Source organism: Prionailurus viverrinus, chromosome B2 (assembly GCF_022837055.1).
Source record: "Prionailurus viverrinus isolate Anna chromosome B2, UM_Priviv_1.0, whole genome shotgun sequence".
In the NCBI taxonomy this organism is placed as follows: domain Eukaryota; kingdom Metazoa; phylum Chordata; class Mammalia; order Carnivora; family Felidae; genus Prionailurus; species Prionailurus viverrinus.
The window spans coordinates 30,702,912-30,981,245 of record NC_062565.1 but is presented as its reverse complement, the minus strand read 5'-3'; the positions used below and the strand labels follow the sequence as shown (position 1 = coordinate 30,981,245).

At 49.1% G+C, this 278,334-nt stretch overlaps 16 protein-coding genes and 1 long non-coding RNA gene across 51 annotated transcripts; 11 read left to right on the top strand and 6 right to left on the bottom strand.

Moving 5' to 3' along the window:
* Nucleotides 1-1,409: 1,409 nt before the first annotated feature.
* On the bottom strand, nucleotides 1,410-15,326 carry LOC125165855 (butyrophilin-like protein 1). Its single transcript, XM_047859289.1, has 9 exons — nucleotides 15,242-15,326; nucleotides 12,516-12,863; nucleotides 7,631-7,912; nucleotides 7,315-7,515; nucleotides 7,058-7,078; nucleotides 6,939-6,965; nucleotides 5,907-5,933; nucleotides 3,414-3,440; nucleotides 1,410-2,991 (listed from the first exon to the last, which is right to left on the bottom strand). Exons 1-9 carry the CDS (start codon nucleotides 15,324-15,326, stop codon nucleotides 2,327-2,329), a joined length of 1,683 nt encoding a protein of 560 aa, XP_047715245.1. The 3' UTR covers nucleotides 1,410-2,326.
* Nucleotides 15,327-35,402: 20,076 nt separating this feature from the next.
* On the top strand, nucleotides 35,403-47,818 carry LOC125165841 (neurogenic locus notch homolog protein 4-like). The gene is given in 18 exon segments (XM_047859252.1): nucleotides 35,403-35,585; nucleotides 36,370-36,451; nucleotides 36,646-36,938; nucleotides 38,459-38,806; nucleotides 38,884-38,943; nucleotides 38,946-39,005; nucleotides 39,124-39,360; nucleotides 39,475-39,630; nucleotides 39,938-40,132; nucleotides 41,534-41,647; nucleotides 42,751-42,798; nucleotides 42,801-42,863; nucleotides 42,951-43,073; nucleotides 44,063-44,222; nucleotides 45,435-45,580; nucleotides 45,861-46,013; nucleotides 46,229-46,346; nucleotides 47,220-47,818. Coding segments are annotated over 18 exon segments (2,544 nt in total). The 5' UTR covers nucleotides 35,403-35,521; the 3' UTR covers nucleotides 47,344-47,818.
* Nucleotides 47,819-59,651: 11,833 nt separating this feature from the next.
* Nucleotides 59,652-208,015, bottom strand: LOC125165842 (butyrophilin-like protein 1). Of its 11 annotated transcripts, none has more exons than XR_007152235.1 (18): nucleotides 205,156-205,291; nucleotides 191,432-191,497; nucleotides 162,206-163,380; nucleotides 159,468-159,815; nucleotides 154,562-154,843; nucleotides 154,246-154,446; nucleotides 153,986-154,006; nucleotides 153,867-153,893; nucleotides 152,831-152,857; nucleotides 150,356-150,382; nucleotides 149,780-149,934; nucleotides 140,456-140,772; nucleotides 138,644-138,765; nucleotides 137,636-137,761; nucleotides 136,492-136,695; nucleotides 135,826-135,886; nucleotides 60,388-60,581; nucleotides 59,652-60,130 (listed from the first exon to the last, which is right to left on the bottom strand). XR_007152235.1 is itself a non-coding variant. In XM_047859253.1 (11 exons), exons 3-11 carry the CDS (start codon nucleotides 162,288-162,290, stop codon nucleotides 149,270-149,272), a joined length of 1,683 nt encoding a protein of 560 aa, XP_047715209.1. In that variant the 5' UTR covers nucleotides 162,291-163,380; nucleotides 191,432-191,497; nucleotides 205,156-205,291; the 3' UTR covers nucleotides 148,379-149,269. The 11 variants fall into 11 exon arrangements, 4 of the variants coding, with proteins under 4 accessions (XP_047715209.1, XP_047715213.1, XP_047715212.1 ...); XR_007152236.1 differs by lacking the exons at nucleotides 59,652-60,130; nucleotides 60,388-60,581 and adding exons at nucleotides 134,052-134,465; nucleotides 134,723-134,916; XR_007152237.1 differs by lacking the exon at nucleotides 137,636-137,761.
* On the bottom strand, nucleotides 74,319-88,233 carry LOC125165854 (butyrophilin-like protein 1). The gene is made up of 9 exons (XM_047859288.1): nucleotides 88,149-88,233; nucleotides 85,425-85,772; nucleotides 80,542-80,823; nucleotides 80,226-80,426; nucleotides 79,969-79,989; nucleotides 79,850-79,876; nucleotides 78,818-78,844; nucleotides 76,323-76,349; nucleotides 74,319-75,900 (listed from the first exon to the last, which is right to left on the bottom strand). The coding sequence occupies exons 1-9, from the start codon at nucleotides 88,231-88,233 to the stop codon at nucleotides 75,236-75,238; spliced, it is 1,683 nt and encodes a 560-aa protein (XP_047715244.1). The 3' UTR covers nucleotides 74,319-75,235.
* LOC125165853 (neurogenic locus notch homolog protein 4-like) lies at nucleotides 108,354-124,643 on the top strand. Its single transcript, XM_047859287.1, is given in 22 exon segments — nucleotides 108,354-108,508; nucleotides 109,335-109,416; nucleotides 109,608-109,854; nucleotides 110,718-111,108; nucleotides 111,186-111,308; nucleotides 111,427-111,663; nucleotides 111,778-111,933; nucleotides 112,241-112,435; nucleotides 113,836-113,949; nucleotides 115,092-115,205; nucleotides 115,293-115,376; nucleotides 115,379-115,414; nucleotides 116,159-116,318; nucleotides 117,533-117,678; nucleotides 117,960-118,112; nucleotides 118,328-118,445; nucleotides 118,663-118,750; nucleotides 119,105-119,258; nucleotides 120,058-120,242; nucleotides 122,194-122,446; nucleotides 122,674-122,786; nucleotides 123,598-124,643. Coding segments are annotated over 22 exon segments (3,738 nt in total). The 5' UTR covers nucleotides 108,354-108,447; the 3' UTR covers nucleotides 124,126-124,643.
* NOTCH4 (notch receptor 4) lies at nucleotides 186,230-209,220 on the top strand. Of its 5 annotated transcripts, none has more exons than XM_047859247.1 (30): nucleotides 186,230-186,414; nucleotides 187,199-187,280; nucleotides 187,475-187,767; nucleotides 189,288-189,635; nucleotides 189,713-189,835; nucleotides 189,954-190,190; nucleotides 190,305-190,460; nucleotides 190,768-190,962; nucleotides 192,362-192,475; nucleotides 193,791-193,904; nucleotides 193,992-194,114; nucleotides 194,860-195,019; nucleotides 196,245-196,390; nucleotides 196,672-196,824; nucleotides 197,040-197,157; nucleotides 197,375-197,462; nucleotides 197,817-197,970; nucleotides 198,772-198,956; nucleotides 201,398-201,650; nucleotides 201,878-201,990; nucleotides 202,829-203,352; nucleotides 203,911-204,294; nucleotides 204,400-204,575; nucleotides 205,114-205,333; nucleotides 205,487-205,559; nucleotides 205,663-205,801; nucleotides 206,330-206,625; nucleotides 206,855-207,002; nucleotides 207,525-207,622; nucleotides 207,984-209,220. In XM_047859247.1, exons 1-30 carry the CDS (start codon nucleotides 186,351-186,353, stop codon nucleotides 208,686-208,688), a joined length of 5,982 nt encoding a protein of 1,993 aa, XP_047715203.1. In that variant the 5' UTR covers nucleotides 186,230-186,350; the 3' UTR covers nucleotides 208,689-209,220. The 5 variants fall into 5 exon arrangements, with proteins under 5 accessions (XP_047715203.1, XP_047715205.1, XP_047715207.1 ...); XM_047859248.1 differs by lacking the exon at nucleotides 186,230-186,414 and adding an exon at nucleotides 188,644-188,719 and having other exon boundaries at nucleotides 187,157-187,280; XM_047859249.1 differs by lacking the exon at nucleotides 189,288-189,635.
* A 1,249-nt stretch (nucleotides 209,221-210,469) lies between these two features.
* GPSM3 (G protein signaling modulator 3) lies at nucleotides 210,470-212,614 on the top strand. 3 transcript variants are annotated; one of them, XM_047859286.1, is made up of 5 exons: nucleotides 210,470-210,653; nucleotides 210,880-210,924; nucleotides 211,134-211,242; nucleotides 211,439-211,638; nucleotides 211,862-212,614. In XM_047859286.1, the coding sequence occupies exons 2-5, from the start codon at nucleotides 210,883-210,885 to the stop codon at nucleotides 211,997-211,999; spliced, it is 489 nt and encodes a 162-aa protein (XP_047715242.1). In that variant the 5' UTR covers nucleotides 210,470-210,653; nucleotides 210,880-210,882; the 3' UTR covers nucleotides 212,000-212,614. The 3 variants fall into 3 exon arrangements, with proteins under 3 accessions (XP_047715242.1, XP_047715240.1, XP_047715241.1); XM_047859284.1 differs by lacking the exon at nucleotides 210,470-210,653 and having other exon boundaries at nucleotides 210,676-210,924; nucleotides 211,082-211,242; XM_047859285.1 differs by lacking the exon at nucleotides 210,470-210,653 and having other exon boundaries at nucleotides 210,679-210,924.
* An 885-nt stretch (nucleotides 212,615-213,499) lies between these two features.
* Nucleotides 213,500-218,646, top strand: PBX2 (PBX homeobox 2). The gene is made up of 9 exons (XM_047859267.1): nucleotides 213,500-213,735; nucleotides 214,675-214,748; nucleotides 214,986-215,233; nucleotides 215,332-215,522; nucleotides 215,705-215,840; nucleotides 215,955-216,108; nucleotides 216,503-216,591; nucleotides 216,698-216,784; nucleotides 216,911-218,646. The coding sequence occupies exons 1-9, from the start codon at nucleotides 213,515-213,517 to the stop codon at nucleotides 217,001-217,003; spliced, it is 1,293 nt and encodes a 430-aa protein (XP_047715223.1). The 5' UTR covers nucleotides 213,500-213,514; the 3' UTR covers nucleotides 217,004-218,646.
* Nucleotides 218,647-218,789: 143 nt separating this feature from the next.
* On the top strand, nucleotides 218,790-222,149 carry AGER (advanced glycosylation end-product specific receptor). 3 transcript variants are annotated; one of them, XM_047859266.1, is made up of 11 exons: nucleotides 218,790-219,261; nucleotides 219,437-219,543; nucleotides 219,675-219,867; nucleotides 220,049-220,113; nucleotides 220,257-220,344; nucleotides 220,445-220,627; nucleotides 220,743-220,870; nucleotides 221,068-221,209; nucleotides 221,480-221,503; nucleotides 221,622-221,748; nucleotides 221,872-222,149. In XM_047859266.1, exons 1-11 carry the CDS (start codon nucleotides 219,210-219,212, stop codon nucleotides 221,975-221,977), a joined length of 1,215 nt encoding a protein of 404 aa, XP_047715222.1. In that variant the 5' UTR covers nucleotides 218,790-219,209; the 3' UTR covers nucleotides 221,978-222,149. The 3 variants fall into 3 exon arrangements, with proteins under 3 accessions (XP_047715222.1, XP_047715220.1, XP_047715221.1); XM_047859264.1 differs by having other exon boundaries at nucleotides 218,790-219,543; XM_047859265.1 differs by having other exon boundaries at nucleotides 218,790-219,543; nucleotides 221,847-222,149.
* A 184-nt stretch (nucleotides 222,150-222,333) lies between these two features.
* On the bottom strand, nucleotides 222,334-224,760 carry RNF5 (ring finger protein 5). Of its 2 annotated transcripts, none has more exons than XM_047859282.1 (6): nucleotides 224,535-224,760; nucleotides 223,568-223,586; nucleotides 223,360-223,472; nucleotides 223,195-223,249; nucleotides 223,002-223,119; nucleotides 222,334-222,895 (listed from the first exon to the last, which is right to left on the bottom strand). In XM_047859282.1, exons 1-6 carry the CDS (start codon nucleotides 224,672-224,674, stop codon nucleotides 222,798-222,800), a joined length of 543 nt encoding a protein of 180 aa, XP_047715238.1. In that variant the 5' UTR covers nucleotides 224,675-224,760; the 3' UTR covers nucleotides 222,334-222,797. The 2 variants fall into 2 exon arrangements, with proteins under 2 accessions (XP_047715238.1, XP_047715239.1); XM_047859283.1 differs by lacking the exon at nucleotides 224,535-224,760 and adding an exon at nucleotides 223,686-224,008.
* Nucleotides 224,761-225,425: 665 nt separating this feature from the next.
* On the top strand, nucleotides 225,426-234,528 carry AGPAT1 (1-acylglycerol-3-phosphate O-acyltransferase 1). 3 transcript variants are annotated; one of them, XM_047859279.1, is made up of 7 exons: nucleotides 225,426-225,651; nucleotides 231,313-231,521; nucleotides 231,739-231,872; nucleotides 232,166-232,341; nucleotides 232,478-232,573; nucleotides 232,699-232,771; nucleotides 233,286-234,528. In XM_047859279.1, the coding sequence occupies exons 2-7, from the start codon at nucleotides 231,322-231,324 to the stop codon at nucleotides 233,468-233,470; spliced, it is 864 nt and encodes a 287-aa protein (XP_047715235.1). In that variant the 5' UTR covers nucleotides 225,426-225,651; nucleotides 231,313-231,321; the 3' UTR covers nucleotides 233,471-234,528. The 3 variants fall into 3 exon arrangements, with proteins under 3 accessions (XP_047715235.1, XP_047715237.1, XP_047715236.1); XM_047859281.1 differs by lacking the exon at nucleotides 225,426-225,651 and adding an exon at nucleotides 227,199-227,470; XM_047859280.1 differs by lacking the exon at nucleotides 225,426-225,651 and adding an exon at nucleotides 228,723-230,200.
* EGFL8 (EGF like domain multiple 8) lies at nucleotides 234,448-237,515 on the bottom strand. 3 transcript variants are annotated; one of them, XM_047859270.1, is made up of 9 exons: nucleotides 237,095-237,515; nucleotides 236,517-236,643; nucleotides 236,183-236,305; nucleotides 235,971-236,080; nucleotides 235,777-235,872; nucleotides 235,499-235,669; nucleotides 235,346-235,425; nucleotides 235,110-235,263; nucleotides 234,448-234,840 (listed from the first exon to the last, which is right to left on the bottom strand). In XM_047859270.1, exons 2-9 carry the CDS (start codon nucleotides 236,615-236,617, stop codon nucleotides 234,755-234,757), a joined length of 921 nt encoding a protein of 306 aa, XP_047715226.1. In that variant the 5' UTR covers nucleotides 236,618-236,643; nucleotides 237,095-237,515; the 3' UTR covers nucleotides 234,448-234,754. The 3 variants fall into 3 exon arrangements, with proteins under 3 accessions (XP_047715226.1, XP_047715225.1, XP_047715224.1); XM_047859269.1 differs by having other exon boundaries at nucleotides 237,137-237,515; XM_047859268.1 differs by lacking the exon at nucleotides 237,095-237,515 and having other exon boundaries at nucleotides 236,517-237,023.
* A 638-nt stretch (nucleotides 237,516-238,153) lies between these two features.
* Nucleotides 238,154-246,550, bottom strand: PPT2 (palmitoyl-protein thioesterase 2). Of its 5 annotated transcripts, none has more exons than XM_047859274.1 (10): nucleotides 245,354-245,467; nucleotides 244,761-244,995; nucleotides 244,229-244,422; nucleotides 243,824-243,977; nucleotides 243,267-243,362; nucleotides 243,071-243,178; nucleotides 242,232-242,315; nucleotides 242,028-242,112; nucleotides 239,148-239,202; nucleotides 238,154-238,974 (listed from the first exon to the last, which is right to left on the bottom strand). In XM_047859274.1, exons 3-10 carry the CDS (start codon nucleotides 244,412-244,414, stop codon nucleotides 238,831-238,833), a joined length of 912 nt encoding a protein of 303 aa, XP_047715230.1. In that variant the 5' UTR covers nucleotides 244,415-244,422; nucleotides 244,761-244,995; nucleotides 245,354-245,467; the 3' UTR covers nucleotides 238,154-238,830. The 5 variants fall into 5 exon arrangements, with proteins under 5 accessions (XP_047715230.1, XP_047715231.1, XP_047715232.1 ...); XM_047859275.1 differs by having other exon boundaries at nucleotides 244,761-244,811; nucleotides 245,354-245,459; XM_047859276.1 differs by lacking the exons at nucleotides 244,761-244,995; nucleotides 245,354-245,467 and adding an exon at nucleotides 246,420-246,550.
* LOC125165859 (uncharacterized) lies at nucleotides 244,627-245,419 on the top strand. Its single transcript, XR_007152247.1, has 2 exons — nucleotides 244,627-244,769; nucleotides 245,175-245,419. It is a non-coding gene; the product is annotated as an uncharacterized LOC125165859 (long non-coding RNA).
* Nucleotides 246,551-246,771: 221 nt separating the features above from the next.
* Nucleotides 246,772-250,576, top strand: PRRT1 (proline rich transmembrane protein 1). Of its 2 annotated transcripts, none has more exons than XM_047859278.1 (4): nucleotides 246,772-247,093; nucleotides 247,993-248,531; nucleotides 249,226-249,348; nucleotides 249,491-250,576. In XM_047859278.1, exons 1-4 carry the CDS (start codon nucleotides 247,075-247,077, stop codon nucleotides 249,665-249,667), a joined length of 858 nt encoding a protein of 285 aa, XP_047715234.1. In that variant the 5' UTR covers nucleotides 246,772-247,074; the 3' UTR covers nucleotides 249,668-250,576. The 2 variants fall into 2 exon arrangements, with proteins under 2 accessions (XP_047715234.1, XP_047715233.1); XM_047859277.1 differs by having other exon boundaries at nucleotides 246,773-247,093; nucleotides 249,163-249,348.
* An 11,852-nt stretch (nucleotides 250,577-262,428) lies between these two features.
* FKBPL (FKBP prolyl isomerase like) lies at nucleotides 262,429-264,441 on the top strand. Its single transcript, XM_047859811.1, has 2 exons — nucleotides 262,429-262,608; nucleotides 262,860-264,441. The coding sequence occupies exon 2, from the start codon at nucleotides 262,949-262,951 to the stop codon at nucleotides 263,996-263,998; it is 1,050 nt and encodes a 349-aa protein (XP_047715767.1). The 5' UTR covers nucleotides 262,429-262,608; nucleotides 262,860-262,948; the 3' UTR covers nucleotides 263,999-264,441.
* ATF6B (activating transcription factor 6 beta) lies at nucleotides 263,832-273,748 on the top strand. Of its 7 annotated transcripts, none has more exons than XM_047859801.1 (19): nucleotides 263,832-263,932; nucleotides 265,017-265,096; nucleotides 265,230-265,308; nucleotides 265,559-265,650; nucleotides 266,174-266,309; nucleotides 267,899-267,991; nucleotides 268,668-268,753; nucleotides 268,896-269,031; nucleotides 269,120-269,251; nucleotides 269,397-269,530; nucleotides 270,200-270,385; nucleotides 270,479-270,570; nucleotides 270,989-271,168; nucleotides 271,336-271,446; nucleotides 271,619-271,700; nucleotides 271,909-271,979; nucleotides 272,203-272,314; nucleotides 272,455-272,539; nucleotides 273,068-273,748. In XM_047859801.1, the coding sequence occupies exons 3-19, from the start codon at nucleotides 265,257-265,259 to the stop codon at nucleotides 273,295-273,297; spliced, it is 2,010 nt and encodes a 669-aa protein (XP_047715757.1). In that variant the 5' UTR covers nucleotides 263,832-263,932; nucleotides 265,017-265,096; nucleotides 265,230-265,256; the 3' UTR covers nucleotides 273,298-273,748. The 7 variants fall into 7 exon arrangements, with proteins under 7 accessions (XP_047715757.1, XP_047715754.1, XP_047715756.1 ...); XM_047859798.1 differs by lacking the exon at nucleotides 263,832-263,932 and adding an exon at nucleotides 264,496-264,639; XM_047859796.1 differs by lacking the exon at nucleotides 263,832-263,932 and adding an exon at nucleotides 264,516-264,648 and having other exon boundaries at nucleotides 271,912-271,979.
* The last annotated feature ends 4,586 nt before the right edge of the window (nucleotides 273,749-278,334 follow it).

The window sequence follows — 278,334 nt, the reverse complement described above, 5'->3', positions numbered from 1 at the left end:
GACCTTGGACTCAGCAATGGCTCAGAATGACATGTCCAGAAAGCTTATCTCCTCTGAATTCCAGTCCTTGGATCCCATGTTGGGAGGGAGAAACATGAAGGAATAACAAAGCACAGGGAAGATGTTCCCTAAGGACCCTGGAAGGACACATGGAGGTATTGCAGGAAGGACACCAAACAGCAAACTTCACTGCTCTCCCCCAGCTCATCAGGCTCATGTCTCAGCTGCTTTATCAGCAAACATTGCTCATGGCCATTAATGAGTTTTCTTGCTCAGAATATAAATTATTCTGATGCTAATACAGTTAATATTATACTTTCTTCTTTAGCAGCCATATAATATCTCTTATCTTTCTTCATGTGTGTTTCAAAGTTTCAGAGAATACCTAAGCCATGAAAGAAGGGCTAAGGAAAAATAAATTGTGTTTTATAATGTGTCAGTTGGTGGAAACGATTAAACACGCTTTTTAAAAACCCGTAATTAAGTAAAGCTTAACTTTTGTTATTTTAATTTTTTATTAATATTTTTATTTGAGTATAGTGGACACACTATGTTACATGAGTTTCAGATGTACAACCTAGTGACTCAACAAGTTTAAACATTATGCTAGTTGTGCTCTGTGTTTACAGGTCTGATTCTGCTTTTTTGCTCGCTTGTTTATTCATTTCTTTCTTTTTTTTTTTTTTTTAGATTCCACATAGGAGTTAACTCATATGGCATTTGTCTTTCTCAGTCAGACTTATTTCACTTAGCATAATACCCTCTAGGTCCATTCATATTGTCACAAATAGCACAATCTCATCTTTTTTTATGTCTGGGTAATATTCGATGATGTATATAAACCAACTTTTCCTTATCCATTCCTCAAGCCGTGAACTCTGAAGTTGCTTCCATACTTGGCTTTTGTAAATAATGCTACAACAAACATAGGGATGCATACATCACTTCAAATTAGTGTTTTCATTTTCTTTGTGTAAATAACTAATAGTGATATTAATCAATCATTCATTTATTACTATTACTATTTTGCAATACTATGTTTAATTTTTTGAGGAAACTCTATACTGTTTTCCACAGTGGCTGCAACAGGTTGCATTCCTACCAGCAGTGCAAGAAGGTTCCCCTTTATCCACATCCTCACCAACACTTCTTATTTCTTGTCTTTTTGATTTTAGCCATTCTGACAGGGGTCAAGTAATATCTCATTGTGGTTTTGATTTGCATTTCCCTGATGTTGAGTGAGGTCGAGCATCTTTTCATGTGTCTATTGGTGATCTGTATGTCTTCTTTGGAAAAATATCTATTAGGTCCTCTTCCCCTCCCCCATTTCTTTAATGTTTATTTACATTTGAGAGAGAAAGAGACAGAGCCTGAGCAGGGAGGGGCAGAGACAGGGAGACAGAATCCGAAGCAGGCTCCAGGCTCTGAGCTGTCAGCACAGAGCCTGATGTGTGGCTTGAACCCACGAACTGTGAGATCATGACCTGAGCTGAAGTTGGACGCTTAACCCACTGAGCTACTCAGGCACTCCACCTTTGGACTTGGAAGTAATGAGAGGCACTACACAGATTCTGGAAACCATGCTCATAGTCAAAGCTTCTTGAAATTCACCCAGCATCTGAAAATTATCTACCTCATTCATATCTTGATTCTGGTAGAAGTTCTCTTCTTTCCAACTGGAGTTGACACACAGGAAGAACCAGATCCTTCTTCTTAATTCCTGAATTAACACAGCACTGGTATTTCACGAATAACAGATATTTCCTAAGGTTGGTAAGATAAGTGTGCTTCCACCATCCCAGAATAGGAGGTATATACAGTAGAATATTAGACTGCTTTCCTCTTGAACATCAATCAGCCATTCATTTCTCCAGAAATTTTTGGATGGCCAATGTCTCTGGTCAGAGTGCACATTTCCCAAAATAGAACTGGTGACCTACTCATAGCCTCTGGGTTCATCTGCACAACTCAAGTTGGATAAAATATACACCATTTAATTCTGCAGAGTCATTCAGCCCTCATCTCCTTCATATCCAAGCAGAATAAAGACTGTATGAAATAATTTTCATTACCAAAAGAAGCACTACTTCCAATAGTTAAATTCAGCCTACCCTAAACCAGCTCAGCCAACTATTATCTTCTGTTGCCTGAGCATAAGGCATGAACTGACTGTTCTCATAGCCATACCCCAGGAGACTGCATCCAGAGCAAGAGTGCAAGACACCCAGGTCATCCAGGACTAACCTCAGAGGCTTTTGTCTCAAGGAATGTGAAGCTCCAGAAAGAGCCACCATAAGGAGTCTGGGACAGTGTTGGGGTCCTATGGTCACATAGCCTCAGGGCCATAGGGGAGTAATGGAGAGTTGGCCCCTGGGAGAGCACCATCAACAGCAGAGCCTGAGCTGAACCCATCCCCTGAGAGGCTTACAGGTTCCTCCAAAGAAGAAGGAAGATTGTTAAGGGGCACAGGGGTCTCTGTAGGCACACCCACCACAGAGCAGATGGTCAGGGACACATCCCCTGACTTAATCATGAAGTATGGAAACAGAGTCCCAGTGGAGGTAGTTAGAGGGAAGGAGAAAAGGTGAGATCCATCAGTCATGTTATAGAAGGAGACATCCCCTTCTTTGAGGTCTAAGAAAACACCCACCCTGTGGGGAACTTCATCACCGATTTCCTGACTCTCAGGGAGGACAAGGGCATATAATTTACCTCCGTACCACCCCAGAACCCAGAACCCCAGTTCTGGCAACTCTCTGTACCAGTCTTTCCTCTCCACATCTCCCCTACAGACCCCCAGACCCCACTCGCTTCTGTTTCCATTCTTGATCTCCACCTCCCAGTAGCAGCGCCCTGATGTGATGGCCTCCTGGCCCAAGATGCTACAGGGTCCTCCTGGGTCCTCAGTTGTGTCCTCCAAGGTCACACTAGTCTGTCCACCAGAGACAGCAAGGTGCGGATCTGCAGACGCTGGATCCAGAGTGACAGACACTGCAGAGAGAGTTGCCAATCATGCAAGACCTTCCCCTGCCCCATAATAAGGGCACACAACCACCACCACCACCCTCAGACACCTAGTTGCATATGGGAAGGGCTAAGCCTCCTGAGATGAGAGTCTTGTGACTCAAGTACACAGCTCTCCAAGCAGGAGAAGTAAGCATAAGACTGATCTGAGGGTTAGATGGGTCACAGGGAACTTGAGGAACTAGTCTGGACTCAAGGACTTAAGGATATCTATTTGGAATCCAATATCAGCCACATCCACTAAGCTCAGCTATGTGACTTTCACTGCCCCATCCCACTGCACAACCATTGATGGTGCCAGCATTTGTATCACCACAGCAAGCTAAAGGAGACATCAGAGGCCATGGGGCAGCAGTAGGAGTACCCAGAAAGAATGAGAAGTAACTCACAGGCCTGGAACTTCTCCTTCCGCCAGTCTACAAGAGAACCATATTTCACAAATGTAACAACAAATCAGAGATTTGAGGAGACTGTACATATCAGTGTTGATATCTTTCGGAAAAATCGCTGGGAAACATTCAACTGAAGCATTTATTTCTTTTACACACACACACACACACACACACACACACAGCCATCATGCTACAGCCTTCCCATGAAAGCCAAGCTATAAAACTTAACCACTGAGAGGCTGGATAACAACTTGAAAAGAAAGCTCTAGACCCAGATTTCACCATCATATTATGCTTTCTCAAGAATCCTTAGCCACACATCTATCCTGAAAGCTAGGTTTTTTTGAGAAGAATTGGGGAGATAAAAAATTCTGAGGCCTCCATTTATTTCTAAAGAATTGATTAAACTGAACTTGGAGGTTGAATCTAAGCCATGGTAGAGACCATACAACCTGGCAGAGCTGAACTTGGAAGACAACTACAAGCCCTGGGTGAGGAGAATTGAGGACACAGCATCAGAGAAATTGTCCCTAGTCAGAAGGCAATGGAGAGGTTTCAAGGAAGGGAGAGACAGAAGTTCAAGCAGGAAAGACATACATTCAGTGAAAGGACAGACACTATGAACTTGTTTCCCCTTTTCATGGGTTATTGGGAGGAAAATATCCCTATATGTAAGGGGAAATCAAAAATATCAGGTCTAGTCATCTGCTTCCCCCCTTAACTGCTCAGAGAGATCGAAATCACCAGGAGAAACCCCATGTAGTAGGTACCCAAATATGGTCATGTCCTAGGCCCCCTTATTCATGGCATTGAAAAATTATTTTTCAATTTTTAAATACGATGAGATCAGATATTACTTCACCTTACGCTATGAGCTGACCAATATGCAAATATTGATTCTACTGTAATGGTCTCTGTCCTTACAAAATAAAAAGGTATACAAGGTATACATTAAAACACATGCACTTCAATCCATCAGAGAAGGGGGAATGCTAAAAGAAGACTATTTGATCCTTATTTTTAATAAATAAATCCCAGGAATCAGGGAGACTCTCTAAGGGGGTTTCCTCACACATCTAGCCCCAGGTCTCCTGCATCCCTGGCTCCCCCTTCTCTGCTCTCATAGTCCATGTTCATGATCATGAACAAAACAGCTGGGACAAACACCTGTGCATGCACACACACACATACACACCCCACACAGGTTCAAAGGACCCAGATTCTTAACTCACACCGGTGCTAAGTGGTGTTCTGGATAACTTTCACTGCTTTAGGATGCCCCTCACCACACTCTTGCCCCAACTGCTACTGGAAGGCTGAGATGGTCTCAGATCAGAAGCAAACTCAGTCAGAAAAGTACTTCAAAACTGCTCAAAATACTCTAAGTCTTTTCAGAAATCTCTCAAAGAGGTAGCAGGGAGTTTATTACTTCTTGTGCACCCAAAAACTTTGCACACCCTCTGTGTACTTTACACTCAAACCACCGTGATTATGATTTGTGGTCTCTCTTCCACCACTCTGACCTACCCAAAATCTCTCCAAGAGGAATCACAGGATTTCTATTCCCTTCTCATCTCCTCTCTTCCTCACTGCTTTTCTTTCCCTGATTTGTTCCCAACTTTTCTGATAAACAATTTTCACTCCTCTAACTTTCTCCTACCGTATCTTCACACATTGACCTGATAAATCAAACCAGTAACAAGCCCATCAGGTAAACATGCAATTGTCCTAAGGAGAGATAATGGTTGTGAAAAATTATACGTTACAGTTCTTTCAAAAAAAAATTTTTTTTTGACTTCTTCCTCTGTTACACAAACATACACATAAGATTTTGTATATAATTGCAGGTAGCTCTCAGACCCACCACCAGGAGTCCATAAATATCCTGGAAGCTCTGGATCTCAGATTCAGAACAGGCAATTTAAAGCAATTACTTTCACAGCAAGCAGGGTAGTTTAGAGGAAGAAACCCAACTTGGACAAGGAGCATGAGGAAACAAATGATGACCACCATTCCAGGGGACCAAGACAAAAACAGGAAAATCAAAAGTAGATCCGCAAGATGTAGGAATTTCAGGGTAAAATGGATTCAGAACCAAGGATCCCCTTAGGAATACCTGAATCGTAAGCAAGCAAGAATGATATCTGAAATCTTCTAGAGACAGCAATTTCTGGTGTACAAAGCCATTACTGTGTTACAACTGTCCTTATAAATGAGCACTCTTTTGTCACTGCTCCAGCAAAAGCATCAGTTGAACAAGGTGTGTTCAGATGAAGTTGCTAATCCTAAGAGTGACCTTCAGTAGAGGACTGGTCAGAATAGAGGCAGATCTGTGTTTCCCAGAAGAGTTCCTGAAGTCTTCACAAGGAAATGACAAACATGACAAGGAGACCAGGGACACCCACCCTGTCCTGGTATGGGGTCCACTGACAGAGAAGGGGGAAGAGTTGAGGCTGAAGGGGTAAGGGCACAGAAAACTGAGTTACTCACCTGCATACAACTGCGCCTTCCTCCAGCCTGAAAAGGGACACACTCTAGTGAAATATGAGCCAGAACAAGAATGCTTAGCATTGATCTACTGGCCTTGCCTCCTCTCTGTACTACAGGTGACACTCCCAACAGAGTAGGGAGGCTGGAGAGGACATATCCTCCTGCGATGTGCACACAACAGGGTATTGGGGGAAATTCCCTGGATCACAGGTCAGAAAGCCTGAATTGCAGGCTGAGTTCCACCCCAGCCTGCTGCAGCTGTGTGACCTTTTGCAAAGCCATTTAGTATCCTGTGCCTTGAAAACCTCAAATATATTTATTCTATCTCCATTCAGTTTTGCTTTTATGAAAATATTTTAGGGAATAAAATATAAATTATTCCATAATTATAAACAGAAATCATTATTACATCCAATGTTTTCCAGCAAAGAGATATTTGGGAAAGAACACAAAAGGGGACATGAATTAAGGACAGGGATTAGGTGGGATCTGGGGTAAAAAGGCCCAAACTTTCTCAGAAAACACATCACTGTTCTGGAGCATTGACAGCTAACCCCACCACATTCCCACCCATGGTCTGCCCAGTCCTCTACCCATACTTTGTGACCAGCACCTCCAGGCACTGGAGAGAAAAGACTCTCCCTGGGTGGTGTTATATGGAGGGGACACACTCCTAAACTTAATGACGCCATTTATTTACACAGCTTCTTTACCAAAATCTCAGAGCATCCAGTTTGAATGAGAACTAGTTGCACTGAAGGCTAAAAAGTTAGCAAGATGGTGGGAAGATGAGCACTGGAATAACCCAAGATGCGTGACAGACTCCAGGGACCACCATCACCCCAGGTTCCCAAGCACTGGGTGGGAAACAGCACCCCAGATAGGGAAAGTCCATGGAGCAGGGTCCTGCCCCCCACCAACTTCCACTTCTGCCCCAGGGAAGGGTCCATATGTCTGTGCCTGAAACAAGGAGAAGGGACACCTTAGCTTAGGTAGGACAGGACACCCAAAGACAACTGGAGAGTCACTCACCACCCAGGTAAATGGATTTCCTCCTGCCTGAAAGACAACACAGGAAACTGGTGAGCTAATAACCAGAGTGTCTTCTACACAGGGGACTCAGAAACTTCTGGGGAAAGAACAGAATTTACCGAGATCTTCTTGGAGTTCATCTGAAAGAGAGTGAAAAATAAGTATGAACTCCCATCCTTAAGAAAGGATGAACCTAGAGAACCCATAAAAGGACTTCTCTGTATCTTAGAAGATCTAACTCCAGACCCGCCTCCACAGCTCCAGCTGTCCTCTCTGGACCTGTTCACCCACCTGCTTCCAGCCAAGCCCCTTGCTGTCAGCTTGTCCTCTGCACCACCTTCCACACTAGCCTGCCTTGGCTCCTGAGCTGCCTTACCTCTGGCCTTCAACGCCTCCTCCTTTGTCCGCCGGGCCTCCTCCTTGTCCCTGCGCAGTCTCTCCCATTCCTGCATCTCCTGCCTCTTTACAGTATGTTCTGTCTTGATGTAATAGGCAGCCCCAAGGAGTGAGAGCATCAGCACCACGAGGCTCACTATGAAAGCTGGCTTCCAGGGAGAGGCCTGGGGGAAGAAGGGCTCTGTGGCCAGCCAGAGACCCCATCAGCGGCACAGACCAGGGCAGCCCAGCCCAACACTCACAGAAACCCTAGGCCACTCCCTCTGGCCCTGCTGGGAATGGGAAGTAGTGCTGACCTGGGATGAAAATGACCATCGCCTTCTTCTGGTCCAGGACGGGGTTGAGGACTGAGCAGGTCATGTTCCCTGAAGAGCTGTCCCTCACCACCAGAGCAGACTCCACGCTGAACAGCCCTTCAGTGTCTTGGGCATGGGTCTCAGAGAATGTCAGGAACTTTTCCCCATTAGCAGCTCTCCACTGTATCTGGGGCTTTGGGAACCATCCCGAGGCCGTGCACACCACTCGGACCCCATCCTCCTCTGGCCCTGTGATGTGCACTTGAGGGACAGAGCCCACACCTGTGAGAGAGAAGCTGGAGAGCACAAGGAGGCCTTCCAGAATCCAGGGATGCCAGCAGAGCCTTCCTCTGCACAACTCTGATGTAGCATTGCATTCCAGGGCTCCCTGGGGAGTGGTCCCTGCAAGGATTAGAGCAGGGGTCCTGCCACAGGGAACAGAAGGAAGGAGCATGGAGACATGCAGAGGGCAGGGCTCTTCTCCCATCCGTGAAGCTGGGAAGTCCATCACCCAGAGTAACACAAAGGAATTTCATCCCAAGTTCTATCCTTCTCTGCTCTTCTCACCTCACACACTCTCCAGGGCATTGGCTAGAACACTCACTGCCCTGTGGTAAATCATTTCCATCCTTGACAACCTTACCTACTTCCTGAGCTCCCCCCGCTAATATCCACATGTTAGCTCTGCCAGGATTCCTCACAGATGCTTCAAACTCAAACCCTGAACTGATTCATATTTGGCTTCTCTGTGATAGGGTGATGATGAAAATATTCCCAATCCTTAAGCCTGTTTTACATCCAGCTCACCTTCTGCCTATGAAGGCATATTTTTAATGCCTTCACACTCTGCTTCCGGGTTCCATCATGGGACTTATCTGGGCCACTGAGAGTTCAGGGAATGTGACTCCAGCAGAGTTGGAAAGTACTTGTGCCATTGCCTTGCCCTCTGTCACAGGAAGGACATGCTTGGGCTAGAGCAGTCCTTCCAGCTAAAGCTGTCCTAGATCAGCCAACAGCCCAATGAACTTCACCCATGTGAGTAAACCTAGTCAAGGTCGACTGTCAGGACAAAATATATTAAAAGGCAGAGGCTTCTTGTCCCTGTTGAAAGTAAGGTCCCTTCCCATCCTTTTTCTTATGCCATTTCTTGAGGAAATTTGTGATTGTGGGGGCTTTCTCCCCTCTTTGAAATGTATACATGTCCTTTGCGAAAACTACATAGGCCTTTTGTCGGGGTTGTGATCCAGGAATGTGTTTCTAAAGACCGTGGGAGCCCTCTTTCTGAACTGTTAACACCAAGGTGGACAGCACCCCTCTCTCCCAGTTACTGGGGGAGTGTAGGAGCCTAACCTCACTGGGGACCAGGGCCCAAGTGCAAAACCACTTCCTGTCATAAAGATGGGAGAAGTTGTAAAAACAAACTGTTTTAACTTTTATTTGTCTGGAAAACTCTTCATCTTTCCTTCCATTCTGAATGACAGCCTTGCTGCAGGTTTTTTCCTTTCAGTACTCTGAATGTATCATGCCACTCCCTCCTGGCCTGACAATTTTCTGTTGAAATCTCTACTGAGTAACAGGAGGAAGTGTTGAACCACTATATTGCACTATATTGAGCCACTATATAAAACTACATGTTAACTACACTGGAATTTAAAAGCTTTTTTTTAACTTTTAAGATTGGAGAATTTGTTTTCCTTGGGATAAAGCCAATCAGCTAACAGAGATGGTCACCACAAGTAGAAGTACATTTAGGGTGCACTGCCCATGACAAATGATACCGTCAAGTCGATTTACTTGAGGACTAGTAACTGTCTATCCAGAGAACATGTATGTAACAAGTTGCGTCTGCATGGCTATGTAAAAAGGTGAGATTTCTTCTGTCTTTGCAACTCCTTGGTAGATTCTCTGGGATGCACATCACTTACTGGTTAATGATAATGCCATAATAAAAATGTTTTCTCTCCCTACTACCTTTGCAAAGAGGATTTCTGAATTTGGAGACTTTGTCTTTAATTATATTTCCCCTACACTTAAGATGCATGTGGGGCGCCTGGGTGGCTCAGTCGGTTGAGCGTCCAACTTCAGCTCAGGTCATGATCTCACGGTCGGTGAGTTCGAGCCCCACGTCGGGCCCTGGGCTGATGGCCCAGAGCCTGGAGCCTGCGTCCGATTCTGTGTCTCCCTCTCTCTCTCTGCCCCTCCCCCGTTCATGCTTTGTCTCTCTCTGTCTCAAAAATAAATGAAACGTTAAAAAAAAATGAAAAAAAATAAATAAATTAATTAAAAAGATGTATGAGTAAGCACCGTTAAGATTTGTCAAACACAGCTCAGGTGAGCTGAACTCCCCTAATGCTCAACAGTAAGTAAATGGTTGTTACTATGCGCAGCTGAGATTTCTGTCTATGTTGCACAGCATTATGACAGCAATCAACAACTAACACAAAATAACAATACTTCTAAATACTACTACTAAACAACAAATTGCCAAAAAATAAGCAAACAAACAACAATTAAAAAAAAAAAACCTTGGGAGTCTCCAGTCCCTTCTCTCCAACCCCCAAACTCTTTGTGTCCCCAAATCCACCCACTCAGTTGGGTTACTTTCCAAACATCTCTGACACTGAAACCCCTTCTCTTCTCCCACCCCACTGCTCTGACATCAATTCAGGGAACCATCCTCCCCACCCTGTAACTACATGTCTTTCTCCAGTCTTGCTCACCTTCTATATACCCTCTCTTACAGGTGTCAAAGCAAACCTCCTCCCAAAAACACCTCCCTTCACTGCTCTGTTTAGAATTTCCTCAGCTCTTCTTCCCAACTCCGTAATACACCACACAAAGCCTTCTATGGTCTGGCATCGCCCCTAACCTCAAAACCCCTCACCACTTCTTCCCAAGTTCTCCCACCCGGGCCACTCCAGCCCCAGGACTATTTGGTTAACTGTTGAACTGCTCATAACCACAATCACCATGCTTTCTGTGCCCTTCATCAACCACCAGGGCTCTTTGGAACACTTTCTGGATTCACTCAAGTACCTGCTCAAGTGTGTACTCCTCATGCACTGTTCAAGATCAATCCTTTCTCTCTGCCCGTGGACTAGGATTGTCACTTCTCAGCAACCTCCCATCCACCTGTCTCACCAACCACATGGCTTCCTTGTCTGCCCAGACACACCAGCCACACTCCAACCTTGGTTGTTTCACATGAGTATTCCTCTGCTTGGAACTCTCACCCCCAGATACCCACTTAGCTAAGTCTCTACTCACCACCATCCAACATCCTCTATAACCCATCTGTCTGTCTATTTACTGTCTTTAACATAAACTCTGCAGGACAGGGATCTCTATTTGGTTCACTGATGTATTCAGGTGCCCAGAAGGGATATATAGGGATTCTATATATCTTAAAAGGGTATAAAGAATTAAGTGGGTTGGGAATGCAAGCTGGTGCAGCCACTCTGGAAAATACTATGAAGGTTCCTCAAAAAAACTACAAATAGAACTACCCTATGACCCAGCAATTGAACTACTAGGCATTTATCCAAGGGATACAGGTGTGCTGTTTCAAAGGGACACATGCACCCCCATGGTTATAGCAGCACTATCAACATTAGCCAAAGTATGGAAAGAGCCCAACTGTCCATCGATGGATGAATGGATAAAGAAGAGGTGGTATATATATACAATAGAGTATTACTCGGCAATCAAAAAGAATGAAATCTTGCCATCTGCAAGTACGTGGATGGAACTAGAGGGTATTATGCTAAGTGAAATTAGTCAGCCAGAGAAAGACAAAAATCATATGACTTCACTCATATGAGGATTTTAAGAGACAAAACAGATGAACATAAAGGAAGGGAAACAAAAATAATATAAAAACAGGGAGGGGGACAAAACAGAAGAGACTCATAAATATGGACAACAAACTGAGGGTTACTGGAAGGGTTGAGGGAAGGGGATGGGCTAAATGGGTAAGGGGCACTAAAGAATCTACTCCTGAAATCATTGTTGTACTATATGCTAACTAATTTGGATGTAAATTTTTAAAAATTAAAAAAATAAATAAATAAATAAATAAATAAATAAAGTACAGGTGTGGGAAAAAAAAGATACTGGTATATTGTTAGGACAGACAAATTAATGCAAAAATGGGGGTAAGGGGTGTTGAGTAACAGATAATTAGCCAGTCCTTAGAGGAAAAATTTTAAAAGAATGTACTCATGAACTTGCATGCATTGATGACAGAGTTGTAAATCAAAAGAAATATTTCTGATTTACTTTTCATCAATTTAACAAAAATGTGATTTTATACTCGAGTCGTAATACTTTCTTTTATGAAAGAAAACTTAAAAATAAACTGATGTTTGGGGCACCTGGGTGGTTCACTCGGTTGAGCGTCTGACTTCAGCTCACGTCATGATCTCGCAGCTCGTGAGTTCGAGCCCCGTGTCAGGGCTCTTTGCTGACAGCTCAGAGCCTGGAGCCTGCTTCAGATTCTGTGTCTCCCACTCTCTCTGCCCCAACCCCTCGCATTCTGTCTCTGTCTCTCTCAAAAATAAATAAACATTTAAAAAAGGAAATAAACTGATGATTTTTCTAACAACAAAAAAAAGAATTAAGTGAGTGATGGGCATTGAGGAGGTCACCTGTTGGGATGAGCACTGGGTGTTGTATGGAAACCAATTAGACAATAAATTATATAATAAATAAATAAATAAACATTAAAAAATAAAAAAAAAAGAATTATAAGGATTCCTATTGAACTAAGCAATAAGTGAAAATCACTCCTTTCCTCATTTCTAAAATGAGGGGACTGATTCACTTGGCCCCTGAGGTCGCTCCCAACTCCAACACTCAGGACACTAAATATAGATCAACCACTCACCTGCCACCTTCAGCTCCAAACTGGCCTCTTCATAGAAACCTCCCTTTCTGAAGAAGCAGGTATACAGCCCGTTGTCGGAAGCCTGGACCTTGTGGATACGCACAGTGGCCTCCCCCTGGCTGAGGAAGTCCTTCACCAGCGAGGTCCGCCCTGTGTACTGAGCCAGCTGCTCTTCTTTCTGTTCCTGCTGGTTTTCATAGATGAACACTGCTTCTGAGAACTTGGAGCGGAACCACCGCAGCTCCATGTTTTCCACATCCATGGCTGGGGACACATGACAGGGCAGCGTGACGTTCCCACCCATCACTGCCACAATGGGGTCCGAGGGGCCAGTCACCACAAACTCCTCTGTGGACACAGACACAGGAGTGAGAAAGTGGAGAGACACAGGTAGGGAGGCATGGAACACATACTGTCAGGTGGGGGGCCCAGGCAGGCAGGGGTGAGTAGCAGGTGGGAGGCTCTGACCTGATAGACTGAGCTGTGACCACTCTGAATTGGGACAAGATCATCTTACCACACCTTTGAAACCCGGAAATGATATCAAAGAGACTCCCTCAGCAGCCTGTGTTCCTGGTTTCCAGCCCTCCATGAAGGACTCTCTAACTCAGGGGTTCTAACCTTCCATAAGCATTACAATCACCAGGAAGGCTTGTAAAACACTGACAGCTGGGCTCCACCCCCAGAGCTTCTGATCAGTACATCTGGGGTGGATCCAACGATGCACATTTCTAAGGGGTTCCCAGGGATGCTGAGACTGATGTTCCAGGGACCATACTCTGAGATCACAGCTCCAGCTTGGCTCCTCTTAGAACAGGACTGAAAACTGGTTGAAGTTTATTATTTCTGCCCATGTGTTTCTCCTCTGCTGAATTACATGTGCATTAAAAACTAGAGCCCACAGTTATTTCCATTAAAACCTGCCCTCACTCCATCACACAAGCACCCAAATCACCACCACCTTTCACAGGCCTTGGTTTTCTGAGACGTGGTGGACACGTCATGACATGACACTTCTGCAGAAAGAACCCTGTTGCATCTACAAAGAGTGACTTCTCATCTCCTGTGCTACTCCACTTTGGCTGAGTCACTATCTGTCTCACCTGAGGAATGACAGTGACTAGTCTCCCTGGGACTATCCTCTTCCCAGCCCCATTTGTGTGACCCTTTTAACCTGTAAGTAAAACCAGGTCCCCTCTCTATCCAAGCCCTCCAATGCCTCTCTGGTTCCCGAAGTGACCTGCAAGCCCAATAAGGATGATCCCTCAGTGCTCTCTGACATCCAACTCTTGTTTCTCTTTCTTGCTCACTCTGTTCCACCCAACACGTGCCTCCTCTGCTCCTTCAACACCCAGGCACACTGCCTGCTTTGCTCTGGCTGCTCCCCACTCTGGAAACCCTCTTTCCTTGGCGATCCGGACAGGATGGTACTCCACATCTTCATTCCCATCTCACTGCCTACACCGACCACCTTATGGAGACTACTGCCTGCCCACACACCCTCCTGCACCGCTGACTGCCCACCCTGCTCTACTTCCTTCTCCCACACTGTCCACTCCTCTAACAGACAGAGATTCCATGGAGTTGAGGTAGTTAGTACTCGCTGTCTCCTGCCAGAATGTAAGCTCTGTGGAGACAGGGACTCTGGTTTGTACATAGATCAGCACCTTACACAAACTTCATACCCTATAAATATTTAAGGAATGTAATGAATTAATAACTGAATAACTACTTAGATACCAATAGAGCCAGCAAACAAAAAATAAAAGGAAATTTATTTCCACACTTTTCATAGTGAAATTCACATTTTTTTTTTACTTTGTAAGACATAAACTCCTCATTGGACAACTGTCTTGGTCCCCTTCCCTTATTTTATGGTCCTGGGACTCTTCCTTTTTTTTTTTAATTTATTTTATTTACATTCAAATTAGTTAACATACAGTGTAGGATTGGTTTCAAGAGTAGGACCCAGTGATTCATCACTTGCATATGACACCCAGTGCTCATCCCAACAAGTGCCCTCCTTAATGCCCAACACACATTTAGCCCATCCCCTACCCGCTTCTCCTCTAGCAGTCCTCAGTTTGTTCTCTGTATTTAAGAGTCTCTAATGGTTTGCCTCCCTCTCTGTTTTTATCTTACTTTTCCTTCCCCTCTGCTGTTTTGTTTCTTAAATTCTACAGATGAGTGAAATCATATGGTATTTGTCTCTCTCGGACTCATCTCGCTTAGCATAACACCCTCAAGTTCCATCCACATTGTTGCAAATGGCAAGATTTCATTCTTTTTGCTCACCGAGTAGTATTCCATGTACATCTATACTGTTTCTTATTTATCTATTAATCAGTCAATGGACATTTGGGCTCTTTCCAATACTTTGGCTATTGTTGATAGTGCTGTTATAAACATTGGGGTGTGTGTGCCCCTTTTAATCAGTACATTGGTTTCCTTTGGATAAATACTTAGTAGTGCAATTGCTGAGTTGTAGGGTGGTTTTATTGTTAATGTTTTGAGGAACCTCCATACTGTCTTCTAGAGTGGTTGCATTTGGTTCTGGGACTCTTCTTAAATATTTAATTATACCTAGTGGTTGGGGGACCACCAGACCTTTCCTACAGCCAGGGCCTCCACCAAGAACCATCTGTCCTGATGGAGACACAGCAGGGCTCCCAGAGGCTCTTGCCCACCCAAGGGAGATGCAGGAAGGGGGATGGGGACACACTTACCTGCAGACCCCCCAGCAGGCAACTGGAAGAAGAGAAGCAGGGAGGTGAGACAGGAGAGCAAAGAGCCTCTGCGGCAATCCTCCATTTCCTTGGGGCTGGGAGGACACACGGCAAGAGGCAGGAGAACACCTACAGAAATGAGGAGGGCCAGCTCACAGCTCTGGGCCTCAGAACAGACAGAAGGGCTCAAGGCTGATAATAATCCCCAGAACAAGGAGAGTTTTTGCTACTAGTCATTATGCTGATGGGGCTGGGGACCCAGGACAAAGGCTGCTCAGGACAAAGCAACTGGCCTTACTCCCAACAGAGGGCTCCATCAATTCCCCATGAAAAGTTGACCCTCATCCTCTATATCTCTGAGGACTTTCTGACCCAAGAGAAAGGAATCCAGGAGGGGGCTGCCTGGGTAGCTTAGTCGGTTAAATATCTGACCCTTAATTCCAGCTCAGGCTTTGATCTCAAGTCATGAGTTCAAGCCCCACGTTGGCACAGTATGTGAAGCCTACTTAAAAAAAAAAAAAATAAAAGGATCCCAGAAGACACAGAGCACAGAAATGATAAAATGTGTCCTGGTCAGACAAAAAAGAGCTTCAAACCACCTACTGCTGGGTGGAGTGGGGGTCCGGCAGCAAATAGTAATGAGAAGAACAGATGCTGGAGGTGACTGCTGACTTCTCCAGATTCAGCCACTCTCTGGGCAACCACCTTAGGCTAGTTTCTTGACCTTTTCTGCCCCAGCTTCCTCAATGTGAAATGGGGATAGTAATGGGATCTCACCCCAAGATACAAGGATGTAGTGCTACACAAATGTCAGTAAGTGAATGAAGTGCAGGCATCACTGTATTTGTCCTGGGTCTTCTCAGAGCCTCATTATAACCCAGCACCACCACCCTCACCACAATCTCAGCCACTTCCTCAAAGCCAGCTGCTCCCACCTTTCCTTTTATTGGCCAAAAGTATCCTCAGACCCAACTTACCTGCTTAGAAAGCTGAGATTCTGGAATGTCTCTAACTCAGTAGTGTGAGATCTCAGCAGACCCCAAATCTGCTCTCAGAGATTGCACTTGCAGTCAGCTGCTCTGAGCCCCAAACCCTGCTTCCAAATCCAAAGTTGGGTGCCATAGGGTCTTCTTGCCTGAGAGGCAGGTGGTTCCCAGATGAGTGGGGAAGCAGAACCTGAACAGGTTATAGGAGTCTGAGCCAAAACAGGGTCCTGGGCCCCTACTAAGCACTCCCAAACAGGAGAATCCACCCTTCTCTGACTCCTGCACCATTTGAAAGTGAAAGCTTACAAAAAACAATCCCAGCAGACTCTGCCCTGCCCTCTGGATGGTGCTCCCCAGTTATCAGTAAGGAAGCAACGTGATCAGAGCCACAGAAACAGGGCAGGTCCAGGTACACTGACCCACCCTGCAGGGAGTCACACAGAGGGACAGACTCAGCAATAGTTTGATGAACAACTGCTACTCTCCAGGTTGGCTAACTTCTAAACCATAAGCAGAGAGTGTGTATGGCACAGCCAAGACTAATACCTACCCCTATGCATGGCTGTTCACTACTGAGACTCTTCATGACAGTTGGTGAATACCATGAGGCAAGAGTCTTTGAAAAGCCCCTGGTGTAGCAGCTTTGCTTTTCTTCACCCTGAGACCACATAGGTGTGGCAACAGAGAGGTTACTACTGGGCATCAGGAGCTTCCAGGACCAGTTCCAGGACTCTGGCCCTGCCCAAGCTGAATGGACAGCACCCTGTGGCTTGTTAGTATTTTACAAGTATGCATGGCCTGGATACACCATTCAGTCCCCTCCCTGCCAGGCTGCAGTGTGCTCTAGGAAAGATGGATGTTATGGTCTCTGAAGGAAAACCCTGGAGCACTGGGGCTTCCTCCAGCCCCTCCCTACCTGTATGTTCCCATCTCAGCAGGACACCTTGGTTCACTCAGTTACATCTGCCAGAAACTGGAGGGTCATTCCACTACACAGTCCATGTTCCCACCCAGTCTACCTCCAATGCACCAGAAATGTTCAAGACTTTTCTCAAATCCATATCCATGGCCAGTATCTAGTTCCTGGCCACCCCCATTTCTCCCCTGGCCCAAGAAGGGTGTCCCTGCTTCCCCATGAGTGTCCCCTGCCCACCTCCAGCCTGACCTCCTCAAGTTCATTTTCCTTCCAAGGTCATGATCCTCTCAAGTCAGATCTGCCTTATCTGTTCAAGGGATTGCCCTGTAAACCTCTTGTCTGTGATTCCCAGGGCACAGCTTCCTCTCTGACCACTTTCCATCACTCTGCCAGTTGTCCCTCGCTGGCCTGAGTTAGTTCCTCCAGTGAGTTCCTCCGTTCTGAAGCCTCGGGCCTTCTCACAAGTCATTGTATCATCTTGCTCTCTCATTCTCTCTCTCTCTCTCTCTCTCATCCCCCAAACTCCTTAACGTCTCAGTCTTGCCTAATGTGACCTTCCCCAGAGGAACCCTCGCCCACCTGCTCATCCCCATACGTGCCCCATACACGTACTTGTTGGAGTTTTACCGGCACCCTGTCCTCCAGCACAGCTCTGACATTGGTTCTTCTGTGGAATGTCTGTGGCATCCACAAAGGGAGGCATGTGTGCCCTGCTCACGTGCCCAGGACACAGTAAACAATAAACTTTGCTTGAGCTCATTTGCAGAGGACTCACTGCAGCAGCCCATTGGCTACTCAGCCTTGTCCAAATTTGGAGAACATTTCATTCCACTGAGAAACACAAAGACGGTTAACTCTGACCTAAACACGTCAGCCCAGCCCCTCGGTGGTACAACCCCACCATCTTTCCTGCTCCTCTTTCCTTCCTGCCCCAAATATATATGCTTCACTGAAACATCCCCAGGCTAGAAACTCAGATTCAACCACCTTTGCTTACTCCCTCAAGCCTGCCCAGTGCTCGGGTGTTCATGAGTTAAGTGACTGGTGTTAAGACACTAGCTTGGGCTACAGCTTCCCTGGTCACATTTCTGCCAGGTTGTTGTCATTTATCTTCATTCTACAGGAGAGGAAACCAAATCTCTCAGAGTTTTGCAACCACACACCCAGCAAAGCCTCACCCAGCCTGCATTCACTCTTGATTGTTCTGAATAATTCACTGGATTTGTTTTCATGAAACAAGGCCTGAGTGGCTCATGGTGCATGGGCTTGATTGTTTTCTGCCTAGATGTCTGGTCTGAGATATGAAAACTCTGCACAAATCCAAGACCTCTGGATATATCTGAACACATCCCAGGTTGTCATCCGCAAAGGTCTATTCTGCCAATATCCACTTAGACTTGGGACTATTGGGAAAATGTACCTTAACGGAAAAATAACAAATGAGGGGAGGGTGGGTGACTCAGTCCATTAAGCATTTGACTCTTGATTTTGGCTCAGGTCACGATCTCACAGTTTGTGGGATCAAGTCCCTTGTCGGGCTCTGTGCCCTCCGAGAGAGGAGCCTGCTTGGGATTCTTTCTCTCCCTCTCTTTTTGTCCCTCGCCCACTCATGTGGGTGCGCACACTCACTCTCTCTCAAAAATAAATAAACTTTTTAAAAAGTCAATATTTTTTTTAAAAAATAAAGAAAAATAACAAATGAGATAAGGACCAATATCAGCTTCCAGGTCCGCCCCCCCCCCACCCATGCCACCACCAATCCCTGCCCAACGGGGAGACTCCTCAATGCCTAAGAGACATTAGGGAAATTTGATGTAAAGACTGTGCGAAGAATTTGACTGAGTTCCTACTAAGTGCCAGGAACTGGGCTACACAAGTTGTATTTATGACACTTCATTTTCACACATGCACACAGAGATGAAGGAAGACATGAGCCCTGCCCTCTATTAACCTTTAATCCAGGAACTTCCAAGAGGAGGGAAGGCTGGACCTGCAAGGTGCACCCCTCCTTACTGCCCCACATGACCCACTCCACGAGCCCAGCCCAGCCCCTAGCTCCACACAGCTCTGGGTGAAAGACGAGCAGGAAGAGGACCTTGAACTCAGCAACGGACCAGGATGATATGGCCAGAAAGCTTATCTCCCTTGAAGGCCAGTCCTTCTATCCCAGGATGGGAGGAAGGGGAGAGGAAGGAATGACAAAGCACAGGGAAGATGTTCCTGAAGGACACTGGAAGGACACCTGGGGACACTGCAGGAAGGACACCACACAGCAAACTTCACCGTCCTCCCCCAGCTCTCAGACTCATGTTCCAGCTGTTCGTCAACAAATACTGTCCACTGGCCATGAATGATTTTTCTTGCTCAATATAAGTGATCCCGATGCTAGTGTGTTAATATTATACTTTCTCCTTTAACAGCTATGTAATGCCTCTTATCTTTAGTTGTTTCAAGTACTTTGAAACACTTTTCAGATAAATACTGAAGCCATAAATCAACGGCTAATATAAAAAGAAGTGTAATTTTAAAATGTGACGTTTGGTGGAAAGGATTAAACCTCATCTTTAAAAATCTGCAATCTGGTGAATCTTAATTTATTTTGACGCTGTGAAGGTGAAGGTTCACTGGGTTATCTTCCACTGCAGGAAAAAAGTTTATACAAGTGTTTCCTGCTTGTTTGGTATCTGGAAAAACTGAAAAATAACAGGAAACACACACACATACACACATGCGTGTACACACACATAAGGCGATAGTTTCTGTGTAGATTTCAAAATGTTCCTTCCTTTTCTAACCAGTATGACCATGCTGGTGGGTTGAGCTCTGCCCTGGGAGTCTGCTGAGGACAAGAGTAAGAGCTCAGTGGGGATGATCAGTATCCCCTGAGTCTGCACACCTGCCCCTCTGGTGAGCACAGACCTTACTAATGGAGGCTGTCTTCCCATATCTGAACTATCCAACCAAAGATGCCTCAGAAAATTCCTTAGTCCCTTACTCATTCCCAGGAGTGGGGCCTGCCCGGGCCTCTCACAGGTCGACGGCAAAGCCCAACTGGCCAGGGCACCTGCCCCGGCACCCTCTGAATGGGCAAGTCCCTTTGTTTCCAAAGTCTGAGATTCCTGGGGACATGAAGAAGCATCACTCCCACCCCTCTGAGCTATATAAAGGCAAAGGACTGAGACCAGGGAGAAAGACATTCTTATAGAAATTTTAATAAATTTTATTATGCCATCAATTAGCAAAAGATAAATAAGAAATTGAAAGAAAGCCAAGAGAAAAATGGTGTAAGAATGGAAAGAACAGGGGAAAAAAAGAATGGAAAGAGCAAGAAGAAAGAAGTGAAGGAGGGAGAGGAAAAGGGAGAACAGAATGACGGAGGGAGGGAAGGGCAAGCAGGGAGGAAAGGAAAGGGAAAAGAGAAGGTGCAAGCCCCACCTTGCATTCAGCCCTGATATATCTGGGGACAAGACACCTGAATGGGACACAGGTATGCCCACAGTGTCTCAAGTACATTCACTAGTCACCAAGATGTCAGTGAATGTTTTGCAGTGAGTGAATACAAGTACCGCCCACATATAGGTGACCCAGTCATAACCTGGGAAGCATTTACTCACTCTCCCAATCCCATGTAGATCAGGCCCATCCCCAGTCAAGGCTGAAACAGTTAAGTCCTTGTAGGAGGGTGAGTGCAAAGTTATGGGAAAAGGGCCTGGAGATCTGCTACTTTAGCCTCTGACCTTGAAAGAATCAGAGGAGAGAGGCCCGAGGCAGAAAAGTCAGGAGGGGCCCTGGCCAAGCTTGAGAGGCTGATTCTAACAGTCCCCAGCATGCCCAACACCCTGTTCCTCCATGTCAGGGAGACTTGCCTCCACAGGCTGAGCTGTAGGCTGAAGCCCTGAGGCCAGGCCCCAGCTCACTACTGACTTTCACCAAATACTCAAGCCCACCATTTATCCAGTGCTATTTCACTCAGGTCATTATGTACTTTGTTTCAGTAAATGACTTACTCTAATCCTCAGAGGAGAGCCTTTCCTCACTTTAAAGCTGAAAGACAGAAGCTGAAGAATACACGGGGACACGGGGACCTGCCCAGGGCCAAACCCTACTTCAGGCAGGTCCACCCCAAAACTCAGGGGAGCCCTAAACAGAGGGCACCAGATTGGAGGCCCTGGGTCCAGAAATCCTCTCTAAAGTAGCAGATCTCAGAGACAGAAGCAGGAGGACTATGCAGCAGCAGCTGCCTGGGAGGCAACCAGACAGAGGGTGCTGTGAGGGGAGAGTAACCCTGGAGACCCTACCAAGTCTCCCAGATTGCATCAGGCTCTGCTGCCCCCTTGTGGCCAGCACGCACAGCACCGAAGGAGCGCTTCCCTGCGGGAGGAAGGAGAGACAGATACAATCTTATAAATGTGGATGGGAGCACAGGAAACCAGGCACAAAAGACCGCAAGCTACAAGACTCCTGATAGATGAAATTAGAGAACAGGCAAAACGGAAGGTAAAACGGATCCGCGGTGCCAGAAGGCCGATGAGGAGTTCCGTAGCACTGAGGGGTAGTTAGGACAGGAAAGGACACCACATAGTTATCCTGGGGTGGTGGGGCTTAATTCATACTTACCGACTTACTGAAGTTAGCTTATTCATTTTATTTATTATTTTTATTTTATGTATATATTGTAATTAAATATTATTCATTTTTAAAGAACAAAACTGAGTTCCCACAGGAAAGTGCTGGGACAGATGTCAACATCTCTGTCCAACCAAGTCTCCACACATTGGTTTGGCTCACCATTCTCACTGTTCCTCTAAAGCCTGGTAGGGTGAGGATCCCCCTTCACAGACACCCCCATACACACACACACACACACACACACCACTGTATCCTGTCTTTGCAAAAGGTCCACACTGCCAGGCCTTGGCTCTGCCATTTCCCCCAAACCAAAAGCTGTCTTCTCCACCTGCCCCCTCCCCTTTCACCCCTCACTGTGCCCCTAGTAAAGGACATAGGACACAATCTCTACACTCACTTGTTCAGTGGGCATCTATTGACAGCTGGCTTCAAGCATCTGGGGAGACAAAGAAAGTCTCTTGCCCCAGACATTCTCACAACCTGGCCACTTAATATGACACATGGCAAAGCAGAGAAACCGCAAGGCAATGTGAGCAAGAAGTGTGGACCCTCAGATACACTAAAGATACGATACACCTAAGGGAGGCCCTGGGCAGACTTGCTGGAGAAGTGCCCTAGGTTTGCATGTTGACTCCCCTTGAGAACTCCAGATTCCCTGGAACAAAGCTGGAAGTGGTTAGTCCAAGTGTGACACCTCTGAGAAGACAGCTTCCTTGCTGAGGAGACACTGACTCAGAGTTGGAACCAGAGATTCAAGGTAGAGGGAGGGACTTAAAGACTGAATCCCAAGAGGGTGAGCGATGGAAAGGAAGCTGAAGATTCTGCCTTACAGTTTGTGGTGAGAAAAGCACAGTACTGAGTGAGGAGAGTGCGTCTCCCACCACATGGAAACTCAGTTCTTAGCCAGCCCACCTGAGGCCAGAGTGTGAGAGAAGAGAGGTGGAGGGCCCCAGAAGGAAGCAGAATTCCATTAGATGGTTCAATTACAAAGTTGTAAAGAAGTAATTTATCTGGGGATGGGTGGGACAAGGGAACAGCAGGGGCTTCTGAGGCACCTGAGAGCCTTTCTTCCCCCTCCCAGCCTTAAAGGGACAGGGAAGAGGAGCCCAGATACTGGCAGGGAGGGAGGGAGAATACCCCACCTACTCTCCCTCCACCAAAGCCTCCCTCTAGTGCCTCCCATTGACTGTACCCGGAGAGAAGCCACCAGCAAGTCCCTAAGCCCTCGCTCCCTGTGATCAGTCCAGGGAGTCAGTGTCCCCAGTTACAGAGTGAGGCAGGGAAAGGTGAGAAAAGACAAGGAAGAGCAAGGAAGGGCAGACAGGGAGTAACACAACAAAGGACAAAGGGACCCAGGGGAAGAGGTTAACATGAGAACCCCCACCTGATCCATCTCTGCCACAAGCACCTTCCCAAGTGATCCAAGTACTGCTTCTGCCAGATGACAACCCTCCCCCCAACAAAGATAAGGACACCAGTGACAAGCCCAGTGAGTGGGGAATCTGGGTGCATATAGAGGTGGGAGAGGTAGGGAGGCCTGCCAGGCAGCTCTGGAGTGGACAAAACACAATTCTTGATGTCTCCAGGCCCAAAGTCATAGCCCAGACTAGGAAAGGTGGGGAGCCTCCCAGCAGGTGTTTACAAAGACTTGAGGACTAGGTTCTTTGTAGGTTCACCCCCCGGAGCCTTCCCCAGGGACAGCCCCCATCCACTTCTGCCACCATCACCACCACAGAGGCCAGGAAGAATCACCCCTGCATCCTTTTAGTTCACACTCAAAAGGTAGAGATTCATTTTTAGAGAACTTTGCATAGGAAATGCAAAAGAAAACATAAGGACACAGAAAAGAAGGATTGTCAACATACAAGGCTCTCACAGGCCTATACAATGACAGCTGGCCAGGGGGCCAAGCACAGTAGCTGAGTGGGACCAGCCTCAGGCTATTCCAGAACCACCTCCTCTCCCCAAATCTCTCACCCCATTGAGCTCTGAGGCTGTTCCCCAAGCCCCAGATTTACTCTGCAGATGTCTCTCCATCCCCTCAGGACTCTCCTGTCACACCTGTCTGCTCTGGGAAGCCCAATGCCTTAACCCCATGATCCCAGCTCCCCCTCTCCCGCCTTGCCTTCCTGCACTCGCCAGCCCTATTCTCGTGCACCACCCTCACCCACACAGACTAGCTTCTGTGAGCAACAACCATCCTCAATTTCCTTTGACCGGCCCCTCCAAGTCTTCCCTGTCACTCAGTTCTTTTCAGTCCCTCCTCAAATTACTCACTGCCATCAGGTGTCAGATAGGAGACCCAAAGGACCCCTGGAAACTTCTGGTTCAAACCCTTGGGTTCAAGTTATCCACTGACCATGCTCACCATTTCCCACTCTATCTTCTCTACCTCTAAAGTGATACCTTCTCCTTGGCTAAAAATACAGATGGGCAGAGGGAGTGGCTCCCAATGATTGTGGCTGGCTGCCTCTCCCTGAGGCAACCAGGCCTTCCCTGGCCCTGGGCCTTCCCCCATTGCAGGGTAAGAGTCCTGTCATGTCCTAGACCTGCACCCAGCACATGTACACTGACCCTCTTCCAGAGTGCCAAGCCTGGCCACTGGCTTCTGAGGAGGTCTGCAAGGCACAGGCCACACTTGCACCTGCTGGGAGACAGGGGTCAGCCTGCTCCTCCCCCTTTCCACAGCCAAGAGTTGGACACCCTCAGGGGGCAGAAGCCCAGCACCCACACTTCAAGGAGGCCTTCCCTCCGGGGAGCAGGTGACAGGTCACATTCACCAAAGGATATGCTTTGGGGGTATGGGGTGAAAAGTCTTCCAGAAGCTTCCTAAGGGCCTCCCCTTTTCCCAAGTCCCAGAGGTCACAGAAGGGGAGAGTCTTCAGGCCTCAACTGCACCCAAGGAGCTCCTGTGCCCAGAAGGACAGAATCCACAGTGCCTCTGCTCACATCCAGCCCAGAGCGCTCCATTTCAGGGAAGGGAATCAAGAGTTTGGGGTTAGATGTGTTTCTGTTGACTTTTTTGTTAGACATCTTGGTGAGGAGTGGAAGACACAGTTGAACATGTAGGTCTTAAGCCCAAGAAAAGTTCTGGAGGGCCTGGGTGGCTCAGTCAGTTGAGCATCCGACTTTGACTACGGTCATGATCTTGCAGTTTGTGAGTTCAAAGCCTGCATCGGGCTCTGTGCTGACAGCTCAGAGCCTGGAGTCTGCTTTGATTCTGTGTCTCCCTCTCTCTCTGCCCATCCCCTGCTCATTCTCTCTCTCTCTCTCTCTCTCTCTCTCTCTCTCTTTCTCTCTCAAAAAATAAATAAGCATTGTTAAAAAAAAGAAAAGTTCTGCGCTGGAAACATCCTTTGTGTGGCTACAAGACCATTTGATGGTGATCGGAGCTGTGGGGCTGGAGAACAGCTGGCTTCTCTCTGAGCTTCCACAGGGGATGTTCATACCACCTCCCTTCACATCCACAGTTTTACTTATTATAACTGTCCGGGTCTCCCACACAGTTTGGAAACCTCTGGAGGGCAGTGGAAGGTCAAAGATCCTTTAGTGCAGACAGATCCTCCCAACACCTAAAGCTGGGTCAGGCCCAGAGAACCCATGAGAAAGGTACCATGCTGGGCAGCTCTCGCCCCGTGACTGTGCCAGCCTGGGGCCCAGGACCCAGGAGAGCCACTCCTAGCCTTTCCATCAACATGGGCAATGGACCAGAGTCTTTACCTCTTGTCCCAAACACCCAGGGAGGGTGGGTTGTGAGTAGACCAGAGCAGCCCACGCAGGTAGCTAGCTGCCAATCTCAACACCTCTGGCTGTGTTCGCTGCACGATGACCTCCCTGCCCCCACATCATGCATCTTGGGACCCTCTGCATCCTCACTGAGTCTGCCCTCTAAACAGTTCCCCCCAGGACAAGTCCTAAAGCCCCAGCCTGCTGCCCCCACCCCAGTCACAGTCCACCCCCATTACCTCCCCAACTCCACTCTCCCCATCCTAACCTCAACTCTCCCACCCCACCCCCACCCCAGCCATGTCCCCTGCCCACTCCATACCCTCCACCACCCCACTCCCAGCCACTGCCTAAGGGCTTCTTCCTCCTACCACTGAGAAAGCACTACCCTTCCACTGAAAACACATCCAACAGTCCTCTCTTTTCACCAAGAATTCAGTAAACTTTGGCAAAAGAGGTAGAAAAAAAAGGAGAAAACGCACAGATTCACAAACCCTTTGGGTCCCTGGGGCTTAGGACGTAGAGACATTTACTAGAGGTCAAGTAGTAGTCTTGCTTCTCTTACTTATCCTGCCAATTGTTTTCATACTTATCAACTTGTGGACTTAATTTTCCTTAATATTTAAATAAATTTGTTCCTCATACTAGGCCCCAGTACAAGACTGCTTCTCTTCAGGAAAAGAACAAATAAGTCGGTGTGCTGTCTTTAACTTTTGTCTGCTTATGCAATAGTTTGTAATTTTAAAATGGAGAATTTTCTGAATCAGTCTATGATCATGTGTGTCCAGTAAAAATGTTAGTCTATTTTACGGGTTTAATTGCCAATCTTTCTGCCAAAGGGATAACCCGTAATGTTGCACCACCCAGCAGCTCTAGTTTAGGGTCTTCTAGGACAGTATCTGACTGGTCAAGTACCCATGTACCTGCCTGTACACCTCCCATGCTCCTAATCCAGCACCTACTGACTGACCCACACTAGCCCCAACCTCCCCGGCCAAGGTCTGAGTGCCCAGGACCAGTAGTGTGCTGAGGAAAAGGGACAGGCACAGTTCACTGACTTAAGAAGAGCACACTTTGTGCTATGTCAGGAGCCTCTTTCAGCCCCTTCTGGATCCCAGACCTAGAGAGGCAACCATTTCTCCAGCCCACCCCTCCTCCCAGGTCAGACTTTCCAGAAGGTACTACTCTGGGCTCTCACATCATGAAAGGATGTCAGCATCTTCAGGGTCACCTTCAGAGCCACTGTCCAGAAGCCCCAAGGGCCCTATCTATACCTTCCATGAGCACAGAGCAGTCACTCGATGTAATTAATTCTCCAGAATATCCAAGAACCAAGAACCGCATAATGGTCATCCATGGGGAGAGGGCCAGGGCAGCTGAGAGATGCATGTGGGGAGAGCAGTCCCTATAAGAAAGGCAATTAGCCTGATTCACAAGATCCCAGGATCCAGGAAATGGAAAAGCTTCTCTGAAGCTGGAAGGAGGTCATTTAGGAAATACTGAAAAATTTTAAGTATCCCACACTGTGCTCAACACCTCCTGTTTTTGCAAGTCACTCTTCTGCCCCACCCCCATAATTTGTCTTCTTCCCAGACTTCCAACCGCTTCTGCCCGATTTTAACAATATCCCACCTAGATTTCCAGACCCACTGTTATAACTACCTTGCACACTCAACTCCCATTTTCCTCATTCTCTCCATCATACCACCCTGGAAAAATCCAGCTTTGCCTAAATCCAACTTCCCACCTACTCCGTGTCTAAATACAAGCAGCTAAGTGATTGGATAAAAATACTCAAACATGCCTATGGAATATTTATAATCACAAACTTCAAGCTCGTTGATAAAAGGACACAGAATTTTCCTGTTTACTCACTCACAAACTTTCAAGGCAATTATTTCACATTTTCTTCTTAATTGCACACCCTCCCTCCCCTCCACTTTCAACTGATAACCAACTCCTCCACTTGGTCACTGAACCCCAGCCCCTCCCACCTATTCAAGGACATTGCTCCTGCAACCCTCCCTCTTCTGCAATGCTGCCTTTCCCTCTGAAAATCACACCCACAAGAAAACATACATGGTATACTTCCTATCCTAAAAAGCAAATGGCAGGGAGCCAAGATGGCAGAACAGCATGGAAGGTTTTTTTGTGCCTTGTGTCCATGAAATACATCCAGATCAACACTAAACCATCCTGCATACCTAGAAAACTGATCTGAGGATTCACACAACAATCTGCATAACCTGAACCACAAAATTCAGCAGGTACATGGCACGGAGAGGTGAACTGGGGGAGACAGAAGCCACAGAGCGCAAGGAGCTGTTTTTGCATGCAGAAAAAGGATGGAGACAGGGGGGCGGGGGAGAATATGGGAAAAGCACCCCCCCAACCAGCTGGAGAGAACGGGGAAAAGTGGAAACGGTCACAGGGATTAAACTAAAAAGGGAGAAAGGAGAAAGGAGAGGGTTTAAATTCCATTAAAACTCTATAAACAGGGGGAGCACAGAGTCTGAAACTCCACAGCCCGATACCTAGTGGTGCTCTGGTGGGAAGGGTGATTCCCCAGGAGCAGAGTGAAGTCCGGGGATCTTCAGGCCACACGGGGAGAGGAGGTTCCCTTGCTGGGAGGACATCTGGTAGAAGCTGTGTGGCCCTCACCTAAGGCAAAGGCCCCAGTGGATAAGGGAGAACAATCATATTTACTGGTGCTGGAACAAGTTGTTGAGGTTGAAGCCTGGTGCCAGATGTGTGTTGTGAGTTGCCATAATCCCTGACACAGTGTTACTACACAATCATGTGAGCTCTTTCTGGAGCAGGCTGGCACCCAGCCATAGTCTCTGGGCATTGGCAGCAGCACAGTCCCACGAACGTTTCTGGGTGCAGCCGGCACCTGTCCTTTGCTCTGTGAGACCCTCCCACAGAGGGACAGAATGGGTCAAAGAAACAGGCCCTCAGAATTAAGGGGTCAGCAAACACAGTTGCATCTGAGATGAAACTCAGGAGGGAGGTGCTGCCTGAGCCTTGGTCATGGACAGTGTAAAACTGGGGAGTGGACAGAAGCCAAAGACAAAGGATGGGTGAGTGATTGCTGATAGGGGAAAACAGGGTTCCGATACTAGAGACTGGGTAGCTGGGTGACACCACTTTCACCACTCTGGCGCATGCACATACACCCCTACAAGCGCCACAACAATCCACCCCAGGAAGCGAAGCAGCGCCATCTCGTGGAGAACAAGGCCATTACATTAAGCCCCACCCACCTGGCCAACTTCACTCTTCAGGAACACAAGTCTCTCTGCCTGCTTAGTTTACAGACTATAAAGCACTTCATAGTTTGACTTCTAGGGGAAAACGAACTAATTTTAATCATATTTCAGTCTGTTCGCTGGTCCATCTGTTCAATTTTCTTTCTTTTTCCTTTTTATTTTTACTCTTTTCGTTTCTTTTCTTTTTCTTGAATGCACAAAGAGAAAAAATTTATTTTTATTTTCAATTTTTATTAAAAGTATTTTTAATTTTTTTCTACTATATTTTTTACTTTTGTGTAATTGGAAGAATGGATAAAGAAGATGTGATATATATATATACAATGGAGTATTACTCGGCAATCAAAAACAATGAAATCTTGCCATGTGCAACTACGTGGATGAACTGGAGGGTATTACGCTAAGTGAAATTAGTCAGTCAGAGAAAGACAAAACCATATGACTTCACTCATATGAGGACTTTAAGAGACAAAGCAGATGGACATAAGGGAAGGGAAACAAAAATAACATAAAAACAGGGAGGGGGACAAAACAGAAGAGACTCTATGGAGAACCAACTGAGGGTTACAGGAGGGGCGGTGGGAGAGGAGATGGACTAAATGGGTAAGGGGCACTAAGGAATCTACTCCTGAACTCATTGTGGCACTATATGCTAACTAATTTGGATGTAAATTAAAAAAAAAAATCGGAACACCTGGGTGGCTCAGTCGGTTAAGTGTCCCATTCGCCTCAGGTCATGATCTCACAATCTCTGAGTTTGAGCCCCGCGGAGGGCTCTGTGCTGACAGCTCAGAGAGTGGAGCCTGTTTCAGATTCTGTGTCTCCCTCTCTCTCTGCCCCTCCCCTGTTCATGCTCTGTCTCTGTCTCAAAAATAAATAAATGTCAAAAAAATAAATAAATAAAATAAATAAAAATAAATAAAAAGCAATAAATAAATAAATAAATGTATGTCTCAATTTTTACCTGGGCGAGAAAAAGGAAGAAAAAAAAAAAAGAAGAAGCTGAGTGAATCCCAAAGAGCATATTTCCATGTGATTAATAGCCATTGGTACATCTTCTTGGGGGAAAAGGCTATTCAAATATTTTGCCCATTTCTGAGTCTCATGATTGAGTTATGAATTTTTCATATATTCTGGATACAAGTCCCCTATCTGATATATGATTTGTAAATATTTGCTCTCATTCTGTTGCTTGTCTTTTCATTTTCTTAAGGCTCCTTTCAGAGCACAAAAATTTTTAATTTTGATAAAGTCCAATTTATCAAAATTTTATTTTGTTGCTTATGCATCCGTATCACATGTTAAAACCATTGTCCAATCCAAAATCATGATATTCACTCTTAGGATTTCTTTTAACATTTTTATACTTTAGCTATTATGTTTAGGTCTATGATTGATTTTGAGTTAAATTTTGTGTATTTTGTGAGATAAGTGTCCAAATTCATTCTTTGTATGTAGAGAACCAATCGTCCCAGTACTATTTGGTGTTTCTTTGTTTGTTTGTTTTTAATTTTTTTAACATTTTTTCATTTTTGAGAGAGAGACAGAGCATGAGCGGGGGAGGGGCAGAGAGAGAGGTAGACACAGAATGTGAAGCAGGCCCCAGGCTCTGATCTGTAAGCACAGGGCCTGATGTGGGGCTTGAACTCATGAAGTGAGAGATTATGACCTGAGCCGAAGTCAGACACTTAACTGAATGAGCCACCCAGGCACCCCTATTTGGTTGTGGGTTTTTTTAATGTTAACATATTTATTTTAAGACACAGAGTGAGTAGGACAGAGGGGAAGAGAGAGACAGAGACAGAGAGACAGAGTCAGAGAGAATTCTAAGCAGGCTCCACATTCAGCGCTCGATGCAGGACTTGATCTCATAACTATGAAATCATGACCTGAGCCAAAATCAAGAGTCTGGTGCTTAACTGACCAAGCCACCCAGGTGCCCCCCACTACCATTTGTTGAAAACACTTTTCTTCCTCCCTCTGAATTGTCTCGGCACCTTGGTTGAAAATCAATTGACCATAAATCAATTCTATCGCATTGAGCTTAATGTCTAAACTTATGTCCATACCACACTTTCCCAACTTTTGAAATTGGGAAATATAAATCTATTGTTTTGGCTATTCTGAGTCCTTCATATTTCCTATGAATTTTATGAAAGTTTTTTGAGTTGAGGGAGCAAGCCATATGGGTAGCTGGGGGGAAAAAGCAGTCCAGGGAGTGGGAAGAACAAGTACAAAGGTCCTCAGGTGTGAATGTGCCTGTTTACAGAACAGTTAGGAGGCCAGTGTGGCACAGTGGAGGGGAGGAGTAATAGGAGATGAGGTCAGAGAGGTAAACAAGGCAGGAGAGGAAAGGAGCCAATATGTAGGGCCTTGCCTGCCCTTTAAGAAATTTGGCTTTACTATGAGTGAATGCAGAAGTGATTGGAGAGTTTGGGGCATAGGAGCGACATGGTCTGACTCATATTTTAGCAGATTCACTGTGACTACTGTATAGACAAATAGCTAACGGAGCAATGACAACACCAAGGAGGCAAGTTAGGAGATGCAAGAGGTGATGGTGGTTTGGACTAGGGTGCTACCAGTGGGGATGGAAGAGATGAAAAGTGGTCAGATTCTGGAAAGATTGTGAATGTCGGCCAGTAGGATTTAAGACAGATTGGATATACAGTATGAGAGAGAGGAGTCAGCAATGTCTCCAAAGATCTGGGCCTGAACGACTAGAAGAATAGGCAAAGGCCAAGTCCATTGAGAGGAAGGAGAAGGTTTGGAGAGGAAGATCAATCAGTTCTGGACATGACCAGTCTGAAGTACTTATGAGACCCTGGAAGTATACATTAAGAGTTTAAGAGAGTAGTCTGATCTAGAAACACTAATTTGGGAGTCATCAACACAAAGGTAGTCTTCCTAGGTGATATTTAAATATGGCAAAGACATGAGACTGGATGGGATCACTCAGGGACAGATGAAAAATAGAAGAGGCCCAGAGATCGCACCATGGACACCACAGTGGTACAAAGTTAGGGGACGAGAAGTCACCAGCAGGGAAGGGAGGTCTGAGAGAACAAGAGAGGCTCCAAGTCTCCTGAACTATATAATCACAAGTAATCTCTCAGGGTGGGCCAACTGTTGTGCATTTCTACATCTACCGTGAGCATCTTCTCTGTGTTTGGTCACATTATCAAGGCCCAGCTCAGAGATGGATCCTATCTTAAAGTCAAAAGTCCCCAGGACTAAAGTGTGAATGATTGACAAGTTTATTCTCCTCAGGGGATATACAATATAAGAAGAGTCAGTTGAGTAAAACAAACCTCTATTTGATGGGATGTTGTAAGGAATGAGGTCACTTTACACCAGAAAGAACTTTCTGTGTCTCCTGGGACAGAGAAACAAGCTCTTAGGAAACCATCAATACTCTTTTGGACGGTAAGATCCTAAAGGCCAGGGAGAGTGCCTGTGACCCAAGCACAGCTCATAACACCTGAACAGGTGCATGCTGTCTTCCTTAGGCAGGGATAAGGCAAGAAGTGGGCTGTTCACTTTCTTGACAATGTCTTCTTTTTTAATGTTTATTTATTTTTGAGGGAGAATGACAGACAGAGTGCAAGTGGGGGAGAGGCAGAGAGAGCCGGAGACACAGAACCCAAAGAAGGCTCCAGGCTCCGAGCTGTAAGCACAGAGCCCGACTCAGGGCTCGAACTCACGAACCACAAGATCATGACCTGAGCCAAAGTCGGGTGCTCAACTGACTGAGCCACCCAGGTGCCCCATCATTTTTTTTATGCTTACTTATTTGTGTGTGTGTGTGTATGTGTGTGTGTGAGAGAGAGAGAGAGAGAGAGAGAGAGAGCAGGGGAGGGGCAGAGAGAGAAGGAGACAGAGAATCCCAAGCAGGCTTCAAGCCACCAGTGCAGAGCCCGACACAGTACTTGGGCTCATGAACCACGAGATCATGACCTGAGCTGAAATCAAGATTTGGACACTCAACTAACTGAGCCACCCATACACCCCACTGACACTGTCTTTAAACTCAGCTTCTGCCCTATCACACCCCAGGTCCCCCTTCTACCCAACCACTCCCTTTCTGTCTCTGTTATCCTTTCATTGTCTCAAGCTGAAGCCTAGTGCACTAGCCTCCTTTTCCACACACACACACACACAAAATGTGGGGTCAAGAATATGGAAGAAATGGAGAGTTTCATTTTTTCCACTCAGGTCTTCATAGTTCCGCGAGAAGCGTAGTATCCCTTCTTATTTTCCTTTCCCTTCTCACAAACATCAAATCTCACCCCGTCCACCAGTCAACAAACCAGAAGGTACCAGAAGGAGAGACTTTTCACACTAGGTTTCTTCTGCCCAAGACTCCATCCTCAGAGCTGCCACCAACTAACAAAGATGATGGGAAAGTGGCAATGACATAAACAGGACAACGGGACAGAAACACACACAGGAAACTCACGAAGAAGAAACAAGAATAGCCACTAAATAGATGAAAATAATGTCAGCTCTCCAACAAGCACAACTGAAAACAATGAGACACCATTTCACCTGTCAAAGTGGTAGGTATTCCGATTCTGATCAGCAGGGTCTGCGAGAATAAGGGCATGCACAGACACTACGGCCCAGGTGCGGTCCTGTGCTGTTTTCTGGAGAATGACTCGGCAACACTTAGATACCAAAACCTTTCAAAATAAGCCTATCCTCTGACGCTTTGACTCAGTGGTTTCACTTCTAGGAATTCGGCCCATGGAATCACTTAGGCAACCATGCAAATATGTACGTTCAAGAATATTTACTGCAGCATGCCTTACCGTAATTTTAAGGATTGAGATCCAACTAAATGCCCCCACAATGGGAAACCGTATTCAATGAACGAGGGTTCATCAGCAGTGGGATACTTGCCAACCGTTAAGAATGATGTTAGCCCGTGTGTCTTCTGGTGTGCTGCCTTGAGAAGGCTATAGCCTCACGTTGGTGGTATTCCTGGCCCAAAATGAGTAAACTGAACAAACATCAGACATACCTAAATTTAGAAACAACCTACAAAATAGTTGACCTGTATTCTTCAAACCTGTTAATATAATAAAGGGCAAAGTTCCTCTAAGGAATTGTATCCATATTAAAGGATACTGAAAAGACATGATGATTAAGTGCAAGGCATGATCCTGGACCAAGAAAAAAAATTCAGTATGAAGGACATTATGGGGCAATTGGCAAATTTGGAACATGGACAGTAGATTAGATAATACTATTGTATCAACTTAAGTTTCCCAATTTTGATAGTTGTACTGTAGTTATATAAAACATGTTCTTGTTCTTAAGACATTCATACCCGTGTTTTTATAAGTAAAGGAATATCTTGTGTACAACTTACTCTCAAGTGGTTCAGAAAAAAATACCTTCTATTTAGAGAAATAATGATAAAGCAGATGTGGTCATGATGCCAGTTGGTGAATCTGAGTGAAGAGTATCCTAGAATTATATTTTTGCCCCTTTGCTGTGAGCTTTAAATTATTTCCAAATAAAAAAGAGTTTTATTTTTTTAATATATGAAATTTATTGTCAAACTGGTTTCCATACAACACCCAGTGCTCATCCCAAAAGATGCCCTCTTCAATGCCCATCACCTACCTTTCCCTCCCTTCCACCCCCGCCCCCCATCAACCCTCAGTTTGTTCTCAGTTTTTAAGAGTCTCTTATGCTAATAAAAAAGAGTTTTAAAAAGGGAAGGTACTCCGGGCACACCAGGCTGCGGCTTTGGGTACCACAGTGCTGGGGCTGTGCATGGCTATTGATAACACCTCCAGCCACCCCAGACTCTCAGCTCTCTGTGCTACTAAGGAAACTCAGTGTGTGACTGACCCTGGAGCTGTCCTGGGTTGACTTGAAAAAGGTAGGATGAGTCAGGGAAATGAATTCTCTTTTGTCGTTTTATTTACTCCAATTCTGAACTCAGAAACTGACATTCCCTACATCTCAGAGATCTCTGTGGTAGAGAAAGGGAAGGGAACCTACCTAAATATAGAGTTTGTGCTGGATAATCCAGACTGCACATTTCAGTACCGACAACGTTCATTTATCATTGATATTGGTTTTATACGTTTCCCAACAAAGGAAGGCCAAGATTTCCCCCAGAACCAGCCCAGTAACTTGCCCATCCCCCCAAAGGAGAAAACTAAGTCCCCAGCAAGGGCCAAGGTAATGGCTAGGAGTGCCCTGCAATCCCACTGCCAAGGTTAGTGGTTTCGACTTATAGAAAGTTGCAGATTGACCAAGAAGCACGGATACTAACCTGGAATAGAAGATGCCTCAGCACCCCACACCTCTGTTCCAGGCCCTGACCCTCCCAGGGCAAGGGTAAGCCACCTTGTCATTCTCATCTCTAGAAAGGGGAGACCACACAACAACAGAAGGGCTGGGACTGAACCCAGAACCACCCCACCACCACCCCCCCCCCAGGTGCTCCCATCCTGTTGACCTGCCACACCATCCCACTCCCCCTCTCCCCAGGGGTTGTCAGGGACAGAAGGCCCCTCCCTCATCCCCCTCAATGTTGTTCCACTCCTCCCCCTCCCATCACTAGGGTGTCCAGGACATTGTGTGACTCAGGAAACAGCTCAGACGTGAGGCTTGCAGTGGGCAGAGGAGGAGGAAGGGGCCATGGGAGCAGAGGAGGTGGCTCCTGCCTCGGTGAGGGCTCTGAGGGTCCTTGCCTGAGGAGGCAGAGGATCTGGGTGTGGGGCGGTGCTCTGGAATGCAGCCCCCTTCACTGCTGCTGCTGCTGCTGCTGCTGTGTCACTCAGTCGTCAAGACCAGAGGTGAGGCATGGGGTAGGAGAGGTGACTGGACCCATCTTCCTTAAGAGGGTGTTGATGGGTTGGGGGCGGAGGGCCAAGCCCCATGCTTTGAGAGGACACTGGGTGGAAGAGAATCTCACCACCATCACCCCCCAAACGCAGGGAGAGAAGACTCTGCTGCTGCAGCTGCACAAACCAAGGCTTTGGGGCCTGTGCCAGGGGCGGTGACTGTCTGGGGAATGGGTGGGAGGGTGCCCGCCTCAGGGAGAACCCAGTTGGTCTTAGTGCTGGCGGACAGCAGGCTCTTGCAATCACATTTAGGAGATAAAGAGGGAAAAAGACTGGCCACCTGGTAGGGAAGGCGATGAGAAAAAAGCAGGAGATGGAGTCATGGGAAGGTCAAGGGCTGACCAAGTCCCTTTCCCAGCCCAGCTGTCCCCACCCCCGGATGGCTCAATGCTGGGCCCTTCCGGGAGGAAATCCCTTCAATGTCTCAGCCATTCACCTTCCAGGAGTCCCCTGGGCCCCCCTCCTGAGCCCTGTTGTCTCCATTCCAAGGGATGGAGCCTGAGGCTGGATAATAAACAGGAAAGGGGGTGGGGATTAGGAACTGAGAGGATCCCTAGGCCTGGGATGGGGGCGGGGCGATGCGAGGGCAAGAGCACCACTCTGGTAGGGATCAGGCAAGTGCAGAAGTGGTGGTGGCTGAGAGCACGTGTGGGGCTGCTGCAGGCAGCAAAGCACCCAGAGAAATCTGGGAGCACAGCGCTCCCCACTCCCATGCCTTCCTCATCTCCATCCCTAGTGCTTCGGTGTGGGGACTTCCCAGAACCCTGTGCCAACGGAGGCACCTGCCTGAGCCTATCTCAGGGACAAGGGAGCTGCCAGTGAGTGTGTCTCCTGGGAGTGGGAGACCAGAAATGGGGAGGGAGAGCTGGGGAGGAGGAGGGACTGGGAAGGAAGGAGAAAGGGAGGAGGTAAAGGCACTAAAGGGAAACAAATGAAGGCAAAGGAAGGGAGGTGGCAGAGAAGGCAAAGAGGACCCAGTGACTTAAGTTTTCCACTCTCCTCCCCTGCTCAGGTGTGCCCCTGGCTTCCTGGGTGAGACATGCCAGTTTCCTGACCCCTGCCAGGATGGCCAGCTCTGCCAGAATGGGGGCAGCTGCCAAGCTCTGCTTCCCGCCCTCCCAGGCTCCCCCAGCCTTCCCTCTCCCTTGGCCCCCAGCTTCTCCTGCACCTGCCCCTCTGGCTTCACTGGCCAGAGGTGCCAGGCCCAACTCAAGGACCCCTGTTCTTCCTTCTGTTCCAAAATGGGCCGCTGCCATATCCAGGCCTCAGGCCGCCCACGATGTTCCTGTCTGCCTGGATGGACAGGTGAGTGCTGCAGTGGTGGGGAGGACGGGACAGGCAGGAACACTGGACTGGGAAGTGGGCTGGGAAAGATGGAACTGGAGTCTGCAAAACAGCCAGCTCCTTTGAGGACAGAGGCTGTGAGAGTCAACAAGCCCTCTTGCTGACCATTGACCCGAGACACATTCACCAGCATGGCTGTACCAATGGTTAAAACGTTGAAGTGTTTTCCAACCCGTTAGTAAATGGCTACTGCCATAGCCCCTTAGTGCCCCAGCCTGGCCCCTCGACCCAGTAGCTAGAGGGTTAACGCCTAGCACAAGGCAGGGAGAGGGGAACCTCCTAGATTCTGCATAATGGGCATCTGGCCTTTATTCTTCCAAGTAGGAGCCCATAACAGCACCTGGAAAGACTGTGGTGGTGGGAGGTGTAATGGGGGTGGAAGGGATCTGACCCAGAGAGAGGAACGGGTATCATGGCAAGGAAGAGGGGTGCAACCCGGGGATGAGGGTGTGGGACCCCTGGTGGGCAGGGTGTCCTAGCCCGGGGAAGCAGTCAGGGGTATGGGACAGAGGTGAAAGCCCCTGGAGAGGAAGGCTCCTCTGATCTACCAGGAGGGAGGGGACTGGACAGGGCAGTGAAGACCACACGGGGAGGAAAGTGATCTGTGAGGGGTGGACTAGAAGAGCAAGGCTTCTCAAACGTGGCAAGGCACAGCAATCACCTGGAAAGCCTGCAACATACTGGTGCCCACGTCCCAGAAAGGCTGCTTTAGTGGGTCTGGGGTGGGCCCAGGCATGGAGATAGTTTGAGTGCCTGGGTAATTCTGAGGATTTGGGGGTGGGAGACCAGCCTCTCGTGGTGTGACAACAAGGAGGACTGTCAATGACAACTTGCCAGGCCTTGTGCTTCAGAGCAGCGGCCCACGTGTCCAGTGCCAACTCTGCCACCGATGAGACGCGCGCCCTTGCATCAGGTAGTTAAGCTCTCTGCATCCTCAGTTGCCAACTGATGTCCACAATTCATAACATTGTCGAGAGGAGGAAAGGGAGTGATGTTCAGGAGGTGGTCACTTAGCCCAGTGCCAACCGCCACCACCGCCGTTGCCACTGGGGGGAACAGACGAGACGTCTGTCTCCTTATCATTATCTGCAACACTGTACCCACCTAAAGATTAGGAAATCCGGACAAGGGAGGCCAGACACACCTGAGGGCACACAGCGGTGGTGGCACAGCAAGCTGCCGAGTCTGGAGGCCAGCTGCTTTTCTCCTCCCCACCACGGAAAGGCCACCAAATTTGGAAGGACACCGTGTCTCAGGTCTGCTCAGCAGGGCCAGCCTGCAATACTCCCACCAACAACGACAGCTCCCATTTTCCAGAATGCCAAAACTGAGGCAAGGGGTGGTGGAGCAGGGCAAAAAGCGTACGGGAACAAAGAGAAGGCAACATGAAAATCAGACACAGATAATCCAGAGTGAGAGCTGGATTCTCCCAGCGGAGCAGGGGGCGGGGATTGAACAACGCCCTCTGTCCTCTGCCTCAGGTGAGCAGTGCCAGCTTCGGGACTTCTGCTCAGCCAATCCCTGCGTCAATGGAGGGGTGTGTCTGGCCACATACCCCCAGATCCAGTGCCGCTGCCCACCTGGCTTCGAGGGTCATGCCTGCGAACATGATATCAATGAGTGTTTCCTGGACCCAGGGCCCTGCCCCAAAGGCACTTCCTGCCATAACACCTTGGGATCTTTCTGGTGTCACTGCCCCACTGGGCAGGAGGGTCCACGCTGTGAGCTCCAGCCAGGACCCTGCCCCCCTACGGGCTGTCCCAATGGGGGCACCTGTCACCTGGTTCCAGGGAGAGACTCCACCCTCCACCTCTGCCTCTGCCCCCAAGGTGCGTCCTCACGTCTGCCACCCCTCTCTCGGGGCAGGGAGGTCCCCTTCCCTTCGCTAATCCCATGACCCTGTCAGGTTTCAGAAGCCCGAGCTGTGAGGTGAATCCAGATGACTGTGCTGGGCACCAGTGTCAGAACGGGGCACTTGCCTGGATGGGCTGAGCACCTACACGTGCCTCTGCCCAGAGGCCTGGACAGGTGAGTCGTTTAAGCCAAGTCCATGGCACCCGTGGCCCATATGATCAGCCCCTAGCCTCCCCTCCTCACAGGGCTCCCAACTCCAGCCTTTGTCCCCTTCCCATCCCATCCCCCACAGGCTGGGATTGCTCCGAAGATGTGGATGAATGTGAGGCTCAGGGTCCCCCTCGCTGCCTAAATGGGGGTACCTGCCAGAACTCAGCTGGCAACTTCCATTGTGTGTGTGTGAGCGGCTGGGGAGGCACAGGCTGTGAAGAGAACCTAGACGACTGTGTTGCTGCCACCTGTGCCCCGGGATCCACCTGCATCGATCGTGTGGGCTCCTTCTCCTGCCTTTGCCCACCTGGCCGCACAGGTGTGACAGAGGGCTCGGGGAGGTGGCCGTGAGGATGGCAAGTGACAGAAGCATAAGGGGGGCAGCTGGGATCCTCAAGCGGCCCAAGAGCCTCATGCCCATCCTGCCCTCCAGGACTCCTGTGCCACATGGAGGACATGTGCCTGAGCCAGCCATGCCACGGGGAAGCCCAGTGCAGCACCAGTCCCCTGACAGGCTCTCCACTCTGCCTGTGTCAGCCTGGCTACTCGGGGCCCACCTGCCACCAGGACCTGGACGAGTGTCAGATGGGTAAGGCACCCCCACATCAGATCCTCTCTGAGTCCCAAACAGCCTCTGCAAATTGTTTTTCAAATTAAAAATACAATCATCTCTTTTTTCCCAATTTTGTCCAGATTTGGCAATTCTTCCCTACACGGTCTTCTCACCAGTGCTTAGCCCTCCGGGCCCCACTTAGTCCTCGTCTGTGTTAAAGACACCAGCCCTTTCTCCGATGTGTTCATTCTGCCACAAGCAGGCCCTCATGCCTTCCCTGGCGGTCTGGCCCCCTTCCCTTCTGCCCTGGGCCCCTGTGAACTTCTGACTCCTCTCCTCCTAGCCCAGCAAGGCCCCAGTCCCTGTGAACACGGCGGCTCTTGCCTCAACACCCCTGGCTCCTTTGACTGCCTCTGTCCCCCTGGCTACACGGGCTCCCGCTGCGAGGCTGATCACAATGAGTGCCTGTCCCAGCCCTGCCATCTAGGCAGCACCTGCCTGGACCTGCTTGCCACCTTCCACTGCCTCTGCCCACCAGGTACTAGATGGATGGGGCCCTGAGTAGAGGACACAGGGGACTAATCCTGAGCCCACTAGGCATGACCCCTCCGGAACATACATAGCCCCAGGCCAGTTGGGATCAGCTATCAAAGAATACCTCTTTCTCATCTCCCCACCCATGATGAACACTCTGGGAAACCCATGGCCTCTAGGAGAAGGGCAGCCACAGATGGTACTGAGGTTGTACACTGCTCAACTCTGGGGGTGAGAGGAAAGCATTCACTTCATAGTCATTGTAAAGTGTGCAGCCTGGTCCACTGTACACAGAGGCCCATCAAGGAAGAGCAGAACAGCAGCAGCCTCGGCTCATGCCAACTCAGAATGTTCCTCCTAATCACAGAAACTCTCCCCTGTAGAGATTGAGTAAATCCTTAAAACCCCAAAGGGCCTGTATGCTTGAATTTGGTACAATAGGAAAAAAAAAAGTGCCACAAGGCTGCACCTACCTCCAAGTTACTTTTAAGGGAGACAGGTCTCCCCAGGGGTATAGTGACCAACCCGATATCAGGAAGCTGAATGAAACCAAAAAAATAATAGCTTACTTTCTGCCAAGTACCACCTGAACATCTTACATGCATTTTGTCATCTTGGCAAGAACCCTCTAAGGTCAGTATTGTTACTGTGCCCATTTTACAAGAAACAGACACAGAGAGATTAAGTGAGTTGTCCAGCCAGTAAGTGGCATGGCCGGGATTCAAACCCAGGGCTTCAGTAGATTTCACCACTACATCAAACAGCCTTCCTAAACTGAGCAGCATCCAAGGAAAAAAGCTGAGAAAACCATGCAGCCATACCAGGGACAAGGTCATAGATACCAAGGAACTTCAGAAGCAGAATCCCCAGGCAAGAAGTGGGAGGCAGCCGAGGTCTAGAGGCTGATCCAGCTTCAGTTCAGGGTGAGACTGCGGATACCAGGACAAGCCCAAAGATACAGGACAAATATGTGACCAACAAGCTACCCAAAAGGCCCTTCAAGTACCCCCCCTTGGGGACTCCTGGTCTCCCTGGCACAGAAGCCTGCTGGGGTAGAACAAGAGGCATGACTCACCTCCAAGCAGATGCCCATTTGTTTCATTTGACCTTGAGGACCTCCAGGCTCATTAGCCCAGGCCAGTGAGCCTGCCGTCTGGGCACAGAGAATGGCCCCCAAAGGTACTTCCTTGCTGCCCCCTCGGGTCCCAGCAGGTGCCCTGCTCCCTGAGCTTTCACATTTAAAGGGGGCAGAGCCACACACAGCAGAGCAGCAGGACCGCAGGCTCGTCGCCCCAACCTTCAGGCAGACAGCACCCTGGGAGGGTTCTAGAACCCTGGTCCTCCTGGGCAGAAGGGGTGAGCAGCCCGGGCAGGGCTCAGCCTGCACCACATCTCCATGTCCCAGGCTTAGAAGGGCAGCTCTGTGAGGTGGAGACAGACGAGTGTGCCTCTGCTCCTTGCCTGAACCAGGCTGACTGCCAGGACCTCCTCAACGGCTTCCTGTGTGTCTGCCTGCCTGGTGAGTACAGATTCCACTCCAGTCCTTCAGCCCAGCCCCCTGAACCACAGTGCAGGCCCGGCAATCCCAACCCTTTGGAAGTTCACCCTGGCTTGGCCAGCGAGGCTCCCATTTCTCCCAACTCCTCTGCTCCCCCAACTCTCTTCTGTTACATCCCAAACCTTCCTCGCATACTCATCCACCTTTTTCTCTGTCCTGCCAAATTACCCAAATCGTCCTTTCTGGCCCTCCTCCAGAGTCCGCTCGTGGGGATCCCAGGCTGGTCTTGGCACTGCTCACCCTGGATGCAGGGAAAACTGCCCCCGGCCTTCCTTCTCCACCATTATCGATCCCTCTGATCCCTGATGTGATGATAACAGATGTTTCTTGAATATTTGCTCCAGGCCAGGCACTTGGCTGTGTACTTTTCAGGCATTACCTCATTTAATCCTTTCAATGACACCATAAGGTAGGTTCTATTATTCCCCTTTTACAGAAGAGGACACTGCAGCCTAGAGAGCTTGAGTAACTTGCCCAAAGTCACACAACTGGCAGGTGCTGAACATCATCCTCCTGTCACCTCCACCTGCCCCAGGTGTCTTCTCCGGGAAGCCCCCCAGGTTCACTTTTCCTGGTGAGGGGAGGGGCCACGACTTGCATTTATGCTTTTGATACATAGTATTTTCACCATTCACACACACAGCCAGTTATACCTTCTTTATATAAAGAATGAAGTTACTAAGATATGCTGTTATGTTCTGAAATTCAAATCACTCTTTGAGCAGCCCCCAGATTGGTACCTTCATTATATAATGATACATGCAGATGAACCTCCAAACCAAGCCATTTGAAACAAGATTCTCTTCACTGCAATTCATAGGAATGTTATTTCTGTCTGTGTAAATAGAAGGTTAAATAGCGGCATTAGCTCTAAATTTCTTGTTTGAATCCATGAAATCATACCTGTACATCTCAGTCACAAATATTTGTAACAAACTCCCTGATGAATCCAAAGTCACAAAAGAAAGAAAAAGAAGGAGAGGAGAGGAGAGGAGAGGAGAGGAGAGGAGAGGAGAGGAAAGATAACCTTTACCATCTCTCCCCACTTACTCCCTGCCCCCCAGGATTCACTGGCTCCCGGTGTGAGGAGGACATCGATGAGTGTGGAAGCTCTCCTGTGCCAATGATGGGCAGTGCCAGGACCAGCCTGGATCATTCCATTGTGAGGGTCTTCCAGGTAGACCAGTGTTCAAACACTGCAGGGTAGAGTGGGGGCCAAGTGCAGACTCCCCTGCAGGTCCCTGACCCTCCTGCTGTGCCATAGGCTTTGAAGGCCCTCACTGTCAGGCCGAGGTGGATGAGTGTCTGAGTGGCCCATGCCCCACTGGAGCAAGCTGCCTGGATCTCCCAGGAGCCTTCTTTTGCCTCTGCCCCTCTGGCTTCACAGGTAAGCAGGGGAGGTGTTAGAAAGGACTGGCAGGATAGTTGAGTCCATTAGGGGTGGAGCAGAGGTCACTGCTGGATATTCAAGGGTTGGACTGTAAAAAGAGAATGAGAATGGAACCCCTTCAAATTATTCAATGCAAAGTTTGCACAACCTCAGGCTGACAGCAGGTGTTATTTACAGGGCCCACACTGGGCCCAACATGAATGGTATGATTAGGGCTCAGAAACAGGATGGGGTTGAAGAGGAAGCCATTCATTTCCTTATTTAGAACGTATTTAGTGCCGGGGCGCCTGGGTGGCGCAGTCGGTTAAGCGTCCGACTTCAGCCAGGTCACGATCTCGCGGTCCGGGAGTTCGAGCCCCGCGTCAGGCTCTGGGCTGATGGCTCAGAGCCTGGAGCCTGTTTCCAATTCTGTGTCTCCCTCTCTCTCTGCCCCTCCCCCATTCATGCTCTGTCTCTCTCTGTCCCAAAAATAAATAAACGTTAAAAAAAAAATTAAAAAAAAAAAGAACGTATTAAGTGCCTACTATGCACAGCCAGACACAGACACAAGTTGGTAAGAGACCTGCTCTCCTCAAGTGGCTTTAAATCTAGTGCAGAGAGACCAAGAAGTCTCCTGTTGGTTATAGGCACAGGTGCTCTGAGAGAGACTGCACAGGATTCTATAAGAGCACAAAGGACCAGCCAACCAGACTAGAGATGAGAAGGCTTCATGAGGAGGTAATGGCTGAGCTAGTCTGGAAGAATGAGTAGGAGTTTGTCAAGACAGAATGATTACATGTTTTAGCTGCAGGTAACTGCATTGCGAAATGATGCCATGCAGGACCTGTGTGCCATTCTGAGGAAGTTAGACAGTATCCTGAGGCAACAGGGAGCCACTGAAGGACAGGTTCATGGGGAGTGAGCAAGTCATATGTAAACAGTGGCTTTGGCCCCATCAAGGACATAGAGGGACTCTGTTTTCCCTCTGACCCATCTCCCCACCCCAGGTCATCTCTGTGAGGTTCCCCTGTGTGCCCCCAACCTGTGCCAGCCCAAGCAAAAATGCCAAGATCAGGAAGACAAGGCCCACTGCCTCTGCCCTGATGGAAGCCCTGGCTGTGCCCCCGTTGAGGACAACTGCACCTGCCACCACGGACACTGCCAGAGGTAACCTTCCACTGTCCTCTGGGTCCTCCTCAGCTAGGCCAGGGGGAGACAACCAGGGAGGGGTGAGTCTGCAAGAAATGACCAATAGGGAAGAAGAAGGAAATGGCCAAGTTCTGAGGTCAAAGCCAAGGTGAGGGATCCACTAGTGAGTGCTATCCCGTGAGGGGAGAGTTCATAAATAACAGGAGAAACGGAGGGCTAGAGGGTCAGAACAGGAAGAAAAACATGAAATCCCAGGACCAATTAATCATACATTATAGGGGTACCTGGGTGGTTAAGTCGGTGGAGCGTCGGACTTCGGCTCAGGTCATGATCTCACAGTTCATGAGTTCAGGCCCCGCGTCCAAGCTGTGCTGACAGCTCGGAGCCTGGAGCCTGCTTCAGATTCTGTGTCTCCCTCTCTCTCTCTGCCCTTCTCCCACTCTCACTCTGTCTCTCTCTCTCTCTCTCTCTCTCTCTCTCAAAAATAAAAAATTGAAAAATTTGAAAAAAAAAATCATACATTAGACAAATATTGAACATCTACTATGTGTGGATCTTTTCCAGGCACTGGAGGAATAGCACAGAACAAAAGAGACAAAGTGTCTGTTCTCATGGAGCTCTCATTCTAATGAGGAAAGACAGATAATAAACAAATTATACAAGAAATGTATATACATATTCATACATATAGTCGGAGAAAACAAGCAGGAGGCAGGTATGGAAGGGGGACAACGCTGAGAACAGAGCCACTGAAGAAGGGGACCAGAGTCTCAGGGCCAAAAAAAAAAAAGAGATCAGGGGACTGGGTGGCTCAGTTGGTTCAATGTCCAACTCTTGACCTCAGCTCAGGATGTGATCTCAGGGTCGTGAGTTCAGGTCCCACGTTGGGCTCCAGGCTGGATTGGACTCTGGAATGGGCGTGAAGCCTACTTAAAAGCAGAAGAGGTGCCTGGATGGCTCAGTCAGTTAAGCATCTGACTTCGGCTCAAGTTGTGATCTCACGGCTGACAGCTCAGAGCCTGGAGCCTGCCTCAAATTCTGTGTCTTCCTCTCTCTCTGCCCCTCCCCACTCACTCTCTCTCTCTCTCTCTCTCTCTCTCTCAAAAATGAACATGAAAAAGAAAAAAAAAAGAAAGTCATAGGGTTCTAACCAATGATGAGGAGTGGGGAGGGGAGAAGAAAAAATCACCAGAAGAAGAAAAACACTCTTCTTTTTCTCGTTATGACCAGATCCTCATGTGTGTGTGATGTGGGATGGACAGGACCAGAATGTGAAGCAGAGTTAGGGGGCTGCATCTCCACACCCTGTGCGCATGGGGGGACCTGCCACCCCCAGGCCTCGGGCTACAACTGTACCTGCCCCACAGGCTACACAGGTGAGGCCCTTCCCAAACCACAGACATTCTGGGCTGGCCACCTCTAATCAAGAGCAAGACCAGTAGAGGCATGTGTCCAAGGCCTCTGGGTCTTGGTCACCACCAAGAAGAACTGGGCATGTGCTGCAGGGACCACAGGTGATATGCAGGAGGTGGTAAGAAAAGAAAAGAGGTTGGATGGAAGACAAAGGGATGGGGATGAGGAAAAGGAAGGGGAGATAAGTGGAGGAAGACAGAGAGAAGAGGATGCCCTTTCTCAGACCCCACTCATTTCCCTCAGGCCCCACCTGCAGCGAGGAGCTAGCGGCTTGTCACTCAGGGCCCTGTCTCAACGGTGGCTCCTGTAGCCCCAGCCCTGGGGGCTATTCCTGCACCTGCCCTCGGAGCCACACTGGGCCCCGCTGCCAGACAAGCACTGACCACTGTGCCTCTGGTGAGTACCTACCATGTTCTGGGGCTGGGCCACAGGTGGATGGAGGAACTGGTCAGGGTGTGTTGGTGCCGTCTGATAAAAATCAACTGGCCACCACGAGCTGCAGTTTTGATGGGGGCAACAGGGAGTGCGTGTATGTCCTGTGCGGGGTGTGAGTAAGGTCACAGACCAGGTATGGGTAAGGAACCCAACCCCTCACAGCCTCCTCTCTCCAGCCCCGTGCCTCAATGGAGGTACCTGTGTGAACAGGCCTGGCACCTCCTCCTGCCTCTGTGCTGCGGACTTTCAAGGCCCACGCTGTAAGGGAAGGACCCGTCCTAGCTGTGCAGACAAGTGAGCAAAGACCCCTAGACCCCTTTTGCTCCCTTCCGCTGTCCTCTTGCCAGAAGGCCGCTTTGAGCCAAGGTACTAACCCAAGGACCAACTGGGGAACAGATGAAGAGAGAAAGGATGTCCCTCTCTACCCGATCCCTAAGGGCATCCACATACAACCTTTGACCAAAACAACCAACTAAGAGTCAAAGTAACACAGACCAACCACTACCGCTGATTCTATAGCTCAGCCTTCCTATCACCATGCTCAAAGCAACTCAAGCAACACCAGCCAACCCAGACCACAAGACTCCAGTTTATCACAACCACTGAGACATAACTCCATGTGAAGCAACTCAACTCTGTCACTATCATAACTCAGCTAGAATGGATCACACTTAACCCAACTTCACTAAGCTGCTGCTCCCAATCATTTTCATGTTATGCCAACCCCCTTTTGAAAGATTACCACCCCCTCATTCCAATGAGTTTAATATGAGCAGAACTCAGGAAAGAGACTACTGTGGGGTTAGGGGATGGGAATCACAGTGAGAGAACATCACAGGATGCCAATTCAGGGAACGGACTTAGGCACCTAAAGTTTCTGCTGAGTTCTTTCTTCCTTGACACTTGTTTTAAGCCAAGAATTCAGTTGCTAATAATGCTCTAATAAGTTTAACAAGAGGTATCTCTCTCCATTCTGGCAGAACAGGCAGGAGGGGGATCTTGATGTCTTAATCTCTTCAGCACCAGAATTTATTGACTCCTCAGGCTCCAAGTGGCCTCCACCCACCCCAGGAATGTCAGTGATCCCCATGAGCCTCTCTGCTCTGTGTCTGGGGCCCCTGAGAACCTAACTTAGCTTTATCTATCCCTGTTTGCCTTTCTTCTCAGGCACAGAAGTTTCTTCCCTGTGCCAGAATGGAGGTCTCTGCATCGACAGTGGCTCCTCCTATTTCTGCCACTGCCCCCCTGGATTCCAAGGCAGCATATGTCAGGACAGGGTGAACCCATGTGAGTCCAGGCCCTGCCAACATGGGGCCACGTGCATGGCCCAGCCCACTGGGTATCTCTGCCAGGTAAGCCGGTCTAGAGGAGAGCAGTAGGGGAGACAAGCGTGGGTGGATGTGGGAAAAGCAGTTGAGGGGGCGTGTAGTGATGTATTCATTTCCCTTTCCTTTACCCACATACCCAACCAGCCACCAAGTCATGCCATTTTGCCTCTTAAATCTTTCTCAATTCTGTCCTTCCTCCTTCACCCTTTGTCCCACTGCCTCAGTCTAGGCCTTTGCTGCCTTCCACCCGGACACATGGAGCACCCTCCTATCGTCCCTGCCTCCCCACTTGTCCACCTATAGGCTCAACCTTTACTCCACTACCAGGGTGCTCTGTTGAAAACGTTAAGCTGACCTGTCACTCCCCTGCTTAAAACCCTTCAGTGGCTGCCCACCTCTTTTAAAAAAAAAAAAAAAATTTTTTTAATGTTTATTTTTGACAGAGAGAGACAGACCATGAGTGGGGGAGGAGCAGAGAGCGGGGGAGACACAGAATCCAAAGCAGGCTCCAGACTCCGAACTGTCAGCACAGAGCCCAACACGGGGCTAGAACTCACAGACCGTGAGATCATGTCCTGACCCTAAGTCTGACGCCCAACTGACTGAGTCACCTAGGCGCCCCATTGTGGCTCTTTGATAGTGAAATCTAAGGCCAGCGTGACCCAGCCTTGCCTGCTTCTTAGGTCTCATCTCCCCACACCCCCGCCCTCCTACTCTCTGCTCCAGCTGCTGTTGGCTTCCCTACACACCCCTTATACTGGCTCTCCAGTGTCCTTCCCCACCCACTTCTACTGGACGGTGCTCAAGAGGTGCCTTCCTCAGGGAAATGTCCCTAACTTCTCTCCAGACTGGGTTTGGGCCTCTCCCTGGTGGTTCAGATCACTGAGCAGAAGAGGCAAAGCTGGGATTCAAGTCCAAGCAGCCTGATGCCTGTACTCAGAAGGCTGACTTTGGATAAAACGTGTGATGCAAATCCCCCAACCATCCTCCTTAACTTTTTAATTTTATTCTTTAACTTTTTATTATGACCATTTTCAAACATACACAAAAGCAGTGTACCAATTAGTAGCCAACACCCCTTCACCCAACACTCAGCTTTACCTCCCCTTTCCTGAGACTCCTTCCCTCTGATATCTCCAAGATACCCCCTCACCCGCTTCTCCCAGCCCTCCAGCCACTCCTCACGCTCTCTGCAATTCCCTTTTGCTCCACCTTTCTGAAGCCTGGTACTGCATTCTTACATGCTCTCCTTCCTCTTGCAAGAACTCAGCACATGGTACAGACCTCATCGATGACCCTTCTCCCACTAGTAGAAAGATAAACAATTGGAAAATGGCTAAGGGTACTGGTTATGAAGTCACAGACTTGCACTGAATCCCAGCTCTGCCACCTGCTAGCCGAGTCATGCAGTCTTTCCAGGAATCATTTGCCTTTTCTGTAAAGTGAGAATCAAATGAGATAATTCACATACAAGTTTGTTGGGAGGGTTTTATGAGCTTATGTATAGAAATCATGCAATAAATGCTAGCTGTCTCTCTGGTTTACTGAGAACGTCATGGAAGCAGGGATGAGTTCTAATTTTCTTCATGTTCCTAGTGCCTACAACAGTGCCTGGCACGAAGCAGGCATTCAATAAACACTTACAAATTAATTAAGAAAGCATGGCAGAGCCTGGCTGTCAGGCGTGTGATTGAGGGAGGGAGGTCTTACCAAAAACAGAACTATGTTTAATAGCATTGTATCATAAGATGGTTTGGGACTGCTGGAGCGGTTAAATTGCCCACTATTGAACAAGGGTATAGCATGGAGTTGAGATACAAGGGTGAAGCTACGCAGGGCTGTGATGGATGATCAGTTGAGTGATACCCTGAACTGGAAGGTAGGGAAGGGATTAGGCAGAATGTCTTGAGCTGGCTCCCCTGTACTGTTGAGATGGGCGGGATTATTGGTTCCCTGTCTGACCCTCTTTGCCCGCAGTGTGCCCCAGGCTACAATGGAACTGCTCAAAGAAATCCAACGCTTGTCAATCCCAGCCCTGTCACAACCATGGGACCTGCACCCCCAAACCTGGAGGCTTCTACTGCACCTGCCCTCCAGGTTTTGTGGGGCTGCGCTGTGAAGGGGACGTAGATGAGTGTCTGGACCAGCCCTGCCACCCCCCAGGCACTGCAGCCTGCCACTCTCTGGCCAATGCCTTCTACTGCCAATGTCTGCCTGGATACACGGGTGAGGCCTGGGAGGGTGTGTGTAGGCATCTCTGTGGCACAGCTGAGTTGACAACCCCCACCCACAAGGCAGCCTAGTCATCATGTCCATCCCCCTGCCTCCCCACCCCAGGGAATATGCCCCAGGATCCCTTCCTGTGCAGGTAGTACTGGGTCAATTCCCAGTAATGAGCTAGGAAGGGGGCAATGACTGAAGTAGCGTATGACATCTAACCCCACCCTCCACAGGCCAGTGGTGTGAAGTGGAGACAGACCCTTGCCAGAGCCAGCCCTGCTCCAACGGAGGGTCTTGTGAGACAACAGCAGGACCACCCCTGGGTTTCACCTGCCACTGCCTCCAGGTAAGTAACCACAAAGCAGTCTTCTCTGTTTCCCCCAACACTGGTGCCAGGTGAGAATGCCTGAGTGGGATCCTAGAGGGGAGTCTAGGGAGCACTGGAGTGGGAATTATTGATGAGAACCAGCCCATGTGAATGGCGATGAGTGGCTCTCAGAAGCAGTTCAGGGGGGCAGGCAGGATCAGGTGTTAGCATGAATGGATTTTCAGAAATCATTGGCACTGCCTAAGGTAAGGCCCCAGAGTCAAGCTGGGCGACCTTGGGTAAGTTCTTTTACGTGTGTGTGTGTGTGTGCGCGCGCACGTGGACCTCAGATGCATGAAATCAGGTTAATCATAAGCCTTTGTTCATGATACACTATCATCATTGGTTTGTGCACGGCCTTCTTTTTATTATTCTTACAACATAATACCCAGGAACCTAACCTAAGAATTACAACAGTAATGATGACTCACATGTACTTATGTCTTCCTCTATCCTCTTCTGCTTCCAGAGAAAGAGAGTTTATCACCCTTGTCCAAGGACTAAGATAATATTCATTTAATACCACTCTATTAAGTGTTTAGTCTTCCAGGTTGTTGCACACAACGGTGGTTCGTCCATTTTCACTGTGTAATATGTCATTATGTGAAAAAAACATGGGCCATGGTTTCAACATCTATAAAATGACTGGAGATAAACCTGATGTTCTCTGAGGCCCCTTCCAGATATGAGATTCTAGGGCCATCTGTGTTATCTTAACCCGAGAGTTCGCTTGGCGGGGAGTGGGAAGAATAATACAAGGGCCTTCCCCAACATCTCTCTCCTCTCCACAGGGTTTTGAGGGCCCCACCTGCAACCACAGAGCCCCCTCCTGTGGCCACCACCACTGCCACCACGGTGGCCTGTGTCTGTCTTCCCCCAAGCCTGGCTTCCCACCCCGCTGTCCCTGCCTCAATGGCTACGGGGGCCCTGACTGCCTGACCCCACCTGCTCCTCATGGCTGTGGCCCTCCTTCTCCATGCCTACACAATGGCAGTTGCTCAGAGATCCCTGGGCTGGGATCAATGCTCCAAACAAAAGATATGGTGTAACAGAATGGTTAAGAAAACAAGATCCATTGATATGCTGTTTACAAGAGATCCACTTTAGACATAAAGACACCTTCAGATTGAAAATAAGGGGATGGAGAACCATCTATCATGCTAATGGTCAACAAAAGAAAGCCGGAGTAGCCATACTTAATCAGACAATCTAGACTTTAAAATAAAGTCTGTATCAAGAGATGGAGAAGGGCATTATATCATAATCAAGGGGTCTATCCACCAAGAAGACCTAACAATTGTAAACATTTATGCGCCAAACTATAGAAAGCTTATGACAGAAATTGAAGAAGACACAAAAAAAATGGAAAAAAATTCCATGCTCCTGGATAGGAAGAACAAATATTGTTAAAATGTCGACACCACCCAAAGCAATCTACATATTCAATACAATCCCTATCAGAGTAACACCAGCGTTCTTCACAGAGCTAGAACAAATAATCCTAAGATTTGTATGGAACCAGAAAAGACCCCGAATAGCCAAAGCAATCTTGAAAAAGAAAACCAAAGCAGGAGGCATCACAATCCCAGACTTCAAGCTATACTACAAAGCTGTAATCATTAAGACAGTATGGTACTGGCACAAGAACAGACACCCATATCAATGGAACAGAATAGAGAACCCAGAAATGCACCCACAAACGTATGGCCAACTAATCTTTGACAAAGCAGGAAAGAATATCCCATGGAATAAAGACAGTCTCTTCACCAAGTGGTGCTGGGGAAACTGGACAGCGACATGCAGAAGAATGAACCTGGACCACTTTCTTACACCATACACAAAAATAAACTCAAAATGGACGAAAGACCTCAATGTAAGACAGGAAGCCATCAAAATATTGGAGGAGAAAGCAGGCAAAAATCTCTTTGATCTTGGCCGCAGCAACTTCTTACCCAACACATCTCCAAGGCAAGGGAAACAAAAGCAAAAATGAACTACTGGGACCTCTTCAAAATAAAAGCTTCTGCACAGCAAAGGAAACAATCAGCAAAACTAAAAGGCAACCGACAGAATGGGAAAAGATATTTGCAAGTGACATATCAGATAAAGGGTTAGTATTTAAAATCGACAAAGAGCTTATCAAACTCAACACCCAAAAAACAAATAATCCAGTGAAGAAATGGGCAAAAGACATGAATAGACACTTCTCCAAAGAAAACATCCAGATGGCCAACCGATGCATGAAAAAAATGCTCAACATCACTCATCATCAGGCAAATACAAATCAAAACCACCATGAGATACCACCTGACACCTGTCAGAAGGGCTCACATTAACAACTCAGGCAACAACAGATATGTTGGCGAGGATGCAGAGAAAGAGGATCTCTTTTGCATTGTTGGTAGCAATGCAAGCTGGTGCAGCTACTCACCAGCTTGGGGGTTCCTCAAAAAACTAAAAAGAGGGGCGCCTGGGTGGCTCAGTCGATTGAGCAACCGAGTTCGGCTCAGGTCATGATCTCGCAGTTCGTGAGTTTGAGCCCCGCGTCAGGCTCTGTGCAGACAGCTCAGAGCCTGCAGCCTGCTTCTGATTCTGTGTCTCCCTCTCTCTCTGCCCCTCCCCCACTCATGCTCTGTCTCAGAAATAAATAAACATTAAAAAAAATTTTTTTAAACCAAAACTAAACTAAAAATAGAACTACCCGACGACCCAGCAATTGCACTACTAGGTATTTATCCAAGGGTTACAGGTGTGCTGTTTTGAAGGGGCACATGCACCCCAATGTTTATAGCAGCAATAGTGCTATAGCAATAGCCAAAATATGGAAGAGCCCAAATTTCCATCAATGGAAGAATGGGTAAAGACGATATGGTATATATATACAATGGAGTATTACTTGGCAATGAAAAAAGAATGAAATCTTGCCATTTGCAACTCCGTGGATGGAACTGGAGGGTATTATGCTAAGTGAAATTAGTCAGAGAAGGACAAAAATCATATGACTTCACTCATATGAGGACTTTAAGAGAAAAAAAAGATGAACATAAGGGAAGAAAAGCAAAAAATAATAGAAAAACAGGGAGAGGGACCAAACATAAGAGACAAATAAAGAGATCAAACAGAGGGTTGCTGGAGGGGCTGTGGGAGGGGGGATGGGCTAAATGGGTAAGGGGCATTAAGGAATCTACTTCTGAAATCACTGTTGCACTATATGCTAACTAAATTGGATGTAAATTTAAAACAATAAAAATAGTATTATTATTAGTTTATATCTTTTGACCCCTTTTACCTACTTTGCCTACTTCTTGCCCCTCACCTTGGCAATCATCTATATCTTCTCTGTATTTATGAGTTTGGGTTATTATGTTGGGGGGGTGGTATTTTGTTTTCTTGTTTTTTGTTTCAGATTCCACATATATGTGAGATAATTTGGTATATGTCTTTCTCTTTCTGATTTATTTCACTTAGCATAATGCCCTCCTGGCTATTATAAATAATGCGGCAATAATACAGGTGTGGAGGTATCTTTATGAGTTTAGTAATTTCACTTACTTTGATTAATACCTAGGAGGGAAATTGCTGGGTGATGATGGTTGCTCTATTTGAGTTTTTTGAGAAACCTTTATATTGTTTTCCATAGTCACTGCACCAATTTACAATCACACCAACAGAGCACATTGTTGCCCTTTCCTCCCCATTTTGGCCAACCTTGTTATTTCTTGTCTTTTTTATTACAGCCATTCTGACAGGTGATAGGTGATATCTCTTTGGGTTTTGATTTGCATTTCTCTAGCGATGAGTGATCTTGAACATCTCTTCCTGTATTTCTTGGCCATCTGTATATCTCCTTTGGAAAAATATCTATTCAGAACTCTGCCCATTTTGTAATTGCTATTTGCTTTTGTGTTATTGAGTTGTATGAGTTCTTTATATATTTTGGATATTAACCCCTCACCGGATATGTAGCTTGCAGATGTTTTCTCCCATTCAGTATGTTGCCTTTTCATTCTGTTGATGATTTCCTTTGTTGTGCAGATGCTTTTTGGTTTGATGTAGTCCCACTTGTTTGTTTTTGCTTTGTAGCTTTTACTTCTGGTGTCAAATCCAAAAACTCAGTGTCAAGACGGAGATCAAAAACGTTCTGCCCCCAGTTTCACCCAGGAGTTTTATGGTTTTAGCTCTTATGTTTAAGTCTGGAATACATCTTGACTTAGTTTTTGTGTATGGTGTTAGATAGGTGTCCGGTTGCATTCCTTTGCTTGTGGCTGCCCAGTGTTTCCAACACCACCTATTGAGGACACTGCTTTTTGCCCATGTTACATCCTTGGCTCTTTTGTGGTAAATTAACTGGCTACATATGTGTGGGTTTCTTTTTGGGCTTTCTGTTTCTGTTCCATTGATCTAGGTGTCTACTTTTATACCAATGCCATACTGTTTTGATTACTATAGCTTTGTGATAGAGTTTGAAAGCAGAAAACATGATGTCTCCAGCTTTGTTCTTCCTTCTCAAGATGGCTTTGGCTATTCAGGGCCATTTGTGGTTCTTTTCACATTTAAGGAATATTATTTTCACATTCTATTTTTGGACATGTTCTTAAATTTTGATAGGGATTGCACTGAATGTGCACACTGCTTTAAGCACTGTGGGCATTTTGACAATATTAATTCTTGGGATCCATTAGCACGGAACGTCTTTCCACTTATTTCTGCTTCTTGTAATTCGTTCACCAATGAGTTATGGTTTTCGGTATACAGGTCTTCCATCTTCTTGTTTAAATTTATTCCTAAGTATTTTATTCTTTTTGAGAGACTGTACATTATTTTCTTGGTTTCTCTCTCTGCTAGTTTGTTATTCATGTATAGAAATTCAACACATTTTTATGTATTGAATTTCTGTTCTTAAACTTTGCTGAATTCACTTATTAGTTCTAAGAGCATTTTTGTGGGGTTATTTAGGTTTCTATATGGCATATCATGCATTCCTAATAAGTGAAAAGGTAACTGGGAATATAGATGATGTCATCTAACTTGGATGAGAGTACACAGACATATGGAGTGATAGTTTTCAAATTTTCTAAAATCTTTTGTTGTTAATATAATCAAATGAGTCCATAAATATGGTTTGTTTTGATATACTGTTTTCTTTAAACCAGACATATAGAGCTGTGACATAGACCGGTTCTTCCCAACACTTTCCCACCCCACACTCTGTGCGTCTTGAGAGATAGCCACCTTGTCTCTTTTTTCTGTCCTGGAACCCAGTGCCTGACTCAACTCTTCAATGAATACTTCTCGAAATAATGCACTTGGGAAGAGGCTTATTTTCTCATAGGTTTCCTGCAAGGCACCCCCCCCCAAAAAACACTGAATTTTACAGAAGTGTTTCTGATCTACCTGGAATCCTGTGAGGATGTCTTAATTTTGCATGGGGCTTCCTTTGCAGATAGATCAGACAGCCCAGCAGTATTCCGGCAATGTCTCTTGTGACCACCAGAGGGCGGTGTTTGGCTGCTCTTGACAAGAACACTGCTCCACTTCAACAGAAGATCCAAATTAATCTCCTTCAGGACTTAGTTCACAGTCTTCGCCAGTTGCTTTAAGGACTACTTATTCGCTTTTATGCACTAGTCTCCTTGGGATCTATTGAAAATGCTATGCAAGTAACAACTTAAAGTAATACGCTGACTAGAAGATGTCCCTTCTTACACATACAGGCACATAAAATTATGAACGACTGAATGAAGGTGGACGTTCACCTAACATAATATAGAAAATGAACCCACAGTGATCAAAGACCTAAATTTAAGAGATAAAACTAAAACTCTGAGAAGAAAGCATAAGAACAAGTCTTCCTGACCTTATTTTGGCATCTGTTTCTTAAGGATGATACCAAAATCAACAAGAGGAAAAACACATATGTGGATAAATGGTCACCAACATGATTGCCTTTCCACTTGGCTCTTCATGTGCTCCAGGCACCAGACAAGAATCGTACAAATCATTTCTCAAGTGATACGTCTGACAACCCACTTAGCAACATCAGTTCTTTCTCCATTTCAGAGATGGGGCCATGACGCTCATAGGAACCCCTGGGGTCACTCAACTACAAAGAGGCTGAGCAGGGGCTAGAACTGCTGTCTCTCTGCCTTTGGAACTTGTGCTCCATCCACACTGCTCCACCCAGGAAACCAGAGGTCTGCAAATCCTCCATATCCAATCTCTAGGCCTGAAGACCTCACTGAACTGAGGGGGCAGTGTTGCCTGCCCTTATGACTGGGGCTTGGCTTGTTGGCCAAGGAATGGCAGCCAGCCTTTATCAGAGAAAGAGGAGGTTTCTCCCTGAGCACCAGGAACAAAGGTTCATGTAGCTTCAGGGCTGAGATGTCTCTTCTGCAGCATCTGATTGCAGCCTTCTTGTCAGGTAGGCCCCACAGGGGTGACAAGCACCGAATTCGAATCCTGCCTCCGCCTCTCTGTGGGGCATAGAAGGGGAGAGTTCCCTCAGTCAAAGAGGGACAGCATTTCTACCTTCCTCATGGAATTGTTAATGTGATTTAGTGACATGATTCATGTCCCAAAAAGACACTCAGTAATCCTTAGCTGTACCTGTACATGTTACTCCACTGTGAGCCCACTGCTGCCATGGACTCAACCTCTGCATCCTCTGTCCCCTCTGCCTGGCACGCCCTGCTCCCTCTGACTCAACTGTCCCTCCAGAAAGCCTTTTATCACCTCCAGTGTGGGTGGAGTGTCCCTCAATTTGGCTTCCACAGCACTGTTGCTCACCGATCACACCCAGGCCAGCCCTAGGACTGGACATCACCCACAGCTTGTGTCTCTGGACATAGTCCCAAGTGTTGAGATCTGTGCTCTGGAGTTCCCTGAACTGTCAGCTCCTCTTTGGGCCAAATGTCGTAGTGCTCACTGAAGGAGCTCTTTCCCTCCAAAGCAGCCAAAGCAAGCTGCCCTCAGCCCCATGGCACCTGCCTTCCCCACCCCTTCTGTGCAATCGGTGGTGCACAGCATCTTGGGCCTCATTGGATGCCAGGATCCCAGTGCCTTTTGGTGCTTAGTATTGAAAATATTTTCTGGAGGTGAATTTGGGTTTTGATGGAAACATCAGTAGGATGAAGCCTGGCCACTTCCAACAAACCACCACAGAGCCTGTGCCCCTGACCAATATGGCAGTAACCCAGCTCATGGCAGCCTTTCCACCTTAGTCCTCACGACTCTCCTCTCTTACCTGCTCCCCATTCATTGGTGTTTCTCTCTCTTCCTGCAGGGAGAGCCCCAAGTTTCCTCCTTCTGAGGATCTATCTTCTCTGTCTGGGGAGCCCCATCTTGTGGCAGAGAAGACATAGGTTGCTGCCCATGGCCTCTCTTACTGCTTCAGATCAAGTGGACTCTCCCTGAGTTGACTTTATGGGAGGGGAGGAACTCCCCCTTCTCCTCACATGGTATCTTAAACAGGAAGCACAGCCCCCTCTCTCACAAAAATTGAACTTGAGGGATACCAAGGTTGGGGCTAACAGGTGCAGGGGGTCACTGCCGGAGGAGCCTGAGAAGTGTTAGGGGTATACCCAGTGCCAAAACCCCTGGCTGAGGCTCTATCCTGAAGCTTCCATGAGCACTGAATGTGATTTGTATAGGTCTCCCTTGCTCACAAAAGTTCAAGTGGTTCTTGCTGTTGCCAATAAAACGACATCTGGATGAATACATTCAACTACATTTCCTACTGATGGTCTATAACTCACTGACCTGACCTGCACTTACAGGTTCTTTCCTGAGAGGAACAGGCCCAGCCAGGGTGGAGGGCCAGCAAACAGACAGCCCTGGCCCAGCTCTACAGACCTGAAAGCAGGGCCCAGCTGCTCCATCCTCCACTGGCCTGAAAGCAGGGCCCAGGTGCTCTACTTAGAAGCTGAGTTATGAAAAAGGAGGGAAGAAGTGGCTGGGGTGCATCACAGGACGGGTCCTGGATGAGGTGTGTTCCAGGGTATAGGACAGGGTGGTCACATGAGGGGGATTTGGGCTCTTCCCTGCTCTATGGGTCACTCCTAGGTACTCTCATGGGCTCAATCCTGGCTTGTCCTCCTAATTCTTCAGGTATCCACTCAATCTCTGGGGTCCCTCCTTTCCCAAATAAGGCCCCAACTTAATAAAGAGACTGTAGCTATTGGAAACTGTAACCAATACCTCAAGAAAGTATATAAATTATGTTCCAGGAATTGTGCTTATAGGGATCAGTCCTAAAGAAAGAGAGATTTAGGGGTGCCTGGGTGGCGCAGTCGGTTAAGCGTCCGACTTCAGCCAGGTCACGATCTCGTGGTCCGGGAGTTCGAGCCCCGCGTCGGGCTCTGGGCTGATGGCTCAGAGCCTGGAGCCTGTTTCCGATTCTGTGTCTCCCTCTCTCTCTGCCCCTCCCCCGTTCATGCTCTGTCTCTCTCTGTCCCAAAAATAAATAAACGTTGAAAAAGAAAAAAAGAGATTTATGGCACAGATATACCATTCACTACAATTATGCCAGTCAAAAAACTGGAATTGGCCCAATTATTCAACAGCTGGAGACACTGAATAAATGATGATGTGTGGCCACTGAGAATGCACAAGGGGACAGGAATGACTGTGCCTGTTCACTGTGGAGACATTAGGTAGTATAAGAGCATAGTCCTGGAACCCTCCACGCCCCAACCCAACACACACTCACAGGCACACACACACACACACACACACACACACGTTACAAAGAGAAAGGACTGGAAAGAGGGAAACCATTTGTTATGGGCAATTATTTGTTGTTAAGACTGTGTCTTTTTTCTTCATATTCATTTATTTGTTATATTTTAATGTTTATTTTGAGAGAAAGAGAGAAAGAAAAAGAGTAAACACCAGTGGGGAAAGGGCAGAAAGAGGGAGAGAGAATCCTGTGCAGAGCTCCAAACTGTCAGCACAGACCCTGACTGGGGGCTCAGTCCCACGAACTGTGAGATCATGACCTGAGCCGAAATCGAGAATTGGACACTCAACTGAGTCACCCTGCACCTATCTTCATTACTTAAATTATTATTTTACTAAATAAACAACTCATCTAAAACCTTCAATAATATACTTTATTACCTAAAATATTGGTAATAAATGGGAAGATTTAATATTTTATTGTGGTATTTTTATACTATGTCCAATAGCCTAATTTAAACGTGGCCTGTCCGGGAAAATAAAAGGTTTTACAGGTATTTTACTGGTCCAGACATTTCTCTTGTGATTTGTGGCTCTCGAGTCAAACTTACTTACAAAAGGTGTCCCTATGCCACATAATGAAGATAGTTCATTTTGGGGCTTCACATAATCTATGTTCTTTGGGGGATATTCCTTTGTAATAAAAATGTTATTTTCATTAAATTTCAAGAATTATTAATCACCGTCATTATATGTAGCCAGACACAAAAGGCCATGTTGAATGATTCCATGCACATGAAAATCCCAGAAGAGGTAAAGCAACAGAAACAGAGAGACCAGTGGTTCCAGGGATTAGGGTGAGGAAATGAGCAGTGACCGATCAGTAGCACAGGTGTCTCTGTGATGGAAGTGTTCTAGCAATACCTAGTGGTCATGGTTGTATAACATTGTCAAACTACCTAATGACACTTCAACATCCAATTTAAAAGGATCAGAGTCAAACTTTACTTGAAGTCAATTTATACTTTACTTATAAAACAAAATACACTAAGCCATTCCATATCTGAAAAAAAAACAAAAATTTCAAAAAAAAAAAAAAGCAACGACAGGGGAGGGGAAGCCATCCTTTGGGGCTGCAGCCGACACGAGCCACTGCTTGGGAGCTGAGGCTGGTTGTTCAGCTGTAGCAAGTGGTTGTTCTAGTCCTTCCGTAACCCCAGTAGCTGGGGCTGGGGCCTGCTCATGCTCCAGGGCTGCCAAAGGTGCAGGTGGTTCTTCCAGCTCCTGACAGTGAATCAGAGCTATAACTACCACCTGCACTGGCTCTGACACTGCAGGGAGGGTCACTGCTTTTCCTAATTGCTGAGCTCCAGCAGGAGTGATGGCTTCAGCCACCTCGGGCTCTGAAGCTGCAGCAGGCACCACAGTGGGAGCTGGGGCTAGCTCTTGAGTTGGTTCTGGATCCTGCTCCGGAACGGGTGCTATAGCTTCAAGAAGAGAAAGTATCATCACCATGATTGCCTTTCCATGTCTCTTCCAAATAAAGGAAACCTCTCCCACCAGTCAATGTCTTCTGAGTCCAAGAACCCACCCCCAGGAAGTCTCCCCAGATGGCAGACCATGGGGACAGTTATCTGAGACTACTCACGGCTCCTGATCCAAACACAGCCTAAGGATACTTGTTCTGTGTGGCCTACCCTGTCCCCTCCACATGCTCACATCGCCCACCCTGAGTTCTCCTCACCCTCAACCTCTGGCTCATTGGGCTCCATGTGTCCCAGCTATGAGAGGAAAACAGACGTATGGTGCTCCAGGTGTGAGCCCAGCATGCTAAGCCCCATGTATGCCAGCAGCATCTTCAGGCAGGGAAATTCTGCAGGTTGGAAAAAATCCTCAGGGGAGTGGGCCATCCAGGTGCCCAGAATGGAGAAGATGGCCCTGGAGATACAGAAGTGGGCAGAAGAATCAAGACTGATGTCTCAGGGCACCCAGTGGGAACCTGGGCTCCTATGTCTCCAGCTGTCCAGAGGCTGGTCCTACTCCTTGTCCACCTCTGATTTGGCACTCCTGCTAAGATAGTCCTGGTCACTGAGGAGAGTCTGGCAAAAAGCCATTTTGAATGGGAGCCCTTAACCAATGATGGGCCCATCTCTGTCCTTCTTGGAGAAGGACTCTTTGCTCTGTCTCCCTGCCTACTTCCTGCTGGAATTCAACTCCATGTGGGCAGGGAGGGGTGGTGTCTGGTCGGTTCATTGTCCTCACTGCATACACCAGTGCTCCATGAATATCGGAACAAATAGGAAACAGAGGAACCCGTCTCTCAGCAGGGCTTCTCAGGACCCTCCTAATACCTCAAACTTTACCTCCTCCGCCTACATGTTGCTTTACTCACTTCGCATCCATGTGGGTGTCCCCCCACTGACCCTAATCTCCCACAAGGTGGGGGACATCTGGTCCCTGAGCCCTCACTGGGTCTCCGAAGCACTTGCTGAGCACCCACCGTTGAAGTGCCACCAGATTGGTGAGTGTGATGCTCCCCACACCTTTTTTTCTGGGTCCCAGGATGGGGGTGGAGGCAGGACTGGGAGTGGGAAGGGATGGGGTTGGACTCTCTTAGGAGGTGACTCTGTCCTCTGGCCTCCTCTGCTGTCCCACTCTGCCCACACCTCATCTACGGCTCTCTAGAACCCCTTTCTCCTCTTCCAGGAGAAGCCCTCAGACCTTTGCCCGCTCAGAGGAATCGCAGATGTGTCGGATGCAGGGTCCAGAGCCCTTCCAACTCGCTGCCCCCCCCTGCTGCCCTCTTGGAGGGGGAAGACCCTCCTGCATTATCTAAAGCCCACTTACATTTTCTGCTGCTCCAGGGGTCTGCCATCTTCATCCCATCTCAGGAAGGATGCATCCATACCTAGAGGAGGCCAGGAGGGCATCATATGACCTGTCCTGTGTATGCTACCTCTTGTCATACCTAGTGTCACTGACCCCTGTGTAGAATGGAGCCCTAGAGGGCAGGGTGTTGTCTGCTCTGTGCCTTGGATGACAGTCAGCTCCTAAAGAAGTGTCTGCATCTGGTGGAGCTTCCTGTATGTTTGATGAATGAATGGGCCTCAACTAGCACCATCACAGATATCTGAGTGGGCCTGGGGCCACCTGCTCACCCCCAGGGATCCCTGCTCTGGTCTCAGCCAGGATTCAGACCCCCAGATGGAGCCTCAAATCTCCTTTTCAAATGGGAAAATGGCCCAGCTCAAGACCTGGTGACAGTGACAGATGAGGCAGAAACGTCATCATGGAGAAGAGGACAGTAATAACCCAGCACAGCCACAGCCCTGCCAGCAGACCGTTCCACAATGCCAGGTGCACTTTCCCTGCAGGGCCCCACTGGGTCCCTATAATAACTCTGCCCCCATCTGAGGAACAGACTGAGACTTGGGGAGGTTTGGTGACATTCCCAAGACTCAAAGCTTGTAAGTGACCAAATTCAGTGGGGCTGTGGAGAGGCAGGGTGCTCACCTTGGAATCAACAGATCCAGCACCTTTTCAGTAGTGGAAAAGTTCTGTACATGTCCAGGAACATGGAGACATGGGGGTGGGGGGGGGGGCAGCGGTCTCTGCCCAGGAAGACAGGCACAGGATGCTACACTTGCTTATCCAGCAAGCCTGCCTGGATGGTCCACATCACACTGGTCTCATTCTTATTCACGGTTGAGGCATTTTTACCCTGAGGTGGAACAGAGGAGGGACACAGAGTCAGGCAGCACACTGGCCACCAGGAGGGTTAGGGGACAGAATGCAGAACAAATCCCCAAGGCTTCAGTGGCTTGTGGCAAGACTGAAACATAGGTACCCACAGTAGGAAAAAGGATTTTGGCGTTAAAACTAGAATTTGAGGTGGATAGTGACTGAACATGTGAGTATTTCAGGTCAGATTGTTAGCTGAGTATTGACAGCACCTCCCTGCATCAACAGCATCATCCGTGTGATTTCTGACAACACAGCCCATTCTAGAGAAGAGAAGGCAGAGGCATTTCCTGGGGCTAGAGGGATTAGGGTAATAGGTCATGTAGGATGTCCAGTGAGCACTGTAACATGGCAACAAAAGGGAATCATGTCAAAGTCCCACATCAGTGAAGAGCTAAATGGGTGTGGTAACACATCTCCCTTCTGGAATGTTGTATAGCCCAGAGAGGCCCCTACTCCTGACCTGGAGGAGCCTCAGGGATGTGTTCCTTGGCAACCAAACTGCAGAGCAGCAGACAAAATACCATGAGCCCCATGTCCCTTCTGGCAAAAATCTCCCTACTCATGATGATCATGTGCCAGATTTGGAGAAGGTGTGCAAGGATGGTCAGGCCAACAGGGACACCTGAGAACAGGAGTTAGGAAAATACATACAACAGTGAAAAAATACTCTAGACCAGATGAGATGTGAAATGACTTCAGGTCTCTTTTGTGATATTCCTACAAATAAGTGGACAGTGACTTTGCATCTGGCCATGGCAGGGGCTGGGCTGGGAAGGCAAATTTGAGGAGGATTTGGGGATCCAGATTCATCTCGGAGCAGAAGTCTACAAAGGGGCTCAGGGGAGTAGCAGTGTGGCTTCTGGGCCCTGGGATCTTTTTGCTACATCTGGGCCCTGGCTGTTGGGTCTCCCTGGTACCTGCACTCCCCCTGAGCCGCTTCGGTCCTGCATCCTGTTGGTGGTGTGGGGCATATTCCTGTCCTTCACGGAAGTTGAGCAGAGGATGTCATCACTCAACTCCTGCCCCATCTCTGGTGTGCAGTTCTGTAAAGACAGTGCAGCAGATAGGCAGGAGGCCTCAGAGTCCTGACTGGCTGCCTTTACTGGCCCTCAGACCCATGTGACTCCATTCCAGACACACTACATCACAGTGTGCACAGACTTCCACCAAGGAGGAAAAAGATACATGCACAAGGACCTTGGATTAACCCTTGCATAGGAAAGAAGCACCTCAGGAATCCCTTTTCCACCCACCCACCATGACATTGGTGTGGACATGATGGGGCCACCAGGTTACCCACTGCCCTCCAACCTTCCCTAGCCCCAGGCAGGACCTCCTCACATGTCCCTCTTTCCCTGAAACTGAAGAGGAGGGAATGGGGCTGCCCAGGGATGGCTCGAAGAGGTGCCCTGAGCTGAACTGGCCTTCCCTAGGCTGCTCTGTATTACTTTACGGGGCCTTCAGAAAAACAGCCTGAGGCATTGGGAGTGACATTTGAGCCAACATCCACAGCATCTGAAACATCTTCCCCACTGGGGTCTCTGGAAGCCAGAGCTCCAGAAAGAAAGAACAGCAAGCAAACATTTTTTACTATCAAGTGTCTCCAGCCAAGTGAGCCTGGTGTGGGACTATACTAGAATATGGGTGCCTGGTTATGGGGATTCCAAGTTCTCTTGGGGTCTGTTGTCAAGGCAGTAACTTCACTGCCTAGGATCACCTACCCGAGTCCCCTCCAGGATAACACCTATGCAAATAGAGCCCTGGGCTGCTGGCTTCTCACCCCCTTTCTCCATGAAATGTCTCATCTGTACACAGTTACACCAATACGCTACTCTCTACAGTCCCCTGGGAAGGTCTGGGTGCATCCAGGTCCTAACTTTGAGACATATCTAGGTTCAGACACAAGTCTTCATTCTTACCTGATTTTGACCCTGGATAAGCCATTGTGCCCTTCAGGGATGGTCTGTGTCCTTCCTGTGCAATGGAGATTATTCTAGCATGTACTTCCTCGGGATGTCCTCAGGCATATTTGGGATGATACCTATGAAATTGGAGGAGTAGTATCACACATAAGAAATGCTTCCAACCGTATTTTCGTCATCTCTTCACCACCTCTGAACCTGCAGCTCCTCAGGTCCCACCCCACCGTCCTTACTGGGGTGTGTGTGTGTGTGTGTGTGTGTGTGTGTGTGTACCAGTGTTCACATTCTGGAGACCCAGTATATGGGAAGGGTGGGCAAAAGCTTCCCAAGATCATAGGCTAATTTCCAAAGCAAACCAGACAGAATGGATTGGAGCTTTGGCCTAGAAGGTCAGAACCCACCCTTACCTCTAGGCTCTGCCATTCTCTCCCTCTCCACTGGGTGCAATGTGGACAGGGGTGCACTCAGTGGGTTGCCCTGACCTGGGGTCCTCCTCAGACAAGAATGTGCTGGAATGCCTCCTGTCACCCTCCTGTTCACCCTCACCCCCACACCATCTCCATGTCTGTGCAGGTACAATAACACAACCTTTTCCAGACCCCCTCAGAAAGCCTGGGTGCAGCCAGAACCCCAACTTTAAGGACATGGAGCTAGATTCATGCTTGGTTCTGCCTTTTGACCAGTCCCTGTGATTCTGGAAAAGGCACTGACCCTGTCAGGGTCCTCATCTTTTCCCCTCAGTGGCTCCTTGAGATCCCCACCTCCTGTATACATGTCCTTGTGTAACTCCCTCCTCTGGAGTATGGCCTAGACTTAGTGATTCACTTCTATTCTACAGAAGATGGCAACAGGACCCAAAGCCCATTCCACGTTTTGGTTATAAACTCTCAGTGCCCAGCCACGTGCTCACTCTGACCTGTGTTGTCTCTCAGATCCTCACACTGGGGAACAGGCCTCTATGTTGAGTCATGACACAGACACATGCATGTGGTCTAGCACTGAGAGACAGCAACAGAAGAGAAGAACTCAGGCCTTTGATGTGGACTGAACCCTGCTAACACACCTAAGTGAGCTCAGGGGTTCTGAGTGAAGCAAGTCCTGCCTCGGTGTTGACAACAGCCCCAAACTCCTGAGAGACTCTGGTAGGAGCCCCCAGCTGAGTGCTGCTGGATTCCTGGTTCCCTGGGACTGTGAGACAGTAAGTGTTTGTGGGTCAAGCCACTAAGTGTGGGGAAATACGGTCATACAGCACTAGTAGCAGAGTGCTGAAAATGTCATCCTGCCCCAGGCCCTGGCCCTCCTCCTTCTCCCTCTCTGCTCTCCTCCCTAACTCTCTCCAGCCTTCCTAGCCTCCTTTCTAACCTCCACTCTGACAACACCAACTTCTGCCTCCCAGCATCTGCACTCCTGTGACCTTTGCCAGGCTGCATATGCTCAGATTTGTGCAGGACTGACTCCTTCCTGTCCTGCTGAAGAAAATATTAATGTCAGCTCAGCACAACCTCATTGGACCCTCACCTGGTGGAGCTCGGGACCCAGTTTAATTAAAAAAAAAAAAAGAAAGAAAGAAAAGAAAAGGAAAAAAAAGGAAAGAAATAAAGCTGAATCTCAAGGGTAGTCAACAAATAATAAAAATACTATAATTAATAGAGAAATCAAGAAACATGATCTAGTATTATTAAAGCCAACAGAGGAGAAAATGGCATAAGTAAAAATAATTAAAACAAAAAGCATAAAGGGGGAATGAAGCTGCAAAGAGCAGAATGGTGAAGTACAACGGCAAGGTTTCAACATAAGTATACCTGGTTTGTGGCTTCCAGGTGCTGACTGAGAACTAGTTGCATTGAAGGCAAAACAGCTGGCAATATGGTCGGCAGGTCAGATGAGGCTAAGCACTGAGCAGGTCATATTGCCTGGAGACCTGTCACTCACCACCAGGCAGCCTCCTCACTGAACAGCCCTTTAGCATCTTGAGCATGGGTCTCTGAGAATGCCAGGAACTTCTCCCTACTGAGGGACCTCCACTGCACGTGGGGCTTTGGGAGCCACTCCAAGGCTGTGCACTGAAACCCTGTCCCTCTCTGGCCAGGTGATGTGTACTTTGGGGACAGAGCCCACGTCTGCAAGAGAGAAGTTGGAGAGCACAGGGAGGCCTTCCAGAAACCGGGGATGCCATCAGAGTCTTCCTGTGCATAACTCCAGGGGCAGCATGCATTCTGGGGGCTCCCTAGGGAGCAAAGCAGTGGCCCTGCCATAGAGAACAGAAGGAAGGAGCATGGGGTCCTGCATTGGGCACAGAGGGCAGGGCTCTTCTCTCCAACCATGAGAGTGGCATGTCCATTACCCCTAGTGACAGAAAGAGGAATTTGGTCCCAGGTTACATCCTTCTCTGCTCTTCTCACCTCACATATGCTCCGGGGCATCTGCTTCCACCATCGAAAACCCTACCAACTTCCTGAGCTATCTCCCTAATATCCACATCCCTGGGGGTTAGCTCTGCCAGAATTCCTCACAGATGTTTCAAACTCAAATCCTGAACAAATTCATATTTGGCCCTATCTGTGATAGTCTGACGATGAACATATCCCTAATCCTTCAGCCTCCTTTACATCTATCTATCTCAGCTTCTGCCACATATTTTTAGTGCCTTCACACTCTGCCTCTGGGTTCCATCATGCACCTTGACTCAGTCCCTGAGAGTTCAAGGAATGTGACTCTAGCAGAGGCTAGAAACTGCTTGTGCCTTTGCCTTGGCCTCTGACACAGGAAGGACATGCTCAGTCTAGCAAAACTTTTCCAGCTAAAACTCTCCTAGATCAATCAGCCAACAGCCAGCTGAACAACACCCATGGGACGAAACACAACCAAAGTCCACTGTAAGGACAAAAAAAAGGTAAGAAGTTTATTGTCCCTGTTGAAAATAGAGGAAGAAAGTCCCTTCCCATCCTATTACTTACAGCATTTACTTTACGAAATTTGTGATTTCAGAGGCTTTCTCCCCTCTTTGAAATGTATATAAGTCCTTTGTGAAAACTAGATAGGTCTTTTGCCAGCTTTGAGGTCCAAGAATGTCTTTCTTAAGAACCAGGGAGCCCTCTCTCTGAACTGTTAACGTCAAGAAGGACAGCACCCCTCTGTCCCCATTCCTGAGATCCAAATATCAGTGGGTACCATGATTCCAGTGTAACACCATCTCCTGTCATTAAGATAGGAAACTTGGGTTTTTTTTTTCTGGATGAAGCCAAGAGTTGGTCACCCCAATTACCAAGCAAACTTGGAATGAACTGTGACAAATATTGCTGTCACATCCACTTACTTGAAGGTTAATACCTGTTTATCCAGAGAACATGTATGTAATGAGTTGTGTCTGCATGGCTATGTAAAAGGGTGAGATTTCTTCTGTCTTTGCAATCCCTTGGTAGATTCTCTGTGATGCACAACACAATCTGGTTAATGCTAATGCAATGACAAAAAATGTTTTCTTTCCCTACTATCTTTCTGAAAAGGATTTCCAAGTTGAGAGATTTTGTGTTTAATCATATTTCCCCTACATGACCGAAGATGTATGAGTAAGCCCAGTTAAGATTAGCCAAACACAGGGGCGCCAGGGTGGCTCAGTCGGTTGCGCGTCTGACTTCAGCTCAGTCATGGTCTTGCAGTTTGTGAGTTCAAGTCCCGCGTTGGGCTCTGTGCTAAGAAACAGCTCAGAGCCTGGAGCCTGCTTCAGATTCTGTATCTCTTTCCCCCTCCCCTGCTCATGCTCTGCCTCTCTCTCTCTAAAATAAATAAATGTTAAAAAAAATTAAAAAGAAAAAAGCATCAGCCAAACACAGCCCAGATGAGGTGAACTGCTTTAATGCACAGATTAATTAAATGGTTGTTGCTATATGCCCCTGAGCTTTCTGCGTCAGCTTTCTGAGACAACACACTCACAATAGGCAACTAACACATTGTCACAATAGGTAACTAACACACAGTTATCAATATTTCTACTGCTAAACAACAAACTGCCAAAGAGAAACCTTGGGAGTCTCTGCAGTCCCCTCTTCCCCCTCCAAACTCCTGTCTCCAAAGCTACTCATTCAGTTGGGTCTACTTTCCCAACTTCTCTGACGCTGGAAACCCCTCTTCTATCTCATTGCCCCTACGTGAATTCAGACACCTCTCCACCCCGTAACTACATGTTTGTTCCAGGTTTGCCACCTTGCATATACCCTCCCTTACAGCAGTCAAAGCAAAACTCCTACCCAAAATACCTCCTTCCACTGCTCTGTTGAAAATTTCCTCAGCTCTGCAACCAAACTCCATGAGACAGAACACAAAGCCTTGGGAGGTCTGCCATTGCCCTCGCAAACCATCTTCTTTAATATTTAGTTACAACTAGCAGTTGGGGGATCACCAGAACGTTCCTACAGCCAGGGCCTCCACCAATAACCATCTGTCCTGATGGAGACACAGCAGGGCTCCCAGAGGCTCTCGCCCACCCAAGGGAGATGCCGGAAGGGGGATGGGGACACACTTACCTGCAGACCCCCCAGCAGGCAACTAGAAGAAGAGAAGCAAGGAGGTGAGATGGGAGAGCAAAGAGCCTCTGCGGCAATCCTCCATTTCCTCAGGAGCAGGAGGCAGGAGAACACCTACAGAGATGAGGAGGGCCACCCACAGCTCTGGGCCACAGAACAGACAGAAGGGCTCAGGGCTGATAATAATCCCCAGAACAAGAAGAGTCATTATGCTAATGGGCCCCCACAACCCTGGTACCAAGAAACCCCTCCCAGTCCCTCGGAAAGCTTTCACAGACTGCTCTGCCCATAGGAGCAGAACCCTCCTGCCTTAGCACAGGGCCTCCTCCAAGTCTGTATGAGTCACAGACCACCAGAGATGCCCAGGGACACAGGCCCAGACTCAGGCCCCTGCCCATGAAGGACCTGCCAGGTCCTGTGTGCTGTTCTTCTACTGCCCCCTAATAATGACCAGGGAACCACTGAGAAGCATGAGAGTCAGACGACATCCTCCTCAAGGACATTGTGGTTCCCACCACACGCATCCTGTATTGAGGCCCTTTGCTTATTGAGTTCACCCAAATTTCAGCTCCCACCTCCCCCCAACCTGTTGCTGCTCAGGACAAAGGACCTGGCCTTACTCCCAACAGAGGGCTCCATCAATTCCCAATGAAAAGTTGATCCTCATCCTCTATATCTCTGAGGAGTTTCTGCCTCAGGACAAAGGAATCCAGGAGGGGGCTGCCTGGGTAGCTTAGTCGGTTAAATAGCTGACCCTTAATTGCAGCTCAGGTCTTGATCTCAAGTCATGAGCTCAAGCCCCATGTTGGCAGAGGGTGTGAAGCTTACTTAAAAAAAAAAAAATAAAAAGAGGATCCCAGGAGAGAGAGAGCACAGAAATAATAAAATGAGTCCTGGTCAGACAAAAAGGGGCTTCAAACCACCTACTGCTGGGTGGAGTGGGGGTCCGGCAGCAAATAGTACTGAGAAGAACAGATTCTGGAGGTGACTGCTGACTTTCTAGTGGCCATATTCAGCCACTCTCTAGGCAACCGCCTTAGGCTAGTTTCTTGACCTGTTCTGCCCCAGTTTCCTCAATGTCAAGTGGGGATAGTAACGGGATCTCACCCCAACATGCAAGGATGTAGTGCTACACAAATGTCAATAAATGAATGAAGTGCAGGCATCACTGTATTTGTCCTGGGTCTTCTCAGAGCCTCATTATTACCCAGCACCAACACCCTCACCATAAGCTCAGCCACTTCCTCAAAGCCAGCTGCTCCCACCTTTCCTTTTATTGGCCAAAAGTATCCTCAGACCCAACTTACCTGCTTAGAAAGCTGAGACTTCTGGAATGTCTCTAACTCAGTAGTGTGAGATCTCAGCAGACCCCAGATCTGCTCTCAGAGATTGCACTTGCAGTCAGCTTCTCTGAGCCCCAAACCCTGCTTCCAAATCCAAAGTTGGGTGCCATAGGGTCTTCTTGCCTGAGAGGCAGGTGGTTCCCAGATGAGAGGGGAAGCAGAACCTCAACAGGTTGCAGGGGTCTGAGCCAAAACAGGGTCCTGAGCCCCCTCTAAGTGCTCCCAAACAGGAGGATCCACCCTTCTCTGACTCCTGCACCATTTGAAAGTGAAAGCTTACAAAAAACAATCCCAGCAGACTCTGCCCTATCTTCTGGATATGCACCCCCATTATCCGGAATGCAACAGCATAACCAGAACCAGAAATACAGGACAGGTACCGGTACACTGACCCACCCTGCATGGGGACAAACAGAGGCCCAGATTCAGCAATCCTTTGTTGAAGAACTGCTACTGTCCAGGGTGGCTAACTTCTAGACCAACAGGGAGTGTGTTTGCCAGAGCCAAGATTAATACCTATCCCTGTGCATGGGGCTCTCTGTACTGGCCCTTTACTACCCAGATGGTTACATGTCTATTTGTGAATCACATGTGGCCAGAGCCATTGAGGAGTCCCAGTGTAGTTGCTATGTGTTTTTTTCACCAGGAGACCGCCAAGGTGCTCTCCACAACTTGGCAGCAGAGAGGTTAAGGCTGAGCAACAGGAGCTTCCAGAATCAACTCCAGGACCCTGGCCCTGACCAAATGAATGGACATTGACCCATTGCTTCTTAGTATTTTGTTCTCACACAAGGCTTCGATACAACAATTCGGCCCTCTCCTTGCCAGGCCACAGTGTGCACAAAGAAAGGCAGATTCTATGGTCTCTGAAAGAAAACCAGGGAGCTCCGGGGCTTCCTCACCAGCCTCTCCCTACCTGCAGGTTCCCATCTCAGTAAAGGAGATGGGTGAACCCAGTTATCTCTGCCAGAAACTGGAGGGACATTCCACTACACACTCCATTTTCCCACCCAGTCTACCTCCAATGTACCAGAATGTTCAAGACTTTTCTCAAATCTGTATCCATTGCCATTACCTGGCTCCTGACCACCCTCATCCCCCCTGGCCCAAGAAGGGTGTTCCTGCTTTCCCATGAGTGTCCCCTGCTTACCTCCCGCCTACCTCCTCAAGTTCATTTTCCTTCCATGGTCATGATCCTTTCAAATCAGCTTATGTCAGAACTGCCTCATCTGTTCAAGAAATCCCCCTATAAACCTCTTGTCTATGATCCCCAATCCCAGGCTTCCTCTCTGACCTCTTTCCACCCTCCCCCAGTCTCCCTCACTGGCTTGGGTGACTCCCTCCAGTTCATGGAGCTTTGCCATCCTCAGGCCTTCTCACAAGCCACTGGTTGATCCTGCTTGCTCTTTTGTCCCCCAAGCCCCTCAACATTCCAGTCTCACCTAAAGTGACCTTCCTCAGAGGGGCCCTTGCCAACCTATTCATCCCCATACATGCCCCATACACACGCTTGTTGGAGTTTAATGACACCCTGCTTTTCACAATAGCCCTGACAAGCATTCTTCTGGGGTATGTCTGTGACATTCACAAAGGGAGGTAGTGTGTGCCCTGCTCACATGGCCAGCACATAGTAAACACTCAATAAACTTTGTTGAGCTCCTTTGCAGAGGACTCACTGCAGCAGCCCATTGGCTACTCAGCCTTATCTAAATTGGGCAAACATTTCTGTCCATTGAGAAACACGAACACTGTTAAAACGCTGACCTAAACAAGTCAGCCCCTTGGTGGATACAACAATTCCACCATCTTTCCCACTTTTCTTCTTACCCCAAACATAAGTTAGTTAATCACTGAAATGTCCCCAGGATAGAATCGTCAGATTCAACACCAAACACCTTTGCTCACTTAAGTCTGCCCAGTTCTCAGGTGTTCACATGTTAAGTGATTGGTGTTAAGACAATAGCTTGGCCTAGAGCCTCCCTGGTCACACTTCTGCCATGTTGTTGTCATTACTGTCTTCATTCTGCACGTGAGGAAACCAAATCTGAATTCCACAACCACATACTTGGCAAAGACTCTCTCATCCTGTGTTCACTCTTGATTGTTCTGAATGATCTGCTATATTTGTTTTCATGAAACAAGGACTGCCTGATCCACTGATACACGAGAGTGATTGGCTTCTGCTCAGAGGTCTGGTCTGAGATGCTAAAACTCTAAGCACACCTAGGACATCTGGAGAGACCTGAAACATCTGATTTTTTATCCCCAAATGTCCATTTCTTCCAATATCCACTTAGACTTGCGAATGTTGGCAAAATGCAACTTAATGCAAAGTAAACTAAGGAGATAAGGACCTATATTAGCCTCCAGATCCATCCACCATGGCCCCCACCAATCCCTGCCCTCAAGTCTGCTTGAGGGAGACTCCTCAAGACCTAAGAGACATTAGGGGAGTTTGATGAAAAGACTGAGGGAAGGAAAACAAATTTGACTGCGCTCCTCCTAAGTGCCAGGAACTGGGCTACACAAGTTGTATTTATGACACTTCATTTTCACACATGCACACAGAGATGAAGGAAGACATGAGCCCTGCCATCTATTAGTCTTTAATCCAGGAACTTCCTAGAGGAGGGAAGGCTGGACCTGCAAGGACACTCCCCCCACCTCCCAGTCCTCAAGCCCAGCCCAGCCCCCAGCTCTACACAACTCTAGGTGAAAAAGGAACAGGAAGAGGACCTTGGACTCAGCAATGGCTCAGAATGACATGTCCAGAAAGCTTATCTCCTCTGAATTCCAGTCCTTGGATCCCATGTTGGGAGGGAGAAACATGAAGGAATAACAAAGCACAGGGAAGATGTTCCCTAAGGACCCTGGAAGGACACATGGAGGTATTGCAGGAAGGACACCAAATAGCAAACTTCACTGCTCTCCCCCAGCTCATCAGGCTCATGTCTCAGCTGCTTTATCAGCAAACATTGCTCATGGCCATTAATGAGTTTTCTTGCTCAGAATATAAATTATTCTGATGCTAATACGGTTAATATTATACTTTCTTCTTTAGCAGCCATATAATATCTCTTATCTTTCTTCATGTGTGTTTCAAAGTTTCAGAGAATACCTAAGCCATGAAAGAAGGGCTAAGGAAAAATAAATTGTGTTTTATAATGTGTCAGTTGGTGGAAACGATTAAACACGCTTTTTAAAAACCCGTAATTAAGTAAAGCTTAACTTTTGTTATTTTAATTTTTTATTAATATTTTTATTTGAGTATAGTAGACACACTATGTTACATGAGTTTCAGATGTACAACCTAGTGACTCAACAAGTTTAAACATTATGCTAGTTGTGCTCTGTGTTTACAGGTCTGATTCTGCTTTTTTGCTCGCTTGTTTATTCATTTCTTTCTTTTTTTTTTTTTTTTTAGATTCCACATAGGAGTTAACTCATATGGCATTTGTCTTTCTCAGTCAGACTTATTTCACTTAGCATAATACCCTCTAGGTCCATTCATATTGTCACAAATAGCACAATCTCATCTTTTTTTATGACTGGGTAATATTCGATGATGTATATAAACCAACTTTTCCTTATCCATTCCTCAAGCCGTGAACTCTGAAGTTGCTTCCATACTTGGCTTTTGTAAATAATGCTACAACAAACATAGGGATGCATACATCACTTCAAATTAGTGTTTTCATTTTCTTTGTGTAAATAACTAATAGTGATATTAATCAATCATTCATTTATTACTATTACTATTTTGCAATACTATGTTTAATTTTTTGAGGAAACTGTATACTGTTTTCCACAGTGGCTGCACCAGGTTGCATTCCTACCAGCAGTGCAAGAAGGTTCCCCTTTATCCACATCCTCACCAACACTTCTTATTTCTTGTCTTTTTGATTTTAGCCATTCTGACAGGGGTCAAGTAATATCTCATTGTGGTTTTGATTTGCATTTCCCTGATGTTGAGTGAGGTCGAGCATCTTTTCATGTGTCTATTGGTGATCTGTATGTCTTCTTTGGAAAAATATCTATTAGGTCCTCTTCCCCTCCCCCATTTCTTTAATGTTTATTTACATTTGAGAGAGAAAGAGACAGAGCCTGAGCAGGGAGGGGCAGAGACAGGGAGACAGAATCCGAAGCAGGCTCCAGGCTCTGAGCTGTCAGCACAGAGCCTGATGTGTGGCTTGAACCCACGAACTGTGAGATCATGACCTGAGCTGAAGTTGGACGCTTAACCCACTGAGCTACTCAGGCACTCCACCTTTGGACTTGGAAGTAATGAGAGGCACTACACAGATTCTGGAAACCATGCTCATAGTCAAAGCTTCTTGAAATTCACCCAGCATCTGAAAATTATCTACCTCATTCATATCTTGATTCTGGTAGAAGTTCTCTTCTTTCCAACTGGAGTTGACACACAGGAAGAACCAGATCCTTCTTCTTAATTCCTGAATTAACACAGCACTGGTATTTCACGAATAACAGATATTTCCTAAGGTTGGTAAGATAAGTGTGCTTCCACCATCCCAGAATAGGAGGTATATACAGTAGAATATTAGACTGCTTTCCTCTTGAACATCAATCAGCCATTCATTTCTCCAGAAATTTTTGGATGGCCAATGTCTCTGGTCAGAGTGCACATTTCCCAAAATAGAACTGGTGACCTACTCATAGCCTCTGGGTTCATCTGCACAACTCAAGTTGGATAAAATATACACCATTTAATTCTGCAGAGTCATTCAGCCCTCATCTCCTTCATATCCAAGCAGAATAAAGACTGTATGAAATAATTTTCATTACCAAAAGAAGCACTACTTCCAATAGTTAAATTCAGCCTACCCTAAACCAGCTCAGCCAACTATTATCTTCTGTTGCCTGAGCATAAGGCATGAACTGACTGTTCTCATAGCCATACCCCAGGAGACTGCATCCAGAGCAAGAGTGCAAGACACCCAGGTCATCCAGGACTAACCTCAGAGGCTTTTGTCTCAAGGAATGTGAAGCTCCAGAAAGAGCCACCATAAGGAGTCTGGGACAGTGTTGGGGTCCTATGGTCACATAGCCTCAGGGCCATAGGGGAGTAATGGAGAGTTGGCCCCTGGGAGAGCACCATCAACAGCAGAGCCTGAGCTGAACCCATCCCCTGAGAGGCTTACAGGTTCCTCCAAAGAAGAAGGAAGATTGTTAAGGGGCACAGGGGTCTCTGTAGGCACACCCACCACAGAGCAGATGGTCAGGGACACATCCCCTGACTTAATCATGAAGTATGGAAACAGAGTCCCAGTGGAGGTAGTTAGAGGGAAGGAGAAAAGGTGAGATCCATCAGTCATGTTATAGAAGGAGACATCCCCTTCTTTGAGGTCTAAGAAAACACCCACCCTGTGGGGAACTTCATCACCGATTTCCTGACTCTCAGGGAGTACAAGGGCATATAATTTACCTCCGTACCACCCCAGAACCCAGAACCCCAGTTCTGGCACCTCTCTGTACCAGTCTTTCCTCTCCACATCTCCCCTACAGACCCCCAGACCCCACTCGCTTCTGTTTCCATTCTTGATCTCCACCTCCCAGTAGCAGCGCCCTGATGTGATGGCCTCCTGGCCCAAGATGCTACAGGGTCCTCCTGGGTCCTCAGTTGTGTCCTCCAAGGTCACACTAGTCTGTCCACCAGAGACAGCAAGGTGCGGATCTGCAGACGCTGGATCCAGAGTGACAGACACTGCAGAGAGAGTTGCCAATCATGCAAGACCTTCCCCTGCCCCATAATAAGGGCACACAACCACCACCACCACCCTCAGACACCTAGTTGCATATGGGAAGGGCTAAGCCTCCTGAGATGAGAGTCTTGTGACTCAAGTACACAGCTCTCCAAGCAGGAGAAGTAAGCATAAGACTGATCTGAGGGTTAGATGGGTCACAGGGAACTTGAGGAACTAGTCTGGACTCAAGGACTTAAGGATATCTATTTGGAATCCAATATCAGCCACATCCACTAAGCTCAGCTATGTGACTTTCACTGCCCCATCCCACTGCACAACCATTGATGGTGCCAGCATTTGTATCACCACAGCAAGCTAAAGGAGACATCAGAGGCCATGGGGCAGCAGTAGGAGTACCCAGAAAGAATGAGAAGTAACTCACAGGCCTGGAACTTCTCCTTCCGCCAGTCTACAAGAGAACCATATTTCACAAATGTAACAACAAATCAGAGATTTGAGGAGACTGTACATATCAGTGTTGATATCTTTCGGAAAAATCGCTGGGAAACATTCAACTGAAGCATTTATTTCTTTTACACACACACACACACACACACACACACACACAGCCATCATGCTACAGCCTTCCCATGAAAGCCAAGCTATAAAACTTAACCACTGAGAGGCTGGATAACAACTTGAAAAGAAAGCTCTAGACCCAGATTTCACCATCATATTATGCTTTCTCAAGAATCCTTAGCCACACATCTATCCTGAAAGCTAGGTTTTTTTGAGAAGAATTGGGGAGATAAAAAATTCTGAGGCCTCCATTTATTTCTAAAGAATTGATTAAACTGAACTTGGAGGTTGAATCTAAGCCATGGTAGAGACCATACAACCCTGCAGAGCTGAACTTGGAAGACAACTACAAGCCCTGGGTGAGGAGAATTGAGGACACAGCATCAGAGAAATTGTCCCTAGTCAGAAGGCAATGGAGAGGTTTCAAGGAAGGGAGAGACAGAAGTTCAAGCAGGAAAGACATACATTCAGTGAAAGGACAGACACTATGAACTTGTTTCCCCTTTTCATGGGTTATTGGGAGGAAAATATCCCTATATGTAAGGGGAAATCAAAAATATCAGGTCTAGTCATCTGCTTCCCCCCTTAACTGCTCAGAGAGATCGAAATCACCAGGAGAAACCCCATGTAGTAGGTACCCAAATATGGTCATGTCCTAGGCCCCCTTATTCATGGCATTGAAAAATTATTTTTCAATTTTTAAATACGATGAGATCAGATATTACTTCACCTTACGCTATGAGCTGACCAATATGCAAATATTGATTCTACTGTAATGGTCTCTGTCCTTACAAAATAAAAAGGTATACAAGGTATACATTAAAACACATGCACTTCAATCCATCAGAGAAGGGGGAATGCTAAAAGAAGACTATTTGATCCTTATTTTTAATAAATAAATCCCAGGAATCAGGGAGACTCTCTAAGGGGGTTTCCTCACACATCTAGCCCCAGGTCTCCTGCATCCCTGGCTCCCCCTTCTCTGCTCTCATAGTCCATGTTCATGATCATGAACAAAACAGCTGGGACAAACACCCGCGCATGCACACACACACATACACACCCCACACAGGTTCAAAGGACCCAGATTCTTAACTCACACCGGTGCTAAGTGGTGTTCTGGATAACTTTCACTGCTTTAGGATCCCCCTCACCACACTCTTGCCCCAACTGCTACTGGAAGGCTGAGATGGTCTCAGATCAGAAGCAAACTCAGTCAGAAAAGTACTTCAAAACTGCTCAAAATACTCTAAGTCTTTTCAGAAATCTCTCAAAGAGGTAGCAGGGAGTTTATTACTTCTTGTGCACCCAAAAACTTTGCACACCCTCTGTGTACTTTACACTCAAACCACAGTGATTATGATTTGTGGTCTCTCTTCCACCACTCTGACCTACCCAAAATCTCTCCAAGAGGAATCACAGGATTTCTATTCCCTTCTCATCTCCTCTCTTCCTCACTGCTTTTCTTTCCCTGATTTGTTCCCAACTTTTCTGATAAACAATTTTCACTCCTCTAACTTTCTCCTACCGTATCTTCACACATTGCCCTGATAAATCAAACCAGTAACAAGCCCATCAGGTAAACATGCAATTGTCCTAAAGGAGAGATAATGGTTGTGAAAAATTATACGTTACAGTTCTTTCAAAAAAAATTTTTTTTTAACTTCTTCCTCTGTTACACAAACATACACATAAGATTTTGTATATAATTGCAGGTAGCTCTCAGACCCACCACCAGGAGTCCATAAATATCCTGGAAGCTCTGGATCTCAGATTCAGAACAGGCAATTTAAAGCAATTACTTTCACAGCAAGCAGGGTAGTTTAGAGGAAGAAACCCAACTTGGACAAGGAGCATGAGGAAACAAATGATGACCACCATTCCAGGGGACCAAGACAAAAACAGGAAAATCAAAAGTAGATCCGCAAGATGTAGGAATTTCAGGGTAAAATGGATTCAGAACCAAGGATCCCCTTAGGAATACCTGAATCGTAAGCAAGCAAGAATGATATCTGAAATCTTCTAGAGACAGCAATTTCTGGTGTACAAAGCCATTACTGTGTTACAACTGTCCTTATAAATGAGCACTCTTTTGTCACTGCTCCAGCAAAAGCATCAGTTGAACAAGGTGTGTTCAGATGAAGTTGCTAATCCTAAGAGTGACCTTCAGTAGAGGACTGGTCAGAATAGAGGCAGATCTGTGTTTCCCAGAAGAGTTCCTGAAGTCTTCACAAGGAAATGACAAACATGACAAGGAGAACAGGGACACCCACCCTGTCCTGGTATGGGGTCCACTGACAGAGAAGGGGGAAGAGTTGAGGCTGAAGGGGTAAGGGCACAGAAAACTGAGTTACTCACCTGCATACAACTGCGCCTTCCTCCAGCCTGAAAAGGGACACACTCTAGTGAAATATGAGCCAGAACAAGAATGCTTAGCATTGATCTACTGGCCTTGCCTCCTCTCTGTACTACAGGTGACACTCCCAACAGAGTAGGGAGGCTGGAGAGGACATATCCTCCTGCGATGTGCACACAACAGGGTATTGGGGGAAATTCCCTGGATCACAGGTCAGAAAGCCTGAATTGCAGGCTGAGTTCCACCCCAGCCTGCTGCAGCTGTGTGACCTTTTGCAAAGCCATTTAGTATCCTGTGCCTTGAAAACCTCAAATATATTTATTCTATCTCCATTCAGTTTTGCTTTTATGAAAATATTTTAGGGAATAAAATATAAATTATTCCATAATTATAAACAGAAATCATTATTACATCCAATGTTTTCCAGCAAAGAGATATTTGGGAAAGAACACAAAAGGGGACATGAATTAAGGACAGGGATTAGGTGGGATCTGGGGTAAAAAGGGCCAAACTTTCTCAGAAAACACATCACTGTTCTGGAGCATTGACAGCTAACCCCACCACATTCCCACCCATGGTCTGCCCAGTCCTCTACCCATACTTTGTGACCAGCACCTCCAGGCACTGGAGAGAAAAGACTCTCCCTGGGTGGTATTATATGGAGGGGACACACTCCTAAACTTAATGACGCCATTTATTTACACAGCTTCTTTACCAAAATCTCAGAGCATCCAGTTTGAATGAGAACTAGTTGCACTGAAGGCTAAAAAGTTAGCAAGATGGTGGGAAGATGAGCACTGGAATAACCCAAGATGCGTGACAGACTCCAGGGACCACCATCACCCCAGGTTCCCAAGCACTGGGTGGGAAACAGCACCCCAGATAGGGAAAGTCCATGGAGCAGGGTCCTGCTCCCCACCAACTTCCACTTCTGCCCCAGGGAAGGGTCCATATGTCTGTGCCTGAAACAAGGAGAAGGGACACCTTAGCTTAGGTAGGACAGGACACCCAAAGACAACTGGAGAGTCACTCACCACCCAGGTAAATGGATTTCCTCCTGCCTGAAAGACAACACAGGAAACTGGTGAGCTAATAACCAGAGTGTCTCCTACACAGGGGACTCAGAAACTTCTGGGGAAAGAACAGAATTTACCGAGATCTTCTTGGAGTTCATCTGAAAGAGAGTGAAAAATAAGTATGAACTCCCATCCTTAAGAAAGGATGAACCTAGAGAACCCATAAAAGGACTTCTCTGTATCCTAGAAGATCTAACTCCAGACCCGCCTCCACAGCTCCAGCTGTCCTCTCTGGACCTGTTCAGCCACCTGCTTCCAGCCAAGCCCCTTGCTGTCAGCTTGTCCTCTGCACCACCTTCCACACTAGCCTGCCTTGGCTCCTGAGCTGCCTTACCTCTGGCCTTCAACGCCTCCTCCTTTGTCCGCCGGGCCTCCTCCTTGTCCCTGCGCAGTCTCTCCCATTCCTGCATCTCCTGCCTCTTTACAGTATGTTCTGTCTTGATGTAATAGGCAGCCCCAAGGAGTGAGAGCATCAGCACCACAAGGCTCACTATGAAAGCTGGCTTCCAGGGAGAGGCCTGGGGGAAGAAGGGCTCTGTGGCCAGCCAGAGACCCCATCAGCGGCACAGACCAGGGCAGCCCAGCCCAACACTCACAGAAACCCTAGGCCACTCCCTCTGGCCCTGCTGGGAATGGGAAGTAGTGCTGACCTGGGATGAAAATGGCCATCGCCTTCTTCTGGTCCAGGACGGGGTTGAGGACTGAGCAGGTCATGTTCCCTGAAGAGCTGTCCCTCACCACCAGAGCAGACTCCACGCTGAACAGCCCTTCAGTGTCTTGGGCATGGGTCTCAGAGAATGTCAGGAACTTTTCCCCATTAGCAGCTCTCCACTGTATCTGGGGCTTTGGGAACCATCCCGAGGCCGTGCACACCACTCGGACCCCGTCCTCCTCTGGCCCTGTGATGTGCACTTGAGGGACAGAGCCCACACCTGTGAGAGAGAAGCTGGAGAGCACAAGGAGGCCTTCCAGAATCCAGGGATGCCAGCAGAACCTTCCTCTGCACAACTCTGATGTAGCATTGCATTCCAGGGCTCCCTGGGGAGTGGTCCCTGCAAGGATTAGAGCAGGGGTCCTGCCACAGGGAACAGAAGGAAGGAGCATGGAGACATGCAGAGGGCAGGGCTCTTCTCCCATCCGTGAAGCTGGGAAGTCCATCACCCAGAGTAACACAAAGGAATTTCATCCCAAGTTCTATCCTTCTCTGCTCTTCTCACCTCACACACTCTCCAGGGCATTGGCTAGAACACTCACTGCCCTGTGGTAAATCATTTCCATCCTTGACAACCTTACCTACTTCCTGAGCTCCCCCCGCTAATATCCACATGTTAGCTCTGCCAGGATTCCTCACAGATGCTTCAAACTCAAACCCTGAACTGATTCATATTTGGCTTCTCTGTGATAGGGTGATGATGAAAATATTCCCAATCCTTAAGCCTGTTTCACATCCAGCTCACCTTCTGCCTATGAAGGCATATTTTTAATGCCTTCACACTCTGCTTCCGGGTTCCATCATGGGACTTATCTGGGCCACTGAGAGTTCAGGGAATGTGACTCCAGCAGAGTTGGAAAGTACTTGTGCCATTGCCTTGCCCTCTGTCACAGGAAGGACATGCTTGGGCTAGAGCAGTCCTTCCAGCTAAAGCTGTCCTAGATCAGCCAACAGCCCAATGAACTTCACCCATGTGAGTAAACCTAGTCAAGGTCGACTGTCAGGACAAAATATATTAAAAGGCAGAGGCTTCTTGTCCCTGTTGAAAGTAAGGTCCCTTCCCATCCTTTTTCTTATGCCATTTCTTGAGGAAATTTGTGATTGTGGGGGCTTTCTCCCCTCTATGAAATGTATACATGTCCTTTGCGAAAACTACATAGGCCTTTTGTCGGGGTTGTGATCCAGGAATGTGTTTCTAAAGACCGTGGGAGCCCTCTTTCTGAACTGTTAACACCAAGGTGGACTCCCAGTTACTGGGGGAGTGTAGGAGCCTAACCTCACTGGGGACCAGGGCCCAAGTGCAAAACCACTTCCTGTCATAAAGATGGGAGAAGTTGTAAAAACAAACTGTTTTAACTTTTATTTGTCTGGAAAACTCTTCATCTTTCCTTCCATTCTGAATGACAGCCTTGCTGCAGGTTTTTTCCTTTCAGTACTCTGAATGTATCATGCCACTCCCTCCTGGCCTGACAATTTTCTGTTGAAATCTCTACTGAGTAACAGGAGGAAGTGTTGAACCACTATATTGCACTATATTGAGCCACTATATAAAACTACATGTTAACCCCACTGGAATTTAAAAGCTTTTTTTTAACTTTTAAGATTGGAGAATTTGTTTTCCTTGGGATAAAGCCAATCAGCTAACAGAGATGGTCACCACAAGTAGAAGTACATTTAGGGTGCACTGCCCATGACAAATGATACCGTCAAGTCGATTTACTTGAGGACTAGTAACTGTCTATCCAGAGAACATGTATGTAACAAGTTGCGTCTGCATGGCTATGTAAAAAGGTGAGATTTCTTCTGTCTTTGCAACCCCTTGGTAGATTCTCTGGGATGCACATCACTTACTGGTTAATGATAATGCCATAATAAAAATGTTTTCTCTCCCTACTACCTTTGCAAAGAGGATTTCTGAATTTGGAGACTTTGTCTTTAATTATATTTCCCCTACACTTAAGATGCATGTGGGGCGCCTGGGTGGCTCAGTCGGTTGAGCGTCCAACTTCAGCTCAGGTCATGATCTCACGGTCGGTGAGTTCGAGCCCCATGTCGGGCCCTGGGCTGATGGCCCAGAGCCTGGAGCCTGCGTCCGATTCTGTGTCTCCCTCTCTCTCTGCCCCTCCCCTGTTCATGCTTTGTCTCTCTCTGTCTCAAAAATAAATGAAACGTTAAAAAAAAATGAAAAAAAATAAATAAATAAATTAAAAAGATGTATGAGTAAGCACCGTTAAGATTTGTCAAACACAGCTCAGGTGAGCTGAACTCCCCTAATGCTCAACAGTAAGTAAATGGTTGTTACTATGCGCAGCTGAGATTTCTGTCTATGTTGCACAGCATTATGACAGCAATCAACAACTAACACAAAATAACAATACTTCTAAATACTACTACTAAACAACAAATTGCCAAAAAATAAGCAAACAAACAACAATTAAAAAAAAAAACCTTGGGAATCTCCAGTCCCTTATCTCCAACCCCCAAACTCTTTGTGTCCCCAAATCCACCCACTCAGTTGGGTTACTTTCCAAACATCTCTGACACTGAAACCCCTTCTCTTCTCCCACCCCACTGCTCTGACATCAATTCAGGGAACCATCCTCCCCACCCTGTAACTACATGTCTTTCTCCAGTCTTGCTCACCTTCTATATACCCTCTCTTACAGGTGTCAAAGCAAACCTCCTCCCAAAAACACCTCCCTTCACTGCTCTGTTTAGAATTTCCTCAGCTCTTCTTCCCAACTCCGTAATACACCACACAAAGCCTTCTATGGTCTGGCATCGCCCCTAACCTCAAAACCCCTCACCACTTCTTCCCAAGTTCTCCCACCCGGGCCACTCCAGCCCCAGGACTATTTGGTTAACTGTTGAACTGCTCATAACCACAATCACCATGCTTTCTGTGCCCTTCATCAACCACCAGGGCTCTTTGGAACACTTTCTGGATTCACTCAAGTACCTGCTCAAGTGTGTACTCCTCATGCACTGTTCAAGATCAATCCTTTCTCTCTGCCCGTGGACTAGGATTGTCACTTCTCAGCAACCTCCCATCCACCTGTCTCACCAACCACATGGCTTCCTTGTCTGCCCAGACACACCAGCCACACTCCAACCTTGGTTGTTTCACATGAGTATTCCTCTGCTTGGAACTCTCACCCCCAGATACCCACTTAGCTAAGTCTCTACTCACCACCATCCAACATCCTCTATAACCCATCTGTCTGTCTATTTACTGTCTTTAACATAAACTCTGCAGGACAGGGATCTCTATTTGGTTCACTGATGTATTCAGGTGCCCAGAAGGGGACCTGGCACTTAGTAGGGATTCTATATATCTTAAAAGGGTATAAAGAATTAAGTGGGTTGGGAATGCAAGCTGGTGCAGCCACTCTGGAAAATACTATGAAGGTTCCTCAAAAAAACTACAAATAGAACTACCCTATGACCCAGCAATTGAACTACTAGGCATTTATCCAAGGGATACAGTTGTGCTGTTTCAAAGGGACACATGCACCCCCATGGTTATAGCAGCACTATCAACATTAGCCAAAGTATGGAAAGAGCCCAACTGTCCATCGATGGATGAATGGATAAAGAAGAGGTGGTATATATATACAATAGAGTATTACTCGGCAATCAAAAAGAATGAAATCTTGCCATCTGCAAGTACGTGGATGGAACTAGAGGGTATTATGCTAAGTGAAATTAGTCAGCCAGAGAAAGACAAAAATCATATGACTTCACTCATATGAGGATTTTAAGAGACAAAACAGATGAACATAAAGGAAGGGAAACAAAAATAATATAAAAACAGGGAGGGGGACAAAACAGAAGAGACTCATAAATATGGACAACAAACTGAGGGTTACTGGAAGGGTTGAGGGAAGGGGATGGGCTAAATGGGTAAGGGGCACTAAAGAATCTACTCCTGAAATCATTGTTGTACTATATGCTAACTAATTTGGATGTAAATTTTTAAAAATTAAAAAAATAAATAAATAAATAAATAAATAAATAAATAAAGTACAGGTGTGGGAAAAAAAAGATACTGGTATATTGTTAGGACAGACAAATTAATGCAAAAATGGGGGTAAGGGGTGTTGAGTAACAGATAATTAGCCAGTCCTTAGAGGAAAAATTTTAAAAGAATGTACTCATGAACTTGCATGCATTGATGACAGAGTTGTAAATCAAAAGAAATATTTCTGATTTACTTTTCATCAATTTAACAAAAATGTGATTTTATACTCGAGTCGTAATACTTTCTTTTATGAAAGAAAACTTAAAAATAAACTGATGTTTGGGGCACCTGGGTGGTTCACTCGGTTGAGCGTCTGACTTCAGCTCACGTCATGATCTCGCAGCTCGTGAGTTCGAGCCCCGTGTCAGGGCTCTTTGCTGACAGCTCAGAGCCTGGAGCCTGCTTCAGATTCTGTGTCTCCCACTCTCTCTGCCCCAACCCCTCGCATTCTGTCTCTGTCTCTCTCAAAAATAAATAAACATTTAAAAAAGGAAATAAACTGATGATTTTTCTAACAACAAAAAAAAGAATTAAGTGAGTGATGGGCATTGAGGAGGTCACCTGTTGGGATGAGCACTGGGTGTTGTATGGAAACCAATTAGACAATAAATTATATAATAAATAAATAAATAAACATTAAAAAATAAAAAAAAAAGAATTATAAGGATTCCTATTGAACTAAGCAATAAGTGAAAATCACTCCTTTCCTCATTTCTAAAATGAGGGGACTGATTCACTTGGCCCCTGAGGTCGCTCCCAACTCCAACACTCAGGACACTAAATATAGATCAACCACTCACCTGCCACCTTCAGCTCCAAACTGGCCTCTTCATAGAAACCTCCCTTTCTGAAGAAGCAGGTATACAGCCCGTTGTCGGAAGCCTGGACCTTGTGGATACGCACAGTGGCCTCCCCCTGGCTGAGGAAGTCCTTCACCAGCGAGGTCCGCCCTGTGTACTGAGCCAGCTGCTCTTCTTTCTGTTCCTGCTGGTTTTCATAGATGAACACTGCTTCTGAGAACTTGGAGCGGAACCACCGCAGCTCCATGTTTTCCACATCCATGGCTGGGGACACATGACAGGGCAGCGTGACGTTCCCACCCATCACTGCCACAATGGGGTCCGAGGGGCCAGTCACCACAAACTCCTCTGTGGACACAGACACAGGAGTGAGAAAGTGGAGAGACACAGGTAGGGAGGCATGGAACACATACTGTCAGGTGGGGGGCCCAGGCAGGCAGGGGTGAGTAGCAGGTGGGAGGCTCTGACCTGATAGACTGAGCTGTGACCACTCTGAATTGGGACAAGATCATCTTACCACACCTTTGAAACCCGGAAATGATATCAAAGAGACTCCCTCAGCAGCCTGTGTTCCTGGTTTCCAGCCCTCCATGAAGGACTCTCTAACTCAGGGGTTCTAACCTTCCACAAGCATTACAATCACCAGGAAGGCTTGTAAAACACTGACAGCTGGGCTCCACCCCCAGAGCTTCTGATCAGTACATCTGGGGTGGATCCAACGATGCACATTTCTAAGGGGTTCCCAGGGATGCTGAGACTGATGTTCCAGGGACCATACTCTGAGATCACAGCTCCAGCTTGGCTCCTCTTAGAACAGGACTGAAAACTGGTTGAAGTTTATTATTTCTGCCCATGTGTTTCTCCTCTGCTGAATTACATGTGCATTAAAAACTAGAGCCCACAGTTATTTCCATTAAAACCTGCCCTCACTCCATCACACAAGCACCCAAATCACCACCACCTTTCACAGGCCTTGGTTTTCTGAGACGTGGTGGACACGTCATGACATGACACTTCTGCAGAAAGAACCCTGTTGCATCTACAAAGAGTGACTTCTCATCTCCTGTGCTACTCCACTTTGGCTGAGTCACTATCTGTCTCACCTGAGGAATGACAGTGACTAGTCTCCCTGGGACTATCCTCTTCCCAGCCCCATTTGTGTGACCCTTTTAACCTGTAAGTAAAACCAGGTCCCCTCTCTATCCAAGCCCTCCAATGCCTCTCTGGTTCCCGAAGTGACCTGCAAGCCCAATAAGGATGATCCCTCAGTGCTCTCTGACATCCAACTCTTGTTTCTCTTTCTTGCTCACTCTGTTCCACCCAACACGTGCCTCCTCTGCTCCTTCAACACCCAGGCACACTGCCTGCTTTGCTCTGGCTGCTCCCCACTCTGGAAACCCTCTTTCCTTGGCGATCCGGACAGGATGGTACTCCACATCTTCATTCCCATCTCACTGCCTACACCGACCACCTTATGGAGACTACTGCCTGCCCACACACCCTCCTGCACCGCTGACTGCCCACCCTGCTCTACTTCCTTCTCCCACACTGTCCACTCCTCTAACAGACAGAGATTCCATGGAGTTGAGGTAGTTAGTACTCGCTGTCTCCTGCCAGAATGTAAGCTCTGTGGAGACAGGGACTCTGGTTTGTACATAGATCAGCACCTTACACAAACTTCATACCCTGTAAATATTTAAGGAATGTAATGAATTAATAACTGAATAACTACTTAGATACCAATAGAGCCAGCAAACAAAAAATAAAAGGAAATTTATTTTCACACTTTTCATAGTGAAATTCACATTTTTTTTTACTTTGTAAGACATAAACTCCTCATTGGACAACTGTCTTGGTCCCCTTCCCTTATTTTATGGTCCTGGGACTCTTCCTTTTTTTTTTAATTTATTTTATTTACATTCAAATTAGTTAACATACAGTGTAGGATTGGTTTCAAGAGTAGGACCCAGTGATTCATCACTTGCATATGACACCCAGTGCTCATCCCAACAAGTGCCCTCCTTAATGCCCAACACACATTTAGCCCATCCCCTACCCGCTTCTCCTCTAGCAGTCCTCAGTTTGTTCTCTGTATTTAAGAGTCTCTAATGGTTTGCCTCCCTCTCTGTTTTTATCTTACTTTTCCTTCCCCTCTGCTGTTTTGTTTCTTAAATTCTACAGATGAGTGAAATCATATGGTATTTGTCTCTCTCGGACTCATCTCGCTTAGCATAACACCCTCAAGTTCCATCCACATTGTTGCAAATGGCAAGATTTCATTCTTTTTGCTCACCGAGTAGTATTCCATGTACATCTATACTGTTTCTTATTTATCTATTAATCAGTCAATGGACATTTGGGCTCTTTCCAATACTTTGGCTATTGTTGATAGTGCTGTTATAAACATTGGGGTGTGTGTGCCCCTTTTAATCAGTACATTGGTTTCCTTTGGATAAATACTTAGTAGTGCAATTGCTGAGTTGTAGGGTGGTTTTATTGTTAATGTTTTGAGGAACCTCCATACTGTCTTCTAGAGTGGTTGCATTTGGTTCTGGGACTCTTCTTAAATATTTAATTATACCTAGTGGTTGGGGGACCACCAGACCTTTCCTACAGCCAGGGCCTCCACCAATAACCATCTGTCCTGATGGAGACACAGCAGGCCTCCCAGAGGCTCTCGCCCACCCAAGGGAGATGCAGGAAGGGGGATGGGGACACACTTACCTGCAGACCCCCCAGCAGGCAACTGGAAGAAGAGAAGCAGGGAGGTGAGACAGGAGAGCAAAGAGCCTCTGCGGCAATCCTCCATTTCCTTGGGGCTGGGAGGACACACGGCAAGAGGCAGGAGAACACCTACAGAAATGAGGAGGGCCAGCTCACAGCTCTGGGCCTCAGAACAGACAGAAGGGCTCAAGGCTGATAATAATCCCCAGAACAAGGAGAGTTTTTGCTACTAGTCATTATGCTGATGGGGCTGGGGACCCAGGACAAAGGCTGCTCAGGACAAAGCAACTGGCCTTACTCCCAACAGAGGGCTCCATCAATTCCCCATGAAAAGTTGACCCTCATCCTCTATATCTCTGAGGACTTTCTGACCCAAGAGAAAGGAATCCAGGAGGGGGCTGCCTGGGGAGCTTAGTCGGTTAAATATCTGACCCTTAATTCCAGCTCAGGCCTTGATCTCAAGTCATGAGTTCAAGCCCCACGTTGGCACAGTATGTGAAGCCTACTTAAAAAAAAAAAAATAAAAGGATCCCAGAAGACACAGAGCACAGAAATGATAAAATGTGTCCTGGTCAGACAAAAAAGTGCTTCAAACCACCTACTGCTGGGTGGAGTGGGGGTCCGGCAGCAAATAGTAATGAGAAGAACAGATGCTGGAAGTGACTGCTGACTTCTCCAGATTCAGCCACTCTCTGGGCAACCACCTTAGGCTAGTTTCTTGACCTTTTCTGCTCCAGCTTCCTCAATGTGAAATGGGGATAGTAATGGGATCTCACCCCAAGATACAAGGATGTAGTGCTACACAAATGTCAGTAAGTGAATGAAGTGCAGGCATCACTGTATTTGTCCTGGGTCTTCTCAGAGCCTCATTATAACCCAGCACCACCACCCTCACCACAATCTCAGCCACTTCCTCAAAGCCAGCTGCTCCCACCTTTCCTTTTATTGGCCAAAAGCATCCTCAGACCCAACTTACCTGCTTAGAAAGCTGAGATTCTGGAATGTCTCTAACTCAGTAGTGTGAGATCTCAGCAGACCCCAAATCTGCTCTCAGAGATTGCACTTGCAGTCAGCTGCTCTGAGCCCCAAACCCTGCTTCCAAATCCAAAGTTGGGTGCCATAGGGTCTTCTTGCCTGAGAGGCAGGTGGTTCCCAGATGAGTGGGGAAGCAGAACCTGAACAGGTTATAGGAGTCTGAGCCAAAACAGGGTCCTGGGCCCCCACTAAGCACTCCCAGACAGGAGAATCCACCCTTCTCTGACTCCTGCACCATTTGAAAGTGAAAGCTTACAAAAAACAATCCCAGCAGACTCTGCCCTGCCCTCTGGATGGTGCACCCCAGTTATCAGTAAGGAAGCAACGTGATCAGAGCCACAGAAACAGGGCAGGTCCAGGTACACTGACCCACCCTGCAGGGAGTCACACAGAGGGACAGACTCAGCAATAGTTTGATGAACAACTGCTACTCTCCAGGTTGGCTAACTTCTAAACCATAAGCAGAGAGTGTGTATGGCACAGCCAAGACTAATACCTACCCCTATGCATGGCTGTTCACTACTGAGACTCTTCATGACAGTTGGTGAATACCATGAGGCAAGAGTCTTTGAAAAGCCCCTGGTGTAGCAGCTTTGCTTTTCTTCACCCTGAGACCACATAGGTGTGGCAACAGAGAGGTTACTACTGGGCATCAGGAGCTTCCAGGACCAGTTCCAGGACTCTGGCCCTGCCCAAGCTGAATGGACAGCACCCTGTGGCTTGTTAGTATTTTACAAGTATGCATGGCCTGGATACACCATTCAGTCCCCTCCCTGCCAGGCTGCAGTGTGCTCTAGGAAAGATGGATGTTATGGTCTCTGAAGGAAAACCCTGGAGCACTGGGGCTTCCTCCAGCCCCTCCCTACCTGTATGTTCCCATCTCAGCAGGACACCTTGGTTCACTCAGTTACATCTGCCAGAAACTGGAGGGTCATTCCACTACACAGTCCATGTTCCCACCCAGTCTACCTCCAATGCACCAGAAATGTTCAAGACTTTTCTCAAATCCATATCCATGGCCAGTATCTAGTTCCTGGCCACCCCCATTTCTCCCCTGGCCCAAGCAGGGTGTCCCTGCTTCCCCATGAGTGTCCCCTGCCCACCTCCAGCCTGACCTCCTCAAGTTCATTTTCCTTCCAAGGTCATGATCCTCTCAAGTCAGATCTGCCTTATCTGTTCAAGGGATTGCCCTGTAAACCTCTTGTCTGTGATTCCCAGGGCACAGCTTCCTCTCTGACCACTTTCCATCACTCTGCCAGTTGTCCCTCGCTGGCCTGAGTTAGTTCCTCCAGTGAGTTCCTCCGTTCTGAAGCCTCGGGCCTTCTCACAAGTCATTGTATCATCTTGCTCTCTCATTCTCTCTCTCTCTCTCTCTCTCATCCCCCAAACTCCTTAACGTCTCAGTCTTGCCTAATGTGACCTTCCTCAGAGGAACCCTCGCCCACCTGCTCATCCCCATACGTGCCCCATACACGTACTTGTTGGAGTTTTACAGGCACCCTGTCCTCCAGCACAGCTCTGACATTGGTTCTTCTGTGGAATGTCTGTGGCATCCACAAAGGGAGGCATGTGTGCCCTGCTCACGTGCCCAGGACACAGTAAACAATAAACTTTGCTTGAGCTCATTTGCAGAGGACTCACTGCAGCAGCCCATTGGCTACTCAGCCTTGTCCAAATTTGGAAAACATTTCATTCCACTGAGAAACACAAAGACGGTTAACTCTGACCTAAACACGTCAGCCCAGCCCCTCGGTGGTACAACCCCACCATCTTTCCTGCTCCTCTTTCCTTCCTGCCCCAAATATATATGCTTCACTGAAACATCCCCAGGCTAGAAACTCAGATTCAACCACCTTTGCTTACTCCCTCAAGCCTGCCCAGTGCTCGGGTGTTCATGAGTTAAGTGACTGGTGTTAAGACACTAGCTTGGGCTACAGCTTCCCTGGTCACATTTCTGCCAGGTTGTTGTCATTTATCTTCATTCTACAGGAGAGGAAACCAAATCTCTCAGAGTTTTGCAACCACACACCCAGCAAAGCCTCACCCAGCCTGCATTCACTCTTGATTGTTCTGAATAATTCACTGGATTTGTTTTCATGAAACAAGGCCTGAGTGGCTCATGGTGCATGGGCTTGATTGTTTTCTGCCTAGATGTCTGGTCTGAGATATGAAAACTCTGCACAAATCCAAGACCTCTGGATATATCTGAACACATCCCAGGTTGTCATCCGCAAAGGTCTATTCTGCCAATATCCACTTAGACTTGGGACTATTGGGAAAATGTACCTTAACGGAAAAATAACAAATGAGGGGAGGGTGGGTGACTCAGTCCGTTAAGCATTTGACTCTTGATTTTGGCTCAGGTCACGATCTCACAGTTTGTGGGATCAAGTCCCTTGTCGGGCTCTGTGCCCTCCGAGAGAGGAGCCTGCTTGGGATTCTTTCTCTCCCTCTCTTTTTGTCCCTCGCCCACTCATGTGGGTGCGCACACTCACTCTCTCTCAAAAATAAATAAACTTTTTAAAAAGTCAATATTTTTTTTAAAAAATAAAGAAAAATAACAAATGAGATAAGGACCAATATCAGCTTCCAGGTCCGCCCCCCCCCCACCCATGCCACCACCAATCCCTGCCCAACGGGGAGACTCCTCAATGCCTAAGAGACATTAGGGAAATTTGATGTAAAGACTGTGCGAAGAATTTGACTGAGTTCCTACTAAGTGCCAGGAACTGGGCTACACAAGTTGTATTTATGACACTTCATTTTCACACATGCACACAGAGATGAAGGAAGACATGAGCCCTGCCCTCTATTAACCTTTAATCCAGGAACTTCCAAGAGGAGGGAAGGCTGGACCTGCAAGGTGCACCCCTCCTTACTGCCCCACATGACCCACTCCACGAGCCCAGCCCAGCCCCTAGCTCCACACAGCTCTGGGTGAAAGACGAGCAGGAAGAGGACCTTGAACTCAGCAACGGACCAGGATGATATGGCCAGAAAGCTTATCTCCCTTGAAGGCCAGTCCTTCTATCCCAGGATGGGAGGAAGGGGAGAGGAAGGAATGACAAAGCACAGGGAAGATGTTCCTGAAGGACACTGGAAGGACACCTGGGGACACTGCAGGAAGGACACCACACAGCAAACTTCACCGTCCTCCCCCAGCTCTCAGACTCATGTTCCAGCTGTTCGTCAACAAATACTGTCCACTGGCCATGAATGATTTTTCTTGCTCAATATAAGTGATCCCGATGCTAGTGTGTTAATATTATACTTTCTCCTTTAACAGCTATGTAATGCCTCTTATCTTTAGTTGTTTCAAGTACTTTGAAACACTTTTCAGATAAATACTGAAGCCATAAATCAACGGCTAATATAAAAAGAAGTGTAATTTTAAAATGTGACGTTTGGTGGAAAGGATTAAACCTCATCTTTAAAAATCTGCAATCTGGTGAATCTTAATTTATTTTGACGCTGTGAAGGTGAAGGTTCACTGGGTTATCTTCCACTGCAGGAAAAAAGTTTATACAAGTGTTTCCTGCTTGTTTGGTATCTGGAAAAACTGAAAAATAACAGGAAACACACACACATACACACATGCGTGTACACACACATAAGGCGATAGTTTCCGTGTAGATTTCAAAATGTTCCTTCCTTTTCTAACCAGTATGACCATGCTGGTGGGTTGAGCTCTGCCCTGGGAGTCTGCTGAGGACAAGACCAAGGGCTCAGTGGGGATGATCAGTATCCCCTGAGTCTGCACACCTGCCCCTCTGGTGAGCACAGACCTTACTAATGGAGGCTGTCTTCCCATATCTGAACTATCCAACCAAAGATGCCTCAGAAAATTCCTTAGACCCTTACTCATTCCCAGGAGTGGGGCCTGCCCAGGCCTCTCACAGGTCGACGGCAAAGCCCAACTGGCCAGGGCACCTGCCCCGGCACCCTCTGAATGGGCAAGTCCCTTTGTTTCCAAAGTCTGAGATTCCTGGGGACATGAAGAAGCATCACTCCCACCCCTCTGAGCTATATATAAAGGCAAAGGACTGAGACCTGGGAGAAAGACATTCTTATAGAAATTTTAATAAATTTTATTATGCCATCAATTAGCAAAAGATAAATAAGAAATTGAAAGAAAGCCAAGAGAAAAATGGTGTAAGAATGGAAAGAACAGGGGAAAAAAAGAATGGAAAGAGCAAGAAGAAAGAAGTGAAGGAGGGAGAGGAAAAGGGAGAACAGAATGACGGAGGGAGGGAAGGGCAAGCAGGGAGGAAAGGAAAGGGAAAAGAGAAGGTGCAAGCCCCACCTTGCATTCAGCCCTGATATATCTGGGGACAAGACACCTGAATGGGACACAGGTATGCCCACAGTGTCTCAAGTACATTCACTAGTCACCAAGATGTCAGTGAATGTTTTGCAGTGAGTGAATACAAGTACCGCCCACATATAGGTGACCCAGTCATAACCTGGGAAGCATTTACTCACTCTCCCAATCCCATGTAGATCAGGCCCATCCACAGTCAAGGCTGAAACAGTTAAGTCCTTGTAGGAGGGTGAGTGCCAAGTTATGGGAAAAGGGCCTGGAGATCTGCTACTTTAGCCTCTGACCTTGAAAGAATCAGAGGAGAGAGGCCCGAGGCAGAAAAGTCAGGAGGGGCCCTGGCCAAGCTTGAGAGGTTGATTCTAACAGTCCCCAGCATGCCCAACACCCTGTTCCTCCATGTCAGGGAGACTTGCCTCCACAGGCTGAGCTGTAGGCTGAAGCCCTGAGGCCAGGCCCCAGCTCACTACTGACTTTCACCAAATACTCAAGCCCACCATTTATCTAGTGCTATTTCACTCAGGTCATTATGTACTTTGTTTCAGTAAATGACTTACTCTAATCCTCAGAGGAGAGCCTTTCCTCACTTTAAAGCTGAAAGACAGAAGCTGAAGAATACACGGGGACACGGGGACCTGCCCAGGGCCAAACCCTACTTCAGGCAGGTCCACCCCAAAACTCAGGGGAGCCCTAAACAGAGGGCACCAGATTGGAGGCCCTGGGCCCAGAAATCCTCTCTAAAGTAGCAGGTCTCAGAGACAGAGGACTATGCAGCATCAGCGGCCTGGGAGGCAACCAGACAGAGGGTGCTGTGAGGGGAGAGTAACCCTGGAGACCCTACCAAGTCTCCCAGATTGCATCAGGCTCTGCTGCCCCCTTGTGGCCAGCACGCACAGCACCGAAGGAGCGCTTCCCTGCGGGAGGAAGGAGAGACAGATACAATCTTATAAATGTGGATGGGAGCACAGGAAACCAGGCACAAAAGACCGCAAGCTACAAGACTCCTGATAGATGAAATTAGAGAACAGGCAAAACGGAAGGTAAAACGGATCCGCGGTGCCAGAAGGCCGATGAGGAGTTCCGTAGCACTGAGGGGTAGTTAGGACAGGAAAGGACACCACATAGTTATCCTGGGGTGGTGGGGCTTAATTCATACTTACCGACTTACTGAAGTTAGCTTATTCATTTTATTTATTATTTTTATTTTATGTATATATTGTAATTAAATATTATTCATTTTTAAAGAACAAAACTGAGTTCCCACAGGAAAGTGCTGGGACAGATGTCAACATCTCTGTCCAACCAAGTCTCCACACATTGGTTTGGCTCACCATTCTCACTGTTCCTCTAAAGCCTGGTAGGGTGAGGATCCCCCTTCACAGACACCCCCATACACACACACACACACACACACACACACACCACTGTATCCTGTCTTTGCAAAAGGTCCACACTGCCAGGCCTTGGCTCTGCCATTTCCCCCAAACCAAAAGCTGTCTTCTCCACCTGCCCCCTCCCCTTTCACCCCTCACTGTGCCCCTAGTAAAGGTCATAGGACACAATCTCTACACTCACTTGTTCAGTGGGCATCTATTGACAGCTGGCTTCAAGCATCTGGGGAGACAAAGAAAGTCCCTTGCCCCAGACATTCTCACAACCTGGCCACTTAATATGACACATGGCAAAGCAGAGAAACCGCAAGGCAATGTGAGCAAGAAGTGTGGACCCTCAGATACACTAAAGATACGATACACCTAAGGGAGGCCCTGGGCAGACTTGCTGGAGAAGTGCCCTAGGTTTGCATGTTGACTCCCCTTGAGAACTCCAGATTCCCTGGAACAAAGCTGGAAGTGGTTAGTCCAAGTGTGACACCTCTGAGAAGACAGCTTCCTTGCTGAGGAGACACTGACTCAGAGTTGGAACCAGAGATTCAAGGTAGAGGGAGGGACTTAAAGACTGAATCCCAAGAGGGTGAGCGATGGAAAGGAAGCTGAAGATTCTGCCTTACAGTTTGTGGTGAGAAAAGCACAGCACTGAGTGAGGAGAGCGCGTCTCCCACCACATGGAAACTCAGTTCTTAGCCATCCCACCTGAGGCCAGAGTGTGAGAGAAGAGAGGTGGAGGGCCCCAGAAGGAAGCAGAATTCCATTAGATGGTTCAATTACAAAGTTGTAAAGAAGTAATTTATCTGGGGATGGGTGGGACAAGGGAACAGCAGGGGCTTCTGAGGCACCTGAGAGCCTTTCTTCCCCCTCCCAGCCTTAAAGGGACAGGGAAGAGGAGCCCAGATACTGGCAGGGAGGGAGAATACCCCACCTACTCTCCCTCCACCAAAGCCTCCCTCTAGTGCCTCCCATTGGCTGTCCCCAGTGAAAAGCCACCAGCAAGTCCCTAAGCCCTCGCTCCCTGTGATCAGTCCAGGGAGTCAGTGTCCCCAGTTACAGAGTGAGGCAGGGAAAGGTGAGAAAAGACAAGGAAGAGGGGGCAGACAGGGAGTAACACCACAAAGGACAAAGGGACCCAGGGGAAGAGGTTAACATGAGAACCCCCACCTGATCCATCTCTGCCACAAGCACCTTCCCAAGTGATCCAACTACTGCTTCTGCCAGATGACAACCCTCCCCCCAACAAAGATAAGGACACCAGTGACAAGCCCAGTGAGTGGGGAATCTGGGTGCATATAGAGGTGGGAGAGGTAGGGAGGCCTGCCAGGCAGCTCTGGAGTGGACAAAACACAATTCTTGATGTCTCCAGGCCCAAAGTCATAGCCCAGACTAGGAAAGGTGGGGAGCCTCCCAGCAGGTGTTTACAAAGACTTGAGGACTAGGTTCTTTGTAGGTTCACCCCCCGGAGCCTTCCCCAGGGACAGCCCCCATCCACTTCTGCCACCATCACCACCACAGAGGCCAGGAAGAATCACCCCTGCATCCTTTTAGTTCACACTCAAAAGGTAGAGATTCATTTTTAGAGAACTTTGCATAGGAAATGCAAAAGGAAACATAAGGACACAGAAAAGAAGGATTGTCAACATACAAGGCTCTCACAGGCCTATACAATGACAGCTGGCCAGGGGGCCAAGCACAGTAGCTGAGTGGGACCAGCCTCAGGCTATTCCAGAACCACCTCCTCTCCCCAAATCTCTCACCCCATTGAGCTCTGAGGCTGTTCCCCAAGCCCCAGATTTACTCTGCAGATGTCTCTCCATCCCCTCAGGACTCTCCTGTCACACCTGTCTGCTCTGGGAAGCCCAATGCCTTAACCCCATGATCCCAGCTCCCCCTCTCCCGCCTTGCCTTCCTGCACTCACCAGCCCTATTCTCGTGCACCACCCTCACCCACACAGACTAGCTTCTGTGAGCAACAACCATCCTCAATTTCCTTTGACCGGCCCCTCCAAGTCTTCCCTGCCACTCAGTTCTTTTCAGTCCCTCCTCAAATTACTCACTGCCATCAGGTGTCAGATAGGAGACCCAAAGGACCCCTGGAAACTTCTGGTTCAAACCCTTGGGTTCAAGTTATCCACTGACCATGCTCACCATTTCCCACTCTATCTTCTCTACCTCTAAAGTGATACCTTCTCCTTGGCTAAAAATACAGATGGGCAGAGGGAGTGGCTCCCAATGATTGTGGCTGGCTGCCTCTCCCTGAGGCAACCTGGCCTTCCCTGGCCCTGGGCCTTCCCCCATTGCAGGGTAAGAGTCCTGTCATGTCCTAGACCTGCACCCAGCACATGTACACTGCCCCTCTTCCAGAGTGCCAAGCCTGGCCACTGGCTTCTGAGGAGGTCTGCAGGGCACAGGCCACACTTGCACCTGCTGGGAGACAGGGGTCAGCCTGCTCCTCCCCCTTTCCACAGCCAAGAGTTAGACACCCTCAGGGGACAGAAGCCCAGCACCCACACTTCAAGGAGGCCTTCCCTCCAGGGAGCAGGTGACAGGTCACATTCACCAAAGGATATGCTTTGGGGGTATGGGGTGAAAAGTCTTCCAGAAGCTTCCTAAGGGCCTCCCCTTTTCCCAAGTCCCAGAGGTCACAGAAGGGGAGAGTCTTCAGGCCTCAACTGCACCCAAGGAGCTCCTGTGCCCAGAAGGACAGAATCCACAGTGCCTCTGCCCACATCCAGCCCAGAGCGCTCCATTTCAGGGAAGGGAATCAAGAGTTTGGGGTTAGATGTGTTTCTGTTGACTTTTTTGTTAGACATCTTGGTGAGGAGTGGAAGACACAGTTGAACATGTAGGTCTTAAGCCCAAGAAAAGTTCTGGAGGGCCTGGGTGGCTCAGTCAGTTGAGCATCCGACTTTGACTACGGTCATGATCTTGCAGTTTGTGAGTTCAAAGCCTGCATCGGGCTCTGTGCTGACAGCTCAGAGCCTGGAGCCTGCTTTGATTCTGTGTCTCCCTCTCTCTCTGCCCATCCCCTGCTCATTCTCTCTCTCTCTCTCTCTCTCTCTCTCTCTCTCTCTCTTTCTCTCTCAAAAAATAAATAAGCATTGTTAAAAAAAAAGAAAAGTTCTGCGCTGGAAACATCCTTTGTGTGGCTACAAAACCATTTGATGGTGATCGGAGCTGTGGGGCTGGAGAACAGCTGGCTTCTCTCTGAGCTTCCACAGGGGATGTTCATACCACCTCCCTTCACATCCACAGTTTTACTTATTATAACTGTCCGGGTCTCCCACACAGTTTGGAAACCTCTGGAGGGCAGTGGAAGGTCAAAGATCCTTTAGTGCAGACAGATCCTCCCAACACCTAAAGCTGGGTCAGGCCCAGAGAACCCATGAGAAAGGTACCATGCTGGGCAGCTCTCGCCCCGTGACTGTGCCAGCCTGGGGCCCAGGACCCAGGAGAGCCACTCCTAGCCTTTCCATCAACATGGGCCATGGACCAGAGTCTTTACCTCTTGTCCCAAACACCCAGGGAGGGTGGGTTGTGAGTAGACCAGAGCAGCCCACGCAGGTAGCTAGCTGCCAATCTCAACACCTCTGGCTGTGTTCGCTGCACGATGACCTCCCTGCCCCCACATCATGCATCTTGGGACCCTCTGCATCCTCACTGAGTCTGCCCTCTAAACAGTTCCCCCCAGGACAAGTCCTAAAGCCCCAGCCTGCTGCCCCCACCCCAGTCACACTCCACCCCCATTACCTCCCCAACTCCACTCTCCCCATCCTAACCTCAACTCTCCCACCCCACCCCCACCCCAGCCATGTCCCCTGCCCACTCCATACCCTCCACCACCCCACTCCCAGCCACTGCCTAAGGGCTTCTTCCTCCTACCACTGAGAAAGCACTACCCTTCCACTGAAAACACATCCAACAGTCCTCTCTCTTCACCAAGAATTCAGTAAACTTTGGCAAAAGAGGTAGAAAAAAAAGGAGAAAACGCACAGATTTACAAACCCTTTGGGTCCCTGGGGCTTAGGACGTAGAGACATTTACTAGAGGTCAAGTAGTAGTCTTGCTTCTCTTACTTATCCTGCCAATTGTTTTCATACTTATCAACTTGTGGACTTAATTTTCCTTAATATTTAAATAAATTTGTTCCTCATACTAGGCCCCAGTACAAGACTGCTTCTCTTCAGGAAAAGAATAAATAAGTCGGTGTGCTGTCTTTAACTTTTGTCTGCTTATGCAATAGTTTGTAATTTTAAAATGGAGAATTTTCTGAATCAGTCTATGATCATGTGTGTCCAGTAAAAATGTTAGTCTATTTTACGGGTTTAATTGCCAATCTTTCTGCCAAAGGGATAACCCGTAATGTTGCACCACCCAGCAGCTCCAGTTTAGGGTCTTCTAGGACAGTATCTGACTGGTCAAGTACCCATGTACCTGCCTGTACACCTCCCATGCTCCTAATCCAGCACCTACTGACTGACCCACACTAGCCCCAACCTCCCCGGCCAAGGTCTGAGTGCCCAGGGCCAGTAGTGTGCTGAGGAAAAGGGACAGGCACAGTTCACTGACTTAGGAAGAACACACTTTGTGCTATGTCAGGTGCCGCTTTCAGCTCCTTCTAGATCTCAGACCTAGAGAGGCAACCATTTCCCCAGCCCACCCCTCCTCCCAGGTCAGACCTTCCAGAAGGTACTACTTTGGGTTCTCACATCATGAAAGGATGTCAGCATCTTCAGGGTCAGCTTAAGAGCCACTGTCCAGAAGCCCCAAGGGCCCTATCTATACCTTCCATGAGCACTAGAGCAGTCACTCGATGTAATTAATTCTCCAGAATATCCAAGAACCAAGAACCGCATAATGGTCATCCATGGGGAGAGGGCCAGGGCAGCTGAGAGATGCATGTGGGGAGAGCGGTCCCTATAAGAAAGGCAATTAGCCTGATTCACAAGATCCCAGGATCCAGGAAATGGAAAAGCTTCTCTGAAGCTGGAAGGAGGTCATTTAGGAAATACTGAAAAATTTTAAGTATCCCACACTGTGCTCAACACCTCCTGTTTTTGCAAGTCACTCTTCTGCCCCACCCCTATAATTTGTCCTCTTCCCAGACTTCCAACCGCTTCTGCCCGATTTTAACAATATCCCACTTAGATTTCCAGACCCATTGTTATAACTACCTTGCACACTCAACTCCCATTTTCCGCATTCTCTCCATCATACCACCCTGGAAAAATCCAGCTTTGCCTAAATCCAACTTCCCACCTACTCCGTGTCTAAATACAAGCAGCTAAGTGATTGGATAAAAATACTCAAACATGCCTATGGAATATTTATAATCACAAACTTCAAGCTCGTTGATAAAAGGACACAGAATTTTCCTGTTTACTCACTCACAAACTTTCAAGGCAATTATTTCACATTTTCTTCTTAATTGCACACCCTCCCTCCCCTCCACTTTCAACTGATAACCAACTCCTCCACTTGGTCACTGAACCCCAGCCCCTCCCACCTATTCAAGGACATTCCTCCTGCAACCCTCCCTCTTCTGCAATGCTGCCTTTCCCTCTGAAAATCACACCCACAAGAAAACATACATGGTATACTTCCTATCCTAAAAAGCAAATGGCAGGGAGCCAAGATGGCAGAACAGCATGGAAGGTTTTTTTGTGCCTTGTGTCCATGAAATACATCCAGATCAACACTAAACCATCCTGCATACCTAGAAAACTGATCTGAGGATTCACACAACAATCTGCATAACCTGAACCACAAAATTCAGCAGGTACATGGCACGGAGAGGTGAACTGGGGGAGACAGAAGCCACAGAGCGCAAGGAGCTGTTTTTGCATGCAGAAAAAGGATGGAGACAGGGGGGCGGGGGAGAATATGGGAAAATCACCCCCCCAACCAGCTGGAGAGAACGGGGAAAAGTGGAAACGGTCACAGGGATTAAACTAAAAAGGGAGAAAGGAGAAAGGAGAGGGTTTAAATTCCATTAAAACTCTATAAACAGGGGGAGCACAGAGTCTGAAACTCCACAGCCCGATACCTAGTGGTGCTCTGGTGGGAAGGGTGATTCCCCAGGAGCAGAGTGAAGTCCGGGGATCTTCAGGCCACACGGGGAGAGGAGCTTCCCCTGCTGGGAGGACATCTGGTAGAAGCTGTGTGGCCCCCACCTAAGGCAAAGGCCCCAGTGGGTAAGGGAGAACAATCATATTTACTGGTGCTGGAACAAGTTGTTGAGGTTGAAGCCTGGTGCCAGATGTGTGTTGTGAGTTGCCATAATCTCTGACACAGTGTTACTACACAATCATGTGAGCTCTTTCTGGAGCAGGCTGGCACCCAGCCATAGTCTCTGGGCATTGGCAGCAGCACAGTCCCACGAACGTTTCTGGGTGCAGCCGGCACCTGTCCTTTGCTCTGTGAGACCCTCCCACAGAGGGACAGAATGGGTCAAAGAAACAGGCCCTCAGAATTAAGGGGTCAGCAAACACAGTTGCATCTGAGATGAAACTCAGGAGGGAGGTGCTGCCTGAGCCTTGGTCATGGACAGTGTAAAACTGGGGAGTGGACAGAAGCCAAAGACAAAGGATGGGTGAGTGATTGCTGATAGGGGAAAACAGGGTTCCGATACTAGAGACTGGGTAGCTGGGTGACACCACTTTCACCACTCTGGCGCATGCACATACACCCCTACAAGCGCCACAACAATCCACCCCAGGAAGCGAAGCAGCGCCATCTCGTGGAGAACAAGGCCATTACATTAAGCCCCACCCAACTGGGCCAACTTCACTCTTCAGGAACACAAGTCTCTCTGCCTGCTTAGTTTACAGACTATAAAGCACTTCATAGTTTGACTTCTAGGGGAAAACGAGCTAATTTTAATCATATTTCAGTCTGTTCGCTGGTCCATCTGTTCAATTTTCTTTCTTTTTCCTTTTTATTTTTACTCTTTTCGTTTCTTTTCTTTTTCTTGAATGCACAAAGAGAAAAAATTTATTTTTATTTTCAATTTTTATTAAAAGTATTTTTAATTTTTTTCTACTATATTTTTTACTTTTGTGTAATTGGAAGAATGGATAAAGAAGATGTGATATATATATATACAATGGAGTATTACTCGGCAATCAAAAACAATGAAATCTTGCCATGTGCAACTACGTGGATGAACTGGAGGGTATTACGCTAAGTGAAATTAGTCAGTCAGAGAAAGACAAAACCATATGACTTCACTCATATGAGGACTTTAAGAGACAAAGCAGATGGACATAAGGGAAGGGAAACAAAAATAACATAAAAACAGGGAGGGGGACAAAACAGAAGAGACTCTATGGAGAACCAACTGAGGGTTACAGGAGGGGCGGTGGGAGAGGAGATGGACTAAATGGGTAAGGGGCACTAAGGAATCTACTCCTGAACTCATTGTGGCACTATATGCTAACTAATTTGGATGTAAATTAAAAAAAAAAAAAATCGGAACACCTGGGTGGCTCAGTCGGTTAAGTGTCCCATTCGCCTCAGGTCATGATCTCACAATCTCTGAGTTTGAGCCCCGCGGAGGGCTCTGTGCTGACAGCTCAGAGAGTGGAGCCTGTTTCAGATTCTGTGTCTCCCTCTCTCTCTGCCCCTCCCCTGTTCATGCTCTGTCTCTGTCTCAAAAATAAATAAATGTCAAAAAAATAAATAAATAAAATAAATAAAAATAAATAAAAAGCAATAAATAAATAAATAAATGTATGTCTCAATTTTTACCTGGGTGAGAAAAAGGAAGAAAAAAAAAAAAGAAGAAGCTGAGTGAATCCCAAAGAGCATATTTCCATGTGATTAATAGCCATTGGTACATCTTCTTGGGGGAAAAGGCTATTCAAATATTTTGCCCATTTCTGAGTCTCATGATTGAGTTATGAATTTTTCATATATTCTGGATACAAGTCCCCTATCTGATATATGATTTGTAAATATTTGCTCTCATTCTGTTGCTTGTCTTTTCATTTTCTTAAGGCTCCTTTCAGAGCACAAAAATTTTTAATTTTGATAAAGTCCAATTTATCAAAATTTTATTTTGTTGCTTATGCATCCGTATCACATGTTAAAACCATTGTCCAATCCAAAATCATGATATTCACTCTTAGGATTTCCTTTAACATTTTTATACTTTAGCTATTATGTTTAGGTCTATGATTGATTTTGAGTTAAATTTTGTGTATTTTGTGAGATAAGTGTCCAAATTCATTCTTTGTATGTAGAGAACCAATCGTCCCAGTACTATTTGGTGTTTCTTTGTTTGTTTGTTTTTAATTTTTTTAACATTTTTTCATTTTTGAGAGAGAGACAGAGCATGAGCGGGGGAGGGGCAGAGAGAGAGGTAGACACAGAATGTGAAGCAGGCCCCAGGCTCTGATCTGTAAGCACAGGGCCTGATGTGGGGCTTGAACTCATGAAGTGAGAGATTATGACCTGAGCCGAAGTCAGACACTTAACTGAATGAGCCACCCAGGCACCCCTATTTGGTTGTGGGTTTTTTTAATGTTAACATATTTATTTTAAGACACAGAGTGAGTAGGACAGAGGGGAAGAGAGAGACAGAGACAGAGAGACAGAGTCAGAGAGAATTCTAAGCAGGCTCCACATTCAGCGCTCGATGCAGGACTTGATCTCATAACTATGAGATCATGACCTGAGCCAAAATCAAGAGTCTGGTGCTTAACTGACCAAGCCACCCAGGTGCCCCCCACTACCATTTGTTGAAAACACTTTTCTTCCTCCCTCTGAATTGTCTCGGCACCTTGGTTGAAAATCAATTGACCATAAATCAATTCTATCGCATTGAGCTTAATGTCTAAACTTATGTCCATACCACACTTTCCCAACTTTTGAAATTGGGAAATATAAATCTATTGTTTTGGCTATTCTGAGTCCTTCATATTTCCTATGAATTTTATGAAAGTTTTTTGAGTTGAGGGAGCAAGCCATATGGGTAGCTGGGGGGAAAAACCAGTCCAGGGAGTGGGAAGAACAAGTACAAAGGTCCTCAGGTGTGAATGTGCCTGTTTACAGAACAGTTAGGAGGCCAGTGTGGCACAGTGGAGGGGAGGAGTAATAGGAGATGAGGTCAGAGAGGTAAACAAGGCAGGAGAGGAAAGGAGCCAATATGTAGGGCCTTGCCTGCCCTTTAAGAAATTTGGCTTTACTATGAGTGAATGCAGAAGTGATTGGAGAGTTTGGGGCATAGGAGCGACATGGTCTGACTCATATTTTAGCAGATTCACTGTGACTACTGTATAGACAAATAGCTAAGGGAGCAATGACAACACCAAGGAGGCAAGTTAGGAGATGCAAGAGGTGATGGTGGTTTGGACTAGGGTGCTACCAGTGGGGATGGAAGAGATGAAAAGTGGTCAGATTCTGGAAAGATTGTGAATGTAGGCCAGTAGGATTTAAGACAGATTGGATATGCAGTATGAGAGAGAGGAGTCAGCAATGTCTCCAAAGATCTGGGCCTGAAAGACTAGAAGAATAGGCAAAGGCCAAGTCCATTGAGAGGAAGGAGAAGGTTTGGAGAGGAAGATCAATCAGTTCTGGACATGACCAGTCTGAAGTACTTATGAGACCCTGGAAGTATACATTAAGAGTTTAAGAGAGTAGTCTGATCTAGAAACACTAATTTGGGAGTCATCAACACAAAGGTAGTCTTCCTAGGTGATATTTAAATATGGCAAAGACATGAGACTGGATGGGATCACTCAGGGACAGATGAAAAATAGAAGAGGCCCAGAGATCGCACCATGGACACCACAGTGGTACAAAGTTAGGGGACGAGAAGTCACCAGCAGGGAAGGGAGGTCTGAGAGAACAAGAGAGGCTCCAAGTCTCCTGAACTATATAATCACAAGTAATCTCTCAGGGTGGGCCAACTGTTGTGCATTTCTACATCTACCGTGAGCATCTTCTCTGTGTTTGGTCACATTATCAAGGCCCAGCTCAGAGATGGATCCTATCTTAAAGTCAAAAGTCCCCAGGACTAAAGTGTGAATGATTGACAAGTTTATTCTCCTCAGGGGATATACAATATAAGAAGAGTCAGTTGAGTAAAACAAACCTCTATTTGATGGGATGTTGTAAGGAATGAGGTCACTTTACACCAGAAAGAACTTTCTGTGTCTCCTGGGACAGAGAAACAAGCTCTTAGGAAACCATCAATACTCTTTTGGACGGTAAGATCCTAAAGGCCAGGGAGAGTGCCTGTGACCCAAGCACAGCTCATAACACCTGAACAGGTGCATGCTGTCTTCCTTAGGCAGGGATAAGACAAGAAGTGGGCTGTGCACTTTCTTGACAATGTCTTCTTTTTTAATGTTTATTTATTTTTGAGGGAGAATGACAGACAGAGTGCAAGTGGGGGAGAGGCAGAGAGAGCCGGAGACACAGAACCCAAAGAAGGCTCCAGGCTCCGAGCTGTAAGCACAGAGCCCGACTCAGGGCTCGAACTCACGAACCACAAGATCATGACCTGAGCCAAAGTCGGGTGCTCAACTGACTGAGGCACCCAGGTGCCCCATCTTTTTTTTTATGCTTACTTATTTGTGTGTGTGTGTGTATGTGTGTGTGTGTGTGTGAGAGAGAGAGAGAGAGAGAGAGAGAGAGAGCAGGGGAGGGGCAGAGAGAGAAGGAGACAGAGAATCCCAAGCAGGCTTCAAGCCACCAGTGCAGAGCCCGACACAGTACTTGGGCTCATGAACCACGAGATCATGACCTGAGCTGAAATCAAGATTTGGACACTCAACTAACTGAGCCACCCATACACCCCACTGACACTGTCTTTAAACTCAGCTTCTGCCCTATCACACCCCAGGTCCCCCTTCTACCCAACCACTCCCTTTCTGTCTCTGTTATCCTTTCATTGTCTCAAGCTGAAGCCTAGTGCACTAGCCTCCTTTTCCACACACACACAAAAAAAATGTGGGGTCAAGAATATGGAAGAAATGGAGAGTTTCATTTTTTCCACTCAGGTCTTCATAGTTCCACGAGAAGCGTAGTATCCCTTCTTATTTTCCTTTCCCTTCTCACAAACATCAAATCTCACCCCATCCACCAGTCAACAAACCAGAAGGTACCAGAAGGAGAGACTTTTCACACTAGGTTTCTTCTGCCCAAGACTCCATCCTCAGAGCTGCCACCAACTAACAAAGATGATGGGAAAGTGGCAATGACATAAACAGGACAACGGGACAGAAACACACACAGGAAACTCACGAAGAAGAAACAAGGATAGCCACTAAATAGATGAAAATAATGTCAGCTCTCCAACAAGCACAACTGAAAACAATGAGACACCATTTCACCTGTCAAAGTGGTAGGTATTCCGACTCTGATCAGCAGGGTCTGCGAGAATAAGGGCATGCACAGACACTACGGCCCAGGTGCGGTCCTGTGCTGTTTTCTGGAGAATGACTCAGCAACACTTAGATACCAAAACCTTTCAAAATAAGCCTATCCTTTGACGCTTTGACTCAGTGGTTTCACTTCTAGGAATTCGGCCCATGGAATCACTTAGGCAACCATGCAAATATGTATGTTCAAGAATATTTACTGCAGCATGCCTTACCGTAATTTTAAGGATTGAGATCCAACTAAATGCCCCCACAATGGGAAACCGTATTCAATGAACGAGGGTTCATCAGCAGTGGGATACTTGCCAACCGTTAAGAATGATGTTAGCCCGTGTGTCTTCTGGTGTGCTGCGTTGAGAAGGCTATAGCCTCACGTTGGTGGTATTCCTGGCCCAAAATGAGTAAACTGAACAAACATCAGACATACCTAAATTTAGAAACAACCTACAAAATAGTTGACCTGTATTCTTCAAACCTGTTAATACAATAAAGGGCAAAGTTCCTCTAAGGAATTGTATTCATATTAAAGGATACTGAAAAGACATGATGATTAAGTGCAAGGCATGATCCTGGACCAAGAAAAAAAATTCAGTATGAAGGACATTATGGGGCAATTGGCAAATTTGGAACATGGACAGTAGATTAGATAATACTATTGTATCAACTTAAGTTTCCCAATTTTGATAGTTGTACTGTAGTTATATAAAACATGTTCTTGTTCTTAAGACATTCATACCCGTGTTTTTATAAGTAAACGAATACCTTGTGTACAACTTACTCTCAAGTGGTTCAGAAAAAAATACCTTCTATTTAGAGAAATAATGATAAAGCAGATGTGGTCATGATGCCAGTTGGTGAATCTGAGTGAAGAGTATCCTAGAATTATATTTTTGCCCCTTTGCTGTGAGCTTTAAATTATTTCCAAATAAAAAAGAGTTTTATTTTTTTAATATATGAAATTTATTGTCAAACTGGTTTCCATACAACACCCAGTGCTCATCCCAAAAGATGCCCTCTTCAATGCCCATCACCTACCCTTCCCTCCCTTCCACCCCCGCCACCCATCAACCCTCAGTTTGTTCTCAGTTTTTAAGAGTCTCTTATGCTAATAAAAAAGAGTTTTAAAAAGGGAAGGTACTCCGGGCACACCAGGCTGCGGCTTTGGGTACCACAGTGCTGGGGCTGTGCATGGCTATTGATAACACCTCCAGCCACCCCAGACTCTCAGCTCTCTGTGCTACTAAGGAAACTCAGTGTGTGACTGACCCTGGAGCTGTCCTGGGTTGACTTGAAAAAGGTAGGATGAGTCAGGGAAATGAATTCTCTTTTGTCGTTTTATTTACTCCAATTCTGAACTCAGAAACTGACATTCCGTACATCTCAGAGATCTCTGTGGTAGAGAAAGGGAAGGGAACCTACCTAAATATAGAGTTTGTGCTGGATAATCCAGACTGCACATTTCAGTACCGACAACGTTCATTTATCATTGATATTGGTTTTATACGTTTCCCAACAAAGGAAGGCCAAGATTTCCCCCAGAACCAGCCCAGTAACTTGCCCATCCCCCCAAAGGAGAAAACTAAGTCCCCAGCAAGGGCCAAGGTAATGGCTAGGAGTGCCCTGCAATCCCACTGCCAAGGTTAGTGGTTTCGACTTATAGAAAGTTGCAGATTGACCAAGAAGCACGGATACTAACCTGGAATAGAAGATGCCTCAGCACCCCACACCTCTGTTCCAGGCCCTGACCCTCCCAGGGCAAGGGTAAGCCACCTTGTCATTCTCATCTCTAGAAAGGGGAGACCACACAACAACAGAAGGGCTGGGACTGAACCCAGAACCACCCCACCACCCCACCACCCCCCCCCCCCCCCGCCGGGTGCTCCCATCCTGTTGACCTGCCACACCATCCCACTCCCCCTCTCCCCAGGGGTTGTCAGGGACAGAAGGCCCCTCCCTCATCCCCCTCAATGTTGTTCCACTCCTCCCCCTCCCATCACTAGGGTGTCCAGGACATTGTGTGACTCAGGAAACAGCTCAGATGTGAGACTTGCAGTGGACAGAGGAGGAGGAAGGGGCCATGGGAGCAGAGGAGGTGGCTCCTGCCTTGGTGAGGGCTCTGAGGGTCCTTGCCTGAGGAGGCAGAGGATCTGGGTGTGGGGCGGTGCTCTGGAATGCAGCCCCCTTCACTGCTGCTGCTGCTGCTGCTGTGTCACTCAGTCGTCAAGACCAGAGGTGAGGCATGGGGTAGGAGAGGTGACGGGACCCATCTTCCTTAAGAGGGTGTTGATGGGTTGGGGGCGGAGGGCCAAGCCCCATGCTTTGAGAGGACACTGGGTGGAAGAGAATCTCACCACCATCACCCCCCAAACGCAGGGAGAGAAGACTCTGCTGCTGCAGCTGCACAAACCAAGGCTTTGGGGCCTGTGCCAGGGGCGGTGACTGTCTGGGGAATGGGTGGGAGGGTGCCCGCCTCAGGGAGAACCCAGTTGGCCTTAGTGCTGGCGGACAGCAGGCTCTTGCAATCACATTTAGGAGGTAAAGAGGGGAAAAGACTGGCCACCTGGTAGGGAAGGCGATGAGAAAAAAGCAGGAGATGGAGACATGGGAAGGTCAAGGGCTGACCAAGTCCCTTTCCCCGTCCAGCTGTCCCCACCCCCCGGATGGCTCAATGCTGGGCCCTTCAGGGAGGAAATGCCTTCAATGTCTCAGCCATTCACCTTCCAGGAATCCCCTGGGCCCCCCTCCTGAGCCCTGTTGTCTCCATTCCAAGGGATGGAGCCTGAGGCTGGACTTGGAAGGCTGGATAATAAACAGGAAAGGGGGTGGGGATTAGGAGCTGAGAGGATCCCCAGGCCTGGGATGGGGGCGGGGCGATGCTAGGGCAAGAGCACCACTTCCACCAAGAGCATCACTTCCACCATTCCCGTAGGGGTCAGGCAAGTGCAGAAGTAGTGGTCGCTGAGAGCACGTGTGGGGCTGCTGCAGGCAGCAAAGCACCCAGAGAAATCTGGGAGCACAGCGCTCCCCACTCCCATGCCTTCCTCATCTCCATCCCTAGTGCTTCGGTGTGGGGACTTCCCAGAACCCTGTGCCAACGGAGGCACCTGCCTGAGCCTATCTCGGGGACAAGGGAGCTGCCAGTGAGTTCTCCTGGGAGTGGGAGACCGGAAATGGGGAGGGAGAGCTGGGGAGGAGGAGGGACTGGGAAGGAAGGAGAAAGGGAGGAGGTAAAGGCACTAAAGGGAAACAAATGAAGGCAAAGGAAGGGAGGTGGCAGAGAAGGCAAAGAGGACCCAGTGACTTAAGTTTTCCACTCTCCTCCCCTGCTCAGGTGTGCCCCTGGCTTCCTGGGTGAGACATGCCAGTTTCCTGACCCCTGCCAGGATGGCCAGCTCTGCCAGAATGGGGGCAGCTGCCAAGCTCTGCTTCTCACCCTCCCAGGCTCCCCCAGCCTTCCCTCTCCCTTGGCCCCCAGCTTCTCCTGCACCTGCCCCTCTGGCTTCACTGGCCAGAGGTGCCAGGCCCCTGGAGAGGAAGGCTCCTCTGATCTACCAGGAGGGAGGGGACTGGACAGGGCAGTGAAGACCACACGGGGAGGAAAGTGATCTGTGAGGGGTGGACTAGAAGAGCAAGGCTTCTCAAACGTGGCAAGGCACAGCAATCACCTGGAAAGCCTGCAACATACCGGTGCCCACGTCCCAGAAAGGCTGCTTTAGTGGGTCTGGGGTGGGCCCAGGCATGGAGATATTTTGAGTGCCTGGGTAATTCTGAGGATTTGGGGGTGGAAGACCAGCCTCTCGTGGTGTGACAACAAGGAGGACTGTCAATGACAACTTGCCAGGCCTTGTGCTTCAAGCAGCGGCCCACGTGTCCAGTGCCAGCTCTGCCACCGATGAGACGCGCGCCCTTGCATCAGGTAGTTAAGCTCTCTGCATCCTCAGTTGCCAGCTGATGTCCACACTTCATAACACTGTCGAGAGGAGGAAAGGGAGTGATGTTCAGGAGGTGGTCACTTAGCCCAGTGCCAGCCGCCACCACCGCCATTGCCACTGGGGGGAACACATGAGACGTCTGTCTCCTTATCATTATCTGCAACACTGTACCCACCTAAAGATTAGGAAATCCAGACAAGGGAGGCCAGACACACCTGAGGGCACACAGCAGTGGTGGCACAGCAAGGTGACGAGTCTGGAGGCCAGCTGCTTTTCTCCTCCCCACCAAGGAAAGGCCACCAAATTTGGAAGGACACTGTGTCTCAGGTCTGCTCAGCAGGGCCAGCCTGCAATACTCCCACCAACAATGACAGCTCCCATTTTCCAGAATGCCAAAACTGAGGCAAGGGGTGGTGGAGCAGGGCAAAAAGCGTACGGGAACAAAGAGAAGGCAACATGAAAATCAGACACAGATAATCCAGTGAGAGAGCTGGATTCTCCCAGCGGAGCAGGGGGCGGGGATTGAACAGCGCCCTCTGTCCTCTGCCTCAGGTGAGCAGTGCCAGCTTCGGGACTTCTGCTCAGCCAATCCCTGCGTCAATGGAGGGGTGTGTCTGGCCACATACCCCCAGATCCAGTGCCGCTGCCCACCTGGCTTCGAGGGTCATGCCTGCGAACATGATATCAATGAGTGTTTCCTGGACCCAGGGCCCTGCCCCAAAGGCACTTCCTGCCATAACACCTTGGGATCTTTCTGGTGTCACTGCCCCACTGGGCAGGAGGGTCCACGCTGTGAGCTCCAGCCAGGACCCTGCCCCCCTACGGGCTGTCCCAATGGGGGCACCTGTCAGCTGGTTCCAGGGAGAGACTCCACCCTCCACCTCTGCCTCTGCCCCCAAGGTGCGTCCTCACGTCTGCCACCCCTCTCTCGGGGCAGGGAGGTCCCCTTCCCTTCGCTAATCCCATGACCCTGTCAGGTTTCAGAGGCCCGAGCTGTGAGGTGAATCCAGATGACTGTGCTGGGCACCAGTGTCAGAACGGGGGCACTTGCCTGGATGGGCTGAGCACCTACACGTGCCTCTGCCCAGAAGCCTGGACAGGTGAGTCGTTTAAGCCAAGTCCATGGCACCTGTGGCCCATATGATCAGCCCCTAGCCTCCCCTCCTCACAGGGCTCCCAACTCCAGCCTTTGTCCCCTTCCCATCCCATCCCCCACAGGCTGGGATTGCTCCGAAGATGTGGATGAATGTGAGGCTCAGGGTCCCCCTCGCTGCCTAAATGGGGGTACCTGCCAGAACTCAGCTGGCAGCTTCCATTGTGTGTGTGTGAGCGGCTGGGGAGGCACAGGCTGTGAAGAGAACCTAGACGACTGTGTTGCTGCCACCTGTGCCCCGGGATCCACCTGCATCGATCGTGTGGGCTCCTTCTCCTGCCTTTGCCCACCTGGCCGCACAGGTGTGACAGAGGGCTCGGGGAGGTGGCCGTGAGGATGGCAAGTGACAGAAGCATAAGGGGGGCAGCTGGGATCCTCAAGCGGCCCAAGAGCCTCATGCCCATCCTGCCCTCCAGGACTCCTGTGCCACATGGAGGACATGTGCCTGAGCCAGCCATGCCACGGGGAAGCCCAGTGCAGCACCAATCCCCTGACAGGCTCTCCACTCTGCCTGTGTCAGCCTGGCTACTCGGGGCCCACCTGCCACCAGGACCTGGACGAGTGTCAGATGGGTAAGGCACCCCCACATCAGATCCTCTCTGAGTCCCAAACAGCCTCTGCAAATTGTTTTTCAAATTAAAAATACAATCATCTCTTTTTTCCCAATTTTGTCCAGATTTGGCAATTCTTCCCTATACGGTCTTCTCACCAGTGCTTAGCCCTCCGGGCCCCACTTAGTCCTCGTCTGTGTTAAAGACACCAGCCCTTTCTCCGATGTGTTCATTCTGCCACAAGCAGGCCCTCATGCCTTCCCTGGCGGTCTGGCCCCCTTCCCTTCTGCCCTGGGCCCCTGTGAACTTCTGACCCCTCTCCTCCTAGCCCAGCAAGGCCCCAGTCCCTGTGAACACGGCGGCTCTTGCCTCAACACCCCTGGCTCCTTTGACTGCCTCTGTCCCCCTGGCTACACGGGCTCCCGCTGCGAGGCTGATCACAATGAGTGCCTGTCCCAGCCCTGCCATCTAGGCAGCACCTGCCTGGACCTGCTTGCCACCTTCCACTGCCTCTGCCCACCAGGTACTAGATGGATGGGGCCCTGAGTAGAGGACACAGGGGACTAATCCTGAGCCCACTAGGCATGACCCCTCCAGAACATAGATAGCCCCAGGCCAGTTGGGATCAGCTATCAAAGAATACCTCTTTCTCATCTCCCCACCCAAGATGAACACTCTGGGAAACCCATGGCTTCTAGGAGAAGGGCAGCCACAGATGGTACTGAGGTTGTACACTGCTCAACTCTGGGGGTGAGAGGAAAGCATTCACTTCATAGTCATTGTAAAGTGTGCAGCCTGGTCCACTGTACACAGAGGCCCATCAAGGAAGAGCAGAACAGCAGCAGCCTCGGCTCATGCCAACTCAGAATGTTCCTCCTAATCACAGAAACTCTCCCCTGTAGAGATTGAGTAAATCCTTAAAACCCCAAAGGGCCTGTATGCTTGAATTTGGTACAATAGGAAAAAAAAAAAGTGCCACAAGGCTGCACCTACCTCCAAGTTACTTTTAAGGGAGACAGGTCTCCCCAGGGGTATAGTGACCAACCCGATATCAGGAAGCTGAATGAAACCAAAAAAATAATAGCTTACTTTCTGCCAAGTACCACCTGAACATCTTACATGCATTTTGTCATCTTGGCAAGAACCCTCTAAGGTCAGTATTGTTACTGTGCCCATTTTACAAGAAACAGACACAGAGAGATTAAGTGAGTTGTCCAGCCAGTAAGTGGCATGGCCGGGATTCAAACCCAGGGCTTCAGTAGATTTCACCACTACACCAAACAGCCTTCTTAAACTGAGCAACATCCAAGGAAAGAAGCTGAGAAAACCATGCAGCCATACCAGGGACAAGGTCGTAGATACCAAGGACCTTCAGAAGCAGAATCCCCAGGCAAGAAGTGGGAGGCAGCCGAGGTCTAGAGGCTGATCCAGCTTCAGTTCAGGGTGAGACTGCGGATACCAGGACAAGCCCAAAGATACAGGACAAATATGTGACCAACAAGCTACCCAAATGCCCTTCAAATACCCCCCCTTGGGGACTCCTGGTCTCCCTGGCACAGAGCCTGCTGGGGTAGAACAAGAGGCATGACTCACCTCCAAGCAGATGCCCATTTGTTTCATTTGACCTTGAGGACCTCCAGGCTCATTAGCCCAGCCCAGTGAGCCTGCCGTCTGGGCACAGAGAATGGCCCCCAAAGGTACTTCCTTGCTGCCCCCTCGGGTCCCAGCAGGTGCCCTGCTCCCTGAGCTTTCACATTTAAAGGGGGCAGAGCCACACACAGCAGAGCAGCAGGACCGCAGGCTCGTCACCCCAACCTTCAGGCAGACAGCACCCTGGGAGGGTTCTAGAACCCTGGTCCTCCTGGGCAGAAGGGGTGAGCAGCCCAGGCAGGGCTCAGCCTGCACCACATCTCCATGTCCCAGGCTTAGAAGGGCAGCTCTGTGAGGTGGAGACAGACGACTGTGCCTCTGCTCCTTGCCTGAACCAGGCTGACTGCCAGGACCTCCTCAACGGCTTCCTGTGTGTCTGCCTGCCTGGTGAGTACAGATTCCACTCCAGCCCTTCAGCCCAGGCCCCTGAACCACAGTGCAGGCCCGGCAATCCCAAACGTTTGGAAGTTCACCCTGGCTTGGCCAACGAGGCTCCCATTTCTCCCAACTCCTCTGCTCCCCCAACTCTCTTCTGTTACATCCCAAACCTTCCTCGCGTACTCATCCACCTTTATCTCTGTCCTGCCAAATTACCCAAATCGTCCTTTCTGGCCCTCCTCCAGAGTCCGCTCGTGGGGATCCCAGGCTGGTCTTGGCACTGCTCACCCTGGATGCAGGGAAAACTGCCCCCGGCCTTCCTTCTCCACCATTATCGATCCCTCTATTCCCTGATGTGATAACAGATGTTTCTTGAATATTTGCTCCAGGCCAGGAACTTAGCTGTGTACTTTTCAGGCATTACCTCATTTAATCCTTTCAATGACACCATAAGGTAGGTTCTATTATGCCCCTTTTACAGAAGAGGACACTGCAGCCTAGAGAGCTTGAGTAACTTGCCCAAAGTCACACAACTGGCAGGTGCTGAACATCATCCTCCTGTCACCTCCACCTGCCCCAGGTGTCTTCTCTGGGAAGCCCCCCAGGTTCACTTTTCCTGGTGAGGGGAGGGGCCACGACTTGCATTTATGCTTTTGATACATAGTATTTTCACCATTCACACACACAGCCAGTTATACCTTCTTTATACAAAGAATGAAGTTACTAAGATATGCTGTTATGTTCTGAAATTCAAATCACTCTTTGAGCAGCCCCCAGATTGGTACCTTCATTATATAATGATACATGCAGATGAACCTCCAAACCAAGCCATTTGAAACAAGGTTCTCTTCACTGCAATTCATAGCAATGTTATTTCTGTCTGTGTAAATAGAAGGTTAAATAGCGGCATTAACTCTAAATTTCTTGTTTGAATCCATGAAATCACACCTGTACATCTCAGTCACAAATATTTGTAACAAACTCCCTGATGAATCCAAAGTCACAAAAGAAAGAAAAAGAAGGAGAGGAGAGGAGAGGAGAGGAGAGGAGAGGAAGGGAAAAAGGAAAGGAAAGGAAAGGAAAGGAAAGGAAAGGAAAGGAAAGGAAAGATAGCCTTTACCATCTCTCCCCACTTACTCCCTGCCCCCCAGGATTCACTGGCTCCCGGTGTCAGGAGGACATCGATGAGTGTGGAAGCTCCCCCTGTGGCAACGGTGGGCAGTGCCAGGACCAGCCTGGATCATTCCACTGTGAGTGTCTTCCAGGTAGACCATTGCTCAAACACTGCAGGGAAGAGTGGGGGCCAAGTGCAGACTCCCCTGCAGGTCCCTGACCCTCCTGCTGTGCCATAGGCTTTGAAGGCCCTCGCTGTCAGGCCGAGGTGGATGAGTGTCTGAGTGGCCCATGCCCCACTGGAGCAAGCTGCCTGGATCTCCCAGAGCCTTCTTTTGCCTCTGCCCCTCTGGCTTCACAGGTAAGCAGGGGAGGTGTTAGAAAGGACTGGCAGGATAGTTGAGTCCATTAGGGGTGGAGCAGAGGTCACTGCTGGATATTCAAGGGTTGGAATGTAAAAAGAGAATGAGAATGGAACCCCTTCAAATTATTCAATGCAAAACTTCCACAACCTGAGGCTGACAGCAGGTGTTATTTACAGGGCCCACACTGGGCCCAACATGAATGGTGTGATTAGGGCTCAGAAACAGGATGGGGTTCAAGAGGAAGCCATTCATTTCCTTATTTAGAATGTATTAAGTGCCTACTATGCACAGCCAGACACAGACACAAGTTGGTAAGAGACCTGCTCTCCTCAAGTGGCTTTAAATCTAGTGCAGAGAGACCAAGAAGTCTCCTGTTGGTTATAGCCACAGGTGCTCTGAGAGAGGACTGCACAGGATTCTGTAAGAGCACAAAGGACCAGCCAACCAGACTAGAGATGACAAGACTTCATGAGGAGGTAATGGCTGAGCTGAGTCTGGAAGAATGAGTAGGAGTTTGGCAAGACAGAATGATTACATGTTTTAGCTGCAGGTAACTGCATTGTGAAATGATGCCATGCAGGACCCTGTGTGCCATTCTGAGGAAGTTAGACAGTATCCTGAGGCAACAGGGAGCCACTGAAGGACAGGTTCGTGGGGAGTGAGCAAGTCATATGTGGCTTTGGCCCCATCAAGGACATAGAGGGACTCTGTTTTCCCTCTGACCCATCTCCCCACCCCAGGTCATCTCTGTGAGGTTCCCCTGTGTGCCCCCAACCTGTGCCAGCCCAAGCAAAAATGCCAAGATCAGGAAAACAAGGCCCACTGCCTCTGCCCTGACGGAAGCCCTGGCTGTGCCCCCGTTGAGGACAACTGCACCTGCCACCACAGACACTGCCAGAGGTAACCTTCCACTGTCCTCTGGGTCCTCCTCAGCTAGGCCAGGGGGGGACAACCAGGGAGGGGTGAGTCTGCAAGAAATGACCAATAGGGAAGAAGAAGGAAATGGCCAAGTTCTGAGGTCAAAGCCAAGGTGAGGGATCCACTAGTGAGTGCTATCCCGTGAGGGGAGAGTTCATAAATAACAGGAGAAACGGAGGGCTAGAGGGTCAGAACAGGAAGAAAAACATGAAATCCCAGGGCCAATTAATCATACATTAGAGGGGTACCTGGGTGGTTCAGTCAGTGGAGCGTCGGACTTCGGCTCAGGTCATGATCTCACAGTTCATGAGTTCAGGCCCCACGTCCAAGCTGTGCTGACAGCTCGGAGCTTGGAGCCTGCTTCAGATTCTGTGTCTCCCTCTCTCTCTCTGCCCTTCTCCCACTCTCACTCTGTCTCTCTCTCTCTCTTTCTCTCTCACAAATAAAAAATTGAAAAATTTGAAAAAAAATCATACATTAGACAAATATTGAACATCTACTATGTGTGGATACTTTTCCAGGCCCTGGAGGAATGGCACAAAACAAAAGAGACAAAGTGTCTGTTCTCATGGAGCTCTCATTCTAATGAGGAAAGACAGATAACAAACAAATTATAGAAGAAATGTACATACATATTCATACATATATGCGGAGAAAACAAGCAGGAGGCAGGTATGGAAGGGGGACAATGCTGAGAACAGAGCCACTGAAGAAGGGGACCAGAGTCTCAGGGCCAAAAAAAAAGAAGAGATCAGGGGGCTGGGTGGCTCAGTTGGTTCAATGTCCAACTCTTGACCTCAGCTCAGGATGTGATCTCAGGGTCGTGAGTTCAGGTCCCACGTTGGGCTCCAGACTGGATTGGATTCCGGAATGGGCGTGAAGCCTACTTAAAAACAGAAGAGGTGCCTGGATGGCTCAGTCAGTTAAGCATCTGACTTCGGCTCAAGTTGTGATCTCGCGGCTGACAGCTCAGAGCCTGGAGCCTGCCTCAAATTCTGTGTCTTCCTCTCTCTCTGCCCCTCCCCAATCACACCCTGTCTGTCTGTCTGTCTCTCTCTCTCTCTCTCAAAAATGAACATGAAAAAGAAAAAAAAAAGAAAGTCATAGGGTTCTAACCAATGATGAGGAGTGGGGAGGGGAGAAGAAAAAATCACCAGAAGAAGAAAAACACTCTTCTTTTTTCTCGTTATGACCAGATCCTCATGTGTGTGTGATGTGGGATGGACAGGACCAGAATGTGAAGCAGAGCTAGGGGGCTGCATCTCCACGCCCTGTGTGCATGGGGGGACCTGCCACCCCCAGCCCTCGGGCTACAACTGTGCCTGCCCCACAGGCTACACAGGTGAGGCCCTTCCCAAACCACAGACATTCTGGGCTGGCCACCTCTAATCAAGAGCAAGACCAGTAGAGGCATGTGTCCTAGGCCTCTGGGTCTTGGTCACTACCAAGGAGAACTGGGCATGTGCTGCAGGGACCACAGGCGATATGCAGGAGGTGGTAAGAAAAGAAAAGAGGTTGGATGGAAGACAAAAGGGATGGGGATGAGGAAAAGGAAGGGGGGATAAGTGGAGGAAGACAGAGAGAAGAGGATGCCCTTTCTCAGACCCCACTCATTTCCCTCAGGCCCCACCTGCAGCGAGGAGCTAACGGCTTGTCACTCAGGGCCCTGTCTCAACGGTGGCTCCTGTAGCCCCAGCCCTGGGGGCTATTCCTGCACCTGCCCTTGGAGCCACACTGGGCCCCGCTGCCAGACAAGCACTGACCACTGTGCCTCTGGTGAGTACCTACCATGTTCTGGGGCTGGGCCACAGGTGGATGGAGGAACTGGTCAGGGTGTGTTGGTGCCGTCTGATAAAAATCAACTGGCCACCACGAGCTGCAGTTTTGATGGGGGCAGCAGGGAGTGCGTGTATGTCCTGTGCGGGGTGTGACTAAGGTCACAGGCCAGGTATGGGTAAGGAACCCAACCCCTCACAGCCTCCTCTCTCCAGCCCCGTGCCTCAATGGGGGTACCTGTGTGAACAGGCCTGGCACCTCCTCCTGCCTCTGTGCTGCGGGTTTCCAAAGCCCACGCTGTGAGGGAAGGACCCGTCCTAGCTGTGCAGACAAGTGAGCAAAGACCCCGAGAGGAAGGGAAGGGGCCCCTCAGCCTTCCCACCCTTCCTGTCCATCTCCTCTGGGGCTCCAGGCTGCCTTGAATTCCACATCCCACATCCTTTCACTATGACTCCCTTTCTGGTTTCCTATCTCATCACCGCGTCACACACTCCCTCCCCTTTGGTCGCCGGGACTGCCTCCCACCATGCCTTGTCTCTGTCCTGTCCAGCCCCTGTAGGAACAGGGCAACCTGCCAAGATGGCCCTCAGGGTCCCCACTGCCTCTGCCCCCCTGGCTACACAGGAGACAGCTGCCAGGTGAGGGGTGCTGAGCCAAGTGTGCTGAGGAGGGCGGTGGCTGAAGGGCTCTAGTGGGAGGGTCTCAGGGACTAGAAGAGCAGGGAGCTTGGGAAGGTAACCACATGAAAGGGCGTGTGGAATCTGGGAGTTGAGCTCTAGCTTGAGGTTTGCATGGAGTAGAAGTAAGGAAAGGATTTCTGATCCCAGGAACTGTTCTGGGATGTGGGGGTTGGGGAGGGAGGCTATCACCTGGCCCCAGACCATTCAGGAGAGAGCTTGACAGGGAAGGATTTTGAGCAGCTGGCAGAAGACCATTTCTGGGCCTGAACACATGACACTCAGTCTTGCCCCATGCTCTCTCCTAAACCTCAGACTCTGGTGGACATCTGTGCCCAGAAGCCCTGTCCACACAATTCCCACTGCACCCAGACTGGGCCCTCCTTCCAGTGCCTGTGCCTCCAGGGATGGACCGGGCCTCTCTGCAACCTTCCGCTGTCCTCCTGCCAGAAGGCCGCTTTGAGCCAAGGTACTAACCCAAGGACCAACTGGGGAACAGATGAAGAGAGAAAGGGTGTCCCTCTCTACCCGATCCCTAAGGGCATCCACATACAACCTTTGACCAAAACAACTAAGAGTCAAAGTAACACAGACCAACCACTACTGCTGATTCTATAGCTCAGCCCTCCTATCACCATGCTCAAAGCAACTCAAGCAACACCAACCAACCGAGACAACAAGACTCCAGTTTATCACAACCACTGAGACATAACTCCATGTGAAGCAACTCAACTCTGTCACTATCATCATAACTCAGCTAGAATGGATCACACTTAACCCAACTTCACTCAGCTGCTGCTCCCAATCATTTTCATGTTATGCCAACCCCCTTGTGAAAGAATACCCCCCCTCATTCAAATGAGGTTTAATATGAGCAGAACTCAGGAAAGAGACTACTGTGGGTTAGGGGATGGGAATCACAGTGACAAAACATCACAGGATGCCAATTCAGGGGACAGACTTAGGCACCTAAAGTTTCCGCTGAGTTCTTTCTTCCTTGACACTTGTTTTAAGCCAAGAATACAGTTGCTTATAATGCTCTAATAAGTTTAACAAGAGCTATCTCTCTCCATTCTGGCAGAACAGGCAGGAGGGGGATCTTGATGTCTTAATCTCTTCAGCACCAGAATTTATTGACTCCTCAGGCTCCAAGTGGCCTCCACCCACCCCAGGAATGTCAGTGATCCCCATGAGCCTCTCTGTTCTGTGTCTGGGGCCCCTGAGAACCTAACTTAGCTTTATCTATCCCTGTTTGCCTTTCTTCTCAGGCACAGAAGTTTCTTCCCTGTGCCAGAATGGAGGTCTCTGCATCGACAGTGGCTCCTCCTATTTCTGCCACTGCCCCCCTGGATTCCAAGGCAGCGTATGTCAGGACAGGGTGAACCCATGTGACTCCAGGCCCTGCCAACATGGGGCCACGTGCATGGCCCAGCCCACTGGGTATCTCTGCCAGGTAAGCCGGTCTAGAGGAGAGCAGTAGGGGAGACAAGTGTGGGTGGATGTGGGAAAAGTAGTTGAGGAGGCGTGTAGTGATGTATTCATTTCCCTTTCCTTTACCCACATACCCAACCAGCCACCAAGTCATGCCATTTTGCCTCTTAAATCTTTCTCAATTCTGTCCTTCCTCCTTCACCCTTTGTCCCACTGCCTCAGTCTAGGCCTTTGCTGCCTTCCACCCGGACACATGGAGCACCCTCCTATCGTCCCTGCCTCCCCACTTGTCCACCTATAGGCTCAACCTTTACTCCACTACCAGGGTGCTCTGTTGAAAACGTTAAGCTGACCTGTCACTCCCCTGCTTAAAACCCTTCAGTGGCTGCCCACCTCTTTAAAAAAAAAAAAAAAAAATTTAATGTTTATTTATTTTTGACAGAGAGAGACAGACCATGAGCGGGGGAGGGGCAGAGAGCGAGGGAGACACAGAATCCAAAGCAGACTCCAGGCTCTGAGCTGTCAGCACAGAGCCCGACACGGGGCTCGAACTCATGGACCGCGAGATCATGACCTGGCTGAAGTCGGAAGCTTAACCGACTGTGCCACCCAGGCACACAATGTGGCTCTTTGATAGTGAAATCTAAGGCCAGCGTGACCCAGCCTTGCCTGCTTCTTAGGTCTCATGTCCCCACACCCTCGCCCTCCTACTCTCTGCTCCAGCTGCTGTTGGCTTCCCTACACACCCCTTATACTGGCTCTCCAGTGTCCTTCCCCACCCACCTCCACTGGACGGTGCTCAAGTGGTGCCTTCCTCAGGGAAATGTCCCTAACTTCTCTCCAGACTGGGTGTGGGCCTCTCCCTCGTGGTTCAGATCACTGAGCAGAAGAGGCAAAGCTGGGATTCAAGTCCAAGCAGCCTGATGCCTGTACTCAGAAGGCTGACTTTGGATAAAAGGTGTGATGCATATCCCCCAACCATTCTCTTTAACTTTTTAATTTTATTCTTTAACTTTTTATTATGACCATTTTCAAACATACACAAAAGCAGTGTACCAATTAGTAGCAAACACCCCTTCACCCAACACTCAGCTTTACCTCCCCTTTCCTGAGACTCCTTCCCTCCGATATCTCCAAGATACCCCCTCACCCGCTTCTCCCAGCCCTCCAGCCACTCCTCACACTCTCTGTAATTCCCTTTTGCTCCACCTTTCTGAAGCCTGGTACTGCAGTCTTACATGCTCTCCTTCCTCTTGCAAGAACTCAGCACATGGTACAGACCTCATCGATGACCCTACTCCCACTAGCAGAAAGATAAACAATTGGAAAATGGCTAAGGGTACTGGTTATGAAGTCACAGACTTGCACTGAATCCCAGCTCTGCCACCTGCTAGCCGAGTCATGCAGTCTTTCCAGGAATCATTTGCCTTTTCTGTAAAGTGAGAATCAAATGAGATAATTCACATACAAGTTTGTTGGGAGGGTTTTATGAGCTTATGTATAGAAATCATGCAATAAATGCTAGCTGTCTCTCTGGTTTACTGAGAACGTCATGGAAGCAGGGATGAGTTCTAATTTTCTTCATGTTCCTAGTGCCTCAACAGTGCCTGGCATGAAGCAGGCATTCAATAAACACTTACAAATTAATTAAGAAAGCATGGCAGAGCCTGGCTGTCAGGCGTGTGATTGAGGGAGGGAGGTCTTACCAAAAACAGAACTATGTTTAATAGCATTGTATCATAAGATGGTTTGGGACTGCTGGAGCGGTTAAATTGCCCACTATTGAACAAGGGTATAGCATGGAGTTGAGATACAAGGGTGAAGCTATGCAGGGCTGTGATGGATGATCAGTTGAGTGATACTCTGAACTGGAAGGTAGGGAAGGGATTGGGCAGAATGTCTTGAGCTGGCTCCCCTGTACCGTTGAGATGGGCTGGATTATTGGATCCCTGTCTGACCCTCTTTGCCCGCAGTGTGCCCCAGGCTACAATGGACAGAACTGCTCAAAGGAATCCAACGCTTGTCAATCCCAGCCCTGTCACAACCATGGGACCTGCACCCCCAAACCTGGAGGCTTCTACTGCACCTGCCCTCCAGGTTTTGTGAGGCTGCGCTGTGAAGGGGACGTAGATGAGTGTCTGGACCAGCCCTGCCACCCCCCAGGCACTGCAGCCTGCCACTCTCTGGCCAATGCCTTCTACTGCCAATGTCTGCCTGGATACACGGGTGAGGCCTGGGAGGGTGTGTGTAGGCATCTCTGTGGCACAGCTGAGTTGACAACCCCCACCCACAAGGCAGCCTATTCATCATGTCCATCCCCCTGCCTCCCCACCCCAGGGAATATGCCCCAGGATCCCTTCCTGTGCAGGTAGTACTGGGTCAATTCCCAGTAATGAGCTAGGAAGGGGGCAATGACTGAAGTAGCATATGACATCTAACCCCACCCTCCACAGGCCAGTGGTGTGAAGTGGAGACAGACCCTTGCCAGAGCCAGCCCTGCTCCAACGGAGGGTCTTGTGAGACAACAGCAGGACCACCCCTGGGTTTCACCTGCCACTGCCTCCAGGTAAGTAACCACAAAGCAGTCTTCTCTGTTTCCCCCAACACTGGTGCCAGGTGAGAATGCTTGAGTGGGATCCTAGAGGGGAGTCTAGGGAGCACTGGAGTGGGAATTATTGATGAGAACCAGCCCATGTGAATGGCGATGAGTGGCTCTCAGAAGCAGTTCAGGGGGGCAGGCAGGATCAGGTGTTAGCATGAATGGATTTTCAGAAATCATTGGCACTGCCTAAGGTAAGGCCCCAGAGTCAAGCTGGGCGACCTTGGGTAAGTTCTTTTACGTGTGTGTGTGTGTGTGCGCGCGCGTGGACCTCAGATGCATGAAATCAGGTTAATCATAAGCCTTTGTTCATGATACACTATCATCATTGGTTTGTGCACCGCCTTCTTTTTATTATTCTTAAAACATAATACCCAGGAACCTAACCTAAGAATTACAACAGTAACGATGACTCACACGTACTTATATCTTCCTCTATCCTCTTCCCCTTCCAGAGAAAGAGAGTTTATCACCCTATGTCCAAGGATTAAGATAATATTCATTTAATACCACTCTATTAAGTGTTTAGTCTTCCAGGTTGTTGCACACAGCGGTGGTTCGTCCGTTTTCACTGTGTAATATGTCATAATGTGAAAAAACCATGGGCCATGGTTTCAACATCTATAAAATGACTGGAGATAAACCTGATGTTCTCTGAGGCCCCTTCCAGATATGAGATTCTAGGGCCATCTGTGTTATCTTAACCCGAGAGTTTGCTTGGGGGGGAGTGGGAAGAATAATACAAGGGCCTTCCCCAACATCTCTCTCCTCTCCGCAGGGTTTTGAGGGCCCCACCTGTAACCACAGAGCCCCCTCCTGTGGCCACCACCACTGCCACCATGGTGGCCTGTGTCTGCCCTCCCCCAAGCCTGGCTTCCCACCCCGCTGTGCCTGCCTCAATGGCTACGGGGGCCCTGACTGTCTGACCCCACCTGCTCCTCATGGCTGTGGCCCTCCTTCTCCATGCCTACACAATGGCAGTTGCTCAGAGATCCCTGGGCTGGGGTCCCAAGCCTTCTGATGCTCTTGCCCTCCCAGCTCTCCAGGGCCCCGGTGTCAGAGGCCTGGAGCAAAGGGATGTGAGGGCAGAGGTGGAGATGGGGTCTGTGATGCTGGCTGCAGCGGCCCTGGAGGAAATTGGGATGGGGGAGACTGCTCCCTGGGGGTCCCGGACCCCTGGAAGGGCTGTCCTTCCCACTCCCGGTGTTGGCTTCTCTTTCGGGATGGGCAGTGCCACCCACAGTGTGACTCTGCAGAGTGTCTGTTTGATGGCTACGACTGTGAGACTCCTCCAGCCTGCACGTGAGCCTAAAACCCTGACTTCAGGTTGGGGGTGGGGAGGCCTCTAAGTTACAGTGTGACCACAGCCTCAGGCTCCAGGCAGTTTCCACCCTTGATAACCATTGCCAAGTAGGGGTGGAAGACACTAGGCTCCAGCCCAGGGGAATAGGGCAGCATCAATATTTAACATGGGGACCAGGAAGGAGGGCACTGCCTCTGTCTGGGCTCCTAAGAGTTCTGAGAGCTCTGGCCTCAAGCCTCTCTAAGACCTGTTGCCATGGAGTATCTCCCCTAACAACCAGCACTCCTGAGGGAAAAGGTCTTTGGACTCTCCTTCAGGGAGACAGGAGAGCTTGGGAGGGTAGGGAGAAGGGACAGTCTTAGGAAACAAGGGTGTCATAGACATTAGAGTGTCTCAACTACCTACCACCCAGGGCCTGACTAAGCCCATTGCTCTGGAGCTGTATCCACTTAGCAACCTGTGCCCTAGAGGCAGTGGAATATCAGGCATCTCTCTGGAATGAAGAAGGGGGTCAAGTTTCTTTGGCGATCCTGAGTCCCTCTCACTCAGGCAAGGAGAGAATCATGAAAGCAGAAAGGGGACAAAGTTCCTAACCTACAAGGGAAGACAGATCAGGTTTGCAGCAGATCTATCCACAGAAACTTGGCAGGCCAGAAAGGAGTGGCAGGATATATTCAGTGTGCTGAATCAGAAAAATATGCAGCCAAGAATTCTTTATCCAGCAAGGCTGTCATTCAAAATACAAGGAGAGATAAAAAGTTTCTCAGACAAACAAAAATTAGAGGAGTTTGTGACCACTCAACCAGCCCTGCAAGAAATTTTGAGGGGAGAAAAGATGAAAAAAAATTATATATATATATATATATATATATATATATATATATATGTGTGTGTGTGTATGTGTGTGTGTGTGTGTGCGTGTGTGTGCGTGTGTATAAATACCAAAAGCAACAAAGATTAGAAAGGACCAGAGAACACCACCAGAAACTCCAACTCTACAAACATCATAATGGCAATAAATTCATAACTTTCAGTATTCACTCTAAACGTCAATGGACTCAATGCTCCAAACAAAAGATGTGGGGTAACAGAATGGTTAAGAAAACAAGATCCATTGATATGCTGTTTACAAGAGACCCACTTTAGACATAAAGACACCTTCAGATTGAAAATAAGGGGATGGAGAACCATCTATCAGGCTAATGGTCAACAAAAGAAAGCCAGAGTAGCCATACTTAATCAGACAATCTAGACTTTAAAATAAAGTCTGTATCAAGAGATGGAGAAGGGCATTATATCATAATCAAGGGGTCTATCCACCAAGAAGACCTAACAATTGTAAACATTTATGCACCAAACTATAGAAAGCTTATGACAGAAATTGAAGAAGACACAAAAAAAAATGGAAAAAAATTCCATGCTCCTGGATAGGAAGAACAAATATTGTTAAAATGTCGATACCACCCAAAGCAATCTACATATTCCATGCAATCCCTATCAAAGTAACACCAGCATTCTTCACAGAGCTAGAACAAATAATCCTAAAATTTGTATGGAACCAGAAAAGACCCCGAATAGCCAAAGTAATCTTGAAAAAGAAAACCAAGCAGGAGACATCACAATCCCAGACTTCAAGCTGTTACAAAGCTGTAAGCATCAAGACAATATGGTTCTGGCACAAGAACAGACACCCATATCAATGGAACAGAATAGAGAACCCAGAAATGCACCCACAAACGTATGGCCAACTAATCTTTGACAAAGCAGGAAAGAATATCCCATGGAATAAAGACAGTCTCTTCACCAAGTGGTGCTGGGGAAACTGGACAGCGACATGCAGAAGAATGAACCTGGACCACTTTCTTACACCATACACAAAAATAAACTCAAAATGGATGAAAGACCTCAATGTAAGACAGGAAGCCATCAAAATCCTCGAGGCGAAAGCAGGCAAAAACCTCTTTGATCTTGGCCGCAACAACTTCTTACCCAACACATCTCCAAAGGCAAGGGAAATAAAAGCAAAAATGAACTACTGCGACCTCTTCAAAATAAAAGCTTCTGCACAGCAAAGGAAACAACCAGCAAAACTAAAAGGCAACCGACAGAATGGGAAAAGATATTTGCAAATGACATATCAGATAAAGGGTTAGTATTTAAAATCTACAAAGAACTTATCAAACTCAACACCCAAAAAACAAATAATCCAGTGAAGAAATGGGCAAAAGACATGAATAGACACGTCTCCAAAGAAGACATCCAGATGGCCAACCGATGCATGAAAAAATGCTCAACATCACTCATCATCGGGAAAATACAAATCAAAACCACCATGAGATACCACCTGACACCTGTCAGAATGGCTCACATTAACAACTCAGGCAACAACAGATGTTGGTGAGGATGCAGAGAAAGAGGATCTCTTTTGCATTGTTGGTAGCAATGCAAGCTGGTGCAGCTACTCACCAGCTTGGAGGTTCCTCAAAAAACTAAAAATAGGTGCTCCTGGGTGGCTCAGTCGATTGAGCAACCGACTTCGGCTCAGGTCATGATCTCGCAGTTCGTGAGTTTGAGCCCTGTGTCGGGCTCTGTGCAGACAGCTCAGAGCCTGCAGCCTGCTTCTGATTCTGTCTCTACCTCTCTCTCTGCCCCTCCCCTGCTCATGCTCTGTCTCAGAAATAAATAAACATTAAAAAAAATTTTTTTAAACCAAAACTAAACTAAAAATAGAACTACCCGACGACCCAGCAATTGCACTACTAGACATTTATCCAAGGGATACAGGTGTGCTGTTTTGAAGGGGCACATGCACCCCAATGTTTATAGCAGCACTATGAACAATAGCCAAAATATGGAAGAGCCCAAATTTCCATCAATGGAAGAATGGGTAAAGAAGTGGTATATATATAATGGAGTATTACTTGGCAATGAAAAAAGAATGAAATCTTGCCATTTGCAACTCCGTGGATGGAACTGGAGGGTATTATATGCTAAGTGAAATTAGTCAGAGAAAGACAAAATCATATGACTTCACTCATATGAGGACTTTAAGAGAAAAAAAAAGATGAACATAAGGGAAGAAAAGCAAAAAATAATAGAAAAACAGGGCGAGGGACAAAACATAAGAGACAAATATAGAGATCAAACAGAGGGTTGCTGGAGGGGCTGTGGGAGGGGGGATGGGCTAAATGGGCAAGGGACATTAAGGAATCTACTTCTGAAATCACTGTTGCACTATATGCTAACTAAATTGGATGTAAATTTAAAACAATAAAAAATAGTGTTATTATTAGTTTATATCTTTTGACCCCTTTTACCTACTTTGCCTACTTCTTGCCCCTCACCTTGGCAATCATCTATATCTTCTCTGTATTTGTGAGTTTGGGTTACTATGTTGAGGGGGTGGTATTTTTTTTTCTTGTTTTTTGTTTCAGATTCCACATATACGTGAGATAATTTGGTATATGTCTTTCTCTTTCTGATTTATTTCCCTTAGCATAATGCCCTCCTGGCTATTATAAATAATGCGGCAATAATACAGGTGTGAAGGTATCTTTATGAGTTTATTAATTTCATTTTCTTTGATTAATACCTAGGAGGGGAATTGCTGGGTGATGATGGTTGCTCTATTTGAATTTTTTGAGAAACCTTTATATTGTTTTCCATAGTCACTGCACCAATTTACAATCACACCAACAGAGCACATTGTTGCCCTTTCCTCCCCATTTTTGCCAACCCTTGTTATTTCTTGTCTTTTTTATTACAGCCATTCTGACAGGTGATAGGTGATATCTCTTTGGGTTTTGATTTGCATTTCTCTAATGATGAGTGATCTTGAACATCTCTTCCTGTATTTCTTGGCCATCTGTATATCTCCTTTGGAAAAATATCTATTCAGAACTCTGCCCATTTTGTAATTGCTATTTGCTTTTGTGTTATTGAGTTGTATGAGTTCTTTATATATTTTGGATATTAACCCCTCACCGGATATGTAGCTTGCAGATGTTTTCTCCCATTCAGTATGTTGCCTTTTCATTCTGTTGATGATTTCCTTTGTTGTGCAGACGCTTTTTGGCTTGATGTAGTCCCACTTGTTTGTTTTTGCTTTGTAGCTTTTACTTCTGGTGTCAAATCCAAAAACTCAGTGTCAAGACGGAGATCAAAAACGTTCTGCCCCAAGTTTCACCCAGGAGTTTTATGGTTTTACCTCTTATGTTTAAGTCTGGAATACATCTTGACTTAGTTTTTGTGTATGGTGTTAGATAGGTGTCCGGTTGCATTCCTTTGCTTGTGGATGCCCACTGTTTCCAACACCACCTATTGAGGAGACTGCTTTTTGTCCATGTTACATCCTTGGCTCTTGTTGTAAATTAACTGGCTACATATGTGTGGGTTTCTTTTTGGGCTTTCTGTTTCTGTTCCATTGATCTAGGTATCTACTTTTATACCAATGCCATACTGTTTTGATTACTATAGCTTTGTGATAGAGTTTGAAAGCAGAAAACATGATGCCTCCAGCTTTGTTCTTCCTTCTCAAGATGGCTTTGGCTATTTGGGGCCATTTGTGGTTCTATTCACATTTAAGGAATATTCTTTTCACTTTTTTTTTTTTGGTAATGTGCTTAAATTTTGATAGGGATTGCACGGAATGTGCAGACTGCTTTAAGTACTGTGGGCATTTTGAGAATATTAATTCTTGGGATCCATTATCATGGAACGTCTTTCCACTTATTTCTGCTTCTTGTAATTCCTTCACCAATGAGTTATGGTTTTCGGTATACAGGTCTTTATTCTGGTTTAAATTTATTCCTAAGTATTTTATTCTTTTTGAGAGACTGTACATTATTTTCTTGATTTCTCTCTCTGCTAGTTTGTTATTCATGTATAGAAATTCAACACATTTTTATGTATTGAATATCTGTTCTTAAACTTTGCTGAATTCATTTACTGGTTCTAAGAGCATTTTTGTGGGGTTATTTAGGTTTCTATATGGCATATCATGCACTCCTAATAAGTGAAAAGGTAACCGGGAATATAGGATGATGTCATCTAACTTGGATGAGAGTATGCAGACATATGGAGTGATAGTTTTCAAATTTTCTAAAATCTTTTGCTGTTAATATAATCAAACGAGTCCAGAAATATGGTTTGTTTTTGATATACTGTTTTCTTTAAACCAGACATAAAGAGCTGTCACGTAGACCGGTTCTTCCCAACACTTTCCCACCCCACACTCTGTGCGTCTTGGGAGATAGCCACCTGGTCTCTTTTTTCTGTCCTGGAACCCAGTGCCTGACTCAACTCTTCAATGAATACTTCTCGAAATAATGCACTTGGGAAGAGGCTTATTTTTTCATAGATTTCCTGCAAGGCACCCCCCCCAAAACACTGAATTTTACAGAAGTGTTTCTGATCTACCTGGAATCCTGTGAGGATGTCTTAATTTTGCATGGGGCTTCCTTTGCAGATAGATCAGACAGCCCAGCAGTATTCCGGCAATGTCTCTTGTGACCACCAGAGGGCGGTGTTTGGCTGCTGTTGACAAAGACACTGCTCCACTTCAACAGAAGATCCAAATTAATCTCCTTCAGGACTTAGTTAACAGTCTTCGCCAGTTGCTTTAAGGACTACTTATTCACTTTTATGCTCTAGTTTCCTTGGGATCTATTGAAAATGCTATGCAAGTGACAACTTAAAGTAATACACTGACTAGAAGATGTCCCTTCTTACACATACAGACACATAAAATCATGAATGACTGAATGAAGGTGGACGTTCACCTAACATAATATAGAAAATGAACCCACAGTGATCAAAGACCTAAATTTAAGACATAAAACTAAAACTCTGAGAAGAAAGCATAAGAACAAGTCTTCCTGACCTTATTTTGGCATCTGTTTCTTAAGGATGATACCAAAATCAACAAGAGGAAAAACACATATGTGGATAAATGGTCACCAACGTGATTGCCTTTCCACTTGGCTCTTCATGTGCTCCAGGCACCAGGCAAGAATCGTACAAATCATTTCTCAAGTGATTCGTCTGACAACCCACTTAGCAACATCAGTTCTTTCTCCATTTCAGAGATGGGATCATGAGGCTCATAGGAACCCCTGGGGTCAGTCAACTACAAAGAGGCTGAGCAGGGGCTAGAACTGCTGTCTCTCTGCCTTTGAACCCAGTGTCCGTCCACACTGCTCCACCCAGGAACCCAGAGGTCTGCAAATCTTCCATATCGAATCTCTAGGCCTGAAGACCTCACTGAACTGAGGGGGCAGTGTTGCCTGCCCTTATGACTGGGGCTTGGCTTGTTGGCCAAGGAATGGCAGCCAGCCTTTATCTGAGAAAGAGGTTTCTCCCTGGGCACCAGGAACAAAGGTTCATGTAGCTTCAGGACTGAGATGTCTCTTCTGCAGCATCTGATTGCAGCCTTCTTGTCAGGTAGGCCCCACAGGGGTGACAAGCACCGAATTCGATTCCTGCCTCTGCCTCTCTGTGGGGCATAGAAGGGGAGAGTTCCCTCAGTCAAAGAGGGACAGCATTTCTACCTTCCTCATGGAATTGTTATGGTGACTTAGTGACATGATTCATGTCCCAAAAAGACACTCAATAATCCTTAGCTGTACCTGTACATGTTACTCCACTGTGAGCCCACTGCTGCCATGGACTCAACCTCTGCATCCTCTGTCCCCTCTGCCTGGCACGCCCTGCTCCCTCTGACTCAACTGTCCCTCCAGAAAGCCTTTTATCACCTCCAGTGTGGGTGGAGTGTCCCTCAATTGGGCTCCCACAGCACTGTTGCTCACCCATCACACCCAGGCCAGCCCTAGGACTGGACATCACCCACAGCTTGTGTCTCTGGACATAGACAGTCCCAAGTGTTGAGATCTGTGCTCTGGAGTTCCCTGAACTGTCAGCTCCTCCTTGGGCCAAATGTCGTAGTGCTCACTGAAGGAGCTCTTTCCCTCCAAAGCAGCCAAAAAGCGAGCTGCCCTCAGCCCCATGGCACCTGCATTCCCCACCCCTTCTGTGCAATCAGTGCTGCACAGCATCTTGGGCCTCATTGGATGCCAGGATCCCAGTGCCTTTTGGTGCTTAGTATTGAAAATATTTTCTGGAGGTGAATTTGGGTTTTGATGGAAACATCAGTAGGATGAAGCCTGGCCACTTCCAACAAACCACCACAGAGCCTGTGCCCCTGACCAATATGGCAGTAACCCAGCTCATGTCAGCCTTTCCCCCTTAGTCCTCACGACTCTCCTGTCTTACCTGCTCCCCATTCAATGGTGTTTCTCTCTCATCCTTCAGGGAGAGCCCCACGTTTCCTCCTTTTGAGGATCTATCTCCTCTGTCTGGGGACCCCAATCTTGTGGCAGAGAAGACATAGGTTGCTGCCCATGGCCTCTCTTACTGCTTCAGATCAAGTGGACTCTCCCTGAGTTGACTTTATGGGAGGAGAGGAAACCACCCCCCCCCTTCTCCTCACAGGGTATCTTGAACAGGAAGCACAGCCCCTTCTCTCACAAAAATTGAACTTGAGGGATACCAAGGTTGGGGCTAGCAGGTGCAGTGGGTCACTGCTGGAGGAGTCTGAGGGGTGTTGAGGGGTATACCCAGTGCCAAAATCCCTGGCTGAGGCTCTGTCTATCCTGCAGCTTCCATGAGCACTTAATGTGATTTGTAAAGGTCTCCCTTGCTCACAGAAGTTCAAGTGGTTCTTGCTGTTGCCAATAAAACTACATCTGGATGAATACATTCAACTACATTTCCTACTGATGGTCTATAACTCATTGACCTGACCTGCACTCACAGGTTCTTTCCTGAGAGGAACAGGCCCAGCCAGGGAGGAGGGCCAGCAAACAGATAGCAGTGGCCCAGGCTGCATCTCCCACTAGCCTGAAAGCAGGGCCCAGCTGCTCTACTTAGAAGCTGAGTTATGGAACAGGAGGGAAGAAGTGGCTGGGGTGCATCACAGGACGGGGCCTGGATGAGGTGTGTTCCAGGACATAGGATAGGGATGCTGTCAGGGTGGCCATATGAGGGGGATTTGGGCTCTTCCCTGCTCTATGGGTCACTCCTAGGTACTCTCATGGTCTCAATCCTGGCTTGTCCTCCTAATTCTTCAGGTATCCACTCAGTCTCTGAGGTCCCTCCTTTCCCAAATAAGGCCCCAACTTAATAAAGAGACTGTACAATGGAATAGTACGTGGCAATGAGAAAGAATGAAATATGGCCCTTTGTAGCAACATGGATGGAACTGGAGAGTGTTATGCGAAGTGAAATAAGCCATACAGAGAAAGACAGATACCATATGGTTTCACTCTTATGTGGATCCTGAGAAACTTAACAGAAACCCATGGGGGAGGGGATGGAAAAAAAAAAGAGGTTAGAGTGGAAGAGAGCCAAAGCATAAGAGACTCTTAAAAACTGAGAACAAACTGAGGGTTAATGGGGGGTGGGAGGGAGGGGTGGGCGATCGGTATTGAGGAGGGCACCTTTTGGGATGAGCACTGGGTGTTGTATGGAAACCAATTTGACAATAAACTTCATATATTGAAAATAAAAAAAAAAGAGAGACTGTAACTATTGGAAACTGTAACCAATACCTCAAGAAAGTATATAAATTATATTCCAGGAATTGTGCTTATAGGGATCAGTCCTAAAGAAAGAGAGATTTATGGCACAGATATACCGTTCACTACAATTATGCGAGTCAAAAAATTGGAATTGGCCCAATTATTCAACAGCTGGAGACACTGAACAAATGATGATGTGTGGCCACTGAGAATGCACAAGGGGACAGGAATGACTGTGCCTGTCCACTGTGGAGACATTAGGTAGTATAAGAGCATAGTCCTGGAACCCTCCACGCCTCAACCCAACACACACTCACAGACACACACACACACACACACACACACATGCTACAAAGAGAAAGGACTGGAAACAGGGAAACCATTTGTTATGGGCAATTATTTGTTGTTAGGAGTGTATCTTTTTCTTCATATTCATTTATTTCTTATTTTTTAATGTTTATTTTGAGAGAAAGAGAGAAAGAAAAAGAGTAACACCAGTAGGGAAAGGGCAGAAAGAGGGAGAGAGAATCCTGTGCAGAGCTCCAAACTGTCAGCACAGACCCTGACTGGGGGCTCAGTCCCACGAACTGTGAGATCATGACCTGAGCCGAAATCGAGAATTGGACACTCAACTGAGTCACCCTGCACCTATCTTCATTACTTAAATTATTATTTTACTAAATAAACAACTCATCAAAAACCTTCAATAATATACTTTATTACCTAAAATATTGGTAATAAATGGGAAGATTTAATATTTTATTGTGGTATTTTTATACTATGTCCAGTAGCCTAATTTAAACATGGCCTGTCCGGGAAAATAAAAGATTTTACAGGTATTTTACTGGTCCAGACATTTCTCTTGTAGTTTGTGGCCTTCGAGTCAAACTTACTTACAAAAGGTGTCCCTATCCCACATAATGAAGATAGTTCATTTTGGAGCTTCACATAATCTATGTTCTTTGGGGGATATTCCTTTGTAATAAAAATGTTATTTTCATTAAAAATTTCAAGAATTATTAATCACCGTCATGTTATGTAGCCAGACACAAAAGGCCATGTTGAATGATTCCATGCCCATGAAAATCCCAGAAGAGGTAAAGCAACAGAAACAGAGAGACCAGTGGTTCCAGGGATTGGGGTGAGGGAATGAGCAGTGACCGATCAGTAGCACAGGTGTCTCTGTGATGGAAGTGTTCTAGCAGTACCTAGTGGTCATGGTTGTATAACATTGTCAAACTACCTAATGACACGTCAACATCCAATTTAAAAGGATCAGAGTCAAACTTTACTGGAAGTCAATTTATACTTTACTTATAAAACAAAATACACTAAGCCATTCCATATCTGAATAAAAAACACAAAAATTTCAAAAAAAAGCAACGACAGGGGAGGGGAAGCCATCCTTTAGGGCTGCAGCCGACACGAGCCACTGCTTGGGAGCTGAGGCTGGTTGTTCAGCTGTAGCAAGTGGTTGTTCTAGTCCTTCCGTAACCCCAGTAGCTGGGGCTGGGGCCTGCTCATGCTCCAGGGCTGCCAAAGGTGCAGGTGGTTCTTCCAGCTCCTGACAGTGAATCAGAGCTATAACTACCACCTGCACTGGCTCTGACACTGCAGGGAGGGTCACTGCTTTTCCTAATTGCTGAGCTCCAGCAGGAGTGATGGCTTCAGCCACCTCGGGCTCTGAAGCTGCAGCAGGCACCACAGTGGGAGCTGGGGCTAGCTCTTGAGTTGGTTCTGGATCCTGCTCCGGAACGGGTGCTATAGCTTCAAGAAGAGAAAGTATCATCACCATGATTGCCTTTCCATGTCTCTTCCAAATAAAGGAAACCTCTCCCACCAGTCAATGTCTTCTGAGTCCAAGAACCCACCTCCAGGAAGTCTCCCCAGATGGCAGACCATGGGGACAGTTATCTGAGACTACTCACGGCTCCTGATCCAAACACAGCTTAAGGATACTTGTTCTGTGTGGCCTACCCTGTCCCCTCCACATGTTCACATCGCCCACCCTGAGTTCTCCTCACCCTCAACCTCTGGCTCATTGGGCTCCATGTGTCCCAGCTATGAGAGGAAAACATAGGTATGGTTCTCCAGGTGTGAGCCCAGCATGTTAAGCCCCACATATGCCAGCAGCATCTTCAGGCAGGGAAATTCAGCAGGTTGGAAAAAATCCTCAGGGGAGTGGTCCTTCCAGGTGCCCAGAATGGAGAAGATGGCCCTGGAGATACAGAAGTGTGCAGAAGAATCAAGACTGATGTCTCAGGGAACCCAGTGGGAACCTGGGCTCCTATGCCTCCAGCTGTCCAGAGGCTGGTCCTACTCCTTGTCCACCTCTGATTTGGCACTCCTGCTAAGATAGTCCTGGTCACTGAGGAGAGTCTGGCAAAAAGCCATTTTGAATGGGAGCCCTTAACCAATGATGGGCCCATCTCTGTCCTTCTTGGAGAAGGACTCTTTGCTCTGTCTCCCTGCCTACTTCCTGCTGGAATTCAACTCCATGTGGGCAGGGAGGGGTGGTGTCTGGTCGGTTCATTGTCCTCACTGCATACACCAGTGCTCCATGAATATCGGAACAAATAGGAAACAGAGGAACCCGTCTCTCAGAAGGGCTTCTCAGGACCCTCCTAATACCTCAAACTTTACCTCCTCCGCCTACATGTTGCTTTATTCACTTCGCATCCATGTGGGTGTCCCCCCACTGACCCTAATCTCCCACAAGGTGGGGGACATCTGGTCCCTGAGCCCTCACTGGGTCTCCGAAGCACTTGCTGAGCACCCACCGTTGAAGTGCCACCAGATTGGTGAGTGTGATGCTCCCCACACCCTTTGTTCTGGGTCCCAAGATGGGGGTGGAGGCAGGACTGGGAGTGGGAAGGGATGGGGTTGCACTCTCTTAGGAGGTGACTCTGTCCTCTGGCCCCCTCTGCTGTCCCACTGTGCCCACACCTCATCTACGGCTCTCTAGAACCCCTTTCTCTCTTCCAGAAGCCCTCAGACCTTTGCCCGCTCAAAGGAATCGCAGATGTGTGGGATGCAGGGTCCAGAGCCCTCCCAACTCACCACCCCACCCCCTCCGCTGCCCTCTTGGAGGAGGAAGACCCTCCTGCATTGTCTAAAGCCCACTCACATTTTCTGCTGCTCCAGGGGTCTGCCATCTTCATCCCATTTCAGAAAGGATGCATCCATACCTAGAGGAGGCCAGGAGGGCATCATATCACCTGTCCTGTGTATGCTACCTCTTGTCATACCTAGTGTCACTGACCCCTGTGTAGAATGGAGCCCTAGAGGACAGGGTGTTGTCTGCTCTGTGCCTTGGATGACAGTCAGCTTCTAAAGAAGTGCCTGCATCTGGTGGAGCTTCCTGTATGTTTGATGAATGAATGGGCCTCAACTAGCACCATCACAGATATCTGAGTGGGCCTGGGGCCACCTGCTCACCCCCAGGGATCCCTGCTCTGGTCTCAGCCAGGATTCAGACCCTCAGATGGAGCCTCAAATCTCCTTTTCAAATGGGAAAATGGCCCAGCTCAAGACCTGGTGACAGTGACAGATGAGGCAGAAACGTCATCATGGGGAAGAGGACAATAATAACCCAGCACAGCCACAGCCCAGCCAGCAGACCGTTCCACAATGCCAGGTGCACTTTCCCAGCAGGGCCCCACTGGGTCCCTATAATAACTCTGCCCGCATCTGAGGAACAGACTGAGACTTGGGGAGGTTTGGTGACATTCCCAAGACTCAAAGCCTGTAAGTGGCCAAATTCAGTGGGGCTGTGGCGAGGCAGGGTGCTCACCTTGGAATCAACAAATCCAGCACCTTTTCAGTAGTGGAAAAGTTCTGTACATGTCCAGGAACATGGAGACATGGGGGCGGGGGGGCAGCGGTCTCTGCCCAGGAAGACAGGCACAGGATGCTACACTTGCTTATCCAGCAAGCCTGCCTGGATGGTCCACACCACACTGGTCTCATTCTTATTCACGGTTGAGGCATTTTTACCCTGAGGTGGAACAGAGGAGGGACACAGAGTCAGGCAGCACACTGGCCACCAGGAGCGTTAGGGGACAGAATGCAGAACAAATCTCCAAGCCTTCAGTGGCTTGTGGCAAGACTGAAACATAGGTACCCACAGTAGGAAAAAGGATTTTGGCGTTAAAACTAGAATTTGAGGTGGATAGTGACTGAACACGTGAGTATTTCAGGTCAGATTGTTAGCTGAGTATTGACAGCACCTCCCTGCATTAACAGCCTCATCCGTGTGATTTCTGATGACACAGTCCATTCTAGAGAAGAGAAGGCAGAGGCATTTCCTGGGGCTAGAGGGATTAGGGTAATAGGTCATGTAGGATGTCCAGTGAGCACTGTAACATGGCAACAAAAGGGAATCATGTCAAAGTCCCACATCAGTGAAGAGCTAAATGGGTGTGGTAACCCATCTCCCTTCTGGAATGTTGTATAGCCCAGAGAGGCCCCTACTCCTGACCTGGAGGAGCCTCAGGGATGTGTTCCTTGGCAACCAAACTGCAGAGCAGCAGACAAAATACCATGAGCCCCATGTCCCTTCTGGCAAAAATCTCCCTACTCATGATGATCATGTGCCAGATTTGGAGAAGGTGTGCAAGGATGGTCAGGCCAACAGGGACACCTGGGAACAGGAGTTAGGAAAATACATACAACAGTGAAAAAATACTCTAGACCAGATGGGATGTGAAATGACTTCAGGTCTCTTTTCTGATATTCCTACAAATAAGTGGACAGTGACTTTGCATCTGGCCATGGCAAGGGCTGGGCCATGAAGGCAAATTTGAGGAGGATTTGGGGATCCAGATTCATCTGGGAGCAGAAGTCTACAAGGGGGCTCAGGGGAGTAGCAGTATGGCTTCTGGGCCCTGGGATCTTTTTGCTACATCTGGGCCCTGGCTGTTGGGTCTCCCTGGTACCTGCACTCCCCCTGAGCCGCTTCGGTGCTGCATCCTGTTGGTGGTGTGGGGCATATTCCTGTCCTTCACGGAAGTTGAGCAGTGGATCTCATCACTCAACTCCTGCCCCATCTCTGGTGTGCAGTTCTGTAAAGACAGTGCAGCAGATAGGCAGGAGGCCTCAGAGTCCTGACTGGCTGCCTTTACTGGCCCTCAGACCCAGGTGACTCCATTCCAGACACACTACACCACAGTGTGCACAGACTTCCACCAAGGAGGAAAAAGATACATGCGCAAGGACCTTGGATTAACCCTTGCATAGGAAAGAAGCACCTCAGGAATCCCTTTTCCACTCTACCCACCATGACATTGGTGTGGACATGATGGGGCCACCAGGTTATCCACTGCCCTCCAACCTTCTCTAGCCCCAGGCAGGACCTCCTCACATGTCCCTCTTTCCCTGAAACTGAAGAGGAGGGAATGGGGCTGCCCAGGGATGGCTCGAACAGGTGGCCTGAACTGAACTGGCCTTCCCTAGGCTGCTCTGTATTACTTTACGGGGCCTTCAGAAAAACAGCCTGAGGCATTGGGAGCGACATTTGAGCCAACATCCACAGCATCTGAAACATCTTCCCCACTGGGGTCTCTGGAAGCCAGAGCTCCAGAAAGAAAGAACAGCAAGCAAACATTTTTTACTATCAAGTGTCTCCAGCCAAGTGAGCCTGGTGTGGGACTATACTAGAATATGGGTGCCTGGTTATGGGGATTCCAAGTTCTCTTGGGTGGGGTCTGTTGTCAAGGCAGTAACTTCACTGCTTAGGATCACCTACCCGAGTCCCCTCCAGGGATAACACCTATGCAAATAGAGCCCTGGGCTGCTGGCTTCTCACCCCCTTTCTTCATGAAATGTCTCATCTGCACACAGTTACACCAATGCACTAGTCTCTACAGTCCCCTGGGAAGGTCTGGGTGCATCCGGGTCCCACCTTTGAGACACATCTAGGTTCAGACACAAGTCTTCATTCTTACCTGATTTTGACCGTGGATAAGCCATTGTGCCTCTCAGGGATGGTCTGTGTCCTTCCTGTGCAATGGAGATTATTCTAGCATGTACTTCCTCGGGATGTCCTCAGGCATATTTGGGATGATACCTATGAAATTGGAGGAGTAATGTCACACATAGGAAATGCTTCCAACCATATTTTCGTCGTCTCTTCACCACCTCTGAACCTGCAGCTCCTCAGATCCCCACCCCCCACCGTCCTTACTGGTGTGTGTGTGTGTGTGTGTGTGTGTGTGTGTGTGTACCAGTGTTCACATTCTGGAGGCCCAGAAGATGGGAAGGATGGGCAAAATCTTCCCAAGATCTTAGGCTAATTTCCAAAGCAAACCAGACAGAATGGATTGGAGCCTTGGCCTAGAAGGTCAGAACCCACCCTTACCCCTAGGCTCTGCCATTCTCTCCCTCTCCACTGGGTGCAATGTGGACAGGGATGCACTCAGTGGGTTGCCCTGACCTGGGGTCCTCCTCAGACAAGAATGTGCTGGAATGCCTCCTGTCACCCTCCTGTTCACCCTCACCCCCACACCATCTCCATGTCTGTGCAGGTACAATAACACAACCTTTTCCAGACCCCCTCAGAAAGCCTGGGTGCAGCCAGAACCCCAACTTTAAGGACATGGAGCTAGATTCATGCTTGGTTCTGCCTTTTGACCAGTCCCTGTGATTCTGGAAAAGGCACTGACCCTGTCAGGGTCCTCATCTTTTCCCCTCAGTGGCTCCTTGAGATCCCCACCTCCTGTATACATGTCCTTGTGTAACTCCCTCCTCTGGAGTATGGCCTAGACTTAGTGATTCACTTCTATTCTACAGAAGATGGCAACAGGACCCAAAGCCCCTTCCAAGGTTTGGTTATAAACTCTCAGTGCCCAGCCACGTGCTCACTCTGACCTGTGTTCTCTCTCAGATCCTCACACTGGGGAACAGGCCTCTATGTTGAGTCATGACACAGACACATGCATGTGGTCTAGCACTGAGAGACAACAACAGAAGAGAAGAACTCAGGCCTTTGATGTGGACTGAACCCTGCTAACACACCTAAGTGAGCTCAGGGGTTCTGAGTGAAGCAAGGCCTGCCTCGGTGTTGACAAAAGCCCCAAAGTCCTGAGAGACTCTGGTAGGAGCCCCCAGCTGAGTGCTGCTTTATTCCTGGTTCCTGGGACTGTGAGACAGTAAGTGTTTGTGGGTCAAGCCACTAAGTGTGGGGAAATACGGTCATACAGCACTAGTAGCAGAATGCTGAAAATGTCATCCTGTCCCAGGCCCTGGCCCTCCTCCTTTTCCCTCTCTGCTCTCCTCCCCAACTCTCTCCAGCCTTCCTAGTCTCCTTTCTAACCTCCACTCTGACAACACCAACTTCTGCCTCCCAGCATCTGCACTCCTGTGCCCTTTGCCAGGCTGCATATGCTCAGATTTGTGTAGGACTGACTCCTTCCTGTCCTGCTGAAGAAAATATTAAAGTCAGCTCAGCACAAACTCATTGGACCCTCACCTGGTGGAGCTTGGGACCCAGTTTAATTTAAAAAAAAAAAAGAAAGAAAGAAAGAAAAGAAAAAGAAAAAAAAGGAATGAAATAAAGCTGAATCTCAAGGGTAGTCAACAAATAATAAAAATACTATAATTAATAGAGAAATCAAGAAACATGGTCTAGATATTGTTAAAGCTAACAGAGGAGAAAATGGCATAACTAAAAAAAATTAAAACAAAAAGCAGAAAGGGGGAATGAAGCTGCAAAGAGCAGAATGGTGAAGTACAACGGCAAGGTTTCAACATAAGTATACCTGGTTTGTGGCTTCCAGGTGCTGACTGAGAACTAGTTGCATTGAAGGCAAAACAGCTGGCAATATGGTCGCAGGTCAGATGAGGCTAAGCACTGAGCAGGTCATATTGCCTGGAGACCTGTCACTCACCACCAGGCAGCCTCCACACTGAACAGCCCTTTAGCATGTTGGGCATGGGTCTCTGAGAATGCCAGGAACTTCTCCGTACTGAGGGACCTCCACTGCACGTGGGGCTTTGGGAGCCACTCCAAGGCTGTGCACTGAAACCCTGTCCCTCTCTGGCCTGGTGAGGTGTACTTTGGGGACAGAGCCCATGCCTGCAAGAGAGAAGTTGGAGAACACAGGGAGGCCTTCCATAACCCAGGGATGCCATCAGAGTCTTCCTGTGCATAACTCCAGGGGCAGCATGCATTCTGGGGGCTCCCTAGGGAGCAAAGCAGTGGCCCTGCCATAGAGAACAGAAGGAAGGAGCATGGGGTCCTGCATTGGGCACAGAGGGCAGGGCTCTTCTCTCCAACCATGAGAGTGGCATGTCCATTACCCCTAGTGACAGAAAGAGGAATTTGGTCCCAGGTTACATCCTTCTCTGCTCTTCTCACCTCACACATGCTCCGGGTCATCTGCTACCACCATCGAAAACCCTACCTTCTTCCTGAGCTATCTCCCTAATATCCACATCCCTGGGGGTTAGCTCTGCCAGAATTCCTCACAGATGTTTCAAACTCAAATCCTGAACAAATTCATATTTGGCCCCATCTGTGATAGTCTGATGATGAACATATCCCTAATCCTTCAGCCTCCTTTACATCTATCTCAGCTTCTGCCACATATTTTTAGTGCCTTCACACTCTGCCTCTGGGTTCCATCATGCACCTTGACTCAGCCACTGAGAGTTCAGGGAATGTGACTCTAGCAGAGGCTAGAAACTGCTTGTGCCTTTGCCTTGGCCTCTGACACAGGAAGGACATGCTCAGTCTTGCAAAGCCTTTCCAGCTAAAACTCTCCTAGATCAATCAGCCAACAGCCAGCTGAACAACACCCATGGGACGAAACACAACCAAAGTCCACTGTAAGGACAAAAAAAAGGTAAGAAGTTTATAGTCCCTGTTGAAAATAGAGGAGGAAAGTCCCTTCCCATCCTTTTACTTATAGCATTTACTTTAGGAAATTTGTGATTTCAGAGGCTTTCTCCCCTCTTTGAAATGTATATAAGTGCTTTGTGAAAACTAAATAGGTCTTTTGCCAGCTTTGAGGTCCAAGAATGTCTTTCTTAAGAACCAGGGAGCCCTCTCTCTGAACTGTTAACATCAAGAAGGACAGCATCCCTCTGTCCCCATTCCTGAGACCCAAATCTCAGTGGGTACCATGATTCCAGTGTAACACTATCTCCTGTCATTAATATAGGAAACTTGGGGGGGGGGGTGGTTTCTGGATGAAGCCAAGAGTTGGTCACCCCAATTACCAAGCAAACTTGGAATGAACTGTGACAAATATTGCTGTCACATCCACTTACTTGAGGGTTAATACCTGTTTATCCAGAGAACATGTATGTAATGTGTTGTGTCTGCATGGCTATGTAAAAGGGTGAGATTTCTTCTGTCTTTGCAATCCCTTGGTAGATTCTCTGTGATGCACAACACAATCTGGTTAATGCTAATGCAATGATAAAAATGTTTCCTTTCCCCACTATCTTTCTGAAAAGGATTTCCAGGTTGAGAGATTTTGTGTTTAATCATATTTCCCCTACATGACCGAAGATGTATGAGTAAGCCCAGTTAAGATTAGCCAAACACAGGGGCGCCAGGGTGGCTCAGTCGGTTGTGCGTCTGACTTCAGCTCAGGTCATGGTCTTGCAGTTTGTGAGTTCAAGTCCCGCGTTGGGCTCTGTGCTAACAAACAGCTCAGAGCCTGGAGGCTGCTTCAGATTCTGTATCTCTCTCTCTCCCCCTACCCTGCTCATGCTCTGCCTCTCTCTGTCTCTCAAAAATAAATAAATGTTAAAAAAATTTTAAAAAGAAAAAAGGATCAGCCAAACACAGCCCAGATGAGGCGAACTGCTTTAATGCACAGATTAATTAAATGGTTGTTGCTATATGCCCCTGAGCTTTCTGTGTCAGCTTTCTGAGACAACACACTCACAATAGGCAACTAACACATTGTCACAATAGGCAACTAACACACAATTATCAATATTTCTACTGCTAAACAACAAACTGCCAAAGAGAAACCTTGGGAGTCTCTGCAGTCCCCTCTTCCCCCTCCAAACTCCTGTCTCCAAAGTTCCTCACTCATATAGTCTACTTTCCTAACCTCTCTGACGCTGGAAACCCCTCTTCTATCTCATTGCCCCTATGTGAATTCAGACACCTTCCCACCCCATAACTACATGTTTGTTCCAGGTTTGCTCACCTTGCATATACCCTCCCTTAGAGCAGTCAAAGCAAAACTCCTACCCAAAACACCTCCTTCCACTGCTCTGTTGAAAATTTCCTCAGCTCTGCATCCAAACTCCATGAGACAGAACACAAAGCCTTGGGAGGTCTGCCATTGCCCTCGCAAACCATCTTCTTTAATATTTAGTTACAACTAGCAGTTGGGGGATCACCAGACCTTTCCTACAGCCAGGGCCTCCACCAATAACCATCTGTCCTGATGGAGACACAGCAGGGCTCCCAGAGGCTCTCGCCCACCCAAGGGAGATGCAGGAAGGGGGATGGGGACACACTTACCTGCACACCCCCAGCAGGCAACTGGAAGAAGAGAAGCAGGGAGGTGAGACAGGAGAGCAAAGAGCCTCTGCAGCAACCCTCCATTTCCTCAGGGCTGATAAGACACAGGGCAGGAGGCAGGAGAACACCTACAGAGATGAGGAGGGCCAGCCCACAGCCTTGGGCCTCAGAACAGACAGAAGGGCTCAAGGCTGATAATAATCCCCAGAACAAGAAGAGTTTTTGCTACTAGGCATTATGCTGATGGGGCTGGGGGCCCCAGGACAAAGGCTGTTCAGGACAAAGCAACTGGCCTTACTCCCAACAGAGGGCTCCATCAATTCCCCATGAAAAGTTGATCCTCATCCTCTATCTCTGAGGAGTTTCTGCCTCAGGACAAAGGAATCCAGGAGGGGGCTGCCTGGGTAGCTTAGTCGGTTAAATATCTGACCCTTAATTCCAGCTCAGGTCTTCTTCTCAAGTTATGAGTTCAAGCCCCACGTTGGCACAGGGTGTGAAGCCTACTTAAAAAAAAAAAAAAAATAAGAGGATCCAGGAGAGAGAGAGCACAGAAACGATAAAATGTGTCCTGGTCAGACAAAAAAGTGCTTCAAACCACCTACTGCTGGGTGGAGTGGGGGTCTGCAGCAAATAGTACTGAGAAGAACAGATTCTGGAGGTGACTGCTGACTTCTCTAGTGGCCAGATTCAGCCACTCTCTAGGCAACCGCCTTAGGCTAGTTTCTTGACCTTTTCTGCCCCAGCTTCCTCAATGTCAAATGGGGATAGTAACGGGATCTCACCCCAAGATACAAGGATGTAGTGCTACACAAATGTCAATAAGTGAATGAAGTGCCGGCATCACTGTATTTGTCCTGGGTCTTCTCAGAGCCTCATTATTACCCAGCACCAACACCCTCACCACAATCTCAGCCACTTCCTCAAAGCCAGCTTCTCCCACCTTTCTTTTTATTGGCAAAAGCATCTTCAGAACCAACTTACCTGTTTAAAAAGCTGAGACTTCTGGAATGTCTCTAACTCAGTAGTGTGAGATCTCAGCAGACCCAGATCTGCTCTCAGAGATTGCACCTGCAGTTAGCTGCTCTGAGCCCCAAACCCTGCTTCCAAATCCAACGTTGTGTGCCATAGGGTCTTTTTGCCTGAGAGGCGGGTGGTTCCCAGGTGAGTGGGGAAGCAGAACCTGAATGGGTTACAGGGGTCTGAGCCAAAACAGGGTCCTGGGCCCCCACTAAGCACTCCCAGACAGGAGAGTCCACCTTTCTCTGGCTCCTGCACGATTTGAAAGTGAAAGCTTACAAAAAACAATCCCAGCAGACTCTGCCCTATCTTCTGGATATGCACCCCCATTATCAGGAATGAAACAGCATGACCAGAACCAGAAATATAGGACTAACCCACCCTGCATGAGGACAAACTGAGGCCCAGATTCAGCAATCCTTTGTTGAAGCACTGCTTCTCTCCACTTTGGCTAACTTCTAGACCAAAAGCAGGGAGTGTGTGTGGCAGAGCCAAGATTAATACCTATCCCTGTGCATGGGGCTCTCTGTACTGGCTCTTCACTACCCAGATGATTACATGTCTATTTGTGAATCACATGTGGCCAGAGCCATTGAGGAGTCCCAGTGTAGTTGCTATGTGTTTTTTTCACCAGGAGACCACCAAGGTGCTCCCCACAACTTGGCAGCAGAGAGGTTAAGACTGAGCAACAGGAGCTTCCAGAATCAACTCCAGGACCCTGGCCCTGACCAAATGAATGGACATTGACCTATTGCTTCTTAGTATTTTGTTCTCACACATGGCTTTGGTACAACAATTCAGCCCTCTCCCTGCCAGGCCACAGTGTGCACAAAAAAAGGCAGATTCTATGGTCTCCGAAAGAAAACCAGGGAGCACCGGGGCTTCCTCACCAGCCCCTCCCTACCTGCAGGTTCCCATCTCAGTAAAGGATAACTGGGTGAACCCAGTTATCTCTGCCAGAAACTGGAGTCACATTCCACTATACACTCCGTTTTTCCACCCAGTCTACCTCCCATGTACCAGAATGTTCAAGACTTTTCTCAAATCCGTATCCATGGCCATTACCTGGCTCCTGACCACCCTCATTCCCCCCTGGCCCAAGAAGGGTGTTCCTGCTTTCCCATGAGTGTCCCCTGCTCACCTCCAGCCTGACCTCCTCAAGTTCATTTTCCTTCCAAGGTCATGATCCTTTCAAATCAGCTTGTGTCAGATCTGCCTCATCTGTTCAAGGAATCCCCCTATCAGCCTCTTGTCTGTGACCCCCAATCCCAGGCTTCCTCTCTGACCTCTTTCCATACTCTCCCAGTTGCTCCCTCACTGGCTTGGGTGACTCCCTCCAGTTCATGGAGCTTTGCCATCCTTAGGCCTTCTCGCAAGCCACTGGTTGATCCTGCTTGCTCTCTTGTCCCCCACACCCCTCAACATTCCAGTCTCACCTAAAGTGACCTTCCTCAGAGGAGCCCTCGCCAACCTATTCATCCCCATACATGCCCCATACACACACTTGTTGGAGTTTAATGACACCCTGCTTTTCACAATAGCCCTGACAAGCATTCTTCTGGGGCATTTCTATGACATTCACAAAGGGAGGCCCTGTGTGCCCTGCTCACGTGTCCAACACATAGTAAACACTCAATAAACTTTGTTGAGCTCATTTTCAGAGGACTCACTGCAGCAGCCCATTGGCTACTCAGCCTTATCTAAATTGGGCAAACATTTCTGTCCATTGAGAAACACGAAGACTGTTAAAACGCTGACCTAAACAAGTCAGCCCCTTGGTGGATACAACAACTCCACCATCTTTTCCACTTTTCTTCTTACCCCAAACATAAGTTAGTTCATCACTGAAATGTCCCCAGGATAGAATCGTCAGATTCAACAACCAAACACCTTTGTTTGCTCACTTAAGCCTGCCCAGTTCTCAGGTGTTCACATGTTAAGTGATTGGTGTTAAGACAATAGCTTGGCCTAGAGCCTCCCTGGTCACACTTCTGCCATGTTGTTGTCATTACTGTCTTCATTCTGCACGTGAGGAAACCAAATCTGTCTGAATTCCACAACCACATGCTTGGCAAAGACTCTCTCATCCTGTGTTCACTCTTGATTTTCCTGAATGATCTGCTATATTTGTTTTCATGAAACAAGGACTGCCTGATCCACTGATACACGAGAGTGATTGGCTTCTGCTCAGAGGTCTGGTCTGAGATACTAAAACTCTAAGCACACCTAGGACATCTGGAGAGATCTGAAACATCTGATTTTTTATCCCCAAATGTCCATTTCTTCCAATATCCACTTAGACTTGTCAATGTTGGCAAAATGCAACTTAATGCAAAGTAAACTAATGAGATAAGGACCTATATTAGCCTCCAGATCCATCCACCATGGCTCCCACCAATCCCTGCCCTCAAGTCTGCTTGAGGGAGACTCCTCAAGACCTAAGAGACATTAGGGGAGTTTGGTGAAAAGACTGAGGGAAGGAAAACAAATTTGACTGCGCTCCTCCTAAGTGCCAGGAACTGGGCTACACAAGTTGTATTTATGACACTTCATTTTCACACATGCACACAGAGATGAAGGAAGACATGAGCCCTGCCATCTATTTAGCCTTTAATCCAGGAACTTCCTAGAGGAGGGAAGGCTGGACCTGCAAGGACACTCCCCCCATCTCCCAGTCCTCAAGCCCAGCCCAGCCCCCAGCTCTACACAACTCTAGGTGAAAAAGGAGCAGGAAGAGGACCTTGGACTCAGCAATGGCTCAGAATGACATAGCCAGAAAGCTTATCTCCTCTGAATTCCAGTCCTTGGATCCCATGTTGGGAGGGAGAAACATGAAGGAATGACAAAGCACAGGGAAGATGTTCCCTAAGGATCCTGGAAGGACACCTGGAGGTACTGCAGGAAGGACACCAAATAGCAAACTTCCCTGCTCTCCCCCAGCTCATCAGGCTCATGTCTCAGCTGCTTTATCAGCAAACACTGCTCACTGGCTGCTCACTGGCCATTAATGATTTTTCTTGCTCAGAATATAAATTATTCTGATGTTAATGCGGTTAATATTATACTTTCTTCTTTAGCAGCCATAGAATATCTATCTTTCTTCATGTGTGTTTCAAACAGTTTCAGAGAAATACCTAAGCCATGAAAGAAGGGCCAAGTTAAAATGAATTGTGTTTTTATAATGTGCCAGTTGGTGGAAATGATTAAACACGCTTTTTAAAAACCCGTAATAAAGTAAAGCTTAACTTATGTTATTTTAATTTTTTATTAATTTTTTTTGAGTATAGTAAACACACTATGTTACATGAGTTTCAGATGTATAACCTAGTGACTGAACAAGTTTAAACATTATGCTAGTTGTGCTCTGTGTTTACAGGTCTGATTCTGCTTTTTTGCTCGTTTGTTTGTTTATTCATTTCTTTCTTCTTTTTTTTTTTTAGATTCCACATAGGAGTTAACTCATATGGCATTTGTGTTTCTCAGTCTGACTTATTTCACTTAGCATAATACCCTCTAGGTCCATTCATATTGTCACAAATAGCACAATCTCATCCTTTTTTATATCTGGGTAATATTCGATTATGTATATAAACCAACTTTTCCTTATCCATTCCTCAATCAGTGAACTCTGAAGTTGCTTCCATACTTGGCTTTTGTAAATAATGCTACAACAAACATAGGGATGCATACATCACTTCAAATTAGTGTTTTCATTTTCTTTGTGTAAATACCTAATAGTGATATTCATTAATCATTCATTTATTACTATTACTATTTTGCAATACTATTTTTAATTTTTTGAGGAAACTCTATACTGTTTTCCACAGTGGCTGCAACAGGTTGCATTGCCACGAGCAGTGCAAGAAGGTTCCCCTTTCTCCACATCCTCACCAACACTTCCTATTTCTTGTCTTTTTGATTTTAGCCATTCTGACAGGGGTCAAGTAATATCTCATTGTGGTTTTGATTTGCATTTCCCTGATGTTGAGTGAGGTCGAGCATCCTTTCATGTGTCTATTGGTGATCTGTATGTCTTCTTGGAAAAATATCTATTAGATCCTCTTCCCCTCCCCCATTTTTTTAATGTTTATTTATATCTGAGAGAGAGAGAGAGAGACAGAGCATGAGCAGGGAGGGGCAGAGAGATGGAGACACAGAATCTGAAGCAGGCTCCAGGCTCTGAGCTGTCAGCACAGAGCCTGATGTGTGGCTTGAACCCACGAACTGTGAGATCATGACCTGAGCTGAAGTTGGTCGCTTAACCCACTGAGCCACTCAGGCACTCCACCTTTGGACTTGGAAGTAATGAGAGGCACTACACAGATTCTGGAAACTGTGCTCATAGTCAAAGCTTTCTGAAATTCACCCAGCACCTGAAAATTCTCTTCCTCATTCATATCTTTATTCTGGTAGAAGTTCTCTTCTTTCCAACTGGAGTTGACACACAGGAAGAACCAGATCCTTCTTCTTAATTTCTGAATTAACACAGCACTGGTATTTCACGAATAACAGATATTTACTAAGGTTGGTAAGATAAGTGTGCTTCCACCATCCCAGAATAGGAGGTATATACAGTAGAATATTAGACTGCTTTCCTCTTGAACATCAATCAGCCATTCATTTCTCCAGAAATTTTTGGATGGCCAATGTCTCTGGTCAGAGTGCACATTTCCCAAAATAGAACTGGTGACCTACTCATAGCCTCTGGGTTCATCTGCACAACTCAAATTGGATAAAATATACACCATTTAATTCTGCAGAGTCATTCAGCCCTCATCTCCTTCATATCCAAGCAGAATAAAGACTTATGAAATAATTTTCATTATCAAAAGAAGCATTACTTCCAATAGTTAAATGCAGCCTACCCTAATCTAGCTCAGTCAACTATTATCTTCTGTTGCCTGAGCATAAGGCATGAACTGAGTGTTCTCATAGCCATACCCCAGGAGACTGCATTCAGAGCAAGAGTGCAAGACACCAGGTCATCCAGGACTGACCTCAGAGGCTTTTGTCTCAAGGAATGTGAAGCTCCAGAAAGAGCCACCATAAGGAGTCTGGGGTCCTATGGTCACACAGCCTCAGGGCCATAGGGGAGTAATGGAGAGCCGGCCCCTGGGAGAGCACCATCAACAGCACAGCGTGAGCTGAACTCATCCCCTGAGAGGCTTACAGGTTCCTCCAAAGAAGAAGGAGGATTCTTAAGGGGCACAGGGGTCTCTGTAGGCACACCCACCACAGAGCAGATGGTCAGGGACACATCTCCTGACTGAATCATGAAGTATGGAAACAGAGTCCCAGTGGAGGAAGTTAGAGGGAATGAGAAAAGGTGAGATCCATCAGTCATGTTATAGAAGGAGACATCCCCTTCTTTGAGGTTTAAGAAAACACCCACCGTGTGGGGAACTTCATCGCAGATTTCCTGACTCTCAGGGAGGACAAGGGCATATAATTTACCTCCGTACCACCCCAGAACCCAGAACCCCACTTCTGGCAACTCTCTGTACCAGCCTTTCCTCACCACATCTCCCCTACAGACCCCTAGACCCCACTCGCCACTGTTTCCATTCTTGATCTCCACCTCCCAGTAGCAGCGCCCTGATGTGATGGCCTCCTGGCCCAAGATGCTACAGGATCTTCCTGGGTCCTCAGTTGTGTCCTCCAAGGTCACACTAGTCTGTCCACAAGAGACAGCAAGGTGGGGATGTGCAGACGCTGGATCCAGAGTGACAGACACTGCAGAGAGAGTTGCCAATCATGCAAGACCTTCCCCTGCCCCATAATAAGGGCACACAACCACCACCACCACCCTCAGACACCTAGTTGCATATGGGAAGGGCTAAGCCTCCTGAGATGAGAGTCTTGTGACTCAAGTACACAGCTCTCCAAGCAGGAGAAGTAAGCATAAGACTGATCTGAGGGTTAGATGGGTCACAGGGAACTTGAGGACTAGTCTGGACTCAAGGACTTAAGGATATCTATTTGGAATCCAATATCAGCCACATTCACTAAGCTCAGCTATGTGACTTTCACTGCCCCATCCCACTGCACAACCATTGATGGTGCCAGCATTTGTATCACCACAGCAAGCTAAAGGAGACATCAGAAGCCATGGGGCAGCAGTAGGAGTACCCAGAAAGAATGTGAAGTAACTCACAGGCCTGGAACTTCTCCTTCCGCCAATCTACAAGAGAACCATTTTTCACAAATGTAACAACAAATCAGAGATTTGAGGAGACTGTACATATCAGTGTCGATATCTTTTGGAAAAATCATTTGGAAACATTCAACTGAAGCACTTATTTCTTTTACACACACACACACACACACACACACACACACACATACACACAGCCATCATGCTACAGCCTTCCCATGAAAGCCAAGCTATAAAACTTAATACCACTGAGAGGTTGGATAACAACCTGAAAAGAAAGCTCTAGACCCAGATTTCACCATCATATTATGCTTTCTCAAGAATCCTTAGCCACACATCTATCCTGAAAGAAGAATTGGGGAGATAAAAAATTCCGAGGCCTCCATTTATTTCTAAAGAATTGATTAAACTGAAGTTGGAGGTTGAATCTAAGCCATGGTAGAGACCATACAACCTGGCAGAGCTGAACTTGGAAGACAACTACAAGCCCTGGGCGAGGAGAATTCAGGACACAGCATCAGAGAAATTTTCCCTAGTCAGAAGGCAATGGAGAGGTTTCAAGGAAGGGAGAGACAAAAGTTCAAGCAGGAAAGACATACATCTAGGGAAAGGACAGACACTATGAACTTGTTTCCCCTTTTCGTGGGTTATTGGGAGGAAAATATCCCTATATGTAAGGGGAAATCAAAAATATCAGGTCTAGTCATCTGCTTCCCCCCTTAACTGCTCAGAGAGATCAAAATCACCAGGAGAAACCCCATGTAGTAGGTACCCAAATATGGTCAAGTCCTAGGCCCCCTATTCATGACATTGAAAAATTATTTTTCAATTTTTAAATACGATGAGATCAGATATTACTACACCTCATGCTATGAGCTGATCAATATGCAAATATTGATTCTACTGTAATGGTATCTGTCCTTACAAAATAAAAAGGTATACAAGGTATACATTAAAACACATGCACTTCAATCCATCAGAGAAGGGGGAATGCTAAAAGAAGACTATTTGATCCTTGTTTTTAATAAATAAATCCCAGGAATCAGTGAGACTCTCTAAGGGGGTTTCCTCACACATCTAGCCCCAGGTCTCCTGCATCCCTGGCTCCCCCTTCTCTGCTCTCATAGTCCATGTCCATGATCATGAACAAAACAGCTGGGACAAACACCCGCGCATGCACACACACACATACATACCTCACACAGGTTCAAAGGACCCAGATTCTTAACTCACACCGGTGCTAAGTGGTGTTCTGGATAACCTTTCACTGCTTTAGGATCCCCCGCACCACACTTCTGCCCCAACTGCTACTGGAAGGTTGAGATGGTCTCATGATCAGAAGCAAACTCAGTCAAAAAAGTACTTCAAAACTGCTCAAAATACTGTAAGTCTTTTCAGAAATCTCTCTTTATTACTTCTTGTGCACCCAAAAACTTTGCACACCCTCTGTGTACTTTACACTCAAACCACCGTGATTATGATTTGTGGTCTCTCTTCCACCACTCTGAGCTACCCAAAATCTCTCCAAGAGGAATCACAGGATTTCTACTCCCTTCTTATCTCCTCTCTTCCTCACTGCTTTTCTTTCCCTGATTTGTTCCCAACTTTTCTCTGATAAACAATTTTCACTCCTCTAACTTTCTCCTATCGTATCTTCACACATTGCCCTGATAAATCAAACCAGGAACAAGCCCATCAGGTAAACATGCAATTCTCCTAAAGGAGAGATAATGGTTGTGAACAATTATAAGTTAAAGTTCTTTCAAAAAAAATTTTTTTAAGTTCTTCCTCTGTTACACAAACATACACATAGGATTTTGTATATAATTGCAGGTAGCTCTCAGACCCACCACCAGGAGTCCATAAATATCCTGGAAGCTCTGGATCTCAGATTCAGAACAGGCAATTTAAAGCAATTACTTTCACAGCAAGCAGGGAAGTTTACAGGAAGAAACCCAACTTGGACAAGGAGCATGAGGAAACAAATGATGACCACCATTCCAGGAGACCAAGACACAAACAGGAAAATCAAAAGTAGATCCGCAAGATGTAGGAATTTCAGGGTAAAATGGATTCAGAACCAAGGATCCCCTTAGGAATACCTGAATTGTAAGCAAGCAAGAATGATATCTGAAATCTTCTAGAGACAGCAATTTCTGGTCTACAAAGCCATTACTGTGTTCCAACTGTCCTTATAAATGAGCACTCTTTTGTCACTGCACCAGCAAAAGCATCAGTTGAACAAGGTGTGTTCACATGAAGTTGCTAATCCTAAGAGTGACCTACAGTAGAGGACCGGTTAGAATAGAGGCAGATCTGTGTTTCCCAGAAGAGTCCCTGAAGTCTTCACAAGGAAACGACTACATGACAAGGAGAACAGGGACACCCACCCTGTCCTGGTATGAGGTCCACTGACAGAGAAGGGGGAAGAGTTGAGGCTGAAGGGGTAAGGGCACAGAAAACTGAGTAACTCACCTGCATACAACTGCGCCTTCCTCCAGCCTGAAAAGGGACACACTCTAGTGAAATATGAGCCAGAATAAGAATGCTTAGCATTGATCTACTGGCCTTGCCTCCTCTCTGTACTACAGGTGACACTCCAAACGGAGTAGGGAGGCTGGAGAGGAGATATCCTCCTGCGATCTGCAGACAACAAGGTATTGGGGGAAATTCCCTGGATCACAGGTCAGAAAGCCTGAATTGCAGGCTGAGTTCCACCCCAGCCTGCTGCAGCTGTGTGGCCTTTTGCAAAGCCATTTAGTATCCTGTGCCTTAAAAACCTCAAATATTCTTATTCTATCTCCATTCAGTCTTCCTTCTATGAAAATATTTTAGGGAATAAAATACAAATTATTCCATAATTATAAACAGAAATCATTATTACATCCAATGTTTTCCAGCAAAGAGTTATTTGGGAAAGAACACAAAAGGGGACATGAATTAAGGACAGGGACGTTAGGTGGGATCTGGGGTAAAAAGGGCCAAACTTTCTCAGAAAACACATCACTGTTCTGGAGCATTGACAGCTAACCCCACCACATTCCCACCCATGGTCTGCCCAGTCCTCTACCCATCACTTTGTGACCAGCACCTCCAGGAACTGGAGAGAAAAGACTCTCCCTGGATGATGTTATATGGATGGGACACACTCCTAAACTTAATGACCCCATTTATTTACATAGCTTCTTTACCAAAATCTCAGAGCATCCAGTTTGAATGAGAACTAGTTGCACTGAAGGCTAAAAAGTTAGCAAGATGGTGGGAAGATGAGCACTGGAATAAACCCAAGATGCATGACAGACTCCAGGGACCACCATCACCCCAGGTTCCCAAGCACTGGGTGGGAAACAGCACCCCAGATAGGGAAAGTCCATGGAGCAGGGTCCTGCCCCCAACCAGCTTCCACTTCTGCCCCAGGGAAGGGTCCATATGTCTGTGCCTGAAACAAGGAGAAGGGACACCTTAGCTTAGGTAGGACAGGACACCCAAAGACAACTGGAGAGTCACTCACCACCCAGGTAAATGGATTTCCTCCTGCCTGAAAGACAACACAGGAAACTGGTGAGCTAATAACTAGAGTGTCTCCTACACAGGGAACTCAGAAACTTCTGGGGAAAGAACAGAATTTACCGAGATCTTCTTGGAGTTCATCTGAAAGAGAGTGAAAAATAAGTCTGAACTCCCATCCTTAAGAAAGGAAAGACTGCACCTACAGAACCCATAAAAGGACTTCTTGGTATCCTGAAGATCTAACTCCAGAACCGCCTCCACAGCTCCTGCTGTCCTCTCTGGACATACTCAGCCACCTGTTTCCAGCCAAGCCCCTTGCTGTCAGCTGTCCTCTGCACCACCTTCCATACTTGCCTGCCTTGGCTCCTGACCTGCCTTACCTCTGGCCTTCAACGCCTCCTCCTTTGTCTGCCGGGCCTCCTCCTTGTCCCTGTGCAGTCTCTCCCATTCCTGCATCTCCTGCCTCTTTACAGTATGTACTGTCTTGGTGTAACAGGCAGTCCCAAGGAGTGAGAGCATCAGCACCACGAGGCTCACTATGAAAGCTGGCTTCCAGGGAGAGGCCTGGGGGAAGAAGGGCTCTGCAGCCAGCCAGAGACCCCATCAGCGGCACAGACCAGGGCAGCCCAGCCCAATACTCACAGAAGCCCTAGGCCACTCCCTCTGGCCCTGCTGGGAATGGGAAGTAGTGCTGACCTGGGATGAAAATGGCCATCGCCTTCTTCTGGTCCAGGACGGGGTTGAGGACTGAGCAGGTCATGTTCCCTGAAGAGCTGTCCCTCACCACCAGAGCAGACTCCACGCTGAACAGCCCTTCAGTGTCTTGGGCATGGGTCTCAGAGAATGTCAGGAACTTTTCCCCATTAGCAGCTCTCCACTGTATCTGGGGCTTTGGGAACCATCCCGAGGCCGTACACACCACTCGGACCCCATCCTCCTCTGGCCCTGTGATGTGCACTTGAGGGACAGAGCCCACACCTGTGAGAGAGAAGCTGGAGAGCACAAGGAGGCCTTCCAGAATCCAGGGATGCCAGCAGAGCCTTCCTCTGCACAACTCTGGTGTAGCATTGCATTCCAGGGCTCCCTGGGGAGTGGTCCCTGCAAGGATTAGAGCAGGGGTCCTGCCACAGGGAACAGAAGGAAGGAGCATGGGGACCTGCAGAGGGCAGGGCTCTTCTCCCATCCATAAAGCTGGGAAGTCCATCACCCCGAGTAACACAAAGGAATTTCGTCCCAAGTTCTATCCTTCTCTGCGCTTCTCACCTCACACACTCTCCAGGGCATCCGCTAGCACACTCAGTACCCTGTGGTAAATCATTTCCATCCTTGACAACCCTACCTACTTCCTGAGCTCCTCCCGCTAATATCCACATGTTAGCTCTGCCAGGATTCCTCACAGATGCTTCAAACTCAAACCCTGAACTGATTCATATTTGGCTTCTCTGTGATAGGCTGATGATGAAAATATTCCCAGTCCTTAAGCCTGTTTCACATCCAGCTCACCTTCTGCCACATATTTTTAATGCCTTCACACTCTGCTTCCGGGTTCCATCATGGGACTTATCTGGGCCACTGAGAGTTCAGGGAATGTGACTCCAGCAGAGTTGGAAAGTATTTGTGCCATTGCCTTGCCCTCTGCCACAGGAAGGACATGCTTGGGCTAGAGCAGTCCTTCCAGCCAAAGCTGTCCTAGATCAGCCAACAGCCCAATGAACTTCACCCATGTGAGTAAACCTAGTCAAGGTCGACTGTCAGGACAAAATATATTAAAAGGCAGAGGTTTCCAATCCCTGTTGAAGTAAGGTCACTTCCCATCCTTTTTCTTATGCCATTTCTTGAGGAAATTTGTGATTGTGGGGGCTTTCTCCCCTCTTTGAAATGTATATAAGTCCTTTGTGAAAACTACATAGGCCTTTTGTCAGGCTTGTGATCCAGGAATGTGTTTCTAAAGACCATGGGAGCCCTCTTTCTGAACTGTTAACACCAAGGTGGACAGCACCCCTCTCTCCCAGTTACTGGGGGAGTGTAGGAGCCTAACCTCACTGGGGACCAGGGCCCAAGCGCAAAACCACTTCCTGTCATAAAGATAGGAGAAGTTGTAAAAACAAACTATTTTAACTTTCATTTGTCTGGAAAACTCTTCATCTTTCCTTCCATTCTGAATGACAGCCTTGCTGCAGGTTTTTTCCTTTCAGTTACTCTGAATGTATCATGCCACTCCCTCCTGGCCTGAAAGTTTCTGTTGAAATCTCTACTGAGTAACAGGAGGAAGTGTTGAACCACTATATTGCACTATATTGAGCCACTATATAAAACTACATGTTAACTACACTGGAATTTAAAAGCTTTTTTTTAACTTTTAAGATTGGAGAATTTGTTTTCCTTGGGATAAAGCCAATCAGCTAACATAGATGGTCACCCCAATTACCAAGTACATTTAGGGTGCACTGCCCATGACAAATGATACTGTCAAGTCCATTTACTTGAGGGCTAGTAAGTGTCTATCCAGAGAACATGTATGTAAAAAGTTGCGTCTGCATGGCTATGTAAAAAGGTGAGATTCTTTCTGTCTTTGCAACCCCTTGGTAGATTCTCTGGGATGCACATCACTTACTGGTTAATGCTAATAACATAATAATAATAAACATAATAAAAATGTTTTCTTTCCCTACTACCTTTGTGAAGACGATTTCTGGATTCGGAGACTTTGTGTTTAATTATATTTCCCCTACACTTAAGATGTATGAGTAAGCACCATTAAGATTTGTCAAACACAGCTCAGGTGAGCTGAACTCCCCTAATGCTCAACAGTAAATAAATGGTTGTTACTATGTGCAACTGAGATTTCGGTCTATGTTGCACAGCATTATGACAGCAATCAACAACTAACACAAAATAGCAATACTTCTAAATACTACTACTAAACAACAAATTGCCAAAAACACGCAAACAAACAACAATTAAAACAAACAAACAAAAAAACCTTGGGAGTCTCCAGTCCCTTCTCTCCAACCCCCAAACTCTTTGTGTCCCCAAATCCACCCACTCAGTTGGGTCTACTTTCCAAACATCTCTGACACTGAAACCCCTTCTCTTGTCCCACCCCACTGCTCTGACATCAATTCAGGGAACCATCCTCCCCACCCTGTAACTACATGTCTTTCTCCAGTCTTGCTCACCTTCTATGTACCCTCTCTCACAGTTGTCAAAGCAAACCTCCTCCCAAAAACACCTCCCTTCACTGCTCTGTTTAAAATTTCTTCAGCTCTTCCTCCCAACTCTGTAATACACCACACAAAGCCTTCTATGGTCTGGCATCGCCCCTAACCTCAAAACCCCTCACCACTTCTTCCCAAGTTCTCCCACCCGGGCCACTCCAGCCCCAGGACTATTTGGTTAACTGTTAAACTGCTCATAACCACAATCACCATGCTCTCTGTGCCCTTCATCAACCACCAGGGCTCTTTGGAACACTTTCTGGATTCACTCAAGTACCTGCACAAGCATGTACTCCTCATGCACTGTTCAAGATCAATCCCTTCTCTCTGCCCGTGGACCAGGATTGTCACTTCTCACCAACCTCCCATCCACCTGTCTCACCAACCACATGGCTTCCTTGTCTGCCCAGACACACCAGCCACACTCCAACCTTGGTTGTTTCACATGAGTATTCCTCTGCTTGGAACTCTCACCCCTAGATACCCACTTAGCTAAGTCTCTACTCACCACCATCTAACATCCTCTATAACCCATCTGTCTGTCTATTTACTGTCTTTAACATAAACTCTGCAGGACAGGGATCTCTATTTGGTTCACTGATGTATTCAGGTGCCCAGAGGGGACCTGGCACTTAGTAGGGATTCTATATATCTTAAAAGGGTATAAAGAATTAAGTGGGTTGGGAATGCAAGCTGGTGCAGCCACTCTGGAAAACACTATGAAGGTTCCTCAAAAAAACTACAAATAGAAGTACCCTATGACCCAGCAATTGAACTACTAGGCATTTATCCAAGGGATACAGTTGTGCTGTTTTGAAGGGACACATGCACCCCCATGTTTATAGCAGCACTATCAACATTAGCCAAAGTATGGAAAGAGCCCAACTGTCCATCGATGGATGAATGGATAAAGAAGAGGTGGTATATATATACAATGGAGTATTACTCGGCAATCAAAAATAATGAAATCTTGCCATCTGCAAGTACGTGGATGGAACTAGAGGGTATTATGCTAAGTGAAATTAGTCAGTCATAGAAAGACAAAAACCATATCATTTCACTCGTATGAGGATTTTAAGAGACAAAACAGATGAACATAAAGGAAGGGAAACAAAAATAATATAAAAACAGGGAGGGGGACAAAACAGAAGAGACTCATAAATATGGACAACAAACTGAGGGTTACTGGAAGGGTTGAAGGAGGGGGGTGGACTAAATGGGTAAGGGGCACTAAAGAATCTACTCCTGAAATCATTGTTGTACTATATGCTAACTAATTTGGATGTAAATGTTAAAAAAAATTAAAAAATTAAGGGGCGCCTGGGTGGCTTGGTCGGTTGGGCGGCCGACTTCGGCTCAGGTCATGATCTCACGGTCCGTGAGTTCGAGCCCCGCGTCGGGCTCTGGGCTGACCGCTCAGAGCCTGGAGCCTGTTTCAGATTCTGTGTCTCCCTCTCCCTCTGCCCCTCCCCTGTTCATGCTCTGTCTCTCTCTGTCTCAAAGATAAATAAACATTAAAAAAATTAAAAAAAAATAAAATAAAATAAAATTAAAAATTAAAAATTAAATAAATAAATAAATAAATAAGTACAGCTGTGGGAAAAAAAAGATACTGGTATATTGTTAGGACAGACAAATTAATGCAAAAATGGGGGCAAGGGGTGTTGAGTAACAGATAATTAGCCAGTCCTCAGATGAAAAATTTTAAAAGAATGTACTCAAGAACTTGCATGCATTGATGACAGAGTTGTACATCAAAAGAAATATTTCTGATTTACTTTTCATCAATTTAACAAAAATGTGATTTTATACTCGAGTCATATTACTTTCTTTTAGGAAAGAAAACTTAAAGATAAACTGATGTTTGGGGCACCTGGGTGGCTCAGTCGGTTTAGCGTCCGACTTCAGCTCATGTCATGATCTCGCAGCTCGTGAGTTCGAGCCCCGTGTCGGGCTCTTTGCTGACAGCTCAGAGCCCGGAGCCTGCTTCAGATTCTGTGTCTCCCTCTCTCTCTGCCGCAACTCACTCGCATTCTGTCTCTGTCTCTCTCAAAAATAAATAAACATTAAAAAAAAAAAGAAATAAACTGATGATTTTTCTAACAACAAAAAAAAGAATTAAGTGAGTGATGGGCATTGAGGAGGGCACCTGTTGGGATGAGCACTGGGTGTTGTGTGGAAACCAATTAGACAATAAATTATATAATAAATAAATAAATGAACATTAAAAATAAAAAAAGAATTATAAGAATTCCTATTGAACTAAGCAATAAGTGAAAATCACTCCTTTCCTCGTCTCTAAAATGAGGGGACTGATTCACTTGGCCCCTGAGGTCCCTCCCCACTCCAAAACTCAGGACACTAAATATAGATCAACCACTCACCTGCCACCTTCAGCTCCAAACTGGCCTTTTCATAGAAACTTCCCTTTCTGAAGAAGCAGGTATACAGCCCGTTGTCGGAAGCCTGGACCTTGTGGATACGCACAGTGGCCTCCCCCTGGCTGAGGAAGTCCTTCACCAGCGAGGTCCGCCCTGTGTACTGAGCCAGCTGCTCTTCTTTCTGTTCCTGCTGGTTTTCATAGATGAACACTGCCTCTGAGAACTTGGAGCGGAACCACCGCAGCTCCATGTTTTCCACATCCATGGCTGGGGACACATGACAGGGCAGCGTGACGTTCCCACCCATCACTGCCACAATGGGGTCCGAGGGGCCAATCACCACAAACTCCTCTGTGGACACAGACACAGGAGTGAGAAAGTGGAGAGACATAAGTAGGGAGGCATGGAACACATACTGTCAGGTGGGGGGCTCAGGCAGGCAGGGGTGAGTATCAGGTGGGAGACTCTGACCTGACAGACTGAGCTGTGACCACTCTGAATTGGGACAAGATCATCTTACCACACCTTTGAAACCCGGAAATGATATCAAAGAGACTCCCTCAGCAGCCTGTGTTCCTGGTTTCCAGCCCTCCATGAAGGACTCTCTAACTCAGGGGTTCTAACCTTCCACAAGCATTACAATCACCAGGAAGGCTTGTAAAACACTGACAGCTGGGCTCCACCCCCAGAGCTTCTGGCTCAGTACATCTGGGGTGGATCCAACGATGCACATTTCTAAGGGGTTCCCAGGGATGCTGAGACTGATGTTCCAGGGACCATACTCTGAGATCACAGCTCCAGTTTGGCTCCTCTTAGAACAGGACTGAAAACTGGTTGAAGTTTATTATTTCTGCCCATGTGTTTCTCCTCTGCTGAATTACATGTGCATTAAAAACTAGAGCCCACAGTTATTTCCATTAAAACCTGCCATCACTCCATCACACAAGCACCCAAATCACCACCACCTTTTACAGGCCTTGGTTTTCTGAGACCTGGTGGACATGTCACGACATGACACTTCTGCAGAAAGAACCCTGTTGGATCTCCAAAGAGTGACTTCTCATCTCCTATGCTACTCAACTTTGGCTGAGTCACTATCTGTCTCACCTGAGGAATGACAGTGACTAGTCTCCCTGGGACTATCCTCTTCCCGGCCCCATTTGTGTGACCCTTTTAACCTACAAGTAAAACCATGTCCCCTCTCTATCCAAGCCCTCCAATGCCTCTCTGGTTCCCGAAGTGACCTGCAAGCCCAATAAGGATGATCCCTCAGTGCTCTCTGACATCCAACTCTTGTTTCTCTTTCTTGCTCACTCTGTCCCACCCAACACATGCCTCCTCTGCTCCTTCAACACCCAGGCACACTGCCTGCTTTGCTCTGGCTGCTCCCCACTCTGGAAACCCTCTTTCCTTGGCGATCTGGACAGGATGGTACTCCACATCTTCATTCCCATCTCACTGCCTACACCGACCACCTTATGGAGCACTGCTGCCCACCCACACACCCTCCTGCACCGCTGACTGCCCACCCTGCTCTACTTCCTTCTCCCATACTGTCCACTCCTCTAACAGACATAGATTCCATGGAGTTGAGGTAGTTAGTACTCACTGTCTCCTGCCAGAATGTAAGCTCTGTGGAGACAGGGACTCTGGTTTGTACATAGATCAGCACCTTACACAAACTTCATACCCTGTAAATATTTATGGAATGTAATGAATTAATAACCGAATAACTACTTAGATACCAATAGAGCCAGCAAACAAAAAATAAAAGAAAATTATTTTCACACTTTTCATAGTGAAATTCACATTTTTTTTTACTTTGTAAGACATAAACTCCTCATTGGACAACTGTCTTGGTCCCCTTCCCTTATTTTATGGTCCTGGGACTCTTCCTTTTTTTTTTTTTAATGTATTTATTTACATTCAAATTAGTTAACATACAGTGTAGTATTGGTTTCAAGAGTAGGACCCAGTGATTCATCACTTGCATATGACACCCAGTGCTCATCCCAACAAGTGCCCTCCTTAATGCCCAACACACATTTAGCCCATCCCCTACCCGCCTCTCCTCTAGCAGTCCTCAGTTTGTTCTCTGTATTTAAGAGTCTCTAATGGTTTGCCCCCCTCTCTGTTTTTATCTTACTTTTCCTTCCCCTCTGCTGTTTTGTTTCTTAAATTCTACAGATGAGTGAAACCATATGGTATTTGTCTCTCTCTGACTCATCTCGCTTAGCATAATACCCTCAAGTTCCATCCACATTGTTGCAAATGGTAAGATTTCATTCTTTTTGCTCACCGAGTAGTATTCCATTGTACATCTATACTGTTTCTTATATATCTATTAATCAGTCAATGGACATTTGGACTCTTTCCAATACTTTGGCTATTGTTGATAGTGCTGTTATAAACATTGGGGGGTGTGTGCCCCTTTTAATCAGTACATTGGTTTCCTTTGGATAAACACCTAGTAGTGCAATTGCGGAGTTGTAGGGTGGTTTTATTGTTAATGTTTTGAGGAACCTCCATACTGTCTTCTAGAGTGGCTGCACCAGGTTGCATTTGGTTCTGGGACTCTTCTTAAATATTTAATTATACCTAGTGGTTGGGGGACCACCAGAACTTTCCGACAGCCAGGGCCTCCACCAATAACCATCTGTCCTGATGGAGACACAGCAGGGCTCCCAGAGGCTCTTGCCCACCCAAGGGAGATGCAGGAAGGGGGATGGGGACACACTTACCTGCAGACCCCCCAGCAGGCAACTGGAAGAAGAGAAGCAGGGAGGTGAGACAGGAGAGCAAAGAGCCTCTGCGGCAATCCTCCATTTCCTCGGGGCTGGAGAGACACACGGCAGGAGGCAGAACACCTACAGAGATGAGGAGGGCCAGCCCACAGCTCTGGGCCTCAGAACAGACAGAAGGGCTCAAGGCTGATAATAATCCCCAGAACAAGAAGAGTTTTTGCTACTAGGCATTATGCTGATGGGGCTGGGGACCCAGGACAAAGGCTGCTCAGGACAAAGCAACTGGCCTTACTCCCAACAGAGGGCTCCATCAATTCCCCATGAAAAGTTGACCCTCATCCTCTATCTCTGAGGAGTTTCTGCCTCAGGACAAAGGAATCCAGGAGGGGGCTGCCTGGGTAGCTTAGTCGGTTAAATATCTGACCCTTAATTCCAGCTCAGGTCTTGATCTCAAGTCATGAGTTCAAGCCCCACGTTGGCACAGGGTGTGAAGCCTACTTAAAAAAAAAAATAATAATAAGAGGATCCCAGGAGAGAGATAGCACAGAAACGATAAAATGTGTCCTGGTCAGACAAAAAAGAGCTTCAAACCACCTACTGCTGGGTGGAGTGGGGGTCCGGCAGCAAATAGTACTGAGAAGAACAGATGCTGGAGGTGACTACTGACTTCTCCAGATTCAGCCACTCTCTAGGCAACCACCTTAGGCTAGTTTCTTGACCTTTTCTGCCCCAGCTTCCTCAATGTCAAATGGGGATAGTAACGGGATCTCACCCCAAGATACAAGGATGTAGTGCTACACAAATGTCAATAAGTGAATGAAGTGCCGGCATCACTGTATTTGTCCTGGGTCTTCTCAGAGCCTCATTATTACCCAGCACCACCACCCTCACCACAATCTCAGCCACTTCCTCAAAGCCAGGTGCTCCCACCTTTCCTTTTATTGGCCAAAAGCATCTTCAGAACCAACTTACCTGTTTAGAAAGCTGAGACTTCTGGAATGTCTCTAACTCAGTAGTATGAGATCTCAGCAGACCCCAAATCTGCTCTCAGAGATTGCACCTGCAGTTAGCTGCTCTGAGCCCCAAACCCTGCTTCCAATTCCAACGTTGGATGGCCTAGGGTCTTTTTGCCTGAGAGGCAGGTGGTTCACAGATGAGTGGGGAAGCAGAACCTGAACAGGTTAGAGGGGTCTGAGCCAAAACAGGGTCCTGGGCCCCCACTAAGCACTCCCAGACAGGAGAATCCACCCTTCTCTGACTCCTGCACCATTTGAAAGTGAAAGCTTACAAAAAACAATCCCAGCAGACTCTGCCCTGCCCTCTGGATGGTGCACCCCAGTTATCAGTAAGGAAGCAACGTGATCAGAGCCACAGAAACAGGGCAGGTCCAGGTCCACTGACCCACCCTGCAGGGAGTCACACAGAGGTCCCGACTCAGCAATAGTTTGATGAACAACTGCTACTCTCCAAGTTGGCTAACTTCTAAACCATAAGCAGAGAGTGTGTATGGCACAGCCAAGACTAATATCGAGCCCTTTGCATGGCTGTTCACTACTGAGACTACTCATGACAGTTGGTGAATACCATCAGGCAAGAGTCTTTGAAAAGCCCCTGGTGTAGCTGCTTTGCTTTTCTTCACCCTGAGACCACATAGGTGTGGCAACAGAGAGGTTACTACTGGGCATCAGGAGCTTCCAGGACCAGTTCCAGGACTCTGGCCCTGCCCAAGCTGAATGGACAGCACCCTGTGGCTTGTTAGTATTTTACAAGTATGCATGGCCTGGATACACCATTCAGTCCCCTCCCTGCCAGGCTGCAGTGTGCTCTAGGAAAGATGGATGTTATGGTCTCTGAAGGAAAACCCTGGAGCACTGGGGCTTCCTCCAGCCCCTCCCTACCTGTATGTTCCCATCTCAGCAGGACACCTTGGTTCACTCAGTTACATCTGCCAGAAACTGGAGGGTCATTCCACTACCCAGTCCATGTTCCCACCCAGTCTACCTCCAATGCACCAGAAATGTTCAAGACTTTTCTCAAATCCATATCCGTGGCCAGTATCTAGTTCCTGGCCACCCCCATTTCTCCCCTGGCCCAAGCAGGGTGTCGCTACTTCCCCATGAGTGTCCCCTGCCCACCTCCAGCCTGACCTCCTCAAGTTCATTTTCCTTCCAAGGTCATGATCCTCTCAAGTCAGATCTGCCTTATCTGTTCAAGGGATCCTCCTATAAACCTCTTGTCTGTGATTCCCAGGGCACAGCTTCCTCTCTGACCTCTTTCCATCACTCTGCCAGTTGTCCCTCACTGGCCTGAGGGAGTTCCTCCAGTGAGTTCCTCCGTTCCGAAGCCTCGGGCCTTCTCACAAGTCATTGTATCATCTTGCTCTCTCATTCTCTCTCTCTCTCTCTCTCTCTCATCCCCCAAACTCCTTAACGTCTCAGTCTTGCCTAATGTGACCTTCCTCAGAGGAACCCTCGCCCACCTGCTCATCCCCATACGTGCCCCATACACGTACTTGTTGGAGTTTTACCGGCACCCTGTCCTCCAGCACAGCTCTGACATTGGTTCTTCTGTGGAATGTCTGTGGCATCCACAAAGGGAGGCACTGTGTGCCCTGCTCACGTGCCCAGGACACAGTAAACAATAAACTTTGCTTGAGCTCATTTGCAGAGGACTCACTGCAGCAGCCCATTGGCTACTCAGCCTTGTCCAAATTTGGAAAACATTTCATTCCACTGAGAAACACAAAGACGGTTAACTCTGACCTAAACAAGTCAGCCCAGCCCCTCGGTGGTACAACCCCACCATCTTTCCTGCTCCTTGTTTCTTCCTGCCCCAAATATATATGCTTCACCGAAACATTCCCAGGCTAAAAACTCAGATTCAACCACCTTTGCTTACTCCCTCAAGCCTGTCCAGTGCTCAGGTGTTCATGAGTTAAGTGACTGGTGTTAAGACACTAGCTTGGGCTACAGCTTCCCTGGTCACATTTCTGCCAGGTTGTTGTCATTTATCTTCATTCTACAGGAGAGGAAACCAAATCTCTCAGAGTTTTGCAACCACACACCCAGGAAAGCCTCACCCAGCCTGCATTCAATCTTGATTGTTCTGAATAATTCACTGGATTTGTTTTCATGAAACAAGGCCTGAGTGGCTCATGGTGCATGGGCTTGATAGTTTTCTGCCTAGATGTCTGGTCTGAGATATTAAAACTCTGCACAAATCCAAGACCTCTGGGTATATCTGAACACATCCCAGGTTGTAATCCACAAAGGTCTATTCTGCCAATATACACTTAGACTTGGGACTATTGGGAAAATGTACCTTAACGGAAAAATAACAAATGAGGGGACCCTGGGTGACTCAGTCCATTAAGTATTTGACTCTTGATTTTGGCTCAGGTCACGATCTCACAGTTTGTGGGATCAAGTCCCTTGTCGGGCTCTGTGCTGAGAGAGGAACCTGCTTGGGATTCTTTCTCTCCTTCTCTTTTTGACCTATGCTCCCTCACGTGGGTGCACACACTCACTGTCTCTCAAAAATAAATAAACTTTTTAAAAAGTCAATATTTTTTCAAAAAAAAGAAAGAAAAATAACAAATGAGATAAGGACCAATATCAGCTTCCAGGTCCACCCCCCCATCCATGCCACCACCAATCCCTGACCAACGGGGAGACTCCTCAATGCCTAAGAGACATTAGGGGAATTTGATGAAAAGACTGTGCGAAGAATTTGACTGAGTTCCTACTAAGTGCCAGGAACTGGGCTTCACAAGTTGTATTTATGACACTTCATTTTCACACATGCACACAGAGATGAAGGAAGACATGAGCCCTGCCCTCTATTAACCTTTAATCCAGGAACTTCCAAGAGGAGGGAAGGCTGGACCTGCAAGGTGCACCCCTCCTTACTGCCCCACATGACCCAGTCCACGAGCCCAGCCCAGCCCCTAGCTCCACACAGCTCTGGGTGAAAGAGGAGCAGGAAGAGGACCTTGAACTCAGCAACGGACCAGGATGATATGGCCAGAAAGCTTATCTCCCTTGAAGGCCAGTCCTTCGATCCCAGGATGGGAGGAAGGGGAGAGGAAGGAATGACAAAGCACAGGGAAGATGTTCTTGAAGGACACTGGAAGGACACCTGGGGACACTGCAGGAAGGACACCACACAGCAAACTTCACCATCCTCCCCCAGCTCTCAGACTCATGTTCCAGCTGTTCATCAACAAATACTGTCCACTGGCCATGAATGATTTTTCTTGCTCAATAAAAGTGATCCTGATGCTAGTGTGTTAATATTATACTTTCTCCTTTAACAGCCGTGTAATGTCTCTTATCTTTAGTTGTTTCAAGTACTTTTGAAACACTTTTCAGATAAATATTAAGCCATAAATCAATGGCTAATATAAAAAAGAAGTGTAATTTTAAAATGTGACATTTGGTGGAAAGGCTTAAACCTCATCTTTAAAAATCTGCAATCTGGTGAATCTGAATTTACTTTGACGCTGTGAAGGTGAAGGTTCACTGGGTTATCTTCCACTGCAGGAAAAAAGTTTATACAAGTGTTTCCTGCTTGTTTGGTATCTGGAAAGCTGAAAAATAACAGGAAACACACACACACATACACACATGCGCGTATACACACATAAGGCGATAGTTTCCGTGTAGACTTCAAAATGTTCCTTCCTTTTCTAACCAGCATGACCCTGCTGGTGGGTTGAGCTTTGCCCTGGGAGTCTGCTGAGGACAAGACCAAGGGCTCAGTGGGGATGATCAGTATCCCCTGAGACTGCACACCTGCCCCTCTGGTGAGCACAGACCTTACTAATGGAGGCTGTCTTCCCATATCTGAACTATCCAACCAAAGATGCCTCAGAAAATTCCTTAGATCCTTACTCATTCCCAGGAGTGGGGCCTGCCCAGGCCTCTCACAGGTCGACGGCAAAGCCCAACTGGCCAGGGCACCTGCCCCGGCACCCTCTGAATGGGCAAGTCCCTTTGTTTCCAAAGTCTGAGATTCCTGGGGACATGAAGAAGCATCACTCCCACCCCTCTGAGCTATATATAAAGGCAAAGGACTGAGACCAGGGAGAAAGACATTCTTATAGAAATTTTAATAAATTTTATTATGCCATCAATTAGCAAAAGATAAATAAGAAATTGAAAGAAAGCCAAGAGAAAAATGGTGTAAGAATGGAAAGAACAGGGGAAAAAAAGAATGGAAAGAGCAAGAAGAAAGAAGTGAAGGAGGGAGAGGAAAAGGGAGAACAGAATGACGGAGGGAGGGAAGGGCAAGCAGGGAGGAAAGGAAAGGGAAAAGAGAAGGTGCAAGCCCCACCTTGCATTCAGCCCTGATATATCTGGGGACAAGACACCTGAATGGGACACAGGTATGCCCACAGTGTCTCAAGTACATTCACTAGTCACCAAGATGTCAGTGAATGTTTTGCAGTGAGTGAATACAAGTACCGCCCACATATAGGTGACCCAGTCATAACCTGGGAAGCATTTACTCACTCTCCCAATCCCATGTAGATCAGGCCCATCCACAGTCAAGGCTGAAACAGTTAAGTCCTTGTAGGAGGGTGAGTGCCAAGTTATGGGAAAAGGGCCTGGAGATCTGCTACTTTAGCCTCTGACCTTGAAAGAATCAGAGGAGAGAGGCCCGAGGCAGAAAAGTCAGGAGGGGCCCTGGCCAAGCTTGAGAGGTTGATTCTAACAGTCCCCAGCATGCCCAACACCCTGTTCCTCCATGTCAGGGAGACTTGCCTCCACAGGCTGAGCTGTAGGCTGAAGCCTTGAGGCCAGGCCCCACCTCACTACTGACTTTCACCAAATACTCAGGACCACCATTTATCTAGTGCTATTTCACTCTGGTCATTATGTACTTTGTTTCAATAAATGACTTACTCTAATCCTCAGAGGAGAGTCTTTCCTCATGTTAAAGCTGAGAGACAGAAGCTGAAGAATACACGGGGACACAGGGACCTGCCCAGGGCCAAACCCTACTTGAGGCAGATCCACCCCAAAACTCAGGTGAGCCCTAAACAGACGGCACCAGATTGGAGGCCCTGGGCCCAGAAATCCTCTCTAAAGCAGCAGGTCTCAGAGACTGAAGCAGGAGGACTATGCTGCAGCAGCTGCCTGGGAGGCAACCAGACAGAGGGTGCTGTGAGGGGAGAGCAACCCTGGAGACCCTACCAAGTCTCCCAGATTGCATCAGGCTCTGCTGCCCCCTTGTGGCCAGCACGCACAGCACCGAAGGAGCGCTTCCCTGCGGGAGGACAGAGGGACAGAATACAATCTCATAAATGTGGATGGGAGCACAGGAAACCAGGCACAAAAGACCGAGGGCTACAGGACTCCTGATAGATGAAATTAGAGAATAGGCAAAACGGAAGGCTAAACGGACCGCGGTGGCAGAAGGCCGATGTCCTCATCGGGGGTAGAGGGTTCCGGGGCACTGAGGGGTAGTTAGGACAGGAAAGGACACCACATAGTTATCCTGGGGTGGTAGGGCTTAACTGATACTTATCGGCTTACTGAAGTTAGCTTGTTCATTTTATTTATTATTTTTATTTTATGTATTTATTGTAATTAAATATTATTCATTTTTAAAGAACAAAACTGAGTTCCCACAGGAAAGTGCTGGGACACATGTCAGCATCTCTGTCCAACCAAGTCTCCACATATTGGTTTGGCTCCTCATTCTCACTGTTCCTCTAAAGCCTGGTAGGGTGAGGATCCCCCTTCACAGACACCCCCATACATACACACACACACACACACACATCACTGCATCCTGTCTTTGCAAAAGGTCCACACTGCCAGGCCTTGGCTCTGCCATTTCCCCCAAACCAAAAGCTATCTTCTCCACCTGTCCCCTCCCTTCCACCCCTCACTGTGCTCCTAGTGAAAGGTCATAGGACACAATCTCTACATTCACTTGTTCAGTGGGCATCTATTGACAGCTGGCTTCAAGCATCTGGGGGAGACAAAGAAAGTCCCTTGCCCCAGACATTCTCACAACCTGGCCACTTAATATGACACATGGCAAAGCAGAGAAACCGCAAGGCAATGTGAGCAAGAAGCGTGGACCCTCAGATACACTAAAGATACGATACACCTAAGGGAGGCCCTGGGCAGACTTGCTGGAGAAGTGCCCTAGGTTTGCATGTTGACTCCCCTTGAGAACTCCAGATTCCCTGGAACAAAGCTGGAAGTGGTTAGTCCAAGTGTGACACCTCTGAGAAGACAGCTTCCTTGCTGAGGAGACACTGACTCAGAGTTGGAACCAGAGATTCAAGGTAGAGGGAGGGACTTAAAGACTGAATCCCAAGAGGGTGAGCGATGGAAAGGAAGCTGAAGATTCTGCCTTACAGTTTGTGGTGAGAAAAGCACAGCACTGAGTGAGGAGAGCGCGTCTCCCACCACATGGAAACTCAGTTCTTAGCCAGCCCACCTGAGGCTAGAGTGTGAGAGAAGAGAGGTGGAGGGCCCCAGAAGGAAGCAGAATTCCATTAGATGGTTCAATTACAAAGTTGTAAAGAAGTAATTTATCTGGGGATGGGTGGGACAAGGGAGAAGCAGGGGCTTCTGAGGCACCTGAGAGCCTTTCTTCCCCCTCCCAGCCTTAAAGGGACAGGGAAGAGGAGCCCAGATACTGGCAGGGAGGGAGGGAGAATACCCCACCTACTCTCCCTCCACCAAAGCCTCCCTCTAGTGCCTCCCATTGACTGTACCCGGAGAGAAGCCACCAGCAAGTCCCTAAGCCCTCGCTCCCTGTGATCAGTCCAGGGAGTCAGTGTCCCCAGTTACAGAGTGAGGCAGGGAAAGGTGAGAAAAGACAAGGAAGAGGGGGCAGACAGGGAGTAACACCACAAAGGACAAAGGGACCCAGGGGAAGAGGTTAACATGAGAACCCCCACCTGATCCATCTCTGCCACAAGCACCTTCCCAAGTGATCCAACTACTGCTTCTGCCAGATGACAACCCTCCCCCCAACAAAGATAAGGACACCAGTGACAAGCCCAGTGAGTGGGGAATCTGGGTGCATATAGAGGTGGGAGAGGTAGGGAGGCCTGCCAGGCAGCTCTGGAGTGGACAAAACACAATTCTTGATGTCTCCAGGCCCAAAGTCATAGCCCAGACTAGGAACGGTGGGGAGCCTCCCAGCAGGTGTTTACAAAGACCTGAGGACTAGGTTCTATGTAGGTTCACCCCCAGGAGCCTTCCCCAGGGACAGCCCCCATCCACTTCTGCCACCATCACCACCACAGAGGCCAGGAAGAATCACCCCCTGCATCCTTTTAGTTCACACTCAAAAGGTAGAGATTCATTTTTAGAGAACTTTGCATAGGAAATGCAAAAAGAAACATAAGGACACAGAAAAGAAGGATTGTCAACATACAAGGCTCTCACAGGCGTATAAAATGACAGCTGGCCAGGAGGCCAAGCACAGTAGCTGAGTGGGACCAGCCTCAGGCTATTCCAGAACCACCTCCTCTCCCCAAATCTCTCACCCCATTGAGCTCTGAGGCTGTTCCCCATGCCCCAGATTTACTCTGCAGATGTCTCTCCATCCCCTCAGGACTCTCCTGTCACACCTGTCTGCTCTGGGAAGCCCAATGCCTTAACCCCATGATCCCAGCTCCCCTCTCCCGCCTTGCCTTCCTGCACTCACCAGCCCTATTCTCGTGCACCACCCTCACCCACACAGACTAGCTTCTGTGGGCAACAACCATCCTCAATTTCCTTTGACCGGCCCCTCCAAGTCTTCCCTGCCACTCAGTTCTTCTCAGTCCCTCCTCAAATTACTCACTGCCATCAGGTGTCAGATAGGAGACCCAAAGGAGCCCTGGAAACTTCTAGTTCAAACCCTTGGGTTCAAATTATCCACTGACCTTGCTCACCATTTCCCACTCTATCTTCTCTACCTCTAAAGTGATACCTTCTCCTTGGCTAAAAATACAGATGGGCAGAGGGAGTGGCTCCCAATGATTGTGGCTGGCTGCCTCTCCCTGAGGCAACCTGGCCTTCCCTGGCCCTGGGCCTTCCCCCATTGCAGGGTAAGAGTCCTGTAATGCCCTAGACCTGCACCCAGCACATGTACACTGTCCCTCTTCCAGAGTGCCAAGCCTGGCCACTGGCTTCTGAGGAGGTCTGCAGGGCACAGGCCACATCAGCACCTGCTGGGAGACAGGGGTCAGCCTGCTCCTCGCCCTTTCCACAGCCAAGAGATGGACACCCTCAGTGGGCAGAAGCCCAGCACCCACGCTTCAAGGAGGCCTTCTCCCCAGGGAGCATGTGACAGGTCACATGCACCAAAGGATATGCTTTGGGGGTATGGGGTGAAAAGTCTTCCAGAAGCTTCCTAAGGGCCTCCGCTTTTCCCAAGTCCCAGAGGTCACAGAAGGGGAGAGTCTTCAGGCCTCAACTGCACCCAAGGAGCTCCTGTGCCCAGAAGGACAGAATCCACAGTGTCTCTGCCCACATCCAGCCCAGAGCGCTCCATTTCAGGGAAGGGAATCAAGAATTTGGGGTTATATGTGTTTCTGTTGACTTTTTTGTTAGACATTTTGGTGGGGAGTGGAAGACACAGTTGAACATGTAGGTCTTAAGCCCAAGAAAAGTTCTGGAGCGCCTGGGTGGCTCAGTCAGTTGAGCATCCGACTTTGACTAAGGTCATGATCTTGCAGTTTGTGAGTTCAAAGCCTGCATCGGGCTCTGTGCTGACAGCTCAGAGCCTGGAGCCTGCTTTGATTCTGTGTCTCCCTCTCTCTCTGCCCATCCCCTGCTCATGCTCTCTCTCTCTCTCTCTCTCTCTCTCTCTCAAAAAATAAATAAGCATTATTAAAAAAAAGAAAAGTTCTGGGCTGGAAACATCCTTTGTGTGGCTACAGGACCATTTGATGGTAGTCAGAGCTGTGGGGCTGGAGAACAGCTGGCTTCTCTCTGAGCTTCCACAGGGGATGTTCATACCACCTCCCTTCACATCCACAGTTTTACTTATTATAACTGTCTGGGTGTCCCGCATAGTTTGGGAACCTCTGGAGGGCAGTGGAAGGTCAAAGATCCTTTAGTGTAGACAGATCCTCCCAACACCTAAAGCTGGGTCAGGCCCAGAGAACCCATGAGGAAGGTACCATGCTGGGCAGCTCTTGCCCCGTGACTGTGCCAGGCTGGGGACCAGGACCCAGGAGAGCCACTCCCAGCCTTTCCATCAACATGGGCCTTGGACCAGAGACTTACCTCTAGTCCCAAACACCCAGGGAGGGTGGGTTGCGAGTAGACCAGAGCAGCCCACGCAGGTAGCTAGCTGCCAATCTCAACACCTCTGGCTGCGTTCGCTGCACGATGACCTCCCTGCCCCCACATCATGCATCTTGGGACCCTCTGCATCCTCACTGAGTCTGCCCTCTAAACAGTTCTCCCCAGGACAAGTCCTAAAGCCCCAGCCTGCTGCCCCCACCCCAGTCACACTCCACCCCCATTACCTCCCCAACTCCACTCTCCCCATCCTAACCTCAACTCTCCCAACCCCCCCCCACCCCAGCCACGTCCCCTGCCCACTCCAGACCCTCCACCACCCCACTCCCAGCCACTGCCTAAGGGCTTCTTCCTCCTACCACTGAGAAAGCACTACCCTTCCACTGAAAACACATCCAACAGTCCTCTCTCTTCACCAAGAATTCAGTAAACTTTGGCAAAAGAGGTAGAAAAAAAAAGGAGAAAACGCACAGATTCACAAACCCTTTGGGTCCCTGGGGCTTAGTACGTAGAGACATTTACTAGAGGTCAAGTAGTAGTTTTGCTTCTCTTACTTATCCTGCCAATTGTTTAAATACTTATCAACTTGTGGACTTAAATTTCCTTAATATTTAAATAAATTTGTTCCTCATACTAGGCCCCAGTACAAGACTGCTTCTCTTCAGGAAAAGAATAAATAAGTCGTTGTGCTATCTTTAACTTTTGTCTGCTTATGCAATAGTTTGTAATTTTAAAATGGAGAATTTTCTGAATCAGTCTATGATCATGTGTGTCCAGTAAAAATGTTAGTCTATTTTACGGGTTTAATTGCCAATCTTTCTGGCAAAAGGATAACCCGTAATGTTGCACCACCCAGCAGCTCTAGTTTAGGGTCTTCTAGGACAGTATCTGACTGGTCAAGTACCCATGAACCTCCCTGTGCACCTCCCATGCTCTGAATCCAGCACCTACTGACTGACCCACACTAGCCCCAACCTCCCCGGCCAAGGTCTGAGTGCCCAGGGCCAGTAGTGTGCTGAGGAAAAGGGACAGGCACAGTTCACTGACTTAGGAAGAACACACTTTGTGCTATGTCAGGTGCCGCTTTCAGCTCCTTCTAGATCTCAGACCTAGAGAGGCAACCATTTCCCCAGCCCACCCCTCCTCCCAGGTCAGACCTTCCAGAAGGTACTACTTTGGGTTCTCACATCATGAAAGGATGTCAGCATCTTCAGGGTCAGCTTAAGAGCCACTGTCCAGAAGCCCCAAGGGCCCTATCTATACCTTCCATGAGCACTAGAGCAGTCACTCGATGTAATTAATTCTCCAGAATATCCAAGAACCAAGAACCGCATAATGGTCATCCATGGGGAGAGGGCCAGGGCAGCTGAGAGATGCATGTGGGGAGAGCGGTCCCTATAAGAAAGGCAATTAGCCTGATTCACAAGATCCCAGGATCCAGGAAATGGAAAAGCTTCTCTGAAGCTGGAAGGAGGTCATTTAGGAAATACTGAAAAATTTTAAGTATCCCACACTGTGCTCAACACCTCCTGTTTTTGCAAGTCACTCTTCTGCCCCACCCCTATAATTTGTCCTCTTCCCAGACTTCCAACCGCTTCTGCCCGATTTTAACAATATCCCACTTAGATTTCCAGACCCATTGTTATAACTACCTTGCACACTCAACTCCCATTTTCCGCATTCTCTCCATCATACCACCCTGGAAAAATCCAGCTTTGCCTAAATCCAACTTCCCACCTACTCCATGTCTAAATACAAGCAGCTAAGTGATTGGATAAAAATACTCAAACATGCCTATGGAATATTTATAATCACAAACTTCAAGCTCGTCGATAAAAGGACACAGAATTTTCCCGTTTACTCACTCACAAACTTTCAAGGCAATTATTTCACATTTTCTTCTTAATTACACACCCTCCCTCCCCTCCACTTTCAACTGATAACCAACTCCTCCACTTGGTCACTGAACCCCAGACCCTCCCACCTATTCAAGGACATTCCTCCTGCAACCCTTCCTCTTCTGCAATGCTGCCTTTCCCTCTGAAAATCACACCCACAAGAAAACATACATGGTATACTTCCTATCCTAAAAAGCAAATGGCAGGGAGCCAAGATGGAAGAACAGCATGGAAGGTTTTTTTGTGTCTTGCATCCATGAAATACATCCAGATCCACACTAAACCATCCTGCATACCTAGAAAACTGATCTGAGGATTAACACAACAATCTGCATAACCTGAACCACAAAATTCAGCAGGTACATGGCATGGAGAGGTGAACTGGGGGAGACAGAAGCCACAGAGGGCAAGGAGTTGTTTTTGCGTGCAGAGAAAGGATGGAGACAGGGGAGCGGCGGAGAATATGGAAAAGCACCCCCCCAAACCAGCTGGAGAGAAAGGGGAAAAGTGGAAACAGTCACAGGGATTAAACTAAAAAGGGAGAAAGGAGAAAGGAGAGGGTTTAAATTCCATTAAAACTCTATAAACAGGGGGAGCACAGAGTCTGAAACTCCACAGCCCGATACCTGGTGGTGCTCTGGTGGGAAGGGTGAATCCCCAGGAGCAGAGTGAAGTCAGGGGATCTTCAGGCCACACGGGGAGAGGAGGTTCCCCTGCTGGGAGGACATCTGGTAGAAGCTGTGTGGCCCCCCCCTAAGGCAAAGGCCCCAGTGGATAAGGAAGAACAATCATATTTACTGGTGCTGGAACAAGTTGTTGGGGGTGAAGCCTGGTGCCAGATGCATGTTTGAGTTGCCATAATCCCTGACACAGTGCTACTACACCATCCTGTGACCTCTTTCTGGAGCAGGCTGGCACCCAGCCATAGTCTCTGGGCATTGGCAGCAGCACAGTCCCACGAACGTTTCTGGGTGTAGCCGGCACCTGTCCTTTGCTCTGTGAGACCCTCCCACAGAGGGACAGAATGGGTCAAAGAAACAGGCCCTCAGAATTGAGGGGTCAAGAAACACAGCTGCATCTGATATGAAACTCAGGAGGGAGGAGCTGCCTGGGCCTTGGTCATGGACAGTGTAAAACCGGGGAGTGGACAGAAGTCAAAAACAAAGGATGGGTGAGTGATTGCTGATAGGGGAAAACAGGGTTCCGATACTAGAGACTGGGTAGCTGGGTAACACCACTTTCATCACTCTGGCGCATCCACATACACCCCTACAAGCGCCACAACAATCCACCCCAGAAAGCGAAGCAGCGCCATCTAGTGGAGAACAAGGCCTTTACATTAAGCCCCACCCACCTGGGCCAACTTCACTCTTCAGGAACACAAGTCTCTCTGCCTGCTTAGTTTACAGACTATAAAGCACTTCATAGTTTGACCTCGAGGGGAAAATGAACTAATTTCAATCATATTTCAGTCTGTTTGCTGGTCCATCCGTTCAATTTTCTTTCTTTTTCCTTTTTATTTTTACTCTTTTTGTTTCTTTTCTTTTTCTTGAATGCACAAAGAGAAAAATTATTTTTATTTTCAATTTTAATTAAAAATATTTTTAATTTTTTTTCTACTATATTTTTTACTTTTGGGTAAATTTTTTCAAATTCTATTTTACTTCCATCATTTCATTTTATTCTCTTTCAGTGTATTCATGTTTTCAAATTTTCAAATGATTTCTTTTTTTCTTTCCCTTTTTTCTCTAATCTATCATGTCCCTTTCAACACGCAGACCAAAACACAGCTTAGATCTAGCATCATTTATTTGACTTTTTGTGTGTGTGTGCTGTTTTTAGTTCCTTAATTTTAAGTTTTTTTAATTTCAATTAAAAAAAATTTTCCCCTCATTAATTCCTTTTCTCCCTTCAAGATGATGAAATGAAGGAATTCACACAAAAAGAAAGAACAGGAAGTAAAAACAGCCAGGGACTTAACTAACACAGATACAAACAAGATGTCAGAACCAGAATTTAGAATTATGATAATAAGAATACTAGCTAGGGTCGAAAATAGATTAGAATCCTTTTCTGCAGAGATAAAAGAAGTAAAAGCTAGTCAGAATGAAATAAAAAATGCTATCACTGAACTGCAATCTTAAATGGATGTTCAGCGGCAAGGATGGATGAGGCACAGCAGAGAATCAGTGATATAGAGGACAAACGTATAGAGAATAATGAAGCAGAAAAAAAGAGGGAGACTGAGGTAAAAGAGCACAATTTAAGAATTAGAGAAATCAGTGACTCATTAAAAAGGAACAACATCAGAATCATAGGGGTCCCAGAAGAGGAAGAGAGAGAAATAGGGGTAGAAGGGTTATGTCAGCAAATCATAGCGGAAAACTTTCCTAACCTGGGGGGAGACACAGACATCAAAATCCAGGAAGCACAGAGGACTCCCATTAGATTCACCAGAAACCAACCATCAACAAGGCATATTATAGTCAAACTCACAAAATACTCAGGCAAGGAGAGAATCATGAAAGCAGCAAGGGAAAAAACAGTCTTCAACCTACAAGGGAAGACACATCAGGTGTGCAGCAGACCTAGCCACAGAAACTTGGCAGGCCAGAAAGGAGTGGCAGGATATATTCAGTGTGCTGAATCAGAAAAATATGCAGCCAAGAATTCTTTATCCAGCAAGGCTGTCATTCAAAATACAAGGAGAGATAAAAAGTTCCTCAGACAAAAATTAAAGGAGTTCATGCCACTAAACCTGTCCTGCAAGAAATTTTAAGGGGGACTCGGTAAGGGAGAAAAGCCAAAAAAATAAGACAAAAAGCAATAAAGACTAGAAAAGACTGGAGAACACTACCAGAAACTCCAACTCTACAAGAAACATAATGGCAATAAATTCATATCTTTCAGTACTCACTCTAAACGTCAATGGACTCAAAGCTCCAATCCAAAGACATTGGGTAACAGAATGGATAAGAAAACAAGATCCATCTATATGCTGCTTACAAGAGACCCACTTTAGACCAAAAGATACCTTCAGATTGAAAGTGAGGGGACGGAGAACCATCTACCATGCTAATGGTCGACAAAAGAAAGCCGGAGTAACCATACTTATCTCAGACAATCTAGACTTCAAAATAAAGACTGTAACAAGTGATGAAGAAGGGCATTATATCATAATTAAGGGGTCTATCCACCACGAAGACCTAACAATGGTAAACATTTATGCTCCGTTATGCTCCAAATGTGGCGGCACCCAAATATATAAATCAATCAATCACAAACATAAAGAAACTCATTAATAACAATACCATAATAGTAGGGGACTTCAACACCCTACTTACAGCAATGGGCAGATCACCTAATCAGAAAATCAACAAGGAAACAATGGCTTTGAAGGACACACTGGACCAGATGGACTTAACAGATGATTTCAGAACATTTCATCCTAAAGCAGCAGAATATACATTCTCCTCCAGTGCACATGGAACGTTCTCCACAATAGACCATATACTGAAACACAAATCAGCCCTAAGTAAGTACAAAAAGATCGAGATCATACCGTGCATATTTTCAGACCAACACACTATGAAACTCAAAGTCAACCACAAGAAAAAGTTTGGAAAGGTAACAGATACTTGGAGACTGAAAAACATCCTACTAAAGAATGAATGGGCTAACCAAGCAGTTAAAGAGGACATTAAAAAGTACATGGAAACCAATGAAAATGAGAACACCACAACCAAAACCTCTGGGATGCAGCAAAGGCAATTATAAGAGGAAAGTATATAGCAATCCAAGCCTTCCTAAAGAAGGAAGAGAGATCTCCGATACACAACCTAACCTTACAACATAAAGAGCTAGAAAAGGAACAGCAACTAAATCACCAACACAGCAGAAGACAGGAACTAATAAAGATTAGAGCAGAAATTAATGCTATCAAAACCAAGAACACAGCAGAACAGATCAATGAAACCAGAAGCAGGTTCTTTGAAAGAATTAACAAAATCGATAAACCCCTAGCCAGTTTGATCAAAAAGAAAAAGGAAAGGACCCAAATAAATAAAATCAAGAATGAAAGAGGAGAGATCACAACCAACACAGAAGAAATAAAAACAATAATAAGAGAATATTATGAGCAGTTATATGCCAATAAAATGGGCAAACTGGAAGAAATGGACAAATTCCTAGAAACATATACACTACCAAAACTGAAACAGGAAGAAATAGAAAATTTGAACAGACCCATAACCAGTAAGGAAATCGAATTAGTAATCAAAGTCTCTCAAAAAACAAGAGTCCAGGGCCAGATGGATTTTCAGGGGAATTCTACCAAACATTTAAGGAAGAGTGAACACCTATTCTCTTAACACTGTTCCAAAAAATAGAAATGGAAGGAAAACTTCCAAACTCTTTCTATGAAGCCAGCATTACCTTGATTCCAAAACCAGACAGAGACCCCACTAAAAAGGAGAGCTATAGACCAGTTTCCCTGATGAACATGGATGCGAAAATCCTCAACAAGATATTAGCCAACCAGATCCAACAATACATTAAAAAAATTATTCACCACGACCAAGAGGGATTTATACCTGGGATGCAGGGCTGGTTCGATATCCACAATTGATTCATCACATCAATAAAAGAAAGGACAAGAATCATATGATCCTCTCAATAGATGCAGAGAAAGCATTTGACAAGATACAGCATCCTTTCTTGATAAAAACCCTCAAGAAAGCAGGGATGGAAGGAGCATACCTTGAGATCATACAGGCCATATAGGAACAACCCAACGCTAATATCATCCTCAATGGGGAAAAACTGAGAGCTTTCCCCCTAAGGTCAGGAACAAGACAGCGATGTCCACTCTCGCCACTGATACTCAACATAGCATTGGAAGTCTTAGCCTCTGCAATCAGACAACACAAAGAAATAAAAGCATCCAAATTGGCCAGGAGGAGGTCAAACTTCCACTTTTCGCAGATGACTTGATACTCTATATGGAAAACCCAAAAGATCCCATCAAATCACTGTTAGAATTGATTCATGAACTCAGCAAAGTGGCAGGATATAAAATCAATGCACAGAAATCGGTTGCATTCCTATACACCAACAATGAAGCGACAGAAAGAGAAATCAAGGACTTGATCCCATTTACAGTTGCACAAAAAACCATAAAATACCTAGGAATAAATCTAGCCAAAGAGGTGAAAAATCTATACACTGAAAACTATAGAAAGCTGATGAAAGAAATTGAAGAAGACACAAAAAAATGGAAGAAGATTCCATGCTCCTGGATAGGAAGAACAAATATTGTTAAAATGTCGATACTACCCAAAGCAATCTACATATTCAATGCAATCAAAGTAACACCAGCATTCTTCACAGAGCTAGAACAAATAATCCTAAAACGTGCATGGAACCAGAAAAGACCCTGGATAGCCGAAGCAATCAATGGAAGAATGGATAAAGAAGATGTGAGATATATATATATATATATATATACACAATGGAGTATTACTCGGCAATCAAAGCAATGAAATCTTGCCATGTGCAACTACCTGGATGGAACTGGAGGGTATTATGCTAAGTGAAATTAGTCAGTCAGAGAAAGACAAAAACCATATGACTTCACTCATATGAGGACTTTAAGAGACAAAACAGATGAACATAAGGGAAGGGAAACAAAAATAACATAAAAACAGGGAGGGGGGCAAAACAGAAGAGACTCTATGGAGAACCAACTGAGGGTTACAGGAGGGGCGGTGGGAGGGGAGATGGACTAAATGGGTAAGGGGCACTAAGGAATCTACTCCTGAACTCATTGTGGCACTATATGCTAACTAATTTGGGTGTAAATTTAAAAAAATAAAAAATCAGAGTGCCTGGGTGGCTCAGTCGGTTAAGTGTCCGATTCGCCTCAGGTCATGATCTCACAATCTGTGAGTGTGAGCCCTGCGTAGGGCTCTGTGCTGACAGCTCAGAGAGTGGAGCCCGTTTCAGATTCTGTGTCTCCCTCTCTCTCTGCCCCTCCCCTGTTCATGCTCTGTCTCTCTCTGTCTCAAAAATAAATAAACGTTAAAAAAATTAAATTAAATTAAATTAAATTAATAAATAAAAATAAATAACAAGCAATAAATAAATAAATAAATGTATGTCTCAATTTTTACCTGTGGTAGAAAAAGGAAAAAAAAAAAAAAAAAGAAGCTGAGTGAATCCCAAAGAGCATATTTCCATGTGTTTATTAGCCATTGGTACATCTTCTTGGGGGAAAAGGCTATTCAAATATTTTGCCCATTTATGAGTCTCAAGATTGGCTTATGAATTTTTCATATATTCTGGATACAAGTCCCCTATCTGATATATGATTTGCAAATATTTGCTCTCATTCTGTTGCTTGTCTTTTCATTTTCTTAAGGCTCCTTTCAGAGCACAAAAATTTTTAATTTTGATTAAGTCCAATTTATCAAAATTTTATTTTGTTGCCTATGCATCGGTATCACATGTTAAAACCATTGTCCAATCCAAAATCATGATATTCACTCTTAGGATTTCTTTTAACATTTTTATACTTTAGCTATTATGTTTAGGTCTATGATTGATTTTGAGTTAAATTTTGTGTATTTTGTGAGATAAGTGTCCAAACTCATTCTTTGTATGTAGAGAACCAATCGTCCCAGTACTATTAGGTGTTTCTTTGTTTGTTTGTTTTTAAATTTTTTTTAACATTTTTTCATTTTTGAGAGTGAGAGAGACAGAGCAAGACCGGGGGAGGGGCAGAAAGAGAGGTAGACACAGAATGTGAGGCAGGCCCCAGGCTCTGATCTGTAAGCACAGGGCCTGATGGGGGGCTTGAACTCACAAAGTGAGAGATTATGACCTGAGCCGAAGTCGGACACTTAACTGACTGAGCCACCCAGGCGCCCCAATTTGGTTGTGGGTTTTCTTAATGTTAACATATTTATTTTATGACAGAGAGTGCGTAAGACAGAGGGGCAGAGAGAGACAGAGACAGACAGACAGAGTCAGAGAGAATTCCAAGCAGGCTCCACATTCAGCGCTCGATGCAGGACTTGATCTCATAACTATGAGATCATGACCTGAGCCAAGATCAAGAGTCTGCTGCTTAACTGACCAAGCCACCCAGGTGCCCCCCACTACCATTTGTTGAAAACACTTTTCTTCCTCCCTCTGAATTGTCTCGGCACCTTGGTTGAAAATCAATTGACCATAAATCAATTCTATCGCATTGAGCTTAATGTCTAAACTTATGTCCATACCACACTGCCTTGATTACCATAGCTTTGTCATAACTTTTGAAATTGGGAAATATAAATCTATTGTTTTGGCTATTCTGAGTCCTTCATATTTCCTATGAATTTTATGAAAGTTTTTTGAGTTGAGGGAGCAAGCCATACGGGTAGCTGGGGGGAAAAGCAGTCCAGGGAGTGGGAAGAACAAGTACAAAGGTCCTAAGGTGTGAATGTGCCTGTTTACAGAACAGTTAGGAGGACAGTGTGGCACAGTGGAGGGGAGGAGTAATAAGAGATGACGTCAGAGAGGTAAACAAGGCAGGAGAGGAAAGGAGCCAATATGTAGGGCCGTGCCCGCCCTTTAAGAAATTTGGCTTTACTATGAGTGAATACAGAAGTGATTGGAGAGTTTTGGGCATAGGAGCGACATGGTCTGACTCATATTTTAGCAGATTCACTGTGACTACTGTATAGACAAATAGCCAAGGGAGCAATGACAACAGCAAGGAGGCAAGTTAGGAGATGCAAGAGATGATGGTGGTTTGGACTAGGGTGCTACCAGTGGGGATGAGAAGAGATGAGAAGTGGTCAGATTCTGGAAAGATTGTGAATGTCGGCCAGTAGGATTTAAGACAGATTGGATATGCAGTATGAGAGAGAGGAGTCAGCAATGTCTCCAAGGATCTGGGCCTGAACAGACTAAAAGAAAGGCAAAGGCCAAGTCCATTGAGAGGAAGGAGAAGGTTTGGAGAGGAAGATCGCATCAGTCCTGGACATGACCAGTCTGAAGTACTCATGAGACCCTGGAAGTGTACATTAAGAGTTTAAGAGAGTAGTCTGATCTAGAAACACTAATTTGGGAGTCATCAACACAAAGGTAGTCTTCCTAGGTGATATTTAAATCTGGCAAAGACATGAGACTGGATGGGATCACTCAGGGACAGATGAAAAATAGAAGAGGCCCAGAGATTGCACCATGGACACCACTGTGGTACAAAGTTGAGGAGACGAGAAGTCACCAGCAGGGAAGGGAGGTCTGAGGGAACAAGAGAGGCTCCAAGTCTCCTGAACTATATAATCACAAGTAATCTCTCAGGGTGGGCCAACTGTTGTGCATTTCTACATCTACCATGAGCATCTTCTCTGTGTTTGGTCACATTATCAAGGCCCAGCTCAGAGATGGATCCTATCTTAAAGTCAAAAGTCCCCAGGACTAAAGTGTGAATGATTGACAAGTTTATTCTCCTCAGGGGATATACAATATAAGAAGAGTCAGTTGAGTAAAACAAACCTCTATTTGATGGGATGTTGTAAGGAATGAGGTCACTTTACACCAGAAAGAACTCTCTGTGTCTCCTGGGACACAGAAACAAGCTCTTAGGAAAGCATCAATACTCTTTTGGACGGTAAGATCCTAAAGGCCAGGGAGAGTATCTGTGACTCAAGCACAGCTCATAACACCTGAACAGGTGCATGCTGTCTTCCTTAGGCAGGGATAAGGCAAGAAGTGGGCTGTGCACTTTCTTCACAATGTCTTCTTTTTTAATGTTTATTTATTTTTGAGAGAGAATGACACACAGAGTGCAAGTGGGGGAGAGGCAGAGAGAGCGGGAGACACAGAACCCAAAGAAGGCTCCAGGCTCCGAGCTGTAAGCACAGAGCCCGACTCAGGGCTCGAACTCAACAAACCACAAGATCATGACCTGAGCCAAAGTCGGGTGCTCAACTGACTGAGCCACCCAGGTGCCCCATCTTTTTTTTATGTTTATTTATTTGTGTGTGTGTGTGTGTGTGTGTGAGAGAGAGAGAGAGAGAGAGAGAGAGAGAGAGAGCAGGGGAGGGGCAGAGAGAGAAGGAGACAGAGAATCCCAAGCAGGCTTCAAGCCACCAGTGCAGAGCCCAACACAGTACTTGGTCTCATGAACCACGAGATCATGACCTGAGCTGAAATCAAGATTTGGACACTTAACTAACTGAGCCACCCATACACCCCACTGTCACTGTCTTTAAACTCAGCTTCTGCCCTATCACACCCCAGGTCCCCCTTCTACCCAACCACTCCCTTTCTGTCTCTGTTATCCTTTCATTGTCTCAAGCTGAAGCCTAGTGCACTAGCCTCCTTTTCCACACACACACACAAAAAATGTGGGGTCAAGAATATGGAAGAAATGGAGAGTTTCATTTTTTCCACTCAGGTCTTCATAGTTCCACGAGAAGCGTAGTATCCCTTCTTATTTTCCTTTCCCTTCTCACAAACATCAAATCTCACCCCGTCCACCAGTCAACAAACCAGAAGGTACCAGAAGGAGAGACTTTTCACACTAGGTTTCTTCTGCCCAAGACTCCATCCTCAGAGCTGCCACCAACTAACAAAGATGATGGGAAAGTGGCAATGACATAAACAGGACAACGGGACAGAAACACACACAGGAAATTCACGAAGAAGAAACAAGAATAGCCACTAAATAGATGAAAATAATGTCAGCTCTCCAACAAGCACAACTGAAAACAATGAGACACCATTTCACCTGTCAAAGTGGTAGGTATTCCGACTCTGATCAGCAGGGTCAGTGAGAATAAGGGCATGCACAGACACTACGGCCCAGGTGCTGTCCTGTGCTGCTGTCTGGAGAATGACTCGGCAACACTTAGATACCAAAAGCTTTCAAAATAAGCCTATCCTTTGACGCTTTGACTCAGTGGTTTCACTTCTAGGAATTCGGCCCATGGAATCACTTAGGCAACCATGCAAATATGTATGTTCAAGAATATTTACTGCAGCATGCCTTACCGTAATTTTAAGGATTGAGATGCGACTAAATGCCCCCACAATGGCAAACCGGATTCAATGAACGAGGGTTCATCAAGCAGTGGGATACTTGCCAACCATTAAGAATGATGTTAGCCCGTGTGTCTTCTGGTGTGCTGCGTTGAGAAGGCTATAGCCTCACGTTGGTGGTATTCCTGGCCCAAAATGAGTAAACTGAACAAACATCAGACATACCTAAATTTAGAAACAACCTACAAAATAGCTGACCTGTATTCTTCAAACCTGTTAATATAATAAAAGGCAAAGTTCGTCTAAGGAATTCTATCCATACTAAAGGATACTGAAAAGACATGATGATTAAGTGCAAGGCATGATCCTGGACCAAGAAAAAAAATTCAGTATGAAGGACATTATGGGGCAATTGGCAGATTTGGAACATGGACAGTAGATTAGATAATACTATTGTATCAACTTAAGTTTCCCAATTTTGATAGTTGTACTGTAGTTATATAAAACATGTTCTTGTTCCTAAGACATTCATACCCGTGTTTTTATAAGTAAACGAATACCTTGTGTACAACTTACTCTCAAGTGGTTCAGAAAAAAATACTGTCTATTTAGAGAAATAATGATAAAGCACATGTGGTCATGATGCCAGTTGGTGAATCTGAGTGAAGAGTATCCTGGAATTATATTCTTGCCCCTTTGCTGTGAGCTTTAAATTATTTCCAAATAAAAAAGAGTTTTATTTTTTTAATATATGAATTTTATTATCAAATTGGTTTCCATACAACACCCAGTGCTCATCCCAAAAGATGCCCTCTTCAATGCCCATCACCTACCCTTCCCTCCCTCCCACCCACCCCCCCCATCAACCCTCAGTTTGTTCTCAGTTTTTAAGAGTCTCTTATGCTAATAAAAAAGAGTTTTAAAAAGGGAAGGTATTCCGGGCACACCAGGCTGCAGCTTTGGGTACCACAGTGCTGGGGCTATGCATGGCTATTGATAACACCTCCAGCCACCCCAGACTCTCAGCTCTCTGTGCTACTAAGGAAACTCAGTGTGTGACTGACCCTGGAGCTGTCCTGGGTTGACTTGAAAAAGGTAGGATGAGTCAGGGAAATGAATTCTCTTTTGTCATTTTATTTACTCCAATTCTGAACTCAGAAACTGACATTCCGTACATCTCAGAGATCGCTGTGGTAGAGAAAGGGAAGGGAACCTACCTAAATATAGAGTTTGCGCTGGATAATCCAGACTGCACATTTCAGTACCGACAATGTCCATTTATCATTGATATTGGTTTTATACGTTTCCCAACAAAGGAAGGCCAAGATTTCCCCCAGAACCAGCCCAGTATCTTGCCCATTCCCCCAAAGGAGAAAACTAAGTCCCCAGCAAGGGCCAAGGTAATGGCTAGGAGTGCCCTGCATTCCCACTGCCAAGGTTAGTGGTTTCGACTTATAGAAAGTTGCAGAGTGTCCAAGAGGCACGGATACTAACCTGGAACAGAAGATGCCTCAGCACCCCACACCTCTGTTCCAGGCCCTGACCCTCCCAGGGCAAGGGTAAGGCACCTTGTCATTCTCATCTCTAGAAAGGGGAGACCACACAACAATAGAAGAGCTGGGACTGAACCCAGAACCTCCCCTCCCAGCCCGATGCTCCCGTCCTGTTCACCTGCCACACCATCCCACTCCCCCTCTCCCCAGGGGTTGTCAGGGACAGAAGGCCCCTCCCTCATCCCCCTCAATGTTGTTCCACTCCTCCCCCTCCCATCACTAGGGTGTCCAGGACATTGTGTGACTCAGGAAACAGCTCAGACGTAAGGCTTGCAGTGGGCAGAGGAGGAGGAAGGGGCCGTGGGAGCAGAGGAGGTGGCTCCTGCCTCGGTGAGGGCTCTGAGGGTCCTTGCCTGAGGAGGCAGAGGATCTGGGTGTGGGGCGGTGCTCTGGAATGCAGCCCCCTTCACTGCTGCTGCTGCTGCTGCTGCTGTGTCACTCAGTCGTCAAGACCAGAGGTGAGGCATGGGGTAGGAGAGGTGACGGGACCCATCTTCCTTAAGAGGGTGTTGATGGGTTGGGGGCGGAGGGCCAAGCCCCATGCTTTGAGAGGACACTGGGTGGAAGAGAATCTCACCACCATCACCCCCCAAACGCAGGGAGAGAAGACTCTGCTGCTGCAGCTGCACAAACCAAGGCTTTGGGGCCTGTGCCAGGGGCGGTGACTGTCTGGGGAATGGGTGGGAGGGTGCCCGCCTCAGGGAGAACCCAGTTGGCCTTAGTGCTGGCGGACAGCAGGCTCTTGCAATCACATTTAGGAGATAAAGAGGGAAAAAGACTGGCCACCTGGTAGGGAAGGCGATGAGAAAAAAGCAGGAGATGGAGTCATGGGAAGGTCAAGGGCTGACCAAGTCCCTTTCCCAGCCCAGCTGTCCCCACCCCCGGATGGCTCAATGCTGGGCCCTTCCGGGAGGAAATCCCTTCAATGTCTCAGCCATTCACCTTCCAGGAGTCCCCTGGGCCCCCCTCCTGAGCCCTGTTGTCTCCATTCCAAGGGATGGAGCCTGAGGCTGGATAATAAACAGGAAAGGGGGTGGGGATTAGGAACTGAGAGGATCCCTAGGCCTGGGATGGGGGCGGGGCGATGCGAGGGCAAGAGCACCACTCTGGTAGGGATCAGGCAAGTGCAGAAGTGGTGGTGGCTGAGAGCACGTGTGGGGCTGCTGCAGGCAGCAAAGCACCCAGAGAAATCTGGGAGCACAGCGCTCCCCACTCCTATGCCTTCCTCATCTCCATCCCTAGTGCTTCGGTGTGGGGACTTCCCAGAACCCTGTGCCAACGGAGGCACCTGCCTGAGCCTATCTCAGGGACAAGGGAGCTGCCAGTGAGTGTGTCTCCTGGGAGTGGGAGACCAGAAATGGGGAGGGAGAGCTGGGGAGGAGGAGGGACTGGGAAGGAAGGAGAAAGGGAGGAGGTAAAGGCACTAAAGGGAAACAAATGAAGGCAAAGGAAGGGAGGTGGCAGAGAAGGCAAAGAGGACCCAGTGACTTAAGTTTTCCACTCTCCTCCCCTGCTCAGGTGTGCCCCTGGCTTCCTGGGTGAGACATGCCAGTTTCCTGACCCCTGCCAGGATGGCCAGCTCTGCCAGAATGGGGGCAGCTGCCAAGCTCTGCTTCTCACCCTCCCAGGCTCCCCCAGCCTTCCCTCTCCCTTGGCCCCCAGCTTCTCCTGCACCTGCCCCTCTGGCTTCACTGGCCAGAGGTGCCAGGCCCAACTCAAGGACCCCTGTTCTTCCTTCTGTTCCAAAATGGGCCGCTGCCATATCCAGGCCTCAGGCCGCCCACGATGTTCCTGTCTGCCTGGATGGACAGGTGAGCGCTGCAGTGGTGGGGAGGACGGGACAGGCAGGAACACTGGACTGGGAAGTGGGCTGGGAAAGATGGAACTGGAGTCTGCAAAACAGCCAGGTCCTTTGAGGACAGAGGCTGTGAGAGTCAACAAGCCCTCTTGCTGACCATTGACCCGAGACACATTCACCAGCATGGCTGTACCAATGGTTAAAACGTTGAAGTGTTTTCCAACCCGTTAGTAAATGGCTACTGCCATAGCCCCTTAGTGCCCCAGCCTGGCCCCTCGACCCAGTAGCTAGAGGGTTAACGCCTAGCACAAGGCAGGGAGAGGGGAACCTCCTAGATTCTGCATAATGGGCATCTGGCCTTTATTCTTCCAAGTAGGAGCCCATAACAGCACCTGGAAAGACTGTGGTGGTGGGAGGTGTAATGGGGGTGGAAGGGATCTGACCCAGAGAGAGGAACGGGTATCATGGCAAGGAAGAGGGGTGCAACCCGGATATGAGGGTGTGGGACCCCTGGTGGGCAGGGTGTCCTAGCCCGGGGAAGCAGTCAGGGGTATGGGACAGAGGTGAAAGCCCCTGGAGAGGAAGGCTCCTCTGATCTACCAGGAGGGAGGGGACTGGACAGGGCAGTGAAGACCACACGGGGAGGAAAGTGATCTGTGAGGGGTGGACTAGAAGAGCAAGGCTTCTCAAACGTGGCAAGGCACAGCAATCACCTGGAAAGCCTGCAACATACTGGTGCCCACGTCCCAGAAAGGCTGCTTTAGTGGGTCTGGGGTGGGCCCAGGCATGGAGATATTTTGAGTGCCTGGGTAATTCTGAGGATTTGGGGGTGGGAGACCAGCCTCTCGTGGTGTGACAACAAGGAGGACTGTCAATGACAACTTGCCAGGCCTTGTGCTTCAGAGCAGCGGCCCACGTGTCCAGTGCCAACTCTGCCACCGATGAGACGCGCGCCCTTGCATCAGGTAGTTAAGCTCTCTGCATCCTCAGTTGCCAGCTGATGTCCACAATTCATAACATTGTCGAGAGGAGGAAAGGGAGTGATGTTCAGGAGGTGGTCACTTAGCCCAGTGCCAACCGCCACCACCGCCGTTGCCACTGGGGGGAACAGACGAGACGTCTGTCTCCTTATCATTATCTGCAACACTGTACCCACCTAAAGATTAGGAAATCCAGACAAGGGAGGCCAGACACACCTGAGGGCACACAGCGGTGGTGGCACAGCAAGGTGCCGAGTCTGGAGGCCAGCTGCTTTTCTCCTCCCCACCACGGAAAGGCCACCAAATTTGGAAGGACACCGTGTCTCAGGTCTGCTCAGCAGGGCCAGCCTGCAATACTCCCACCAACAACGACAGCTCCCATTTTCCAGAATGCCAAAACTGAGGCAAGGGGTGGTGGAGCAGGGCAAAAAGCGTACGGGAACAAAGAGAAGGCAACATGAAAATCAGACACAGATAATCCAGAGTGAGAGCTGGATTCTCCCAGCTGAGCAGGGGGTGGGGATTGAACAGCGCCCTCTGTCCTCTGCCTCAGGTGAGCAGTGCCAGCTTCGGGACTTCTGCTCAGCCAATCCCTGCGTCAATGGAGGGGTGTGTCTGGCCACATACCCCCAGATCCAGTGCCGCTGCCCACCTGGCTTCGAGGGTCATGCCTGCGAACATGATATCAATGAGTGTTTCCTGGACCCAGGGCCCTGCCCCAAAGGCACTTCCTGCCATAACACCTTGGGATCTTTCTGGTGTCACTGCCCCACTGGGCAGGAGGGTCCACGCTGTGAGCTCCAGCCAGGACCCTGCCCCCCTACAGGCTGTCCCAATGGGGGCACCTGTCACCTGGTTCCAGGGAGAGACTCCACCCTCCACCTCTGCCTCTGCCCCCAAGGTGCGTCCTCACGTCTGCCACCCCTCTCTCGGGGCAGGGAGGTCCCCTTCCCTTCGCTAATCCCATGACCCTGTCAGGTTTCAGAGGCCCGAGCTGTGAGGTGAATCCAGATGACTGTGCTGGGCACCAGTGTCAGAACGGGGGCACTTGCCTGGATGGGCTGAGCACCTACACGTGCCTCTGCCCAGAGGCCTGGACAGGTGAGTCGTTTAAGCCAAGTCCATGGCACCCGTGGCCCATATGATCAGCCCCTAGCCTCCCCTCCTCACAGGGCTCCCAACTCCAGCCTTTGTCCCCTTCCCATCCCATCCCCCACAGGCTGGGATTGCTCCGAAGATGTGGATGAATGTGAGGCTCAGGGTCCCCCTCGCTGCCTAAATGGGGGTACCTGCCAGAACTCAGCTGGCAGCTTCCATTGTGTGTGTGTGAGCGGCTGGGGAGGCACAGGCTGTGAAGAGAACCTAGACGACTGTGTTGCTGCCACCTGTGCCCCGGGATCCACCTGCATCGATCGTGTGGGCTCCTTCTCCTGCCTTTGCCCACCTGGCCGCACAGGTGTGACAGAGGGCTCGGGGAGGTGGCCGTGAGGATGGCAAGTGACAGAAGCATAAGGGGGGCAGCTGGGATCCTCAAGCGGCCCAAGAGCCTCATGCCCATCCTGCCCTCCAGGACTCCTGTGCCACATGGAGGACATGTGCCTGAGCCAGCCATGCCACGGGGAAGCCCAGTGCAGCACCAATCCCCTGACAGGCTCTCCACTCTGCCTGTGTCAGCCTGGCTACTCGGGGCCCACCTGCCACCAGGACCTGGACGAGTGTCAGATGGGTAAGGCACCCCCACATCAGATCCTCTCTGAGTCCCAAACAGCCTCTGCAAATTGTTTTTCAAATTAAAAATACAATCATCTCTTTTTTCCCAATTTTGTCCAGATTTGGCAATTCTTCCCTATACGGTCTTCTCACCAGTGCTTAGCCCTCCGGGCCCCACTTAGTCCTCGTCTGTGTTAAAGACACCAGCCCTTTCTCCGATGTGTTCATTCTGCCACAAGCAGGCCCTCATGCCTTCCCTGGCGGTCTGGCCCCCTTCCCTTCTGCCCTGGGCCCCTGTGAACTTCTGACCCCTCTCCTCCTAGCCCAGCAAGGCCCCAGTCCCTGTGAACACGGCGGCTCTTGTCTCAACACCCCTGGCTCCTTTGACTGCCTCTGTCCCCCTGGCTACACGGGCTCCCGCTGCGAGGCTGATCACAATGAGTGCCTGTCCCAGCCCTGCCATCTAGGCAGCACCTGCCTGGACCTGCTTGCCACCTTCCACTGCCTCTGCCCACCAGGTACTAGATGGATGGGGCCCTGAGTAGAGGACACAGGGGACTAATCCTGAGCCCACTAGGCATGACCCCTCCAGAACATAGATAGCCCCAGGCCAGTTGGGATCAGCTATCAAAGAATACCTCTTTCTCATCTCCCCACCCATGATGAACACTCTGGGAAACCCATGGCCTCTAGGAGAAGGGCAGCCACAGATGGTACTGAGGTTGTACACTGCTCAACTCTGGGGGTGAGAGGAAAGCATTCACTTCATAGTCATTGTAAAGTGTGCAGCCTGGTCCACTGTACACAGAGGCCCATCAAGGAAGAGCAGAACAGCAGCAGCCTCGGCTCATGCCAACTCAGAATGTTCCTCCTAATCACAGAAACTCTCCCCTGTAGAGATTGAGTAAATCCTTAAAACCCCAAAGGGCCTGTATGCTTGAATTTGGTACAATAGGAAAAAAAAAAGTGCCACAAGGCTGCACCTACCTCCAAGTTACTTTTAAGGGAGACAGGTCTCCCCAGGGGTATAGTGACCAACCCGATATCAGGAAGCTGAATGAAACCAAAAAAATAATAGCTTACTTTCTGCCAAGTACCACCTGAACATCTTACATGCATTTTGTCATCTTGGCAAGAACCCTCTAAGGTCAGTATTGTTACTGTGCCCATTTTACAAGAAACAGACACAGAGAGATTAAGTGAGTTGTCCAGCCAGTAAGTGGCATGGCCGGGATTCAAACCCAGGGCTTCAGTAGATTTCACCACTACACCAAACAGCCTTCCTAAACTGAGCAGCATCCAAGGAAAGAAGCTGAGAAAACCATGCAGCCATACCAGGGACAAGGTCATAGATACCAAGGAACTTCAGAAGCAGAATCCCCAGGCAAGAAGTGGGAGGCAGCCGAGGTCTAGAGGCTGATCCAGCTTCAGTTCAGGGTGAGACTGCGGATACCAGGACAAGCCCAAAGATACAGGACAAATATGTGACCAACAAGCTACCCAAATGCCCTTCAAATACCCCCCCTTGGGGACTCCTGGTCTCCCTGGCACAGAGCCTGCTGGGATAGAACAAGAGGCATGACTCACCTCCAAGCAGATGCCCATTTGTTTCATTTGACCTTGAGGACCTCCAGGCTCATTAGCCCAGCCCAGTGAGCCTGCCATCTGGGCACAGAGAATGACCCCCTAAGGTACTTCCTTGCTGCCCCCTCGGGTCCCAGCAGGTGCCCCGCTCCCTGAGCTTTCACATTTAAAGGGGTCAGAGCCACACACAGCAGAGCAGCAGGACCGCAGGCTCGTCGCCCCAACCTTCAGGCAGACAGCACCCTGGGAGGGTTCTAGAACCCTGGTCCTCCTGGGCAGAAGGGGTGAGCAGCCCGGGCAGGGCTCAGCCTGCACCACATCTCCATGTCCCAGGCTTAGAAGGGCAGCTCTGTGAGGTGGAGACAGACGAGTGTGCCTCTGCTCCTTGCCTGAACCAGGCTGACTGCCAGGACCTCCTCAACGGCTTCCTGTGTGTCTGCCTGCCTGGTGAGTACTGATTCCACTCCAGTCCTTCAGCCCAGCCCCCTGAACCACAGTGCAGGCCCGGCAATCCCAAACCTTTGGAAGTTCACCCTGGCTTGGCCAACAAGGCTCCCATTTCTCCCAACTCCTCTGCTCCCCCAACTCTCTTCTGTCACATCCCAAACCTTCCTCACGTACTCATCCACCTTTATCTCTGTCCTGCCAAATTACCCAAATCGTCCTTTCTGGCCCTCCTCCAGAGTTCGCTCGTGGGGATCCCAGGCTGGTCTTGGCACTGCTCACCCTGGATGCAGGGAAAACTGCCCCCGGCCTTCCTTCTCCACCATTATCGATCCCTCTATCCCTGATGTGATAACAGATGTTTCTTTTTTTTTTTTTTTTTTCAACGTTTATTTATTTTGGGGACAGAGAGAGACAGAGCATGAACGGGGGAGGGGCAGAGAGAGAGGGAGACACAGAATCAGAAACTGGCTCCAGGCTCTGAGCCATCAGCCCAGAGCCTGACGCGGGGCTCGAACTCCCGGACCGCGAGATCGTGACCTGGCTGAAGTCGGACGCTTAACCGACTGCGCCACCCAGGCGCCCCAATAACAGATGTTTCTTGAATATTTGCTCCAGGCCAGGAACTTGGCTGTGTACTTTTCTGGCATTACCTCATTTAATCCTTTCAATGACACCATAAGGTAGGTTCTATTATGCCCCTTTTACAGAAGAGGACACTGCAGCCTAGACAGCTTGAGTAACTTGCCCAAAGTCACACAACTGGCAGGTGCTGAACATCATCCTCCTGTCACCTCCACCTGCCCCAGGTGTCTTCTCTGGGAAGGCCCCCAGGTTCACTTTTCCTGGTGAGGGGAGGGGCCACGACTTGCATTTATGCTTTTGATACATAGTATTTTCACCATTCACACACACAGCCAGTTATACCTTCTTTATATAAAGAATGAAGTTACTAAGATATGCTGTTATGTTCTGAAATTCAAATCACTCTTTGAGCAGCCCCCAGATTGGTACCTTCATTATATAATGATACATGCAGATGAACCTCCAAACCAAGCCATTTGAAACAAGGTTCTCTTCACTGCAATTCATAGGAATGTTATTTCTGTCTGTGTAAATAGAAGGTTAAATAGCGGCATTAACTCTAAATTTCTTGTTTGAATCCATGAAATCATACCTGTACATCTCAGTCACAAATATTTCTAACAAACTCCCTGATGAATCCAAAGTCACGAAAGAAAGAAAAAGAAGGAGAGGAGAGGAGAGGAGAGGACAGATAACCTTTACCATCTCTCCCCACTTACTCCCTGCCCCCCAGGATTCACTGGCTCCCGGTGTGAGGAGGACATCGATGAGTGTGGAAGCTCTCCCTGTGCCAATGGTGGGCAGTGCCAGGACCAGCCTGGATCATTCCATTGCGAGTGTCTTCCAGGTAGACCAGTGTTCAAACACTGCAGGGAAGAGTGGGGGCCAAGTGCAGACTCCCCTGCAGGTCCCTGACCCTCCTGCTGTGCCATAGGCTTTGAAGGCCCTCGCTGTCAGGCCGAGGTGGATGAGTGTCTGAGTGGCCCATGCCCCACTGGAGCAAGCTGCCTGGATCTCCCAGGAGCCTTCTATTGCCTCTGCCCCTCTGGCTTCACAGGTAAGCAGGGGAGGTGTTAGACTGGCAAGATAGTTGAGTCCATTAGGGGTGGAGCAGAGGTCATTGCTGGATATTCAAGGGTTGGACTGTAAAAAGAGAATGAGACTGGAACCCCTTCAAATTATTCAATGCAAAACTTGCACAACCTGAGGCTGACAGCAGGTGTTATTTACAGGGCCCACACTGGGCCCAACATGAATGGTGTGATTAGGGCTCAGAAACAGGATGGGGTTCAAGAGGAAGCCATTCATTTCCTTATTTAGAATGTATTAAGTGCCTACTATGCACAGCCAGACACAGACACAAGTTGGTAAGAGACCTGCTCTCCTCAAGTGGCTTTAAATCTAGTGCAGAGAGACCAAGAAGTCTCCTGTTGGTTATAGCCACAGGTGCTCTGAGAGAGACTGCACAGGATTCTGTAAGAGCACAAAGGACCAGCCAACCAGACTAGAGATGAGAAGGCTTCATGAGGAGGTAATGGCTGAGCTGAGTCTAGAAGAATGAGTAGGAGTTTGTCAAGACAGAATGATTACATGTTTTAGCTGCAGGTAACTGCATTGTGAAATGATGCCATGCAGGACCCTGTGTGCCATTCTGAGGAAGTTAGACAGTATCCTGAGGCAACAGGGAGCCACTGAAGGACAGGTTCGTGGGGAGTGAGCAAGTCATATGTAAAAAGTGGCTTTGCCCCCATCAAGGACATAGAGGGACTCTATTTTCCCTCTGACCCATCTCCCCACCCCAGGTCATCTCTGTGAGGTTCCCCTGTGTGCCCCCAACCTGTGCCAGCCCAAGCAAAAATGCCAAGATCAGGAAAACAAGGCCCACTGCCTCTGCCCTGACGGAAGCCCTGGCTGTGCCCCCGTTGAGGACAACTGCACCTGCCACCACGGACACTGCCAGAGGTAACCTTCCACTGTCCTCTGGGTCCTCCTCAGCTAGGCCAGGGGGGGACAACCAGGGAGGGGTGAGTCTGCAAGAAATGACCAATAGGGAAGAAGAAGGAAATGGCCAAGTTCTGAGGTCAAAGCCAAGGTGAGGGATCCACTAGTGAGTGCTATCCCGTGAGGGGAGAGTTCATAAATAACAGGAGAAACGGAGGGCTAGAGGGTCAGAACAGGAAGAAAAACATGGAATACCAGGGCTAATTAACCATACATTAGAGGGGTACCTGGGTGGTTCAGTCGGTGGAGCGGTTGACTTCGGCTCAGGTCATGATCTCACAGTTCATGAGTTCAGGCCCCGCGTCCAAGCTGTGCTGACAGCTCGGAGCCTGGAGCCTGCTTCAGATTCTGTGTCTCCCTCTCTCTCTCTGCCCTTCTCCCACTCTCACTCTCTCTCTCTCTCTCTCTCTCTCTCTCTCTCTCTCTCAAAAATAAAAAATTGAAAAATCTGAAAAAAAATCATACATTAGACAAATATTGAACATCTACTATTGTGGATACTTTTCCAGGCACTGGAGGAATGGCACAAAACAAAAGAGACAAAGTGTCTGTTCTCATGGAGCTCTCATTCTAATGAGGAAAGACAGATAATAAACAAATTATAGAAGAAATGTATATACATATCCATACATGTAGTGGGAGAAAACCAGCAGGAGGCAGGTATGGAAGGGGGACAATGCTGAGAACAGAGCCACTGAAGAAGGGGACCAGAGTCTCAGGGCCAAAAAGAAGAAGAGATCAGGGGACTGGGTGGCTCAGTTGGTTCAATGTCCAACTCTTGACCTCAGCTCAGGATGTGATCTCAGGGTGGTGAGTTCAGGTCCCACGTTGGGCTCCAGGCTGGATTGGACTCCGGAATGGGCGTGAAGCCTACTTAAAAACAGAAGAGGTACCTGGATGGCTCAGTCAGTTAAGCATCTGACTTCGGCTCAAGTTGTGATCTCACGGCTGACAGCTCAGAGCCTGGAGCTTGCCTCAAATTCTGTGTCTTCCTCTCTCTCTGCCCCTCCCCACTCACACCCTGTCTCTCTTTCTCTCTCTCTCTCTCTCTCTCTCTCAAAAATGAACATGAAAAAGAAAAAAAAAAGAAAGTCATAGGGGTCTAACCAATGATGAGGAGTGGGGAGGGGAGAAGAAAAAATCACCAGAAGAAGAAAAACACCCTTCTTTTTCTCGATATGACCAGATCCTCATGTGTGTGTGATATGGGATGGACAGGACCAGAATGTGAAGCAGAGCTAGGGGGCTGCATCTCCACGCCCTGTGCGCATGGAGGGACCTGCCACCCCCAGCCCTCGGGCTACAACTGTACCTGCCCCACAGGCTACACAGGTGAGGCCCTTCCCAAACCACAGACATTCTGGGCTGGCCACCTCTAATCAAGAGCAAGACCAGTAGAGGCATGTGTCCAAGGCCTCTGGGTCTTGGTCACCACCAAGGAGAACTGGGCATGTGCTGCAGGGACCACAGGCGATATGCAGGAGGTGGTAAGAAAAGAAAAGAGGTTGGATGGAAGACAAAAGGGATGGGGATGAGGAAAAGGAAGAGGAGATAAGTGGAGGAAGACAGAGAGAAGAGGATGCCCTTTCTCAGACCCCACTCATTTCCCTCAGGCCCCACCTGCAGCGAGGAGCTAGCGGCTTGTCACTCAGGGCCCTGTCTCAACGGTGGCTCCTGTAGCCCCAGCCCTGGGGGCTATTCCTGCACCTGCCCTCGGAGCCACACTGGGCCCCGCTGCCAGACAAGCACTGACCACTGTGCCTCTGGTGAGTACCTACCATGTTCTGGGGCTGGGCCACAGGTGGATGGAGGAACTGGTCAGGGTGTGTTGGTGCCATCTGATAAAAATCAACTGGCCACCACGAGCTGCAGTTTTGATGGGGGCAACAGGGAGTGCGTGTATGTCCTGTGCGGGGTGTGACTAAGGTCACAGGCCAGGTATGGGTAAGGAACCCAACCCCTCACAGCCTCCTCTCTCCAGCCCCATGCCTCAATGGGGGTACCTGTGTGAACAGGCCTGGCACCTCCTCCTGCCTCTGTGCTGCGGGCTTCCAAGGCCCACGCTGTGAGGGAAGGACCCGTCCTAGCTGTGCAGACAAGTGAGCAAAGACCCCGAGAGGAAGGGAAGGGGCCCCTCAGCCTTCCCACCCTTCCTGTTCATCTCCTCTGGGGCTCCAGGCTGCCTTGAATTCCACATCCCACATCCTTTCACTATGACTCCCTTTCTGGTTTCCTATCTCATCACCGCGTCACACACTCCCTCCCCTTTGGTCGCCGGGACTGCCTCCCACCATGCCTTGTCTCTGTCCTGTCCAGCCCCTGTAGGAACAGGGCAACCTGCCAAGATGGCCCTCAGGGTCCCCACTGCCTCTGCCCCCCTGGCTACACAGGAGACAGCTGCCAGGTGAGGGGTGCTGAGCCAAGTGTGCTGAGGAGGGCTGTGGCTGAAAGGCTTTGGTGGGAGGGTCTCAGGGACTAGAAGAGCAGGGAGCTTGGGAAGGTAACCACATGAAAGGGGGTGTGGAATCTGGGAGTTGAGCTCTAGCTTGAGGTTTGCATGGAGTAGAAGTAAGGAAAGGATTTCTGATCCCAGGAACTGTTCTGGGATGTGGGGGTGGGGGAGGGAGGCTATCACCTGGCTCCAGACCATTCAGGAGAGAGCTTGACAGGTAAGGATTTTGAGCAGCTGGCAGAAGACCATCTCTGGGCCTGAACACATGACACTCAGTCTTGCCCCATGCTCTCTCCTAAACCTCAGACTCTGGTGGACATCTGTGCCCAGAAGCCCTGTCCACACAATTCCCACTGCCTCCAGACTGGGCCCTCCTTCCAGTGCCTGTGCCTCCAGGGATGGACCGGGCCTCTCTGCAACCTTCCACTGTCCTCCTGCCAGAAGGCCGCTTTGAGCCAAGGTACTAACCCAAGGACCAACTGGGGAACAGATGAAGAGAGAAAGGGTGTCCCTCTCTACCCGATCCCTAAGGGCATCCACATACAACCTTTGACCAAAACAACCAACTAAGAGTCAAAGTAACACAGACCAACCACTACTGCTGATTCTATAGCTCAGCCCTCCTATCACCATGCTCAAAGCAACTCAAGCAACACCAACCAACACAGACCACAAGACTCCAGTTTATCACAACCACTGAGACATAACTCCATGTGAAGCAACTCAACTCTGTCACTATCATCATAACTCAGCTAGAATGGATCACACTTAACCCAACTTCACTCAGCTGCTGCTCCCAATCATTTTCATGTTATGCCAACCCCCTTGTGAAAGAATACCCCCCCTCATTCAAATGAGGTTTAATATGAGAACTTACGAAAGAGACTACTGTGGGGTTAGGGGATGGGAATCACAGTGACAAAACATCACAGGATGCCAATTCAGGGGACAGACTTAGGCACCTAAAGTTTCCGCTGAGTTCTTTCTTCCTTGACACTTGTTTTAAGCCAAGAATACAGTTGCTTATAATGCTCTAATAAGTTTAACAAGAGCTATCTCTCTCCATTCTGGCAGAACAGGCAGGAGGGGGATCTTGATGTCTTAATCTCTTCAGCACCAGAATTTATTGACTCCTCAGGCTCCAAGTGGCCTCCACCCACCCCAGGAATGTCAGTGATCCCCATGAGCCTCTCTGCTCTGTGTCTGGGGCCCCTGAGAACCTAACTTAGCTTTATCTATCCCTGTTTGCCTTTCTTCTCAGGCACAGAAGTTTCTTCCCTGTGCCAGAATGGAGGTCTCTGCATCGACAGTGGCTCCTCCTATTTCTGCCACTGCCCCCCTGGATTCCAAGGCAGCGTATGTCAGGACAGGGTGAACCCATGTGACTCCAGGCCCTGCCAACATGGGGCCACGTGCATGGCCCAGCCCACTGGGTATCTCTGCCAGGTAAGCCGGTCTAGAGGAGAGCAGTAGGGGAGACAAGCGTGGGTGGATGTGGGAAAAGCAGTTGAGGGGGCGTGTAGTGATGTATTCATTTCCCTTTCCTTTACCCACATACCCAACCAACCACCAAGTCATGCCATTTTGCCTCCTAAATCTTTCTCAATTCTGTCCTTCCTCCTTCACCATTTGTCCCACTGCCTCAGTCTAGGCCTTTGCTGCCTTCCACCCGGACACAGGGAGCACCCTCCTATCGTCCCTGCCTCCCCACTTGTCCACCTATAGGCTCAACCTTTACTCCACTACCAGGGTGCTCTGTTGAAAACGTTAAGCTGACCTGTCACTCCCCTGCTTAAAACCCTTCAGTGGCTGCCCACCTCTTTAAAAAAAAAAAAAAATGTTTTAATGTTTATTTATTTTTGACAGAGAGAGACAGAGCATGAGCGGGGGAGGGGCAGAGAGCGAGGGAGAGACAGAATCCAAAGCAGGCTCCAGGCTCTGAGCTGTCAGCACAGAACCCGACACGGGGCTCGAACTCACAGACCGCGAGCTCATGACCTGACCCTAAGTCGGACGCCCAACTGACTGAGCCACCCAGGCGCCCCATTGTGGCTCTTTGTTTTGTTGTGTTTTTTTTTTTTTTTCAACGTTTATTTATTTTTGGGACAGAGACAGAGCATGAACGGGGGAGGGGCAGAGAGAGGGAGACACAGAATCAGAAGCAGGCTCCAGGCTCTGAGCAATCAGCCCAGAGCCTGACGCGGGGCTCGAACTCATGGACCTCGAGATCGTGACCTGGCTGAAGTCGGAAGCTTAACCGACTGTGCCACCCAGGCGCACAATGTGGCTCTTTAATAGTGAAATCTAAGGCCAGCGTGACCCAGCCTTGCCTGCTTCTTAGGTCTCATGTCCCCACATCCCCGCCCTCCCACTCTCTGCTCCAGCTGCTGTTGGCTTCCCTACACACCCCTTATACTGGCTCTCCAGTGTCCTTCCCCACCCACTTCCACTGGACGGTGCTCAACAGGTGCCTTCCTCAGGGAAATGTCCCTAACTTCTCTCCAGACTGGGTGTGGGCCTCTCCCTTATGGTTCAGATCACTGAGCAGAAGAGGCAAAGCTGGGATTCAAGTCCAAGCAGCCTGATGCCTGTACTCAGAAGGCTGACTTTGGATAAAACATGTGATGCAAATCCCCCAACCGTCCTCTTTAACTTTTTAATTTTATTCTTTAACTTTTTATTATGACCATTTTCAAACATACACAAAAGCAGTGTACTAATTAGTAGCCAACACCCCTTCACCCAACACTCAGCTTTACCTCCCCTTTCCTGAGACTCCTTCCCTCTGATATCTCCAAGATACCCCCTCACCCGCTTCTCCCAGCCCTCCAGCCACTCCTCACACTCTCTGCAATTCCCTTTTGCTCCACCTTTCTGAAGCCTGGTACTGCAGTCTTACATGCTCTCCTTCCTCTTGCAAGAACTCAGCACATGGTACAGACCTCATCGATGACCCTTCTCCCACTAGCTGAAAGGTAAACAATTGGAAAATGGCTAAGGGTACTGGTTATGAAGTCACAGACTTGCACTGGATCCCAGCTCTGCCACCTGCTAGCCGAGTCATGCAGTCTTTCCAGGAATCATTTGCCTTTTCTGTAAAGTGAGAATCAAATGAGATAATTCACATACAAGTTTGTTGGGAGGGTTTTATGAGCTTATGTATAGAAATCATGCAATAAATGCTAGCTGTCTCTCTGGTTTACTGAGAACGTCATGGAAGCAGGGATGAGTTCTAATTTTCTTCATATTCCTAGTGCCTACAACAGTGCCTGGCACGAAGCAGGCATTCAATAAACACTTACAAATTAATTAAGAAAGCATGACAGAGGGGCGCCTGGGTGGTGCAGTCGGTTAAGCGTCTGACTTCAGCCAGGTCACGATCTCGCGGTCCGTGAGTTCGAGCCCCGCGTCAGGCTCTGGGCTGATGGCTCAGAGCCTGGAGCCTGTTTCCGATTCTGTGTCTCCCTCTCTCTCTGCCCCTCCCCTGTTCATGCTCTGTCTCTCTCTGTCCCAAAAATAAATAAACGTTGAAAAAAAATAACAAAAAAAAAAAAAAAGAAAGAAAGAAAGCATGACAGAGCCTAGGGGTGAGGCGTGTGATTGAGGGAGGGGGGTCTTACCAAAAACAGAACTATGTTTAATAGCATTGTATCATAAGATGGTTTGGGACTGCTGGAGCGGTTAAATTGCCCACTATTGAACAAGGGTATAGCATGGAGTTGAGATACAAGGGTGAAGCTACGCAGGGCTGTGATGGATGATCAGTTGAGTGATACTCTGAACTGGAAGGTAGGGAAGGGATTGGGCAGAATGTCTTGAGCTGGCTCCCCTGTACCGTTGAGATGGGCTGGATTATTCGTTCCCTTTCTGACCCTCTTTGCCCGCAGTGTGCCCCAGGCTACAATGGACAGAATTGCTCAAAGGAATCCAACGCTTGTCAATCCCAGCCCTGTCACAACCATGGGACCTGCACCCCCAAACCTGGAGGCTTCTACTGCACCTGCCCTCCAGGTTTTGTGGGGCTGCGCTGTGAAGGGGACGTAGATGAGTGTCTGGACCAGCCCTGCCACCCCCCAGGCACTGCAGCCTGCCACTCTCTGGCCAATGCCTTCTACTGCCAATGTCTGCCTGGATACACGGGTGAGGCCTGGGAGGGTGTGTGTAGGCATCTCTGTGGCACAGCTGAGTTGACAACGCCCACCCACAAGGCAGCCTAGTCATCATGTCCATCCCCCTGCCTCCCCACCCCAGGGAATATGCCCCAGGATCCCTTCCTGTGCAGGTAGTACTGGGTCAATTCCCAGTAATGAGCTAGGAAGGGGGCAATGACTGAAGTAGCATATGACATCTAACCCCACCCTCCACAGGCCAGTGGTGTGAAGTGGAGACAGACCCTTGCCAGAGCCAGCCCTGCTCCAACGGAGGGTCTTGTGAGACAACAGCAGGACCACCCCTGGGTTTCACCTGCCACTGCCTCCAGGTAAGTAACCACAAAGCAGTCTTCTCTGTTTCCCCCAACACTGGTGCCAGGTGAGAATGCCTGAGTGGGATCCTAGAGGGGAATCTAGGGAGCACTGGAGTGGGAATTATTGATGAGAACCAGCCCATGTGAATGGCGATGAGTGGCTCTCAGAAGCAGTTCAGGGGGGCAGGCAGGATCAGGTGTTAGCATGAATGGATTTTCAGAAATCATTGGCACTGCCTAAGGTAAGGCCCCAGAGTCAAGCTGGGTGACCTTGGGTAAGTTCTTTTATGTGTGTGTGTGTGTGTGTGTGTGTGTGTGTGTGTGCGCACGCGCGCGCGCACGCGTGGACCTCAGATGCATGAAATCAGGTTAATCATAAGCCTTTGTTCATGATACACTATCATCATTGGTTTGTGCATGGCCTTCTTTTTATTATTCTTACAACATAATACCCAGGAACCTAACCTAAGAATTACAACAGTAACGATGACTCACATGTACTTATATCTTCCTCTATCCTCTTCTGCTTCCAGAGAAAGAGTTTATCACCCTATGTCCAAGGATTAAGATAATATTCATTTAATACCACTCTATTAAGTGTTTAGTCTTCCAGGTTGTTGCACACAGCGGTGGTTCGTCCATTTTCACTGTGTAATATGTCATTACGTGAAAAAACCATGGGCCATGGTTTCAACATCTATAAAATGACTGGATATAAACCTGATGTTCTCTGAGGCCCCTTCCAGATATGAGATTCTAGGGCCATCTGTGTTATCTTAACCCGAGAGTGCTTGGGGGGGCAGTGGGAAGAATAATACAAGGGCCTTCCCCAACATCTCTCTCCTCTCCACAGGGTTTTGAGGGCCCCACCTGCAACCACAGAGCCCCCTCCTGTGGCCACCACCACTGCCACCACGGTGGCCTGTGTCTGCCCTCCCCCAAGCCTGGCTTCCCACCCCGCTGTGCCTGCCTCAATGGCTACGGGGGCCCTGACTGCCTGACCCCACCTGCTCCTCATGGCTGTGGCCCTCCTTCTCCATGCCTACACAATGGCAGTTGCTCAGAGATCCCTGGGCTGGGGTCCCCAGCCTTCCGATGCTCCTGCCCTCCCAGCTCTCCAGGGCCCCGGTGTCAGAGGCCTGGAGCAAAGGGATGTGAGGGCAGAGGTGGAGATGGGGCCTGTGATGCTGGCTGCAGTGGCCCTGGAGGAAATTGGGATGGGGGAGACTGCTCCCTAGGGGTCCCAGACCCCTGGAAGGGCTGTCCTTCCCACTCCCGGTGTTGGCTTCTCTTCCGGGATGGGCAGTGCCACCCACAGTGTGACTCTGCAGAGTGTCTGTTTGATGGCTACGACTGTGAGACTCCTCCAGCCTGCACGTGAGCCTAAAACCCTGACTTCAGGTTGGGGGTGGGGAGGCCTCTAAGTTACAGTGTGACCACAGCCTCAGGCTCCAGGCAGTTTCCACCCTTGATAACCATTGCCAAGTAGGGGTGGAAGACACTAGGCTCCAGCCCAGGGGAATAGGGCAGCATCAACATTTAACATGGGAACCAGGAAGGAGGGCACTGCCTCTGTCTGGGCTCCTAAGAGTTCTGAGAGCTCTGGCCTCAAGCCTCTCTAAGACCTGTTGCCATGGAGTATCTCCCCTAACAACCAGCACCCCTGAGGGAAAAGGTCTTTGGACTCTCCTTCAGGGAGACAGGAGAGCTTGGGAGGGTAGGGAGAAGGGACAGTCTTAGGAAACAAGGGTGTCATAGACATTAGAGCGTCTCGACTACCTACCACCCAGGGCCTGACTAAGCCCATTGCTCTGGAGCTGTACCCACTTAGCAACCTGTGCCCTAGAGGCAGTGGAATATCAGGCATCTCTCTGGAATGAAGAAGGGGGTGAAGTTTCTTTGGGGATCCTGAGTCCCTCTCTCCTCACCCCACAGTCCAGCCTATGACCAGTACTGCCGTGATCACTTCCACAACGAGCACTGCGAGAAAGGCTGCAACACTGCAGAATGTGGCTGGGATGGGGGTGACTGCAGGCCCAAAGATGGAGATTCAGAATGGGGGCCCTCCCTGGCCCTGCTGGTGGTGCTGAGCCCCCCAGCCCTGGACCAGCAGCTGCTTGCCCTGGCCCGGGTGCTATCCCTGACTCTGAGAGTGGGGCTCTGGGTAAGGAAGGACAGTGATGGCAAGGACATGGTATACCCCTATCCTGGGGCCCAGGCAGAAGAGGAGCTAGTAGGAACCCTGGATCCCTCTCATCAGGAGAGAGCAACCCCTCAAACACAGCCTGGGGGCAAGGAGACAGACTCTCTCAGCACTGGGTAAGAAGGCCGGGCAGGAGGATGGGGCAGACACTAGTGTTTTAATGGGTGGAGGGAAGGGAGCCAGCAAGCAACACACAGGACTCTAAGGCGCCTCCCCCACAGGTTTGTGGTAGTGATGGGTGTGGATTTGTCCCGCTGTGGCCCTGACCACCCTGCATCGCGCTGTCCCTGGGACCCTGGGCTCCTGCTCCGCTTCCTTGCTGCAATGGCTGCAGTGGGGGCCCTGGAGCACCTACTGCCAGGACCGCTGCTGGCTGCCCATCCTCGTGCTGGCACTGGTAGGTGACCCCCTGTCATTTCTGCTGACTTTGCTCCCAGACCCCCTTTCATGCCAGCAACGAGCAATGGAGGCCAAATGACATGGGATTGCAGGGACCCCAAATGTTCTGTGTGGAGACTTTACCCTCATGAACCTCTCATTCTCTAATTGGATCTCCTCATGACCCATTTGCTCTCCAGTCTCCTCCCTTATTTCCCAAAGTACTTTATCCTAACCTTTACCATAGACCTCCCACAAACCTTGGGTTCTGGTCTATCCTGTCTACTAAGTCCAATCATCCCTCTGCCACACAGCTCACAGTACATGAAAGAACTCCTATAGCACTTATGAGGTGCCAGACCTTTCTCTAAGCGCTTTATAACATTAACTCATTTAATCCTTCCAACAATGCCACGAGGCAGGTACAATTATTGTTCCCACTTTACAGATGGGGAAACTGAAACAAAAAGAAGTTACTGCACTTGCCCGAAGGTCTCACAGTAGTACTGAGCCTCACCAGAAATGGTCTCTTTTTGTGACTGTGTCTCTCCCACCAGCACCACCAACCAACCAGCTTCCCTGGCCTGTGCTGTGCTCACCAGTGGCTGGGGTGCTCCTCCTGGCCCTTGGGGCTCTTCTCGTCCTTCAGCTCATCCGGCGGCGGCGCCGTGAGCATGGGGCCCTCTGGCTGCCCCCTGGGTTCATTCGAAGGCCTCGAACTCAGCCCACTCCCCGCAGACGCCGGCCTCCCCTGGGTGAAGATAGCATCGGCCTCAAGTAAGAGTGAGGATGAACCCAGGCTCTGGGAAAGACTCTTTCCTGTGGAGATTGATGATCAGAAGTTGATGACAGAGGAAGGGGAGGGGGGAAGGAAGGCTGCTGGAAATCCTGGGGACCCTGAAGGTCCCCTACCCACACACCCCCTTCCAGGGCACTGAAGCCAGAGGCAGAAGTTGATGAGGATGGAGTTGTGATGTGCTCAGGCACCAAAGAAGGCGAAGAGGTGGGCCAGGTGAAACCACTGGGACAGAAACGGTCCTGAGGTGATGGTGGAGTTAAAGGGACAAGTCAACTTTCCTTCACTGATCCTTGTTCTAATCCCCAAGGCTGAGGAAATGGCCTCACCCTCCAAGTGCCAGCTCTGTCCTCTGAGGGGTGACTGTCAGGAGCTCCCCCAGGCAGCCATGCTGACTCCTCCCCAGGAATCTGAGATGGATGTCCCTGACGTGGATACCCGTGGACCTGGTATGTAAGACAACCCAGATCAAGAAAAGGAAAACTCCCTTTGACTCTTCTAGAATCAGAAAGCCTTTTGATATTCGAGCTGAAAAAACTAACCTCAGAGTTAGTGCCTTAGAATTGTGGTTCTCAAAGTGTGGTCCCCAGACAGAAGAATCAGTTTCACCAGGGAAATTGTTAGAAATACAAATTCTCAGGCTCCACTCCAGAGCTATTGACTCAGAAATTCAAGATATTGGGAAATCTGTGTTTTAACCAGCCCTCCAGGTAAGTTTGATCCAGACTCAAGTTTGAGAACCACTGCCCTAGAATGTTAAAGAATTATGCCTACTGGCTCCTTTTACAGATGAGGAAACTGAAGCACAGAGAAAAGTAGAAAAGTCATTTGACTAAAGCCACATAAAATCAAGAGCCAGAGCTGGGCTTCCTGACACTTGAGGCTATGATTCTCCATTAACCTCCAAGTTCTCCTCCTACCCCAGTTACGTCCTTTTGATTGACTTGTCTCCCATCCCTCATGTCTCTCACCCACAGATGGGGTGACAGCCCTGATGTCAGCAGTTTGCTGTGGGGGAGTGGAGTCCAGGACCTTCCAGGGGTCATGGTTGGGAAGCCCTGAACCCTGGGAACCTCTGTTGGGTGGAGGGGCCTGTCCCCAGGCTCACACTGTGGGTACTGGGGAGACACCCCTGCACCTGGCTGCCCGATTCTCCCGGCCAACCGCTGCCCGCCGTCTCCTTGAGGCTGGAGCCAACCCCAACCAGCCAGACCGAGCAGGGCGCACCCCTCTTCACACCGCTGTGGCTGCTGATGCTCGGGAGGTTTGCCAGGTCAGTGCACACTGGGATCGCTAAAGGGAACAGGGGGCAAACTCATAAGTAAACCTGGGCAAAAGCATCCCCTAGGGTTTGGCAGAGAGGAAGGTGATACGAGATTGGGGATCTGAAAGGAAAAACAACAGATAACTGAATATGGGTTTGGGGGTGGTTAAGAGTGTGAGGGACCTGAGCTAGCAGTCTGGAACATACCAGGGATCACTGCCCCTCTTTGGCCCCCCAGCTCCTGCTCCGCAGCAGACAGACTGCAGTGGATGCACGGACAGAGGACGGGACCACAGCCCTGATGCTGGCCGCTAGGCTGGCGGTGGAGGACCTGGTTGAAGAACTGATTGCAGCCCAAGCAGATGTGGGGGCCAGAGATAAATGGGGTATGAATCCGGAGAGGTTGGAGTTGTGCTATGGAGAAGTTGCACAGATGGGGTGTGAGTATGAGGCAAAAAAAAAAAAAAAAAGGAAGCAGCTGAAGGACCAACTGGAGGCTGGGGGATTCCATCCCACCTAGCTGTCAGGGTGGTAAACCTGCGGTGTGGTGTCAGTATAAAACGTCGTCTTCCCCTTTCATCCTGAACAACATACACACACTGCCCTAATCCACTGGAAAATAGGCTGGGGAAGAAGTGTCTGTGAGAAGAGGGAAGGGTCTCGTGGGGGGAGGTCTCCCGGTCCCACCGTGCCCAGAACAAAGCCCCATTGTCCCTCCCGCGCGCCGGTGACGTTACTAGAAGCAAGGCTTCCGGCCAACCGGCGGTCACCCAGGCAACGCTTCCGCCTTTGAAGTAACCCAGCCAGCCCGAGTAAGTCCTTCCCTCTAAACCAGAATCCGTGGGAAACAGGAACCCAGGTGTCTGGTCCCCAGCCTCTGGGTAACAACCTCCCATGTTGTCCCCTAGGAAAAACCGCGCTGCACTGGGCCGCCGCCGTGAACAACGCCCGGGCCGCCCGCTCCCTTCTCCAGGCCGGAGCCGATAAAGATGCCCAGGACGGCAGGGTTAGACCGAGAGTGGGCTCCCTACAAAAAAAAAGAAAAAGAAAATTAAAGAAAGAAAAAGGAAGAGACAGGAAAGAAAGAAAGAAAGAAAGAAAGAGAAAGAAAGAAGGAAAGAAAGAAAGAAAGAAAGAAAGAAAGAAAGAAAGAAAGAAAGAAAAATAAAGAAAGAAAGAAGGAAAGAAAGAAATTAAGAAAGAAAAAGAAAGAAAAGAAAACGAGCGTGGGACAGGCAGAAAGAGCGGGAATGCCACGCAACCTGAATGGGGAGGGGCCAGTCGTCAAGAGAGTGGAGTCCGGAAGGGCCAGCCCTGTGGGCGTGGCCCTCCCTGATCTCGCCCTCTGGCTGTTTCTTCCGGTACAGGAGCAGACGCCGCTGTTCCTGGCGGCCCGAGAAGGGGCGGTGGAAGTAGCTCAACTGCTGCTGGGACTAGGAGCGGCCCGAGGACTGCGGGACCACGCCGGGCTAGCGCCCGGAGACATCGCTCGCCAGCGTAACCACTGGGATCTGCTGACGCTACTGGAGGGGGCGGGGTCACTGGAAGCGCGTCACAAAGCCACGCCCGGCCGCGGGGCGGAAGCCTTCCCGCGCTCGCGTACCGCGTCGGGAAGCTTGCCCCCGCGTCGGGGCGGGGCTCTGCCGCGCAACCGGACGCTGTCAGCTGGGGCTGGTCCGCGTGGGGGCGGAGCATGTCTGCAAACCCAGACTTTGTCATTAGAATGGGCCGCGCGTGGGGGTGGAGCCTATTCGCATTGCCAGAGCCCATCGAAAGGAGCAGGAGGCGGCCTGTCCCCCGGAGGCCGTAGGTTTTCTCCAGGCATGCGCGGGCCTCGGCCCAACCCTGCTGTAGTGCCAGGAAGATCTGGGGCCGCTTCCGGGGGCGGGGGTGGGGCCTCAGCCGACGATTGGCCCTGCGATTGGGTGACCCTGAGAGCCTGCGGCTCCAACACTCCAATCCCGCCTCCTTGCCTTACGCCGTCCCCGGAGCGGGGATCCCCTCAAGTCGCCTGGGATCCCCCAATCCACCAAGTAACAACTTTAAACGCGGGAGGCGAGGGTCAAAAATAGGACGCTACATGACAGGGATTCTAAAAATGAGCACCCATTATAGGACAGCCTGGAAACACTCCAGATTTTAAGATCCTGGATCCCCAAAAGTGAGGAGTCAAGAGTATTGTGTCCCTCCCAAAGTGACTATGCCCACTCCTCCTCGTCTTACACGTGGAGAAGCTGCAGCCCTGAATGAAGAGGGCCCAGCCCTTCTCCCAGAAAATAAGGGTGAGGAGCTACAGAAGGGTGGAGTGGAACCAATTACTACAAACGTAAAGGATGTAAGTTCTTTCCTGTATACGGTATCCAAAGGAAACCTCTGTCATCCACAAATAGCTGACAAATATTTACAGAGTACCTACTATGTGCCAGGCACTGTGTAGGTGCTGAAGTGTGTGAGCCAAGGGCCACTCCAGCTGATGACTCCTTGCACTTTACCCACTTCCCTCCTCAACAAACCATCCCAGGGATGAAGCGTCATTCTTCTCGCCACCACTATCTAAGAACCTCAAATCTGTCATCCCATAATAAAGCTTATTTGAAGTGTTAACCTTTTTTTGGAAGAGTTGAGTGGAATGGGAAAAAATTCCACTTATGGGAATGGCTGCAAAGAGTCTTCAGAATTTTGTGCTCTAAGAACAAAGGCATCCCTTTAGGGGCCACCTGGATGGTTCAGTTGGTTAAGCGTCTGACTCGATCACAGGATCATGAGTTCAGAGCCCTGCGCTGGGTGTGAAGCCTACGTAGGAAAAAAAAAAAAAAAAAAAGTCATCTCTTTGGATGGAGGCTTTGAGTACAGTTCAAGAGCGAGAATAAGATTTGTGGGATACTGTTGTTATTTTAGAGTATCACCTGAAAGTAAGAGTCTCTAGTAGCCCAGGGAGAAACCACACATAACTATGTATACCCTTTATCCTCTTCAAAGGGCATTTAGTTATGAGCACTTAGGAGATTCCTAAGGCCTCAAGTTAAGGCAGATGGAGAGAGCATCTCAAACATACACCTTTCAGAAACACGGTTACACGTCTTTAATGGTGATGGGCCTGAGACATGGAGGCATGAGGCATTTTGAAAGCTAACAGTAACTACCATTTATTGAGCATTCACTATATGCCAAATTATCGCACTTAATCCTCACATCAATTCTATAAGGTAGGCGCTATTAAAGCTCCATTTTACTCTTTGAGAAACTGAGGCACAGAGATTTTATTTGCCCAAGATTGCAAGGCATTAAGTGGTAGAACTAGATCTCTTGATCACTAGAGTTGACTTCATGCTCCAAGTCACTCACCTGTAAACTTCATAATATGGCAGGTTGCCATTTAGAGGTTCCAAATATCTCTATCCTGTTCCCACCCTGGTGCCAGCACGCCTGACCAGTATTGAGACCAAGCCAGGGAGAAGGTCATCTCCCTTTTCCATTTCTATACCCTTCATTCATAACCAGAGGAAAGTTTCCCCTGCCCCTTGTCTCATATTTGGTACATATCTTGTCCCCTGAATAGACTATAAGCACCTAGAGGGCAGGGATAACTATCCAACACATTTATTGAATACTTACTGTGTGTTGGAGCCACTGCTAGGGGTATATGTACATGTTTGAGGGCCCAACATCCCTGGGTCTGAGTACTTTGCTTCCCACTGGAACCATGCCCCTCCCAGTCCCCATAAGTCTGTGGGAAGCTGGGACACAGAAGAGGGACAAAGCCTACATCAGGGTCCTCTTAGGAAGGGGACCTGGGGGAGTGGGCGGGGGGGGGGGGGTTCTGAGGAGTAAAACCACTTCCTGTGTAGCTAGTTCCTGTGTTGACAGAAAGAGCTGAAAGGGAGGAGGGGAGTGGAAAGAACAGAGCCTAGGGTTGAGGGACTACTGAACCTCTGGAGATGTGAAGGCCAAGAGTCATTCTCTATCATAAACCCCCTCCACTACTGCAGCTGGAGACGCTTTTCCCAGTCTCTGTGCTCCCCTGGGGCGAGAGAGAGGTCGAGCAAGTAGTTTGGGTGGGAAAAGAGAACTGGAGGAAGTTGACAGGGATGGGCGGGGCCCGTGGGGGGGCTGACCAGGAACCCAGCTTCCTGCTCAGTACCCAGGCATCCAGCCCCTGGCTCACCCCCACCCCTTCCAGCCCCCACTCCCCTCAGGAACCTAGGGTTCCAGCCCTCCTCCCAAATCCCAGCTACCCCACCCCCATCAATTTCTCCCCTCCAGGGGATGGAGGCCGAGAGACCCCAGGAAGAAGAGAATGGTGACCAGGTGAGCTGCGCACTGGGCTGGGGAGGCTGACACTGGGAGAGAGGGAGGTAAGAGGATGTGGGGCAGGGACGCAGTGAAAGGGGACTCGGGGGACTTGGAAGGGCTTGGGCAAACTGAGGCAGGAACAGAGACACAGAAAGAGGAAATGGGCTGTCAGCCTAGCCCCCTGCCCACCACACCCCCACTTGATTGGACCGGATGTCTCCCAGCATCAGGGCCCCCATCAGGATGAGCATGGCTGGCCCCCTGTGAACACCACCACTCGGCCTTGGCGATCTGCTCCTCCGTCCCCTCCTCCTCCAGGGACCCACCACACAGGTACCCTCACTCGCCCAGGGAGCTCCCTCATCTTGGTGCCCACATCCTTCCTGATCCCATTACCAAGGCCCTCTCCCCACCTCCTCCTGATTCCTCATTGCACCCCCTCAGCTCTCACTCCAAGTCATCTAGCACCACCACCCCTCCTGTCTGCCAACTTCTCTGGGTCTCTGAGCCCTACCCCTCCTCTCCCCAGCCCTGGGGCCCCGCTCGGCCTCCCTGCTCTCCCTGCAGACTGAGCTCCTTCTGGATTTGGTGGCTGAGGCCCAGTCCCGCCGCCTAGAGGAGCAAAGAGCCACCTTCCACATCCCCCAGAACCCCCCAAGAATAGCCCCAGCCCCACTTCGGCCTCTTGAGGACAGAGAACAGCTCTACAGCACTATCCTCAGTCACCAGGTGAGACACCTCCCCAGAAGGCAAGATCCAGGCTTTCTGGTCTCTTGGCCTTTGTTCTCTTTTGGGCTCTACCCCTCCTCCCCACCATCTACCCCCTGGCCAGGCCCCGGTCCCTCCATCCCCATCACAGGTATCCTACATACCCCTCTCGCCAGCCTTGGCTCCTTGCAAGGCCTGCCCCTCTTAAAATCTCACCAACACTCCCTTCCCTCCACTCCTCTAGTGCCAGCGGATGGAAGCCCAGCGGTCAGAGCCTCCCCTACCCCCAGGGGGACAGGAGCTCCTGGAGTTGCTGCTGAGAGTTCAGGGTGGAGGTCGAATGGAGGAGCAAAGGTCCCGGCCCCCCACACATACCTGCTGAGACGTGAGCCCCTCCACCAGCCCCTCCACACTCCTGGGGCTCAAAGCTGGGCAGCATGCCCTCAACCCCTGCTTGGCAGGGGCACCAGAGACTGGAAGACCCAGGAGAAATCTCAATATCCATCATCCTCATTCACCTTCCCGAGGAACAGAGGAAGTGAAAGTCCTGGGAATAGGGTAGGATGGTCATTTAACTCCCTCCCCCAGTACATGGGAGCTTGAAGCAGTGAGAAGATCCCAGCCACTGAGGAACACCCCACCCCCTCCCCTGATCCCAAGGAGTGGCTGGAAGTCTTGGTCCTGAGCTGTGGGGATACCCCCAGTAGTCTAGCCACTAGGCAGGATCTGAGGGCTCAGGCCTCTATCTCCCAAGAGAAGGCAAATCTCCCAAAGTTAGGGCCTGAGAGACAGTTCCACCCTCCTTCCCAGTAAGAAGAAAGGGAGAGAGGGCATTACAAAAAGGTAAGACCATTCGCCCACCCCACCACCAGCACTCCCACCCCAGGACTGAGGGGCCTTACAGGCTGTGAATGGACACTTAGCACTGCCCACCCTCCCTCCTCACTGCTGCTCCGAGTCCGATGTTTTGGTTGTATGAATAAATGTAATTCTCCTCTCTGGAGTGACGAAGACTGGTGTTTGGGCTGCGACGCGGGGGGGGGGGGGGCCGAGGGGGGGCATAGGAAGGTGAGGCCAAGAGGCCGCCTCCTTCCCTACTTTGGCGAGAGGCCAGCTCCCCTCCCTGGCTGGTTAATTACTGGCTCATTAAGCAGCGGTTGGAGACCTCCCTAATTATACCCCCCCAGCCCCCCCTCTCCTGGTTTTAATTAAGTAGAACAGGGAGGGGAGTCATTAGGAGAAGAAATATGAACTGAGCTGTCTGTGAACCCAGGGATTCTAGGGGCCGGAGTCCACAACACCTAGATTCCCTAATTCAGAACCCAAGTTGCGGCCCCTGAGCCCCAATACGCCTCCCCACCCCGCCCTTCCGAGGCCACCGAAGTCCAGCCCCCTGGCCTAAGCATATCCCGCCCCGCCCCCCACAAGGTCTAGTCTCCTCCCCTCGTCCCCTCTTCCCTCTCCCCTCCTCCACTCGATGCTAGTTCCTCTGTTTCTATGTGTCTTTCTCCGCCCCCAGCTCCTCCCTGTTCCTCCTCTCTTCTCCCCTCCTCTTCCTCTCCCGCTCCCCTCCCCCCCCGCCTCCCTCCCTCGCTCCCCCCTTCTCCCTCCTCCCTCTCTCTCTCTCTCTCTCACACACACCCCCGCTTGGGCCTCCTCTCTCTCTCCGGCTCCATTTTCTCCGCCGCCGGGGGCCGGGGTCTCCTGTGGGGGGCCCAGCCGGTACCCCAGGTCTCCCTTCAGGGCCGGGGTGAACCTCCGGGAGAGCCGGGAGGGGAGAGACAGGCGGGGGTTGGGGCGGAGGGAGCAGCGGCCCCACCGAGTTTGTGGGGGGGGGAAGTAACCAGGCGGGGGGAGGGGCGGAGCAGGGAGGGGGCCTCAGGGCCCCCCCCCAACTATGGACGAGCGGCTGCTGGGGCCGCCCCCTCCAGGTGGGGGCCGGGGGGGCCTGGGATTGGTGGGTGGGGAGCCTGGGGGCCCTGGCGAGCCTCCTGGTGGCGGAGACCCCGGTGGGGGTAGCGGGGGGGTCCCGGGAGGCCGAGGGAAGCAAGACATCGGGGACATTCTGCAGCAGATAATGACCATCACCGACCAGAGCCTGGACGAGGCCCAGGCCAAGTGAGTGCCCCCACCCCGGGACCCCACACAGACCCAGCAGAAACCCCATTCACAAGCTCTGAATCTTCTGGGAGTCGCCCCCACCCCCTACTCCAGGATCGGCTCCAGGATCCTAAAGCTCTCTTCTCTCCTTACTCCTGGGAGCTCCAAGATAAGCCCTCCTTCACGAACCTCCCTTCACCCCCAGGCCCTGAAACCTTCAAAGAGGGGAACCCAGGGTGGCATCACCCCCCCCCCCCCAAACTCCCCACTGACCCCCATACTCCCTCGAACAGGTTCCATCTCCAGAGCCCTGTTCTGGCTCTCAGACTAAGAAACTGCTATGCTGTCTTAACTCTCCTCCCAGCCCACCCCCATACCCTCCAGGCCTAGGGACCTCCACAGCCCTTCCCAAAGCTCCTACCGCTCCTCTCCACCATGGCCCAGCCTTCAAGGGTCCTCCCCCACCCTTGGCCCCTGTTCAGCGGGACACTAGGAACATCAGAGCCTTCTGCCTTGTTCAGTCCCAGGACCCTCCACACACATCTATATTCAACTCCTCCAACCCCTCTCTGGCACCTCAAACTCTGACTCTTCTTGCAGTCTGCATCTCTTTTCCTCTGCAGTCTACCTAGTCACCCTCATGTCAGCAGTCACCCCCAAACTCTCCTTCCCTACCCCTGTAGACCCATTTCCCACAGCCCCTGTGCATGCCCACAGTGCCTTTATCTTGCTGTCTGCATCTTCCCTCCATCTTCCTTAAGCCAAGCAGCTTCCCCACATTTCTACACTCAGGGAGCTGATCTCTTCCCAAGAACCCCCCAACTCCATTCTGCCCCCACCCCCACTTTGTACCTCCCTGCTGGTTCAGAGGCTCCCCTCTCACCCTCATGGTCTCCCTCACTCAATCCCTCCTCTGTTTCTATAGCTCCTCAACTCTTCTCTCCCCTTCCTCCCAAGGAAACACGCCCTCAACTGCCACCGAATGAAGCCTGCTCTCTTTAGTGTCCTGTGTGAAATCAAGGAGAAAACCGGTATGTGGGACCCCCTCTGATTTCTCCCTTCTGGGGACAGAATCCTGTTCTTTATAGGACTCAGGCTCAGAGTTTGATACCCTGGGGCCCTGAGAACAGTAGGGGTTAGAGAAGTTGCTAAGGGGAACTAGGGAGGGAACCAAAACCTGGAAACTTGGGTCTCCAGGAAGACACTAGGAGGGCTGAGAGCTGGCTGTGGGTTCCCTGGGTCCCTAAGTTCATTGGCCTGTATGCTAGGCCTTAGCATTCGAAGCTCCCAAGAGGAGGAGCCGGTGGACCCACAGCTGATGCGCCTGGACAACATGCTTCTGGCAGAGGGTGTGGCTGGGCCTGAGAAAGGAGGGGGCTCGGCGGCAGCAGCTGCAGCCGCAGCAGCCTCCGGGGGCGGCGTGTCCCCTGACAACTCCATCGAACACTCGGACTATCGCAGCAAACTTGCTCAGATCCGCCACATCTACCACTCGGAGCTGGAGAAATACGAGCAGGTGAGGAGACAAGGCTGGAGTGGGTGAAAGGAGAGGCTCCTGAGGGGAATCCCAGGGCCAAAGGGCCCCTCCTCACAACCCACTGGCTCCCACTATAGGCGTGTAACGAGTTCACAACCCACGTCATGAACCTGCTGAGGGAACAGAGCCGCACACGGCCTGTGGCACCCAAGGAGATGGAGCGCATGGTGAGCATCATCCATCGGAAGTTCAGCGCCATCCAGATGCAGCTCAAGCAGAGCACCTGTGAGGCTGTCATGATTCTGCGTTCCCGCTTCTTGGATGCCAGGTGGGGCTCAGAGGCCCAGGCCAGCCCCCAACCCTGGGCTCCTTCCCATTCTTCTCCAAGCCCCTGGGCCACCGTGCAACACAACATGGTACCCTATAGCAGTGGCATTCTCCAGAGTTAGGCAAGATGGAGGCCCTGCCCGAACAGCCGGCCTCCTCACCACCTTTCTCCCTCTTCTGTAGACGAAAACGCCGCAACTTCAGCAAACAGGCCACTGAGGTCCTCAATGAGTATTTCTACTCGCATCTGAGTAACCCATATCCTAGTGAGGAGGCTAAGGAGGAGCTTGCCAAGAAGTGCGGAATCACTGTCTCTCAGGTATTGGGGAGGCTTGGGGAGGAGTTTTCAGGTCAAAAGCTCTCTGATTCTACTGACTGAGGGACTTAACATAAATTCTCTACCTGACCCTGCTTTCTGCTCAACACCCCACAGGTCTCCAACTGGTTTGGCAACAAGCGGATTCGGTATAAGAAAAATATTGGAAAGTTCCAAGAGGAGGCAAACATCTATGCTGTCAAGACCGCCGTGTCAGTCACCCAGGGGGGCCACAGCCGCACCAGCTCCCCGACACCCCCTTCATCTGCAGGTGGACCCCACTGCCATCCTGGCTGGCTGTCTTGCACGCTTCCTGCTTTTGTTCCCACTTCCTATCTAGGCAGGATCACAGCTGAGAGGGGGCCTTTGGGGGTGAGAAGGACCTAGCTGAGATGGGATGGAGATGTCAGGGGACAGAGGCCACTCCAGCGAAGTTACTTCTATCTTCCAGCAAGTGGCCAGGGATGGAGGGGGGAGGCTCAGAAACTGCCTGCGCCTTCTGAGTGTTGCAGTGTTGTCTTATGGATAATTTGCATATAGCGGTGCACCCCCAGAACTAGTTCATAGGGCTTTTTGGAAACCAGAGCTGTGGTGAGAATCCTGTCTGCCGTCAAAGGCTGTGTTATACTCTTCTCTAATCCCTTCTCTACTCTCCCCCCACCAAGGCTCTGGCGGCTCTTTCAATCTCTCAGGATCCGGAGACATGTTTCTGGGGATGCCCGGGCTCAACGGAGATTCCTACTCTGCTTCCCAGGTCAGATGGCCCATCTCCCCTTGAGTAGGGCTTTCCCAAACTCGGTTTCCCTCTCTTCAAGGTATAAGACTCGTCACTGTGTCATATCCTTCTTTGCTGCTTGCAGGTGGAATCACTCCGACACTCAATGGGGCCAGGGGGCTACGGGGATAACCTTGGGGGAGGCCAGATGTACAGCCCTCGGGAAATGAGGGTGAGTGGATATGTGAAGCTCTCTTTGTCCAACTCTCACCAGGACAAGAGGGCCTTTTCGCTGGCAGTGTTGTCCCCACACTAGACTTCCCAGAGCCCTGCCCCAACCGTCTCTCTCTTTTTTCAGGCAAACGGTGGCTGGCAGGAGGCTGTAACCCCATCCTCAGTGACGTCCCCGACAGAGGGACCAGGGAGCGTTCACTCTGACACTTCCAACTGATCTTGCCCCTCAGGGCCACAGGGGTGGGGGCTCACAAGGCGACTCTTGAAGAGGACACAGGCATCCAGAGGACAAACCCCAGACACAGGAGAAGCACAAGACAGAGAAGGGCAAATGGGGTCATCCCTTCCCCAACCAGACTCTCTCAGTGCTGGGGGTGCTGACTACGTGGCAGGGAGAATGGGCTCCCCTAAGGGGAGAGTGGGGTCTGTCTCCCTCTTTTTAACTTTTTTTTCAGCCTTTCTCTTCCTTTCTGTCACAAAACCCAGAATCCTATTGTTCAGATCCCTTTCCCTCTGCTGTCTTTCCATCCCCCTCCACCCTGTACTATATTCCATTTCTCTCTTTTCTCTGGGCTCCCCCACCCCACTTATCTGCTCTGGGATCTATGGAGAAGCCAGCCCTGCCCAACCAGAGATGCCAAAACTGGGGACATACCTTCTGGACAGAGGACATGGGCCATGAACCCTGTGCCTCCCCACCCCCTGCCCCTCCAGATGGCTTTATTACCTCATACGCAGCTCATCTTAAACCAATAGAATCGCTCGGTGGACTAGAGTGTCTGACTCAGATATCTACCTCGGAGGGAGTTTCTGCTACTTTAGGGAATTGTTGACTGGGCTTTGGGGTTGAATTTTTGTTGTTGTTTTGTTTTGTTAAGGAAAGAAACAAAACCCTGGGATCCATCTGTATTTTGAAAAATTTTTGTTGCTGTTATTGGTTCTTAATTTTTAGTTTGGGGAAGTAGATGTTTTTATAAATATATTGACTTTTTTTTTTTTTTTTTTTAATTTCTTGCTTTCCCATGTTAGGGGTGATAGCCAAAGGGGTCATGATAAGAGAAAGGGGAACAAATAGAACTTGTAAAGAGGCCCAGCTGGCTCCAGTCCTGTCCACCAGAAAGTACATTTAGCAGGGCACCAAGCCTGCACCCCTAAAATCACTTAGTTGGATGTTCTTTGCTTATGCAGGCAGCTCTTTGCTGCATTTGCTGTGGAGATAGTCAGGGGCTTGCTCTGCTGACCTGTCCCCACCCCCCCACTTCCCTCAATCCTTGGGCAGGGCTGGACTCAGTAACTTTGAGGAAATGCCACCTTTCCCTGTGAGTGACACGTCTTTAAATCTTTTTTTTTTTTTTAACTACTATTTGCAGATTGGAGGGGGAAGAATGGGGAGGGGCTTATTGCCAAATATGTTAATGTGGGTTGGGTGCTTGTGTTGTGTTATCTCCCTCCATTTCCCCAGAAATGTGGCATCTTTTATTCTCAGTCCAAAATCAGGAGGGTGGGGAGAGAGGAGGGAGGTTGCAAAAAGCCAGGTATGTGGGAAAGTAAAATCACCACTGTCCCATCCTTGGCCAGAACTCTTACCATCTGAACCCCTCAAACATCCTCAGGATTTTACGAGACTGTCCTAGTGGGGAACTTCTTCTGTCAAAGATCCAGGCAGGACTGAAGGGGAGCAGGTTAGATGGGTGATGGGTGGTGGGTGGGAGGCACGGGCTGGGGGCAGTTCTCTCCTCACTTGTAAACTTGTAGTTTCACAGGAAAAAAGAAAACACATACACACATACACACACACACACACACACACACACACACACACACACACACACAGTTTTAAATAAAGAATTTTCTTTTTTCCCTGGGTTTAGTTGAGAATTATTTTCAAAAACATGGAAAACCCCAGAAAAAAAAATCTTTTCCTCATAAAGCCCCAAACAGGTGTTTTTCCCAAGTTCCCCCAGCCTTGCCCTCACCACCCAGGCCCCATGGTTCGCCCTCACCACCTCCTCAAGGGAAAAAGCCTGGCCTGAACCCTGTTGCCTAGCAACCTTGCCTAAGCCATATGGGGCTCCCATTGTCTTACCAGGCAAGCCCTCAGTGGTCTCCAGTTGTCTACCAGGCAAGCCCTCCGTGGACTGACGGGATGGGTTGGGGGTCCTGAGTGAGAAGAGACCCTAGGAGGTACACTCCCCACCCCCATGGATATGGCTGGGCCCAGAGGCTGGCAGTGCCTAAGGGTGGGGTGATAACTTTCTCCTAGTATCTGAAGTACTCTTGTCCAAGAAGCATGAATTCCTAGCATTCCCTGTGACGGGACAGGACGGGAAGATGGGGGTAGGGGAGAAGGTGCAAGCCCCACCTAGGGCGGTGGCCACAGCAGTGAGGGGCAGACAGAGCAAGGAGCCTGGGAAGGAAGCAGGATGGCAGCAGGGGCAGCAGCTGGAGCCTGGGTGCTGGTCTTCAGTCTGTGGGGTGAGCCACTCCCCTCACACCAATCCTCCCTGCAGAAAGCACTCTGTCCTCCCCAAATCTGCCCAGAACTTTCCTGGAACCTGGGCACTGCTCTTCAAGCTCCCTCACCCACCTTGTCCTAGTTTTATTAGCCCCCATTTCCCTCCTACCCTTCCACCATTGTACTGTCTCCCAGGGGCAGTAGTAGGCGACCGAAACGTCACAGCCCGGATTGGGAAGCCACTGGTGCTGAACTGTAGGGGGGCCCCCAAGAAACCACCCCAGCAGTTGGAATGGAAACTGGTAAGCAGGGCTCCTGTCACAGCTTCCCCACTTCCAGAGAGACCAGTGATGATTTGTATCCCCACCTCCCTGCCTCAGGAGTCCTTTCCCAAAGGACCTGCCCTGCTCAGGCCCCTCTCCTCTGTCCCCAGAACACAGGCCGAACAGAAGCTTGGAAGGTCCTGTCTCCCCAGGGAGGCCCCTGGGATAGTGTAGCTCGAGTGCTCCCCAATGGCTCCCTCCTCCTGCCGGCAGTAGGGATCCAGGATGAGGGGACTTTCCGGTGCCAGGCAAAAAGCAGGAATGGAAAGGAGACGAGGTCAACCTACCAAGTCCGAGTCTACCGTAAGAGTTCAGGGCCTTCTCCATGGCCCACCTTTCATCTAAGGAAAAGTCTTCAACCCCAGCCCTTGACTCCTTGGCCCTGGTGTGTGAGAACCTGTGACTTAAGATGCCCCAGTTCCCGCACCTGGGGTATGAGAGTCTTCAGAGCTGCAGCCTCTGATTGAAATTTTCCCTCCTTCAGAGATTCCTGGGAAGCCAGAAATCGTGGATCCTGCCTCTGAACTCATGGCTGGTGTCCCCAATAAGGTAGTGGAAGAAAAGGGGAGAAGTAGAAAGCAGTCCTGAGAAGACAAAGGGGGTGTAAGCCGTGTCCGTGTAGGTGTATGCGTTTGTGTGCGCATGTGTGTGTGGTCTCTTATTTTCAAAGATGATGGTTACTCTCTCCCCAGGTGGGGACATGTTTGTCCAAGGGGGGCTACCCTGCCGGAACCCTTAACTGGCACTTGGATGGGAAACCCCTCATACCTGATGGCAAAGGTAAGTCCCAAAGTTCCCCCTCCTGCTGCCTTCTTTCTGACCCCTCCCATATCCACCCTGGGAGGTCTTGCCTTGTCCTCCCTTCTCCTCCCCGCCATAGGAGTGTCCGTGCAGGAAGAGACCAGGAGACACCCTGAAACAGGGCTTTTCACACTCCAGTCAGAACTGATGGTGACCCCAGCCCGGGGAGGAGCTCCCCATCCCACCTTCTCCTGTAGCTTCAGTCCTGGCCTTCCCCGGCGCCGAGCCCTACACACGGCCCCCATCCAGCTCAGCGTCTGGGGTGAGTAGAGGTGGGGAGGGCCTGAAAGTTTGGCCCTCAAGGAGGGAAGAGTGAAGCCCATGGCCACAGGGACCACACATAGGTATAACTCTCAACCTCATGCCCCCACCCCCAGAGCCTGTGCCTCTGGAGGTCCAATTGGTGGTAGAGCCAGAAGGTGGAACAGTAGCTCCTGGTGGTACCGTGACCCTGACCTGTGAAACCCCTGCCCAGTCCTCCCTTCAAATCCACTGGATCAAGGACGTGAGTGACCTGGAGAGGGGGCTGGGAAGTAGACAGACACATCACTGGCAACTAGGAGGACAGGAGACTCAGAGAGAGGCAGGCAAGGACCTGGGGAAGACAGAATATCGGAAGATATGGAGACAAAGATAGGAGTATGGGACGTGTGGAAACGTATTACACGTTGTAATAGTCTCCTATCCCCCTTCTCCCCACAGGGCGTGCCCCTGCCCCTTACCCCCAACCCTGTGTTGCTCCTCTCTGAGGTAAGACCTCAGGACCAGGGAACCTACAGCTGTGTAGCCACCCATCCCAGCCATGGGCCCCAGGAAAGCCGTGCTGTCAGTGTCCACATCATCGGTGAGGAGACCTCTCTCCAAATCCCAGGAACCCTGGGGCTGGGCTAAAGGATGGTGCAGACTCGAATTCCCTACTCCATCCTGGCACTGTCCCCTCCATGTACCCATACCCAGGCCTCCTCTGCCCCACCCAAGCCATACCAAGACAGCCTGTCCCCTCTCTCCTCTGAACTGAAGAAAGGGAAAGACTCCACTGGGGCTCCCACTAAATAGCCTACTTTCTCTCACATTGAGACCTTCCCTTCTAACTTGCTCTGACTTTGTCTTTCAGAAACAGAGGAGGGGCCAACTGCAGGTGAGGCTTTCCCAAAGGCCAAAGTGACTGGGGGATGGTCGGGGGGGGGGGATGGTTGACAAGAAAGGAATGGTGAGTGGGAGGGGCCAGGCCCTCACTTCTCTGCATCTCTCTACAGGTTCTTTGGAAGGGCAGGGGCTGGGAACTGTAGCCCTAGCCCTGGGGATCCTGGGAGGCCTGGGGATAGCTGCCCTGCTCATTGGGGCCATCATATGGCAAAGACAGCGACGCCAAGGAGAGGAGAGGTAAGTGGAGAAAGCCAGAGACCTCAGACTTGAGACTTCCAGGCAGCAAGAAGGGAGGTAAGGGGGAGCAATGATGGAGTGCTGGGAACCATGTGCAGTATTCTCCCCCATCTTCCTCCTCAGGAAGGCCCCAGAAAACCAGGAGGAGGAGGAGGAGGAGGAGGAGCGCGAAGAGCTGAATCAGTCAGAGGAGCCTGAGGCAGCTGAGGGCAGTGCAGCAGGGCCTTGAGGGATGCACAGCCAGACTCCATCCATCACCTCCATTTTCTTTCCCCCCACCCCTGCTCTGTTCTGGCCCCACACTAGTTCTTTCCTGTGTAACTATACCCACCTCACCAAACGTGCTTCCACAACCAGAGCCTCCCAACAGTGAGAAGTAAACACCTTGCCCTATTTGCTCATGTGTGTGTGTGTGTATGTGTATGTGTAAGATGCCCTCACCCCTGAACCCTTGAAAGCCTTGAAGGAGAGAGGCTCACCCTCATGCTTCCCCACACCACGCAGATATTTACTCAAGTTAGAGAGAAGCTGCTCCTGTTCTGGAAGGAAGGAGGTAAGGACAAAGGTGGGCAGAGCTTCCATCAATACATCTCACCTTGTTTATTCAATTTATAATAAAGGAGGTAGTGAGGGGAAGGAAGCACTTAAGTCAGAACCCATAATAGACACTGGGGAGAGAAAAATTAAGTTAAATCAACAAGGGGAAAGTAGGGGAGAATCAGAGGGAGACTTGCCCATCTTTCAATACCAAATCAAGAAATGTGGGGGGAAGCAAAGGATCAGTAGAGAGAAGAAACAGACATTCTCTTCTGTCTGTCCTCCCGTCCCAGAGCTGGGAGTTATGATGTTACTCAGTGAGTTCAGAGCAGAAGGTTCTTCCATATTCTGTCACTCCTCCTCCCCGCACCCTCCTAGAAAGTGGCCAGGGTTGGCCTCAGCCAGTACAAATGGAGTGGTTGGGGAGGAGGGGCCAGGAGTCAGGAAGGGTCAGCAAGGACCCCCAATACTGATTCTCCTCTGGCCGGAGGTGGGTAGGAAGGAGACAAAACTCAAATACTGAGCAGCCAGAAAAAGAAGAAGATGGCGAGAAACAGGAACAGGGAGTCCTGCCAGCTGGAGGCCGAGTGACCCTGTCCCAGATCCACACCTGTAGGAGAGAGGAAAGCTGTGGAAGAAGCATCCACTCCTACGCTGGGAAGGGGACTGAGGGGGTTCAGAGGGCTCCCTGCTAGGAGCTGAGGGAAGGCTCTTACCTGTACCCCGATGCAATGGGTCATGGGTGTTGAAGACGGTGGTGAAAAAGCCAAAGGGAAAAGCACCAACACCAAATGAGAAGTGAAAGCCCCCGGTATCACCAAATGACTGGAATCCCTAGGAAGGTGGAGAAAGTCAGAGGGGAACAGGGCAGGTCTTTGCAAGGAAAGAACACAATCAGACAAGACTCACCCCTCTGCTCTCCGGAGCTGGTCGCTGGCCCTGGGGGCGGGGTGGAGTTTTCAATCTGAGGAATAGGAGAGGGACTAGCAAGAAGAAGTGTTCTCTCCCCTTCTACACCCCACTGCCAGGGCAGAAGCCTTCCATCTTCCCTCAGCACCAGCCCCTCTCTCTCACCTGGGGTCCTGGGGCTTCTGGCTCCCTCGACCATAAAGAGGGACAACCTTTTCTCTGCTGATCCCAGCTTTACACACTGGGCATTCTTGCCGCTCTGGCCGTGTCTCCAGCCACTGGGGGAGAAAATGAAGTGGTTTCCAGTACACAGCAGGGTCTTTGAACTCCTCAGACCTCCCCATTTCCCTCTTCATCTCCTCTGAGTACGCACCTGATGAAGACAGGGCCAACTGGATGGGGGGAAAAAAAAGAAGGTCAAACCAACTACAGAAAAGAGACAAGGATCCAACCTCATAGAGTCCCATCTCACCCCCTCTCCCAGGTACTACCTGCTTCTTTTCCCATTTTCTGCAACCTCTACCATGCCAATCTGGCCTTCCTTCTTCTCTGATCTTACAACATCTAAAGCTATATCCATCCTCAACATGCTCAACCTTTTCCTCTCCCCAAACACACAAAGACACACACACACACACACACACACACACACACACACACACACCCATCTCCTCCCTTCTCTGCCTTTCGACTTAGTTTCCAGTTCTTTTCAACCACAGCTTTCCAGATCTCCTCTTTCAGTCCCAGCCCTGTCCTTGGCCTTATCACTCCCTAACCAGACCCCCTTTTACTAGCACCTTCTCCCACTACTCCTTTTCCTCTCTTCTAGGCTCAATAAAGTCCCTATTTCCACAAACCTTTAACTTCTCAGGGTTGCTCCTTCAGTGCCCTTGTCCTCAGGTTGTCATACCACTGCTTACCAATATCTCATCTGAATGGGATTCCACATCCCTAGGTCTCAACCTACTCAAACAACGTGTGCCACCCCTAACCTTTGAGTCTAACCTGTACAGCTAAGACCCCTCACTTTCCGGGGTAAGGTAGCTCGGGTCTCGCCTGTACAGATGTGCTGTCCCCGCCCTACCCCCGGTCCGGCCCCACTTCTTCTTAACACACCATACCTCTCAGCTCCTAGTTCCAATGACTCTCCGTTCTATGGGACTCCTCTCTACAGACGTGACTCTCTTGCCCACACATACTCAAAGAGACATTGAGTCCCCTTCTCGGGCCTCCCCTATGGGGACGTGACCTCTATTATCTGTATGATTGTATGCCACCCCGCCCCCAGCCTCCCTAGTATGGAGGTGAGCCCCACTTTTCTCCCACTCCCGGATTCTCACCAGTACAGGTGGCCACACACACTGACCACAGCTTCGCGAGCAGTCTCCAGACATATATTACATTCGAAGGTCGCGCCCGCCCCGCCCCGCTCGCGGTTTGGCCCTTCGGGGCCCCCGTCCTCCTCCTCCGCTGCCGACATGGACTGTTCTGTTTCGCCTTTACGTACCCCTTAATCCCCTCAAACACACACACACACACACACACACACACACGCCCCAACAAGAAACCGCCTCCGGCCCACGATCTTTGGGCGGGCTTCAAAGTTTTCTAGGCGCTATTGGCCTGAGTGCCCGCCAATCACACAGTTCAAAAGGAAGGATTGGTCCAAAGGTAGGGGTGAGGTTTGCGCAGTCCCGCCCTTGCACAATGATTATTGGCTGATACAGTCTCAGTCAGTATGCAATGCGACGGGATTGGTAACAACTCGATACGTCCGGTCGCCCGACCCGGGGGAGCTTTATTCGTCTGAGTAACTGCCAATCATAAGCAAAGGCCATAAGCAATTGGTTCGGGACTACACAGGCCTCGCCTACTACAAGTCCCCTTTCTTTCCTTCACTTCCCCTTTCAGAGAATGTCCGGATTCCTATTGGACTTTGGAGCTTAGGGCTCCAAAGCCCTTGATTGGCTGGAACTCGATGGAAAATGGTGGTTAAGGAAAGTGCGCATGAGCTCCAGGCGGCGGGAAGAGGTGGGCCAATCCTGTGAAGGTTAAGCCTTCTCTGGTCCCACCCCTTCACCGCTAGCTTGTCGCCATGGTGACTGCTCTACGATTGGCGGGGTTTGAGGTTCAAAGACTTTGGCTCGGCCTCATCCGGGGCCTCCGGCTGTGGTCTCTCCAGGCTGATTGGGCCGTTTCTTTCACCTCTGATTGGCCGAGGTCGGAAAAGACGGCGAAGAGCTCGGCAAGAGAGCAAGTACTAGGGTCTCAGGGTTCAAAATGGCTCCGGCCTCCTTCGGTGACGTAGAGAGCAGAGCTTGGCTTCGCCCCTCCCTTTTAGTGAAGAAGGGAGCAGAACTGGGATCAGCTCGACGTTTGGATTGTGCGAACACATATTTGCGGAGCTCGTGTTAGCCCATCTCCCTCGGCTGGAGGACTCAGCCCGCTCCTCCTTAGGTGATTTGCAGAACAGAACTAAAGGCCCACACCTTTTTAATGTGACACAGTATGACAGAGTTAACCTCGACTCCCGTTTTAAACCTTAAAAGCAGGTTTTAAACCCTCTTTGTGAGTGGGTACCGAGGGGGCAAGGCACGCCCCTTTTTGGGCGACCCGAGGCGGAATGAGGTTAGGCCCGCCCCTTCCGTCCTATAATGTGTCCCGCAGAACTGGGGTCTTCCTCCAGGGTTGGACCCCTGGCACTTGGGCAAGGTGCTTCAGAGCTTGGGCATATTGTACGAGTTTGGGTCTTTTCTACAGTCAGTGACCCTCACTGTGGCCCAAGGAGCAGAACTAGGTAACAGCCTTCCCACTCCCAGTGTTCTTTGCATCCTCTACCTCAGGGAGAGTAAATTCAAGCAGGGCGAAGGTGTGTCTGGCAGCGGGGACAGACACAGGCTGAGGGCAGTACAGCAACACCCAGCTAAAAGGTCCCACGTGACTCAAGTGAGGCATGGTGAGAAGTTGGGAGTTCCCTAGAGGAGGGCGGGGGAGGTTAAAGTACCGGAGGCCTGTCAAGGTTCAGGAAAAAAGTTACAGAGAGGTGGAAACAAGGAGAGGAGTGATGGATGATCCTGGTAAAGGGATGTGGAAGTATGGGAAAGAGGATATCGAGGACTGGAGAGGGAACAGATACATGGCTACAAAATTAAGGAGGCATGCTCATCCCAGAGTAATCTAGCATTCTTTCTCATTTTTTTAAAAAGCAACCCTAATACCCAGTTTTCATTGGAAGAAAAGATGCACCCACTCTGTGTTGGGGAGGGAGGCTGTCTCACACCGCCTCAGTGACTAGGGAGACGGATAGGAAGGAACTAGAAAAGAAAAAGTACTGAGGTTAAATAAAGAGCATGGGAGGACAGGGGCAGGGAGAAGGCCTGAAAGTAAGTATCCCTTCTCTTTAAAGACCAGAGAGGCGTCTGGAAGAGGGAGCCGGGATGCTGGGAGCTAATGCGGGAAGGGGTGGGGAGAGCAAAGGTCAAAGAGAACCGGTAGAGAGCTGGAGGGCCAGGTGAGGTGAGATGGGGCCCTTGAGAGAAGACAGGTGAAGAACTCAGTGCTTGGCATTTAGTAGGTGCTTGAAACTACCTGGAAATGAATGGGGGACAGGAAAGAGGTTTTTGGAGAAGAGTTGGTGGGAATAAACAGCGGATAAGGGAGTTAAGGAGAAAGGAAGAAACCCAGTGAAATTTCCAGGAAGAGGAGACCTGATGAAGAAGGAATGGGCAAAGGAAGCAATACAGCACCAAGGGACACACGAGCCGTGTGTGCTGAAAGGGAATTGGAGGAAAAAAAGGATGCAGCTGGAGCCAGAGAAGGCCAGAGGCGGAGGCAGAGCCCAGCGGAGCGCTCGCGGGGCGGAGCTACCAAGAGCCCACTGGTCGATGCGGCGAAAAGATGCGTGGGTCCCTGGGAGTCGATTGGCAAAACAGGCCGCCCATCACCGCCCTCTACTTCCTGGCCAGCCCCGGAAACCGGCAGGCGTTGGGGAGGGGTAGGGGGGGATAGCGGCAACAGCAGCCCCAGCCCTCAGAGAGACAGCAGGAAGGGAGGGAGGGAGGGAGCTGGGGGGACAACCCCCCCACCATTCCTACCGCAATGGGCCCAGCCTCCCACTCTCACCTCCCCTCCATCGGCCGGGGCTAGGACACCCCCAAATCCTGTCGCCCCCTTGGCACCGACACCCCGACCGAGGCAGAGACAGCCACCCGCCACCACCGCTGCCGCAGCCTGGCTGGGGAGGGGGCCAGCCCCCCGGGCCCCCCACCCCACTGAGGTGGGGGCGGGAATGGGATGGGAGGAGGCGGGAGGAGGGTGCCGAGAGGGACTTGGAGGAGGGGATGGGGGAGAGATTGGGTCTGGGAGGCGGACTGGGGAGAGGGTTGCTGGGGAAAGGAGAGGGGCCCTGAGAGGGAGGAAGGATGGAAGAGACACGGCGGAGACCCCTCGAATTTGGCATGGGGGTGTGGACAGGGCCCTGAAGAGGGAATTCCCGACACCTTCCCCAATTCCTTTTCCTGCCCTTTAGCCCCACATGACTCTTGGGGGGTTGTGGCCGGGAGAAGGCGGTTTATTGCCCTCCTTCCCCCAGCAGAATTTGCTTCCTAGGAATGCCCTCAGACACCTCTGTTTCCATCTAGGCACAGGACCTTTCTCAGTGGCCATCCACACTGGGCTAGATCCTTACTGACACACAGATGCTTTGTGGGGGGCCATGTTTTCTACACTGAATCTGTGTGCCTTTGACATGTTTAATGGCTTATGTGCGGCTAGCTTCTCCCTATGCTATCCATGGACTGTGGAGAGATGATGTGTTATTTTCCATCAGAATTGCCCATTCTCATATCTTATGTCCATATCTCATGTCCAGTCTTGACATTGTTCAAATGTGTGAGTTTTTATATATTGCATCTATTATGTGGTTTCATGTTTCTTGCACATTTTATGCTTTTGCGTGTTTACTTTTTGCGTGTAAAGGTTATACCTTCCTTGTTTTGGTTCGTATGTTATGTCCATGATCCTGTCGTATGCAAGTCTTCATGTGTGGTATCCTGTGGTTTAGTTCACTAGTGCACACTCATGATGTGATCGGATTGGCCTGTTTGCTGCATGTTTTCCCAGTCACGGTTTACACCGCACATACGCATGCTCCTTCACATGATACGCTGATGTGACATGACCGCAGCATGTGTGCTTCTAGTTACACATTCTATTTATTTAATAATTTTATTGACAGTATATTTTGTGAGTCATATGCCCATTAACCCATATGGCACTTCACAGTGCTTATAAATCTTCTGACATTTCTGCTCCGGAGAGGGTCACTTAATGTCACGTACTAGAGAGAAAGGTAACTGGGCCTCCATGTCCCCAGAGAACCATTCCCATATGCCTTACCTTGCTGACCTTCCTCGTCTATGTCTTTTCACATACATTATCTCTCTCGTGGCTGTGTACAGTCTGTGTTCATGGAGCTCAATGCATGCCTCAGGTCAACCCTGCTGTGCACATTATCTGTCCCTCACTCTTTTTGCACTGTTGGCATGTATTTGATGACAGCAGCATCTTTCCCTGGTGGCATGTTAATCCCCATTCTGTATGTTTCTCTTTTGTGTGAGATGGGATGTACCATCTTGATTGTTGTTGCCTCCCTCAATGTGACCATATAGTGTATGTGTATATTCACAGTAGGTTACTGTTAGGCTTTTTGTTGTGTTCATTGCTTTATTGATGACTTTTCTTTTCATAGTTAATAGTCCTCAAGAGTGTAGCTATCTGATTCATGATTGGCTCTGTCATTAATTATGACAGGCTGTGTATACAGCGTTATAATCTGTTCAGCATGTTTATTGAGCACTATCTCCTCCTTCTGTCCTGGGTATTGGGGAAATGACAGAGTTCCTGCCCTCAGGCTGCTTACAGACTGGGGAAGGAAACAAAAATGAGCAGTTACTTACACTGTGGTGTCAAGATCAGTGGTTCTCAAACTGATGTGCACATCAGACTCACTTGGAGGGCTGTCCCTCACTTGGGGGAGTTAAAATACCTATTCTTGGGCCTAAGGCCCAGAATTTGATTCAGGAGATCTGGGGTGAGGTCCAAGAATATGTATTTCTACACTTTGAGAACCAGTGATCAAGATAAAAGTGTAATGAAAACTCAGGCCAGGAGGGGTTCAAGAAGACTTCCAAAGTGTGACGCTGAGCTGGGTCAGGCAAGTGAAAGGCAGAAGGGCATTCCAGCCAAAGGGACCAGCCTGTTCACAGCACAGAAGCATGAAAGATCATGGTGTGTCTGAAGAACTGAAGTAAATCAATTTGGAGCAAAAAGGACTCTTGTGGGCATGTGGCCAAAGATGTAAGCAGAAGTCAACTTGTCGAAAGGGCCTTTTAGAAGACGGAGAAATGCTCAGATTTGTGTTACAGAAAAATCTCTGTGGTTGCCATGTGGATGACGAATTGGAGGAGCAGAGTTAGGAACCTGTCGCAAATAGTCCAGGGGAGAGAAATGCTGGTCCAGACTTACAAGGGCAGTGGGATAGAGCAAATCAAGGCCTACAGCTTTAGAGTTGGCAGAGTCTCCTGTTTCCTCTATTGCTTCTGAACCTTCACTGGTTGGCAATGGCCTTTACCTTTGAACACAGTCCTTCCTGTCATTAGAAGACAGTGACTGTAGCCTTGCTGAAAGTGACAGGTATTTGCCTGAACACCTTTTTGTGACTTGTGACCCTGCCCCCAGCAGTAGGACAGAGTGGAGGAAGGAGGAAGAACCTAAAAGGCAGGTTCTGTGTGCCTGCACCTCTTCCTCCTCAACACTTTCCTCTCCCAGGGCAGATGGTGTGAGTCGCTTTTACTCTCTCCCCTCTTTCTTTCATTTGGTCAGGCCTTAACATATTATATACCTGCCTGACCAGGTCGCCTCCGGTGTCCCTGGAAGGGAAAGAAGGAGGAGTAAGGGTTTGTTTGCCTGCCTGCGGAGGCAGGATTGATAGAGGCAGCAACTCCTGGTATGTCCATGGGTTTATCTGGAAACAGGAAGGGGAGGGAGGTTGGACACCTTGGTGGAGAGGGATTTTTCTAGTTATGCATTTACTTTCCTTTATCTGTTACTGGGTGTGATTGTAAGTTTGCATGTGTGTGTCAGTGGGTCAGTCTTCGTATGACTGTGTGTTTTTGTTTTTGTTAGTGACAGAGCCTTTATTCTTGCCAGTCTGCCCTTGAGAATGTCTGTGGGTGTTTTGTGCCTTTCACTGTATTTGCTGTCTGCTGTGTGTCCACCTGTGTGCATACAAACTGGCCGCAGCATAACTGTGGTTAGGAACACAAGCCACTTAGGTTTCAACTAGGAAGTGCCTCTTAGGAGCCATATCACCACAGGTAAGTTCTTCAACCTCTCTGGGCCTATCTCCGAAAAATGTAAATTATGTGGTTCATATTTAAGGTTAACATAGTCTATAGATCAACCCTAATCCAACAGATATATAATAAGAGCCACGGTGTAATTTTTAATTTTCTGGAAGATACATCAAGACATAAAAAGTAACAAGGTGGAATTAATTTTAATAATATATTCTATTGAATTCAGTATCCAGAAAGGTTGATTTCAAAATGTAATCAATACAAAAGATTACTAATGGGATATTTGACATTCTGTTTTTCATTCAAAGTCTGAAATCTGATACATATTTTACACTTCCAGCACAATTCAGTTCAAACTAGGCCACATTTCCAGTGCTCGGTAGCCATATGTGGCTGGTGGCTACTGTATTAGACAGGTATAGACCATCCTAAGACCCTTACCAGCTACAAGTGTTTGTTATTGTTATTGTTGTCCTATTATCACATGTCTGTGAGTTGTGGGTGTTCACGTGTCATGTCTCTTGTCTTTGTGAATATTTCTGGAGGTTTCTGAGAGAGGGCTGGGTGAGCAGTCCCGAGCTCCTGTTCCCACCGCCCCCATCCTAGAGAGGCTGTCTGGGCAGGTTTTGATGGGAGCCCTGACCCCATCCTGTGTCTCTGGCCCTTGCCCTCCTAGCTCCCCAAACCATGCCTTCTGTGCCTTGCCCGTCCCACTCCCCTCCAGGAACGAGGCCCACTGTCTCTTGCCTGTCCCCTGCAGGTGGCCAGAATGGAGTTGTGGCCGGGGATATGGCCTGTGCTGCTGCTGCTCTTCCTGCTGCTGCTCTTCCTGCTGCCCACCCTGTGGTTCTGCAGCCCCAGTGCCAAATACTTCTTCAAGATGGCCTTCTACAATGGCTGGATCCTCTTCCTGGCGGTGCTCGCCATCCCTGTGTGTGCTGTGCGAGGACGCAACGTTGAGAACATGAAGTGAGGGCCAAGGGGTTTTGGGTGATGAGAGAACCTAAGAGTCCGAAGTGAGCAGTGGGTGGGGAGGTTGTGGGATGTGTAAGGAAGATGGAGAGGGCCCAGGGACAAGGAAGGAGAGAGAACTGCAGATGCCCAGAAAGGCAGTGGCAGGGGGCGGGTGAGGCATGCTGATGGACATCAGTGGGTCCTGCTGGAACCCCTTGCCGTGACCCCACAGGATCTTGCGTCTGATGCTGCTCCACATCAAATACCTGTATGGGATCCGAGTGGAGGTGCGTGGGGCCCACCACTTCCCTCCCTCACAGCCCTACGTCGTGGTCTCCAACCACCAGAGCTCACTCGACCTGCTTGGTGAGACCCCTCGTAGGGCATACCTCCCCCAGTTATGCCCTTCCCCTTTCCCCAGACTCTCTTCCGCTAGGGGTCCGCAACTCCCCTTCCTCTGGACGTTGTTCCCTTTCCCTTTCCCCCAGTCCTTCTTACCCTCATAAGTAGGCTAATATGTACTTAATCACCCCATCCTCCTCAGGGCTTCCCGCCCCCTCTCCCCCATCTCCGTCCTTAAGAATGTGGGGGATGGCCTGTTTCCCATGACACTTTACCTCTATCCTGATCTTCACTCCCACCCCCGACCTTTGCCTTAGGGATGATGGAGGTACTGCCAGGCCGCTGTGTGCCCATTGCCAAGCGTGAGCTGCTGTGGGCTGGCTCTGCTGGACTGGCCTGCTGGCTGGCAGGAGTCATCTTCATCGACCGGAAGCGCACTGGGGATGCCATCAGTGTCATGTCTGAAGTTGCCCAGACCCTGCTCACCCAGGACGTGAGTCCCCTGTGGCAAAGGGGGGTGGCAACACTGGGGAGTAGAGCAGGGCCAGCGGCCCTCAAAGGTCCATTACAGCCTCATGACCGTTTTCGGACCCCTCTGTGTATGTCTTCTTGACCTCTGTCTTCCTCAGGTGCGGGTCTGGGTTTTTCCAGAGGGCACGAGAAACCACAATGGCTCCATGCTGCCCTTCAAACGTGGCGCCTTCCACCTTGCAGTACAGGCCCAGGTAATTACTATTTCCCCCTCTGCTACTGAGCCCCCAGCTTCCACCATTCTTTTCTTTCTTGGCAGAGGTTTGTCATGGGGGCCTTGGAAGGGAACTGTGGGCTGTTTGCTTTTCCCTTTCCCCAGGTTCCCATTGTCCCCATTGTCATGTCCTCCTATCAAGACTTCTATTGCAAGAAGGAGCGTCGCTTCACTTCGGGTGAGGGCTCTGAGTAGATCTGGGGCTGGGGGTGGCTAGAAAGGCCATGGGAGAGAGAGAGTGGACATCCCCATGAGACAGGAGGATTGGTCAGTGTCAGAACTGAGATGTCCAAAGGATCATCCAGTGACCCCACATCAACTAATAAATATTTATTAAGCGCCCACCATACCCTGCTACATGGGTAACACTTGATCCCTCCAACAGGGGCCATTACTGCCCAGAGGGAAAGATAAGACCTGTGTGTGCAAAGCTGTAATAACACTTGGCAGTGAAAGTTAATCCTAGATGATGGGGGCTGGAAGGGTGCTAAGGAGGTGTCCGGACTGGGAAGGTTTTGTGCAAGAGGGCCTTAAAACAGATAGCAGCTGGCAAGCAGAGGGGCAATTGTCCAGGGTAGGGGGAAGAGAACTGAAAGGTTGGGGAGGGAGTAACAGGAGAGCTCAGGAACTGGGCCCTGCCTGTGAGCAAAGGCCTAGGTAGACAGCCCATGATGGTGCTCACCCCCTCCCAGGGCGATGTCAGGTACGGGTGCTGCCCCCAGTGCCCACAGAAGGGCTGACACCAGATGACGTCCCAGCTCTGGCTGACAGAGTCCGGCACTCCATGCTCACCGTTTTCCGGGAAATCTCCACTGATGGCCGGGGCGGTGGTGACTGTCTGAAGAAGCCTGGAGGGGTGGGCGACGCCCGGCTCTGAGCTCCCTTCCCATCTACCCCCATGTTCCTCCCACACCTACCAACCCAGTGGGCCCTGAAGCAGGGCCAAGCCCACTTCCTTGTTTCTCCTCTCCCCACTGTTCTCCTCTTTGGAATCTTCAATTTCTGAAGTGAATGTGGATATAGCACCGCTCCTTGCCCCTTCCCAGTTCCCCCCATGGACTCTCTTGCCTCGGTGCAGTCTCCACTCTGACCCCCACCCACCTCCTGTGCCATCTTGTCTTTGGGACGGTTGCCTCCCCCTCATCTCCAGTGGCTCACCCACACAAGGGTGGGAACACACCATCCTTTCCCCAGGGGACCCTCTTCTTTTGTGATCTTCTCTCCCTCTCCACCCCACATTGGCCAGTGGACTCATCCATTCTATGGAACAATACCCTACCACAAGTCCATGGATTCAGTGGACTTATCCGTTTGTGAGGACTCCTCACACTGTGGCTGGAAGCAATGCCTGGAACATTCCTGGCTTATCCTGGGAACACTCCTCAGCACCCTCACCCTCCCTCCCATGGAGCCTCCTATCAGTGGAGGCTGGACTCTTCTCACTCAGAGGTTTCATCCTGCCCATACCCAGGTGCCCAGGGGTGAGCATACTCCTAGATGCCAGTTTGGTCTCCACATTTCTGCTTCCCCCCATCCCTGTGGTACAGTTCTTCAGTGGTCCTGGCCCCAACCCAGTCCCCTGCAGCCTGGCTGTACCATTCTAACCAGACACAAGGGGAAGAGGCAGACATTAGGTGCTGCACTCACTTCTGCTCCCTGGGAAGTTGGGGAAAGGAACTGAACCCTGGCTGGAGGGGATGGGAGGGCTTTTAATTTATTTCTCTTTCTTTTGAGGCTTCCCCTCTCTGAGCCAGTTTTCATTTCCTCCCTGTGGCATTAGCCACTCCTGCCTCCCACCCCAGACCTGTGCCCACAACTGGGAAGGTGGGCTGGGAGCAAAAAGAGAGGGTGGGACCCAGTTTTGTGTGGTTTTTATTAATTATCTGGATAACAGCAAGAAACCCGAGAATAAAGATTGAGAGAGAGAGAGAGAGATCTGGGCACTTTCTGGCTGCATTTGTTAAGGCATTGAAGTGGTTCTCGCCTAGGCCACCTCCCCCAGCCAGAAGACTCAGGGGTGGGCCCAAGGCACCCATCTTTCCCCCTTCCTTCAGCTCTCGTAAGTTTCCGTCACTCATTGCTCCTTAGTGGCAGATAACCTTATCTTCGCTTCCCCAGCTGGCCAATCCCAGAGGATTAGTGGGGCCAGTTTCTGTATAAATTAGGGGGCAGGAGCTCTGGAGGGGTTCCTTATTGGCCGCCGATTGAGATTGAGGCCTGGGCCCAGGCTGTTGTCCTCACAGGAGCCTGGTGAATGACAAGGAGGCAGACACATTGGCTGTGGACTTCTGGGGCTGCCAGGGCACTGGAGACACTCTCACCCAGCAATAAGTGGACTGGGGACAGGGTGCCAGAAGAGGGGGTGAAATATGGGTATCTGAGGACAGTATGCGGAGACTGAGTGTTGGGGAAGGGTTTGGGGAAAAGAGAAAAGTGAACCAGGGAAGGGTGTCCGGGAGAGCTGGGAGCAGCTAATGGGGATGGGGATTCAAGCAGAGAAGGGCATGAGGACTTACAGGCACCTAGCCTCTCCTCCAGCAGCAGCACTTGGTCGCTGAGAGACTCGATCCTGTCGCCACGGCCCCATAGCTCTGCCACCTGTTCCGGCTGTAGCTCTTCAGGTGGCATGGGCAGCATGGCTCGGACCCAGGCCCCGGCCTGACCTGCCCACTACAAAGGAAGAGACGCTTCAGAGTGTTGGGGGTGGAGCACACCCTGCCAAGAGGGGTTGGACCCAGGCACCAACATTCACCTGCTCCAGCCGCTCCAGGCGCCCTTGAAGCTCCCAAATCTCCTGTCTCAGCGCATGCTCATCTTGTTCTGCTTCCCGAACTGGGACAAAAGAGGACATGACCCACTGCCCAGTTGAGTGCAGGCCCTCACTGCCACCCATGCTCCCACTCACCTGCCACACTGAGGATGTTGGCACCAGTTGGGGGCTCCGGGGCGCCCTCTGTGCAGGTACGCCTGTCCATACCCAGCACCAGGCCTTGAGGACAGCCACAAGTGAAGCTGCCTGCGGTATTGAGGCAACGGTGGAAGCAGAGGGCAACACCAGTCCTACATTCATCCACGTCTAATTATGGGAGAGAAGATGGGGGCTGAAGGGTGGGGGCGAGCTGGCACCCCAAAGGTATGAGGTCCTGGTGCCACTGTATGGGGGTGCAGGGCGAGCTGACTCACCCACATGACAGTGCTTCCCACCCCAGCCTGGGGCGCACTCGCACTGCTCTGGCCTAACGCAGACGCCTCGGTTCTGACACGGCTTGGCACAAATGGCTGTGGGCACAGAAGGGTGGTTCAAAACCAGACCCACTGCCTGCCTCCCCAGCCCTGCGGGGCACCCTGACCCCAGGCCTGGGAAGACCCAGTCTCACCATCACAGGTGAGGGCCCCTGGATGCCGCTTCTTCCAGCCCTGGCAGCACACGACGTGGGTCTGCGGCACCTCCCTCCTCACCTCCCTCCACGCCACACGGTATGTGGTCCTGGAACATAGACCCGGCTCTGAACATTGCTTTATGGGTTTTGGTCTGGGTTCTTGAATTTCTTCTTGAAAGACTCCAGAGTCCAGCCTCCCTATCCCTCACCTGTAGGTGCTGCAGATGCGTCTTCCATCACACACGGTCAGGTAGGGCTTATACACTGGTTGGCTGTAGGACTCGTTGTAATGGAGGGGGACCACGAGCATCTGCCTGGAGCAGACCCCCTGGCTGCACCCATGCCAGAGAAGGTAAGACACATTCAGTGACCTGGGAGCAGTCAGGAGTCCCATCTCCCTTAAGTCTCCACTGAGGCCCTGCCCTCCCTGGAGGTGACCACCTCACCCCCATTCTAAACTTCATGGTTTTGTCACCTGTTGACGCCCCACCCCCAGCAGGTTTTCTGAAGACCTCACCCCTGGACCCGCCCCCCTGTCATCACCTCTCTTTGAGGGATCCACCCTTGGCCCCCTGGACTGACATCAGTAGCAGGAGGAATGAGAGTCCGCCTAAGAGACTGCATGGTTCATCCCTGGACCCCATGATTCTCCTTGACTCCAAACTGCAGGCTGCAGGCAAGAAGAGGTTAATGGAGGCCATTCCCCTCTCCCATAACTTTTCCAGCTCCAGCCCCTCCAAAAGCAGTCTGCTAGTGCCCTCTAAGGGAGTTAGTACGTTCACTTGTACACATTTGCACTAGCCACCAGGATTGTCTACACCTGCGTGTACATTTAACACAACCGCTTCATTCAGCACAGCATGGTCCAAGCATGCATCATGCAATTGCACACCCCAACACACTCCGTCCATCTTCTCTACACACACACTCTGCCCATAACCTTCCTATCTGTAACAAACCCTCTTCTATCTTAATTTTTCTACCTTCAAAGTCTCAGATATTCACCATTACACCCCCTCACACCCTGCACACAAACCCATGCACCTGGAAACTGCACCTTAAACACATTCCTACTACCCCACATACCCACACCCTCACTCCTACCACACTCCCCAACTCACACTCACGCTAAGGCTCATTCCCCGTTGACACTGTCTCCCCACCTGTCTTTCCCTCTCTCCCGGAGACTTCCAGCAGACCAGCCTCAGCAACAGCAGCTCAGACTGGTGGGCGGGTTGGGCAGGCTGGAAAGGAGAGGAGGGGCTGGGCCAGACAGAATCCTCCCATCCCTGCCCCCTCCCACAAGCCTCCTTCACAGCTCCTGCTTGATCAGCTACATGGGGTCTAAGTCCCACTACCTTCACCACCACCCCAGCAAAGGGCCCCCTAGAAGTAAATTCCAAACTCTTCGAACCCCCTTATTTCTGGACTCCCCAGATCAGCAGAGGCTACCAGCTCTGTAACACCACCAGTACCCCTGGCTCTTGACACACCCCCAACCCAACACAGACTCGGGGAGAACTGAGGAACAGGGAGAGAGAGCTGGCAGAGAAAAGCAGGGTCAGGTCATGGGAGAAGAGGCAAGATTCAATGAGGAAAGAAAGGAGGGCAAATCGTCACAAAGGGACAAGGGAGGTGGGTGGGAAGCCCGTGGCACTAAGGGGAAATTGCCCCCATTTGATGATGACATTTGTTAGGGCCTGGGGGTGGGGGGCAGAGTTGAGTCAGCCACCCCCCCCCCCCATACCAGAGCAGACAGGGCCCTATTGTCTCCACCAAAATTCCTTCTTTTAAGGAAGAGGAGGCTCATTGTCCAGCCCCTCACCCAACTCAGGCCTACAAAGGTCGAAAAGGGGTGCAACAAATGCCCACCCTGACCCTTAGCCCCCTCGTCTAGCCTGGGGGTGGCAGACGCATTCCACCCATGAGGCTAGGGCACAAACCACTGAAGCCCTGGGCTCAGCCCCCCAGGCTTAGGCTGGAACAGGAAGAGAATTGTCCTCTGCAGGAAAGAACCCACAGAGAATCAGGAACCCACACAGAATGGGCATTTAGAGAGCGGAAACACCAAGGGGGTCCCACCCCACACCAGGCATCCGGGCACCCAGACCTCAGGCTCTCCATCCCCACCCTCCTTGGGGAGCCAGGTCCCCCTCACCTGGAAAGGAGCCAAACCACACTGAGGAAATGGACTTTTATTTCCATAAATACAGGGTTAACACCCATTCAATGGTAGCTAAAAGGGGCTGGGGCCTCAAAGACACTAGGCTCCCAGGGGGTACCCCAACACTGAACAGAGGGACTGGGGGATCCCCAAACCTGAGATGGGCCTCACAGGCCATAGATATTCCCCAATACTGACATTTCAAGAACGGAACTGTCCCCATAGGGGAGCCTCAGAACCCCACTCTCATGGGTAGTCCTTCCTGGGAGTTGGGAGGGCTGAGAAAAAGGGAAAAGGGAACATGGGGAGAACAGGAGCTAAAAATGTCCTGAGTGGCCTAGAAGGAGACCCCTGTAGTGGGCAGGGGCTGGGTTCTCCTATACAGCCAGAGACAGAGCAGCCACAGCAGCAGGAGCAGCCACGAGATAAAAACCTGGTTTCTCTCTTCCCGACCTCGGCATTGGCCTCGGGAGAGTGAGAGAGCATGGAGCAAACCCCAGACATGAGGGTGGGGGAGACCAGGATTTGTCATCTACAGAGGAGCACAGGAAGGGAGTCCTGGGAGCCCTGGTTGGTGGGGGCAGTGTGGGAGCAATGGGGTGGTTGCAGGCACACCGGAGCTGACATCTGCTTTCCAAGGCCACCGCTTGGTCTCTGGGCTGGGAAGTTCCTGAGGGATCCCTGAGGACATCCTCAGGAGAGCCAAGGTTCAATGCAGGTCTCATAAAGGGTACGGTTGGAGTGCCAGGCCGTATGGGAGATCCCAGCCATCGGACACCTCACTATGGCTCCCCGAGCCAAGAGAGTCTTCAACCCAAAAGAATCCCGCAGATAAACCTTCAAGGTGGGCAAAGAGTCATAAAAGGAGAAACAAAGTGAGCTCCTCCTGGTGTCCCAGGTCCCCTCCCCACAGGGTGAACCCTTCAGCTCAAGGGGTCAGTGGCAGGGAGGGCTACAGACTGAGGTGGGGCTGTGCCAGAAGAAAGGGGAAGTCATCCCAGGGGGCTCACCGGTTGCTCCTCCATCTCCAAGACCGTCTCATTTGCATCATAGAAACCAAAGAAGCTACAAAGAGATTGAGGGCGGGTAGGGGAGGAGGTTATCAGGAGAGCGGGAGAAAATCAAGGTAGGCTAGGGGAGGGACCTCAGGAACTCATGGCCTATTGGGAGATAGGCAGCAAGGAAGACACTCACAATATTCAAGTGGATATCATGTACCTCACAAGGTGACACAGAGGCTACAGCGTTGCTTCTACAGAGTCCCATCAAAAATGCAAACCTGAATCTAATCATGAGGAAACAGCCAACAAACCCAAACTGAGGGACATTCTACAAAATAGTTCAAAAATATCAATGTAATGGACGAAGACAGAGGAAATATCCCAGGGGGAAAAAAAAGAGAGAGAGAGAGAGACTAAAGAGACACGGACAAGTAAATGCAACACATGATCCCAGGTTAGATCTTGCACTGCATTTTTTTTTCCCCTATGAGGACAACTGGAAAATATTTGAATAAGGTCTATAGAGTATCTTATTGATGTTAACTTCCTGACTTTGATAATTATATTGTGGATATGTAAAGAGAAGTCCTGTATACACAAAACAGACACTGACACACTGAAGTTTTAGGAGTAAAGAGATATCATGTCTACAACCTACTCTCAAATGGTTCACAAACACACCTATACCCCCGTATACATATTTAGAGGGAAGAAAGAATGAGGACATAAACATGGCAAAATGGTAACCTTTAGAAAATCTAGGTGAAGAGTACACACAATTGTTTTGTAATACTTAAGCAACTTATTAAGTATGAAGTTATTTCAAAATAAAAAGTTCTTAAAATTTTGAAAAGTAATATTTAATTGGCATGGGCAGTGAGTGGGCACTGACCATGAACAACAAACGTTAATAGTGCTAAGTCCAAGGGACAATGGGAACAAAAAAAGACCACCCCGCTGGTTTTAGAGCACCAACAAAGCCTTCCCAGTGAGGTATTCTCCACTAGGGAAGGCTGATCCCCTCAGCAAACAGAAGAGCAGGAGCAAAGGTACAGAGGTGAGGCCCAGCTGGGCACATGGGGGAGCTGGGTTGGGGGCCTGAAGACCACATGGAAGGGCTGGATTTCATCAGGTATAGGAGAGCAGTAGGGGCACACAGACCTGGATGGAACTCCAGCTCTGCCACACACTCCCAAATGTATGTGGTTGAGCATATTACTTATCCTCTTTGTCCTATTTAAGAATACTTCCTTTTCAGAGAGGAAGTGAAACACCCTGATTAAGTTAGATAGCCTGACTTCACCAGTTACTAACTCTATGAATGGAGACAAGTTATTTAAGCTCCTTGCACCTAAGTTTCCTTACATGTTAAACGAGGATAATAGTAATTACCATGAACCCTGTCTCCTTATATGTCAAAGGAGGATTAAAGGAGATTTATTTGAAAAGTACTTAGAATTGTGCCTTGAGACATAAAAGGTACTATATAACTGTGAGCTATTACAATCTTCAGAGGGTCATAGATGTAAAATGAGATAGAATAAATCCCAACCCTTGCTATTATAAGGAACAGGACTCCTTCACTTAAAACCCTCCAATGCCTTTTTCATCTCACTCAGATTAAAAAATCAAGGGCCATGGTTGCCAGGAGCTGGGGGGAGGCAGGGATGGGGAGTTCTTGTTTAATGGCTATGGAGTTTCAGTTTGGGAAGAAAAAAAAAGTTCTGAATATGGATGGTGGTGATGGTTACACAAGAATGCCAATGTGCTTCATTGCCGCTGCTCTGCACACTTAAAATGGTAAATTTTATGTTCTGTATATTTTAGGAAAAAGCAAAAATAAAATACAAGGGCCTTACTTTGCCCTACAAAGGGTCAATATTACTGGCTCCCTGCTACCTCTTTCATCTCCTCTCCCACCCTCTTCCCAGCTCCCTGGGCTCTAGCCACACTGGCGACCCTATTCCTCACACCAGCCCCAGGACCTCTGTAGGTGCCACTCCTTTTCCCTGAGTCGTTCCCCCCCCCCCCCCAGATTGTTGCACAGCTCCTTCCCTCACTTCCTTAAGTTTCTACTCCCATGACAAGTCTTCCAGGACTTATCTGGCCACTATCTGACATAGGGTCCAGTCACCCTCTAATCCCTTCCCCTGCCTGTCTCATCACCACCTGACATACATATTTGCATCTATTTTTCTGTCTCCCACACTAGACATTAAACTACGTAAGAGCGGGGACTTCTCTTTCATTCACCGCTGCATCCCAATGGCCCAGAACAGGGCCTGGGCATATATACAGTGCTCAATAAATATTTGTTGAATGACTAAAGGAGCTTAGGTGACATTTCAGATCACTCATGATGAATTGCAGCAGAGGCCCACACATAGCACAATGGAGCCATAGATTTTCCTGAGGAATCGGATGGAGGAGATAAGGCTGGAGGCTATTACAAAAGTCCAGGTATATAAAAGAGGTGGAAGGAAACGTGGCATGGAATTATACACACACATCCTACCAATGACGATTTCCTGGTTTTGATAGTGTGCTGTAGTTACATAGGATGCAATCACTGGGGGAACCGGGCAAAAGATACCTATGTAGGACCTCTCTAAACTATCTTTGCAACTTCCTATGAATCTGTAATTATTTCAAAGTTAAAAGTTTTTACAAAGCAGGGGTTTAGGGATGGAGGGGAAGTAGAGTCTGACGGGCTAGATACAAGGCATTGAGGAATGACTCCCAGGTTTTGTTGTTGAGTGACAGGATATATGGAGGATGGGAGCATTAGCTGACCAGTGGGAGGTACAGGCCAGTTTCAGGCAGGAGATTAATTGTTGGGGGCTAAGGGGTATCCTTAGCCAATCTTTGGGCCACACAGTCCCATATTACCTGGACTGCCAGGGGGTAATAACACCATCATCAGGGCCCCCAATCAGCACCAGGCGGCCCACACGAAGAAAGTTCTTCCTCCATGCTGAAGGGTGGGAAGAAAAGAGCCTGAGTCAGTCACAGGGGTCAGGCCAGGTTGGAGAGGGAAACACAGGGGGTTGGAGAAGCAGAAAACGGGACCCAGGCAGGAGCCTAGAGTCTCACCAGTGGCATTGGGATGATCTCTTTCCCCATTGATCAGGGCCAGAAAGCTGCTGGCGTTGAGGTACAAGTCATCATGGTGGGGGTCTAGGTACAAACAGCAGTTAGAAAGAGAAGCAGGGAAAAGAAGCAAGATCAGAGTCTGAAAAAACGACCAGGAGACTACAATAGCAGGTAAGGTGAATAGTATCAACAATAATAATAATTGTAAACACGATACCAAACACCTTTGTCCAGCACTTACTATGTCAGATACTGTTCAAAGTACATTACATTTGTTAATTTATTCAATCTTCACAACCACCTATAGGGTAGATACTAGATTATTATTTTACAGATAAGGAAAACAGCCACAGTAAGGTTAAGTAACTTGTCCACAGTCACCCGACAGGGTCAAGCTTCAAACACAAGTAGTCTGGACCCAGCATCCATGGTCTTAAAAACTACACTAGGTGTTTGCAAACTATGGACCATGGGCCAAACCCAGCCCACTGCTTACCTGTATAAATAAAGTTTTTTGGAACACAGATACATGCATTTACATATGGTGTATGGTTGCTTTCAAACTACTGTGGCAGAATTGTATTTGCGACAGAGACCATATGGCCTGCTAAACCAAAATTATGTACTATCTGGCTTGTGATCTCTGCACCAGACTATACTCTGAGGTGATAAGGTAACACACATAAAGCATTCTGAACAGCGACTGTTCACACAGTAAGTGCTCATTACATGAAGTTATCTTCATCATCACTGCTGTTGGTTATGGTACAGGTGGGAGCAGCCGGCCCTACCCTCCAGGGCGCCCTCTCATGGAATCCCGTTTGGCATCCCCTACTCACCGTGCCAGTAGTTGCAGATGGAGAATTCCTGGCCCCAGGGGCTATAGCAGATCCGATAGAGGTTAGACCTCATGGAGGTAGGGAAGAGCCACTTCAAATAGTCTGTATCTGGCAAGAGAACAGCAGTATCAAGTGACCCCAAACCTTTGTGTCCTCAAAACTCGGGGCGCCCTTTGACCTCATGATCCCCGCTCACCTCCATACTGTCCCATTTGTGGAGAGGAGAGAGAGATGAAAGAATCCACATTGTGCTCATCCATGACAGAGAGCAGCGCCCGGCACACCAGGCCCCCTGGAGGCAGAATACCACATTGGACAGGGACTCAGGGACAGCCAGGCCAACAGCCTCTCCACTAGGCACCCCCCTCCACCCACCACAATGTACACAAGGAGACTGAGGCCCAGAGAAAACAGGCACACCCTGTGGCAAAAGGCTATATACATCATGTAAGTGACAGAGCCAGATTAGATTCTGGGTCTTCTGACTCTAACTGTAGGGTGTTTTTTACTTCCCCATTATCCCTTATTTCCAAGAACCATGGGTAATGGCAAAAGGGGACAGCAGTGCAGGGAGCCTCCCTCCCACTCAGGACACAGAGATAAGACCCAAGTGCTGAAGGAAGTCAGAAAAGTAGGGCTCAGGTACCAGGGCTGGAAGAATGTGGTTCAGAAAAGGGGACACTAGAATGTGTCCCTCAGATAAAGATCAAGCCTCAGAGAGGGCTTAGGAGTTGGGAGGGGGAGGGCGCCTACCCTGCGAGTAGCAGATGAGATGCACCCCTTGAGGGGCCTTTGCCATGATGGGGGCCACAGCCTCTCCGAACCCTTGCACCTGTTCCCACAAGGGTCGCAAGCTCTCTCTCCCATCGAAGAGATCGAGCACTGTCACCACAGTCCCGGGGTGTGTCTGTGGGAAGGGGGCAATGCTGCAACAGGGGATGGACTGTGGAGCCCCTCCACACCGCCCCCCTGGGCAGTGTCCACATGCCTAATTGTGCCCTGCTAGAACCAGGGATTTCATCCCCCGATCTCCCAACGCCAGCACCAGCTCCTCCAGGAACTGAGCAGGCCCAGAATGGCAACTTTCGGTTCCCCATTCTCTTTCCCCAGCCACTACAGACGCTCCAACGCCCCACAACAGGGTGTCCCCTACCAGACCTCGTTGATATATTCCAGCAGGTGGCGGAAGCTGTACGAGCTGTCAAAGAGCCCGTGCACCACGATGACCGGCTTGTAGGGAGCGCGATGGGGCGCGGGGGCTGCGGGCAGCAGCAGCAGCGACAGGAACGGCAACAGAAGCAGGATCCCCGCCGGGGGCAGCCGCAGCCCCCTGAGCCCCAGCATGCTCCCGCCTAAGAAGGGGGCGATGAGGGCCTGTGAGAGAGATGACAACATACCCTCCCCTCGAAGCAGACGCCTGGCATCAAGATCCCCCTCCCCGCCCGTGCTCACACTAGGTTCAGGTCACAAAACAGCCTACTTTTAACTTACTTCAAGGTTGTGGGGAAACACACACCCCTACACATTTGCGCACTGAAGCGCACCCGAAGCCCCGCCCCCAACTCTACGGGGACTCGGGCCCTAGGCCGAGGATCTTCTTAATGCATCATCCCAGCCATGCACGACCCTGGGTTTTGCAAGAAAGACCCCCGAGCAGCAGCGCAGGCTTCTGGAGAATGCAAGCTCCCACCTGGCCTAGGTCCGTGAGCCTGGCTCCGCCAGCTGTTTACTTCTCCCTAGACTGGAACCCGCAAGGTGGGGGGAGGGGAAGGCTGTGAAGAGAGCTCGCGCAGGGGAATGACGGATGGGAGAGGGGAGGCTGCAAGGGGTCGCGCTTCGCCGTCACGTCCGGGGCTTTCCCTGGCAACCGTGCCCGCGTCCCCTGTAACGCAGGCCCAGGACTGGAGGGGCAATGGAACATTCCACTGCACTCCGCGAGCGGGGGGAGGAAAAAAACAGAGCGATCCATTTTAGACTGGTGGGGAGAGGAAGAAGCATCAAACAAATCCTGGGAATCGTGAGAAGGCCAGTTCTGGCCCTGCCAGGCACCAGCGATACCAGGGTCCGAATTCCTGGTCTCGATTCGCCCCACTTCCCAATTCAGGCGTCCGGCTCCGCTGCGGAACGCGAAGTTCCCCTGCCCCCGCGGGAGGTGGGAGGGCGCTGCGGAAAAGCAGTCCTCCGCATTTCGTCTCAGGCCACCGGATCAGGGCTGAAGCCAGCCCAAGCGGACCCCTCCCCATCCCCACCCGCCCGCCGGCAGGACCCAGGTCAGCGTCTTACAACTCTTCATTATGAAGTGCGTGTAGTGCCCTTGTCTCCAGAGACGCGAAGAGTCCTCGAGGCCCCTCGAGCTAAAAGTGCAGCCTGGCCCAGTTTCTCCTAGCCTACTCTACTCCACTCCTAGTACACGACCCACCTCCAAGGGGCGGAGGGCCCCTGGGGCAGCGCTGACTCACGCGTGCGTGGTTTCCACCAGTCTTTCAACTTGAGAGCCCCCCACAATCGGCCTTTAGCCGGGAGTTCCTGTGTGCGGCTCCCGACGCAGACCTTCGAACCCCTTCCAGACTTCCGAGTTCCAGAAGTCCTGCAACTCAGCCTTGATTCCTACCCGATACCTAGGTGGGCTTTTGCTTAGCATTTAAAGACGCTTCCGTTGAGAAAAGGATTTCGAAGCTTGTCTGAATCCCTCCTGTTCACAAGGTCTTTGCCGGTCTAAAGTCTCTCAATAAAACCAATCTGTGCCCCGAGTTGTGTAGTGTGAGGATGGGGTGGCAGTGGGGGGTCGGGGGCTCAGGCAAACGCCTTGGAAACTGGAACAACCAGCTTGGGGCCGTGACCTAAATGTCTGGAGCTCTGTAGGCTCCACTTGGACGCGAGGGCGAGGACACAGCCCGGGAGGGCGACTGCCTCGGGTGGGGGTTGGGCAGTACTAATCTGAAGGTGGAGGTAGGGGAGGGTCCCCGACTGCGTTTTCGCAAAAAGCCCAACTCCTGTAAGTCTCGGTAGACGGCCTGTCTTCACCTCCCCTCCCCATATACGTGCCCCCAAGATACAATGAACAAATAAATATAAGACTGCAATTACTGCTGTGCCCTGAACCTCGCACTCCCGTCGACTCAGGAGGTGGCGTTGCGTCTTGGCAGAGGTGGTGGGTGGATGGGTGGGATTTTAAAAAATGGATCTGAACACTGAGGGGCCCAGGAACTCTAAGAAGCCCGATAATCAAGTGGGGAAAGAGCATATATTATCCCCCAAACTTACTCTCTGTCCTTCTCCCACCCCCACCCCCCCTAACCGCAGGTCCAACTCCCGTAGAAATACTCTAGACCCAAGCCCCCCATTTTACCTGCAATTCACCCAGACCATAACCCTGGGAACTCTTTCAGGTCATCGCGGGTCTCAACTCTGCAGTTCTCTCTCACGCAGTTATCTTTCTTAAAGTGGGGGCAGCTAAGGCCAAGCATTGGGGAGAAGGTCCTGAGAACTTGCAGGGACTCTGAGGGAAGCTGAGGAGGGGGACATCTGACTAGGGTGAACCAGATCCGGTGGGGACTGGGGTATTGAATCCACCGAGCACCTGCTCACTTCCTCCCACAGTATAATCACTGTAGGCAGTCTTGGAGGGGAAGACTCTAGAGAGTTCTCCCCCCTCCCCCCCCCCCACTCCCTCCTTCCCTTAGTCCCACCCGCCTTGCCTGGTCTTGCTCGCCTCCCTGTTTCCATGACAACTCCAAGGGAGCCCAAACTGGGGGCCTGAATGCTGGGGTGAGAGGAGGAGAGACCTAGTGAGGGTACCTCGGAAACTCTCCCCCTCCCTCTCCTCGGCCCCTTTAAGCTCCCCCCCCCTTCCCGGCTCTCCCTCCGCCCCCCGCCGCTGTCTTCATCTCTCCATCTCTGTGCTGCCGCCGCCACCGGCTGCGCAATCCGCACACCAAGACTCTGACGCCAGCCAGGGACCCCAACTCCCGCTGCAGACACCCTGTCCCAGCGACACCACAGGCATGTCATCGGAAAAGTCAGGTAAAAAACAACAACAAAACCTCCTGCCCTTTCCACCATCTCCAGACTCTCCCCCCATCCTTGGCCCCAACCCCCTCCCTCACCCCTCCGTTGGGGGGGGGCGGCGATTCTATTTCATTTCATTTGGGTCCAGCTCTCAACCCCCCCATCCCTTTCTCTTTCTGTATTCCCCTCCTTCCTCTCCTTCCAATCTCAGCCTTGTCCCCTTGCCAACAACATGGAAAGGGGACAGGTTGAAAGGGTGAAGGAAGTACAAGAGTGGCTTAGCATCATCCAGGTACTGCAGGGATAGCATCATTGGGAGTGACAGATGGACAGATGACACTGGCTCACATGGAGACATTCAGTGGGGAAATAATAAAAACATGATGAGATAGAGGTTGTCAGGGGAGTAGAATCCAGAAGACCCTTGTTCATCTGCCCTAAATGAGGTGCTGAGATTCCCAGAGAGGCTAGGGCACCCATCCCCAGTGCAAGAAGACAGAGTGGAATATGTCATCCTTCATGTGTTTATACAACTGTTGAATTGAGCACATGTTAACACAGTGTTGCATGTCTACACACGTGCACACACAGGACTAGCTCAGATGGGCAAGCCCAAGGCAGCCATAGCTTGGGTGTGCAGGTGAAAGCTGTGGGCACCGTTGCTGAAGGGGGAGATGAGCAGAGGAGGGTTTCCACTTCAAAACTAGATTGAAAGAAACAAGGGGGGTGGGCAGATGGCTTAGATACAACCCCTTTCCTGCCCCTAAGACCAAGAGATGGCTTCTCACCCATCTCCTCTGTCTCTCCCATTATCTTTCTCCATCCCTGGCCCTGTGTCTCCCCCTACCCCCTTATCTCTTCTCTGCCTGTCTTGCCTCTCTCCCCATACCCTCTCCTGTGCTCACTGCCCCCAGGCCTCTCAGACTCAGTCCCTCACACCTCTCCACCACCCTATAATGCCCCCCAGCCCCCGGCCGAGCCCCCTGCCCCACCCCCACAGGCAGCCCCTTCCTCTCACCATCACCACCACCACCACTACCACCAGTCCGGGACCGCCACCCTCCCGCGCTTGGGGGCAGGCGGCCTGGCTTCTTCCGTGGCCACTGGTCAGCGCGGTCCCTCATCCTCCGCCACCCTGCCACGACCGCCACACCACGCTCCACCTGGCCCGGCCGCCGGGGCGCCCCCACCCGGCTGCGCTACCTTGCCCCGCATGCCACCCGACCCTTACCTGCAGGAGACTCGCTTCGAGGGCCCACTGCCCCCGCCGCCGCCGGCCGCCGCCGCCCCACCCCCGCCGGCGCCCTCCCATACGGCCCAGGCTCCGGGCTTCGTAGTGCCCACGCACACGGGGGCGGTAGGCACGCTGCCACTGGGGGGCTATGTAGCCCCCGGCTACCCCTTACAGCTGCAGCCTTGCACTGCCTACGTGCCGGTCTACCCAGTGGGCACGGTGAGTACAGGGCGGATGGGGCCTGGGAGGAAGGGGTGGGGACACACAGGGGGCTAGTGAGATAGAGAAACAGGGCCTGGGACCAGGCGGCGTTCCTAGGACAAGGCCTAGAGAGAGGAGGGACTAGGAAAGGCTTGGGAATGGGGATGGGGGGGGGGGGGTTGAAGGGTCTGGTTGTCATTTGGGGTCAGAGAAGGGGAAGGGAGCCTAGAAGTCCAGAGGAGGTTTGAAAGAAGGAAACAGCCTGGAGAGAGGGGGAGAAGAAACGAAACCTGGAAACCATGGAGGAGGATGAGGGAGAGTAAACCTGGAACTGACTGAATAGGGAAGGCCAGGCAGATATTTGGAGAGAAGAAACGAGGTCTGAAGTGAGGCCAGGGCAGCCCTGGTGCGGCCATACCTTGGGAGAGGGAGTGTGGAGATCACCAAGAATATAGGGTTAATGACAGCAGTGAAGAGAGAAGAACCTAGTGGAATTTATGGGTGTCCTGGAAGGGTCGTGGATGATAAGTTTCTCTGAGAAGCAACGTGCAAGAATTTTACTTTAAAAACCATCGTGCCAGACACAGAATGTTGGTGGGCTCAGAGACGATGGGAATGACATTCTCTCCCTCCAACCTTCTCTACACAGCCCTATACAGGCGGGACCCCGGGGGGGACGGGAGTAACCTCCACGCTCCCCCCGCCGCCCCAGGCCCCAGGGCTGGCCCTGCTAGAGCCGAGGCGCCCGCCGCACGACTACATGCCCATCGCGGTGCTGACCACCATCTGTTGCTTCTGGCCTACGGGCATCATCGCCATCTTCAAGGCAGTGCAGGTGGAAGTGGGGCAGAGGGCGGGCATCTGGGAAGGGAGCCCTCACCCGGTTTTTCTTATTCCAAGGGAGTGCCGAATGTTCTGGGAAGCATCTCAGAGGGAGCAGCAGCTCTGATCAGCTTTCTTCCGCCCGTCTCCCGCAGGTGCGCACGGCCTTGGCCCGCGGAGACATGGTGTCTGCCGAGATCGCTTCCCGCGAGGCCCGGAACTTCTCCTTCATCTCCCTAGCGGTGGGCATCGCAGCCATGGTGCTCTGTACCATCCTCACCGTAGTCATCATCATTGCCGCTCAGCACCATGAGAACTACTGGGATCCGTAAGGACGCACCCGGCCTGGCCCCGCCCCGCGCCCCTCAACCTCCCAAGCGCGTTCTGCAGCCACGCAGCGGATCCAGTGGGTGCCCCGCACACATGCCTCTGGGGCCACCGAATTTCGATACATCCTAAACTCTGCCTCCACGGAACCTCTCGCCTTGCGGGCACGCTCCGAATCCAGTTCCTCAGGAACCCCGAAAAAACCCACCCCCCCCCCCCAGGGATGCCACTTTCCGGGATCCCCGCCAAATGCCGGGCCCTCAGTCACTCCAGTACCCCGCCGCCTCTAAATGCAGCGACCCCAGCGGAGCTCCTTGGGTCTCCGCTCGCAGCTGGGAGACCGGTCCCCAAAGCCCCGCCTCCTCTATAGGCTCCGCCCTGGCTCTGTCAAAACCCCGCCTCCAGGGCGGCAGGCTCCGCCTTCTTTTCCTTCCCCGCGAGGTGATTGCGTCCGGTGATTGGGTTGTGGCGCTAGGCCTCGCCCCCAGACTGACACACTCCTCCCCTTCTCCTGGCGCGGGGACCTAGCCCCGAGGTAGTCACGCCCCCACGCTCTCTCATTTTTGGTGGTACAGTTTTGTCTTCTCCACCCAGGTCTCTTACTATTTTCTTGCTAATCCCAGAACCTCTACTTTTGGTAATTTTGGAATGAGATTTCGGAGGTTCCCAGTTTAGGACCTTTCACCCTGGGATGACGAACGTCCCCGTTCTCTGTAAATATTCCCTTCCACCTATTCCAATCAGTGGGCAGCCGGGCAGAAGGTAACCCAGGGTAGGACCTCCCAACGTCAGGAGGAGCCAGCCCCGTTCCCCACTCCCCTCGGCAGTCCCTACCTTGTTCTGATTTGTGCGTGAGTGTGTGTGTGAATTTCTGAAAGAATATTAAAGAGACTAAGTGGATTTATCACCCGCAATTCCGAAGACTGCCGCCTTACAAAGACCCTCCTCCTTTGGTTCCCTCTTTTACCTCCTCTTAGCTTCCCTTCCGAGGGAAAGAAAGATAAAAGAAAACTGACAGAGACAAATGTGGGAGGAGACAGATTCCCAAGACACCACAGAGACAGACACAACCATGGGAGGGGGGAGGGGAGGCTCCTTAGGAATCCTACCAGGGAAATCTGGTATGGGGTCCATTCTTGGTGGGGATTTCTTTCCCCCAGCACACATTTTTCACTTTCTATTAGACTGGGCTTAGGGCTTTGGAGAGAGGGAATTTACAAGTAGACCCAAGTATCTATCCCAGAACTCCAGGAAATCGGGAGAAAAGGACAGACTATTCTAATAGGGTGACAGGGAAAAGATGCCAACTGCTTACAGCTGTTCCTGCCTTCAGGCTGGAGGGTGGTAAACAACTTGGATTAGAGCCCTGTATGGTATGTTGTACCTGCATGGGGAAGGCAAAGGGAGCAGAGTGCTATGGGAGGCCATCGCAGTCCACACAGGCTGCTAGAACAAAAATGCTATTGACTCGGTGACTTATAAGTAACAGAAATTTATTTTTCACAGTTCTGAAGGCTGGAAGTCTGACAGCAGGCTGCCAGTATAGTTGGGTGAGGGCCCTCTTCTGAGTTACAGACCTCTCATTGTATCCTTACATGGTGGCAGGGGCAAGGGAGCTCTATAGGGTCTTTTTTACAAAAGCACTAATCCCATTCATGAGGGTTCCACCTTCATGACCTTAAGCACCTCCCAAAGACCCCCACCTCCTAATACCATCAAATTGTGCATTAGGATTTCAACGTATGAATTTGGTGGGGAGCACAAATATTCAGACCACAGCAGAGCCCCAGAGAAGAGGTCACTAGGCTCTCAAGTCCAGCTAGGGCTAGTTGCCCACTGGTACCCTGAGGTCAACCAGGAGGCCTCTGGTGTAGGGGTGCATAAGCAGTGGACTTGGTATCCATCTGTACACCTGCAGGACAGGGTTCTATGCTGAATTTGTGCATTCATACAACATGCAGACGCCATGCAGGATGCTGGCAAGACATCTACCCAGACAATAGATGTGAACACCGACCTCATGGAGCTGAGAATCTGAAGGAAAACCATGCACCGAGATAGGAGACATGGGAGAAGGATGAGATGGACTATGGAAATCATGGGTTCCCCTTTGGACGTTTCAATGTGTTTTGTTCACCAAAGATCTTGAAAAAAGAATTCACATTTGCAGCTTCCACTTCTTCACCACCTACTCATTCCCCCCTCCCTTATATAAGTATTGTCAGAGATGTGTCTGTGTCTCTCTTTTTTTCATACCCACTATTTCTTAACCCTTTAAAACATATTTCCACTCCCTCCTCTACTGAAACTGCTCTCTCAAATACCAGAAGTTACCAAGAACCAAAGTTACCAGAAATTACTAGGAACCAAAATCAATGGCATTTGCACAGTATATATGCAGTGCCTTTCTGAACCCTCCCATGTTTGTCCCTTGTCCCTAGATTCTCCACTCACCTAGTTCACGGACATGTTATCTCCCCCCTCCCTACCTCTGTACATACTTCAAATCATGCCCCCCCTCTTTTTTTTCCCTCCCTTCCACTAAGTGTCTATCTCTAGATTTTACCCTTTTCTGAGACTTTCCCATCCACTCCAAATTCAGAGATAATTTCTAACTAAATGTTTTTCTGCCATGGACCAAATGTTCGTGTTCTCCTCAAATTAATTAGATCAGTTGAAATTTAATCCTCAGCGTGATGGTGGGGCCTTTGGGAAGTGATTAGTCATGAGGACAGACCCTTATGAATAAGATTAATGCCCTTGGGACGCCTGGGTGGCTCAGTTTGTTGAGCATCCGACTTCAGCTCAGGTCATGATTTCATGGTTCATGAGTTCGAGCCCCACATCAGGCTCTGTGCTGACAGCTTGGAGCCTGGAGCCTGCTTCAGATTCTGTGTCTCCCTCTCTCTCTGCCCCTCCCCCACTCACACTCTGTCTCTCTCTCTCAAAAATAAATGTTAAAAAAAAAAGATTAGTGCCCTTATAAAAAGAGACCCCAGAGAGCTCCACCACATGAGGACACAGTGAGAAGACAGCATTCCATGTACCAGAGGGGGCTCTCACCTTACACCAAATCTGCCACCACCTGGATCTTAAACTTCCCGGCCTCCAGAACTGTGAGAAATAACTCCTGTTGTTTATAAGCCATTCACAGTTTGTGGTATTTTGTTACAGCAGTCTGAGTTGTCAGAGACATTCTCCAACCTATATATGTATATGCAGGCATTCTTCCAGTGCCTGTGGAATACGGCCACATGGACCATACTGCTTGTCCTCTAAACTCAGCATGTTCCAAACCAAAATGATGAGATGCTACTGAAAACCTGCTTCCCTGTCTCTCTTAATGGCATCATTTTCCCCATCACCCTTATCTGAAAACTTAATGTTCCCTCCATCTTTCTCCTGCCTTTACTTTTTGGTGTGCTGTCAAGCTAAATCAATTTTATCATCACAATATCTTTTGAATCTGTAACTTTTCCCCAGCACTTGTCTGAATAATGACCTCATCTGGGATTGCTGCAACAGCTCCTCTAAATGATCTCCCTACTTCCTACCTCTCCTACCTCTCGCAGCTCCAAGTCTCCCTCAACACTGCTGTCAGGTTACCCTCCCTAAACATGCTTTTTTTTATAACTCCACTTCTCAAAACTCCTTCAAGATTCCCTATTGCTTACTCAATTATTTATAAAATTGTAATCTGGCCTTCACTCCCTTCCATAATTTAAAACCATCCAGCTTTCTCTCTTCATCCTAATCTCCGACCAAACTGCATTGCTCATCATTCCACCCCCAGGTTTTTGCCCAGCTGTTCTCAAATCTCAAACTTCTTTCTCTAAACTCTGTCTCTTACAAACCAAATTGTTTGCTGCTTGTCATGTGTTTCAGACCACATCTAAGCTTGAGCTCACGATGTTCTCCCTTCACATTTGCGTCTCCACTTGGCCAAAATTTACCTATCCTTTATGGCTCAGATCAATTCACCCCAACTCAAGCAGGAAGGAATTTCTCTCCTATGGATTTGACTAAAGCAATCACTTCTAAACAGAGCTCCAGGCATTCCTTGGAGCAATGATTCTCACCCCTGGCTATACATTAGAGTCATCTGGGAGATTTTAAAAATCCCAAAGCCCAGGTCACATCCTGAACCAATTAAATCACAGTCTCTAAGGGTGAGACTCAGGCATCAATATTTTTTTAGACATCCCCAGGTAATTCCAAAGAGCATCCAAGATTGCAAACCATAGGCTTAGAGGAAGTTTAGGGACCACAAAGAGAGGAGGAGGGGAGCCTATGGCTTCAACTAGAGCAACTTTTTATTTTTCCAACGTTTATTTATTTTTTTGGGGACAGAGAGAGACAGAGCATGAACGGGAGTGAGGCAGAGAGAGAGGGAGACACAGAATCTGAAGCAGGCTCCAGGCCTGCTGGGGCTCAACGCGGGACTCGAACTCACAGACCATGAGATCATGACCTGAGCCGAAGTCGGACTCTCAACCAACTGAGCCACCCAGGTGCCCCAGGGAGATTTTATTTCTTAAGCTGCATGATGTTCATTAAATTACTTTGTAATATACCTGTGTCAAGATTGAGAAATGCTGAACTAGACCATCAGCAATATGTGACACAGTCGAACACTTCTTCCTCCTTGAAATGCTTTCTTCACTTTAATACTCTTTCTGGATCCAACTAAAAAAAAGTATTGTATTCCCTAATTCCTTACTTGCTGCTCCTTTTGTCTTCATTGACAGCTCCTACTCCTCTTCCAGACACCTACATATTAGAGGGCTTCAGGACCCTTCCCTTGATCATCTGCCTAATCCAAGCTCCCACAGCTACCATTGTCCCTTGACTAACCCCTTAACTGGATTTTCTGCTTCCATTTTTGACTGATACAGTCCATTCTCCATGCAGAAATCAAAGTGATCTTGGGGCACCTGGGTGGCTCGGTCAGTTAAGGTTCGACTTCGGCTCAGGTCATGATCTCACGGACCGTGAGTTCAAGCCCCGAGTCGGGCTCTGTGCTGACAGCTCGGAGCCTGGAGCCTGTTTCAGATTCTGTGTCTCCCTCTCTCTCTGCCCCTCCCCTGTTCATGCTCTGCCTCTCTCTGTCTCAAAAATAAATAAACGTTAAAAAAGAAAAAATTAAAAAAAAAAGAAATCAAAGTGATCTTTTATTATACATCTTGCCCAAGCGAGCACCAGAGTGATCTTGTAAATTACCAGATGCTATCACTCACCTTGCTCAAACCTTCTGGTGGCTACCATATATACACTTAGAATAAGATCCAAAATATGTTGGCCTATGAAGCCTACCAGACCTTGTTTCTTCCCCCACCTCCTTGACTTCATCCCCTCCCACCCTTTGCCTTGTTTACTCTGCTTCACCCACTCTGGCCTCCTTGCTGGTCTCTGAGCCGCTAGGAATTTAACATAAAAATCCAATTCCTTTCTGCCTAGGGCCTTTGCACTCCTGTTTTTGTCTTCCTGGACACTCTTCCTCCAGTTATCTGAACGCCTGCTCCCTTGCTCATTCATGTCTTTGCACAAATATACCTCTACAAGGAAGCTTCTCCTCATCATGATTAAAAACAGCACAAGGGGCCTCAATCGATTAAGTGTCCTACTTCAGCTCAGGTCATGATCTCATGGTTTATAAGTTCGAGCTCCATAATGGGCTCACCGTTGTCAGCAAGGAGCCTGCTTCAGATCCTTCTCTCCCCCTCTCTCTCTGCCCCTCCCATGCTCTCTCTCTCTCTCTCAAAAATAAATAAACATTAAAAAATAAATACAAAACAGCCCTGTGCCTGGTATTGTGGTCATAATGCATGGCCAAGATTCGGTAAAGAGCAGCTCTTATCATTAAACATTTCACTGTGGAAAAGTCTGCCTTTCACTGCTTCATCCTGCCTGAAAACCCTGCCTCTAATACAACCCTAAAATGCTTTGGGAGCAGAGGAGGGAGGAACAATTTTGACATAAATCCCAGCAGAACTAAAACCACAGAAACCACCAAAGCTAAACAGAAGGGGAAATTTATTTAGCCTTTGGAAAGCTAGAATTTTTGTCTCTCGTGCTGATGATAAATCGCAGAGAGAAACTGCAGCATATGGTGCCATGTGGTGAGTATGGAATGCAAGGGAATGTGAGGGTATAAAAAATTCCAACCAGCTTGATGCCTGGTGACAGGGCAGCCCGCATGGGATATTGAGATCTCTGAGAAAGCTGAGATTGACAAGCCAGAGATGAATAATACTGGATGTAAAGTGGCTTTCATTTCCTTATCTCTCCTGACTTGTATTGCTTCCTTCACCTGCAATAAAAAAATTCCTGCAATCTCTGCAGGTCAAAATCATGTCCATCCTCCATGACTCAACCCTCTGGACTCCTTTTCAGATCACCCCCCAGTTGGAAATAACCTCCCTGCCACTTATCAGTTGTATGCTTGCCTCTGGCTTTTGTTAACTATGACCTTACCCTACTAGACTGCTGGTGGGGCTCTCTCTATATTTCTCTCTGTGTTCCATTGACAAGTTCTGAGTACTCAGTAAAGATTATTGAATGAATAAGAATCTTACTTCACCCATTTAGAGGGCAGGTGCCATATGCTTTGTGTGTATGGAGACAACAAGGAACAACCACCAGCTCACAAATTATCTTGCACCAGTTCCTGAACCTCTTCTCTCAGCTTCTGCCATCAGGTTAGATCTTTGATGATGGCAAAACAACGTCCCCATGGAGCAGAAACAGACCCATAAATACAGAGGACAAACTGATGGCTGCCAGAGGGGAGGAATGCAAGGAGATGGGCAAAGTGTATGAAGAACAGGGAATACAGGCTCCTAGTTGTGGAATGAATAAGTCACAGGGATTAAAAGTTCAACATAGGAAATACGGTCAATGCTATTACGATAATACTGTATAGTGACAAACGGGCTCTACACTTGTGGTTGAGCGTGGCATAACATATAGACTTGTCCAGTCATTACATTGTACACCTGAAACTAATGTAACATTGTGTGTCAACTATCCTTCAATTAAAACACACACACACACACACACGCACACACAAATGCCCTTATAAGAGAGGGCAAGGAGAGCACCAGAATATGGCCAGATACTCTGAGTTACCTTGAAAAGAGATGACTCAGAAAAAAGAAAGAAGAAAGAAGAAAGACAGGACAGAAATGACACCAGGTGGGGTTTAAAAACAATTATTTACAGGTAAATCCTCACAAACTTGTCATATGTGGAGATTTCCCTCAGAATGATCTTCAACAAGGCATTAAATGTCCTTTATAATGACTTGGATGAAGGAAGAATTATTCCAGAATAGGGTCTATTGTCTATAATCACAGATTGCAAAAGCAGTGACCCCACCCTCACCCCAAGTCCTTCCATTCTCCCAAGATGTCTCTCTGACTTTCTTAACACAGAGTCTCCTATGATCTCATTTCCTTTCCAGAGGTTCCTGTGTGCTACTCCCTCCCATCCCTTTCACCTGAGACAGGAGAAATGTCTTAGACACAAGGTAAGTCATGTTCCAAAGCACCCATACAATTTGGTGCTATGAGGTTAGTCCCTGAAACACCAAAAGAAGAGGGAGAGCAGGAGACACTTGTAGTGGGAGGTTGGGATTGAATCTAGTCACTTGGAGAAGAAAGTTCCTTTTCATCTCTTTCCCTCAAGGCTGCTCTTCTTCCAGTTCATTCTCAAATCTTTAGGGGAAAGAGAAAGATGAGAAACAGTGTTCCTTCCTCACTCTTCAGTCCAAGCCTCTACCCCAACAGGTAAGCAAATTTTCACTTGTCATCCTCTTTGTGTCCTCCTCAGACTCAGATCCCATGTTCTCTAGTCAGGCCTGGGGATATAATCCTCCTAGTGTGTTTCCCCACTTCTTCCCCATTCCTTAGTGATTATCCCTAGAGAGCGGAGCCCCCGCATGATGAGGCTCAAGGGGCAGGGAACCAGGAGAGAGCAAGGAGTGAGTCAGTTAACATTCATGCAGCAACACTTTGGGGAAGAACCTATGCTTTTCCCCATTTCTGAGTCTTCACATCTTTGTCCCTTCCTACTCCTCTGTTTCTCAAGCTGAGACCTGGGAAACCTAAAGATCCATGGATTCCTCCTCTGAGAATTCCGAGTCTTCTTACATAAAATTTAAATGTGTTTTCATTTTGATGAAATTCAAATTTTATTTATTTAAAAAAATATTTTCGGGACACCTGGGTGGCTCAGTCAGTTAAGTGTCCCACTTTGGCTCAGGTCATGATCTCACAATTTGTAGGTTTGAGCCCCATGTCTGGCTCTGTGCTGACAGCTCCTGCTTTGGATTCTGTGTCTCCCTCTCTCTCTGCCCTTCCCCTGCTCACCCTCTGTCTCTCTCTCTCAAAAAATAAACATTAAAAATTTTTTAATAAAAAATAAATAAAATTTTAAAAATATACAAAAATATTTTCATTTTGGATGATTTGGATTACTTTCTTTAGGAATTTATGTGCCTATGCTTGTATTTGTTTTTATAGTCACAATGGTGACAGGGGATCACCTGAAGAGACAAAGTCGACCACTTAATTCAGTGGTTTTCAATATGGGTTCTATAGAACTGAGAGGTAGTTCTAACTCATTCTTTGAATGTCAGTAAGAATGTCTCATCCCTAAGGAATATCTCCTAATCCTTCATCCACTCTCATAGCATCTCACACTTCTCCGTGCTACTGTAATTACTATTTTCTTGACGGACTAGAAGTTCCATGAGAGCAGAGACTGTGTCTATCTCATTCATCTATGTACCCTCAATTCCTAGCATGCTGTCTGGAACATAGCATGTGCTCAATAAGCATTTGTTGAAGGAGGAAGGAAGGAAGGAAGGAAGGAAGGAAGGAAGGAAGGAAGGAGAAACACAAAAATATAGAGACAAGGCCTCTGCCCTCTCGAGTCTGTTGGAACTGAAACATACACACACAAAACAATAAGAGAACATTACAAAGCAATACATTTGTAGCAGAATACAGTTTCTTTTCACTGAGAGAAGCTGATCTTTGAAGGGTCATCAGAGTGGCCCTCTCAGTTAAGGCATACAACACAAATTAGCAAACTTTGTCCATGGATTAGGGTGTAATCAAACTTTTGCGACTCATTCTAGACTTCCTGCCTTTTCAAAAAAACCCTAGAAATGGAAAGGGGGAAGGAGAGAGGGAGAAAATGTGGATTAATTTTCAATAGGAGCCTGGGCTTACAATGGAGCCTGGGATTACAAGAATCAGACTATTTAGCCATAGGGGAAAAAATAGCAGTGGACTAAGGTTATTCTGACCCAGAACCCAGAAGTAAAACTTGAGAAAAAGTCTAGGTTAATGACCTGAGTCTCAACACAAAATGGAGAGGACTGTTCTGACACAATTCTGTGCCTAATGAGGAAACTACCTCCCCTCCTGGCTGTCCTGGCATGGTCTTTGTAGTCTGGGACACAATGGTAGGTTGTTAGAGAGTAAAGTGAAGAAGTAGCCAAAGTGAAGTACTGAGAATGGGATTCTCCTTCTCTGAAGAGCTGTGGTGGCCCAGCCAGTGCTGGGAGCTGGTCAAGCAAGGCTGAATCACACTTTTGTGTGGGACCTACTTCTTTTATTAGAAGGAGGAAGAGGACCAGTTTTCCATCCAGTGACACGCCCAATGGAACAGGTTATGCTAGTTATATATACAAAATACAGGACCAACTGAAGGGGCACAGAGCAAGGGTGGAGAATGGGATGAGGTTATTCTTGAATCATATCATTCAAAGTGTGGTTCATGGACCAGCAGCATCACCATTCAAGAGCTTGTTAGGAATGCAGAATGTAGGGGTGCCTGGGTGGCTCAGTTGGTTAAGTGACCGACTTCGGCTCAGGTCGTGGGTTCAGGCCTGCGTCGGGCTCTGTGCTGACAGCTCAGATCCTGAAGCCTGCTTCAGATTCTGTCTCCCTCTCTCGTTGCCCTTCCCTGCTCATGCTCTGTCTCTGTCTCTCTCAAAAATAAATAAACATTAGGGGCGCCTGGGTGGCGCAGTCGTTTAAGCGTCCGACTTCAGCCAGGTCACGATCTCGCGGTCCGGGAGTTCGAGCCCCGCGTCAGGCTCTGGGCTGATGGCTCGGAGCCTGGAGCCTGTTTCCGATTCTGTGTCTCCCTCTCTCTCTGCCCCTCCCCCGTTCATGCTCTGTCTCTCTCTGTCCCAAAAATAAATAAACGTTGAAAAAAAAAATTTAAAAATAAATAAATAAATAAACATTAAAAAAAATTAAAAACCCTAGCAAAATAACATCATCACTCTTCACAGAACTAGAACAAACAATCCTAAAATTTGTATGGCACCAGAAAAGACCCCAAATAGCGAAAGCCATCCTGAAAAAGAAAACCAAAGCAGAAGGCATCACAATCCTGGGCTTCAAGATGTATTAAAAAGCTGTAATCATCAAGACAGTATGTAAACATCAAGACTGGCACAAAAACAGACACTTAGATCAATGGAACAGAATAGAAAACCCAGAAATGGACCAATAAACATATGACCAACTAATCTTTGACAAAGCAGGAAAGAATATCCAGTGGAATAAAGACAGTCTCTTCAGCCAATGATGTTGGGAAAACTGGACAGCAACATGCGGAAAAATGAACCTGGACCACTTTCTTACACCATACACAAAAATAAGCTCAAAATGGATGAAAGCCCTAAACGTTAAGACAGGAAGCCATCAAAATCCTAGAGGAGAAAGCAGGCAAAAACCTCTTTGACCTCGGCCACAGCAACTTCTTACTTGACATGTCTCTGGAGGCAAGGGAAACAAAAGCAAAAATGAACTATTGGGACCTCATCAACATAAAAATCTTCTGCACAGTGAAGGAAACAATCAGCAAAACTAAAAGGCAACCGGCAGAAGGGGAGAAGATATTTGCAAATGACTTATCAAATAAAGGGTTAGTATCCAAAATCTATAAAGAACTTATCAAACTGAACACCCAAACAAACAAATAACCCAGTGAAGAAATGGGCAAAAGACATGAATAGACACTTTTCCAAAGAAGACATCCAAATGGCTAAACAGACATGTGAAAAAATGTTCAACATCACTCATCATCAGGGAAATACAAATCAAAACCACAATGAGATACCACCTCACACCAGTCAGAATAGCTAAAATTAACTCAAGCAACAACAGATATTGGTGAGGATGCAGAGAAAGAGGATCTTTTTTTGCACTGCTGGTGCAAACTGGTGAATCCACTCTGGAAAACAGTATGGAGGTTCCTCAAAAAATTAAAAATAGAACTACCCTACAACCCAGCAATTGCACTACTAGGTATTTATCCAAGGGACACAGATGTGCTGTTTCAAAGGGGCACATGCACCCCAATGTTTATAGCAGTGCTACCGACAGTAGCCAAAGTATGGGAAGAGCCCAAATGTCCATGGACAGATGAAGGGATAAAGAAGATGTGGTATACATATACAATGGAGTATTACTCGGCAATCAAAAAGGATGAAATCTTGCCATTTTCAACAACGTGGATGGAACTTGAGGGTATAATGCTAAGCGAAATTAGTCAGAGAAAGACAAATATATGACTTCACTCATATGAGGACTTTAAGATACAAAACAGATGAACATAAGGGAAGGGAAGCAAAAATAATATAAAAACAGGAAGGGGGACAAAACATAAGAGACTTAAAAAAATTTTTTTAATGTTTTTATTTATTTTTGAGAGACAGCAAGACAGAGTGCAAGCAGTGGAGGGACAGAGATAGAGGGAGACACAGAATCCAAAGCAGGTTCCAAGCTCTGGGCTGTCAGCACAGAGCCTGACACGGGGCTTGAACTCACAAACCATGAGATCATGACCTAAGCCAAAGTCAGATGCTTAACTGACTGAGCCACCCAGGCACTCCAAACATAAGAGACTCTTAAATATAGAGAACAAACTGAGGGTTGCTGGAGGAGTTGTGGGTGAGGTGATGGGCTAAACGGGTAAGGGGCATTAAAGAAGACCCTTGTTGGGATGAGCACTGGGTGTTATACATAAGGGTTGAATCACTGGAATCTACTCCTGAAACCATTATTGTACAATATGCTAACTAACTTGGATGTAAATTTAAAAAAAGAAAAAGAAAAAAAGAAAAATGCAGAATGTAGGGCCCAACCCAGACTTCCTAAATCCAAACCTGAGATTTAAGTTTCCCCAAATGATATGTATGCACATCAAAGTTTAAAAAGGACTAAGATTTCTTCAGGAAGAAGACTTGAAAGGCAGTGATGAGTATGAGGGAACAGGTAAGAAGCTTCAGGTGATCCCAGGGAATCCCTATCCCAGGACATAGGGGCAAATGAGGAAAAAGAGGCCTGGGGGTTTCTCTTGCAGCACCCTGGACTGAATAGGTTAAGGAGTAGGTTGGATGGCTCTGGCTGGGAGCCCTGAACATAGGGCACGGGTGGGCCTGGGTCTTCACCTAAAAAGATTGCTACCGCCATCAGTCACCGCTAGCTCCGTCATTCCCCCGCTCTCCCTCCTGAGCCCCAGTCTCCCATTTCAGGACTTCTCCAGACTTTTAGTCTCAATGACCTGACCAGTCGGACCTCGCTAGCTCGGTTTGATTCGGCCAGGTTCGGTTGCTAAGGCCTACAGCTTCCCGGTTGCGGGGGGGGGGGGGGGGGGGGGGGCCGGAATGATGTCACGTCCAAAAGGCGGGCTAACCAGGTCTCTCCCTCCGCCGGATTGGTTGACAGGAATTTGATTAGATTCGCAGCCTCGCGGGCTCAGGGTTAGCTGTTATTGTCCCCAGATGCCCCTGGCCCACGGCCGTCTTCTCCCCGTGGAGCAAGACTCTGAGGACAGTACTCAGGAAGCACTTAGCTTCGGAAGGAGAGGTGATCCGAATGGTCCGGATATTGCCACCAGGCTAGGCGTTTCGGCTGCCCAGGTACTTTTTGACTCGATCGGGTGTCCGTAGTTGGGGCGGCTCCCCGAACCGCAGGGATTTGTGGAATTTATAGTTCTGCATTAGTTCTGGATTAGTTTTGGGTGGGCCGGAGGCTCTAGTCCGACAGGGATTTTTGGAGAAAGAAAAAAAAAAGACTGAGGACTGGGGGCCTGGGTCCCAGGACAGGGGAGGACAAAAAGGACGTCTAAGTAAGAATTCTGCCATTACCATTGTTTTGGTGTTCTTTTTAGGTGCCGACCTGAAACTGATCCACCCCTTTCTGACCAAAACTATTCACCCACGGTGGATTCACCCACGGTGGAAGGGACCAGGCAGCCAAATGGAGATGCCACCAGTCAATCCAGTGGGAGAGAAGGACACCTCTCAACTGCAACAACAATGGGAAAAGAACCCCCAGGAGAACCTTGATTCAACTACCCAGATCAAGCAGCAGTCCCCAGACCCTCCTACTGAAATCCTTGAGCTGAGAGTGAGCCCAAATCAAGCCAGCCAAATTCTAGAGAATTCTCAAGGAACTGAAAAACTGGCCGCTGGACTTCAAGGAAACTCTGCTAAGTCTCGTGGATCAACCAGTGAGATGCCAGAGCCCCTTCAAGCTTCTGATCTCTGGTACTGTCCGGATGGGAGCTTTGTTAAAAAGATCATAATCCGTGGCCATGGCTTGGACAAACCCAAGCTGGGCTCCTGCTGCCGGGTACTGGCGTTTGGGTTTCCTTTTGGGTCAGGCCTGCCAGAGGGATGGACCGAGCTAACTATGGGGTTAGGCCGATGGAGGGAGGGGACCTGGGGGGAACTCATAGAGAAATGCTTGGAGTCCATGTGTCAAGGTGAGGAGGCAGAGCTTCAGCTTTCTGAACACTCTGGACCTCCTTTCAGGCTCACACTGGCCTCCTTCACTCAGGGCAGGGACTCCTGGGAGCTGGAGGCCAGTGAGAAGGAGGCCTTGGCCAGGGAAGAACGTGCAAGGGGCACAGAATTATTTCGAGCTGGGAACCCTGAAGCGGCTGCCAGATGCTATGGACGGGCTCTTCGGCTGCTGCTGACTTTACCCCCACCCGGCCCTCCAGAACGAACTGTTCTTCATGCCAATCTGGCTGCCTGTCAGTTGCTGCTAGGGCAGCCTCAGTTGGCAGCCCAGAGCTGTGACCGAGTGCTGGAGCGGGAACCTGGCCATTTAAAGGCCTTGTACCGAAGGGGGGTTGCCCAGGCTGCCCTTGGGAACCTTGAAAAAGCAACTGCTGACCTCAGGAAGGTGCTGGCGGTAGACCCCAAAAACCGGGCAGCCCAGGAAGAGCTGGGAAAGGTGATCATTCAGGGGAAGAAACAAGATGCAGGGCTGGCTCAGGGTCTGCGCAAGATGTTTGGCTGATTAAAAGTTAAATCTTAAAAGAGACAGGAACCTGTGAATTGTGGTTTATGCCGTGAGATTTTGAGGGGACCAAGAGGGAGGGTTTCAGCCATGTCCCATTCATTCCTAGCTTTTGCTTTCTTAGGGGAGGTAACAGTGGACTCAGTGCGCCTCCTTCCCTCTTTTACCATTAAAAGCCATATGATCACCTGTGCTACATTTTGGGGGGGCTTATTCATATCCGAGGATAAATGGACGATACATAAACTTCTGAATTTAGGATTGGGGGAGATGGCGGGCCTTTAAATCCCGGGAACTACATCTCCCAGGCTTTCTCGTTGGGTCCCGCCCGGCGCATGCGCAAACTATACAGCCCGGTTCAGCGGGAGTGCTGTCCTTCTGCCGTGCTCCCATTGGCCCACCCTATCCAGCGCTCTCAAGTATTCAGCACCCAGGTCTCTTACTGGTCGGTAGAGCTTCCGGGACACCGCCCCCTTTTTTTAAGAGTCAACTGATTAGTTGATGATGGGGAGAGGCGGGTCTTGGGGACCGTCTCATGGCTGGGGGGCGGGAGGGAAAGATGGCGGAACTGATGCTGCTCAGCGAGATTGCGGACCCAACACGTTTTTTCACCGATAACTTGCTGAGCCCGGAGGACTGGGGTCTGCGGAGTGAGGCCTGGGGGAGGGAGGAGGGCTGTGGCATACTATGCTTTTGAGGCACGCAGGGAGGAAGCGGAGGTCCATAGAGGAAGGCTGGGCAAATACGGAATCCATCACCCGAAAGAGGGCGGAGCAGGGGGGCTCGTTGTGCATTCGGGGGGATGCGGGAGTTGGGAAAGACCTCTGCTCCCTGCAGAAACATCGAGTTGTTCCGGGGTGGGGGAAGGAGGAGCTGAAGTTCTTTGGCTGTATCACGTTTCAAGTGGGCGGGCGGTAGGTCTGGCCGAGCCGAGCCAATGAGGGAAGGGCCCAGGGCTGTGTGTAGATCTGTAGGCTGGGCCACCGGACGACCCCCTGATGCTCTTCATCTCTTGCAGACAGCACCTTGTATACTGGCTTAGATGATGTCGCGGAGGAGCAGACGCAGCTCTTCCGTTGCCCAGAGCAGGATGTCCCGGTACTGCTTCTCTAGCCTTGTCTCTAACCTTTGGGGGTCGGGAGTTGCCCCGGAACAAGGACTCAGCCCCAAGCCAGAGCTCATGAAGCCGTTGCCTTCACATTCTTGCCGTCTAATGTCCTTCTTTATTCAGTTTGGCAGCAGTTCCTTGGACGTGGGGATGGATGTCAGCCCTCCTGAGCCACCCTGGGACCCCCTGCCTATCTTTCCAGGTAAGATATCCCTTGTGATTCCTGCATCCTTACAAAACCCTCTCTTTCCACTGTTTTCCAGGAACTACACACTCCCCTATATCCTCACACCTCCTCTTCATAAGTGCCTGTGCACTCCTCTTTCCTTCAGCCCCTTATGTGTTCATTCCCCTTTGCCCCAGGTGAGGGGATCCTCACCTCCAAGGCTTTGGGCACGTTTTGGACTCTTCAGGCTCTGCTTCCTGGTTATTCCCCAACCCCTTTCTTCCAGATCTTCAGGTGAAGTCTGAGCCGTCCTCCCCCTGCTCTTCTTCCTCCCTCAGCTCTGAATCATCGCGTCTTTCCACAGAGCCCTCTAGCCAGGTGAGAGAACCATCTCCTTCCTTCTGCTGTTTGTGGCAGGGATGGTGTTCCAGTCCCTTCATGCATAGGTGCTGAGAAAATGTTTTGTGTGCTATGGGTCATGGAGTAGTAGTGGTGCCTTTGGATTTCTTTAATATCCTCATTTTCCATGTCTCCTCTGTGGTTGTCTGTAAGTGAAGATGGAGTCATTTAATAACTAGAGATATGTGGCAGCCATGGTGGGGCCAGGAAGAAGAGAGTTGTTAACTGCTGAGAATTCTGAAATTGCTCTTACCCCAGTTGTCCATTCTAAGGCAATATTTGAAATCATGAGACTTCATCAACCCTCCCGGGAATAATATAGAGAAAACGAGGGGCCAGAGACAGCTTAAGGAGATATTCAGTAAAACCAGAATGTCAAATAATTAGTAATTAGTAAAACTAGTCAAAAATTAGTAAAAACTTTTGTTCTTACTCTTGCTCTCAACACCTTCCTTGTTTTATTTTTTCTGACCCCCCACCACTTCACCCAACTCTCACCCAGGTCCCTGCTGTAGGGGAGGTGCTGGTTGTGAAGACAGAGTCCTTGGCACCCCCACTCTGCCTCCTAGGAGATGATCCAACATCCCCATTTGAAACGGTCCAGATCAATGTGGGTCCCACCTCTGATGACCCCTCAGGTAATAACAGCCTGCTACCACCCCCAGGCTTTACCAAGGCAGGGTAGATGGGAGAGGGGCTTTACCAAGGCAGCAGGAGAGAGAGAGAGAGAGAAAGCAAGCAGGGGAGGGGCAGAGAAAGTGGGGACAGAGGATCTGAATCAGACTCTGTGCTGATAGAGGAGAGCCAGAAGAGCCTGATGCCATGTGGGGCTCAAACTCAGGTACCCTGAGATCATGACCTGGCTGATGTCAGACGTTTAACTGACTAAGTCACCCAGGCACCTGTCCCCCCTGCCCCGGCCCCGTTGCTTTGCATTTTTAAAAAACTTGTGGACAGTACTTTAGGGCATATTTATTTCCCACCCCTGAAGTTTTATTATAAAAAATTTTCAAACATACAGAAAAGTTGAAATTCCATATACTCAACTCCTAGATCCTACAGTTAACATTACTTGCACTATTTCACTAAGTGTTACTAAGTTTATTTACTCTTAGATGTTTACCCAGTAAACATTTATAGAGCACCTACTCCATGCCACATACTGGACGGGGTGCTGGGAATGCAAGATGAAGAAGATGTGAGCATCATGCTGACCCAAGAATCCTGTAGTGTGGAGGGAGGGGAAAGACAGATACCAGTTGCTGCAGGTGTGGGAACTCCAGGATAGACATCGCAAGGTGCCATGAAAACTCATAAGAGGGGCAGCTCACCCTATTGGGGCTGGATCAGTGATGTGCTCCTGGAGGAAGCATTTCCTGAACTGAGTTTGAAGGACACATAGAAATTAGGCACAAGATGAATGTGGGGACTGTGGCATGTGCGCACACGTGTGTGTGTGTGTGTGTGTGTGTGTGTGTGTGTGTGTATCTAGGGAGCTTGTATCTCCTCAGAGTGGATGTGAGGAGGGAGTGGGAAATGGCAAGAAAGTTGCAGAGGCTGCAGGCCAAGTGAGAACCGTGCTAAGGGACTCTTAGCTTTTATCCTATGGGCAGTTGGGAGACTGAAGAATCGAGCAGGAGAACAGTGTGATTAGGAAGCTGACTCTGGTGACAGAGTAAAGAGAATGGATCATGGAGAGGCAGGACTGGATATAGTTCCTCAAGAAAGATACTTGGATTCTGAAAAGAGGCAGAAAGAATGACATAGAATGGAAGAATTGCAGTGACTTCCTGTGTAGGATTTGATGCCAGAGTTTCATGCTAGGGCAGATAGGTATTGCAAGAGCACGAGCCCCCAGGCCAGGGAATGTGCTGAATTCACTGTTGTGGATTACAAAGCGCCTTCAGGGTTTCCTGGCACTGCCTGTCTTTGGCAAGGGAGCCCAGTGATGCAGTCCATTCTGTTTTCCTCCCCAGCCTCAGGGCAGGGCAGATTAGTATAGAAAATGGATTTGGAGAGAGAAACAGATCACATTCGCCAACAAGATAAGGATATAAACCTTGACTGTTGAGGACTTTGCAAAGGAGTCGATTCTCCCCTTGTATTTAGGTTATCTTCTGAGGGCCTGTGCTTTACCCATCAGTTTGATAGACAGGAAGCATAAAACATAATCTTTGCTTTTGGAGAGTCTCATGAGTGTCATAACACGTGGTTAATAATCAAATAGTGATCATCTCTGAGGAGGGATCCAGGTGGCTGGTAGACAAGAAAGGGAAGGAGATCCACTTCACTGAATTACCTTTTGGTCCTTTGGAGTTTTGTGAGTATATTACCTATTCATAAACATAAGTTGAAATTTTTAAATAGCAATATTGGCAGTTCTATAATTAAGTACCCAAAAGAGTTGTATGGACCAAAGGTAGCGGCAGACTGTTGACCTTGGGGTTGAATCTGGCCCTCAGATGACTTTTATTTCACCCACATGGGGTGACCAGCAAGTCTCACAGATGGATTTAACACAGGCCAGGAAGGCTCAGAGGTGACTGAGGCTTTGTGATTTGGTGCCTGGGAGCCTGACGGAGTAAAAAAGGAATTTGTGTGAAGGGACAAGCTGTGAGCCCCATTTAAGGCCAGCTTGAATTTGGGTGGGTGGTGGGGCACAAGAAAGGAATGACCAGCAGGCACCTTGGGAGTCAGGATTGGGACACAGGGGAGCAGTCAAGGGTAGAAATTCAGACTTGGCTGCTGTCAGCATAGAGACAGCTTCAGGAGCCAGTGAAGGAGAAAGGAAAGTTCTGGGCAAAGAGGTAGGAAGAGAGCCAGCAGGTCAGCAACCCCATAGTTCTCTGCCTTCTGGATTGCATGCCTAGGGCCAGAATAGTCTTAGTTTTTGGTACAAGGGGGAAGGACCATGTCTTCCATCCCCTATCTTAATCCTCTTCTCCTTCAGTGTTTATCTGATACCCAGCATTTTATATTATCCTGACACCCCACAGATGTCCAGACCAAGCTAGAGCCTGTCTCTCCATCTTCCTCCATCAACTCTGAGGCTTCCCTGCTCTCAGCAGAGTCCCCCAACCAGGTGAGCATCAACCTTTCTTACTCTCTCCAGACATTCCAGTGAGCTCCTTCTGCCTCTCAGAGGTATGAAAGCATTCTCTTCTTCAGCTCCTTCTCCTTGATATCCCTCCTGACTCACATATCTTTTGGAATGCCCAACACAGGGTTTTATAGGAGAGGAGGTACTGGAAGTGAAGACAGAGTCACCATCCCCTCAAGGGTGTCTCCTGCGGGATGTCCTAGGCCCCCCACTTGGAGGTGTCCAGATCAGCATGGGCCCATCCTCCGATGGCTCCTTAGGTAATGGGGCAAGCTGATATGTTGGGATCCCCAGCAAGAGGCCTCTAGTCCTGACATTCCTTCCTTTCTTCCTTTTCCCTTCCTTCAGGCAAAACCCTGCCCACCCGGAAGCCACCGCTGCAGCCCAAACCTGTGGTGATAACCACTGTCCCAATGCCACCCAGAGCTGTGCCTCCTAGCACCACCATCCTTTTGCAGCCTCTTGTCCAACCACCCCCAGGTACTAAAATAGGAGAGAAGGAGCCGGACTGGATTGACTTTCTCGGGGAGCTCACAGCCATTGAGGCTCCCAGCCCTTGGGTGCTCAGGTACGGGTATGGACACAAGAACAGCTCTCACCTCCTTCTCCTGCTCACTTGCCCCAGTGTCACCAGTTGTCCTCATCCAAGGTGCTATTCGGGTCCAGCCTGAGGGGCCGGCCCCCCCTGCTCCAAGGCCTGAGAGGAAGAGCATTGTTCCAGCTCCTATGCCTGGGAACTCCTGCCCACCTGAAGTGGATGTAAGTACTGGGGAGGAGAGGAGTAAGACTAGTAATGGGGAGGAGGTCTGCCATGGAAGAGAGAATTGTGGAATGAGGAGGGATCGAAAAGTGAGGAAGCAAAGCCATAGATGATCCTGAAGGTCAGAGTGGATCCCTGTTTATATATGAGTATCAACTCTGTAATTTTAGGATCCTTAGTTTTGCTAACACTGAAGATGGAGAAATGGCATTGGTGTCAGTAAATCTAAGGCAGGGGACCCATACTATGTTATGGTTGTGGCAGTAGTTGGAAGAGGGAGGCTGTTTCCTAGGGGAAAACCAGGTAAAGTGTTCTTTAATTATGGCAAAGTTAAAGTGTGGGCCCTAAAAAGAATTGAGAGGAAGGAAGACCCCACCCACCAAGGAAAGGAACTGAGTTTGCACCAGGAACCAGGATGGAGGAAGTCCTTCTACAGTCTGACTTCTCTCAGCTCTGAGGGACAGGAGCAGGGAGTGGTTGAGAGAAGGGCTCCTTCTGTGGAACGTTTTAGCAGAGAGGAATAACCCGTCTTGGCTGTGTCGGTAGAGGTCAGGAAGGGGATAGAGTGGCCAGTGTGAGCATTGAGTAATCAGTTCCTGAAGTTGGGAGGCATAGTTCCCCTCTCCCACCCCTCTGTCATTCCTTTTCTGATCCTCCCGGTACCCTAGGCAAAGCTGCTGAAGCGGCAGCAGCGAATGATCAAGAACCGGGAGTCGGCCTGCCAGTCCAGGAGGAAGAAGAAGGAGTATCTGCAGGGGCTGGAGGCTCGGCTGCAGGCTGTGCTGGCCGACAACCAGCAGCTCCGCAGGGAGAATGCTGCCCTCCGGCGGCGGCTGGAGGCCCTGCTGGCCGAAGTAAGATGGTCCGTCCCAGGGAGGCTCCTGGGAATACAGGCAGACTCCTTGGGGATGACTCACCCCCTCTCTCATCTCTCTCTCTCACCTTAGAACAGCGAGCTCAAGTTAGGGTCTGGAAACAGGAAGGTGGTCTGCATCATGGTGTTCCTTCTTTTCATTGCCTTCAACTTTGGACCTGTCAGGTGAGACCTTCCCTGCCTCCCCCAAAGCTTCTGGGTAGAGCCCACCCTCACAGCTGCCTGCCTGCCTGCCTTGGCACAGGCCCTTTCATTCCACTTACACTCAGGCAGCACAGCTGTCCTCAGCACCCACGGGGCATCCAGCCAGTCCCTTCTCCTTCCATCATTTCTCTCAAATGGTGTGTCCTGGAGCAGATGGTGGTAATAACAATGGTAAAGATAGTGACTTTTAAGTGCTTGCTGAGTTCCTCGTGCTTCCTGGCTTTATTAGGTAGCGATGGTTCTCATTCCCGTTGTACACATGAAGGGATTCGCTCTGCAGGATAGATTGGAAGCCAGGCAGGCTTTCTGCAGAGCCCATGATCTTAACCAGCCCCTGGACCAAGCTGGAATTCCTTACTTGATCCTTCCTCATCCTCAGCATCAGTGACCCTCCTCCAGCTCCCATCTCTCCTCGGATGAGCGGAGAGGAGCCTCGACCCCGGAGACACTTGCTGGAGTTCTCAGCGCAAGAGCCGGTCCATGGAGTTGAACCCCTCCAGGGTTCCTCCCTGGGCCCTGCGGAGCCCCAGCCCAGCCCCCCAGGCCGGCCAAGTTTCAGGTAAGGAGAGGGCCCTCTCTCTTTTGGGGATGCTGAGTGTATCTCCTCTCCAAAACTTACTTTTTCTTCCTAGGGGTACCAGAGTTCTCCTGCCATCGTTGCCTGTTCTTTTGGGGGAGGGGCATGGGGTAGCCTCTAATCATTGCCTCCCCCCTGCCTCACTCCAGGAACCTGACAGCCTTCCCGGGGGGCAGTGCCAAGGATCTGCTGCTGAGAGACCTGGACCAGCTCTTCCTCTCCTCTGATTGCCGGCACTTCAACCGAACCGAGTCCCTGAGGTGTGGGGGATCCCCAGCTGGGGCATCTTCCCTGTCCTCTGAGGCCCCCTCCACAGGCGGCCTGGCTATCCCTGTGTCCTGAAGTACCAGCTCTCCCTGCCCTCTCTTCCCTCTCCTGTGGAAAATGGGAGCTCTGGCTCCTTACAGAGGTGTTACCCCTCTGTTTCCCTAGGCTTGCGGACGAGCTGAGCGGCTGGGTCCAGCGTCACCAGAGAGGCCGGCGGAAGATCCCCCAGAGGGCCCAGGAGAAGCAGGTAGGAGGGGCTAGGGCTGGTTCAAGGAAGGCCACTGGAAGACTAAATGTCCTGGGGATTTTGAGGGAGCATCTCATTGTGGAGGTTTGAGGGATCATTTGGGGGAAGTGGAGGGGTGGGTGTGAGGTGGCATCAGCTTCCAGGGGCCGTCTGTCTCTTTCCCTTTTCCCTTCACCCTCTTCAAATCCTTAGATACTTCTCCTTCCAGAAGTCTCAGCTCTGGAAGAAGTCGCCTCCAGTTAAGGCAGTTCCCACCCAACCCCCTGGGCCCCCAGAAAGGTGAGTCTATGAGGGTGCTTGTCTGTTACTAAGGGAGGTTTCACTCTAAAGAGCTACACTCCCAGGAGCTATCCTGTGTCTGTCATCATTGCCACCAATGGCGTTATGCCTCCCTCATCCACTGGGGTCTCATGTCTTTTTCTCTTACCCTCTCCCATCTTACCCGGTGGGGACTGGGCATGGGGCTTAGTTTCTCCCAAATCCTGTTTCCCCTCCTGGCTAGGGATTCTGCGGGCCAACTGCAGCTATATCGCCACCCAGACCGTTCGCAGCCAGAGTTCCTGGATGCAATTGACCGACGAGAAGACACATTTTATGTTGTGTCCTTCCGAAGGGTGAGTCCTTCCCTGCCCCATCCCTGTCACCCTGCGCTCTCCAGCAATCTGTCTTCAGGCTGAGGCTATAGAGTAGAGGTGGGGAGAGCCTGTCCACATCTTTTCCTCCAGCCCTCTGGCCCGGCCCCTTTGTTTCTCAGGACCACTTGCTGCTCCCTGCCATCAGCCACAACAAGACCTCTCGGCCCAAGATGTCCCTGGTGATGCCTGCCATGGCCCCCAATGGTAATTCTCTCCCTGCCAGATCTGGGGAGGGGTCCTGAAATCGAGGAATGGGGAGGTTCTGATAGGGAGATCCAGCATGAGGAGCTGAGGGGGAAGTGGAGAGAGGAGTGGGCCATTCCAGAGAGAGACTAGACTCCTGGATGAGAAGATGCAGGAAATGGATGGAGAGAAAAACCGAATGCAGGAGACATGGGAGGAAGACGAGGGTGCAGGCCATCCCTTGGTGACGGTGCTCAAGGAGGTATGGGCAGAGGGGGTGAGCTGGGAATGGCCAGATTCTCACCTTCTGTGTTCTCTTGCTGTCCTTTCCTCTGTGACCTCAATCATATGTGTCCTCTGTGACTCATCGATGTCATTTGCTTTTCCTGCCCCTTTCCTCTCCCTGCACCAACCCCATCCCTACCCTCTCATTCAACTCCTGCTATGGACCGTCTCCTCACCATTGCCCCTCCCTCCCTGCCCACCTCTACTTTTTTCCTCTCTGTTTGCCTGCGCTTCTCCTCTTTCTTAACTCTCTCCTTCTCACAGAGACCCTGTCAGGCCGGGGGGCTCCAGGAGACTATGAGGAGATGATGCAGATCGAGTGTGAGGTCATGGACACCCGGGTGATTCACATCAAGACCTCCACGGTGCCTCCCTCGCTCCGAAAACAGCCATCCTCGACCCCAGGCAATGCCACAGGTGGCCCCTTGCCAGCTTCTGCAGCCGGCCAGGCACGCCAGGCCTCCCACCAGCCCCTCTACCTCAATCACCCCTGACCTGTGCAACTCACACTGACTTAGAGCTGGTGGTGGGGGACGGGAGGTGGGGGGTGACCAAGTGGGTTTTTTCTAAGTTCTCTGATCCCTGGGCTTGGGGCAATTGGTAAAGGAAAGACAGGGTGTGGGGTTAAGCCCTTATTTGGGGGTGAGGGGGTTTACCTCTCTTCTCACCCCTTTTTGGAATATAGGGCTCCTCTCATTTCTCTGAACCCCTAATTCCTGCTTCTTTCGAGATTAAGTTTTGGGGTAGGTGGACTCCTGCACACTCTTTATTCTTTTGTTTCTCTGTTTAGGGGGTGGAGGTGGGAATTTGGTCCCCGGGAGGGACAAGGGACATTTTTACATTTTGGAGCTAGTTACTGGGAGTAAAGGAGGGATGGTGGTGGGAGATCAGGTTTATGTATATGTATACCTTCTTTTTTATTATTAAATAAACAACTTGGAGGGAGTTGAAGGAATGGTGACTGCCTTCCTGGCTCAGGACGGGGAATTGGGGGAAAGTGGCTTCTGTACTGACAGTATATCAGACAACCAAGCACTGAAGACATAGCTGGCTCTGGGGTGGGATGGGTGTGGGATCCCAGACCTCATGTCATTCCCTTGTCCCCGCCCCTACAACACTGGGGCATGTCTGTGTCTAGTGGTGGGAGCGGCGGGGGGCGGGGGGGATGAGGATGGGATGTCTCCTGGCATGACAGCCCTGAGGATACAGATCCCTGGAATGTGTCTGAGTAAACAGGAAGGACAGGGGGCCCCACGCCCTTTGGGGTAAGCAGCGTCCCTGGGTCTCCTGCATTCTAGCAGGTTCTCCCTCCCCTCCCTTGATTTCCAGGACGAGCAACTTGAACAAACAGCAGAGCTGGGGCCAGAAGGCTGTGAGCCAGAAAGGAGGGGCCACAGTGGAGAAGGGGGCAGTGTTTGGAGGGAAGGGGAGATGTTCAAGAGCATCTTCTTAGCCCTAAACTTGGGGAGACTGAGACTTGTGAGTCCAGGTGAAAGAAAAGGATGAGAACTGACCTGGCAGGAAAGGCTGTGCTTCTAATTAGGAGGAAGGGGAAGAGGACAGGGTGAGGGGCCAAATCTCACTCAAGCTGGGGGGATCCCATCGGCGGCTCCTGTCCAGCAGCGCCTCAGGCCTGGCCCTGCAGGAGTGTCCTGGGTCAGCTAGAGGGCGTGGGCTGGGCCTGGGCTCAACGCCCAGATGACTGGACAGGGGCCGCCCGGGCCACAAGCCCAGGCCTGAAGGAGGAGGGGTGAACCTCACGTGTCTAGCCAGGCTCCCCCACTCCCCATTACTGTGTTTGGGGTGAAAACAGACTGAGTAACTATGGCAACCTGGAACCAGGGCTCCCAGGAACTAGGCCTCTCCTCCCTCCAGAGCACAGCCCTAGCTTCTCGGCTTCCCTGTCCCCACATCCCTCGAGGCTTATCCAGGCCCAGTGCAAGAGCAAGGATTTGGGAGACAGATCACCTGAGTTGGATTCCCTGCTTTACCTTTCATTAGTGGATGCCCTTGATATGTAACTTAAACACTTGGGGCCTTAGTTTCCTCATCTGTAAAGCAGAATACTCCTACCTACTTCTCAGGGTTGGTGTAAGGGTAAAAGATATTCACAGTGCCTGGTCCCTGGAAGGTGCACCTGTCCCTTGTTCTTTACACCTTTCTCTTTCCATTTACACTGTCCTTTTCTCCTCTGTTCCACTCTTAATCCCAACTGGGTTCATCACTGTTTCATTGTCCCATCTCTCTCTCTGTACTGACCCCAGCTCAGGAAAGTGCTTGAGTGTTGGCATCTCAGACTTGGGGCCCTGAGGTGGGGCCTGCAGCGCATCTGGCTGAGTGGCAGGGGACAGCTGGCACCTTGATGTGAACTGGCAGTCGGCACTATTGGCCCAGTGAGTGGAGTGGTGGAAAGGATCAGGAGAGGCATGGAGCAGGGGTGTGCAAGGCAGGAAGGTGAAGGCAGGTCAGTCTCTGGCTGCCTCCCTCCAGGCCCATGTGGCTCTGCAGCCACAGCCTTATCCCAGGCCACCTCAGTGTATGGCCACTGTCACTCCTGCACCTCCTGTTGGCCCCTCCTGTCCCAGGCCCACTTTGTCTTTCTGTTGGGCCGCTTTCCTTCCTCAGGATCCGGCCTTTTGTTCCTCTTATCCTCCCTGACCCATTGCCTCTGCCTCTTTGCACCAAATTCCTTTCCTTTCCCACCTCTCTTTGCCCTCTGTCCCACTGGGAGCCCTCACCTTCTCTTTTGGACTCTTCAGTCTATGTTCATCTTGTTGTTTCTTGTCCCTTTTGTGTTTTGCCCTCCCTCCCTCCTGTTCCATTCTCTCTTCCCTTTCTTTTTACTTGTTCTTCTCACCTCCTCCTGCTGCTGACCCTGTGCTCAACTCCTCCCTTTTCATGCCACCCCCTCCCCGTTCCTGTTCCTCTGTCCACATTCCTTGTCCTGTGGGGCGACTTCCTCTCCTCTCCCCCGCTTCAGCCCTCTCCCCCTTCCTCCCCCTTCACCACTGCAATCCCCCGTCCTCTTCCCAGCTGTGGGGGCCAGGACTAGAGAGCCTAATGCTTGCCTCATCGTTCTGCTATGGCTTCTGGATACAGCACATCTGGATTCGGGGGCCCAGATGTGTGGTTGCCACAGCGACCTCGGTCCCTCTGGTAAATACAGGCGCCCACCCGCCCCAGAGCAGAGAACAAAACAATTGTGTGACTTTCTTTTGTCACGAGATAGAAATGTCCTCCCCCCTCCCTTCTCCCCACACCCGCGTCTCCAGGCAAAGGAAGTTTTATGGGTCCAAATCCTTCCTTCTGTGGCTCTGTGGCCCCCTTTTCAGCCCCAGCCTCGTGGTTCTCTTCCATCTCATGTCAGGCTGTCTCCTCTCTCTGAGCTCCCCTTCCTCACCATCTCCCAGTCCCACCCCTCAGTAGTGGAACGTTGAGTCCCCTATCTTAAACTTGGTGGTTTCTTACCAAATCTGCATAGCAACTGAATGCAGAAAAAAAGTTCTAGAAATCCAGATCTTCTACCCTTCCTTCTCAAACAAGTTCTTCCAGAAGCCCCTTCATTTGTTTCTGCCCTAAGCCTTGCATCTTTCCAAGGCTGTTCCTGGGGAAGGGGAGAGAATACATGCTTTGGAATCAGAAAACCTGGGTTGAGGCTCACCTTTATCACCACTAGCAAAGTCCCTTGGACAAGTCACCTAATGTCTGTGACCCTCCATTTCCTCAGCCACAAAGTGGGATTGATCAAATGCCTGCACTGTGTTGGAAAGTGTTTTGTCAACGGAAGCCCAGTACAACTGTTTTTCTCTCTTCCCCCTCTCTGGGACTGCTCCCTTGGATCACAGCCCCTGGCCTCTCTTCATTCCTTCTCTTCTCCTTCAGGTCCTTGCCCTTAATTGCCCTCATTCTTTTTCTTCCCTCCCTTCTCCTGGTCTTTCCTTTCCTTCCTGTCTGTATCTTTTCTCCCATATCCTCCTGAGGTCAGGACAGGGACATGGAGGTTCTTTCAAGGATGGGCGCCCAGAGCTGAAGACACCTGGACCTAGGATTCTGAGACCACAAGCCAGAGCATGTGGACAGTTGTCAGCAACACCGATCTTTCTACCGTCACCTGAAACACCTCAGTGAAGGCAACCGGCTCTGACCATTAGGTCTGGGGCTCCTGCCAGACTCCCTTTCCCCATCCTTCTCACCCAGTCTTTTCATAACTCAACAGTGACAAGAATTCATTAGGCACCTGCGCGATGCAATGTCTGTGCTTTACTGATGAAATGCAACATGTAAGACGGGAGCTCCTCCAAGAGCTGGAATCCAGGGGGTAAATCAAATTTTAGACAATGATGATCTCAGAAACTGGAATTATATCTGTTAAGCCTACAGTGGCTTCTCCAAATGCCTTGTAACCTTGTAAATGTTTGCAATCCCATTCTGTTCTCTGAGATTCGTATCCCATCTGTTCCTAGTTGTGGACTTCGAGAACACCCCACAGCCATCCTTCGAGTTCTCACATCTCCAGGGGCTCCTGGCCACTCTGTGGGACAAGTATACTTATGGTGGCCATACTTAGTAAATCATAAAACCAAGAATAAGACATAGGAAGAACAATGGCTACAACCATGAGACGGAATTACCAAAATCTGGGGATGTGAGGGAAAATTCATCCTCTGTGCAGTCTGTTCTCCCCAAATAATGCTGTTTCAGACTCTCCCTCCTCACCCTTTCATGTGCTTCGCCCCAGTCCTCCCAATCAGAGGGAAGCTATTACCCACTCCAGGCTCTGGGGGCTTTGGGCCAAGGCAGAGGAAGGAAGCTGAGCCTAGTTCCGTCCAAGATGCTGACTTCATCCTCCCCATCAAAGCCAGGAAAAAAACAGCCACACACACACCCAGACACACACGGGGACACCCACGCGAGGGTCCATGCAAGCCTTTGCCCTCGGCCACAGGGAGCTAACTGGGCATGTGGCAGCCATACACTGTGCCAGTGTGCCCTGATGCAGGAACAACACACACCTGTAACCAGGGGGATCCAGTCTGGGGTGCAGACACCTGTGCCCCAACCTAAGTGGCAGATGGGCACATACAGGCTCCTCCAGGTCCCTTTCACCCATCACCTGTGACTAGGCCAAGCTACTCCCTGATGATGAGGTTGGTAGCGGGGTAGCAAGAACTCAATCCCTGTGAAACCTGATGGGGTTGCCTCACCCTGGATACTTCTGTGACAAAAGTCTTCTTTTCAGCCCATCATAAGGGCAGGGAGCACAAAGGGATATGGAGCCAGAGAAAGAGCCATTCTTATGTGGGAGTGTCTGCTGCCCTGTCCTCTGGCATCAGTCTTCCTGTCTCTGCCTGAGGTCAAAGTGCTTTCTTTCCTGAGCCCCCAACTCTTCCTACCTCTACTCCTGCTCCCCTGTAGCACCTAAACAACATCAGCTCCTTTCGGCTTTCTGCTGACTACACCCTCCCATTCATTACCCCTCCCCCCATATCTGCCTCCCGCCTCTAGCTAAGGGAGCTAAGGCTCCCTAAGCC

Excerpts from the sequence above, each read along its gene's own strand:
- RNF5 (XM_047859282.1), bottom strand. The coding sequence starts at position 224,674 with ATGTCGGCAGCGGAGGAGGAGGACGGGGGCCCCGAAGGGCCAAACCGC. Across the intron at positions 223,250-223,359 it reads CAGAAGCCCCAGGACCCCAG|ATTGAAAACTCCACCCCGCC; the intron begins GTGAGAGAGAGG and ends CCTATTCCTCAG. Across the intron at positions 222,896-223,001 it reads CCCATTGCATCGGGGTACAG|GTGTGGATCTGGGACAGGGT; the intron begins GTAAGAGCCTTC and ends TCTCTCCTACAG.
- ATF6B (XM_047859795.1), top strand. The coding sequence starts at position 264,534 with ATGGCTGGGGGGCGGGAGGGAAAGATGGCGGAACTGATGCTGCTCAGC. Across the intron at positions 264,649-265,016 it reads GGAGGACTGGGGTCTGCGGA|ACAGCACCTTGTATACTGGC; the intron begins GTGAGGCCTGGG and ends CATCTCTTGCAG. Across the intron at positions 267,992-268,667 it reads TTTTGGTCCTTTGGAGTTTT|ATGTCCAGACCAAGCTAGAG; the intron begins GTGAGTATATTA and ends GACACCCCACAG.
- EGFL8 (XM_047859268.1), bottom strand. The coding sequence starts at position 236,674 with ATGGCCTCCATTAACCTCTTCTTGCCTGCAGCCTGCAGTTTGGAGTCA. Across the intron at positions 235,873-235,970 it reads AGGGGCCCTCACCTGTGATG|CCATTTGTGCCAAGCCGTGT; the intron begins GTGAGACTGGGT and ends CTGTGCCCACAG. Across the intron at positions 235,264-235,345 it reads GCCTGGAGCGGCTGGAGCAG|TGGGCAGGTCAGGCCGGGGC; the intron begins GTGAATGTTGGT and ends CTTCCTTTGTAG.
- LOC125165842 (XM_047859253.1), bottom strand. The coding sequence starts at position 162,290 with ATGGAGGATTGCCGCAGAGGCTCTTTGCTCTCCTGTCTCACCTCCCTG. Across the intron at positions 159,816-162,205 it reads GCCTGCTGGGGGGTCTGCAG|AGGAGTTTGTGGTGATTGGC; the intron begins GTAAGTGTGTCC and ends CTGTGTCCACAG. Across the intron at positions 154,447-154,561 it reads GATGGCCATTTTCATCCCAG|AGCCCTTCTTCCCCCAGGCC; the intron begins GTCAGCACTACT and ends GGCTGGCTGCAG.
- PBX2 (XM_047859267.1), top strand. The coding sequence starts at position 213,515 with ATGGACGAGCGGCTGCTGGGGCCGCCCCCTCCAGGTGGGGGCCGGGGG. Across the intron at positions 215,841-215,954 it reads GCGGAATCACTGTCTCTCAG|GTCTCCAACTGGTTTGGCAA; the intron begins GTATTGGGGAGG and ends AACACCCCACAG. Across the intron at positions 216,785-216,910 it reads ACAGCCCTCGGGAAATGAGG|GCAAACGGTGGCTGGCAGGA; the intron begins GTGAGTGGATAT and ends CTCTTTTTTCAG.
- AGER (XM_047859264.1), top strand. The coding sequence starts at position 219,118 with ATGGGGGTAGGGGAGAAGGTGCAAGCCCCACCTAGGGCGGTGGCCACA. Across the intron at positions 219,868-220,048 it reads CTACCAAGTCCGAGTCTACC|AGATTCCTGGGAAGCCAGAA; the intron begins GTAAGAGTTCAG and ends TCCCTCCTTCAG. Across the intron at positions 220,114-220,256 it reads TGGCTGGTGTCCCCAATAAG|GTGGGGACATGTTTGTCCAA; the intron begins GTAGTGGAAGAA and ends CTCTCTCCCCAG.
- PRRT1 (XM_047859277.1), top strand. Across the intron at positions 248,532-249,162 it reads CGGTCTACCCAGTGGGCACG|CCCTATACAGGCGGGACCCC; the intron begins GTGAGTACAGGG and ends TTCTCTACACAG. Across the intron at positions 249,349-249,490 it reads CCATCTTCAAGGCAGTGCAG|GTGCGCACGGCCTTGGCCCG; the intron begins GTGGAAGTGGGG and ends CGTCTCCCGCAG.
- PPT2 (XM_047859271.1), bottom strand. Across the intron at positions 243,363-243,823 it reads TCTCATCTGCTACTCGCAGG|GGGGCCTGGTGTGCCGGGCG; the intron begins GTAGGCGCCCTC and ends TTCTGCCTCCAG. Across the intron at positions 242,316-243,070 it reads CATCTGCAACTACTGGCACG|ACCCCCACCATGATGACTTG; the intron begins GTGAGTAGGGGA and ends GTTTGTACCTAG.
- AGPAT1 (XM_047859279.1), top strand. The coding sequence starts at position 231,322 with ATGGAGTTGTGGCCGGGGATATGGCCTGTGCTGCTGCTGCTCTTCCTG. Across the intron at positions 231,522-231,738 it reads CGCAACGTTGAGAACATGAA|GATCTTGCGTCTGATGCTGC; the intron begins GTGAGGGCCAAG and ends GTGACCCCACAG. Across the intron at positions 231,873-232,165 it reads GAGCTCACTCGACCTGCTTG|GGATGATGGAGGTACTGCCA; the intron begins GTGAGACCCCTC and ends CCTTTGCCTTAG.
- NOTCH4 (XM_047859247.1), top strand. The coding sequence starts at position 186,351 with ATGCAGCCCCCTTCACTGCTGCTGCTGCTGCTGCTGCTGTGTCACTCA. Across the intron at positions 187,281-187,474 it reads CAGGGACAAGGGAGCTGCCA|GTGTGCCCCTGGCTTCCTGG; the intron begins GTGAGTGTGTCT and ends TCCCCTGCTCAG. Across the intron at positions 201,651-201,877 it reads ATGTCTGCCTGGATACACGG|GCCAGTGGTGTGAAGTGGAG; the intron begins GTGAGGCCTGGG and ends CACCCTCCACAG.
- GPSM3 (XM_047859284.1), top strand. Across the intron at positions 211,243-211,438 it reads TCCAGGGACCCACCACACAG|CCCTGGGGCCCCGCTCGGCC; the intron begins GTACCCTCACTC and ends TCCTCTCCCCAG. Across the intron at positions 211,639-211,861 it reads GCACTATCCTCAGTCACCAG|TGCCAGCGGATGGAAGCCCA; the intron begins GTGAGACACCTC and ends CCACTCCTCTAG.
- LOC125165855 (XM_047859289.1), bottom strand. The coding sequence starts at position 15,326 with ATGGAGGATTGCCGCAGAGGCTCTTTGCTCTCCTGTCTCACCTCCCTG. Across the intron at positions 12,864-15,241 it reads GCCTGCTGGGGGGTCTGCAG|AGGAGTTTGTGGTGACTGGC; the intron begins GTAAGTGTGTCC and ends CTGTGTCCACAG. Across the intron at positions 3,441-5,906 it reads GAAGGCGCAGTTGTATGCAG|ACTGGCGGAAGGAGAAGTTC; the intron begins GTGAGTAACTCA and ends GTTCTCTTGTAG.
- LOC125165854 (XM_047859288.1), bottom strand. The coding sequence starts at position 88,233 with ATGGAGGATTGCCGCAGAGGCTCTTTGCTCTCCTGTCTCACCTCCCTG. Across the intron at positions 79,990-80,225 it reads GGAGGCGTTGAAGGCCAGAG|ATGAACTCCAAGAAGATCTC; the intron begins GTAAGGCAGCTC and ends ACTCTCTTTCAG. Across the intron at positions 78,845-79,849 it reads GAAATCCATTTACCTGGGTG|GCTGGAGGAAGGCGCAGTTG; the intron begins GTGAGTGACTCT and ends GTCCCTTTTCAG.
- FKBPL (XM_047859811.1), top strand. The coding sequence starts at position 262,949 with ATGGAGATGCCACCAGTCAATCCAGTGGGAGAGAAGGACACCTCTCAA.